The sequence below is a fragment of the Callithrix jacchus genome, chromosome 11, assembly GCF_049354715.1.
Source record: "Callithrix jacchus isolate 240 chromosome 11, calJac240_pri, whole genome shotgun sequence".
Taxonomy (NCBI): Eukaryota; Metazoa; Chordata; class Mammalia; order Primates; family Cebidae; genus Callithrix; species Callithrix jacchus.
Window position 1 is genome coordinate 40,506,059 of NC_133512.1, and position 288,358 is coordinate 40,794,416.

Here is a 288,358-nt window from a genome sequence, read left to right on the forward strand (position 1 = left end):
ACTAATACTTCAAATGTTTTGTACCTACAACAAACCAACTCCAAGACCTATGTTTTTCCTCAGTGCCTATTGACTTCTGTTCTTTTTAATCTCTCAGCAGTTTTCACATTTGGAAGAGGGTAGAAAAAATGATCCTCATGTCTGGGATGGGGGATCATTCATTTCATTTCACACTTTGAAAAAAGAGGAGATAGAATTTTTAACTTAAAATGGGCTATAGAATTTTAAAAATCAGACATAGTAGGGTAAATTTTTGGCTTCCTTTGTACTTCAGCTTGAACTGGTGGCAACATTTGGGTCTCACATTCTTGCCTTGCAGGCTGTTTTTCTGCCTGTTGGGTCTGATGTACCTCTAGTTTAGGAGTTACCTATGAATCAGAAAAGGTAGCATGATCATTATCAGGTCTGGGGGTGGGGAGAAAGCACAAAAGTGGATGCTTAGGACTAATTTTAGTTGCTGTATTTCTGGAGAGACTAGTAAAGAAGATTTCAGATTTTTAAAAAATCATATGCTGACCCTTATTTATTAAAATAGAATAGAAGGGACCCAGGGCAGATGCTGTTTTCAGAAACAAAGGCTATTTATTGACAAGTATTTTGCAGGAACACAAGCTTGTAATTGAGAAATAGGTACAAGAAATAACCCAGTAGAGGACAATCTACCAACCCTCTGGCAGAAATCCTGTCAGCTATGAAAGATGTCACATTATTGTCCTTCTTCTGGAAATGGCAATATTAATGGCCAACTTTATTGGCATTTTCCATTTATTTTCAGCTTTTTATATGTGAGGGGAAAGCTTGTGCAGATATCTAAGTAGCATGTATGAAGGAGAAAATGGTTTTCTGTCATTACTTTTCTAAAATATAATATTAACTTCCTAAGCATTTGGAATGCTGTTTGTAATTTCTTTTTGACAGCTTTTCTACACTTCATGGAGTAAGTGTATTAAGCATACCAATGTACTGTGTATATCATCTGCTTGCAATTTCCTTTCTGGCAGCATAAGGGTGAAAACTTTCTAACCCTATATTAGTATTATCCTTGGGTGACAGTGCAGTGTTTTATGTACTCCTTAGTATCTATAAAGTCTTTGGTGTGAAGAGTTCCCATGTGGATCTGTTGGTTATTTATTTTGTGTTTTAAAACTCCATCTGTATGTCACATAGAACAACAACTTAAACAGGTGCCAAACTGTTTTACAGCATACTTTATTTTGGGATCAGTTGCTACTTTCAACATCAAGGTAAGGCATCTTACAGAAGTAATAAAAAAATTTCAATAAGTAGATAATAAAGACTAATATGTCACATATTTCTTGTCTTAAACCAGATTTCTTTTCATCTAACTTTTTCATCTTGGAGCTCAACGCAACACCTAAAGCCATGTTAATTTGCAATTCTGTTGTACTGAATTTTTGTGAAAATCTGAGTTCTGTCATCAGGAACATTCAAGGGCCAATTTATTAATTTTGTACCCAAATCTTTGTTTTAGACACACCCACACACGTACACACACATATACACACAGTCATGTAAAGGATGGCAAAATATTGTTTTGGCTCAGTGAACAAGGGCTTAATAGCTTTCTGTGTCATGCTTATGTATTAACCTATCTATGCATAAGTTTGAATTAATATTATTGCAAATAGCATAAGAAGTATTTGTGAAAATATAGATTCCAAGAATATGAGCTAGCCTTAAAGGTAAGACTAGCCTAACTACCCATTAAATAGATATAAACGACTGCAGCGTTAGAACTAAGGATAGAATTTCTTTCTGTGTACCAATTAATCATTCTCAACTAGTAACTTAATGGTTTGTATGATTTAGAGAAGCAAAACTAAATTTCAACTAAGTGCACAAGTTTAAATGTAGTGAATTTTTCTTAAAGGGTCCAGTTAATTTCATACATTTTGCTCTTAAACTCTCATTACTAGACTTATCCATTAATCTGATATTTTAGCCTATTTGTATTCTTCTATAGGTCTTAAACATTGTGTATTTACTTCAACCTTGATAGGATATTTATAATGTTGTCTATTGGCTTTGGTAAGAAAGTGTTTTATTTTTCAGAAACTTAAATATACTGCATTTTCATTTTCAATTAGGCTTTATTTTCAAAGAAGTCACTATATTACTTTATTGCATGCATTATATTTTTAGGAAGACTTAAATAATTTCTTTTTAGTACCATAGATACAATCAATCAAAACTCTTACAGAGGCTGACAAAATACTTCTTCAGTTAGGCGAGCAGGACCTGCACAGCCTTCTGTGTCATGCTTATCGAAGCAATAAATTACTTTCTTAGACGAAAATCATCCTCTAAAATTGCTTTAGCTTTTTCTGAAGTAAAGGTATTGAATGCATAGTATTGGGAACACTTTATTTTGCTTTTTACTAAATGCAATTATTTTCCACTTGATAGCTAACATTACAAGAGAAAAAGATAGGTTTCTTATGTGTTACTGTCTTCTCATTCACATTGTCTAGTTTTAATTTGCCCCAGTAAAAGTTCTTCCCACTCTATAACTTAATTTCATTGTTCTCTTAAGCCAGAAGTCTTGGTACAAGTAATCTTAAAGCATCTGAGACATACTTATCAAATTTGAGTTTAATGCCTGGTGCCATTTCCTTGAAAGTTATTTCTAAAGATAGATAAAAGTCCTTTTTCAAAAGTTTTGATAAAATATAGACACTGACTTCTTATTCACTGTTCATTCTCCTTGAAATTTTAATAAATTAAGTGAATAACAAGTGCCTCCCATTTTAGTCTCTGCTGAGAAATATGCTAACAATATCACACATATACAAATAGGTTACTATGTGAAGAAAGTAACAAGGAAGAAATCAAATGAAAATTAAGTGCCTTTGGGACTTAAAACTCATAGGAAACTTTGAAATCTAGGCCAAAAACATCAAAGAAAGGCTCAAATTCATGCTCAGGTGAATGTAACCACTTGATTTGTATGGTACATGCTAAACAAATTCTGACATAGAAAGCTATGCATTTAGCTTATTTTGATTCACATTAACTTTAGTCAGCTTTTAGAGGCTTATTTTCTTTTTTCAAATCTGAGGAAAGCCATGAATCCTATACCCAGGGGGTAAAAATGCACCTAAACAGAAACACACAAATCTTGCATAGAATTTCAGGATGTTTGCAGATTCAATGAAGCCAATCCCACTAAATACACAGGGATTTTTATGAGTCAGGACCCTAATGTTGTAAATAAGAAAAAGCCAACTCATATTATCTTGAGGCAAAGATCAATATATTGCCCATATAGCTGGAAAAATATTAGAATAACTCAATGGCTGTATGAATTAATGCCTACAAGAACTGGATTTGGAGAGTCAGCATTACCAGGATATGCTCTAACTGCTGTTCATTACTATGGGAATTACCTCTCTTGACATAGTAATCTCATTTTCTCCTGCTATAGAGATACCTTCTTCACATGGTGGAGAACTTACCTGCCAGCTTAGCCACCCTAGGAAGAAGTTCCCCTGAGCATCTATGTGTCAAACCTAGCGACAAATTCTCTCTGATTTGGACGCTTGATAATCCAGTAATCACTGTTGAGCAAATTAATCGAGTCTGAGTTCCATAGCCTCCTCTGTGACAGGAAGGCAGGAGAGGCAAAGTTTGTAACTAGAAGAAAGAAAATGGAATTCCTTAAACACTATAACCAATATCCACAGCTTCCTGTATCAAGAACCTAAGACAATAGGGATAATGACAAGGAATTACCTTTTTCAACTTTTATCTGAGAACTATTTCAAATTTTAGCCAAACAAATGTAAGAATATCAAAGAAGAAAATGAGCTGGCAACTAATGGATAAACCTCAGGCAGTGTAAAGTATAAGAGTGTCAGTGCTATGCTGACAAATTTGTTCTCTAGGAAAGAAAACACACCTATGTATATATTTTTGAAATATACTTCAGTATAAAGAATAAATGACACAGTTATTAAAAATGATTTAATATTCATTATGTTTAAATCTTCATATGGCCAATTAAATATCTTCTAATGCTTTTGTTGAATTCCTCTATCCTCCCTAAATTATGGTTGCAATTAATAAAAAGTGTTCCATAACATGAGTGTTGGTTGATATTTTCTTTTTCATTAATAAGTGAAATGTCAGAACTTCACCCATTTGTCCATGAACAACTTTATGTGAGCAAATTATGTGCTAAATTGAATAATTAAGTTTTTGAATACAAGAGATACTGTGGGTTCAGTTCCAGACCACAGCAACAAAGCAAATTTCTCAATAAAGCAAGTCACACAAATTTTTGGCTTCCTAGTGCATATAGAAGTTATGTGTATATGAAACTATATTAAGTGTGCAATAACATTGTATATAAAAAAATACATAATTTAATTTAAAAGTATTTTGTTGCTAAAGATTGCTAACAATCATCTGAGCCCTTCAGCCAGTGGTAATCTTTTTGCTGGTGGAGGTTCTTACCTCAAAGTTGATGGCTGCTGACTGATCAGGCTAGCAGTTGCTGAAGGTTGGGGTGGCTGTGGCAATTTCTGAAAATAAGATAATAAAGTTTGCTGCACTGATTGACTCTTCTTTTCATAAAAGATTTCTGTGCAGCATGCAATGTTGTTTGATACTATTTGGCCCACAGTAGAACGTCTTTCAAAACTGGAATTCTACCCAATCCAGCTGCTGCTTTACCAACTAATAATATATTATTAGTATTATATTATATTAATGATGATATATAATATTTTAAATCCTTTGTTGTGATTTCAACAGTGTTTGCAGCATCTTCACTAGGAGTACATTCCCTCTCAAGAAACCACTTCTTTGCTCATCCCTAAGAAACCATTCCTTGACTACTCAAGTTTGATCATGAGATTGCAGCAATTCTGTCACATCTGCAGACTCTATTTCTAATTCTAGTTCTCTTGCTATGTCCACCACATTTGAAATAACTTCCTCCGCTGGAGTCTTGAACCTCTGTGTCATTATGAGGGTTGGAATCAAGTTCTTCCAAACTCCTATATAAATATTGATATTTTGACCTTCTCCCATGAATCACAAATATTCTTAAAGACAGCTAGCAGGGTGAAACCTTTCCAAAAAGTTTTCAATTTATTTTGCCCAGATCCATCAGAGAAATGACTAATGTATGGCAACTACAGCCTTATGAAATGCACTTCTTAAATACTAAGACTTGAAATGACTCCTTGATTCATGGGCTACAGAACAGATGTTGGGTTACCAGGCATGAAAACAATATTATTCTCCGGTACATCTCTATGAGAGCTCTTGGTTAATCAGGTCCATTGTCCATAAGCATAATATTTTGAAAGAAATCCCTGTTTCTGAACACTAAGTCTCCACTGTGTACCTAAAAGATTCAGTAAACTGTGTTGTAAACAGATGTGCTGTAACCCAGGATTTGTTGTTCCATTTCTAGAGCACAGGCAGAGTAGATTGAGCATAATTGTTAAGGGCCCTGGGATTTATGGAATGATAAAAGAGCACTGGCTTCAACTTAGAGTCACCAGTTGCATTTACCTCTGACAAGAGAGTCAACCTGTCCTTTGAAGCCTTGAAGCCAGGCATTGTCTTCTCTTTTCTAGCTGTGAATATCCTGGATGACATCTTCCAACAGAAAGCTGTTTCACCTACATTGAAAATATATTGTTTAATATAGCCACCTCTATCAATGATCTTGGCTAGATCCTCTGGATAACTCTCTGCAGCTTCTATATTGCCCGTTGCTTCACCTTGTACTTTCATGTTATAGAGATAGCTTCTTTCTTTCAACCTCCTGAACCAGCCTCTGCTAGCTTCAAATCTTTCTTCTACAGTTTCTTTACTTCTCTCCGCCTTGACAGAGTAAGAGAATTAGGGCCTTACTATGCATTAGGTTTTGGCTTAAGAGAATGTTATGGCTGGGTTGACCTATCCAGACCAACCAGACCACTCAAACTTTCTCCGTATTAGTGGTATGGCAGTTTCACTTTCATACCTTTTATGTTTTCACTGCAGTAGCATTTTTAATTTCCTTTAAGACCTTTTATTTGTATCCACAACTGGGATAACTGTTGGTGCAAGAGGCCTAGCTTTCAGCCTGTCTCAGCTTTTGACATGTATCCCTCACTAAGCTTAATCATTTCTAGCTTTTGATTGCAAGTGAGAGATGTATGACTCTTCCTTTCACTTGAACATTTAGAGCCCATTATGGTGTTATTAATTGGCCTAATTTCAATATTCTTGCGTCTGAGGAGAGGAAGAGAGACTGAGAAAGACCAGTCAGTGAAGCAGTCAGAATACAATATTACTGATTAAATTTGCAGTCTTATATGAATGTGGTACATATTGGCCCTCCAAAATTACAACATGACATCAAAAATCACTGATTACAGACCATTATAACAGATACAATAACAATGAAAAAGTTAGATATATTTTGAGAATTTGGGAGGCTGAGGCAGATGGATCACAAGGTCAACAGATACAGACCATCCTGGTCAACATGGTGAAACCCTGTCTCTACTAAAAATACAAAAAATTAGCTGGGCATGGTGGTACATGCCTGTAATCCCAGCTACTCAGGAGGCTGAGGCAGGAGAATTGCCTGAACCCAGGAGGCGGAGGTTGCGGTGAGCCGAGATCGCGCCATTGCACTCCAGCCTGGGTAACAAGAGCAAAACTCTGTCTCAAAAAAAAAAGAAAAAGAAAAGAAATAATGTGAGAATTACCAAAATGTGAAAATGAGACATGAAGTGAGCACATGTCATTGGAAAAATAGACTAACAGACTTGCTTGATACAGGGTTGTCACAAACTTTCAATTTGTGAGAAACACTGTATCTGCAAAGTGCAACAAAACAAACTACAATAAAAAAAGGCTATGCCTATACTTGAAGGATAGTTCCTCAATATGTTTGTGCTATACACCATGTAACAGCTAGTCATGACACCTTTATTTGTGTGTTTTCTTTTTTTGAGACAAGGTTTCACTTCGTCACCCAGGCTGAAGTGCAGTGGCATGATCACGGCTCACTGCAACCTTGGACTCCTGAACTCAGGTAATCTTCCTGCCCCAGCCTTCCAAGTAGCAGGGATTACAGGCATGTGCCACCATGCCTGGCTATTATTTTATTTTGTAGAAATGGGATCTCACTATGTTACCCAGGCTGGTCTGAAACTCCAGGCCTTGAGCAATCATCCTGCCTAGGCCTTCCAAAATGCTGGGATTACAGGTGTGAGCCATCACATCTGGCCTACTATTCATTATTAACATTTTCTCTTGGTCACTTTCTTAACTCTACAAAATCAACAAAGCAATAATTCAAGCCTTAATTTGTCATTTAGCAATTTCCATTGCGTAAATTCTCCCACTATAGCTGGTTTTAAAGCTACCGACAGGACATCACTGAACACAGAGAGGTACACCAGTACCCCACTCTATAGTGTTTTCACCATACAAGACATTCATAACTGCAAAAACATATAATAGTAAAAAAGATAAAATAACAACAAAAGGTTTTTGATATTCACAAACTTCATTTTATATATCCCCTATTTATTTTATTTATTTCTTTATATTTTTTGTGACACAGCCTCAGGAGGTCCTGATGACATGTGCCCTATTTATATCATCTATTTAATTGTAAGTTTATGTACTTTATTTTTTAATAGTGGCTGTTATTAAAAATCACTTAGCAAAATTCAAATAATTTAACAATTGTCCTTGTGAGCCAGTCCAAACCAGTTAAAGCAAACCATGAAAGATGTTTTACATGATTCCTATGAAGAAAATTAAAATTAAGAAGAATAATTTGAAGTAATTATTCATAACTTAGAGAGCTGACATGTAAAATCAAGATTTGGCCATGGCTTTACCATGATTTATCTAAAACAACATACTCAGTAACTATATTTAGGTGAATATCCAGTGTCAAACACTAAAATTTGAATTGCTTTACTTTATAATTTGACAAACTTTAGATTATTTACCATTTGGATTTTCCAAATGTATACTGTCATGTCAATCAATGAGAAAAATACATGTGTGAGATTAGCAATTTACAAACAGGAGAGGTAAAATTTGTTAATATTAGAATAGTACTATGGTTAGATTTTCACAAATTAACAAGAGAAATCAGATAAAAACATTACCGGACTCACTCTTGTCTCTTACAGGAGAGAGGAAAAAGGTGGGTAAACTGGAAAAACTCGTCATTGCTAGACAAATGATAGTTTATTTCAAGAGTTCTTTATGAGAAGTGGACTGTAAAAAGCAAAAAAAAAAAAAAAAAAAAAAGCTCTGGAAAAGGATATAGGTTTTTTTGTTTGTTTTATTTTATTTTATTTTCCACTTTTTTTTTTTTTTTTAAATACGGGGTTTCACCATATTGGTCAGGCTGGTCTTGAACTCCCGACCTCAGGTGATCCACCCATCTTGGCCTCCAAAGTACTTAGTTATAGGCGTGAGCCACCATGCCTGGCCTTTTTTGTTTTTGTTTTTAAGACACAGTCTTGCTCTGTTGCCAAGGCTGAAGTGCAGTGGCACAATCTCGGCTCATTGCAACCTCTGCCTTCTGGGTTCAAGCAATTCTTCTGCCTCAGCCTCCCAAGTAGCTGGGACTACAGGTGCCCACCACCACGCCTGGCTGATTTTTTTTTTTTTTAATTTTTTTATTTTTAGTAGAGATGGGGTTTCACCGTATTGGCCAGGCTGATCTTGAACTCCTGATATTGTGATCCACCTGCCTTGGCCTCCTTAAAGTGCTGGGATTATAGGTGTGAGCCACCATACCTGGCAGAGTTAGATTTTTATTGAAATTCAAAAGGTATACTAATTCTTAGAACTGAGACTGAACTTGTGAGAGCTCACAGAAAAAGAGTAAGTTTCAAGCAAAATAAAAGTCTGGACTCAAAGTGATTTGCCAGTTATTAGCAGATAACTCCTGGGCAAATTATCCCTCTGAGTCTTAATTTCCTTATGTAAATGGGGCCAGCAATACTTACCCCATGAGGTTTAAAGGTAACAGGGTACATATTGTGCCTGGCACAGAGGAGGCATTCAATAAGCTTTAGCTTCCTTCTTCACCCAAGTGAATTGTCAGCTCAGCATGGGTGACACTTGCAGAGGTGAGAAGCACCTGTCAAACATCCCCAGGGCAAAATCTGCCCAGTGACTTGAGTTATTCTTTGATGCAGATTCCTAAGCAAAACACCTACCTTAGTTTCCAATTTGACCTCATTCTTAGATTATATTAGCTATTAGAACTCTCTGGAAAAGTTGTCAGGATTTTCGGAACAACTGTTCCCTGTTTCTGGTCCATAATTGTCTTATTCATCCTTATTCCTATTCCATTGCTTCTTTGGTTTTGTTTTCTGGGTAACCTGGTTGGAGGAGGGTTTTGTTTTGTTTTGAGATGGAGTTTCACTCTTGTTGCCCAGGCTGGAGTGCAATGGTGCAATCTTGGCTTACTGCAATCTCCGCCTCCCGGGATCAAGCAATTCTCCTGTTTCAGCCTCCCAAGTAGCTGGGATTACAGGTGTGTGCCACCACGCTCAGCTAATTTTGTATATTTTTAGTAGAGATGGGTTTTCACCATGTTGGTCAGGCTGGTCTCAAACTCCTGACCTTAAGTGATCCACCCACCTTGGCCTCCCAAAGTGCTGGGATTACAGGCATGAACCACTGCACCCAGCCAGAGCAGAGTTTTGTCACCCTTTATACCCACAAATCTTAATCTCTCTGTCACCCTTTGTACCCACAAATCTTAATCTCTCTCTCTCTCTCTCTCTCCCCTTTGTGTGTGTGTGTGTGTGTGTGTGTGTGTGTGTGTGTGTATGTATAGAGTCTAATCTGTAACACCCAGGACATGATTTACTAAGGCCAGAGTCCTTAGAGAATTGTATATTGATTGGTGATCTATATCGCTTCATTGAAACAGTCCCCTCATTCTGAGGGTGGAGCGGGGGAAGAGAGCAAACATTCCTTAGATTAGAAACTTTCTATTCTCAGTAAGCAGAGTTAGAGAATGTTTTATTCAGGGTATATATTGCCAGCTGCTGTAACAACCACCTATAATAATAAAAGAATTTGTCACTCACGTAAAGTCCAAAAGTATTTTTTTTTCCTGATCTAGTAGATGGGTTCTCCTGTGCGGTTCCTCTCATCTTGAGTTTCTATTACCTCAATCTGTGGCATCCAAGGTTACCTTGAAAAATGGAGAGTGGGGAGGACTGCTACACTCCTTTGATATAAGCTAGTTAGACCACCCTACCCAGAAAGGTAGAGCATGCATTCTCCTTCAATATCAATGAGGAAAATGAAATGGTTAGATGAACACATAGCATCGTCATGCTATAGACTGATTTAAAGAGATATTATGAAATATTGCTTCCTGCCCATAAACCAATCACTCACAGATTAACAATTTTCCCCTAAAGATAAAAATGAAATTTGGAAACTCAATTACATTTTCGTAGTGTAGACTTTCAGCATTACCAAATTTTCTGGCATAACCATAAAGTTCAATGAATTACTCAGAACACCAGACATAACTTCAAACAAGGTAAAAGATCTTATTTAAGAAATCAATAATCTTTGGTTACAGAGTAGCATAACACAATAAAATCATAATAATATGGAACTTAATTTTAGGGCAATTGCATTAAAAAGTAATTCTGTAATTCCTATTTTAAGCTTAGGTTAGTCATAATAACTACTGGTTTTCCATGCAGTTTTATTTTTTATTTTTTTGCATTTTTTTTTTAAATTTTTATTGGATTTTAGGTTTTGGGGTACATGAGCAGAGCATGCAAGACAGTTGCGTAGATACACACATGGCAGTGTGCTTTGCTTTTCTTCTCCCCTTCACCCACATTTGGCATTTCTCCCCAGGCTATCCCTCCCCACCTCCCCCTCCCACTGGCCCTCCGCTTTTCCCCCCAATAGACCCCTGTGTTTAGTACTCCCCTTTCTGTGTCCATGTGTTCTCATTTTTCATCACCCACCTATGAGTGAGAATATGCGGTGTTTCATTTTCTGTTCTTGTGTCAGTTTGCTGAGGATGATGTTCTCCAGATTCATCCATGTCCCTACAAACGACACAAACTCATCATTTCTGATTGCTGCATAATATTCCATGGTGTATATGTGCCACATTTTTCCAATCCAGTCTATTATCAATGGGCATTTGGGTTGATTCCAGGTCTTTGCTATTGTAAACAGTGCTGCAATGAACATTCGTGTACATGTGTCCTTATAGTAGATCGATTTACAGACTTTTGGATATATACCCAGTAATGGGATTGCTGGGTCAAATGGAATTTCTATTTCTAAGGCCTTGAGGAATCGCCACACTGTCTTCCACAATGGTTGAACTAATTTACACTCCCACCAACAGTGTAAAAGTGTTTCTTTTTCTCCACATCCTCTCCAGCATCTGTTGTCTCCAGATTTTTTAATGATCGCCATTCTAACTGGCGTGAGATGGTATCTCAATGTGGTTTTGATTTGCATCTCTCTGATGACCAGTGACGATGAGCATTTTTTCATATGATTGTTGGCCTCATATATGTCTTCATTCGTAAAGTATCTGTTCATATCCTTTGCTCACTTTTGAATGGGCTTGTTTGTTTTTTTCCTGTAAATCTGTTTGAGTTCTTTGTAAATTCTGGATATGAGCCCTTTGTCAGATGGGTAGACTGCGAAAATTTTTTCCCATTCTGTTGGTTGCCGATCCGCTCTAGTGACTGTTTCTTTTGCCGTGCAGAAGCTGTGGAGTTTCATTAGGTCCCATTTGTCTATTTGGCTTTTGTTGCCAATGCTTTTGGTGTTTTGTTCATAAAGTCCTTGCCTACTCCTATGTCCTGGATAGTTTTGCCTAGATTTCCTTCTAGGGTTTTTATGGTGCCAGGTCTTATGTTTAAGTCTTTAATCCATCTGGAGTTAATTTTAGTGTAAGGTGTCAGGAAGGGGTCCAGTTTCTGCTTTCTGCATGTGGCTAGCCAGTTTTCCCAACACCATTTGTTAAACATGGAATTCTTTCCCCATTGCTTGTTTTTGTCAGGTTTATCAAAGACTGTATAGTTGTATGTATGTTGTGTTGCCTCCGGTGCCTCTGTTTTGTTCCATTGGTCTATATCTCTGTTTATAACCAGTACCATGCTGTTTTGATTACTGTAGCCTTGTAGTATAGTTTGAAATCCGGTAGTGTGATGCCCCCCGCTGTGTTCTTTTTGCTTAGAATTGACTTGGCTATGCGGGCTCTCTTTTGGTTCCATATGAAGTTCATGGTGGTTTTTTCCAGTTCTGTGAAGAAAGTCGATGGTAGCTTGATGGGGATAGCGTTGATTCTGTAAATTACTTTGGGCAGTATAGCCATTTTCACGATATTAATTCTTCCTAACCATGAACATGGAATGTTTCTCCATCTGTTTGTGTCCTCTCTGATTTCGTTGAGCAGTGGTTTGTAGTTCTCCTTGAAGAGGTCTCTTACGTTCCTTGTGAGTTGTATTCCAAGGTATTTTATTCTTTTTGTAGCAATTGCGAATGGCAGTTCGCTCTTGATTTGGCTTTCTTTAAGTCTGTTATTGGTGTAGACGAATGCTTGTGATTTTTGCACATTGATTTTATATCCTGAGACTTTGCTGAAGTTGCTTATCAGTTTCAGGAGTTTTTGGGCTGAGGCGATGGGGTCTTCTAGGTATACTATCATGTCGTCTGCAAATAGAGACAATTTGGCTTCCACCTTTCCTATTTGAATACCCTTTATTTCTATTTCTTGCCTGATTGCTCTGGCTAGAACTTCCAGTACTATATTGAATAGGAGTGGTGAGAGAGGGTATCCTTGTCTAGTGCCAGATTTCAAAGGGAATGCTTCCAGTTTTTGCCCATTCAGTATGATATTGGCTGTTGGTTTGTCGTAAATAGCTTTTATTACTTTGAGATACGTTCCATCGATACCGAGTTTATTGAGGGTTTTTAGCATAAAGGGCTGTTGAATTTTGTCAAATGCCTTCTCTGCGTCAATTGAGATAATCATGTGGTTTTTGTTTTTGGTTCTGTTTATGTGGTGAATTACGTTGATAGACTTGCGTATGTTGAACCAGCCTTGCATCCCTGGGATGAATCCTACTTGATCATGATGAATAAGTTTTTTGATTTGCTGTTGCATTTGGCTTGCCAATATTTTATTGAAGATTTTTGCATCTATGTTCATCATGGATATTGGCCTGAAGTTTTCTTTTCTCGTTGGGTCTCTGCCGGGTTTTGGTATCAGGATGATGTTGGTCTCATAAAATGATTTGGGAAGGATTCCCTCTTTTTGGATTGTTTGAAATAGTTTTAGAAGGAATGGTACCAGCTCCTCCTTGTATGTCTGGTAGAATTCGGCTGTGAACCCGTCTGGACCTGGGCTTTTTTTGTGTGGTAGGCTCTTAATTGCTGCCTCAACTTCAGACCTTGTTATTGGTCTATTCATAGTTTCAGCTTCCTCCTGGTTTAGGCTTGGGAGGACACAGGAGTCCAGGAATTTATCCATTTCTTCCAGGTTTACTAGTTTATGTGCATATAGTTGTTTGTAATATTCTCTGATGATGGTTTGAATTTCTGTGGAATCTGTGGTGATTTCCCCTTTATCATTTTTTATTGCATCTATTTGGTTGTTCTCTCTTTTATTTTTAATCAATCTGGCTAGTGGTCTGTCTATTTTGTTGATCTTTTCAAAAAACCAGCTCTTGGATTTATTGATTTTTTGAAGGGTTTTTCGTGTCTCAATCTCCTTCAGCTCAGCTCTGATCTTAGTTATTTCTTGTCTTCTGCTGGGTTTTGAGTTTTTTTGATCTTGCTCCTCTAGCTCTTTCAATTTTGACGATAGGGTGTCAATTTTGGATCTCTCAATTCTCCTCATATGGGCACTTATTGTTATATACTTTCCTCTAGAGACTGCTTTAAATGTGTCCCAGAGGTTCTGGCACGTTGTGTCTTCGTTCTCATTGGTTTCGAAGAACTTCTTTATTTCTGCCTTCATTTTGTTGTTTACCCAGTCAACATTCAAGAGCCAGTTGTTCAGTTTCCATGAAGCTGTGTGGTTCTGGGTCGGTTTCTGAATTCTGAGTTCTAACTTGATTGCACTATGGTCTGAGAGGCTGTTTGTTATGATTTCAGTTGTTTTGCATTTGTTGAGCAGTGCTTTACTTCCAATTATGTGGTCAATTTTAGAGTAGGTGTGATGCGGTGCTGAGAAGAATGTGTATTCTGTGGATTTGGGGTGGAGAGTTCTGTAAATGTCTATCAGGTTTGCTTGCTCCAGGTCTGAGTTCAAGCCCTGGATATCCTTGTTGATTTTCTGTCTGGTTGATCTGTCTAGTATTGACAGTGGAGTGTTAAAGTCTCCCACTATTATTGTGTGGGAGTCTAAGTCCTTTTGTAAGTCATTAAGAACTTGCCTTATGTATCTGGGTGCTCCTGCATTGGGTCCATATATGTTTAGGATCGTTAGCTCTTCTTCTTGTATTGATCCTTTTACCATTATGTAATGGCCTTCTTTGTCTCTTTTGATCTTTGTTGCTTTAAAGTCTATTTTATCAGAGATGAGAATTGCAACTCCTGCTTTTTTTTGCTTTCCATTAGTTTGGTAAATCTTCCTCCATCCCTTTATTTTGAGCCTTTGTGTATCCTTGCATGTGAGATGGGTTTCCTGTATACAGCACACTGATGAGTTTTGGATTTTTATCCAATTTGCCAGTCTGTGTCTTTTGATTGGTGCGTTTAGTCCATTTACATTTAGGGTTAATATTGTTATGTGTGAATTTGATACTGCCATTTTGATGCTAAGTGGCTGTTTTGCCTGTTAGTTGTTGTAGATTCTTCATTATGTTGATGCTGTTTAGCATTCAGTGTGATTTTGGAATGGCTGGTACTGGTTGATCCTTTCTATGTGTAGTGCCTCTTTTAGGAGCTCTTGTGAAGTAGGCCTGGTGGTGGCAAAAATCTATGAGTACTTGCTTGTTCGCAAAGGATTTTATTTTTCCTTCACTTCTGAAGCTCAGTTTGGCTGGATATGAAATTCTGGGTTGAAAGTTCTTTTCTTTAAGGATGTTGAATATTGGCCCCCACTCTCTTCTGGCTTGTGGTGTTTCTGCCGAGAGATCTGCTGTGAGTCTGATGGGCTTCCCTTTGTGGGTGACCCGACCTTTCTCTCTGGCTGCCCTTAGTATTCTCTCCTTTATTTCAACCCTGTTGAATCTGACGATTATGTGCCTTGGGGTTGCTCTTCTTGCGGAATATCTTTGTGGTGTTCTCTGTATTTCCTGCAATTGAGTGTTGGCCTGTCTTGCTAGGTGGGGGAAATTTTCCTGGATGATGTCCTGAAGAGTATTTTCCAGCTTGTATTCATTCTCTTCGTCCCCTTCTGGTAAACCTATCAAACGTAGGTTAGGTCCTTTCACATAGTCCCACATTTCTTGGAGACTTTGTTCATTCCTTTTTGCGCTTTTTTCTCTGCTCTTGGTTTCTCGTTTTATTTCATTGAGTTGGTCTTTGACTTCAGATATTCTTTCTTCTGCTTGGTCAATTCGGCTATTGAAACTTGTGTTTGCTTCGCGAAGTTCTCGTATTGTGTTTTTCAGCTCCTTTAATTCATTCATATTCCTCTCTAAGTTATCCATTCTTGTTATCATTTCCTCGAATCTTTTTTCAAGGTTCTTAGTTTCTTTGCATTGATTTAATACATGATCTTTTAGCTTACAAAAGTTTCTCATTAGCCATCTTCTGAAGTCTAATTCCGTCATTTCTTCACAGTCATTCTCTGTCCAGCTTTGTTCCCTTGCTGGTGAGGAGTTTTGGTCCTTTCTAGGAGGCGAGGTGTTCTGGTTTCGGGTGTTTTCCTCCTTTTTGCGCTGGTTTCTTCCCATCTTTGTGGATTTGTCCACTGGTCGTCTGCGTAGTTGCTGACTTTTCGATTGGGTCTCTTTCCGCGGACACAACGTGAGCTCCAATCCTGGGTTGTTCTCACAGTGCCATCTTCTATATTGCATCTTCCATGCAGTTTTAAGCACAGTATATACCAAAGTAATATTTTGTCTGTGATATTTTCCCCATTGGTTTCCTGTGGTAAATAGAGCAAACAGTAATACATAAAGATTAAGAACTAAATGGCTTGCATTTTAATTACACAACCAAAATATATGAAGAAAAAGTCAGATCTCATCTATTTTTCTTCCCTTTTTTTTGAGGCTAAATTACATTAGGCAAAAACGTAGAGTTTAAATATCTTCTGTGTATCTTTTAACCATTAGATGTTGAGCAATAATTGATGTTCCTGATGTGAATTCCATAACCTTATGATTTCTAAATTTGAATAGGTAGCCCATTTAAGATTTAACAAATAAAATAATATTTAAACAAATGAGCATATTCCATGATGCTATAGGATTATCTGGTAAATAGCCAACAGTGTACCTCTACCCAGAAGGCAGACATTTCACTTAAAGAAACACAGTTAAAAACATGGATTCCTTCATTCATCCTTTTGCCATTCCTACCAATAAAAACAAACACACCCCATTCAAGGCAGAACATTTAGCTCTCTGTTAGCAACAGCAAGAACACTTCCCCAGCAACAGGAAAACTCAAAAAGGACATCTATTTTTAAAAATAAAATGTGAAGCCCTCAGCATTTTGCTGATTTAGTGAACAAGACAGAATACAAATCTTATCCATCCAGATTAGGTGAACATCCCATAGATTTCAAAAATAAATAGCCGGATTTTATATGCCTTTTATTTGATAATTTGCTTTGTTTTTATACACCAGGACTTTTCTTGACATTTTTGATGATTTTTCTTTTCATGGATATTTGCACATATGGCCATGATAAGGTAGGAGGTGTCTCATTTTAAATGGAAAGGTGGTAATTCAAGGAGTTCATTACCATACGCAAAATAGTTAACAGCAGTCTGTGCCACTGCTGAGTAGCAAGGTTTTTGTAAAAAGGTGATGATGTATATGTTTGTTGAAGGAAAGTGATAAGAAAATGAACTGCAATTTACTTTCATTAAGTATCACAGTTTTAAAATGAAAAGAAACCTTATGAAGCATTTGATCTTGAGCCACAAGGCACTGTCCAATGATTATAATAACAACCCACCGTATTAATGTAGACAGTACATTAGCATTATTCTAATTATACGTTTCAATTTCATTACTTTACAGAAAAGGAAACTGAAGCTCAACAAATGGTGATTTTTACTTCCAAGGTTTAATCCCATTTAATAGCAAAGGCAAGGCCACAGTGCAAATCTTTCTAGGCTTCTATTCTTTTTATTCCACAGCCAGTATTTTGGGGCATGTGTGTAAAATTTCTTCCATTTAGTGGTGTGTACATTTATTATAAATAATTTTCAATTTAAAATTGTCATTCAAAGCAAAAAGATCACCATACATGCAAGGGTGAAGGTATGCCAAATCAACTTTGTGCAAATTAACATATTATCACTTAAAAACAACAGGAATTCTTAGAATAATATTATTATTTTACCTTAGTTGTTAAAATAGTAAAACAGGAAGCCTTTCATTTCACCCTTATTTTGTAAAAATGAAACTAGCTGAGGTAAGCCTTAAATATGGGCATGTATTAAGCTTCGTCCATGAGTACTGATTCTGTTTCTCATTTCCTCCTTTGGCTAAAGGCAAAAACAGGAGTTCAAAGACCCACCACAACATTTATGATTCACATAAAAAATGAGGGAGAAAGATGGTTGAAAAATTTTAGTTCTTAAAGTTAGCTTAATTAATATACTTGACACAGTATACACACAATTCTGTATCATACATCTTTATATGACATACATACATACATATAGATACATGTTTATACATATGCACAGTGATGTATAAATGTACATATATATTTTTTTCTTTAAATACTGGCTCTACTACTAGCTGTGTAAACTTCAGCAATAAGTTTACACAGCTAGTAGTAGAGCCAGTATTTAAAGTTAACTTTCTGAGCATCATTTTACTCATTTGTAAAATGGACATAATAGCAGTTCCTATCTTACAGGATTGTTGTGAAGCACTTAGAACAGCAACTAGCATATGGTAAGACTTTAACAAGTATTAGGTATTACAGAGAAAGAGATTACATATTATTTATCAATATAAATATCTGTATGATTCAAGTGAAGTTATTCAATGCAATTATCAGTTGTTTAGGTCTACAGATAAACACATAAAAGCAATGTTACGTACTTCTCTTTTCCTTTATGTTTTAGGGCTATGAAACTATTCTGTATACTATAATGGTGGAGACAAGACCTTATGCATTTGTCAGAACTTGTAGAACTTTGCAGCACAAAGAGTGAAAATGTATGCAAATTAAAAATCAAATCATTTAGGAGGTAGACAGATCTCAGGAAAGAATGCTGACTTTGACAAGTGAATTTAAATGTATCACAAATGTATGAAATCACTTCAATAAAAGGGTTGGGGGAAAAGGTGCTGGACTAAGTGACTTTGGGAATGACTGGTCTGTAAGACTGATGGAACTGCATGTAGGTAATGTACTCTAGTTGATAAATTTGTTTCCCCTGAAGGTATGGGTTAACAATTCTGAAATTGCAATTTGAAATACATATTTCAAAACTGAACAATTAAGTAAATGGATAGTAGACGTTAGGTGTCAGGCTTCTCACTGCCAAAGTAGAAATTACATACAGATAAGCAAGAGGAAGAGACAAGAATGGTCCATCTGATAATGAATTAGAGTTAGAGATACCAGTATGAATTTACATTTAGCTTAATATACTGATGATTACTTGCAGAAATATTTATACATAGGTATATATACGTGGGTTAGTATACAGGTATTTAATTACTTGCTGTCAGCTACCAGGTCTTAAAAGAAATGACACCCCAAGCAGCAAATAGCACTTCTTGGGCCTAGATTTTGGTTTCTGGCACCATTCTCCAATAAAAGGAACCATGATTTCTGAAACAAATGGCTGATTCTAGGCCTGGAGCATGATGACCCCAGAGCATCTTATAGTATAGGAAGTAAGGATATGCTTAAAAAAAATCTAACCAAACAAAAAATCATACCACATTAATGGAAGTATATTAAAAGTAAATAGGACAACTACGAGAGCTCCAGTGGCCAAAGCTGGGACAATTTGAACAACAAAATAAAGGAGTATTAGATTATAACTCAAAGTATAAAAGAAATACCTGTGTGTCCATATTCACATAAATAAATGTTAAAATAAAAAGGGAGAAAAGACAAATCTCCCATGCAGAAAAAGAAAATCCACATATTTTATCTACATATTCTACCAGCAAAAGGAGCAGAAATCCTCACTCTAACTGTGGGCCACTGTAGTGACTTCTATCCAAGGAGGATAGCATAGAAAGAGGGGAAAATGGTAACTTTACAGTGGAAAAATCTGGCAAACACTATCTCATTCAGGTGATGACAGTAAACATCACCAGTAATAAATCATGTTGATAGTATGTATTCTTGATAAGTAATATGGGGCAAATTTCTAAACCTCTAGTGGCTTCTAGGATAGTAAGATCTACTGTAATGGCATTTTTCCAATGTTAAGCACAATACATGCAAAATGTCTACCACCAGTCCTGGCCCATAATAGATACTGAAAAACAGTATTCATAATTAAGAATAAATGTTTGAAAAGTGCTCTAATTTTTTGCTTTCAAAATGATTGACTGAGGTGTCATTGATGTAGTAATATCTCTTATTTGATAGACTTTGTTTCAAATTTATAATACGGTCTTTTCTATTTAGATCTTTGCATTGTTGAGATCTCTAATATTGAAGAGATTTGTATACATTATTATTTTGTTATGGCTGCATTTGTAGTAAAGGCTTGTGTTTCTGCTTCTGTCTTTCCATCTTGAGTTGGCTCAACACTGCCTCAAAAAGTATCACGCAAGAAAAAAAGTACCTGCTGGGCTAGACTTCAGAGTAGTCTTTTTTTTTGAGATGGAGTTTTGCTCTTGTTACCCAGGCTGGAGTGCAATGGTGCGACCTTGGCTCACCACAACCTCCACCTCCTGGGTTCAGGCAATTCTCCTGCCTCAGCCTCCTGAGTAGCTGGGATTACAGGCACGTGCCACCATGCCCAGCTAATTTTTTATATTTTTAGTAGAGACGGGGTTTCACCGTGTTGACCAGGATAGTCTTGATCTCTTGACCTCGTGATCCACCTGCCTCGGCCTCCCAAAGTGCTGGGATTACAGGCTTGAGCCACCGCGCCTGGCCTCTGAGTATTCTTAAATGTTCTGAGATTTCTGCTTACCACTGCCCTATTAAAGCTGTAAAAAATAATCAGGATATCCAACTCTTATCTGTTCTTAGGATGTCTCCTCTCCTGTCAATGCATTATTTCAATACCAATTTGCAGACTTTGACACCAGTCCTTGTTAATGAGTATATAGTATTTGACATTCAAAAGAGATGGTAGATGACACTGCTAATGTTGCATTATGAAGAAACTGGAGTTAACAGAATGTTTTAAGATATCAAAAGATTAAATGAGACAACTGTGTTTGCTAGACACAAGTTTCCTAGGAGGTTAAAGGCATATTTTCCTGTTTCTCAAAAAGTAATTAGAGCCAATTTGTGACAAGCTGAATGTGTTAAAGAAAAGTTTTTTTTTCCAAAACTAAACAACAGGTAACTTGGATATGCCAAATCTTGGCTTGTAGGTTTAGAAATCACGGGCAGTGGCTTATTTAAAAGCATCTTACACCCGATTTTTGCCTCTTACCTCTTTTTGTCATGCTTTCCTGTGTGAATCAGACAGACTGGAATCAAACCTTTTGCAATAAGAGTCACAGATACATCCTCATCATGTGGTTCTTAAGATAGCTGGCTTTGTTTTGTTTTAATTTCTGATAGCCAAAGAACCAGTCATCTCAGATCACCCTTTCCCAAATTTCCTCTGTAACAACCGATAGAATAGGATGTTTTTAAGACATGGAATGAAATTGCAATCTGTATCAAATTAGGTGCTTACATTTTTAAAGGTAGCCGTTTCTACAAACATTCTCTTTTCCAACTATATAACTCCTTAATTTCTATAACTCTCTGCAATAGTATACCTTATTGACTTTGTTGTTTCCCTTACTAGCGAATTAACTTTGACTCACGCCCAAGATGTAACCAAGAAAAGTGAAGGAGGCCAGGTGTAGTGGCTCATGCCTGCAATCCCAGCACTTTTGGAGGTCAAGGCCTGAGGATCCTTAAGTCCAGGAGTCCAGAGAGTAGTCTGGCAATATAGCAAGACCACATCTCTACAAAAATTTAAAAAAAGAAAAAAGGTGAAGGAAAAGACATAGCTCACAATTCTGTCATAAATTTTTCTCTAGCATACACTTTCCTCTAACATTCTAGTGGCAGTAGAAGTGATGTTCCTGTTAATTGCAAGATAACACACAATGGCCAATTTTTAAATAATTTAATGTTTCAACACTAAAGATTCTGTTTTTTAAACGGTTTTAATTAGGTCTTTTCCTTTTGGTGTCTTTTAGGCAATGACTCAACCATTCATTTATTCACTTAAGAAATATTTATTGAGCATCTATTCTGTGCCATCTACTATTTTAGTATTTTAGGTACTAAGAAAACATCAGTGAACAAAATGCAAAAAAAAAAAAAAAAAAAAAAAAAATCCGTGATCTTGTGGAGCTTATATTCCAGCAGAGGGAAGGCAAGAGAAAATAAAAATAGAATATGACGATGTCAGAAAGTAAGTACTATGAAAAAAAACAGAAGCAAAGAAGGGAGAATGCTGGGGAAGGGGCAATATTTTAAATGAGATGATTAGGGTAGGCTTCTTTGAAAAAAGATGACTTTTAAGCAAAGATTGGACCGAAGGGGATGATCTAGCCATGAGGGTATTTGGTGGAAAGATCTTTCCAGATAGAAACTATACACAGTGCAAGGTTCTCAGGGCAAGATGTCTTGGCGTTATAGAAGCAGGGAGTAAGTCTGTGTAGCTGGAGCTATGTCCTCAGCAGAAATGAGGTCAGAAGGGTAGAGGTGAGGTAGGACTTAGGAGACCAGCTAGCATAGGACTTTTAGATTGCAGAAGACTCTGGCTGAGAAAATTAGGGAGCCATTGGAAGAGGCAGTACTTTGGTTTGCTCATAAGTCTGTAGACACATTTCTGAATGTTAAAGGCATATCCGTGTCATATCACAGATTGGTCCAAATCTCAAGTGTCAACATTTAATTTATCACCTTTAAAATAAGTGAAATGCCTTGCTTCTAGAAAACAGAAAAATATGTGGTGAATAAAACTGAATATTCAAGACAGACGCGCACATTGGAGTTTTAATTCACTAGCTGGTATCTTAAATATTAATGAGCCTCCTCCTCTGTTTTCTTATTTACAGGTTGCAACAGTATCTTTTTCCAGGTTCCTCATTGTCTCTAGTATCTCTTGGTTTCCTTTGATACCTCAGTCCAGATAGGATTTCCAAGCTAATTTTCTATTTGTGGCTTAATCTGTCAATACCAGTAACACATTTTATTGTATTGCAGAGGTCAGAATTTTGCTGGTCCAGCAGTGTGGACGTGATGTACAAAATTCGGATTAAAATAACAAACCACTTTGCTTAAATAAGCTAAATTGAGTAAAATCAGTTTTTCTTGAATTTTTGCAGGACTGCTCAAACGAACCCTTTTGTTTCCTTGACACAACAGAGATAATACAAGGTTTGTAATGCCCTTATTATTTTGAGAATTTAAGAGTAATGTATTAAGTAAATTTCATTTAGCACAATAGTACTATTGTTAAATGGAGGGAAAAGATTCTAGCACAGGGGAAGAAACTCCTGGCTTTAGTTTTCCAAAATGCTTTTGTACCTCTTGTAAAAATGAGATGGAAGTGTTTTTAATGTCAAGTCCGAAAATTTACTTTTTAATTTCCTTGGAAACTGGTTTCTAATATAAAACAGGGTAGCACACTTTCCCAGCATGTTCAGGCACACTACTTTCATCACAATTCAGGTAGAAGTGACTGTCTTTAAATTCCATACATCGCAAACCATCTAGTGGTAGATCTAGAAAGGCGTCAGCTCAGGGACTTCTATGCACATTGGTTCCAGAGTTTAATTCCATTTAGGCTGGGGCTATTTACAATAACATTTGCTAAATTTGCTCACCCTGCTACACAAGCATATTGTATTAAGAAGCCAGTAAACCCGTAGAGATAGCAGGTAAAACGTAAGGCCTCTTTTACTTTTTTTTTTTTTTTTAGAGATGTCTTACTAGTAGCATAATTAAACCTCCATTGTTAGGCTGCTAGGCAGGTGCTGGCCAATCACGTCAGCGACAGTCGTAATTTTGCTAGGACAGGGTAAAGCCAATAAGCCCGTATCGTATCTACAAACTGTCTCGGACCCCAAGAACTCACTGAGGATTGGCAGGGACAAATGAAAGTTTCTGTCAAAGTTTAGGAGAAAAGGGCCGCGCAGGGAGCTGTTTCAAGTAACACTTTAATCGCAGAAGAAAGCCGAACCCCAAGAGTACTCTTCGGTCGCCGCGGGGCCAGGGAGATACGAGAGGGAAGTTTTTCTACGGGAAATCTGCCGCCTTGTCCCCCGAGAGCAGTGAAGTCCGCAGCTCCATCACTCGAAGTGCTGTTCTCTGCCATTCTCTCCCCTCCCCAGTGCCGGCCAACCGTAGTGGGCGGCGGAGGATGCGCCGGCCCGGCGGGCGCCTGCGTCGGTTCAGCAGAGGCTCTGGTGCTGTGGTCTCTCTGCACTCCCAGTGGTCCCAAGTTGGCCCAAGCGCCCAGACCTGGGGTCCTCCCCGCCGCGCAGAGCCGAGAGCCGAGAGCCCGCCTCCCCTTCTGGGCGCGCCGGCGCTATGGAGACGGTCACGAGACGCTGGCTGCCCCTGCGCCCGCCAATGGGAGCGCACGTTGTAGGGAGACGCGGACGTCGCTCTTCCAAGATGGCGGCGCGTCCGTCGCGAGCGACCGGGCCGGGGGGAAGCCAGCGAAGCCGAGTAAAGCCGCAGCCTGGGAGAGGACTGAAGGAGCAGTTGCCGCCGTTGGCGGCGGCCCGAGCAGTTTTCGCTGCTGCTACGGCTGTTGCCATGAGGCGAGGTTAGGGAGGACCTCACTTCCCCGGGGTGTAATAATGTTAACTGAGGTAAGCGGCGATGGTGGCCAGTGTTTACCTGTGAAATGGGGAAGGGGCCGACGCCAGCCGGTCAGAGAACATCATCTGTCCGGATGGTGGGCCTGACCCTACGCCGCGGGCCCCGGGGCCCGAGGAGCAGCGGGGATCCTACAAGTGCCCCCAGAGTAGGAGCTGTGCTGACTCAACAGAGTCCCACCACCTCCGGCTGCCCGTGCCTCGCCTTTCGCAGCTGCCACTCGCCCCTGGCACTGGTCTCCGTCCTGCTGTCGCTCCCTTCTAACTCATCGCTCCCTTCTTGGTGTCTCCTTACACGCTACTCTGTGGCAGCGTTGGCCTCCCCACGTTACAGCTGGTTCCTGTTCTAAGGTTTGCCCAAGGTCTCCTTTCTCCGGTCCCTGGGCTCCAGGGCCCTCCGCCTCCGAGCTCGGTCAGCATTCTGAGGTTGTTGCTCGGCCCGACCGGTGTGTTTCCCATTCCCTACTTTGCCTGCTTCTTGAAGTGGACTTCAGGCTACAGTTGGATGGCTCAGTTGTGTCACCCCCCTCCCCCACACCCATCACCTTTAGCTTAAATCGTGGTCATCGACGAAGTTCGGTTTAGCATCTGCCTCTTAGATTTGCGTGTGGCCCCCTTGCTACTCTCTGTGGAATAGTTTTTTTCCTTGGACCTGAAATGGAAGTAGGGCAACTATGACGAACCAATCAATTTCCCTTTTCTGTGCCTAATGGCATTTCAAAAAGCTGACTTTTTGAAGAAGTAGAGTTTGCCTTTACTGGCAGCACTTTAAGGGGAAGAACTAAATTGGTGCAACTAGGTACTTGACTCAGGTTAGCCCAGTTATGTGTAGTAGTATCTGCAGGTGTAGGTGTCACTGAACTTAAAATACGGAAGCTTGTGATTTGATGAAATACTTTTTTCGAAGCCGTTCACTTTTAAGTACTGTGAGGATCCTGACATTTTTGTGGGCTGAACTGAGAATAGGAAACAGCTTTAGTGGGCATTGGGCAGTATTCCTACGTGGGCCAAAAAGGAAAGAAAAACATTTGTAGGTGAATGGTTTTTATTTTGTGACAAGTGATGATAAAGCACGCACTTGCCTGAAATTTCAAGTCCTTGTAACTTGACTAACTTTGAGGAACTTTATACTTTGCTGTTTGTACCTAATCTAAGCACAGAGCCTGGCATATAGTAAATACTTACTGGTTGGTTGTAACTTCTGCACCACGTATTTTTGGTTGTTTGAAGTTCACTTATATTTCTAAATTATACAGGTTTTTCATTCTTGGAGTTAATTTCATTCTTGGAGATTATAGTTACATTATAAGCTTGTGTTGTGATTAGCAGTAATAGATTAGAAAAAAGACTTACGAGTGGCAGAAGTTTCATTTTTACCATAAGTGTGATATTGTGGTGGGAACAATTAGCCTTATAATAAATGTTTAGTCTCTAATGTATAATGTTATATGAGATGATCTTTTGATTAAACTTGGCTTATGTTAGCATGTTTTAGAGTTCTAATACTTTAAAATGAAGTGCTCTTTTGTCTGCCAGTAAAATGATTTGGAAAGACAGAACTTTCCCAGCTTCTGTATTTTAATGCAATTTTGTGTTTTAGAGAAATATTTTAAGCAGTAAATCAGTGATAGTATTAAGTAAACTGTACTTTAGTGCTTTTTGTGTGAACACTGCACAGCTTATAAGTGGCAAAACCAGGATTCCAACCTTGGCAGTTACTACCTAGCCCATTGTATTAACTTCTTCTCTAGATTGCCTCTCCAAAGTAAGGCCCAGATTAAATTGTACTCAAGTTTTCGCTATAGTTTTTAGTAGTCGATTAAAGATTAGGAAACTGAAGCCCAGAGACTCTTGTCCAAGGTCAATTATTAAATATTAGTGACAGTTGAAACTAATCTCATCTCCTAACTCTCAGTAGAGAGCTCTGACCATTTTGCTCAGCTGCCTTTCAAGTAGTTTTCAGCTCTCTTGATAGATTTTAAAACATACTATTGTACTTCCTTGTCTGAATATTGTCAGTAAACTGAAAATGATTATTACTTTTTGCTTTACCTTAGCTTTTTTTCCTTTTCATTTTTTAAACAAGGCTTCTATGCCTCGTAAAATCGTTCTATTTTGATGTATTTTAGATATAAAATTTCACTCAGTATTGGCTACTAAAAATTAGTATGGGACTTCCTTTTATTACTTTTCCTAGACATTGCTGACTTAGATCACCAGCTTTTAGGAGATGTGATTTAATTTATGTTAGGTCTCAAAATGTGTACAGATAAACTGCTATGAAAGATTCCCCTGTCTTTATGATAGTAATGCTCAGCATTTACTGTGCTCAGAAAGTGGTGAATTGTACTATATGCTTGGTTTCTTTACATCTCAGCAGTGAGATAGGTGATATCCCCATTAACCAATGATAAAACAGATTGGGAAAGTTAAAATAGCTTGTTTAAAGTTATATAAAAAGTAGAGGAGACAGGAATCACATTTAGGTCATCTTAATCCAAATTATGTGCTTTTTGTGATTCAGTATGGAATACATCATTAATTTTCTTTGTAGCTGATAACATCAGCATACTATTTTTAGTTTTTTTTTTTTTTTTTTTTAACGGAGGTGAGGATACCAGGTACATAGATACATAATGAGAATGGTAATGTTAAATGTTCATATAAAACTTTTCAGTTTTGCATTTTGTCAAAATATATCTTTTTTTTTTTGAGACAGTGTCTCGCTCTGTCACCCAGGCTGGAGTGCAGTGGCACAATCTGACCTCACTGCAATCTCCGACTCCCGGTTTCAGGTGATTCTTGTGCCTCAGCCTCCGGAGTAGCTGGGTTTACAGGCCTGAGCCACTGCACTTGGCCAAAAATATATCTCTAATTGAAACCATTTCAGAAATGAAAAGCCACACAGGTGATCAATTAAGGGCTATTTTAAGTTAAGCTAAAATGGAAAATCACTCAACTGGGCAAACTAATATGTACATTGAACTTTGAACCTATGAAATATGATAGATTAGTGTAAATTGAAAGTATAGCCCTGATTATAGTTCTCAATCTAAACTTTTTGGCTTCAATTTGTATTATTTTATCCTAAATACAATAGAATTATTTAGAAAACTTGCTAATCATATTCACGTATTTTTTTTTTTTTTTTTGCTTTTTACATACAGTGACGAACTGTATGTAATGTCTAGCTAGGCTTTTTTTTTAATGTCTGGTTAGATTTTTTTCCCCTTCTGTTCTTGCTTTTATTAGGACTTCGGGCTCCTAATGTGACTCCTGCTATACATTGCAAAAAATTTGTCATAGTGTACCTGAAAATTATTTGTTTAGTACTCAGCTTTCCTCTATCCCTTCTTTTCTTTTTCTTTTCTTTCTTTTTCTTTCTCTTTCTCTTTCTTTCCTTTCCTTTTCTTTCTCTCCCTCTTCTTTCATTCTTTCTTTTAGCAGTAAACTACATATATCCAAATTAGGGCATGGGATGTTTGTTTACCTGAAAATTTGTTTTAATGACCCTGAATTTTCACAACATTCGAAGATAATGAGTTTTTTATCAGTGAATTTTCATCAAACACACTTTTAAACTTTTCTTGATACTTCAAGAGCAATTAGGTTTATCTTTTCTTGATACTTCATGAGCAATTAGGTTTACAATTCTGAGCATTTATAATTACGGAAAACTAAAGGTAAGAAATGTAGGAAAATATGCTGAATACTTTTCAGTGTTGTGGTGTTTGGAGATTGTTTTTGCATAAAAACCAGTTATCAACCTGTTGTCACTTGTCACGTGTTTCTAAAAATAATAAAAAGTATAGTTATTTAAAGTTATTAGTTTGAGTTGTTTATAAATGTGGATCATTAAGTGACTATTAAATAAAAATAGGTTGTATTTATGTTGTAACTTCCATCCAGATTTGTTGATTTTTCAGTATTAACTGATTCTCGGAGTTAACAGATCTGATATAAATGGGAAAAGGCATAAACTGCAGCACTTTGAGAAGTTCGACATTAATAGTTGTTAAGGAGGTAAAAGATTTTGTGGTTCAAATAAATTTGGAGGATATTTGCCTAAAGAAAGTTAATAGGTTTTCTCTCTGGTGGACTTCCCATAGCTTTTGATAGGTGATTTATTTTCAAAGAAGATGATAGAATTTACAGCATATTGCAAAGTCATTTAACCATGGAAATGAAAATACTTCCTTGTATTTCACTTAGAGAAATCCTGAATGATGAGTTACGTATCAAGAAGGGCTCCCTGAACATCCAGGGTCCTTTTGAATACACACATACACCCATTCACATACAGTTGTCTTGTCCGTAAGTGCTTGGTAAAATATTATTACTTGGTTTTGTTGATTAATATATTTGTAATAGAAATATTCTTGGGGTAGATTAATCTTTAAGTGAAATAAGCTATTTCTTTAATTATTAATGACATTGCAAGAGCTACTAACCAGAGCAAGAAGTCCACAGCTTCACTGGCATTCAGAGGGTGTTAAAGGGTAGGAAAGGATTTTATAATGGGAGGGGAAGGACATCAGTATCTAAAATGAGTTTGGCTTGTCAATCTACACACAACCTTACTTGACATCTTTGGACAAACCAAGAGGAATGTTGATAAACATTCTTAAATAATTATTTGAAAATGAATATTGTAATTGAGAGTCATACTTGTATACATTTATGTGGTATATTGTGATATTTTGAAATGTGTATACAGTGTAGAGTGATTTAATGCAGCTGAATAATATATAATCTTATTTTTTTGTGGTGAGACACTTGAAATTTAGTTATTTAAAAATATAATACATTATTATTGACAGTTGTTTAATTGATTTAAAAATTTCTTCCATCTGTCTATCTGAAATTTGTACTCTTTGAGCGGTATATTCCCATTGCTCCTTCTCCAGGCTCTGGTATCTATCATTCTGCTGTCTACTTCTGTGAGTTTGACTTTTTAAAATTCCACATGTAAGTGAGATCATGTGGTATTTGTCTTCCCATGCTTGGCTTTTTTCACTTAGCATGATGTCCTCCATGTTCATTCATGTTGTAGCAAGTGACAGAATTTCTTTCTCTTTTAAGCCCAATTAGTATTTCATTGAATCTATATACTACATTCTCTTCATCTGTTTATCCATTGATGGACCCTTAGATTGATTCTAGATCTTGGATTTTGTGACTAATGCTGCATTGAACCTGGGGGTGCAGACATCCTTTTAATATACTGCGTTCCATTTTTTGGAAATATGCCCAGAAGTGAGATTGTATGGTAGGTCTATTTTTAGGTTTTTGAGGAACCTACGTACCATTTTCCATAATGTTTGTACTAATTTACATTTCTACCTACAGTGTACAAGAATTCCCTTCACATCTATGGCATCACTTAATTCTCATCTTTTTGATTATAAACGTTCTAACAGGTGTGAGATGATATCTCATTGTGGTTTTAATTTGCATTTTCCTAATGGTTAGTGATGCTTAGCAGTTTTTCATCTATTTGTTGGGCGGAAGTATGTCTTCTTTTGAGACATGTCTGTTCAAGTCCTTTGCCCATTTTTAAAATGAGTTATTTTCTTGAAATTGAATTGAGTTCCTTTTATATTTTGTCTGTTAACCCCTTATCACATGTATGGTTTACACTTTAATCCAATTTCTGGAGTGGAAAAGTGTATCCCAGCTCCAGTAGATACACAACTTTCTATTTTTGTTATCTTTGGGCCCCAGTGGATTGGATGGTGCCTGCCCACATGGAAGGCAGGTCTCCAGGTAGTTCACTCAGACTCATGTGCTAATCTTAGTCTTCTCTGGAAACATCTTCACAGACACACCTAAAGTAGTGCTTTACCAGGTTTCTAGGTATTCCTTAATCTAGTCAAGCTGACATCTAAAATTATTCACCACAATGACTTTACAGCTTTCCCAGAGTGAGGCTGTCAGATTATGGCTTTTTAAAAACTGTGCTTTGAAATTTTGTGGTTTCCCAGACCATGAAGTACCTCCTCAATTGATTGTAATTTGGAATTGACTTGCTATTTCAGAGTCAGGTTTAATTTTGATGATACAATGTCTTAAATATATGTAAGGAGAAGGAATCTTGAAGCAAGCAGATAGCTCTTAAACTGTTTTAACATTTTAAAAGTGTTTGAAGTTAAGTAAATAGACTGGAGTTACAGTGATAAATACTATGTCTATCAACAAATTATACCTATGGCAACACTTAAAACTATATGTTAAGCATTGTAAAGGATGATACTCAACTTTACCACTTATTTATGATGGGATGTTGGGGAAGTAGTTTGAACTTTCTAAACTTTAATTTCTTTCTGCGTAAAATTGGGATAATAGCACCTTTTTCACTGTTCTCACATTGTTATGAAGGTTATATAAGATGATGGAGAGTATAATTTTGTAAATTGTCAGTCATTATACAAATATTAGTAAATACATCTTTTTTTTTTTTTTTCTGTATATGCCTTGTGCTGATGAATTTAAATCCTAGGCTCCATCAAGGTTTATTGCTCACTATTTTCTTGGTGGATAGGTGGGTGGGTCCTGAGCGGAAATTAGCAGGGGAGTCCCCTGGCTATTAGTGCAGTTACAGGGGAGGCGAGGAATAGACTAAAATAAGTGAAAGAAAAAAATTGAGAACAGTTTTTGCAAATTAGTAAAAAAGGGGATAGTTTCTTGTGTGATTGGTAAACTGATTTCAAAGCATGCCTTAAAGCAAAGTTCACTCTCTCTCTTTTTTTTTTTTTTGGAGACAGAGTCTCACTCTGTGGCCCAGGCTGAAGTACAATGGCTTGATCTCAGCTCACTGCAACCTATGCCTCCTGAGTAGCTGGGACTACAGGCATGTGCTACCATGCCTGGCTAATTTTTTGTATTTTTAGTAAATACAGAGTTTCACCATGTTAGCCAGGATGGTCTTGATCTCCTGAGCTCGTGATCCACCCACCTCACCTCCCAAAGTGGTAGGATTACAGGAGTAAGCCACCCTGCCTGGCCACCTTAAAGCAAAGTTCGAAAAAATGTTTTGAAAAAGGTGATTTATTTGAGGGTTACCAGTCATTTGTCTGTACATATTCCCAAACATTTGTGGGAAGAGAAATCTTTTATTTTTATTCAGACTTGGTAAATCCCTAAAAGGAAAAGCTGTTATTAAGGATGATGTTTATAAGGCTTTGGTTACAACTTGTGCTGGAGATTGATTTTTATGGATTAATTTTTTCACCAAACATGAATATGCCTACTTGGTGCTAGGCACATGCTATTAAATTCTGGTGTTGAAGTGGTGAGTCAGTTGGGAAACCTGGCCTCAGAAATCATTATTAGTGGTAAATTTAACATTGTACCACTTAGGCCATCAAAGTGGGAGCCTTGAGGTCTTTTGTCAGAATGAAGTGATACCAGTAAGGAGTGAAAAGTTAAGGTGGGAGAAGATTGGAGAATATAATTAAAAGATAAATATGACTTGAGTTAGCTTTACAACCCCTGGTAAATCTACTAGTTTGGATGAGACAGCAGCTCTGAAATAGATTTCTTGCAATTGAAGAGTCAGCCTGGTGAAAGTAAATACTTGATCCTGGGTTCTTAACTTCCATGTGTTATGTATTTATTTATTTGCTTGTTGCATGTTTTTCCTTAATAGTGTAAACTCCTGAGGGTGGGCTTCATAGTTGTATTCCCAGAGCCTAGAATAGAGGTTGATACTTAGCATATGCAAATATCTGTTGAATAAATGAATGTTGAATATTTGCTCAAGAAAAATTAAGACTAAAGTGAAAAATTACTAAGGTGAAATTGTCAACGATAAACTATCACATTAATTGCCCTTAAAGGAATAGTTACTATCTGTGTTCATTAGACATTTTATATAGTAAGTACACTGTGGTTGAATATTGTGTTTAAGAGCAACGGGACAAAAAAATGTTGAACCTGAGGCTTTTAGTTAGGAATGTAATTCTGTCTTAATTTTTCCTACAGGGAAATATCTGATTAGGTTGTTATTTTGATATAACCAATTATAAATGCCAAAAGGAGTCAGCTTTAAATTTGTATTTCTTCCTACTTGATATTTATTATGATTTTGTGAATATTTAAAATTTAATTCCTAAACTAGATACATTTAAAGAAAGCTTTGTTTATAATAGTACAATAATGCTGATTTTCATCAAATCTCTTTGTTGAGTGTTCCAGTTTGTATGACCTTTAATGCTACCTTGAAAGTTTGTATCAGTAAAAATTTGGCCGTGATTTCAAAGTTGGAAATTTTGGGCGGTCTGTTTTTAAGGAAGGCAGCTGCTACCGTAGTCTCTTGACTAAAATGCCCCTCTGTTCAATGTTGGAGACAGAGTACTGTTAGGTCGTTCGCCCATCTATAATTCCATTGTATTATAGATGGGCGAACGACCTAACAGTACTCTGTCTCCAACATTGTTGGAAATATTCAGAAATAATATATACCAGAAAAGTTCAATAAGATGATTCTGTTCTGTTCAACTGTTAAAGTAGAATAATGATCTATAAATATACTTAGGAAAGGATCATGTACATCAACTGGAATAATTCACCATTGTTGACTTAACTGCGCTGTTTTCTCTGATTTCCTAAGGGATCTTTTTATTCTGATGCATCTGTGAAGACCCTAAGGTGAATCCAGCTTTGCTGTTGACCTTAGCAGTGCATTGTTGGAGAATCCTTGGTTCTTACTCCATTTAAACCTGAATTGGTTTTGTTCCTGAAACTTGGGGGCTATTTTTAGCCTTTCTGGCTTAGCATAGGAAAGAGTTATGATTCTTTGTTTTATGATTTCTTTTATTTTCGAGCTAGAGTTGTGTGACAACATGCATGTGTGGAGAATGGCCTTTGGATTCTCTGTCATGTGACGCTAGGAAATTATAAAACTGAAGTTGTGCAACTTTAGTGGAAGAGTTAAATATGAAATAAAATTTCACCTTATTTCTGTTCTTACATAAATATTGGGAAATAATGGTCTGACTTTAAGATATGATATTGTGTTACCTGGTGTTTCTCCAGGCTGTAATACTGTGTTTTGCAATTTGTTCTCTTCCCAAGTTTGAGATAGCTTTTTTTTCTCAGAATTTTTTCTCAGCTGAGAAACACAATTGGTGTTTCATCAGACTGCAACTATTAATATAATCAGCTATTTTGCATCTGGTGTTAATTACTAACATCTGATCTTTTTCTTGTACAGTACCTAAGTGCTCAACACTTAAAGTATTGCAGTAGTCTTAATCCTGGTGGGAGTCAGGAGAGTAAATGGGCTAGAACAGTAGTCTCCAACCTTTATGGCATTTTGTGGAAGACAATTTTTCCACGGACAGCTGTTGCGGGGAATGGTTTCAGGGTTAAACTGTTCCACTTCAGATTATCAGGCATGAAATCCTCATAAGGAGCATGCAGCGTAGGTCCTTGCATGTGAATTCACAATAGGGGGTCATGCTCTTATGAGAATCTCCTGTTCTTGCTGATCTGACAGGAGGCCGACCTCAGGCGGTAAAGCCCACTCCCTGCCGGTAATGCCCGCCACTCACCACCTTCTGTGCAGCCTGATTCCTAATGGGCCATGGTCCTGTAGTACTCTGTGGCCCAGGGGTTGAAGCGTGGAACACCACAAAGATACAGGAAAAGAAACTGAAATAATGTACTTTACAAACAGTGAGTGTTGGTTGAATAAAGGTTTTAGAAAAACCGAATAGACTTGAGAGTATTTTATGATTTATTAAAAATGTATATTATGAATCCAGAACTCCAGAAATTAATGTCAGTACCTCAGAATATTCAATCATATAGTAGACACTAACACATAATTTATGTGACGATGAAAGTTAGATTATCTTTTACTAGGATTCAGCGTTAATCATCTTTTTTATATATGTGTATATATCTTCTCTAATCCCAAACCAAATATTCCTAATTTCTGAAGAAAAATAAATACTTTTGGTTAAGAGTGATGGCTGGGTCAGATTATTTGGATTTGAATCTAAGTTTTCTAGCTTCTGAGCATTTTGACCTTGTAAAAGTTCCTAAACTCTCTGAACCTTGGTTTTCTCATATATATGACTTATAAATTAATGGTACTAACCTCATAGGGTTGTTGTGAGTATTAAGTGAAGTGATTCAAGTACTGTGCAGTGTTTCCTACAGTAACAATAAATCCCAGCCTTTATTCTTATTTCCTCTGATGTAAATAGCAAGTGGTTTATTTTCAAAACTTAGAATTTAATATGTTTGAAGTTGTTTTAGTGTTCTTTGTTTCATTGAGATAGTGTTGGAATGTCAGTGTAATCCTCTATGATCCAGATAATCTAATTCTTTTCTTACTTTCTATCTCAGTTTTTACTAACTTTTTTTTTAAGTGTTGCATTTCCAAAGTGAATGCTAAGAGCGAGAGTTAGACTGAATTTCAGGAGGAAATCAAAAGGGATGACACACCTGTGTAATATCATAACCACAGTTTTTGGCTATTGAACATATCGATGTTTCTTCTGGACACTAAAACTTACTGTAAATAAAATGGAAAGGAAAGATTTTAGTGCACTTGTGTGTTATGCTTTTAAAATGCTATTATTGTACAGTTTTCTAACATGAGAAGTACTGTGGTTCTTGTCAATTTGATAAAGTTTTATGTAAAGTGGCTCTCAATTTATATAAGCTCTTCTTTTGAATTGTCTTAGAACAGAAAGATAAGGAGTGTTAAAAATCTTTAAAAAATATGTAGTTGACTTGAGTGGTGTTAATAGTACTGTGCAGTAGGTAATGAGACTTCGGGCTAAGTTATTACAAATAAAATTTGTACTGATATAAATGAAATGTAGATATTAAGCGTATACATAATTTCAGTCTCTATGCAACAGATGCTAATCTTGGTACACATAATAATAGAATAAACTATTATAATTAAGGAGTGCAGTGTTCCTCCTGTTGCAGTAACATTGTACTTAGTTGGAGATTATGCCATCAAGGTCCTTTGTGGTTGAATCTATGTCTATTCCTTTCTATACTTACATTGTATGCTTTCCTTTTTTTTTTTTTCTTGTCACTGATGTTTTGTGTATTTTTTTTTTTTTTCTTTTCTGTCTTCATTATTCTTCTCTGTGTCTACAGGCTTACAAGCATGCTTTCTCAGGTTTTTTTCCCCTAACCTTACATTCTCTTTTTTTTTTTTCTTTTTGAGATGAAGTCTTGCTCTGTAGCACAGCTGGAGTGCAGTGGCGCAATCTTGGCTCACTGCAACCTCCTCTTCTAGGTTCAAGCGATTCTTCCACCACAGCCTCCTGAGTAGCTGGGACCACAGGCACGTGCCACCACGCCTGCCTAATTGTGTTTTTAGTAGAGATGGGGTTTCACCATGTTAGCCAGGATGGTCTTGATCTCTTGACCTCGTGATCCCCCCGCCTCAGCCTCCCAAAGTGCTGGGATTACAGGCGAGAGCCACTGTGCCCAGCCAACACTCTTTCTACCCCTTCTCAAATAGATTAAAAAAGGCAAAATAGAAAATTGAGCTTCTCTTTTGATGATATACATTATTTATGGGTTTAAAAGTACTTTTTATTGTTAATTAAAAAGGGGAGCAAATAGAATGGTTTATATATTTTTTTCATAAACAGTAGAGCCCAGTATAGTTTCCTTGTACACCTCTTATCTGAATTTATCTTGATTAAAAAGACATCATTCCTGAGTTAAATGAACACTATTAAGCTTTTTATTGTGAATTAAAATAATCTTGTAGTATTTTCAGGGTTAGAGTCATTGTTCTGATATTGAGTTGTTACTTACTCTAGAACATACCATGAAAGTAATCTTAACACCTACAAAATCTACATCAGATTCTTAAAAAGTATGAAGGACTTTGAGAAGTTAGTGACAGGTTAGTTACTTCTGTTTTTTTCTCATAATTGAATTTTTTGAATCTAAATAAATGAGTTTTGTTTGATTATTTAGAATTCTGTGCAGAATTTTGCCCATCCTTCCTTTTTAAAAACATTGAGAGTCAGTGTAAAGTAATGGCTCAAGAACGTGCTTGGGTTTTAAACCAAAGCTCAGTTCATGCTCCAGTTTTATCACTTAGCTGTTTTTTTTTAATCTGTAGAATAGTTAGTGTAACTTATGTGATAAGTATAATTTATGTCATAGATTGTGAGAACTAGATATATTTAAAGTGGTTAGCAAATGATAGCCAACAGTAAGCACTTAATGTATTTTTAAAGATGGGGTCTTGCTTTATTGCCCAGGCTGGCATCAAACTCGGCTCAAGCAATCTTCTCACCTCAGTCCAAGTAGCTGAGTAGATGTACCCTCAATATGCTACTGTGTCTGGCCAAGTAAACACTTAATAAATGATAGCTCCTCTTGTTGTTTTAGAGGATGCTCCTTTTCGTAAGAAAGAAATGAAGTGTTATGCCATGCATTGAGGATCTAGCTTTCTCTGCTGTGATAGGCTTGTGTTGCTTTGATTTTCCCTTTGAGTCTATATTATGGAGAAAAGCAGAAGTTGAGACTTGTAAATATTAGGACTTTCGTTCTTATTGTTATAGTCCTTTATGAATGAGAGACTTTTGTTCTTGTATTGTTACAGTCCTGTATGAATGGGAGATGGGTGGGGGGACCTTTGTGAACATGGGCTGTTTTATCTTGCTTTTGTACTGGGCAACTGCTGTGATAAAAGCTTTGAGTACTTTAGTATAGGAACACTTGGTGAGTGGAAATCTGATATGTAAACTAAATTTGTTCTAATTCACTTAAAGGAATTGAAGGTGAATATCTATGTAACCGAGCTTATTTTTAATATGAGGTAATGATAGAAATGGTCTTGATGCTTGAAGATCTTAAGTACTATAATGTCTCCCAAACAGAATAGGGAAGAGGTAGACAGAAGGTTGGGTTAGAAATGCCAAGTGTAGTGTTGTATTATGTTAAAACAATACATTTTCTTTTAGTTGAGTTTCATAGGGACAGGCAGTCTAAAGAGAACAAGAGTATTTATGGAATAGGAAAATTATTGGGAAACCTGTACAATCAAGAATATTTTAATTTCTGGCTGGGTACTGTGGCTCATGCCTGTAATCCCAGTACTTTGGGAGGGTGAGGTGAGAGGATTGCTTGAGCACATGAGTTCTATACCAGACTGGGGAACGTAGGGTGACCTTGTCTCTGCAAAAAGTTAAAACATTAGCCAAGCATGGTGGTACTCAGGAGGCTGAAGTGGGAGAATTGCTGGAGTCCAGGAGTTAGAGGCTGCAGTGAGCTAGGATTGCATCACTGCACTCTAGCCTGGGCAACAGAATGAGACACTATTTCTTAAAAAAAAAAAATATATATATATATACACACACACACACACACACACAAACACGCACACACACACACATTTTGATGTATGTCTGTATACATACATATACCTATATGTATATGTATATATACATACATACATGTACACATGTGTGTATATGTATATATGTACACATATAATCTATATATAAAACAAAAATATACATTTTGATGTATGTATATATGTCAAAATATGTCAAATTATATATACATGTATATGTCAAAATAAATGTCAACAGCATAGTTTATATCTTTTAATCTTATGTCAGCTTACTAAAACAAATTTGACTAATAACTTTTTATCTTTGCTTATCACATCATATAGGTGAAACATTACATTTTTGCTTTAAAATTGTGGATTTCTTTGTTGCTGGTAGAGTTGTTAATCTTTTCTTTTGCTTATTAGCCATTTATATTTTCTGTTTTGAATTGCTGTTCATATGTTATATTTCTTTGGAGTAGTAGTCTGTTCCTTTTTCTTTTTTTTTTCTTGAGACAGTGTCTCACTTTGTTGTCTAGGCTATATTCAGTGGCATGAACATGGCTCACTGCAGCCTTGACCTTCTGGGCTCAACCGATCCTCCTGCCTCAGCCTCCCAATAGCTGGGACATACCACCATGCCCAGCTGATTTGTGTATTTTTGTAGAGATGGGGTTTCACCACGTTGCTCAGGGTGGTCTCAAACTCCCGAGCTCAAGCAATCCACTCACCTCAGCCTCCCAAATTGCTGGATTTACAGGTGTGAGCCACTGTGCTGGGTCTGGAATAGTAGTCTATTTCTTAATGATTTATAAACATCTGTTTACTCATGGATTATGATTTTTTGTTGTATATGGTGCATGTATTTTTACAAGTGTTTGTATACTTTGTGATTTTGTTTTGTTAAGAAAAAGTTAATTTTATGTTTCCAGATATGTTACTCTTTTTCTATAGATTTTGCCTTTTAAAAAAATGACCTTTCCCAGCCGTAAATAATACAGTATACCTTTTTTAAAGCCAGAATTTCCAAGCAGTTTTCTATATATTGTTATATTTTTATGATGTGTTTTGTAGGGGAAAAATATTCCTAATTTAAATTAATTTTTTATATAGCACACTTTCAAACATACAGAAACCCTGAAAAAAATACTGTTACTAGCACCCATATACAGTAACCTAGATTTGTTGAAATTATCATATTTGCTTCCTCTCTTTTTATTTATTTTTTATTACCTTAGCTCTATGGATGTGCCCTTTCTCTGTTGTTTTTTGTTGTTGTTGTAGCTCAGTTATTTTAAGGTAAAATTGTTGATATCATGTAACTTTTTAAAATGCTCTCTTGAATCTCCCAGGCATAAAAATTTAAAAAATACATATAACCACAGCATTGTTGTTACAGTTGGTAAAATTACTGGCAATTCCCGATTATCATCTAATACTTGGTATATTCAAACTTTCCCAGTTAGAATGAGGTTCTAATTCAGTAATGTGATTATGTCTCTTTAATTTAGAATACCTGTAGTCCTCCACTTTCTCCTCCTCTTCTTTTATTTTCCTCATTCTCCTCCTCTTTTTTCACCTCCTCCTGTTTTTCCCCTTCTTCATCTTCATTGTTTTGAGAGATTGTCCTGTGCATTGTTGGATGCTTAGCAACATCCCTGGCCTAGTATATGATAGTGCCTTCCCCAACAAGGTATGATAATCAATGCGTTCTCCATATATTGCCAGAGTTCTCATGGCAGGGGTGCAGAATTGCCTCTGGCTGAGAACCACTGCACTAGAAGTAGTACCTTATTTTAAAAAATACTTATTTTTAGAATTGTTTTCATCTTGAATCTGTTTTGTTCCATTTATCTGTATGTCTGTCCTTTAGCCTATTCTGCTTATGTATTTTACTTCTCTGGGTTGTTTAGTTGTAATTTGAAAAGTAGCTTTATTAAGATAAAATTCACATATCGTATAATCCACCTAATTAAAGCAGTCAGTTCAATGGCTTTTGCTGTATTCATAGAGTTGGGCATCTGTCATCAAAATATTCTGAAGTACCTCATTATCTCAAACTGAAAACTCCTCCCCCTTAGTCATTACTCCCCACTTCTTTCTCCTTCATGCAGCAGGCTATCACTAATCTGTCTCTTTGGTTTTGCCTGTTTTTTTTTTTTTTTGAGATGGAATCTTGCTTTGTTGCCCAGGCTGGTCTCGAACTGCTGGACTCAAGTGATCCACCCGCCTTGGCCTCTCAAAGTACTAGGATTACAGGTGTGAGCCGCTGTGCCCAGCTGGTTTTGTCTATTTCAAACATGTTATATGAGTTGCATCGTACAATATATGGGTCTTTGTGATTGGCTTATATCATTTAGCATGTTTTCAAGGTTCATCCATGTTGTGGCATGTAATAGGACTTCAAATTTCTTTTTATTGCCAAATAATATTCCATTGTATGGATATATTACATTTTCCTTATCCTTTCATCAGTTGCTGGACATAGGGCTTATTTCTGCTTCTTCACTACATTGTATTTTGTTTCCACAATGTTTTTTGTGGAAATAGTTTTCATTTCTATACGTAGGAATGGAATTGCTGGGTCCTACAGTAATTCTTTCGCCTTTTGATAAACTGCAAACTGTTTTTCAAAGTGGCTGCACTATTTTACATTTCTACCAGCAATGTAGGAAGGTTTTGTTTTCATATCCTCCAGAACACTGATTGCAGTCATCCTGGTGAGTGCAAGTAGCATCTCATAGTGGTTTTTGTTTGCATCTCTCTAGTGCCTCTAGAGAACGCCTGTTCATGTGCTTATTAACCATTTGTATATCTTCTTTGGAGAAATGTCTATTCAAATTTTGTGCCCATTTTAAAATTTGGTTATTCATGTTTCTTACTCAGTTTTAAGAATTCTTTGTATGTTCTGAGTAGAAGTCTATTAATCAGATACATGATTTGCAAATATTTTCTTCCATTTGTGGGACAGCTTTTCATTTTCTTGATGGTATCATTTAAGCACATAGTTTTCTAATTTTGATGTCCAATTTATGTTTACTTTGTTGCTTTTGGTGTCAAAAGGTAATTATTTAAATTCTATAATGCATTAAAAAGTTAAGTTTCACTAGTGATGTCAAATATCATACACATGTAAGATAAATAGATAAGAGCTGAAGTTAAACCGATATAGTTTTCCCCAAATTGAGTTCTGAATACATGTGTTTTTCATGAATTATATCATATCTAGATGGTATATATATTTATAGAAGATTTTATTGAGGATTTGAGGGCAGTGGGGGCTTGGGTTTACATTGTAGCAGGGCTGAATAATTAACAACCACTGTACTTTGTAGTGGAAACTAAGATCCCAGTAACTTTAAATTCCAGTGTCCTCTTTCACTGCTCTGTTGTGAGTATTCATCCTGATTAGCCACAATTCCTAGAAGAAAAGGACTCCTCCAAAAGTAGAAACTAGTATTTGTAACCCTGCTCTCCCTGAATATGTGATCTGTTTTCTTCTCCTTTCTTCATAATCTCCTGCATTATTGGGGTGCTTTCCATAATTTTTTCTCCCTGCACATTCTGACTCTCTGGGTTTAGCTTTGGAGATTCCTATTGGGCTGACCTGTTCTTTTAGCAGCATTCCAGGTCTAGGAATTATAGATCAAATCATGGTATTCTTGAGGATCATCTCTGTTTTTGGTTCAGCTGCCTCTTTACAGAGTCACTTGGCAGCAGTCTGTTTGCCCTCATTGCCACCACTTTCATAATGTTACACCTTTTCTCATTGAGGGTTTTAAAAGTTTTATTTGCCATTTAAATAATTAAACTTTGACAGTATACAAATACATACCCAATTGCTTTTTAAAACTTTCTATATGCAAGTCTGTTTTAAAGATCCTGTGTATGCTAAGTTATTTTTCCTGGTTATTAGCATGCTTTGGAGCAACTATCTTGTTTTGCTTTCTCAAACAGGATATTAGTTTCGTGTTTTTTCACGTGGTGGAATTCAAGTTTTGCGACAACATTATGACTTTTGCTTGGTAAAAATAAATGTTAGGAGTAATGTCTTCACTTAAATATTTTAAATGAGTGTTAACTGAATGTGAATGAGTTAACCATATGGTGTGTTCTTTGTAGAAAAGTGGTATGTGCTATCTAAAAATAATAAAATATTTCCAACGCATTTTTTTTGTTTAAAATATTACATGCTACTTGAAAAGTAAACTAATGGGAAAGTGTATTAAGTAAAAAAGTTAAAATTTTGTTTACTGTTTTTACTTTAAAAACAGTCTGCATATCTACTTTCATACCTTTCTCTGAGTAAGCACACAGAATTTTTGTTACATTAAAAACGTTACTCTTAAAGGTAGTGTTGTGAATTATCTTTTTCTGCTTTGATAATTTTCTTTTGTGTTTATCTTTTTTTTCCACAGTAGTTTCTGTGTATTGCTGAAATCTGTACTCTTCTCCCTTTCTTTCTGCTCTGAAGATAGTAGTTACTCAGTGAATTGATTGGTTGCAGAGACTAAGGCCAAGTTGAACCTAAATGTTCTAATGCTAATTAATGATCACAAAGGAAAATAAACTGGTGAAGATGTTCACTGGAGAACACTATCTCGAGTTAGAAAACATTGGTTTAGATGATTAATCAGAAGTTCTACTCCGTTTTTGTTTTACTTAGTCAACACATGCTTGCTGGGAGCTTACTCTTGTGGCAGATGTTGTTACACTTGGCATCAGGCATACAACACTGAACAAAGAATACCCAGTTTAGGCCCTTGTGAGACTTTTGTAGTATATGATATATACATGAGGACAGTGGGGGTTTGGGTTTACATGTATCAGTGCTGAATAATTAACAGCCACTGTGCTTTGTGGTGGAAACTAAGACCCCAATAACTTTAAATTCTGCAGTGTCTTCTTTCACTGCCCTATTGTGAGTATTCTCCCTGGTTAGCCACAACTAGAAGACAACTCCAAAAGTGGAAATGAGGATTTGTAACCCTGCTCTCCCTGCCTGTGTGACCATGTTTACTTCATTGTAAGCAGGTAGTTCCAACATAATGTGATAAATGAGGTTATTTGCAAGAGAGTGGTTGAAATGGTGAACCATGGAGTCCCATCTGGATAGGAAAGTGAGTACATAAGTGGGTTATGTAAAGAAAAAGTAGAAGAATCAAGTGTCTGCAACACTGAATGACAGTGAAAAATATGTGCATTTAGTGTAATTAATTGAGAACTGGAAGACTGTGGTCAGAGAATAAGGTAACTTTCACAATTCCATCTCAGAGAAAACAAGGGTGAGATGAGGTCTAGGGTGTGTGGTTTTGTAGTGTCTAAAGTGGAATTGTAGTGAATGTTGGTAGAGGTGAAATGGTTATGATATTAAAAGTAGCATATATGATGGATTATCGACATGTATGTAAAAATAACTGAAGGTTATTTAGTACTCCTGATAGAGAAGAATGTTTATGACATGTAACTGCATATTGGAATAATTTCGTGAACTTCACAAACTGACAATGCCTTTATCTCAGCTTTGTTGAACCTTGGAAATTCTGATGCATGGCTTACATCCCTAGCTATTTTGATTTAATTTGTATGTGATGTAAGCTGGGTAGTGGGAATTTAAAACTCCCCTACTTTCCTAGGTAATGCTAATGTGCAGGAATTATACAGGAACCACAGGGGTTTTTACAGAAAATGGGCTGGGATCATGACCCTTTATCCTAAAGTTGGGTATGTGATTAATGAAAGAATAAACAGCTTTTGTTTGAGAGGGCTGCAGGAGAAGCAGCTTTTACTTGAAGCAAAATAGTGAAGTTGTTGGGGTTATATATGTGTGTGTTTGGACTTTGGAACAGAGTGATCCTAGAGGGAAACTTTAGGAGGCATGGAATCAATGGGAAATTGGATAAGGGAGGAAAAAGCCAGAATAGTACAGTGGTCAGAGTGTAGGAGATAATTGATAACTGAATGTATTTATCTCTCTGTGATGAATAAGATAACAAGGCTTAGTGGGTTTATCATTAGTCTGGAGAATATATCCAGCAGTCCTGTAGTAGATAGCAATTGGGAATTGGGTAAATAGTTCTCAGGACTTACGCCAGACCTTGGTAGATTGAATTTCATAGGAAGTCCTATCTTTTATGCTTTTAAACATTGGATTCTTTTGCCTGTAGATATCATATTTTGCCTGTGTTTGAATTATAAAACTCAAAGTAATTTTTTGAGGCTGTGACACCAGATAGATGAAGCCCGTGATACATCATAGGGATTTAGGCCACATCAAAAGGATACTTTTTTTTTTTTTTACTCTTAAAGTTATATTTATTATTTACTCTTTCATTAATTTGATTAATGTATTTAGAGGTAGGGTCTTGCACTGTTGCCTAGGCTGCTTTTGAACTCCTCGCTTCAAGTGATCTTACTGCCTTGGCATCCCAAAGTGCTAGGATTACAGGTGTGAGCCACCCTTGTTGGGGTCCGGCACGTCTGCCGGGGGGCTACCGACCAGCGGGAGTCCCCAGGACCGCCAACGCAGATGTCTCATTCAAGCTGAGGGAGAGAGTGCGCGGAAATAAAAGAAGAGAGAACAGCGAGGTCTGGAGGAATGCGTGGCTCTTTGACCAAACAACAGCGAGTTTATTCTTGCAAGCTACAGTTTTATACCTTTTTGGCTTGTTACATTGACGTCAATTCAACAGAAGAGATAAACAGAAGAGGAACAGAAACTTCATAAAAATAGTTATTAGGGTCTAGTAATAATACAGTGTATATGTAGTAAAAAGGTTAATACATGTTTTGCTATAGTGCAAACAGTGTCTGCAAACAGTGGCGCCCACATGTGTGCATGTTAACTGTTCTGTTGATCAGAGATCTTAACAAAGGCTGGTCTGAGAAAAATAAGGGCAGTGGTCCCAGCCCTTGTTCTAGAATCTCAATTGCAGCAGGTCTGTTGCAGAAGTTAGGGTTGGAAGGGATATGAAGGCAGACAGCACAGTGTCCTCATAAACCGCAGGCCCTTGCTCTGCATCCTATTTTTCTCTAGTAGTCAGGCCTGTGACCTTTACCTCAGCTCGATAGCCCTCAAGGCAGGGGGTGAGCAGTAAGGCCCAGCAGCCAAAATGGGGCGAGTCATGCTAGGCGACTCAAGCCTTTGGCACGGACGCTGCATCTCCCTCTTTTTTGTTTTGCAAATGAAGTGCAAACAACTTCAGTTGCATTTCTCGGTGGGTGGAGAACACGAGGCGAAAGATACATGGGAGACACATGAGGAGAACAAGAAAACAGGTAGCAATGGCGAGCAAAGATGAAAAGGAAGGGATATGAAACTCATGTATCTAAGAGGACATAGCATCAACAAAACTACGTGCAACAGAGTCATCATCAGGCAACTGAGATTGAGAAAGGTCAATGGCAGAAATTTCCTGCTGTAAGTGGGTCCATAGAGAGGTTGTTATGAGACCAAATGCCTTGTAAATGCACCTTAACTAAGGGTCATTGCTGTTGGGAGTTATTGTAAGGGGCACTGGTCACACAAATGTACTTATAATGGGCATGACAACGAAGGGAAAGACAGTTTTGAAGGGTATACACTTTGTCACTGAGGATAGTAACAGTTTGTTCTAGGGCATTAAGTTTAGCTTCCAACTTATCATCAGTAGACATTTGGGTTCCTATAGCAATGGATATATATTTTGCAAAATGGTTAACATAAACAGCAGTATGTACGGACTTGGAGAGGCTGACTGCAGCCGTGGCAGTGGAAGCCACGACAGAAACAATAGCAATAATGCCAGCAATAAGCATACCTAGAAAGCGTTTGGGGCGAAGTAGAAGAGAACGTGTCTTGTAGAAAAGGGAATAAGAGTGCTCATTGTACCATGGACTAGAAACATTGAATGGCAACATAACGTAAGGGTGCTGATGGATAACCAGAATAGTTTCAACCGGGAACATGGAGATATCCAAGCAATTAGTAAGGAGACAGTCAAGACAGGAAGTAGTGTATGACCATTTTGGACATGGAAGGAAATGGATCCCAAGATGAAGGCATAAGGGACCGCAATGCAGGAGCGGATGCGAAAAGTCTGCGTAGGGTTGGAGACCTGATTAGCCTTACCAGCGTGGACAGTAGGAGGGTAGATAGGAAGAAAGAGCTTCCACAAGGAGAAGTATGCCTTACCAGAAACAGTAGTATAGATAAGAGTGTGCCATCCTCCAGGGGTCTCGTAACGGGAGACGCCAGAAATGCGCGGAGAAGGGACTGACCAGTCATAGATGGAGAAGCCAGTAGCTAAACAGGAGCGAAGGGCATGTGGTGAAGGGGGAGTGCAAAAGTGCCAGAATGGTGCAGGATCAAGTGACTTGTTGGTAAAATGACAGTGTTGTAAATCAAAGATGGGTAATTTTGCAGGCATAATGTCTAGGGATTCACGGATGCCAATATAGGTGACTAATTCCTAGCAATACGAGAAGCACCTTTAGGAGGGGCTTCAGGGCTGCTATACGTAAAGGAACGGCGAATGCTAAGGTTAAAGCAATAAGAAGGTAGTGGACAAGCAGAAGAAGTTGGTGCACGGCTAGGAGAGTCAGTGTAGGATGGTGAAGCATAACGTTTGGAGGCATAGAAGCACATAGGAGGTGAGATAGATTGACCAAAAAAAAATTATAAGTAGCCAGTTGAGGGTAAATATGAGAAGCAGAAGATGTCCCAGAAATAGATGTGTCATTCAGGAAAACTGAAAAGGCAGGGTCATCCCAGGTGACAGGACGAAGCACTGGGGGGTTCTTTACACTAGGAATGTAAGCCTAAAAGGATTCAGGTGGAACAGAAGCGGGTATAGTGCTAGCCAAAGTAACATCACAAGACAGGATAGCGATTATAGCCAAAAACAACATCATAGGGTTGAGAGAGTGTCCTTGTTGTCAGATGATGCAGGAAGCATCAGACACTAGGCGACGAAGTTGGATCTAGGAGGGGACTGGGACTTCGCGAAGAGGAGAGGACTGGCGGCAGCGATGATGGGAGTGGCGGTTTGCTGGGCGGTTGAGGTGAAGGAGGCGAATCTGGGGAAGAAGAGAGTTCGGAGACTGCAGGCAGGGAGTCGGCAGACGCAGCGATGGCAGTCGAGGAAGAATCACTGGCCCCAGAGAGGACTGTCTTCGACGGGGCATGTTTGACATATCGCTCAGGAACCTAGATAGGAGAAGTAGCTGACCTAGAAAAGACACAAATGTGACTTCTGCTCCAAACTAAGACAGGGTCAGGGCCATTCTATTGATTAGACAACAGGTCCTTCCATAAGATAGAAGGGGTTGCTGAGCCCTTCAGGTGCTAAAAGCGACCTGCTGAAGAGAAACTTTGGGCATCAATTGTGAGGAAGTTGAGAACGTAAAGGGTGTGGTGAAGCACGTCATGCGGGGACTTGTGAAATGAAGGGGATGATGTGTTCAGTTTGGTGATGAGGGTTTTCGAAGTGGCATGAGCACGTTCCACGATCCTTTGTCCTTGTGGATTGTATGGGATGCCTGTCTGGTGAGAGATCTGAAATTGGGAACAAAAGGACTGAAAGGAAGAACTGGTATAAGCAGGAGCATTGTCTGTTTTCAGTATTATGGGTGTCCCTAGGATAGAAAAAGTGAGGAGACAATGAGCAATGACATCCTTGACCGCTTCACCGGTATGTGCGGAGGTAACTTAGAAGTGAGAAAAGGTATCAATGGTCACATGAACGTATCTGAGACAGCTAAAAGAAGCAATGTGTGTGACATCCATTTGGAAGACATGTCCAGGTTGTAAGCCACGAGGGTTCACACCAGTATGTAAAGGCTGCGGCAAGTGAGACACATAAGCAGGACATTGCTTAACAATGGCACGAGCTTGTTCAATGGTAATGTGGAATTGGAGCCGCAGGCTACGGGAATTCTGATGATGCAAGGCATGGGACGCCTCGGCCTGCTGTAAGGAAGAAAGAGTAGGAGCCACAACAGGGCGAGTGAGTGCGTCTGCTTGGCTATTGCCTGCCGAAAGAGGTCCGGGCAAGTCAGAGTGAGCGTGAATGTGGCCTATGAAAAATTGATGGGTCTGTTGCCGAATGGTCTGCTGTAAGGGAAGGAGCAGGTGTATGATAGCAGAGTTGTCTGAACAGGGCAAGGGTGCTGTCCCTAAAAGGGAAACTAGATTGACCACATATTGACTGTCAGAGTAAATATTCACAGAATCCTTGCAGGTAGAAAGGACATGTTGTACAGCCAACAATTCCACCCTTTGGGCAGAGGTTTCAGGTGTCTGGAAGGAAAAAGGAACATCATCAATAAAACTAGTAGCAAGTCCATTCGATGAGCCATCAGTAAATGCTAAGATAGCAATGAGAAATAGGTTGTGATGAACAGGCTTTAGGAAAAATTAGAGTACATTGAGTATAAAAATGCAACAATTTGTCCTGTGGATAATGACAGGAGATTTGTCCAGTGAAGCCTGAAAGGGCAATCTGCCAGGTGTCAGAAAAGGACCACAACTAGGATTGCTCCTAGGTGGTATAAGGATCAACTATGGTTGGTGGGTCTGTGCCAAACATCGAAAGCGCCTTATGGCGGCCTTTGGCAATTAAAGAGGAGACTAAATCATAGTAAGGGGTAATAACACGAGACCGGCTGGCAGGCAGATGGAGCCATTCTAGGGCTCCTTTTTGCCAAAAAAGGCCTGTGGGGGTATAAGAGGTGCATAGGATGCACAAACACCAGGATACCCCAACTGTGATATGGGTGAGTTTTTGGTCAGTGAGGGCGTCTTGCATCAATCACAAGGCATGCCGTGCTGAGTCAGTCAGTACATGGGGAGATTTGGGGTCAGATGGACCCTTAAGAATGTTAAAAAGAGGTTTAAGTTGACCAGTAGACAGCTTAAGACTGGGTCTAATCCAATTAATATCACCCCAAAATTTCTGAAAGTCATTCAGAGTAGTCAAGTTGGAGGTGGACAAAACAGAGGTCTTATATGACACTTGGTTGGAGTCAATAAGACGACCTAAATAGTGAAAAGGGGTGACCTTTTGAATTTTGTCAGGAGATATTACCAATTGTGAGGCTGCAAGAAGAGTGCCCAGCTCCAGAAAGGCTTCCTGTAAGAGAACGAAAGATGGTGCAGCTAAGAGGAGATCATCCATGTAATGCAATAAAAGAATGTCCGGGAATCGATCGCATAGGGGCGCAATGGCTTGAGCAACATATTTTTGACACAAGGTGGGGCTATTGGCCATGCCCTGAGGCAAGACAGTCCACTCATAGCGATTAAAGGGTCTGTCAAAATTGGTGGCAGGAATACTAAAGGCAAATCTACGCAATCTTGAGGGGCCAAAGGAATGGAGAAAAAACCATCTTTTAAATTGATGACGAGAAAATCCCAATTCTGAGGAATAATGACAGGTGAGGGAAGACCAGGTTGTAAAGGGCCCATGACTTCCATGGTAACATTAACCTTCCTTAAATCTTGTAAGAGTCTCTATTTACTAGATTTCTTTTTAATAACAAAAATAGGAGTATTCCAAGGGCTGTTACAAGGTCTAAGGTGACCACCTGCAAGCTGTTCCTGGATCAGCTCCCTAGCGGCATTAATTTTTTCGGATGTAAGGGCCCACTGGTCTACCCACACAGGAGAGTCAGAGATCCAGGTGACAGGATCAGCATGGGAACCACGAGTCACAGTGACCCATTGGCAAAAACCCCTAAGCCAGAGTGATCATGCTTCTGAGAGACCTCAATAGGTGAAGGATCGCCTTGGAGGGAGCGGCCAAGGCCTTTGGATGGATGAAATCCTTGTTTTAACATAATATCCAAAGCAGGCCCAGAGGTAACTAACTGGGCATTCATGGATTGTAGAACATCACGGCCCCACAAGTTTATTGGAATGTTGGGCAACACATATGGGTGAAAAGAGCCAGAATGGCCCTCAGCATCAGACTAAGATAACATCTGAGAAGACTGGTGGGGGTTAGAGGAGGTGCCGATACCTTGCAAGGCTGTATAGGCCTGCATAATCGGCCAAGAGAGGGGCCAAAATTCTGTAGAAATAATGGAAACATCAGCTCCAGTATCCAAAAGGCCCCTAAATTGCTTGCCATTAACTGTAAGGGTCAGTTTTGGGTGAGTGGCAGAGATGGTCTGGACCTAACATAGATAGGATGAGTCACGCTTGTCCTAGGAGGGAGCTGAATCATTGTCAAAGGAAGTCATTAATGGGACAAGTAAAAGTTGAGCAAAAGGGAGAGACGATTGGAGGGTGACAACACCCTCGGTCACAGACACAAGAACTGTCAGCTCGTCAGTAAAATCCTGATCAATAATGGTAGGAACAACATGCAAGACTGTTGTTTTTGCGGTGTGTTTACGGAGCAAAAGTCCGGCATAACCTTTTGGCAAAGGGCTGTAAATGCCAGTAGGGATAAGAACGGTGCCCGAATCGGATGTTAATAAGATCTTGGTGGAGGGACAGAGGTCAAGTCTTGAACAGTGGGTTGGGTGGGGGGGAGAGCCTCGATTGGTAGTGGGGGTTGAGGCAGCCCCCTCTGGGAGTTTCTCGACCTGGGTAAAAGAGAGTTTCCTTGTGCGTCTCGCTTGGGTCTACATTCGTTAGCCCAATGGTTGCCGCGATGACAACGGGGACATTCACCAGGTTGGCGAGCCCTTTGTGGCAAAGCAGAAGACGGTTGAGCAGGTGCAGCAAGAGAGTGACTAGTCATAGTTTTGGGGTAGGGACAGTTTTTAACAACATGCCCTGGCTGGCCGCACCTAAAGCATTTAAGGGATGGTTTTCGATTTTGCTGTTGCTGTCGCTCCAAAAATGCAGCCACAGAAAGTCCTGTTTGCGCTGTGGCCATAGCTAGACCTTGCTGGTATGTGGGGCCGACATCAGCGCACCGGCGGATACACTCTGCAAGGGAGGCTTTCCTTCAGGGATGAAGAATGGACTAGCAAGTGGTATTAGCGTTCTCAAACGCCAGCTGTTTAATCAAGAGAGTGCTAGTGTCCCCATCCCCTAACTGCCTTTTGACCGCATGCATAAGTCGGGAAACAAAATTTTGATACGGTTCGTCAGTTCCTTGTTTGATTTTGGTAATCTCATCAGTCATTTCACCATGTGTAGGAAGTTTCCTCCAGGCCTGCAAGGACAGGAGATTGACCTGAGCAAGGGCCTGGTCTCGGAGGGCAATTTGTGCCTGAATATCCTCATATTGGCCTGAACCTCTAAGCATGGAGTAGGTAATGTTATTTCTTTGGCGAGCGTTCCTCTGAGTGGCATCAAAGGCAGCGTCATCGTAATAAGCCCTCCACAACAGGTAGTCGCCCCAAGAGAGACAAGCCTGTGCCACGCAATTCCAGTCCATGGGGGTCATGGCTTGCAACCCAAAATTCTCTAGCAAGGAGAGGGTATAGGGAGCCGTCAGCCTGTATTGTGCCACAGCTTCTTTAAAATCCTTTAAAAATTTTGGAGGTATGGGCTCGTAATGGCAGATAACCTGTCCCTGCTGATTAGTTAGTTCCACAAGAGGGCAAACAAAATGGAGGTCGGAATCAGGAAATCCTCGCTCCATGGAATCAAAGGCATAGGTGGTAGCAGAAATAGGAGCCTCAGGCGTATATCTAATCACTGGCTTTACGGAGGGGGTGGTAACGACTGGAAAAGCCTGAACAGGTCTAGTGGCAGCAGCAAGGAGATCAGTCAACTCCTGGGGCGAAAGCGTTACTGGAGTGCCCAGAGCGCATACCTGTGTCTCCCGGGGGACACTGTTCTCTATTCCCCCACTTCCGACTCCTCTGTCTCGGGCTCCTCCGTCTCCGACTCCAGGTCCGAGTCCGGACCTGTGGATCAGGAGGTGGTACATAACCGCCGCTCCCTCCACCATCAAAGCCAGATTTATAAGAAGGAGGGGGATTCGAAGCAAGAGAGGCAGGAAGGGAGCAGTGAAAATCAGAGCCTGGAGCATTGCAAGAGAGCGGGCAAACAGCAAGGCGCAATTGTGACCAAACCGAAAGTAGGAGTTCTGCTGGTGGGGAAGATTGATGGGAGAGGGCGTATTCCTCAATTTTAATTCCTATTTTATTCCACGTGGATACAAATAAAGAGCCCTCCTCAGGAACCCATGGACACAAATCATACACAATTTCTACAAATCTAGCAACATGTTTTATTTTTATATTGGCGCCTCTATTCTTTAGTATTTGATGCAACAACATTACAAATATAGACTGATTCCTGGACTCACACTGCCCCATTTTTACTCCAGATTAATTTTGAGTCTAGGACTACAAGAACTGCAGCCTTACATTGTCTGCTTGGATTTGGGGTGCATCACGATACCTCTTGTACTCAGGTCCCTATTCGGGCGCCAGATGTTGGGGTCCGGCATGTCTGCCTGGGGGCTACCGACCAGCGGGAGTCCCCAGGACCACCAACGCAGATGTCTCGCTCAACCTGAGGGAGAGAGTGCACGGAAATAAAAGAAGAGAGAACAGCGAGGTCTGGAGGAATGCATGGCTCTGTGACCAAACAACAGCGAGTTTATTCTTGCAAGCTACAGTTTTATACCTTTTTGGCTTGTTACATTGACGTCAATTCAACAGAAGAAGATAAACAGAAGAGGAAAAGAAACTTCATAAAAATAGTTATTAGGATCTAGTAATAATACAGTGTATATGTAGTAAAAAGGTTAATACATGTTTTGCTATAGTGCAAACGGTGTCTGAAAACAATGGCGCCCACATGTGTGCATGTTAACTGTTCTGTTGATCAGAGATCTTAACAAAGGCTGGTCTGAGAAAAATAAGGGCAGTGGTCCCAGTTCTTGTTCTGGAATCTCAATTGCAGCAGGTCTGTTGCAGAAGTTAGGGTTGGAAGGGATATGAAGGCAGACAGCACAGTGTCCTCATAAACCGCAGGCGCTTGCTCTGCATTCTGTTTTTCTCTTGTAGTCAGGCCTGCGACCTTTACCTCAGCTCGACAGCCCTCAAGTCAGGGGGTGAGCAGTAAGGCCCAGCAGCCAAAATGGGGCGAGTCATGCTAGGCGACTCAAGCCTTTGGCGCGGACGCTGCACACCCTGTTCAGCCCCAAAGGATGCTTTTAATAGCATTTTTATAATGTATCTTTTATATTCATGATTTTAGTTGTGCTTAGCAATATGAAAACTGAAGAGCTAGTATGTTAAATGATGCTTGTTTTACTTTCCTTCTTCTGAATTCCTTTCATTGTTTAGGTGCATAACTATTTTTCTAAAACTCAGTGGATATTATAGAATTCTGCACAGTAGATCAGTTGTCATCTGGGGGTTACATTTCTAAGTTTTGTTTTATAGGTACAGTTTCAGACTGTACGTAGGAATGCTAGTAAGATTTTTCTTTTGGCTATGGTAGATGACATCATTTGGCTAAGAATCTCTAACCAAAATTATTTCTACTAAACTATATGGTATGAAATTCTGGTAACTCACGTCAGCATCAGTTATGTTGAAATATATTCAAAGCTGTTTTCTGAGGAAAATTTTGGCTTTTCTTATTTGACTTTGTTGTAGTTTGTCACCTTATAAAAGAGTGGTGAGAACACTAGTTAGGTTATTTAGTATTTATGGCTTTTCTCATTTTTAGGTGTATATAGACCAGCTGTTTTTGTTTTTCAAATTACTTATTTTGAGTTCAAGGGATAAATATACAGGTTTGTTGCATGGGTATTTTGTGCATTGCAGAGGTTTGGACTTCTATTGATTCCATAAACCAAATAGTTAACACAGTACTAAATAAGTAGTTTTTCAGCCCTTGGTCTCCTCCATTCTTGCCCTCTTTGACCAGTGTCTTTTGGTCCCATCTTTGTGTCCGTGTGTACCCAGTGTTTAGGTCCTACTTATAAGTGAGAATGTGTTATTTAGTTTTCTGTTTTTGTGTTAATTTTGCTTAGGATAATGGCCTCCAGCTGCATCCATGTTGCTGCAAAGTACATGATTTTGTTCTCTTTTGTGGCTGCCTAGTATGCCCATTTATAGGTACCACATTTTCTTTATCCAGTCCACTACTGATGGGCACCTAGGTTAATTCTATGTCTTCACTATTGTGAATAGTACTGTGATAAACACGAGTGCAGATTACGTTTTGGTAGAAAGATTGGTTTTCTTTTGAGTAAATATTCAGTAATGGGATTGCAGGGTCTAATAGTTATTCTATTTTTAGTTCTTTGAGAAATCTCTAAACTCCTTTCTACACAGCTGAACTAATTTACATTCCTTCCAATTGTGTATTAACATTTCCTTTTCTCCATAACCTGACTGACATCTGTTATTTTTTGACTTTAAAATAATAGTCATTTTTTACTGATGTGAGATAGATACCTCATTTTGGTTTTGATTTGCCTTTCTCTGATGATTAGTCATGAGCATTTTAAAAAATGTGTTGGCTGCTTGTATGTCTTTTGAGAAGGGGCTGTTCATATCCTTTGCCTATTTTTTTATTTTTTTTTTTCTGTTGACTTGTCTTTAAGTTCCTTATAGATTCTGGATGTTATTCCTTGTCAGTTGCATAGTTTGTGAATGTTTTCTCTGATTCTGTAAGTTGTCTATTTACTCTGTTGATACTTTCTTTCGCTGTGTAGGAGGCCTTTAGTTTAATTATGTCTCAATTATCAATTTTTGGTTTTGTTGCATTTGCTTTTGAGGACTTACTTTATAAATTCTTTACCTAAGTCAATGTTCAGAAGACTATTTCCTAGACTTTCCAGGGTTTTTACAATTTTAGGTCTTTATTTCATTTTGAATTAAATTTTATATATGGTGAAGAGAGGTAGTCCAGTGTCATTCTTCTGTATGTGGTTAGCCAGTTTTCCCAGAACTGTTTATTGAATAGGAGGTCCTTTATGCTATCTTATGTTCTCGGTTGTAGGTGTGTGGCTTTATTTCTGGATTCTTTATTCTGTTCCGTTGGTCTCTGTGTCTGTTTTCATACCAGTACATGGTGTTTTGATTAATATAACCTCGTATAGTTTTAAGTCAGGTAATGTGATGCCTCTTTTCTTTAGCTTAGGATTGCCTTTGCTATTCAGGCTCTTCGTTTTTTTTTTTAGTTCATATGAATTTTAGAATTTTTTTCTAACTTTATGAAAAATTATGTTGATACTTTGATAGGAATTGCATTGAGTCTGTAGATTGCTTTGGGCAGTATGGCCATTTTAACAGTATTGATTCTTCTATGACCATGGAATTTTCTTTTTTCTGTTTGTGTTTAACTTCTTTCTGCTGTGTTTTATAGTCCTCTTTGTAGAAGTCTTTCATTTTCTTGATTAACTGTATTCCTAGGTATTTTATTCTGTTTGTTGCTGTTGTAAATGGGATTGTGTTCTTGATTTGGTTTTTGGCTTGAATGTTAATGATCTATAGAAATACTATTGATTTTTGTATCCTGAAACTTTACTGAAATAGTTTATCAGGTCTAGGAGTCTTTTGGCAGAATCCTTAGGGTTTTCTAGGTATAGAATTATATTGTCACTTAAGGGAAATAAATTGACTTCTTCTTTTTCTATTTGGATGCTTTTTATTTCTTTTCCTTGCCTGATTGCTCTAAGACTTTGGGTAGTATGTTGAATAGAAGTGGCAAGAGTGGACATCCTTGTCTTGCTCCAGTTCTTAGGGAGAATGCTTTAAGCTTTTGCCCATTTAGTATTATGTTGGCTGTGGATGTGTCATAGGTGGCTCTTACTATTTTGAGGTATGATCCTTTGAAGTCTAGTTTGTTGAGGGTTTTTATCTTGAAGGGATGTTGGATTTTACTTAATGCTTTTTCTGACTAATTTGAGGTGATCATATACGGTTTTTGTTTTTAATGCTTTTTATATGGTGAATCACATTTATTGATTTGCATATGCTGAACCATCCTTGCATGCCAAGAATAAAGCCTACCTGATGGTGGTGAATTTTATTTTTCTTATGTTGTTGGATTCAGTGTGCTAGTATTTTGTTGAAGGTTTTTGCATGTGTGGTCATAAGGGATATTGGCATTGTGTTTCCTTTGACCCAAGGTGCGTTTTGGTGGGCTGCTCTTCCTTTTCCCTCAGGGGAAGTTCATGCCAAGGGTTAGGACTCCATGAGAGTGGAGTCTGCCTCCTCCCACTCCTCAGAACTAGTGGGACACTCTCCCTGAACTGTCCACAAAAGTGGACTGGGGTACACAGCAATGACACACTTAGACAAGTTTTAGGTCGCAGAGCTGTCCCTGGCTGCGAATCTTACCTCCTAGGAGAAATCTCAGCCTCTGAAGTCTTTTCCTGCTCCAGTCCTGTGATAGGAAAGTCTAATTTCATTGTCTGCTGCTTGGATGCTTTCCACACTCGCCACTCAGTTCTGGCTGTGAGAGTCCTTTCCCCACTCCAGAGCAAGTGCTCCAATCTCTGGCCTGAGACTAAAATGCCTGCAATGGCTGCTGCTGCCGGGTTGCCAAACAGTGACTGACTTTGTATGAGCCCAGATTAAAAATGACATCCTCTGACTGGGCCTGGTGGCTCAAGCCTGTAATCCTAGCACTTTGGGAGGCCAAGGCATGTGGATGACTTGAGGTCAGAAGTTCAAGACTAGCCTGGCCAACATGGTGAAGCCCTGTCTCTACTGAAACATACAGAAATTAGCTGTGCGTGCGGTAATCCCAGCTACTTAGGAGGCTGACGCAGGAGAATCACTTGAACCTGGGAGGCAGGAGGTTGCAGTGAGTTGAGATCATGCCACTGCACTCCAACCTGGGTGAAAGAGTGAGACTCTGTCTCAAAAAAAAAAAAAAAAAAAAAAAAAATTTTCCTCTTATTCCCATGCGTGGGAAAATGCCTGCAGCTTTTCCTGGTATCTTTTCCTGTCTCAGTCTCTCAGCCTTTTTCCAATTTGGTGTCAGTGTTTGGGAGATGCACAGGGTGCTCTCCCATAACCTGGGTTGCACAGATCCCTAGTGTAAAGGTGAGTCACAGAGGAATACTAACTGCCCCTTTTGTGTACTGGAGTTTCACTTACTTTTCTCTGTCCCTGTGGCTGCCTGCCCACCTTCTCCTACCTGAGTTCTGGAGTGTCCTTTGCTATTCGGATGAATTCTTTCTAGAATTAAAGCCTGCAGAGTTGATCTTTATGCACTGTTTTGCTCATTCCAAGTGTCTGAGGCACGCTAAAAACCTCTAATCCACAATCTCAGGAAAAAAAAATCTGCCTGGATTGACTAATTGCAAATATAGAATGCCAGCATTTAGTGACCTCAGACTATATGATACTCTAGAGTATCTCTTAAAGCCAGAAAGTATTGATACTGGGGAAGATGCCCAAGGCTTATTTAGTCCAGCCTTTTTTTGTAGAGTCTCTCTCTTTTTAAAAAATTTGCTTATTTTTGATTGTGTGATTTCTATGGTTAGGTATAGAAATAATTTGACTGCTAAAAGACAATAATCTGAACAACATATTGTAATCCCTGCAGAATTGCCTTTCATTATTTTTTAATGTTTACATCCGTTTTTATGTAAGTTATTATGGGAAGCAATTATATTAAACTTTTAAAAATTTTTGAGACAGAGTCTCGCTCTGTTGCCCTGGCTGGAGTACAGTGGTGCAATCTTGGCTCACTGTAACCTCCACTTCCAGATTCAAACAATTTTCCTGCCTCAGCCTCCAGAGCAGCTGAAACTACAGACATGCACCACCATGCCCTGCTAAATTTTGTATTTTTAGTAGAGATGGGATTCACCACTCTGGCCAGGCTGGTCTTGAACTACTGACCTCAAGTGATCTGGCCGCCTCAGCCTCCTGAAGGGCTGGGATCATAGGTTTAAGCCACTGTGCCCAGCAATTATATTTAGCTTTCTAATGACTTTCCTGAAAAACTGTTGCTGAGAACATTAACTAGTACTTCACGCTTTGTCTTTCAGATATATTCTTATATGATATAATTATTTATAAATTCAGTACTACAGGTACAGTTAATGAGAGGTACCTTGGATATCAGCTGTTTCCAACTGTTTTATACGTGAAGAAACCATGGCTTGGAGAGGTCAGCAATAATTACCTAGCCTAGAATTAGAAATTGTGTCTTTTAACAACACACCCAGTTTTGTTTTGTTTTAAAAGCTTTTTAGTGAGTTAATATTGATATAATGTAAAATTAACCATTTAAAAATGAATGATTCATTGGTATTGGGTACATTCATCATGGTATGCAATCACCATCTCTCTTTAGTGTCAGAACATTTGTATCACCCTAAAAAGAAGACAGTACCCATTAAACAGTTTCTCATCATTTTCCTCCTCCCCCTTGGCAGTCACCAAATCTGAGTTCTGTTTCTATGGATTATGTATTTTGGCTATTTTATGTAAATGAAATCATGCAATCTGTAGCCTTTGTGTGTGGGTTCTTTCATTTAACATTTTGTATATATTCTAAAATATATATATAAATATATATTTTAGAATATATATATATTTCAGCCCAGTATGTCAAATTTAACATATTTTTGAAGTTCATTCACGTTACAGCATGTGCCAGCATGTTATTGCTTTTCATGGCTGAATTACAGGTAAATACCACAATTTGTTTGTCTGTTCATTCACTGATACAGTGAATGTTTGGGTTATTTTCCTCCTTTTGGCTATTGTAATTAGTGCTGCTAGGAACAGATATGTACATGTTTCTGTTTGAGTACCTGTTTTAAATCGTTTTGGATATGTACCTAGGAGTGGAATTGCTGGGTCGTATTATAGTTTTGTGTGTAATTTTTTGAAAAACCGCCAATTGTTTTACACAGTGGCAGCACCATTGTATATACCTCCAGTTTGTTTTTGTCTTCCCTGTCCTCCATCATGCTGAGATCATGCTGACTTGAAAAAGAAAATTGAGCCAACAATTAGTCGTTTTATTTGAGGTATGAACTCTTGGTGCATCTTTTGCAATATATTTTTCAACCAGTTTTATCTGTCATTTTTCCAATGGTTTATTGGTTTATTGAATTGTATTTTGTTTTTTTCCTTTTATTCAAACTAAGGTGAATTTCTTTTCCCTTATTATATTTATGTTCCTGGAATCTACGGGAATGATTTTGGAGGTCTAATTAAACATCAGTCTCTTTATTGCACAAAATAAAAGGAAAATAATTAAAAAGAAGAAATAGCAACACTGAAATAGTACTAGCTATTTTAAAGGAGTTATTTTAGGTTTTAATTGACTTAAGTACCGGTCAAATCTCTTTGTCTTCTACCTTTGCTGTAGGAGTTAGTTTGTAGGGCTTGGTTTTGAGTCTTCTTAAATTTGAGGCCAGTGTATTGCTATGATGTATTTACTAAATCAATGTCTTGTGTTATATTTGATGAATGGATGTTGTAGAAAATTTAAATCATTTAAGATAGGTTAAATGCTATTCATATCTGTCTTGTTTTTCAACTTTTAAGTTCAGGGATACCTGTGCAGGATGTGCAGTTTTGTTACATAGGTAAGCATGTACCATGGTGGTTTGCTGCACAGATTGTCCCATCACCTGGGTATTAAGCCCAGCAACTATTAGCTATTCTCCTCAGACAGGTGCCAGTGTGTATGTATTTTTTCCCCACTGTGTGTCCATGTGTTGTCATGATTCATCTACTTATAAGTGAGAACATGCAGTATTTGGTTTTTTGTTCTTGCATTGGTTTGCTGAGAATAATGGCTTCCACCTCCATCCATGTTCCTGCAAATGATGTGATCTTGTTAATCTCTTGTTCCTTTTTACGGCTGCAAAGTATTCCATGGTGTATATGTATCACATTTTCTTTGTCCAGTCTATCATTGATGGGCTTTTGGATTAAATCCATATCTTTGCTACTGTAAATAGTGCTACAGTGAACATACATGTGCATGTATCTTTATAATAGAATGATTTTCATTCTTTTGGGTGAACTAATTTACACTGCTACCTACAGTGTGAAGTGTTCCTTTTTTTTTCTCCACAACCTTTCCAGCATCTGTTGTTTCTTGACTGTGTAATAGTCAGCATTCTGACTGGCATGAAATGGAGTCTCATTTTTTTTTTTATTAGCCTTTCTCTAATGATCAGTGATATTGAGCTTTTCTTCATATGTTTCTTTTGTGAAGTGCCTCTTCATGTTCTTTTCTTGTGTAAGCGCTTTCTTTTAACACATAGAACACTGTTTCTTGCTTCAGTGCCTACTCATATTATTGTCTCTTTATCAGCTGGCTATATCTTTATAATTGTTGGAGACTAAGGTGTCACTTTTTCCAAGATGCTTCCTCTGATTGACCCCCTTCCTTGTTCCAGTTGAGTCAGATGATATATTCCTTCCTAATACCTTGTAGTAACTGAAGCATATGTCATTTTACTTACTGTATTGTTTTGTAATTATATGTATGTTGTCTCCTACAAAACTGCGAGCTTTTATTATCCTTGTTACATGATAGACTTAAGTAAATGTTTATTGAATGAAAGAAAGAAGCTTCTAGTCTCGAAGAGGCAAATATGCATAAATAACTACCGTAGAATTGTAAATTGTGCAGTGGCTGACAGAGAATACAAGGAACAACATCTATTTGGGAAGAGTGTGGGGTGTTTATGAGGGAAGGTTTTCTTCCTGGAAGATACAAATTTCAGCTGGTTCTTGAGGAGAACTTGCTAAAAATTTTTTGCTAGAGAGTAAAAGTAATCCATCCTAGAGAAAAGAATGGATCAAGTTATTCTTATGGAAAAGCAAGATATTTTAGAATCTTTTTCAAAGGTCATTTTGGTAGTAAGGAGGATAGAATACAGGGAGAAGCAGGAATTATATAGTCATGCAGCTATAATGAAGGTTTTGTGTCAAGCTTTGGGGGTGAGGAAGGGAGGTTTTAAAAGATGCTTAAGATATAACATGGGCAGGCCCTGAGAGCTAATTGGCTGAAAAATTCCAAGAGGGTAATCCAAGGCAAATCTAGCATTTCTCTTCTCAGTAGGTATTGATGCCTTTTTTTAAAAAAGTAAAGGAATACAGGAAACATTTGGGATCTTCAATGAATTTAATTTTGGACATGGTAAGTTTATGATCCTTATGGCAAATTCAGGTAGAAGTGTTCAGTATGTAGTTTAGTATAAGTTTCTGAAACTCAGGAGATATATCTGAGACGGAAGCATGGTTTTGGAAGTTACAGTACATATGGGTGGTTATAACTGGTGGACTAGAAAACTCAAGGATTGCATATATAGTAAGACTATAGGAAAGTAAAAACAGAATCCTGGGAATTGCGAGCTTTCTTCTGCTTAAAGGTAATCAAAGGCATACTTGCATAGTAGTATTAATTTTTCTTGGTCTCTTATTTCCTGTATACTTTCCCAACTTTAATCAAAACAGCAGTAAAATTGTGATGTCTTGGACTTAGCATGAGATAAACCTTAGAGCAAGTGTTGGGGCTGTGGCAGTGCTAAAGCATTCATGGCATTTTTAGGAGGGATGTTGCTGCCAACTTATTTTTATCTGGTTATTGCCTTGCAGATGTATGAGTCCACTGATTCCTGGTTCTAGATATTTCTTTTTTTCAAGAAAAGCCAGAAATCCTGATTTTTACAGATTTTTAAATGCTTACTCAGAATTTTGAAAAGTGCTGTGTTGGTTAGATAAAATATCGTCAGTTTCTGATCGCTTTCTTACTCCTTACGTTCTTCCTAACGAAGACTAACTAGTGTCACCTTCTGAGGTATTGAAATGTACTTGTTTCTGTTGCGTCGTAGGATAAGAGAAAAACTTTGACTGGAACCTATAGAAAATTGTAGTGGGAAAGGAGACAGGCTGAATCCTTGGGCTTAGAAGATTTAGAGATTGAGTGAGTGATAAGTCAAATGGGCTGAAACCCATCTGTAGGGACTGTACTGGCAATGAATCAATCATTGCCACCTTTGGCTCCTTATTTACTGAGGTCTTATTGTTTCTGGGACTTGAAATTGGAGTGGCTGTTAGGGAGGATTTTTTTTTTTATTTTGTCCTTCATATTTTAGTACAAAAATATTTGGTGTTTTGCCCCAAGAACATAACTAACATGAATGGAAATATTTCTTGTAGTCTTTGGTTTTAAAGGTCTGAACACCTGGTATACCAAATGAACTCACAGTTGAGTTGTTAGGGCTGACTGTATTATCTTAATTAATTTATTTTTGTTGAATCAGTTTAAAGAATTTTTCAGGAAGTTTCCTATTCATTCTATAGAAAAATCAAAGAGATATTCAGAATTGACCTTTGGTTGTTCTATTGGTTGAAGATGTGGAAAGAGTCATGATTCTTTGAATTTGTGTTTTCATGTTTAGGAACAGATTTCCCATGGAAATTTCCATTGTATAACAATTAGATCTTACAATTAAAAATTATAATTTAAACAATATGTGACAAGATGCTATAATTTCATTGTTGATTCTTGATCTAACCAGCTTTTGATCATATCAGATTAAGTTATAAGAGGAAGTCATGGAGTAGGCTTCCTGAGTAAAGGAGATGTGATTGTTTTTTTTCTCTCTCTGAGATGAGAGTATAGTTGGAACTAAAGTATGTGTGAATTTACCATGTTAACTAAAATTTTGATCAAATGATTTTTTTTTAAGTTGTGTGGTACATATTTTATGTATGTTTATAGTTTCCCTTAAGGTTTTCTGTATCAGAGCTGTTGATCTGTTACTTTTTTATACTAATATTAGGGATGATGAAAACTATGAGATGAATCTAAGTTAATTTTAATACTATGTGGAACTAGGTTTTTCTCTGTTTTATTAGAAGTTGAATTAATTTTGACTTTTACATTTTTTTCTTTCATTTGTTCTTTGGGCACTGATAAGTCTATGTATCAATTTATTATAATTCATGGCTAGTGGCATCTGGCTGTCATTCTTCCTCTTTTGTAAAGTCATCCTGTGCTTGTGATTATTTATATATGGTTTTAAAATAACTTTCTGGAAACTCTTGAAAAGTGCATTTATCTCTCACACACTAGTATATGTAGAGTAAGAATCATATTCTTTCTTTATTGTCATTTATAAATAAAATCTTTATATATATTTAGACATGCCAGGGCAGGTGGTACATACTGGTACTCCCAGCTACTCAGGAGGCTGAGGTGGGAGGATCCTTTGAGTCTAGGAGTTGGAGGCTGCAGTAAGCTCTAATGGCACCACTAAATTCTAGTCTGGAAGAGAGTGAGACTATCTTTTTAAACAAACAAAACCTGTAAAAGTGTAAATAGCCTTGAGCATTAAATTCTAGTCTGGAAGAGAGTGAGACTATCTTTTTAAACAAACAAAATCTGTAAAAGTGTAAATAGCCTTGGGCATTGGACTTAGGTTCACTAAACACATGTTAATTTATGTTCTGGTTTTGAATTCAAGAGTTTGGTTTTTATTGTTCTCCTGCAAAACTGCCTTTTGAAGACAATTTAAAATGGGTTCTAAACATATATAAGCTCCAAAGGCATAATCTTTTCTGTATTTCCCAAACACTTTGTGAATCTCTTTATTGTGGCATTTACTACACTTATGTCATCATTACATGTATATTTTACCTTTTTAGCTTTGGAGCATAATAGGGGCAGAAACTGCCTAAGTCATCTTAGTATCATTAAGACCTAACACATACCTACTTAATAACAATAGAATCAATATGAACCCTCCAAAATAATTGGGTTGAAGGACAGTAGTTTTTATGTTAAATGTATGCATACCCACACATAAAATAGACTATTAAAGCTCATTACTTAGTTTCATATTTAAAGAAATTTTTTTCTTAATTGAAGTGCCATGCATATGTTGTTCCACTATAATTGTAGGAAATTTTAATTCTACATTAGTTTCCTGGCTTATAAACACATATCATGCTTATGGCTATTTATTTCTTTGTGGTGGATACTTAAGAAATGGAAATGCACTTACTGTCCAAGTGAATTTTATGATTTTTTTTTTTAAAAGTTAATGAAAAACTTCAAACATTAAACATAGAATAACAAATTCCCTGTATCCATGGCCTGCTGAGACATTTATTAATTCATGGCCAGTTATATTTCATCTATATTCTTTTTCACTTTTTCTCCACTCTGTCCTTCCAGAATTATTTCAAAGCAAATTCCAAATATGTGATTTCATCTGTAAGTATTTTGATAATTCATTTCTAAAATGTAAGGGCCCCCCCCCTTTTTTTTTGAGATAGGTCTGGCTCTGGCACCCAGGCTAGAGTGCAGTGGTATGATCTTGGCTCACTGCAGCCTCGACATCTCAGGCTCAAGCAATCCTCCCACCTCACCTTACTGAGTAGCTGAGATTACAGGTGTGCACTACCATGCCTGGCCAATTTTTTGCATTTTTTGGTAGAGACAGGGTTTCACCGTATTGCTCAGACAGGTCCTGAACTCCTGGGCTCAAGTGATCCAACCCCCCTTGGCCTTCCAGTGTTGGGATTACAGGTGTGAGTCACCACATTTGGCTAAAAACAACCATAGTACCATTAGGCCAGCAAAAAATGCACTGTGTTAATATCATCAGATATTCAGAAAATGTCACTGCATTTCTTCTCCTTTTCCTCCTCACCCTCATCTTCTCCCTTCTTACTCTCCTCCTTCTCTTTGTTCTTCTTCCACTGTATTTTTGTTAAAATCTATTTGAATAAGTTTTACACATTGAGGTTTACTCCGTAGGTTCCACCAAACTCCTTTTCCCCAACTCTCTTTTTTTCCACCATGTCCTCATTTGTTGAAATAACTAGGTCTTTGCACTTTAGTGTTATCCACTGTTTAAGTTTTGCTTAGATAAGCTCCACAGTGTAGTGAAACATTTTCTTAGTCTTCTGCATTTCTTAGATTTAGGTTTGATTTTTTTTTCCATCAAAATTCTTTCATAGATAGTGGTGGGTATTTTTCTTTCATGAGGTGTATAATGTCTGTGCACACTTGCACGTGTGGTTTCTCCGCCTACTTCAAAGTGGTAGTAACAACTAGGTTGTCACTAGACTCTTAATTCATTAAGGTTTGCCATATGGTGATATTCTAATTCTATCATTTCTTCTTTCTTGTATGGAATGCTTCTTTAAAGAGAATCTGGATTTTTATCAACTCCCTGATTACTTTGATAAATGCTTAATTCTCAACTACTTTTCAGAATTCTGAGTTGGCTATTTAGTATTCTTCAAATATGATCAATGGAGTTTTTAAGAAGAATCTTTATGATCTCCAAAACTCTAAAACTTCAAGTGTTTAAATTGAGCTAACATTCTTGCTCCTTTCATCTCTAGCCAGTTGGTGCCTCTTCAGGTTGTCTCCTGAGTCCTCTCGACATATTCTTAGTAGTCTTTGGTAGCTTTGTGATGTTCCAGGTTTATCTTAAACTTATTTCCTGCTCTAGATTTGGAATCATCTAGTCCTCCAAGTGGAATTTTTAGCATTGTTCAAAGATGGTCAATGGAGTTTTCAAGAAAAATCTTTATGATCTTCTGAACTCAAAAAACTTGAAGTGTTTACATTCATTTATTTAAATTATTTCAATTATTTTTGCTTTCAATTATTTTTAAGGCAATACTCTTCCTTTTGCTGTGATATATAGTATATACAATCAATCCCATTCCTAAACGAATTTAAAGTACCATTTATCGGTCAAGTGGAAACAAAAAGAAGTAAATGTTTTTGCTTTTTCAAATACTAACAGTCTAAAAAAGAATGTAGTGTTTCTTTTTTGGTGAAAATTGAAGATAAAATTTAAAATTAAAATTTTTTTTAATTATAGAAAGTTGTTAAGGTATAAAAATATGTACAGCCAGAAAAGTTTAGTTTCTAAAAAGTTCCTTTGATTAATTCGTTTCAGCCTTGATCATATAACTAGACCTTTTATCAGAAATTGAGGAATCTTTAGTAGTTTTGTAATTGGAAACTTTGAATATTTGCTGGAAGCTTGGCAGAATTATTCTTTGCTATGCAGCCCCATCAACCCATGGTTTAAATACGGTTACTGTTCTTATTGTATCAGGGAAAGCATTCAGTAAATACAGTCTTTTGATTATTTTAATCCTGTGGTTGCTTCTTCCAAATTCAGTGATTGCCAGTCTATGAACTGTGGGGCAGCCAATCTGTTTATATCCTGAATAAATAATACACGTTATGAATATATCTGCTATTGTTTTAAACTGTATTTTGTAATTTATATAATCTAGTTTTAAAAATCACTGAATCCATATAGCTTGCTCTCTTGTATTTTCTTTATCATTGGATGTTTGTAGTCTACTATTAGCATGTAGTTTATGGTATTTTAAATTTACTACTTTAATTAAAAAAAATATGTTTAGAGACCTACATATATGTATGTAATTCATTCTTGAAAATGTAGGAAGTTGAAAAGTACACTTATATCATAAAGGAGATAGGTTCTATTACCAAAGAACTGAAAATACATAGGGGTGTATGTATAACCTCAATTATTGTGGGCACTGTCAGTTGGGAGAGGGAGGAAAAACTGCATAGGTGTCCAGTGGTCATCGTTTTGCCTGCTGGCCAGTTAGCCAGCTTAGAGACAAGAGTAGTTGATTGAGGTATCTATACTTTCTACAGGCCCCCTACCCTGCTGTCTCATAGCTGAATTGAAAACTTTTTACCATATCTCCAGTCTTTAAGGATATACTAGGTACCTTAAATAGATGTGAGTGGAAAAGAATATTTCTGTTTGGGACCAGTTGACCCAACAAGTGTATTGATGATTCATGTGTGACTACTCCCTGAAAAGGAAATACTGATGCAGGTTGGCATCAGGGTATGTTGAGCAGCCAGAAGGACAGTATTTCTGTACATGAGTCACAGGGGAGAACAAGGTCCAAGCTACCCCCCCAAATTTTTTTTTTTTGAGGTTGGGGTGTTGGTGTGGGTTGCAGTGCTAAGAGTATGTAACATTGTGTCTGAAGCCATCGGGTGAGACTGAGGAGGAGCACTTGAAGTTAAGGTCCTTTGCCTTTTCACTTTCTTTTCTCCCTTTCCTTTGGTCTCCCCTTTTCTCATTTTTCTGTTCCTTCCCTCATTTCACTTATCTAGCTAGTAATTTTCATACTTGATGAGAAGCTTCTGTGTACTTGGCCTTGGTTAAATATGATGTTGAATGAGAAAAGTTTCCACATCAGGAGCACATTCTATTGAAGTTACCTGGAGAAGAATGTTCAACTTAATATGGATACAATAAGGTGGAAGTAAAACAGTCTGTACTTGTTATAAGGGCAATTGGCCAATCTTTTTATGGCTACTTATTTTTATTGTAGGTCTATATGTATAATTTCTGTGACCCAAGTTGGCACTGAAGTAGTATCAACTGTAAGATTCTTAGCCCTATCTGTTTGGCAGCCCTATGCCATATAATGTATTTGAATATACCAGCTGAATATAACTTGGAGAGGGGCTGATCTATTCTAGTGAGATTCATCTCAGAGTCCAAACTCCTTTCTATGGTATTTCTGACAGCCTGTTCTAAGATAGCTGGTATAAAACAGCTGATTGAAAACAGCATTTTCCACTTAACCCCCACTCTCCATATGAACCAGGATAATCCACACCTGAATTAGCTGAATTAGGCACTGATAATCTAGGCCTAAATTAAGCACTGAATTAGTTATGTGATTGTGAATAAAGTTACTGGACCAGTCTGCTACAGCTAGACTTGAGGGATGATATCACAGCTCAGCCCCTTCATGATGCTGATGATTATTCTGGATCAAAGAGAGGTTTATTGATTTTGCAAACGTTATACAGAGAGTTACTGGAAAACTGGAATCTGTAATTTCTGACTGTAAGTACCATATTATCTTTCATATAATAAATATCTTGAGAATCAAATGAGATAAATATCAGTAAGCCTTGACAGGCAGAAAATATCACAAGATAAATTATTTCTGCTTCCTTTCTATTTTCAGGATGCATGTGTGTTGTTTGCATTGACATTTTTTAATTCTCATAATCATGGAAGGAGAGGTCATTTTTAATGTCTTTTCATGTCCCTGAGTTCAAACCAATCATGGAAGGAGCAGTCATTGGAAGACAGGTAGATTATCTGGGCAGGCTAATAAGTAGATTACCCTTTGAAACTCACATTTTTACCATTATTTATTTAGAAGATACATGAATAAATTGGTTTTCAGGCCAGGAATTTATTATATTCATTTATTGTAGGTAGTTTTCTGGCTTTCTTGGCATATTAAGCTGATTAATATTTAGATGAAAACATTCATTTATGTTATTAGCATTGTTTTCTTACTGTGACTTTTAAGGCAGTTGTCAGCTGGCAAATTTTATGGGTTGAAGAGTCAACATTTGCTGAGGATCAAATCTTATGCAATTTAAAAAACTTTTTTTATTGCTTCACTTTGAATAATAATAGTGGTTAAGCCAAAATTGACCATTGGACTGTGAACTCATTTTCTCCCTGCAGTAACCACATGACACAGGTGAGGAAATGAAGGCATGTGGTGGTTACACAACTAATAGTAAAGGTAAGACTTGAATGCAGTTAGTCCTGAGTCTGTAGTTTTTGAGCACTGTGCTGCTACCTTCTAACAGTTTTGATAGCTTGTTAGAAATGAAAGAACTGTAGGCTGTATCCCAGACACACTGGATCATAATCTGCATTTTAACAAACTGTATTTAATACCCTTAAAGTTTGAGAAGTATTATTGTAGATGATCTTGAGGGTTTCTTCCAGCTTACAGTTGTGAGTGATTCTGAGACCAGCCAGCATGGATATTTCAATGTCGATTATTACATTTAGCAAAGAAAATGGTACTATATTAAAGCAGTGGTTCCCAACCTTTATGGCACCCGGGATCCCAGTTTCATGGAAGACAGTTTTTCCCTGAACTTCGAGGTAGAGGAGATGGTTTTGAGATGAAACTCTTCCACCTCAGATCATCAGGCATTAGTTAGATTATCATAAGGAGTGCTCAGCCTAGATCGCTCATGTGCATGGTTCACAACATGGTTCACATTCCTATGAGAAGCTAATGCTGCTGCTGATCTGATGGGAGGCAGAGCTCAGGTGGTAACGTTCACTTGCCGCATGCTCACCTTCTGGTGTGCGGCCCAGTTCCTAACTGGCCTGCAGCCTGGGGGTTGGGTTGGGGACTCCTGTATTAAAGAAATTTATTCTTCGGATTCTGTTATAGGGCAACTCTTGAGAAAATACTTATTTGAATTTGTGAAAGGTTTTTTACATAGAGGAAAATTACCCTAAATTTTATCATCCTGTATCATTTTAGGAAATAATTAGAACCCAATTATTTTTATGTGGTGTTAGATTAAATGTTTTTCTTAATGTCAGCCAATTATACATATGAGAACACCTAGAATAACATAACTTGATTTTTGAACAATTCACTATTTTGATACTTCAATGAATAGTTTAACATTTGAAGTTAACTGTATAATAGATTAATTACCAAGTAAATTAGCACTGCACTTGCTTGATTAGGAAAGTCTAATTTTCATAGTTTCTGGAATTTAAACATATCTCTCAAAATTAATTAAGGCAAGAATCTTGTTTTAGTCTTTTTTTTTTTTTGGAGATGGAGTCTCACACTGTTGCCCAGGCTGGAGTGCAATGGTGCAATCTTGGCTCACTGCAACCTCCACCTCCTGGGTTCAAGTGATTCTCCTGCCTCAGCCTCCCTGGTAGCTGGGATTATAGGCACGCACCACAATGCCCAGCTAATTTGTTATGTCTTTTGTAGAGATGGGGTTTCACCATGTTGGCTAGGCTCCTCTCGAACTTCTGACCTCATGATTCACCTGCCTCGGCTTCCCAAAGTGCTGGAATTACAAGTGTGAGCCACCGTACCCGGCCTTAGTTTTTTTTTAAACATGACAGTAATGGCTGTTTGTTCACTATTAAATGATCACCTGGCACATTGTAGAAATTCACAAATATTTGTTGAATGAATGAATGAATGAATAGGAGTTTGGTTTAGGTGATTTTGCTACTGATTTCAAGTAAATAATAAAACACCCGTTAGAGTATAAAAAGTTGATTTTTTAGAAAAATCAGGTATCTCCCTTTGTTAACAAACTGGTACATTAATATTCTGCATATCAACTAATTTTGACTCTTTTGAAAATTTCATTGAGAAAGATATAATTTGAACATTAGAGAAATTAAAACATTTATATAGTTTAGTCCAAACAGCTGGTTGAAAAATAGAATACTGGGGGAGGCAGAGCAGAATGGCCAAGTGGAAGCCTCTACTGATTGTCCTTACTACAGGAACACCAAATTGCACAACTATGCACATATAAAACACCTTTATAAGAACCAAAAATCAGATGACTGATCACAGTAGCTGGTTTTAACTTCATATTGCTGCAAGAGGCACTGGAGAGGGTAAGAAAGACAGTATTGAATTGTCAGTGCCAGCCCTCCCTCATCCCTTGTCAGAAGCTGAGTGGTGGGGAGAGAAAAATCCGTACACTTAGGGGAGGGAGAGTACAGTGATTGTGGGACTTTGCGTTGGGTAAAACTCAGCCAGAGCCCATGGATGAAATTGCATTTGGACCAGCCCTAGGCAATGGGGAATTGGCCATCCCAGTGGTTGAAACCTGAGTCTTGCAAGCCTTGCCACTGCAGGCCAAAGTGCTCTGTGGTCCTAAATAAACTTGAAAGTCAGGCTAGGCCACAAGGAGTCCAATTCTTGGGCAAGTCCTGGTGCTGTGCTGGGTTTGGAGCCACCACACCACCCAGTGAGATATCAGCTGGGGCAGCAAAGGGAGCGCTTGTGCCACCCTTCCTCCCACCGCGAGTAGTGCACCTTGCAGCTCTGGGAAAGACTCCTTCACTCTGCTTGAGGAGAAGAGAGGGAAGAGTGAAGAGGATTCTGTCTTGCTGCTTGGATACCAGCTTAGCCACAGTAGGACAGGGTACCAGGTACCAGAGTCCTGAGGTCCCTGTTTCAGGCCCTAGGTCCCAGACAGCATTTCTAGACACACCCTTGCCAGAAGGGAACCTACTGCTTTGAAGGAAAGGACCTAGTCCTGGCAGGATTTATTACCTGCTGAGTAAAGAGCCCTTGGGCCCTGAACAACTAGCAGTGGTACCCAGGCAGTACCTTGCATGGGCCTTGGGTGAGATTCAGAGACATTTGCATTGGGTAATGCAATGCTGGCTTTAGGTGTGACCCAGTACATTTCCAATTGTGCTGACTATGAGGAGGGACTTCTGCTTGAGAAAAGGAGAGGGAAGAGTTGAGGGGACTTTGTCTTGCAGCTTAGATACCAGCTTGGTTACAGAGGGATACAGCATCAGATGGGCCCTTCGGGTCCCTGATTCTAGGTCTTGGCTCTTGTATAGCATCTCTGGGCCTACCCTGAACCAGAGGGGAGCCCACTGCCTTGAAGGGAGAGTCCTATTCACCACAGCTGACAGAAGAGCCCTTGGTTCTTGAATGAATGTTGGTAGCCAGGCAGTACTTGCCATGGGCCTGGGACTGTGCTTTCTGTGGGGAGAAACTCCTGTGCTTGTGGAAAGGGGAGGGAAGAATGGGAAGAACATCGTATTGTGGCTTGGGTGCTAGCTTGCCTGCAGTAGAGTAGATTCCTGAGGTTTCTACGTCTAGGCCCTGGCTTCCAGACAGCATCTCTTGACCTGCTCTGGAATGAGAAACTTGCCACCCTGAGGGGAAGGACACAAGCCTATTTGGCTTTACTACCTGCAGATTGTAGAGCCCTAGGACCTCAAGTGAACATAGGTAGTGGCCAGGCCATTGTTACCATGGGTCTCAGGTTTGACCCAGTGCTTTGGTCTTATCCAGTGCAGTCACAATGGACCTCCCGTAGCTCCATACAACTTAGGAGAGAGAGAGAGAGAGAGAGAGAGAGAGAGAGAGAGAGAGAGAGAGAGAGAGAGAGAACTCCATTTGTTTGGGAGAATGAAAGGGAAGAGAACAAGATTCTCTGCGTGGTAGTTTAGATAATTCTTCCACATCTCAAGCCTTTCAGAGCCACAACATTAGTAGGCTTAGGTTGCCCCTAATGTATATATGGCTACAGTGACTAGAAACATAGATCCTAACACTCAAATTTTTTCAAATACCTGGAAAGCCTTCCCAAGAAGGACTGGCACAAACAAGCCCAGACTGCAAAGACTACAATAAATGCCTAACTCTTTAGTGTCCAGACATCAGTGAACATCCACAAGCATCAAGACCATCCAGGGAAACATTGACCTCACCCAGTGAACTAAAGAAGATACCACAGACCAGTCCTGGAGACAGATACATGTCCTCTTGAGTGGAGAACTCAAAAGAGTTGTTTTGAGGAAATATAGCAGAATTCAAGATAATACAGAGAAGGAATTAAGAATCTTATCAGATAAATATAACAAAGAGATTGAATTAATTAAAAAGAATCAAGCAAAAATCCTGAAGTTGAAAAATGCAGTTGACCTACTGAAGAATGCATCAGAATTTCTTAACAGAATTTATCAAGCAGAAGAAGGAATAAGTGAACTTGAAGACAGGCTAATTGAAAATACACAGGAGAAAAAAGAATAAGAAATAATGAGGCACAACTACACGATCTAGAAAATAGCCTTGAAAGAGCAAATATGAGAGTTATTGTCCTTAAAGAGAAGATAGAGTTAGGGGTAGAAAATTTATTCAAATAGATAATAACAGAGAACCTCCCAAACCTAGCAAATGATGTCAGTATTCAAATACAAGAAGGTTATAGAACACCAAGCAGATTTAACCCAAGACTACCTCAAGATACCTCAAAGATCAAGGATGAAGAAAGGATCCTAAAAGCAAGAGAAAAAGAAACAAATAACATACAATGGTGCTCCAGTACACTTGGCAGCAGACTTCTCAGTGGAAGCTGTACATACAGGCCAGGAGAGAGTGGCATGCCATATTGTAGTGTGGATCAGGAACTTCAGCAAAGTATTATCAGAGGAACTTAGTGACTCTGTACTTTGTTCTGAATAAATGTGTCTTATCAGCTCTTAGAAGGAAGTCAGGCTGGGCGTGGTGGCTTATGCCTGTAATCCCAGTACTTTGGGAAGCCTAGATGGGTGGATCATAAGGTCAAGAGATCGAGACCATCCTGGTCAACATGGTGAAACCCCGTCTCTACTAAAAATACAAAAAATTAGCTGGGCACGGTGGTGTGTCCCTATAATCCCAGCTACTCAGGAGGCTGAGGCAGGAGAATTGCCTGAACCCAGGAGGTGGAGGTTGCAGCGAGCCGAGATCGTGCCATTGCACGTCAGCCTGGGTAACAAGACGAAACTCTGTTTCAAAAAAAAAAAAAAAAAAAAAAAAGTAAGTCGGAGGACACTTCTATAGGTGAAATAGTATTCCCTCCTGATTCAGAGATGAGAGAGCATGGAGGCAGAGCAGAAACTTCATTAGCAGGCATTCTGTCCTTTGGTTAAAAGATAAAAGTGGCCAGGATGTAGAACAAAGATTAAGAAAACACAAATGAGTAAGAGTTGTATAACTCTAAGGGACATAAAAGAAGATATGATCAATTGGAAAAAATATCATTTTGGGATAGAAAGACTCAGTATTTTATGTCTCCCTAAATAAATGTTGTCCAGGATTTCTGTTCATTTGTCATCTAATCATTTGGAGTTGCTTAGACCAGCCCTATATAGTTGCTTTATTTTTCTCCATAGCACTTATCCCCATGTGATATAACTATATATTTACTTAGTTAATTTTCTTTTTCCCCCCTTCTGGAATGTAAACTTATGGAGTTATGTGAACTTATGAGGGTATGTTTGTGTTGCCCTTGCTAGAATGTAGATTTGTGAGGGTATGTTTTATTCCCTTGTGGTATCCGCAGTACCTTGAACTGTGCTTGGCACAGAGGAAGCAGTCAGTGACTGGTGAGTGAGTGAATGAATGAATGAATACATAAAACCCTCCTTTCTTTCATAATTCACAGCACTTACTGTCTGTTCTATAGTTTTTTGGTCATTAATTTTGTTTAGTGTAGCATCTTATAATACTTTCTATTATTTTCTTTTGGTTCAGTGTCTAATTGTTTCATTCCTATAGGACATTCTTCTCTATGTTCCTTGATGGCATGAGCGGGACAAATGCTTCCTTTGTGTACTACCTCACAGTGCAAGGCGAATGGATATAGGAAATTGTTGAATTGAATACATGTATTTATTTATAATGACTTAAATGGACAAAATCCAGTTTGCCTTTAATAAAAGAAGTATTTTTTTTATTGGCTAAAACAGTATAATTCTGCATGAAATAGTTTTTTTTTTTTAATGGACAAATTCTTTCTGGTGATGTTTTGTTGAGCTCATAGTAAATTTTGGTAACTGGAAGTTGGAACTTTTGTAATTATAATTGTATGAGTTTCTACACATAATTTGACTAAAATAATATCACAGTTTTCAATGAGATAAGAATTTCTTACCTTGAAATTTAAATTTCAAAAAAAAAGTCTGCTTATTCTGTAGTTATATTGGGACTTAGTTTCAAGTTGAAATATTCTAAATAAGTATAACTTTGTAGCCTACTTATTTTTTATATATATATTTGTAAATATAAATATAAAAATGTTTTTTATATATACTTTGTTGTATTTCTCATGCCAGAATTTCATTTAACAGTTTGTGTAGCTGTTTCTGTCCTGTACCTTTGCATTATCATTAGCATTTTTGAAAATTAATTGTAGATGCTCTATAAATCTCTCTGTATATAGATTTTGTATATTGTTTTTTGGAGATAAATTTTCAAGTGTACACTTCACATTTTCGAAAGTTACTGAAATAATACCATAAATGTTTACAAGAAGAAACTTAAAACTATGTAGAAGTTTTGTTGTTTCTTTTCTAATTCATATGGAGAACTATTTACTTATTTACTTACGTTTTTTGCTTTATTTCAGGCCAGTCTATCCATATGGGGATGGGGAAGCCTTGGCATTGTCCTGTTTCTAATAACCTTTGGACCCTTTGTAATATTTTATTTGACATTTTATATCCTCTGCTTTGTGGGTGGGTAAGTATACTCAATTATAATTTTATAATTCGTGTGTCATATCTCGTTCAAATGGAAACCAATGACTGTGAGAAACGAGGTAAGATTTATTTGTGAATGCCATTTTTAATAAATTTCTTTTCCTGAAGTTAAAAAAATGAAGATACCTGTACAAATAAAAACAGTGATTGTCATTATTTGTATCAGAAATATGAGTAGTCCTTCAATAATAAAATGTCCATTTCTAAAGGTATGAACTATGATTTTGGTGATAATAGGTAGTTTTAAAGAGTTTTCCATTTATTTTGGTGTTATTTCTCCTTTAAAGTTGAACATTTTTTTTTTTTTGAGACGGAGTTTCGCTCTTGTTACCCAGGCTGGAGTGCAGTGGCGCAATCTCGGCTCACCGCAACCTCTGCTCTCCTGGGTTCAGGCAATTCTCCTGCCTCAGCCTCCTGAGTAGCTGGGATTACAGGCATGCGCCACCATGCCCAGCTAATTTTTTTTTGTATTTTTAGTAGAGATGGGGTTTCACCATGTTTACCAGGATGGTCTCGATCTCTTGACCTCATGATCCACCCGCCTTGGCCTCCCAAAGTGCTGGGATTACAGGCGTGAGCCACTGTGCCCGGCCCTAAAGTTGAACATTTTTTTGCATTATGTTAAGGTAAGTAAGTTAAATTGAGACTACACATGAGTTTTACTTTATAGAAATTGTTTCATTGATTGGACTTCAAACAATAATGTTAATTTTTTCCTTTAATGAATGTCATTTTGGTCTGGAAAATTCAAATGCCTGATTTTATGGTTTTCTCTTTATGATTTTTTTGGTTTATGTTTATATTTTCCCTTAAGTTGGTAAATCTGTACAAGAGAGGTTTCAGTCATAATTTATTGTAGCTTTGAATGCAGAGCATTTGATGTCAGACATGAATTACAAGGAAATACTACAAAATGTATAGACAAGGGATGTTTGTTATTTAGACACTGTCACCAAGGTAACTTAGTTGAAATGAGAATTTGTTGTTAATGTGTGTGTATTTATGTTTATATGATATATTTGTATAATTAGTTGTGGAATGAACACTGATTTCTTTCTGAACAATCTTTTGAGACCTCAGATATTTGGAGGAGTTGTTTGAGCCTATAGGTTTAGAGTATTTAGCTAAATTGAATAGCATATATAAACAGTAGCTTGAGAAACTTTAAGACACTGAAAGGGTAGTTTCTAAATATATCTATCTTTTTTGGGGGGTACAGATTTGATAGACATGTTATAGTCTTTCCATAGCGAGTATACACTTGAGCAAGTGAGAATAAATGAGTAGCTACATCAAGGACTCTCCATAAAACTATAAGATTTAGTATTTTCATATTAATGGCCTAGATATGATACCGTGTACTGAAACATTTAAACTTATATCAGCCAAAGAGTTCAGAGTATCTATTGATGATAAAGATGATTGAAGATAATACAGATCTGCAGCCAAATGGGTTTCCAAATCTTACTCCTCAGTTGCTGTTAAGGCCACAGCATGGCTGAATAGTAACATGGTTGTGCCTCTCTCTCTCAGAGTCAAGGCTGCACTTATTGATTGGAAAGGAAATTATGTGTCTTGACTTTTTTTTTTTTGAAAGGTAGAAATTTCTTCCAATTTCACAAATTGAATTAGCCCTTGTAAGAGGGAAGGAAAAGGATTTCAGAGTATTCCCTAATATTTTAAAGGGAGAATATTGCAGCTGTATAGGCTAAGGTAGGAGCCCTTGGAAGGTGGGTAAGTGAAGAATTATTCCTTTTTTACTCAACTGCTCCAAATAAGATTTGGGAAAAAGAGAAGAGTGATCAGTGTATTCATTTTTAAAATTTTTAAGTCTTAAAAAAAAAAAGCCACCACCAGATTCTGTACAAAGTTTATTCATTTTTAAAGTCATGAGAACCTTTGTTACTCCTTTTTCCAGTGTCATAATTTATCAAGGAATAATTTCAAAAAATCTTTCGGATGCTTACACAATTTTGTAAGAATTTGGAGGTAAGGTGGGATACTAGAGGACAGTTTGTACCAGAACACTCATTAGACAATATTAAGTCACATAGTAGGGTCTGTGGAACCCTCCCTTTTTTTTTTTTTGCCAATAAAAGTTAAGTTTTTAAGTTCTGCAGTTTACTCTTTAAAGTGTTGATAATGTATATGTTTCGCTTACAGTCGAAGTTAACCCCTGTTCTTTTTTTTAATGTTTTTGGGAAAAAAAAGCACATGGGGATTTTTCGTTGTTGTAAGATACTTTCAGTACTGTATTGTGGTTATTTTGTGGCATTCTGTTATATTAGTTGGGTTATATAATTTTTATTGTACTCTCCTGAAATTTAAATAATTACCTAAACTTTACAGCTGAAACTACTAGATTTCTTTAAAATCAGATGACTCTTTTTTAATTTTTATTTTATTTATTTATTTTTGAGACAGAGTTTCGCTGTTGTTACCCAGACTGGAGTGCAATGGCACGATCTTGGCTCACCGCAACCTCCGCCTCCTGGGTTCAAGCAATTCTCCTGCCTCAGCCTCCCGAGTAGCTGGGACTACAGGCGCATACCACCATGCCCAGCTAATTTTTGTATTTTTAATAGAGACGGGGTTTCACCTTGTTGACCAGGATGGTCTTGATCTCTTGACCTCGTGATCCACCCGCTTCGGCCTCCCAAAGTGCTGGGATTATAGGCGTGAGCCACCGCTCCCGGCCTAAAATCAGACAACTCTTTATCTTGCTTTCCTGTCGTTACACACTTGTGGACAAAAGTTAATGTCTTAGTCTGTTCCTTGATAATGTTTTTAATAACACAGTATTAATGTAAACATTTTATTGTGTCTGTAAATATGCGTAATAACCAGGCAAAACTGAAATATCAGGCCAACTTGAGTCTTTATATCAGCTGTAACACAGATAGATGGAATTTAGCAGTAATTCTGAGACCAGCCTTTTACAAAAAAAACAAAAGCAGAATTAATGACATAAACTGATTTGACTTTATTTATGTTCTCTACCCTCAACTTTCTGATACTTGTACTGAAGACTAGTGAGAGGGCAGGTAGCCACAAAAAATGGAGGACTTTGGGAATCTTTCTTTTAGTAGTTGAGACTGACAGTATGTAATTTTTTACTGTTCCCTTCCTGTCATTACAGTCTTTGAATCATTATAAGATTACTATAAGATTAAAATTTTTTGATGGATTTTCAGCACTTCGCTTTATTGGTAAATTTTAAATCTATGAAATACTGATAATATTTAGTTAATACTTAGAGTGAAATAGTTCGGCATCACCATATATCTTCCTCGATCTTGTAATTATTTTAAAAAATAATTAACCTTTTTGGGATACATTTTCTCCTAATTCCAGCCTTTTTATTAAACAAATGATAGGTTGGATTTTTTTTTCCTGAGTAGCCTTTATTCGTTTATTCTATATTCATACTGGCAAGTTACCCAAATAGAATACCTCATATTAATTGGTTAACAGAACTACAGAATTTGGTCATTTAGCTACAGATTTAGGTCTCATTTGTCTTTATCCATGGTTATTAGCTAGCCTACTTGTTTAATGAGGGCTGTTTTTTCTTAAGTTTGCAAATGTCACTTAAGATTCTTTAGGAACTATATTGGATTAAAACTTTAAAAGGTATTATTGTGTAATTCACAGAATGTTTTAAAATTCAGAAACTAATAAAGTCTGTCAATTTCTTGCTTTGCCAAAGTCACAGATTGACTTTTTAGTGAATGATAAGCCATCTTTGAACTCTGAAAAATATTCTTTGTAGTAAATTCATTAAATTATAGGAAAATTTTGTTTTTATGTTTGCAATAAATTTTTCTTTCTAGGGGTTTAGTGGTTACTCTCCTGTTTGGAAAAACAAACTCAGAGAAGTACCTAGAACAGTGTGAACACTCATTTCTTCCTCCAACATCAACTGGGGTTCCTAAGGTAAATAGTTTGAGGGAATATGAAACCTCAAAGTCCAGTTCTTTGCAATGACAGTGAGTATATAGATTGACAAATTTTCCTATAATTCACTAATGCTCACAGGAAATTAATGGGAGATTGTATAATTATTCTTAGGAAATATATTTTTAAAGGCCATCTTAAAAATTTCGTTAGTGTTAGATTTAAAAAGTGGGAATACAAACTTGAGAAAAATAAATTGGTTAGTTTATTTTGGGTATTTTTCCTGCTATCTTATCATAGAATTTCAAAGCATCATGCATATGATTTGTAAGAATGTCAGTGAATATTTTGGTTTGAATGAAATAAATTGCAGAGTTACCAGAGGGAAAAAAAATTGATACTTTTCATCACTTTGAAGAATATAGCTTATAATTAGATTATGCAGCATCTATAAATTTAATAATTTAGGCCTAATTTTTATTATCTTCATTGGTGCTATGCTCTTATTTTTTTAGGATCATACTCTATAAATAAAATTGGATTTGTATAGGCTTCAGATTTGTAGTACCTTCAATTCTTGTGTGATTGGGATGCCCTTCTTTTGTATTAAGACAGGCAAATGACTTGGAGTTGATGCTAGTAACAGCTTTCTTTACGGTTATTAACTTGTGTGTTTTATGCTAAGATGCAGGAGATGTAGAGTTAAATAATGTCCAATATGATTTTACATTACTTGAATAAAAGAATTTTACTCTATTCCACTGACTTTTATATTGATAAACTGATTTTTAATATTTAAACATTTATAATCTGAAACTTTTCTCTCTGTTAGGACTCACATTAATACATATTTTTTTACTTTGCTTACAGGTCTTAGGAAATTAACCTTTTCTTTTTTGAACCATTTCTTAGCTATTTATAGTGTACATTCATTTGAATAGTACATACCGAGGATAGGAAATATTTTAAGAATTAAGATCATTAGCAGTAATAAATTATATTCAAGACTGGTTAGGTCTTATATAATCCAATTTTTAATAGATGGTATAAAAACTGTGGGTTTGATTTTTTCTAAAATACGATTTATAAGTATGTTTTATAAAAAAATTTCATTCATTTCATATTATAACCTGAAGCATATATTTTTAATGTAGACATCTATGTTTATATCTCTATATTTATATATATATATATATATATTTTTTTTTTTTTTTTAAGAGTCTCTCACTACCTTTCACCCAATTTTCAGGCCACTGATCTTTCTGAACACTAAAAAGGAGAGAAATATGTTTTCTTAAGTTGCCAAAAAGTATCCCTAAATAAAATTAGTTTTAAAATATAATTATTTGGCAGCTGGTGTACTGTTTTGGACTGAGAAATGGTAGGGGAAAGAGGGAGACTGTCCAATAAAGACAGTTTGACTCACATGAAACACTAATTTTGTAGTTGTAAAGTTTTGTTGAAATATGGCAGCAGCATAACTATACATTTGCAGTTTTCCCACATTCGAAATAATGTTTGCTGATTTAATTGAAATTTTTAGGATAATAGTTTTTGGGGAGTATCTAGTTTTGTTACCTTGAAAATTAGTGTTTGGCTTATATTAGCACCTCAAATAAGGTTCCTGACTTGAGGATAATGAAGGGATATTACATTGAGTATTCAATTGGAATTAAACTGGTGAGATTTTAGATTAAAAAACTACTCAGTAAGATGTTATGATTTTCTTTAAGTGCTTAGAAGAAATGAAACGGGAAGCCAGGACTATTAAGATTGATAGAAGATTGACTGGTGCCAATATAATTGATGAACCTCTCCAGCAAGTGAGTTTCAGCTTGTGGTATTTTAATTTCGTAGATTGTGCGCTAGGTGTATTTCTCAAAGATACCAAGAAACACTTTTTGCTCTTTGAATAATATCTTGGAATTTCATAATGTGATCCTCAAATTTTATACGTGAAGATGCTTCCTTATTTATTAACTCACTTTTAATGAGGTGGTTTACTTTATATAAAAGCCTTTTGATCGAATTTACATTTAGAAAAAATGTTTTTACTGACATATTTGATAGTGTTTCTTAAAATTTTACAGTTAAAGTGTTACTCTTTTGTTGATGAATAAACTTAGTGATGTGGTAAATTAGACTTTTTTTCCTACTGGTTTTATTAGCTTTTAAAAATGGAAATGAAATATTGGATCCAAAAACATTAAAAAATTGGAGATAGGTAAGAAACTATGCCCCCTGAAATATTTTTCATTGATGTTTGTTTGATTAAATGATTATTATAAAAATGTGTACTTTAGAATTTAAAATTTATTACTAACATTTAGTTTATCTGGTTTGTAAAAATTATACATTGAAGTTGTATATTTACCATTTATTGTCTAAATACTGTTGGCAGTATCAAAGGTATTAGTAAAATTAAGTGAACTGTATCTTTTTATAATTAGACTGCAATGGATCTGATGATATAATCTTTAAAAAATTGGTTTTTTTGGGAATTACATTCTTTATTATTTTACATCTCATTTCACTAAACTGATTTATTTATTAGATTATAGCATGGAAAGTTTATTTTATTTCTGCAAACTCTGTCTTTACCTGGATTTATTGGGGCCTTGGTCATAGATAGTGTTTTTAATTCTTTTTTTTTTTTGATAAGGAGTCTCACTCTGTCACCAGGCTGGAGTGTAGTGGCACAATCTTGGCTCACTGCAACCTCCGCCTCCCAGGTTTAAGTGATTTTCCTGCCTCAGCCTCCCAAGAAGCTGGGACTACAGGTGCATACCACCATGCCTGGTTAATTTCTGTATTTTTAGTAGAGGTGGGGTTTCACCATGTTGGCCAGGATGGTCTTGATATCTTGACCTCATGGTCCACCCACCTCGGCCTCCCAAATTGCTGGAATTATAGGCATGAGCCACCATGCTCGACCTAATTTTTTTTTAATCTAAGCAGTAGGTAAGTTGGGATACCAGAATAATTTAAAAATGTTTCAAATGGTTGCATGTCAATGCTTTTGTAATGAAGATGGGCGTTTACCGCCATAAATTAATATGTGGAGAGTAAATATAAATTGGCAGATACAGCATACTTTTTAAGTTTATCACTGTATCTTTTTAAGTCTTAAAAAGTTGTAATTTTCCCCCCAATATTTTTGTTACAGGTTATCCAGTTTTCCTTGAGGGATTATGTCCAGTATTGGTATTATACACTAAGTGATGATGAATCTTTTCTTCTTGAAATTAGGCAGACTCTTCAAAATGCACTAATTCAGTTTGCTACTAGGTAAGGACACTGCATTGTATTTATGCAGGAAAATTTAGATGTATAGTTTGTATCAGTAAGGAAAATAACTTTTAAGGGGAGGAATTGTTTATTAAAAGGTAAGTAGGACAGCAGATTATTATTGTGGGATAACTCCAAGATTTTAGAACTATCGCCTTTAAAACCTTTAAATTACCCAGATTTGAGGTTTTTACAGAATGTTTATCTTGATTACGCCATGCTGAGTCTGTGTGGTAATTTTTTTTTAGGGTCCAAGTCAGGTGACTTTTCAAATCTGTTACCCCACTTGTTGATACTATTCCCCCCCTTCCCTAGAACCTCTGTTTTTTATGTGAGTGCTATGAAAATAGGTTAGTTGCAGTATAACTGCTCTTCTCCACATAGTTTTGCCTTAACTCTTCTCCTAATCATGGCACATACCTATTGGAAGTCCTCTTAGAGGGAGGAGAATATTCAAATTTGTATTTTTAAGAAAAGAAGTATATTTTGGTGAGTTTAAGAAACTTTTCCTGTCAGATAATCTAAAATTCTTACTTTCAAAACCAGCTATATACTGCTTCCCATATGACCAAAGTATTTTGGCTTCTATTCTTAGACTGCTTGGATTTTTTTTTTTTTTTTTTTTTTATGGGAGACTATTTCACATGTGTTTAAATTATCTCACTTTCATTTTTATTTTTGAAGGATTTTTTTTTTTTTGCCATCATTGATGTCTAACTTTTTGAAAGCCTTTTAATGGGCCACATTATATGAAAGGGAATACTTGTGTTCTAGCAATTATTTATTATTGAAAGAAAGATTTTTTTTTTTGTTTGGATGAGTTTGCTGACATTTTTTTTTTCCATTAAAATACTTTGCTACCATCACACACACAGATTGCCCTGCTAGGTATTTCCAGCTCATGCTGCCCTTCAGTCTCTTTTCTCTAGAGGAAGGGCAATGGGATGTATTTCCCAACCTTATTGGGAGCCTGCCACAAGGTTTATGGTTTGAACAATAATAGTTATAGAGATAGATTTGTATTCCTCCTCCCTCATGATTAGGAGCAAGTGTTTACAAAGTTGCCAGCCAGAATTATAGATGTAGACTCACTGTGGAACACAGAAAGTAAGAAAATATAATTGGTATAATCAAAGAAAATCAGAGCTTGGATTTAATCTCTTTTATATCATATGCAACATTATTGTTAGATATTCTTTCAGATAACTCTTCTAAATATTTATTTATTAATTTCTGTAGTAACACTATCCTGATGACTTTTTTCTTAGAAAGGGTAAGAATAAGAAGAGTTAATTATTCTTGTACCTGAGTATTTAAAAGTAAATAAAAATGTATAACCTGGAAAGAGATTTGAACTAGTAATTTGAAAATTTGAGTTTGCATTCTAGCTCCACCTCTAGCTGTGGGACTGTGAGTAAGTGTCTTTATGCTCTGAACCTTGGTTTTTCTCATACATAAATTAAGTGTAATAATCCTGCCCTGTTCTGTGTTCCTCTCAGGATAATTGTCAGGATCAAAATTCATCTTACTCAATTAACATTTTGGGCATACTTTGTACCAACTAGGTGCTAGGGATACATCAGTAAATAAAATAAAGTTTTTGCTCAGTGTAGTGAAATGAAATAACTGTGACAGTGTTTTGAAACTTGTGAAGGAATTTAGAAATTTAAGATTTTATGCCATCCAACACCCATAATTTTACTGACGAGGTAGCTAAGGCCCGGAAAGGTATAGTGGTTAGTCTAATGTTATCCAGTGAGTCAGTTTGAATTAGAATCGAATTGTTCTTAAGTTTGGTTTTTTTTCTCCCACTCAATTAAATATTTTATAATCTAGGTTATTAATCTTAGTTTCCTGTTATACTTTACTGTTACTGCAATACTTTCTCTGTTTTTGATTCCATAGTCACCTTTCTTTTCACATAATGTCTTAAGTTTTTTTTCTTTTGAAAACCTTCAGTGCTATCAAGCTTAATGAAAGAGCAGGTGTTTTCCATCCTAGACTGATACAAATTTATATCTTTGCTTGGCCATTTACCTTAAGTTTCTGGCAAACTAAAAAAATACAGATAATAACTACTTTAGAGGCTTCTTTGAGGCTAAAAAATGATATCAAATAAAGTTCTTAGCATGCAGTATAACTCATTAATTTTGGTTTGTTCCTTCTCTGTTAATGACTTCCCTACATTGGCTTTTTCTATTACTTTAAAAATGTATGACTTACTAGAGGCTCCATGACTTCCAGTGCCAATGTCAAGAAAATTAGGTCTGTTTACAATCATTCATTTACTTTAAAAATCTTTATTCTGTGCTCTCTGCTGTGTACTGTGAAGCATATGATAGGAGCATAAATAACCTCTGTTCTTTAACTTATAGTCTTTTATAGGGCTCTTAACAGGGCTCTTATTATGTTCCAAGGTGTATACACAGATTCTTTAACTCTTAAGCTTTTTTTTTCGTAGAGCTGTGGGGTGGGAGGACAAAATTAAGGCACATGAAACAGAGAGAAATAAAACGATCATTTCTGTGGTATTGAGAGCAATTTGTCATGTAGAGACAGAGTGAACCAGAGTAGCTGATGAAGACCTCAGTGGATTGAGACCAAAACTGGTTTTCAGGAATGGGTTATTGGATAGATAGAGAGGAACGTCATTTTAGGAAACAAGAATAGTATGAGCAAGCTTCTGAGAAAGAAGATAAGGATAGTGTAGCAGAAAGTATGACAAGCAACCTTGTTGATCTTGAAAGTGAAATGTGGGTGTAAATCCCTCCATCTTTATTCCTCTTAACCCCAAGATAAGGAGAAAGTAGATATATTTTAATGCCACTGTGTTTCTTCCTGAAGGATCTTACCATGGAGGGAGGAGGTGTAGCTACATACGTTTCAGGATTTACTGGCTGTGATACTAATGATATAATATCATAGGGAATGACAGGGAATATATTCTTGAAGTTTTACCAGTTTTCTTACTACTTTTTGCTGTAGAAATAATGAAAATAAATGGTATATCCCTACACTTGTTAAAAGGCAAACAAAACTCAAATAGTGGACATTTGCAACAAAGTTTTATCCTTTTTTTTGTTTTACCATTTTATATTCTTTGCCATTTAAAATTGGGTCAAAACTGACATTACTCAGACAGGTATTGTATTTATTGTAGTACAGCAAAAACAATTAGAAACTAATTTAAACTTAGAAATTTTATTTAAATATTTAAAAGAAGGGGGAATAGTTATTTATTTTTTTTTTTTTTGAGATGGAGTCTCACCTGTCACCCAGGCTGGAGTGCAGTGGTGTGATCTTGGTTCACTGTAGCCTCCGCCTCCTGGGTTCCAGCTATTCTTTCTCAGCCTCCAGTGTAGCTGGGAATACAGACGCATGCTGCCATGCCCGTTTTTTGCATTTTAGTAGAGATGGGGTTTCAGTGTGTTGCCCAGACTGGTCTTGAACGCCTGAGCTCAGGCAATCTACGCGCCTCAGCCTTCCAAAGTGCTGGGATTACAGGCGTGAGCCACTGCGCCCCACCAAGTATGTACTCTTTTTTATTGCTGAATAATAACCACTGAACACATACCACATTTGTTTTTTGTCAGTAAATGGTCATTTAGGTTGTTTCTACTCTTTGAATCATATGAGTAATACTACTATGAATATTCATGTACAAGTTTTTGAGGGATAGATGCTTTCATTTCTCTTGGTTATATGCCTAGGAATATAATTTCTGGATTGTATGATATTCAGTCTTTTGAGGAACTGCAAACTTTTTCAAAGTGACTGTACTTTGTTACAGTTCTACTAGCAGTATATGAAGGCTCCTCTTTGATCAACACTTAAGTTATCATTGTCTTTTTGATTGTTGCCATCATAGTGTGAAGTAGTATTTTATTATCATTTTCATCATCGTTTGAAGTAGTATTTCATTATAGTTTTAATCTGCATTTCCTTGATAGCTAATGATATTGAGCATCTTTTTATGTGCTTATTGGTCATTTGTATATTTTCTATAGATATGTGATTTGTTCTTTAGATAGTTTGTTTTCAGTCATACCTTTTCCCAATGTCTATGAAAAATGAAATATTCATAGACCCAATGGGAAAATATTAAAATGTGTGGAAAAAATTAACATGAAAGTCACACGTGGGAACTCTGTTAACAGTTTGTTGGGTATTTACTATTCCATCATGTACAAACCATGATAGTAAGCATTTGTTTCCAGATAGTGGCTGACTATACAAAATTGTTATCTATAGTTGAAAAAACAATTCTTATGTTTTTCTTCATAATAATACAAAGAATAGAAAGAAAAACGGCAAGTAAATTTTTTAAAAAGTCTTCCTAGGTATTTTTATTACTGACAATGAAATGTTTCGGTCTCTGACTGTAAAGTAATACATGATTTTGTAAAATGTAATTTTCTTCTTTAGATTTTCTGAATTAGCTATATTTAATGATAGACCCACAATCCAAAGATCACTGTTAATGTTTTAGTGTATTTCCTTTTCATGTCTTCACTGTGCATACATAGTCACAATTTTTATATAGCTAAACTCATATAGCATATGCTGCTACTTTGTACAGTTTTGATTGTAATAGATTTTCTATATATTTGTAACTTTCAAAATATATTTTAATGGCTATAAAACTGTCTATTCCAGGTGTCAATAAACTTTTTCTCTAAAGAGCCAAATAGCAACTATTGTAGGATTTGTAGGCCATATCATTTCTGTCACGAGTAGTCAACTCTGCCAATGTAGCACAAAAGCAGCTATGGACAAAATGCAAATAAATGAGTATAACTGTCTAATAAAACAACAAGCAGCAGCACAGTAAAAAAATAACAAGTAACCTAATTAAAAAATGGGGAAAATTTGAATAGACATTTCTATATAGAAGAAATGTGCAGATCTTCTGAAGGACTTAGATCTTAGTTTTAGTAATTTTATTAATGCTCCTGTTTACTAAAATAGTTAACCTCATGATTTAAATTTTCTATACATTGTCTAACATTATACTTAAGATGTGCAGTTAGCCCCATGTTATTTTTTTCCTTTATTTATCTTAACTAAGGTGTTATCGTCTTGTTTTTTATACTCCTGAAGTGATAACTATACTTTATATGTGTTCTTCTGTATAAATTTTTGTTATTTTCTGAGACTTGAGTCCTTCAGAACATCTGGATATTTGAATCTCATTGACACATTGAAACATAGCATATAGAATTGGACTTCTTAAGCAGTGTTATAGCTCACTAAATACCATTTCCTTTAAAACAATCATATAAAACCACAAGCCTAAGTCCTTTCCACCAGTTTGCTTATCACTTGTGTGAATCAGATGTTTTGTTTTCTTGTTAAGGTAGAGTAGAAAGAACACTGAACTCAAAGTTAACAACTCTGATTTGTTTAACGAAACCTTGGTCTCACTGTGTCTCCTAGAATATGTAATTTAAATTCTGGCTCTGAAATTACAGGGAATTGTGGTAATGATTTGAGATCCCTTTCAGTTCTAAAATACTAAGATTCTCTGGTCAGGTTGTCACTAATCTTGATTTCTTTTCAATCACATACCCTCCCCAAGCACACACTAACACCACACTCCACATTTTGAATATCATTTGGAGAGTTATTTTTTTTTAAGTATGTAGGATTGCTAATTAGAAATAATTTACTTTGGGATTAAAGTACTTGTCTGCTCTATTGTTTTACTAGTAGGGGACTTATAGTATGATGATAACATTTAGTTAAACCTTTTAACATATTACTATATGATCAAAAAGAATGATTGTTTCCAAACATAAAAGACATTTACTGATCTTTTCTTAATGATTAAAACCCTTGTATCAATGAAATAAAAAAGTTTTCTACAGCAAAACTATTGCTATTCTTTATAGAATGCTGAAAAGAATAAATTTTCAGTGTTTTTAGTGTGATATTTTTTAAGTTTTCTGAGGTGTACGTTCTCCCACCACAGTCAGTTTTAAGCTATCAGCATGAAGTCACTGAACATGGAAATAGGAAGAGATTGTGCACAATTGTTTACCTATTCCAGCTCACAGTTGAAGAGGAGCTGGGGCAGAGTGAATAGGGGCAGAGGCAGACTTGTAAACATGAAGTAATGACTCCTATTTCCCCATATCTTTTTGAGGACTATGGTAGGAGTTAATCATACATTTAATATAAGTTCAGAAATGTTTCTGAAGAATGTTAAATTAGTTTCATTGTTTTAATCAATATTGACAACTAAATCCTTACAGTGGATGATAAAAGGGGGCTCTAGAGAGATGTTTATGGTAACATGTAGTATATATGACTGAACTGATGTGGCAGTGGGGTGGGGGGGATTGATTTAATGGATTCAAAATGAAGCTTACAATTAACGTGCCTTTACAGTTTTGCCCAAATTCAGTTTCAGGCTGAGATTTTGACACTGTTAACAAAGTAGTTCTTCAAGGACTCTGAAGGATGGAAACAAGTAAAGGATTATGTATTTAGAGTAAAGAATATATCCTTTCTAATAGTGAATTAAGAGGGGAAGTTAGTAGATGATTGAGAGGCTCAAAGGACAAGGAATTTTTTATTTCACAGATAAGCCACTCAGTTGATGTCTTTCAACCAAAAATGTCTGTGAGTTAGTTGATCAAAAGGCCCTCTAATGGAGTAAAACTTTTCTCAAAATCTACTCAAAGTTGCTTGTCAAAAACCTACCCAGAAAAGCTAGGAATTCCATTTTAATGATTTTTTAAAAATTTCTATTTTTTTTTATGTAGAAGATAAAGACCTCATGAAGAAGATTAATACATATTATTATACTTTCTTGTGATTGGTTATTATATTGATCTTACTAACATACCTTTAAATGAGCCAAGTCTTTATATGTGGGTGTGTGGGTGTGTTTATATGTATATATGTATATACCTTTTTCCCTTTAGATCTCTTTCAGTTCTAAAATACTAGGATTCTGTGGACCTCTGTGTGTGTATGTGTGTGTGTATATATATATGTATACATATATATAGTGTCTATATGTATACATACACTATATGCAGTATATAGTATACTCTGCTTTTCTTACTGTTTTTAATATGTATATATACATACATGTTATGCAGTATATAGAATACTCTGCCATTCTTACTGTTTTAAATAAGGTCTTAGTAGTCATATCTCTAATCGTGGCATCAGGAGCATAACATTTATTATAGGATTGTTTCTGTGGAAAAAGCAGCTTTTACTTTTATCATTTTGACATAAGGCACCTTTTCCAGGAAAGTATTCTGCCATGAATATGAGGATCGCCTTTACTGCCAAACGATCACCCTCTCCTCTAGTCAGGCAAGTCTACAAGATGACCCTTGCATATATATTTATCATGCTCATTCCCCTCTTCTGCTCATTGCTGCGTCCTTTCTTCTCTCACATAAATACTACTCTTTAATCAAGATTTAAGTGTAGCCTCTTTAATGAAGCCTCTGTAAATTACAGCATACCACTTTACCTATAGATTTTGTGTGTGTAGTTCTCTTCAACAAAATTTTAAGCTGATTTTGAAATGGTACCAATTCTGTGCTATTGTAGTGAAAGCTCTCTTAACTGATTTTAGTTAGCCAGTGCTCTCCATTCCCTTTGTATGCTGTACAGGCTGTTAACCTTGGCATTAAGACTAGGCTCTATTGCATCTATCCACTTCTCTTTCCACCCTTTGAGTGTTATGCTTATCAAAAGTCAATTGTGTGATGCCTGGACCCCACCTCCAGAAAATTTGCTGCAATTAGTCTGTGATGTTACTTGAGTATTGGTGATTTAGAAGAGACAGATAATCAAGCATGTTGAAAAAAACAGTTGTATTTGTTTCTGAGCCTATATATCCCAGCTATACTTTTTATTATAATCAGTTGGTTTAATTAACACTCAACTTAGATTGAAGAAATATGAATATGGCAAGGTAGTTTCTATGAAAACCGAGACACTTGCTTTGGAATTACCCAAAGCTGGTTGAAGATTGTAGTTGAATTACGTGAGCAAAAGGCAACCATGCAATTTGAGAGAAAGTCTTCAAGGATTCCACATGCATATTTGTTCACAAATGTTTTTATTGCCATGCCATTTTAAAGAAACTGTAAACCATGGGTTTTGCAGTGTGGGAACAGTTTGTAGTTTTTTTCAAGACCCGAGGCATGTTAATACCACTCAGCAGCACTTTAACCAATGAAAAAGTCTTAGTCCTACACAGAATGATTTATATAATTTAAATTAAAATGAAATATATAAATGACTCCCTCTTTTGATCAAATATTTAAATTTACCTACTGCCCAATTACCAGTTTTTTATACACTCTGTCCCTGTGTGTGTATATGTGGTTTTATGTAGCTAATGTAATCATAGACTCAAAGATGTGATAAGTGTTGTTAGAGAAAACAAACTTTGGGAAATGATGTGATTGCTGAAATTCATAGACTGACTCAGATGCCTTTGATTCGAGTAAAAGGTGCATCATTTCGGGGAGTCTTTTACTTGAATCAAAGGCAGCTGTGCCAGTCCAATGCTTTTTCCAGAAATATTTGATTTTGGTGGTGTTTTGTGTTACTGACGATGAGCTGTACACTGCTTAGAATAGATGGAACAGCAAGGCAATTTAGAATCCCAAACTCAGCCACATATTTGGGACTTTTCTTGCCTTTTTAAGGCATTGGCATTAAGTAGCTGTGGGGCAAAAAGAGCTGCTCAGTACTTACTCTATTTTAACTCTTTAAAGAGTAAGGAAGCAGCCGGGCATGGTGGCTCAAGCCTGTAATCTCAGCACTTTGGGAGGCCGAGGTGGGTGGATCACCAGGTCAAGAGATCGAGACCATCCTGGTCGACATGGTGAAACCCCATCTCTACTAAAAATACAAAAAATTAGCTGGGCATGGTGGCGCGTACCTGTAATCCCAGCTACTCAGGAGGCTGAGGCAGGAGAATTGCCTGAACCCAGGAGGTGGAGGTGGAGGTTGCGGTGAGCCGAGATCGCGCCATTGCACTCCAGCCTGGGTGACAAGAGCGAAACTCTGTCTCAAAGAAAAAAAGAGTAAGGAAGCAATTATTGTTTGTGCCTCATGTTGCCATTCTTCAAGCACAGTGCTCTGAGCCTGAAAAAGAAATCAATAAATCAGTATATACTAAGTGCCAGCAATATTGTTCAAAACATTACTTTTCCACGGGGGACACAACTATGAATAAAACAAACACGGTTGAGTGCAGTGGTATGTGCCTGTACTCCTTGATACTCAGAAGGCTATGGTAGGAGGACCACTTGAGCCCACAAGTTTGAGGCTGCACTATGAATATGTGAATAGTCATGGTGCTTCAGCCTGGACAACATAGTGAGACTCTGTTTCTAATTTAAAAAACAAAAGAAAACAGACACAGTCAATGTGTGCCTTCTTAAGATTTCTAACAGCAAAGAATTTAAGTCTAGGTTGTAAGAGCTATAAAAAGTGGTATTATTGGAATGTGTAACTGGAGATAGGACCTAGTCTGAAGGAATAGTGTAGAGGGTGGGGGTCAATGAAGGCTGGCACATGGAATTGACATTTTAGATGAACTGTAATGTATAAGTGGGAATTGTCAGGTGAATGGGGAAGGTGAAGGGAAATTTGTGGAGAGTAGGCAGTGCAGAGCAAATCTGGCAGAGAGAATAGTCTGTCCAGAGACACTGAGGTAAGAAGGTGCATATTTGGATTTGACAATGCAAATATTGAAAAGAAAGCCTGTAGATACGTGTAATAAAGAGGAAGGGAAGGGTGAAATAGATGGTGATGAAGAGGAAATACACAAGGGCTCTTGGGTATGGAAGATCTTAGAGAAGGTACTAGTGCCTAGCCCTAAATAATAATCGGGTGTTATTGCAGAGTTTTTAGAGCTGTATATATCCTATTTTTAAAATTTGACCACTTTATGGAAATTGGAATGCAGGAGAGATGACTGATGTGGGAGACCTGTAAGTAGGATGGTGGCAAGGGATAGGATGGTAGCATTAGAGACACAGATGAGGGCATGCAAAATTTATGTTCAGACAGACACACTTTGTAGTTTTGTTTTGCTTTTGTGTTTTCAATTAAAATTTCATTACTTTTTGCATTCCTAGTTAACCTTCTTAATTCTTTCTTGCAACCATTCCATGAAGATGCATAAGCTTCAGGTCCCTACTGTAAATTTTTTCAGAGTTGGGTTGGTGTTGTCACTTATTCTTTTGGCCATATAGGGATTATGTCCTTTTATTTTTAAATTGAAGAAATTACAGCTTATTAGTAATAATAACCTCAAGTGTCAGTAATAAGATGCATTATGTAATAGCCCAGTTGTTTTACTAGACTAAGAATTACATATAGGGAGAATATGTTAAGCAAAGTGAAAAAGAGTTTTGACTGTTAGAATAGTTGCTATTAAGAGCTCTAATAGCAAGCTATGTAGCAGGTGCAATAGAAGTGTGGCTATTGTGTAAATGAAGTATTTTCTTACTCATTTTCACATTGCATTTATTACATATTTATCATGTGATTTTAGAAAGTTCTTCACTGTCATCAAAGTATTTTTCAATTTTGTTAAGCCAAACGTTACTAGAAATTGTTAGTATATATCCTTCTAAGTGGGAAGCAGTGTGCTATTGTTGTTCTTCCTAATCTAGAAAGTTCTTTTGAGTTGAGATATATATTAAGTTTGTGTCAAGTCAGTGGAAATAAGTCAAGCAGAAGGAAAATAACCTCAGAAAGAGATACAGGGTATTTGTACTTTTTTTTCCTATTTTTCCTACCCTCAGCATATTTCTATATTGAAAATAGAAATCTGTACATCAAATTTAAAATAATTTGTATGTATTTGCATTGCCTGATGATTTTATTTGTTTAAAATGTCCTTACATCCTCTATAGTGAATCAAGATGAATTTAAAATGCCTTCTAAATTGGTAATTTTTATTTTGTGTGAAAATTTCAGTAAATTAAATAGCATTGTATCATGAAACAGGACAGATGTAACTTGAAAGATTATATATTCTGCTTTCTTCTAAATTTATCAGAATGAACCTTTTATGGATTAAATGAGCTATGGCCTATGCTAAGTAAATTTTGTTTTTATAAACTTTCAAGTATGGATGATTTTGAATAAATATTCATGTTAAGATTTTTGAAAGATGCTTACACAGATTGTGATTTTTTTAAAATAAAAATGATTCTGGAGATTGCTGCGTTTAAGTTTTTATTTTAGGTTTTATGTTGAGACTGAATATTGTTACCAAGTTTAGTTATATGCTTATATGCATGGCTCTTATATTCTAAATAATGCTAATTAATTCTTCCTCAGATTACTGAGCTTAGGGTTACCTTTTATGTTAATATGTTTTCGTGTTCACATACTTATGACTTTCTCTTTAGTTTCATGTGTACAACAAACCATAGTTGTGCCTTAATATGAAGAACTTACATTTTTATTTGAAAGCAGCCATTTATTTTTCAATATCAAACTGACTTTTTAAGGTTTTTTTTTTTTTCCCCAAAATGTAACAATAATTAAGTCAGCTTCTTTATCGTATGTGTGGGTTATTGAATTATGGTGTACTTTTTTGGTTCCTCCATTGCCCAGCATCTTCACGAATAGACTCTTTGTTTTCTATCTACTTGGTATGTTCCTAAAGGGTGAGTTAATTTTAGTGCGATTTTGTGAAAAAGAACAACATTTTTAAAAATCACCCAATCCAAGGAGAGATATAAATTGTTTTTGGGTTGTTTGTTCTGTTTTTTACCTGTTCTACTGGTATACTGAATTAACGGTAAATTTTGAGGTCTGTTGCTTTTGAGATAGAGTACTAGGTGACTTCATAAAATTAGTAATTCCCTTTCTCATGAGTTTTCTAAAGGCTTTTATATGTGTGATATTTTACAGCATTCTTTAAACCATTTCCATGTTACTAGTTATTTCTAATAGTGAAGGCTTTTTCTTTCTTTCTTTTTTTTTTTTTTTTTTTTTTTGAGATAGCTCTGTTACCCAGGCTTGAGTGCAGTGGTGTGACCACAGCTCACAGCAACATTGACCTCCTGGACTCAGGTGATCCTCCCACCTCAGCCTGTAGTAGCTGGGACTATAGGCATGCCACCATGCCTGGCTAATTTTTGTAGAGATGGATTCAACATGTGGCCTAGGTTGGTCTTGAACTCCTGGACTCAAGTGACCCTCTTCCCTTAGCCTCCCAAAGTGTTGGCATTACAGCCATGAGCCACTGTGGCTGGCCATGGCCAAGTTTTTAAGTATTGGTTTATTCAAACAGAAGGTTCATAACATGGGTTATATAGCTAAAAAGAAGAATGTGGAGAATTTTGAAAGAGTTCACAAGAAACCAAGAAATGTTTGAAATGCGCTTTTAAGAGCAAACAAAACTCTTCAGAATTCCTTACTTTGGGTCTGAGAAATTACATGATACACTGTTGTTGGAGTCCAAATTTAATTGTAAAAAAATGAATTCCTTTTTCTAGTTTAGGCATTTTGATAGTAGTTTTAAGCTTTGGCACATAAAGTAATTGAAGTAGGGGTCCAAAGTGGCTACCGCCAGAGGTCATGGCGCTCGCGAAGGCGAGGTCATCAGTTCAAGGCTAACCTGAGCAACCTCATAAAGCTCAAACTGATTGGCAAAAAAAAAAAAAAAAAAAGTAATTGAAGTAATATTGTTAGAAGACTTAGTGAAGTAGATATGATATACTTTGGATCTTGCAAAACAATACTAACTGGTAATAATGAACAAAATCTCAATTTAAATTTACAGTCTCAGATGATCATGTTGTTGTCAGTAGTCATTAAAATGAATTTATATTTTTTGATAAAGCATTTATATAATTATTTTATGTAATGTGTTTTTTATAAGGTCAAAAGAAATAGACTGGCAACCTTATTTTACTACACGCATTGTAGATGATTTTGGCACACACTTACGAGTATTCAGAAAGGCTCAACAGAAAATAACAGAGAAAGATGACCAAGCAAAAGGTAATATCTTTATTCTATTTGAAAACTAGGATTTAAAAATCTGTTTTTCTTTCATCATTTTACATATCTTGACTTGTTTCTTCAGGTACAGCAGAAGATCTTGTAGATACCTTCTTTGAAGTTGAAGTTGAAATGGAGAAGGAGGTTTGCCGTGATCTAGTGTGCACTTCTCCCAAAGATGAAGAAGGTTTTCTTTCAGTTTAACTTTTTTGATGATAGTAACTGGCTAGAGTCCAGTTAGCAGAACCAGTGAACAAATCTAAGGGTAAAATTATTCTTACTTAGGGCAGGTAGCTTTACTATTAATTTTATTTTTTAACTCTTAAAAGTAGTTTCCAAATTCTGTTTTCTTATTTAAAGGTCATCTTTCGGATTGCTTGAGCCCAGGAGTTCAAAACCAGCCTAGTAAACTTGGCAAACCCTGTCTCTACTAAAAGTACGAAACAGCTGGCTGTGGTGGTGCACACCTTTAGTCCCAACTACTGAGGAGGCTGACATGGGCGAATCACTGGATCCTAGGAAGTCAAGGCTGCAGTGAGCTGTGATCATACCACTGCTCTCCAGCCTGAGTGACAAGATAGAGACCCTGTCTAAAACTTAAAAAAAAAAAAAAAAAAAAAAAGATTACCAGTCTACTTTTAAAATATAGCAAACACAAACATTTTATAATTGAATTTTATAATTCGGTCGGTAGTAATTTCTCTTCCTCTTGAATTTATCATTTTTGCTACAGAAATATACCTGTTACCATAAACTAGTTCCTAAGGGAATGAATACAGTGATTTCAAACAATTTATAGATTTCAACAGGCTCCTCTTTTATTTGTAGGAATTTGGATAAGCTTTAGCTAAGGAAGGTATCTTTTCCCGGTTTTGCAAGTATTAAGTCTTTGTTAATTGGCACAGTTTTAAATTAACAGGATCAGTTATACAATTATATTCCCAGGAAGTGTCAGCGTAGGAACAACTATAGAGAACCCATTCTAGTGGTAGAAATTGTTTTCTTAGATTTTGAGAATGTTTTAAGTGTTTTTATTTATTTTCTTAGTTTTTCCTTTCTTCTTTTTCCTTTTCTTTTTTTTTTTTTAACTTTATTGTATGATTCAGCTTTTAGTGCCCAGCTTTTTAGCACTGTTAAGAAATACAGTTGACTCTTGAATAGTGAGGTACTGACCCCTGTGCAGACAGAATTCTGTGCATAACTTTTGACTCTACAAAAACTTAAATACCAACAGCCCACTGTTAACTATAACCCTTATCAATAATGTAAACAATCGATTAATACAAAGACTGGTATCTACATATATTTTATGCATTTATGACCTGCGTTTTTCTTCATTTTTTTGATATTTCTAGGCTATGCCGTTCATCTTTGAGTTTTTTTAAAGTGTCACAAATCTCTAAAAAAATTTCCAATGTATTTATTTAAAAATATTCACATATAAGTGGACTCGAGCAGTTCAGCCTCTTTGTTCAAGGGTCAATTTGTATTATAGTAACTTAGAATGTAACACATAGATATACTGATGTGCAATACTTTTATGTAAGTGGAGCTCTGTTAAATCAGCAGAAGAGTATACTCTTTTTTTCCCTTGTTATAGCCTGCTGAGATAGTGGAGGCTTTTTCTTGAAAGAAGAGTTACAGCTATATTTTTTAATGTATGAATAACTTTTAAGTATGCAAAGCTAATTAATGTGTGGTAGAATTACAAACTACATGGTCTGTCTAAAACTATTTTGGGAAAAAAGATTTGTAAGGAAGTTTTTTATGATTCAAAAAACTTGCTAAAACAGCAAAATTTTAAAAAATACTGAGTTGATTAATAAAGAGTTATTACTTAGAGAACAGTGAAGGAATTTTTAATGAATACGGACATATACTAATTATAAAAATAATAAGCCAGTGTAACCAGTAAGCTACTTATTTCTACCTTTTTAATGTATCTTATCTATCAAGAGTAAGTGTAGACTTTATATTTTCTAATGTTATTATAGCTACTTTTTCTATTTTTAGGTTTCCTAAGAGATTTGTGTGAGGTCTTACTATATTTATTGCTACCTCCTGGAGATTTCCAGAACAAGATCATGCGATACTTTGTCAGGGTAAGCTTAAATTCATACCAAATCATGGCTGTACAAGAAACTTGGGAGCAGTGGTTTTCAAAATTTTGGGTCTTAAGATCCTGTTAGACTCTTAAAAATTATTGAAGACTTTAAGGAGCTTTTCTTTATGTAGGTTTTCTTTAAAACTATTTACATATTATAAGTGAAAAGAAATTTTTAAAACAGGAAAATATACAAGCACATATTTTATTAGCTGATAGATTGATACCATCATAGCATTATATCACTTTTGTAAAGGTCACTGTATGCATGTGAGAGAATGAGTGAAAAGTTAAATAATGTCTTAGCATTATTATGAAAATAGTGTTGAAAGGGTCAAAGGGAACCTGAAATGCAAGCTTCTGGGGGAACCTTAGGTTCTTGGAAGTCTCCCCCTACTCCTTCAGAAGTCTCTGGTTGATAGGTGCTTGGGTTTTTGGTTATGACAAAAGTGTGCTTTAAATTTTCTTATATCCTAGCATTATCTAAATTAGATTAGATACAAATAACATTTTTGGACAGAAACTTTAAAAACTATGCAGTTAAGATTATAGTTTTTGTAAATGAAAAATTAATGGCACTTTGGGAGGCCGAGGCAGGTGGATCACGGGGTCAAGAGATCGAGACCATCCTGGTCAACATGGTGAGACCCCGTCTCTACTAAAAATACAAAAAATTAGCTGGGCATGGTGGTGCGTGCCTAATCCCAGCTACTCGGGAGGCTGAGGCAGGAGAATTGCCTGAACCCAGGAGGTGGAGGTTGCGGTGAGCCGAGATCGCGCCATTGCACTCCAGCCTGGGTAACAAGAGCGAAACTCCGTCTCAAAAAAAAAAAAAAAAATTAATGTCAGATGAGAATAGTAGTCTTAGACTCCTTGTTCCCTGAGTATAAACCTTTAGAGCAAAGCTGTGTATGTAAATATAAAGGAATAACATTTGGCTTTGGCTGCTAGTAATGATTTAGAAATGCTAGCTACTTAAGACCATATCCTGGTAAAATGGGTAATGTGAAAGTTTTGAATTTTCCTAAAAACAAAAGCTATGATCCCTTCAGTCTGTCCTGCAAAATAGATAACAATTCTTGAGAAATGCTTTTATTCTTGGATGATATTGTTTATAAGCAATACCATACAATTTCCTAACATCTACCTAGCTTGAGTTCAATGTACTTCTCAGGTATATTAGTGGTAATTTAGGTGAATTAGTAGAAAGTGCTTAGTTTTTATGGTAGATTAACTATATATCGTTAAGGCCAATTATTTGGGCTGGTTATTATCAAGGGTGGTAAGTACCCACCATGTCTATCACTAGGTTCATATCTGCCACTGAAGGAAGATATTACTAATCAGGTTTAGCACTTGTTCATGCAGAGTATCCGTTTGGTGTAATCTGTTTACGTAATACTCCAGCTGGCTACTGTTAGGGATCACATTATTTCACATATCTTGCCATCTTTTCATTCTTGAAACTCTATTATTCTCTTTTCTTTCATGTCACCGGTCTCATTTTTAGTTAGGGTTGTTCTCCTTTTTAGTCACATTTATACTTTTTAACTTCGCTTCTGCTTAAATTTTAAATATTCAAGGTCTTAAGTCCCAGGACTTTGTCTTGCTGTTCCATTCCTGTGGCCATAAACAGCTTCCAAATGCTAACTAGTTTCAGATTCATAGCTTTACTTTAGATTTACCTTCTGAGCTCCAGGCAACTCTGAGCTGCCTTCTTGAAATCACTACTTGTGATTTCAAGGGACTCACAGCTTTTTAAAACTTAAGTATCCAAAGTGGAAATCTTATTCATACCACCATATCCTGTCTACCTTTTAGTCTTCATCCTAGTGAGTGGTATGATCATGTAATAAATTTTTGAAAACTCAAGTTCTTCAAGAGGCTTACAGGGTCACATGTGGTGTGCCCTTATTGACCTCTCTAGCCTTCATGCCAAGCAATGTCAAGGAAAACCAGAGCTTGACAGTGAAGTGTAGAACAAACAGACTATCCAGCAACTGTTGCAGTAGGGGAAATGTGACCTCAGTATAGAACCAAACTCAATTCTGAATACAAAAACAAGTTGGGATTTACAGCTCAGGAGTAGGCTGGAGATCAGTGGATGGAAAATTACTAAGATGAAACATCAGGTGTAAGGGGGAATTCTGGTTAAACAGACGTAATAGGGTTCTTGTTGAAAGCAGGCCAGGATGTTCAGACACAAAGGGTGGGGACTGAGGAATTTAATCATTTATAGCGAGTGAGGGAGTTCTGGCTAAACCCACTTGATAGAGTTCTTGCTAAAAGTGTGATGAATAAATGAATAGACATGGAAACCCAAAGGTTAAGGTATAAATGGTTAGAGGATTCAGAGGAGCCTATGTTTGGTCAAGGATACTCCAGCCACACTGGAGTTTCCCCCCACAAGTGCCATTTTCCTCCCTACCTGTCTGATGTGCTTTTTTCCTCTGTTAAGAATGATTCCTCTTACTCTGTCAGCTAAATTGTATTCATTCTTCATGTCTCACTTCATGTTACTTCCTTAGAGATGCCCTCCCTGACCACCCAGTCTAAAGCCCCTTTATAATTTCTGTTATTATAGATAGTATCCACTTGTTTTTCTTCATAGTGTTTACCATATTTTAAGATGGTAATTTGGTTGTTTTGTTTATTTATTCGATACCTCTTTCTTCAAGATTAATTGTAAGTCTAATGAGGACAGATACTATCTCTATGTTTATCGTAATTATATACTTAGTGCTTAACAATACCTGGCACATAGCAGGTGCTCAGTCAGTTTTAATGCAAAAGGAAATCCATTTACCCTCTTGCTGGCTGTGGTGTACATGCTACTATAGCTTCTTTTTTTTTTTTTTTTTTGAGACGGAGTTTCATTCCTGTTGCCCAGGCTGGAGTGCAATGGCATGATCTTGGCTCACCGCAAGCTCTGAATCCCGCAAGTGATTCTCCTGCCTCAGCCTTCCGAGTAGCTGGGATTACAGGCATGCGCCACCACGCTGGGCTAATTTTTTATTTTCAGTACAGATGGGGTTTCTCCATGTTGGTCAGGCTGATTTCAACTCCTGACTTCAGGTGATCTGCCCGCCTCGGCCTCCGAAAGTGCTAGGATTACAGGTGTGAGTCACTGCACCCTGCCTTACTGCAGCTTCTTGAGGATTAAGTTGACTCTTTTTTTTTTTTTAAATACAGGGTTTCACCATGTTGGTCAGGCTGGTCTTGAACTCCCGACCTCAGGTAATACGCCTGCCTTGGCCTCCAAACACGCTCGGCTGAGGATTAAGTTGACTCTTAAGAGCCATGAATGGCAATCTGCCTTATTACATTGAGGTTATTAAAATAAGTAGGATTTTAATAAGCACATATTTCTTTTAACATATTCCTCTTTTAGGACAATATTTCATTTCATTTTGGTTGAATCTAATTGAGGATAATTGCAGACCATGCATTCAGTAAGTCAGTTTTTTTTCCTTTAGCTCTTTATTCTAAGATTCTAAAAAGATACTTTTGTTTCCATTAAATAACAGATGAAAGCGTTTTTCATTTTCCTTGTGTGGATACTTTGTATAGATTATCTTTGTATGGATACTTTGGATAGATTGTGTAAGTCACAGTACTTGACATAATTGCTGTTTATTGCCTCTACTTTCTTGCCACTACTATGTTTTATTCCTTTAAAGATATGGCTTCATTGACTTTGTATCTTTTAGGCCAGATGTGTGACAGAGGGTGCTGTCTTCTAAAAGTTGAGAGCTTAAATTAGGAATTTTGTGGAAGTGGCAACTTTCTTGGAATATGTAGAATTCTCACTAGGAGATTGAGTCATATGATTAGCCCTTGACTAAACCCTTTACTGCAGCAGATTAGAAGTTTTCTAATGCAAATCAACTAATTGCACCAACTAATAAGAAACACAAAATTTAATCAAAAAATTTCCCCAGATGTGTTTTCTTCTTTTGAAAAGAAACAGTGGAAAAACTGTGTGTGTGTGTGTGTGTGTGTGTGTATTTTCTCCTAACAATGTACATTTTAAAATTTGAACACATGGCTGGAGACTTAATTTGAATGAGGGAATTACATATATAAATACAGTTTTAAAGAAGTTAGAGACTAAAAGTAATCCTGAATTAAGCCATTTTTTTGTCATTTGGGACTGTAAAGTGTCTGCAAAGACATTTCAAAAAGTTACTGGCGCCCTTGTGCTTTTTGGAAATACTGATTCATCGTAGAGGTAATCGTTGGCAGGCTTGTACAGCTTTCAGAAGAGACTTGTACAGCTTACTGAAAATAAAGACCACCTTCTATGAACTTACACCAGAAAGTGGCCCAAATAAATTAAAGATCTGGGAAGAAAAAAATAAATTGATCCTTTACTTAGAAAAATAAAACATCCAAGAGAGATCCAAGATGGCTGATCGCTAACAGCTCGGGATTGTAGCTCCCAGTGAAAGTGCAGAGAATGAGAGGACGCCACACTTTCAAACAAATTTTTGTTGCTCACAGACCAGAAGATTCCCAGTGGAGGATCCCCATGGGTCGCCAGTGCGACTCTTGTGGCCAGTGCAGCGGTTTTGCCGCGCCTTGGTGCGGCAGCTCTTGGTGCAGAGTAAACGGGACTGGTTCCCTTTGTGACCGATGTTTGGAGCTCTGGGAAAGTAGAGTTGCCTATTACGGACTCAAGAAGGAAGCCAGACCAGAGATTTCCGGGCAGAAGTGCACCATCAGTCTTAATGCTGCTGTTTTGGCCAGCGCAGTGGGCTGCTCAGATTCCCGCGCTGGGAATCAATAAATTGGACATCCCCTTAGAAACCTAATTAGAAAGGCGGTAATTGTAAAGATGACAGATGGATAAATTTATAACGAAGGGAAGAAACCAGCCTAAAAAGGCTGAGAATACCCAAAATCAGAACGCCTCTCCCTCTACAGGGGTTTACAGTTCCTCATCAGCAATGGAACAAGGCCTGATGGAGAAGGACTGCATCCCATTAACAGAAGTAGGCTTCAGAAGGTGAATGATAAGAAACTTCTGGGAGTTAAAAGAACTTGTTCTAACCCAATGTAAAGAAACTAAGAACTTTGAAAAAAGGTTTGACAAAATGCTAACAAGATTAGACAATATAGAGGGGAATATAAATGAATTAATGGAGTTGAAAAACACAACACGAGAACTTAGCGAAATATGCACAAGTTTTAGTAGCCGAATTGATCAAGCAGAAGAAGAAAGGATATCAGAGGTTGAAGACCAACTTAATGAAATAAAATGAGAAGACAAGAATAGAGAAAAAAGGATAAAAAGGAATCAGCAAAATCTCCAAGAAATATGGGACTATTTGTGAAAAGACCTGATTTACGTTTGATAGGTGTACCTGAATATGATGAAGAGAATGAATCCAAGCTGGAAAATACTCTTCAGGATATTATTCAGGAAAACTTTCCCCACTTAGCAAGGCAGGCCGATATTCCAGGAAATACAGAGAACACCACAAAGATATTCCTCAAGAAGAGCAACCCCAAGGCACATAATCGCTAGATTCACCAGGGTTAAAATGAAGGAGAAAATACTGAGGGCAGCCAGAGACAAAGGTCAGGTTATCCACAAAGGGAAGCCTATCAGATGTACAGCAGATCTCTCAGCTGAAACCCTACAAGCCAGAAGAGAGTGGGGGCCAATATTCAACATCCTTAAAGAAAAGAACTTTCAGCCCAGAATTTCATATCCAACCTCTGAAGGAAAAAGAAAATCTTTTATGAACAGGCAAGTACTCAGAGATTTTATTAACACCAGGCTTGCTTTACAAGAGCTTCTGAAAGAAGCATTACACATAGAAAGGAACAACCAGTATTAGCCTTTCTAAAAGTATACCAAAAAGTAAAGAGCATCAACATAATGAAGAATTTACATCAACAAATGGACAAAACAGCCATTTAACATCAAATGGCAGTAATCCTAAATATAAATTGACTAAATCCTCCAGTCAAAAGATACAGCCAAAACCCAACGGTATGCTACATCCAGACCCATTTCACATGCAAGGATACACAAAGACTCAAAGGGATGGAGAAAGATTTACCAAGCAAATGGAGAGCAAAAATAAATAAATAAATAAAAAGGAGTTGCAGTTCTCTCATCTGATAAAATAGATTTTAAAGCAACAAAGATATAGTGGTAAAAGGATCAATGCAATATAAGAGCTAACGATCCTAACACCCAGATACATAAGATCTATAAAGAGACTTAGACTCCCTAGACTCCCACACAATAATAGTGGGAGACTTCAACATCAATATTAGATAGACCAACGAGACAGAAAATTAATAAGGATATCCAGGACTTGAACTCAGATCCGGAACAAGTAAACTTAATAAACATTCATAGAGCTCTCCACTTTAAATACACAAAATATACATTCTTGTCAGTACCACATCACACCTACTCATAGGTTTAAATGAAATATTGATCAGCCATTATTAAGCACAATTATTGGCATAAAAGAGGTTTTCAATACTCATTTTTAGAATAAAGCAACATTCCCATTCTCTCCCTCTTTTTCTTCCTCTTTCTTCCTCTTCTTCGCTCCTTTTTTTCTCTTTCCTTCTCTCCTTTCTTTAAAAAAAAAAAGAAAAGAAAAGAAAAAAGAAAAATGAAACATTCTGTTAAGCTTGTTGTTATTTAACCTCCCCAGTGTTCTTTGAAAAATTAGGTTTCATAAATTTATATGTTCCTGGCACTAGAGAATAAAGAATAACACCAGGTAAAAACATTGTATTTACAGAAACAGTACTAGATTTTTTGTTTGTTTGTTTTCTATTCATTTATCAAATGTCTGCTGTGTTTAAAACAGTGACCTTGAGAAGATGGGATGAGGAAGGTAAATATTTTTGAGGATAAATAATTCAATAGATAAGTTGACCAATTCCACTCATATAAAGGGTTCTAAGATACTTGCAGTGTATTAGAAAAATATAAGATAGCTGGGTGCAGTGGCTCATGCCTGTAATCTCAGGACTTTGGGAGGCTGATGCAGGCAGATCACAAGATCAGGAGTTCAAGACTACCCTGACCAACATGGGGAAACCCCATGTCTACTGAAAATACAAAAATTAGCTGGGCATGGTGATGCTTGCCTGTAATCCTAGCTACTCAGGAGGCTGAGGCAGGAGAACCACTTGAACCTGGGAGGCAGAGGTTGCAGTGAGCCAAGATCACAACAGTACACTCCAGGCTGGGCGACAGAGTGAGATTCCATCTCAAAAAAGAAAAATATAAGACATATAATTACAGAGAAAATATCAAGTGGTAAATGTTGTAGATACAGGGCATGAGTATTTCAAGCACGTTTCTGTTGGAATGATCAAGATTTATTTAATAGGATCATTGATTCTGCAGTCAGTTTTTAAAGGAAGGGCAGAATATTAATACATAGGAGCATAAACAACTGTGAAGAATGGGAAGGTATATTCTAGAACATGTTGAGTCACTTAACGTATCTATTATTTTAAAAATGTTTATTAGGAAAGTATTCAAACACAGAACAGCATAGAGAATAATACAGTAGACATTTATGTTACAACCACTTAGATTTAACCAGTGTTGATAATGTACTGTAGTTTTTCTGTTTCTTTGCTTGAAGTAACAATTGTAAAATCAGTGTATCATTTTCTTTTCTTTTCTGTTTCTATACTTTTAATAAAGATAAATGAATCCGTAAACATTTTTAGTCTCATACTTTTTCTTTTTAAAATTGACATCAATGCTAACATAACTAGAGCTATCATCGTTCTTTATTTCACTCCATAGTTGTTACTGTGGAGATGTGTCCAAGTTGATATAGGTAACTTTATCTCATTTATCTAGAATGAGGCATAGTAGTTCATTTTTTTTTTTAAGTAAGATTGTGTTGGTTATCAAGTTTTGTTTTCACATATATCATACTTAAGTAAGAGCATTGTGTTAGATTATTTATATTATGTTATTGATTTGAGAAATGCATTAAACTTTTAATTTTGTTTTTTCAGGAAATCCTTGCACGAGGAATTCTTCTTCCATTAATAAATCAACTCAGTGATCCTGATTATATTAATCAGTATGTCATATGGATGGTAAGTACATTTTAAAATTATAACTCTGTTCTAGAAATATATATATGTTCAAGCAGTTCTCCTGCCTCAGCCTCCGAGCAGCTGGGATTACAGGCACCTGCCACTGCACCCACCTAAGTTTTGTGTTTTTAATAGAGATGGGGCTTCACCATCTTGGCCAGGCTGGTCTTCAACTCCTGACCTCATGATCCACCCACCTCAGCCTCCCAAAGTGTTGAGATTACAGGTGTGAGCCACCACACCTGGCCAGAAATAATTACAGTTTGGAGATAAGGTGTTTAAGCAATAATTCATAAGAAATTAAGCAAAAATGTTTCTGAAATTAAGCAAAAGGAATTAAGCAAAAATGTTTCTGAAGTAATCTCTGCATTTCCAGTGTTTTATTTGCTTATATTTTGAAATTCTCTCTCTTTTTTTTTTGAGATGGAGTTTCACTCTTGTTACCCAGGCTGGAGTGCAATGGCGCCATCTCGGCTCACGGTGACGTCCGCCTCCTGGGTTCAGGCAATTCTCCTGCCTCAGCCTCCCGAGTAGCTGGGATTACAGGCACGCGCCACCATGCCCAGCTAATTTTTTGTATTTTTAGTAGAGATGGGGTTTCACCATGTTGACCAGGATGGTCTCGATCTCTTGACCTCGTGATCCACCCCTCTAGGCCTCCCAAAGTGCTGGGATTACAGGCTTGAGCCACCGCGCCCGGCCCAAATTCTCTTTAAGAATTTTGTTGATTATCTTCTTTGCAGTTATGGTGCTACTACTATTTCTTTAAAAAAAAAAATACAATATTTTAATACCTGGATGTATAAATGATGAGTATTTTTAATGGCTACTATTTCATTTTAAATACAACTTGGGGTTTGAACTACTTGACATTTAACTGACACTTTATACTGTATAATGGGGAATATATGGAGGACAGAACAGTAGAATGAGAATCAGAGAATCTGTGTTCTAGATGTTTCTGTAAGTTGCTTAGTGTCTGTAGTAGTTAACAGTTTTCTCCTGTCAGACATATCAACAAGTTAGTGATTACTAAGTTCACAAACCCTATATTTTTTCTTTATAACATATGCTTCTCCTTAATAAACTCATGGTCAAGGAAGAGTTGTAAATGGGCTGCCTGCTGGAAATTCTTTGATATCTACTTTTAGATCTTTGATTTATTTTCTTAAATATGGGATTTCTTCTCCACTTTTGTCTTCCTTTAACTCTGTCTAACTTTCTTAAGAAAGAATTACTTGTTCTTTGATTTATTTCCCTTAGGCATTGTCAGACTTGCTATTGTTTTATATTTTTCTTTATTTATTTTTGAAATGAAATCTCACTCTTTTACCCAGGCCAGAGCGCAGCAGTGCAGTCTTGGCTCACTGCAGCCTCTGCCTCCCTGGCTCAAGTGATCTTCCCACTTCAACCTCCCGAGTAGCTGGGACCACAGGTGTGCACCACCACATCCGGCTAATTTTTTGTACTCTTTGGTAGAGACAGGGTTTTGCTGTGTAGCCCTGACTGGTCATGAACTCCTACCTTAAGTAATCTGCCTGCCTTGGCCTCCCAAAGTGCTGGGATTACATACAGGTGTGAGCCATTGTGCCTGGTTGCCCTTGTTTTATTATTGTTGCTGTTGCAAAGTTTGCCCTTTGACTAGACTCTGGTACCTGCAGACAAAATTGAGCTGTTAATTGTGTATTCCTAGAGCCTTTTCTGGACACCATGGAACTTGATTCTTCTTTTTCTTTGTGAACTTTTTAAGAGTTTGTATTAGGCACTATAAGAGCTTTAAAAATATGTGTATGTGGACAATTAAAAATATAAAAAAATGATTCTCCTTTGGCTAGGAATTCAGCTCTAAGAAGTTATTCATAAGTGATAAAAAGCAAAATTGTGACTATATTTTTTAAAATTTTGTTTAACAAGTTTTTAATTTTTAAAAATTATGGATATGTAAGTGTTGTAAATATTTATGGGTGTGTGATATTTTGATATAAGTGTACAATTTGTAATGTTCAAATCAGGATAATTGGCGTATCCATCACATCTAGCACTTAGCACTTCTTTGCTTAAGAACATTCCAATCCATTCCTTTAGGTATTTTGAAATGTGCAATAAAGTATTGTTAACTGTAGCCACCCTGTCATGCTACTGAATGGTAGATCTTACTCTTTCTGTGTTTTGTACCTATTAATCGTTCTTTCTTTATTTCCCTTCCCACCCTCTGGTAAAGAAACATTTGACACTCTGTCTCCATGAGTTCGGTCTTTTTTTTATTTTTAGTTCCCACATGTTTGGCCTACTGTGCATGGTTAATTCGACTTAACATTATATCCCCCAGTCAATATTTGATTCTTTTTCTTTTTGGCTGAATAATAATCTGTTTTGTGTTTGTACCCTGTATTCTTTATCCATTTCTTTATATACTTGCCAACATTTGTTATTGCTTCTCTTTTGGATAAAAGCCATTTTAACTAGAGTGAAATAAAATGTCATTGTAGTTTTACCATATTTCTATGATTATAAGTGCTGTTGAGCATTTTATAATAAACTGTTTGCCATTTATTTGTTGTCTTTTGAGAAATGTCTATTCGGATTTTTGCCCATTTTTAATGGACTTTTGTTTTTCCTATTGAGTTGTTTGAGCGCCTCATATATTCTGGTTATTATTTCTTTGTCAGATGGGTAGCTTGCAAATATTTTCTCCTATTCTGTGGATTGTGTCTTCACTTCGTTGATCATTTCCTTTGCCTTTTAGCTTGATGTGATCCCATTTGTACATTATTGCTTTGGTTATGTATGCTTTTGAGGTCTGATGTAAGAAATTTTTGCCCAGACCAATGTCATGAATTGTTTCTCTACTGTTTTCTTCTAGTAGTTTTATAGTTTCACATCTTAAAGTTTTTAATCCATTTTATTATTTTTTTTTATATGCTGAGAGATAGGGGTCCAGTTTCATTCTTCTGCATGTGGATATCTAGTTTTCTCAGCACCATTTATTAAAGTGACTGTCCCCCCACCCCCACCCCAGTTTGTATGTTTTGGCACATTTGTGAAAAATAAACTTACTTTGAATGTGTGGGTTTATTTCCGTCTTATCTATTCTGTTCCATTAGTTTATGTGTCTTTTTTATGCCACTACCCTCTGTTACAGTAACTATAGCTCTGTAGTATAATTTGAAGTCAGATAATGTGATGTCTTCAGCTTTGTTCTTTTTTGCTTAGGATTGCTTTGGCTCTTCTGGGTCTTTTGTGGTTCCACATATAAATACATTTTGGGATTATTTTTTTCTATTTCTATGAAGAAAGTTATTGGTATTTTGATATGTAGGTTGCTTTGAATTTGCAGATAGCTTTTTGTAATATGGACATTTTAGCAATATTAATTCTTCCAATCCCTGAACCTGGAGCATCTTTTCATTTCTTGTGTCTTCAATTTCTTTTATCTGTGTTTTACAGTTTTCCTTGTAGACATCTTTTACTTCATTGGTTAAGTTTATTCTGTTATTTTGTTTTTTCTATTTGTAGCTATTTTAAATGAGATTACTTTCTTGTTTCCTTTTTCAGATTACTCAATGTTGTCTTTTAGAAAATGCTATTGAATTTTGTATGTTGGTTTTGTATCTTGCAGCTTTACTAAATTTATCAGTTATTTTTTGTTGACTTGTCTTTTAGTCACCTTACCAAAGATATGAGTGGTCTGTATACCACAATTACAGTGTTATTCTCTGTTTGTCTGTGTGCTTAGTATTATCAATGAGTTTTATACCTTTAGGTGATTTTTATTGCTCATTAACATGCTTTTCTTTCAGATTGAAAAACTCCCTTTAGCATTTCTAGTAAAACTGGTCTACTATTGAAGAAATCCCTTAGCTTTTATTTGTCTGGCCAAGACTTTATTTCTCCTTAAGGGTTGACAAATAAATTTGGAGGATATGATATTTTAGGTTGGAAGACATTTTTTTCCTTTAGCATTTAGAATATATTGAATGATCCTACTCCTTCCTGGCCTGTAAGGTTTATGCTTAGATGTTTACTGCCAGATGTATCAGAGCTCCTTTATATGTTATTTGCTGCTGCTGTTTCTTTTTTTTGGGGGCAGACTTTAGGATTCTTTATTTATCCTTGACCTTTGAGAGTTTAATTCTTACATGCTTTTGGTGGTCTCATTTCAATTTTCTTCGTGTTTTTTGACCGTCTTGTACTTGGATATTCATATCTTTTTCTGGGTTTGTAAAGTTCTTTGTTATTATTTCTTTGAATAAACTTTTAACCTGGTCTCTTTCTTTACATCCTCATTAAGGCCAATAAATCATAGATTTGCCCTTATGACACTGTTTTCTAGATCTTGTTTTCTAGGGCATGCTTAATTTTTTTTCAGATTCTTTTTTCTCTGTGTATTTTTGTATATCGTGCCTTAGCTTAGTTCTTCCTTCTGTTGGACCAATGCTGCTGTTAAGATACTCTGATAAATTTTTCAGTTTGTCAGTTGAATTTTTCAATTCTGGAGTTGGTTTGATTTTCCCCTATTATTTCAGTCTCTGTTAAATTTCTCAGTAGAATTCTGAATTCCTTCTCCGTGTTATCTTGAAGTTCTTCGAGCTTCCTCAAAACAGCTCTTTTGTATTTCTTGTCTAAAAGGTCACATATCTCCTTTACTTCTAGAGTGGTCACTGGTGTCTTATTTAGTTTTTTGAGGTCATGTTTTTCTGGATGTTCTTGGTGCTTGTGCTTGTGGACGTTCATCAGTGTCTGGGCATTGATGAGTTAACTTTTTATTTTAATCTTCTCAATCCGGGCATATTTGTACCATCCTTCATGAGAGGGCTTTTCATGAAGTCAAAGGGGATTGAAAGTTATAACCTAAGCCTGTGGTCACTATGGCTATTTCAGCAGTAGTGGGATCCCTAAGCCCAGGAATACTGTGACTCTTGGAGACTCCTACTTCCACCTTTTGGCTTCTGTGAATACTACAATCATGATTACACAAATATCCCTTTATGATCTTGTTTTCAATTCTTTTGTGCACTATTGGTGGAATGTAAAATGGTGCAGATACTTTGGAAAACAGTTTGGGGGTTCTTCTGAAAATTGTTACTGTATGATCTAGCAATCTCACAACTAGGTCTGTATCCAAAAGAGTTGTGTGATCTTTTATCCTTTACCACTAATACTTTCTCTGTATCACCCATAAGTGTTCTTCACATTTATCATTTATCTGTTCACTGGAGCAGCACTGTTAATTTCCCTGAAGAAAGTTTTCTGTTTTTTTTTCATTCTCTTATTGGATAATTGTTTACTGCAGGGGATCAAGCTTTCAGTCTGTCTTGGCCTTTGACTCGTTTTCCTGGCTAAGCTTATTCATTTCTAGGTTTGACTGAAAGTGAAAGACGTGGATCTTCCTTGGGCTTGAACACTTAGAATCCATTGTAGGGCTATTCATTGGTCTACTTTCAATATTGTGTCTCAGTTAATAGGGAGGATCTACCTGAGGGAGAGAGACAGGAATGGTCAGTTGTTGAAACAGTTAGAATACACAAAACAATTTATCAATTAATTTTGTCATCTTAAATGAGTATGGTTTAGTGTACTAAAACAATAATAATATCTATGATCGGTGATCACCATAGTACATGTAATAATAATGAAAAAGTCTGAAATATTCTGAAAATTTAAAAAATGTCATTATGCACATGACATGAGCATATGTTGGAAGAATTATGCTGATAAGGGTTTCTAGACACAGAGTTGCCACAAACCTTCAGTTTGTTAAAAACACAGTGTGAAGTGTCACAATAAAGCACAGTGGAATTGAAACAAGGTATTCCTGTATTCTATTTATTTTAATGACTTTCCAGAAATTCCTTATTACTATTACCATTATTTTAGTGGTTGCTCTAGGAATTAGTGTCCTCTTTAAGCTGTCATCATATGTCTAGAGGCAGTATTTTATCACCTCACATGAAATATGAAAAACCTTGCTATAGCATAATTTTAATTAACCCCCATCCTTCATTCTTTTTCATGGCATATTTTACATCTATATCCATAATTTATTCCAGAGTGCTGTATTAATTTTTGCATTAAACACCTTTTTTTAATGAAATAAAGATTAGAAAAACCTTTTACACCCATACATTTATTCAGTATTTTCAGTATTCTTCATTATTTTTTGTTGGTACAAATTTTAGTTTTGTTGTCATTTTTCTTCATTTGAAGAACTTTCTTTAGGATTCTGTGTATTGCCAATTTTCTTGTGACAGATTCTCTGAGCTTTCTATTCTCTGAAAATATTTTTATTTACTGCAAAGTTTGGGGGATATTTCATTGATGTAGAATTGCTGTAGACTTTTTTTTCCTTTCAGTACTTTAAAAATTGTTTTATTTTCTTCTTGCCTTTATTATTTCTAGTTAGAAGTCAGTTTTCACTGTATAATTTATCCCTTCAATGTAATGCATCTTTTTACATAGTCCTATACTTTTTTTTTTTTTTTTTTTGAGAAAGAGTTTTGCTCTTGTTACCCAGGCTGGAGTGCAATGGCGTGATCTCGGCTCACTGCAATGTCCGCCTCCTGGGTTTAGGCAATTCTCCTGCCTCAGCCTCCTGAGGGGATTACAAGCACACGCCACTGTGCCCAGCTAATTTTTTGTATTTTTTAGTAGAGATGGGGTTTCACCATGTAGACCAGGATGGTCTTGATCTCTCGACCTCGTGATCCACCCGCCTTGGCCTCCTGAAGTGCTTTTTGTTGAAAATAGATAGCATCCTAAGTTGATTACCTTTTCACAGCCCACTCTTCCTGCTTTGCTTAGTTTAAATTTTATTTACAGTTATCGTTATCAATCCCTCCACAACATACGGTACTTCCTTACCTCTTTCACTTTATTAGCTTGTTGATACCACAGCACTGGTTAAATCCAACATAACTGCCTACCCCATTCCTGTTTTTAAGCAGGTCAATGTGGCTGATGAAAAAAGAGAAACTTACACTAATCTCATTTGAAATTCATGAGCACTAATCTCATTTGTGCCCTTACTCATGCCTTGAAATCATTAAATTTTTCCTGTTATGTGCCCCACCCTGACCAACTCTTTTATACTTCCTTAACTTTCAATTAACATACTTTTTTTGACATCTGTTCTCTTAGCTCGACCTTAGTACTCCACTGGAAGAATTGAGAGAATCAAAAGAGATGTTTCATAATGTCCTATTGTCACATACATTCATATCTTGTATTTATGCATGTATATTTCACATTTTCTTCTGTTACTGTGGATAAAATATCCATGTATCTAGCTAAAACAACTCCTTTACTTGTGCACTGTAACCAACTCCTTCTAGACAATTTCATTTTATTGCTTTGACAATTTTATATTCTCTCTGTATAATCAAATTTTCACTCTTTATATGATCATTCCTATTATCGTACACCTTTGTCATTATCTCTCTCATCTTAAAAAGATGAAACAAGTCATTAGTCTTACATTCCATTTTAAGCAGCTCTCTTTTCTCCTGTTATTTCTTTACAGCAAAACCTTTTTTTTTTTTTTAACTGTCGGCTGTCTACATTTTCTCTTTTTCTTTCTTGAACTTCTCCAATAAACTTTTCTATGTCAAAGAGAATAATCCTGATTGTCATGGTCAGTTCTTAGATTCCTTATTTTTGTTTTGTACCCATATGAAATGCTTGACACAGTTTATCCTTTCCTTTTCCTCTTCTTTTTTCTTTTCAACTAAGTCTCTGATACCAAAGCTGGAGTGCAGTGGCACGATCTCAGCTCATTGCAACATCTACCTCCTGGGCTCAAGCAATTATCCCACCGCAGCCTCCCAAGTAGCTGGGATTCCAGGCACCCACCACGATGCGCAGCTAAGTTTTGTATTTTTAGTAGAGACGGGGTTTCACTGTGTTGGCCAGGCTTGTCTCGAACTCCTGACTTGAGGTGATCCTCCTGCCTTGGCCTCCCAAAGTCCTGGGATTACTGCACCACACCAAGCCTTCACACTTCTTTACTTGGCTTGTTAGCACACCAAAGTTTGTTGTTGCTTTTTTTCCTACGTTTTTGGCCTTTCTCAGTCTTTTTGCTGTGTAAGTCTTCTGAGTATCTGTTCTTAGATCTCTTCTCTTTTCATTCTCCTCCATTTTCATGATTTTAAGTGTCATCTACATGTCAGTGACTTTGAAATTCATATTTTTGCATAATCCTTCTTTCTGAACTCTTGTCTATCATATTCAAAAGTTTACTAATGGCATTTTTATATTTAATGGGATCTCACACTTGATTTTGCTTCCCCACTCCTCTGGCAAATGTGGCATCTCTTTATTTTTTTCTCTGTCTTGTTTAGTGGTAAATCCACTGTTGCAGTTGTCAGGCTAACAATGTTGGTGTAGTTCTTTTTTTTTTTTCAGACAGAATCTTACTCTGTCTCCAGGCGCCAGGCTGGAGTGCAGTGGTGTGATCTCGGCTCACTGCAACCTCCGTCTCCCGTGTTCAAGCAATTCTTCTGACTCAGTCTCCTGAGTAGCTGGGACTACAGGTGCATGTACCACACCCAGCTAATTTTTGTATTTTTTTTAGTAGAGACGGAGTTTCACCATGTTGGTCAGGATGGTCTTGATCTCTTGACCTCGTGATCTCCCTGCCTTGGCCTCCCAAAGTGCTGGGATTACAGGCTTGAGCCACCACGCCCAGTCATGTTGGTGTAATTCTATGTTATTCTCTCTTATTTCATGGCCACATCTGATTTATCAGCAAATTCTTTTGGCATTGTCTTTACAAAACACTTTTAACCAGAAAACACTTTATAAAATACTTTGTATCATGCCACCACTGTCACCACCCTGCTCCCTGAGTATGTTATCTTTTACTTGTATTATTAACTGGTCCTTTTTTCTGATTTTGGTCTGCCTTTATTCTATTTTTATACAGCAGCACAGTGAATGTGTTGTATTTTAGGTTAGAGAGTGTTACACTTTTTCTTAAACCTTCCAGTATAACTTTTGATTTTCTTCAGTGTGAAAGCTAAAACCTTTATACTGTAACAGAAGATTTGCCCTCCATTGCTGCTGACCGTATCTTCTGCTCATCTGGTCTTTCGTTTAGTAGTCATTATGGGTTTCTTGCTATCATCAGATATTGTGAGCATGTTCCTATTCCTGTACTTTCAAGTATGCTGTATTATACTTACTTTATTTTGTTTGCAGTCTAAGTCACATTGGAATATAAGAACCCAAATACAGAGTTTTTTTCTTTTCGTTGTAAGCACTGAGTATGTAGCAAATTGTCCTGGCACATAGTAGGCACTTACGATTCAGTTTTCCTTTTAATAAGTGAGTTCTCCATTTTTTTCTTGTTAAACTTGTTTTCAGATCCGTGATTCTAATTGCAACTATGAGGCCTTTATGAACATTATTAAATTGAGTGACAATATTGGAGAGCTAGAGGCAGTCAGAGATAAGGCAGTAGAAGAATTACAGTATCTTAGATCTCTAGATACAGCTGGTGATGGTAAGTAATGTATTTAATTTAAAATATATTTTTTTGAAGGATTATTGCATCTTCAAAACTTTGGTTAATTTATCTAAATGTCATTTTCTGCTGTTAGTTGTTTTCACCTTAATTAAATCTTCCTTATTATGTTAACCTGTGCTTAGAGTAAAAGCATTATTTTCAGAATGAGAGAATGTGATTATTGTGATTATCCCTAAAGTGAAGGTAATTGGCATGGTTCACTTTCAATTAAATAATTTCACTGTATAATTTCTGATGGTTTATTTTATTGAATAAAGCAATTACCTTATTGTTAACTGATTATTTTATTAAATTACAGTAAGTGCATGTTTAAAGTATTTGACAATTAATGTTACCACTTTCTAGTTCTTGATTTATTTGCTTTTAGATATCAACACTATCAAAAATCAAATAAATAGCTTACTGTTTGTAAAGAAAGTATGTGACTCAAGAATACAGCGATTGCAGTCAGGCAAAGTAAGTAAAGTACTTTTGAATTAATGTTTAGTTATAAATACTTTATAGGGATTAAAATGCATAGTCAAGGACAAAATGTAGGACATTTACCAGTGCAGCACTTTACAAGAGGACTTTGAAAAGAGTTCTCTCTTCTACAGTGTGGTAGAAGGTTAATTAAAACGCTGCCTGAAAAATGTTAAAGTAATTGAAGATTTTATTTTATTCCTTGATTTATGTATTTACTTATGTATCATTTGTTTATTCAGAATTTACATTTATTCAATTTTTCGAGTTGGGCATTTTATAGAAGAGCCAAGTAGATGAACTCTTTTCATGGAGCTTACATTTTAGTTGCAATGTCAGGAAATAAACCAATAAGCAAATTGATGCATAATATCAGGTGGTGATACCTACTACAAAAAACAGTAATAAAGCAAAGTAGGGTATAAAGAATGTCTTGGACTGTTTTAGATGACTGCTGAGATGTTTGATGACACTTAAATATAGGGAGACCTAATAACATGAGGCAGTTAGTCCTGTGATGTATTTTTGTTTGCCTTTGAAGTTTCTTACAAGTAGTCATGAGAGCAAATTCTGGGGCCCTAAGGTAAGAATGTCTTTGGCGAGTTGGAGGAGGTCATTGTGAATTGTATAGGATGAATGAGCTGTTGTGCTAGGAATGAAGTCATAGAAGAAAGAGGGGGAGGTTATATCTTTATATGGTCATCTGTGTTCTTACTGGCCATAGTAAGAGTTTTATTTTATTCTAATTGTGATGAAAATCAATTGGAGATTTGCCCTGGCAAGTGACATTACCTGACTTATCAGTTAAAATTTAAAATTATTACCTTTACTCTTTGTGAAGAACAGACACAAAGGATGAGTTGATGGGGGTAAGAATGGAAACCCAGAGATTATTTTCAGTACTCCTGATTTAAACTAGGTGAGCGATGTCTATGGAGGTTGTGAGAAGCTATTATAGAGACTGGATATAGTGCTAATAGGATTTTCGGAGGTTGTGAGAAGCTATTATAGAGACTGGATATAGTGCTAATAGGATTTTCTTAATGGACTGAATATAGACTGAGAAAAAAAATAACTCAAAGATAATTTCAGGGTATTTTGATTTGAGCAACTGTATAAATAGTGGTTCTCTTTACTGAATTAGGTAACACTGAGAGTGGAGAGGTTTGGAAAAGAGAATTGAATTTTGGATATTTTAATTTGAGATCCTTGTTTGACATTCAAGTAGACATGATAATTAGTAATCTTGATTTCTAAGGAAAAGTAGTGATGGAGATAAATTTTGTAAATCCTCAGAATTATCAGATGTTTACTTAATGTTGAGAGAGACTGGATGGAGTTAAAAGAGTATGTGTAAGTAGGAATGTAACAGTGACTTGGTCCTAGTACACTTCAATGAATAGAGTTAAGACAAAGTAAACAGTCTAGCCAAAGAAACAGAGTAAATAGCCAGCAATATTGGTGGGAAACCTGAGCATGTGCCCTGACTCCTTCTCAGGGCTCCTGATAGGGGTGCCTCATTTACCTAGCCTGCCACTCTCAACTCTTTGTGAGGGGGAGCGCACAAGCGAATGAGTGGGAACTTGAGTGAATGAGTGCTGGAACCAGCCTTCCACTTAAGCACTGGTGGGATCAAACTCTACTCGGACCCTCTACATATCACCCCTCGAGGAAGGGAGAGCATAGGTGAGTGGGTGCAGGAACTGGCCAGACACTTTAGCGCTGGCAGGAGCAAACTCTGTTCATGCCACATAGCAGTCCAGTCAGGGATGTCTGTGACTCTCAAAGCCTCAGAGGATGTGTTACCGTGCTCTTTAGCTCTGCCATCTGTGGATGGCTTAAGGGTTAACAGCCCAGTGGGTCCTTTGCCTTTTTGCATGAGGCGGCTGCCCTCCACCAGTGAGGGCAAAGGGCCAGTGTGACAGCCTTTTGTGTCCATACTCATGGCTTCTGAGCTCTTATTCAGCATCCAGGAAAAATGAGGTAACATGAATGAATTGAAAGATTGTAAATCCAGGGGATTTTTATTGCCAATTAAAGTGGCTCTCAGTGGGAAGGGATGCTGAAAAGGGGAATGGGGCACATAGATAGTCTTCCCCTGAAGTCCGGCTGTCTCCAGTTGGATTCTTCTCTGAAGTTACTGCTATCAAGCTATTACTCTGAAGTCAAGCCACTTCTCTCCAACGTTCAGCCTCAGTCCTGGCTACTGGCTGAGTCAGGGGTTTTTATAGGCACAGGATGGGGTGAGGTGGGGCATGTGTGGTTTAGGCAAAGGCAACATTTGAGCGAGAAAACAGAGATACAAGTTCTCACTTAGGTCCACTGTCTCAGGGTTTTTGGCTTGAGGGTAGTGTTAGTCCAGGACTACTCTTTTCTGCCTAGAATTTCTCTGCCCCTTGTCCCTGTCAATATCTCAAAAGCCAAGTGTAAAAAGTGTTTATAAAAGGAAAAGATGAGGTGTATCAAAGAAAAACATTGAGAAAGATGAGGACTGAGGATTTTCCATTGGACTTACTACCCTGGGGATTACTGGTGATCCGATGAGAACATTTTTGTGGAGTAGTGGAGAAAAATCTTAATTGGAGTTCATCCAAGAGAGAATGGGAAAAGATAAATTAGAAACAGTAATGATAGTTGCTCTGTAGAGATGTTTTACCCCAAAGGAAAACAGAGTCTTGGGGCTTTAAAGCAGGAAAAAGCATTTATTTCTTAATACCCTTAGATTTCTAGTGTATTCACCTTTTCTGCTGTAGTTTTCTGTTTTGAAAATTTATTTATGACTGTGGTCTTATAATTTTACAGTGTATTTAAATTCCTTAAGGAACAGAAGAATTATTTTTAAAAACCTTAAATTTAGTTTGCTAGATGAATTATAACTTATGAAACATTACTTGAGGCCCACATTTGTTATACGTGTGTGTGTGTGTGTGTGTGTGTGTGTGTGTGTGTGTGTACTTTTGGTTAACTTTATTTTAAAACTTGTTATATACTCAAGCAAGTTAGAACAGAAGAAAGATACGGTTTCACTTGTGCTTCTCTTTACTTCCTTATCTAGATATCAGAGTTAGTGACCTTTCAGCATTGTTACTCAGTGTATTTGCCCAGGCACTTTTTGATATAGGATCCTTTTAAAATTTAGGTATTTTGTTTGCAAGCCTGTCAATTCCATTTTGAATACAAGCTTTATTTTTTAATGAGTTCAGATCATACACTGTTTTCCTTTTTTAAGTAACCTCAGAATCCCCATGGACTTGCAGTTTATACCCATGTTACTTATCTTGAAATCTTAGAAACCTTTATTCTTTCATATTACAAATAAAGTTACAGTGAGTTTTCTTTCCCATCCCGTATCTATGGAGCCACTGCTGGACAGGAGAAAGAGGTGATAGAATTTGTAGAAGGGAGACTTAGTAGAAATCATGTGCTGGCTCTAGATTGTGCTCTACCAGACATTTAAAGTGAGTTAGCTGTTACTGTCCAGTGCTTATATGAAGGAAAATACAAATTACAGAGATAAATTTGGTTTTTGTTGTTTTGTCTCTTTAAAAAATTCTCTTCATTTTTCATTTACCACCTGTGCTTAATTTAGTATCTGCCTCTGAATATGGCAACCTATTTCATTTACAGTAAGCCTGTCCATCTTTCTTTTTTAAATAGAGGGTTCTGAACTGTGGATTTGGGAATATAGAGAAGCCAGTGAAGATAAATAGTTCATAAAAACAGCATGGCTTTTATAGGAAAGGGAAGGCAGCATTTGAAAACACATAGTCGTACTTACCAGCTTTGTGACTTATATGCAACCTTTTTGATCTTTGTTTTCCCTATCTGTTAAGTAGACTTGGTGATACATATCCAGCAGGATTGCTCTGCACATTAAATGAAGTTATATGTGTAGTGTATCTGGCACAATGCCTGACACAAAGATGCTCTTTAAATTTTCAACCCAATAGTTTCCTTCTGTTTTTTCATATGTAGATTGTTTCCTTGCTCTATGACTTTGAAAAGTATGTCTGAAATTCACTGTTTAGAGAGTCTGGAAAAGAAACCATTTCCTCTAATAATTAGAGTTTTTACTGAGTTAGGAGCAAAATTTCTCTTTAGGCAGATTTTGTTTTCCCAGTAATAAATAGACTTTATACATGAAAATGTGGAGTTTTTAAAAATCTTGCATATAGTAAACATTTAAAACATTTGCTTTACCCTATTAGCTTCTGGAATGTTCATTTGGAATAAATAGAGATAGAAAATAATGGAAAATATAGTGATTTCTATTTATTTTATATTGAAATAAATGAATGCTAATATTTTTAATGTGTTAATATTTTTAATTTGCTAAGCAACTCTTAACTAGGAATTTAAATTCACAGAATGCATATTTTTTTTGGGAAATAACATGCATGAGAAGGGAAAAACTTCATCTTTACTCCATTGTGGCTTAATTTTTTTTCCTTATATTTATATAACATCTTTAACAATGAATGATTAGATAAGACATTAACTTATATTCACTTTTGCCTTTAGGAAATAAATACTGTGAAACTTGCAGCAAACTTTGGGAAACTGTGCACGGTCCCTCTGGACAGCATTCTTGTAGACAATGTTGCACTACAATTTTTTATGGGTAGGTAAATCAACTCTATTTAAATGATATAGCCATTGAATATTTTTATGTCGTAAAATAAACATAAAATTTAGTATCTCAACCATTTTTAGGTGTATTAGTTCAGTGATATTAAATGTATTCATAATGTTGTACAGACATTACAACCATTTATCTCCAGAACTATTTTTATCTTGCAAAACTGAAACTCTCCATTCCCCACACCCTCAAACCCTGCAACCATCATTCTGCTTTCTGTCTCTCTGATTTTGACTTCTCATAAGTACCTCACATAAGTGGGATTGTACAGTATTTGCTTTTTTGTGACTGCCTTATTCACTTAACATAGATATGCCCTCAGGTTTTATTCATGTTATAGCAAATGTGAGAATTAACTTTGTTTTTTTAATGCTGAATAATATTCGTTTGTGTGTGTGTGTTTGTAAGTGTTGACATGTGCGCACATGCGCTTCTCCCCTTCCCTTTTCTCCCCCACTCTCCACTTTTCCTAGTTGCTCTGCCTAGTACTTCCAGTACTGCATTGAACAGAAGTGGCAAAAAAGCTGACATCTTTGTCTTGTTCCTTATCTTAAAGAAAATTATTCTGTCTTTCACCATTGAGTATAATATTCACTGTGGGCTTTTTCATATGTAGCTTTTATAATTTTCAGGTGGTATCCTTCTGTTCCTACTTTATTGAGTGTTTTTGTCACAAAAGTGTGTTGAATCTTTTGAAATGCTTTTTGTGCATCAATTAAGATATGTGGTGTTTATCCTTCTGTTGTGCTGGATTACATTGATTGTTGTTGTTTTTGTCTGTTCAGCCATCTTTGGATTCCTGGATTAGATGCTGCCTTAGTTATGGTGTATAATCCTTTTAATATGCTGCTGAATTTGTTTTGCTGGTATTTTATGGAGGATTTTTATATCAATTTTTATAAGGAACATTGGTCTGTAGTTTTCTTTGACCATCTTTATCTGGCTCTGCTTTCAGGATAATGCTGGCCCCGTAGAATGAGTTAGGAAGTGTTTCCGTGTAATTTTTTGGAAAAATTTAAAAAGGATTGCTATTATTTTAAATGTTTGATAGAATTCACTAGTAAAGCTATTCAGGTCCAGGTCTTTTCTTTCTTGAGGATATTTGATTACTGATTCAGTTTCCTTACTACCTATCAGTCTCCTCAGATTTTCAGTTTCTTCATAATTTAGTCTTGGTAGAATTTCTGTTTCTAGGAAGAAAAATCTTGGTAGATTTTTCCATTTCCACTAGGATATCCGATTTATTGGCATACAGTTGTTTATAATACTCATAGTACTTTTAGCGTCATAAGTAATAGCCTCACTTTCACTTCTGATTTTAGTAATTTGACTCTTTTCTCTTTTCGTCCTCCTAGATAAGTCTTTGCCAATTTTGTCACTCTTTTCAAAGAATCAACTGTTGCTTTCACTGACTTTGCTATTGTGTTCCTGTTCTCTTTTTTGTTTATCTCTGCTCTAATCTTTATTATTTCTTTCCTTCTGCTAGTTTTGGGTTTAGTTTATTCTTTTTCTATTTCCTTATGTCGTAAAGATCTCTAACTTTATGACATAAGGAAAGATGATTTGAGATCTTCCTTTTTGCTCTGTCCCATGAGTTTGGTATGTTATGTTTGTTTTCATATTTTATGATTTCTCTTGTGATTTCTTCTTTGATCAGTTGGTTGTGTGTGTTGTTTTAATGTTTTCAAAGGGTAAGTAGGGTAAATAAAAAGTGTGTTGATTTCCAAAAATATTTGAGTTTTCCAGTTTTTATCCCTTTATAGTCGAGAAGATACTTTGCTTGATACTCATATTTGAAAACTTTATGAAACTCAGTTTGTGGCCCATTGTATGGTCTGTTTTAGAAAATGTTCCATGTGTACTTGAGAAGAAGCTGTATGTTGTTGTTGGGAAGTGTTCTGTATGTTTGTAAATCTACTTGATACGTTGTGTTAAGTTCTCTATTTCCATACTTCTGTCTGGTTCTATTCGTTAGTGAGAGTAGAGCATTGAAGTCTCCAACTATTATTGTGGAACTGTCTCTTTCTCCCTTAATATCTGTCAGTTTTTGCTACATATATTTTAGTGATCTGTTACTAGGTATGTAAATGTTTATAATTGTTGAATCATTTTTCTATGTTGAATCTTTTATTAATATTTAATGACCTTATTTATATCTTAATCTTTTTTGATTTCAAATCTATTTTGCCTGATACTAGTATAGCCCTCCCTGCTCTATTTTGGTTATTTTTCGCATGTGATGTGATTTTTCATCCTTTCACTTTCAGTCTATTTATGTCTTTGTATCTAAAATCTTTGTAGATAGCATATCACTGTATTGATTTTTTAATCCACTTTACCGGCCTGTCTTTTCATTAAAAAGTTTAATTCACTTACATTTAAAGTAATTATTAATAAGGAAAGACTTCTGTCATTTTGTTATTTGTTTTCTACATGCTTTATATCTTTTTTGTTAAGTCATTTTCTACATAACTGACTTCTTTTGTATTCAGTTGATTTTTTTTTTGTAGTGACATGATTAAATTTTTTTCCCATTCCTCTTATGTATATTATGTAGCTGTTTTCTTTGTGGCTTCTATGGGGATTACATGTAACATCCTAAATTTATGACACTGTAATTTGAAATTATGTCAGCTTAATTTCAGATGCATTCAAAACTTTATTCTTTACAGCTCTGTCCACATGCCTTTTTCTGATGATGTCACAAAACTGAGTCTTTACAAATTATATGTTCAAAATATGGGCTAATAATTCTTTTAAATGAGTTACTTTTGTAACTTATATAGAAACCAGGATGTATAGTTCAAAGTACAGTATTCCTGGCTTTCAGACTGATAGTTGATTTTTAAAAAATTGTCTCAAATCACATAAAAAACAGAAAAATAGAGTTCCCAATCATTGTTAAAATAATACCAGCTTTTATAATTGCCCATATGTTTATTTTTGCTGAGGTGTTTATTTCTTTATATGGTTTCAAGGTACTAAGTTAATATCTAGTGTCCTTTAATTTAATTTACTCTTATTTTGCAAGGCAGGTCTTATGGTAATATGCTTCCTTTGCTTTTGTTTATCTGGGAATGTCTTATTTCACTTTCATTGTGAAGTACAGCTTTGCCAGATATAGGAACTTGGTTGACAATATTTTTCTTTCAGCGCTTTGAATATCACTCCATCACCTCTGGCCTCCATAATTTCTTGAAAGAAATCTGATAATCTTTTGTATTTTTCTGTATATGTTGTTTTTCTCTTTCTGCTTTCGGATGTGTGTCTCCATGTCGGTATCTTTGAATTCATCTTACTTGGAGATTGTTGAGCTTTTTCGATGTTTATACTCATGCCTTTCTTCATATTTGGGAAAATTTCAGTCATTTTTTCAAATATGATCTGCCTGTTTCTCTCATTTTTCTCCTTGTAGAACTTGTACATGTAACTTGGTCCAGCAGGTTCCTTGGACTTTGTTTACTCTTTTTCATATTTTTTCATTCTGTTTCTCGGACCCTACAAATTTTATGATTCTGTTTTTACATTTGCTGATTCCTCTGCCTGCTCAAATCTACCTTAAATTTCCTTTAGTTCAGTTTTTACTTTAGTTATGTACCTTTCACCTCCATAATTTTGTTTTGGTTTGTTCTATGTTTTCTATCTCTTTATTGATCTTTTCATTTTGTTCATTGATTTTTTTATGACTTTCTTTACATCTTCCTTTAGTCTTTTGGGCATCTTTAAGGCAGTTGTTTTAAAGTCTTTGTCTAGTAGAACTTCTATCAGGTCTTTTTTGGGGACAGTTTCTGTTGATATATGTTGGCATTTTTTGCTCTTTGAATGGGCCCTACTTGCCACATACTTTGTATGCTTTGTTGGGGGGGGGGTGGTGTGTGTTTGTGTGTATGAATAACTGGCCATTTGAATCTAATAATGTAGAAACTCTGGAAATCACTTTCTTTCCTTTCCTCAGGGTTTGCTGTTTTTAATTTGTATTTATGTATTATTTTATTTTATTTTTTATGTTTTAATATGTAGGCTGTCTATGCTAAGCATCAGCCTGAGGTATAAACTTAAGGTCTTTTCAAGACTATTCTGAGCTTGTGCTTTTCTCTGGGCATGCATAGTCACTTTCTAATTTTCCCACATACGTGGTTGCTTTTGAATGTCCTCATTTTTAATACGTGGCTCCCAAAGGGAGAAAAAGATAAAACTGTAGGAGGCAAGGGAGAAAGGGTGCCAGTCTTCTAAATCCCTTGGTCATTACTTCAGCAGGAAGGAAAGGGGCTTGGACCAATTAAGGGATACATAACAAAGGCTCCCTATTTGTCTGCACCTCTGTGATCAGAAGCAGCCTAGATCCTAAATACTCGAAGGACAAGGTATTTTTTGTCCACCCTAGTTTCTACTTAATGTGTACAAGCTAATTGATGGAATGCATGCACAGTTACTTGTTCTAGGGGGTCTGGACGTGGGGAGCGGGTAGGTACAGTTGTGCTAAGAGCTGAAATGGACTGAAATAAACTAAAGCTCACTTCCCTAGCCTTCCCCTGAATGTTGCAAGTCTTCAGTAGATTCTAGAGTTCCAGATTAGTTACATCAGATTCTGCCGTTGTGCTTGTCGTGGAAGTGGAGAGAGAGAATTCTGGTGCTTCACACTCACACATCTTTGAAATTTTTAAGAATTTTAAATATTATTAAATTTTAAGTGGCTAATATTTGCATGCTAAATTCAATCCACCCTTTATTCTCTGAAATGTTTTTCTTTAGAAATCATGGAGGTAGAGCTTTATTTTGTTTTGAAGGAAGTAGTTTTCATAAGCAATGTGCATTTAACAAGCTACTTTTAAAGTAAATTCTAGGAGATTCTAATGCAAATTAAAATTCATTGAGAAAGAATACTTTATTGGGAACATACAGTGTATATAACCTGTTTGTATCATTTTTGTTCATGTGTACATGAGGGATTTTGTTTTTATACCATTCTAATATATAAATTTTTTATTTATATCTTATTACTGTTACATTAGAATTGCTTTTATGTGGAGAACATTTTCAGTAAACTTCTATACATTTTCATTTCTGTGATTAAAAAATATATGTGGTTTGTTGAGTCATTTTAAAAAATATATTTAAAATTACTCATAACTAACAATCTTTATTGAGAGCAGATGTTGAATATTTTACGTTACGAATTTATTCACTAGAGATTTTATCATGAAAAATGGGATTTTTAAAATTCCGAAATATATGCCTTCACTTGTTTTTAACGTAACTGGTTTTTTAGCTTAACTAATTTACAACTCTATTTTCACCTCAGGGATTTGCTAAAACATTGCAAAATGTAGTTTTAAATCCTTGAAACTTTAATCCTTCTTTACTTGTCATACAGCTACATGGACCCTAAATTGTGTGACACTAATATTCATGTTGTTACGGATTTTGATTGGTAGATTACATGCAACAAACTGGAGGACAAGCACATCTGTTCTTTTGGATGACAGTGGAAGGATACCGGGTTACCGCCCAACAGCAGCTAGAGGTTTTATTAAGTCGTCAGAGAGATGGAAAACATCAAACTAACCAAACCAAAGGCCTTTTAAGAGCAGCTGCTGTTGGAATTTATGAACAGTATTTATCAGAAAAGGTGAGGGTATATTTTGATTACTGTTTTCTTCTTTAGCAGTATTATTAATAATTTTTGTAATCCATTGCTCATGCCAGGCTGACTGCATCACAAACATTGTCTCCTTTATTCAATAACAGTCTTCCTGTCTGCGTTTATTCTCATTTGAATGAATATTTTGATGTTTAGGCAGTCAGATTATCATGGCCAGCGTCATGCAAGTACGAAATGACAGAATCAGGTTTCACGGTCACATGTTAGATTCACCACAGGCTGAAAGTAAAAGGACAGAAAAATATAAACCATGCAAAAGTAAACAAAAGAGAGTAAGGATGTTTTCATTCTTAGGATCAGGATGATAAAACAGTTGTAAACATATATGCATTTAATAACCGAGCCCCCAATACATGAAACAAAACTTTGCAGAAATGAAGGGTAAGAGAGACAATTCAGTAGTTATACTTGGAGACTTCAATACCCCACTTTTGATATTTGATAAAACAATTAGAAGAACATGAAGGATATGCAAGACTTTAGGAACATTACAAATTACGTAGTGCTATCAAATAATATATATACTATATTAGCTAACTATAGTTCTATAGAAAATATAATACATCTGTAGAGTCTATAGAATAATACATATAATTTTATAGATTATTATAGAACATATAGAATGCATATTATATGGAATAGAATTGCTTTAGAATTTATAGGATAATATGTGTATATTCTCCTATAGACTATTTCCCCTAATGATGGCAATATACATGTTATTTTCTAGAAACGGCAGCAAAATACACATTATTTTCAAGAACACAGGGAACATTCTCCAAGATAAATAATTTGCAAGGCCTTAAAAGCCATCTCCATTTAAAAGTATTGAAATCGTTCTTGCCTTGAAATGGAAACAAATTAGAAATCGACAAAAGGAAATTTGGAGAAACTATTGAAAATTAAATAACATTTCTAAATAGTCTCTGACAACAAGAAGTGACAAGGAAACTAGAAACTATTTTAAATTGGGAAGAAAATGCATTTTATCAGAATTCATGGGATGCAACTAATTAGTGCTTAGAGGAAAATTTGTAGCTTCAAAAATGTCTAATTAGAATAAGGATCTAAAATCAACAATCTTAAGTTTTCACCTTAAAAATCTAGAAATGAGATATAAACCCAAGGCAAATAGAAGAAAGGAAACAAAGATTATTATCAGAATCAATAAATAGAAAGCAGAAAAACCATAGGGAAAATCTAAAACTAAAAGTTGGTTCTTTGAAAATATCAGCAATATTGACAAACCTTTAGCTAGACTGGCCATGAAAAAAATGAGAGAAGACAGATAACCAAATTCATAAATGAAAGAGGAGACATGACCCCTGACCCTACAGATGTTAAGAGGAGTAAGCAAATATTATGATCAACTTTATGACAACATATTAACTTAAAGTGGACAAATTTTTAGACACAGATTACCAGTCTAACTCAAGAAGAAATAGAAAATAAAATAAATTGCTTAAGAAGGTCTAATTCTTGCTGGCTATAGAAAAGATGCTAAAATCTTGGTCTGTGGTGAAATTGTATTTTTTTAAGTATAGGACAATAAAGAATTCTTTCTCTAATTTAAAATACTTTTTGAATGAAAATGGAGAAAAGGATTACAGTAAAGAGAAATTTATAGGCAGTTTCTCTAAAATTGGTAGATGATCTTTGACAAGGCCAAAAGCAGCCTAGAAAAGAATTGACGGACTGACCTGAGTTGTTTGATGTTACGTACATGTAGGTTGTGATAAACACTCATGTAGTGAACAAAGTGACTCTTGTTTTTGAAATAATATTAAAAACAAAAAGTCACCAGAAAAGGACAGTCAGCTTAAACAGGATTTTCTCAGTTTCTCTCCTAAAACTAATTTATTTGGAATTGAACTTCAGGTTCACTAGTGTATCTGTGTATTTAAAACCCATTTTTCCTCATAGAGAGATTTAACTTACAATGGTGTCATTATGCTTCAAAGTATTTAAATATGAGCATTGTAGGCATGGATAGAATTTATAGATGGAAAAGACCTGATTGGCAAACATTGATCTATCTACCAAACAAACCATATATATAGCTTTTGGACTTTTTTTTGAGAAGCAAAATCAAATTCTACACATTTAAAAACCTGTATTTTTTGGTGGGAGGGGTTGAGGGGCAGATGGAGTTTTTTTCGCCCAGGCTGGAGTGCAGTGGTATGATCTCGGTTTATTGCAGCCTTCGCTTCCAGGGTTCAAGCAATTCTTTTGCCTCAGTCTCCAGAGTAGCTGGGACTACAGTTGAAGATCTGCTTTTAAATACGTAAAATCCCAATTCTTACATGCCCAATTTATTTTGTCGAAAGGATATTTAGGCCAGGATTGGTGGCTCACACCTATAATCCCAGAGCATTGGGACTGTAGACATGAGTTCTCTTGTTTCCAATGCTTTGGGATTATAGATGGGAAGATTGCTTGAGGCCAGGAGTTCGAGACTAGCATGGACAACATAGTGAGACCTTGTATCTACAAAAAGAAAAAGAGAAAAGAAAATTAGCTGGAGTTGGTGGCACAAGGCTGTATTCCTAGCTACTTGGAGGCTGAGCCAGGAAGATTACTTGATCTCAGGATATCAAGGCTGCAGTGAACCATGATCACACCATTGTACTTCAGCCTGGGTAACAAAGCAATATTCTGTCTCTAAAAAAAAATTTTTTTTTTTTTTAAAAAGTTTATTTAACTTGATCCTTCACATTGAATTGACATAAGAAATAAGTGTGAGGTGGGCTTGTAAAGAGTAGAGTTAAAAGTCAAGGTGAATTTTTATGTTTTATTATATTCAGTGCTAACACTGCATAAAAAAATGTTCTAAAGGCTACAGGCAGTTCAGGAAAGTATTTTATTAGAGAAGGAAACAGAAAAAGTAAAACTATCCTACTGCATCATGAACTAGAGAGAATAATCATTGTTTATTTCTGTTAAATATAGGTGATACCTGTTTTGCATGTATATTCTGCTTTTATGTACATTTGTCTTTTAAAAAGTCTTTCTACCAAGGATGAAGCTCAAAACCATAATTCTCAGCAAACTGACACAAGAACAGAAAACCAAACATTTCATGTTCTCACTCATAAGTGGGTGTTGAACAATGAGAACACATGGACACAGGGAGGGGAACATCATACACTGGGGCCTGTTGGGGGTTGGGGGGGGCAGGGGACGGATAGCAGAGGGCTGGGGAATTAGGGAGGGATAACATTAGGAAAAATACCTAATGCAGGTGATGGGGGAGGGGGTGGGTGCAGCAAACCACCATGGCATGTGTATACCTGTGTAACAATCCTGCATGTTCTGCACATGTACCCCAGAACTTAAAGTATAATAGAGAAGAAGTCTTCCTATATTTTAAGAATACAAAATAATATAGCCTATAAAATTTAAGTATCCAGTAGAGTTTTTAAGGAAGTTAAACAGGACAGAAACATTGTAAATGACATATTGTTGTATTTTTCTCACACTTTTAACTAGTTCCATTGGTTTGTTTAAATAATCACATTTATGTGATAGAAAAGTAAATCATACACATTAGAAGATAATTTTGGAAAGGCATTCACTCTATTTTCATGTTAAAGTAATAACGAATGTGTACAAATATTTCTTTCTTTCTTTTTTTTTTTTTTTGGCATGGGGGACAGTCTCTGTCACCCAGGCTGGAGTGCAGAATCTCCCTGCACCCTCTGCCTCCCAGGTTCCAGCAATTCTCTTGCTTCAGCCTCCTGAGTAGGTGGGATTGTGAGCATGCGCCACCACACTCAGCTAATTTTTGTATTTTTTAGTAGAGATAGGGTTTTTGCCATATGGGCAAGGCTGGTTTCCAGCTTCTGGCAAGTGATCTGCCTGCCTTGGCTTCCTAAAGTGCTGGGATTACAAGCGTGAGCCACCATGCCTGGCCATATAAATACTATTTTTGTATAATTTTTTTTTTGGAAGAGGAGATTCTGTCTGGTTGTGTTTCATGTTGGTACATTAAAAGTGTTGGTCATCCTCTACCAAGGATGTGGCTTACTCTATTTCTGTGTACTTGAGATATACAGGAAAAAGTAAAGTTTAAACTAAATAAATGTAAAATGTTATTTTTCAAATTCACTCTTTTTATTTCTTGGTGAGTTTAGTGAGCTTAGAGGGCAAATGAAAGGGCAAAACCAACTAAATATCATATTTCTCTAATATTTGTCACATACTGAAGTCGTTCAGTTCTCCTGTTTCTATTTCAGGGGAACTCTACTACCCTCTGAAGCACAAAACAAATAAGCATCCCCCTCAAAAAATAACCACTACACAGCCTACTTCAGTTTACTAACAAAAGTGTTGAATTGACAGTGGAGCATTAGAAATTGTATAGCCCTTTGCCTATGTATTTATACTCTGATGTTTACTTTTACCCGTTCCTCATTTTATTGGATCAATTAGATAAGTTATGCAAATAATGCTTTGTTTGAGTCATCTCTAGGACTCATTTACTCTCCAGACTTTTTAGAACTAAAAATGCAAAAGTTGATATGCTGCAGCTGTTGTCTTGCTTTTCAGTGTTTTTTCTTTCAATCAAGTAATTTTTGAAGTTGAAATGTCAAATTTTGTATTTCCCTGTGTTATCTGTGTTGTTGTATACTTTGAAATGGAAGCTCTTAAAATTATTTTAAGCATTTTATTTTTTCCCATATCACACTGGAACTTTGCTGTAACATGGTTTATAAAACCAAATTTAGGATAATGGTAGTCTCTTTAAAGGCCATTCAGAAGAATTCGCTAGTGCCAAATAATGAATGAAATGGCTTATTCTTTCAGCAGTCATATTAATAGACATCTAGTACTACTGAATACTAAACACTGACTCCTAATGAGAGTGCTTCCAGTGTGCCAGACACTATGCTATATATCTTATATTAGATCTCTTGTAATCCTTACAATAATCTTAAATAACCTTATATAGTAATATCTCCATTTTACAGATTGGGTAAATGAAGCTTAGTGAGAGATAACTTGCTAGGAAAAGTTGAGATTTAAATCCATGTTTGTTTACCGGTCTATTATGTAGTACATGAGGAAGAGAAGGTTTTAGTCTTGTTTCAGCCCTCTTAAACATCAAGGTGTCATTTACAAACCAGTGATTCTTACCTGCCAATTATTTTCAATAATATGATTCCAGTATTATCATGCTATCAAGTGTTAACTTGTATTTAGAAATTACAGAGATTACTGTTTTTTTTCTGTTTGTTAGGCATCTCCAAGAGTTACTGTTGATGATTATTTAGTAGCAAAATTAGCAGATACTTTGAATCATGAAGATCCAACCCCTGAAATCTTTGATGACATTCAAAGGAAGGTATTATTATGTACAGCATTTATCATTTTATCTTTTTTGAGAAAAAAATGTTTTTATGTAATGTAATTAGTTTCAAAAAACTTTTTAAAGTAGAATAGTATTAAAAAGGTAAACTATGACAATTACACTTCTCAATTCCAGAAATGTAAACCAATATTTATGTTTATTTCTTTAATTTTTTGAGAAATATCCTTAAGTTGGGTTGTTTTATTTGAATTTGATTGTAGAGCTAGATATTGTAGTCTCAGAATTTGATGAATTGATGTCATATAAATAATATGTCTCTCAAATTCATTTTAATATAAACCTTGAACCTTTACATATACTTGTTTTTTAGAAAGTACTTCCCAGAACGTGCTGTCTTGTGACTTGAATTGTAGTAGGATTTTTTCAGTATCATTTAGTTACTGGAAGGATCAGAGGAAATCATTAGTTGGGAAGTAGTCTTATTACTGACAGCTTGTAACTATGATACATTATGACAAGACCTCAATGTATCTTTTGGTGAAATTGTATTTAATAAAAATCACTATATATCTGTATTAATTGTTGAATATCTTGATTTATTTCACCAAGGTATATGAATTGATGCTACGAGATGAAAGATTTTATCCTTCCTTCAGACAGAATGCACTTTATGTGCGCATGTTAGCTGAGCTTGACATGTTAAAAGATCCTAGTTTCAGAGGATCCGATGATGGGGATGGAGGTAAGGTGGCACACATTTTACATGTATATGCATGTGTATTTATACATATTCTGCTTACCAAAAAAAAGAGCTTTTATACAAGTTAAAAATGTTATTGAAGTCCAAATATAAACTAATGTACTTAAAAATCAATAAATGAATGACAGAGTTTAGTGACTGTACTAAATTAAAATGTTGAAATTTTAATAATGGATTAGAATATAACTATAGAAGCCTTGAATTTTTAAAGAGGAATGTTTTCAGGTGAGTCACTTAAATATTTTTATGGAAGTTTCCCTTTTGCTAATATTCATGATTAACAGTAGAATTATTGAGAAGATTTAATATGCAGTAAGTAATGACTCAGAGTATATTATAAACTATAAAGCATTATAAAACTACAGTTTTAGATATCTTTAATTGTATGCTTTTGCAAATCCTACGCAGTGTGAGAGACTTTTGAGCTAGAAAAAATTATGAGTCATTTATTCCAACTATCAATTTTTTTCAAATGAGAATAATGAGACCTGATTAACATGTTATGGTGAAAAAAATTTTTAAGAATCACAATATTTAGATTTTACTCCCATTCTACCTTACTACCTATGTGATGTTGACCAGTAACTACTTAATTTCTTTAAGCCTCATTTTTCTGAGTTGGTAAATCTGGAATAATACTCTCATGATATCTTACATTAGTCACTGTTAGATTTAAATGTAATTATGCATATGAAAATGATTTATAAAGTAAAACACAAGTATCGGTTTTTATTAGTGTAAGGCCAGTTGCCTTGTCAGGAGTCAAACGGACACATTTATCACTCTCTGTGCCTGATAACTGCATCATCACCCGAGCTCATTATCTGGCTTCACCACATAGCTTCCCCACACCCACCTCTGCATACTATGCACAAGCCCACACTCAGCACTAAATTATGCATCCAACCTCCAGCCCGCTGTTAAAAAACCCTGCAGAAAATTTTTTTAAAGAAGCCCCACCGTACCCTGCCCAGCAACAGCCTGCCCTGTATGCCCCTGGCAGGCCCGTGTACCCAAGGTCCCGCCCACCTACCAATGGCAACTAGTTTCATATACTTCATACGTTAACTCCATGTACTTCCTGCTCCTCAATAGCCAATAGAAATGCCTTCTCTTTGTTTCCCCAGTAGTCAGTCAAGGCCCACCTACCCAAGGTCCTGCCTGCCTACCAATGGCAGCTAGTTTCATATACTTCCTACTTTAACTCTATGTACTTCCTACTCCTCCACAGCCAATAGAAATGCTTTCTCTTTGTTTCCCCAGTAGCCAATCAATTGCCTGCCCTCCCCATAAAACCCCATGCCCTGAACAGCCAGGCGCAACTTCTCTGGCCCTCCCTGGGACCACTGAAGCTCACCTGGGAGCTGAATAAATTAACTTCTCACTTTCTTAGACTTGCCTCAGTTTCCTCATTTAACCTCAGCAATAAATAAATCTTACAATTAGTAAATACTGAGTTATATAAGAATAGTGGGATGCATAGTCCTTAGAACACAAGTTTCCAAAATCTTAGGCCCAATTATCATTTACTTGTGATTCAGTTCAGAAGTATTTATTAAACTCTAATTAAATATCTAGGATTTGAAGAACTTGCGGGTATGTTCTACCAAGTAAATGAATAAGGTCAATAAAATGTAAATAGAAGACATCTAAATATTTTAAGAAAGTGCTTCAGTTATGACCACTTATGAATAGGTTTTATGGACAAGCACACTTGGGAATAGAAATGCAATAGAGCTATTAGATAGTGAGCCCTGCTTTAAAAAATACTGCTATTATGGAAGTCTCCCAGCCTCTCCTCTCCTCCACCTCCTATCCTTCTGTCTATACTAGTGAGATTTTGTTTTTTTTAATTAACTAAGAAATCTAGTTACTGAAATTTACATTTGAAATTTAATAACTTACACATATATATTTTTTTGAGACGGAGTTTTGCTCCTGTTACCCAGACTGGAGTGCAATGGCATGATCTCGGCTCACTGCAACCTCTGCCTCCTGGGTTCAGGCAATTTTCCTGCCTCAGCCTCCTGAGTAGCTGGGATTACAGGCATGTGCCACCATGTCCAGCTAATTTTTTGTATTTTTAGTAGAGATGGGGTTTCACCGTGTTGACCAGGATGGTCTCGATCTCTTGACCTCGTGATCCACCCGCCTCGGCCTCCCAAAGTGCTGGGATTACAGGCGTGAGCCACCGTGCCCAGCCAATAACTTTTAAATTGATTATGTATCTGATGACTTGGGTTTTTAAATTAATACTCTTTCAAGTTTATGTGTACAATTGAAATAATCTATTAACTGCATTTGATTGCATAAAGGAAGTTTTTTAAAAAAAAAATTTTTTCTCTGTGAGTTGAATAGTAAAATTTAATATACCTCTAGTTTGTTGTATAATATATATCTGTACTTACTATCTTTGTTGAAAAATCTTCTTTTATAGAGCTACTATGAAATTTGCAATAGCAACTCTGTGTCAACTAACCATCCTAAAATGACTACTATAAAAGTTTCTGTTGTTTAAACTAATTTTATCTATTTTAGACATTTCTTAGTATTTATGAAATGGAATTGCTATATGACTCAGAGAAGACAGAGTCATAACCACCTAATTATATGGGCTTCTAAGTAATGTGTAATTTAAACTGGTGATAGTAGCAATATATTCTATGGAATTAATTTTTTATCCTATAACTTAAGAACTCTTCCAGTCTTTTAAATGGACTTTTAGCTTCCATTCATATCTTTGCAGCCAGACTGTCCTCTTCAATACAACTATTGGAAGCAAACGATAAGTAATCTCAATCATATACTGTATTTTTTTAGAACATGAAGTACATTTTCTGGAACTGGTTTTAATCTGAAGTAAATATGCTTCTCTTATAGTCAGTCATTGAGTAACCCCTCACATTTGAATCATTGATTGCTGTTTGAGATTATATACTTACATATCTTATTGTCTTTCCAGGATATTGCTCTCTAATATTTTGTTTCTTAATGATGAGTTTTATACTGTGAAATTACCTATCCCTTTTTTTGAAACCATTTGAAAAAAGCTTATGGAGTGATGGGTATGATATGAAACATTATTATTAAAATAACTGTTAGCTTTTTGGTTTTGTCAGTGTTTAGGTTTTAGTCCACTGGTTTACTTTTCTCAAATAGTAATATTACTGATTTACCTTTTTATAAGATTGTTTAATCAGAAATAGGCCTTTCCACATTTTTTGTTATAAGTTAGTTTTCTGACTTTTAAAATTAATCTACTCAGCACTACATGTATTTTTTAAACATTCTGAAATTTTGACTGCATTTTAGATATTCTGAAATAATTGTCTAATCTAGGGATTAATGAGTAGCTGATGTTTTTAAAAAGTACTCTACAGTTGAACCTAAAGTTAATGGACCACATCTTATCATATGGTATAGTACCATATCCTCTGGTGGTTTTTCTTTGCTGAAGTAGAAATTTCATTCCTATTTAACCAAACTTAACAGTAGGTAGAGAAGTAACTGGATGGCTTGCTTGTGCTTACTGTCTCTCCTCTCTGCTTTTCTCCTCATTTCTTCCTTTGCCCTTTCTCTCTATTCATGATTACTTTTTTTAGTTATTGAATTATTTTAAAAGTAGATATTTTCTTCTGTATTAAAAGAAGGTCTCACAGTCTTTTAAAATTATATGAAGTATGCTTTCCTTTTTAATTTTCATCAGTCTGTTTATCCCTGACACTGCAGACTGATTTTATTTGTAATCTTTCTTAATTTAGTGTGACAGAAGTTACAAAATAGTGCTGTTTGCATTATTCCCCCCATGTTGAACATTGTTTTCTTTTGTTTTCTAATATTTTTAGATAGTTATCAAATTCTTGATTAAATGTGGACCAAGATTGATTTTATACTATATTTCTGGATCTTCTTATTGTTGATCAAGAAAGTAAACTCTACCTTATTTTGCTCCCAAATTCTCCTTTAACTTGACTTGTCTTTGGTGGGAAGATTTAAGAGATGGGCAGACCACAGAAGAAGTAGGAGGCATATAGCATATAATTGAATAAAGAGGATAGAGTACTATTTACTCATTTTAAGTATCACCAAGGGATAATCCTAGGTGCAATTCCCAGTTTTTTGTTACCAGAGGGCTGAAGAACCAAGAAATGTTCTTTAGCATTTACCATAAATTTAGAAGGCAATATCAGCTGCCTCCTTGTAGAAATAATACAGTCTTGTTTTTTTTTTTGAAGACCTATTTGGAGAACCAAATTCATAAATAGTCTCTTAAGTGCTAGAAACCATACCTTAAACTGTATGTGAATATTGCTTTACCATAGATTTATGTATTTAATAAAGGAACACCTTAACTAGTAACTTAATTTTCTTAAATTTATAATACAACCTAAGGGAAAAGATTATTACCTGACATTAAGGTTAATAACCTAAAATTGACTTAATCTCTAACATTAATTTTTCCTAGTTGCTTTTTAATTAAATGAAATTGCATATGGAGTTTTAAGTGTCTTTCTGTCTATTAGTTATATATTGATGTAAAAATCTGGACTTCCAGTGTTTTCAAGAAAATCTACCAACAAGAATAAGAGGACTTAATAGACCTATTAAAAATAAGTCTTTTTATCCCTCACACTACAGACTGATTTTATTTGTAATCTTTCTTAATCCGGTGAGACAGAAGTTACAAAATAGTGCTGATGTTTCTTAATGGGCCTCATTCTGCAGTATTTTCCTCATGCTTACATTGTATTACACAACTTAATTTGATACCATGAGAATAAAAACATTTAATAATTTCTCTCCTGAACACGAATGCCTTTTTATTTTTTCCCCAGCTATCAGGTACATATTATATTGTCATTTAAATGTCTGGCTTGCAACAGCATGGAACTTTAAGGGATCAAGTTTTAGGGAGTAAATTCCACAGTTTTGTTTTGTTTTTTACTGTTATGTTGTGTCTTGGCTTATGTGACTTTCATTCTTGGTGTTTGAACCTTAGATAAAGGAACTATTTTAAAGTTTTTTGCTGTATACTAAGTTGAATTTCCCCCCTGCAGAATCTTTTAATGGGTCTCCTACAGGAAGCATAAATTTGGTAAGTACTATTATGGGTACTTTAATTATGAAAGTGATTTAACATAGGTAAATACATTATATATAAACAGGCCCCCAAATCATCCTTTAGTATTGTAAAAAGTTACTATGCTTTTAAAGAAATGCTAAGTTCACATATGAGGTATCTATGAATTAGAACTTAAAAATGTTTTATCTTTACTTTAAAAATTGGCTTAGGTTACACCTGCATAATTGCTTTTGTGCATTTTATAAATAAATTGATTTCATTATTTTCTGTTCCAATATTTATGTGTTTAAATTACTGACTAGTGCTATGATAGGCAATAAGGTTGTGACACACAAATGTTTATATTGGAATCTGTTTTTTCTCCTCTTGTATTTAGAAAGAAATATAAAACTAGTAGGGATAACCAAAAACCAAGAGGTATTTCTTAAATTCTATACTAAAATTAAGGTCATTGTAAACAACTTTTTTTTTTTTATCAGTTTAGACAGTTTTACAGCAACTACATATTTATGATTAGAGGTTAGAATGACATGTTTTTAGAATCTCAACTGTCATTGGCGTTTTATATATTCAGGGTAAAGCCTAAAATAATGAACATTTCAGTTCACTTATATATTGAGCCTTGTCATTGAATAACTTATTTTCTGAGATTCTGTTGGGAGGAAATATTAGTGCTCTATAAAGGTTTCAGTTCAATTTGGCTGGGTATGGGAGGGGGAAAACAGGTAAGGTGTTGTTTTGTTTTTCTTCCTACCTGCATTACTTTTTGTTTTAGACCTTTTGTAATAGCTAAATGTTTTACAGGTAATTTTTCTTAGGTGTTAGTTATACTACCATGTTTACTTCTAAAATAACCTTATTGAGTAAATGTTTTGTTACTGTATTATAACCTTTAGTAAAACACTAAAGCAAATCTGCCATAGGATTGTCAGATACTTTGTAACTTTTAAAATATTTTCCTAAATCATTTGGTATTATTACCATTTCCTTATTATAGTCCAGAGCTTTAAACAAAAAGAAATTTCTTCTAGAGCTTGAAGGAAGTGTTAAAAATAATGTTCATTATACAGCAGAGTTTCCAAATGTGACAAAACTCTTCCTTGGTTTGAAAGTTTTTAGTATTCACATTTGTAGTGCTTGTGTAAATGTTTAAACACTAGTAAAAAAATTGTTTTTCTTTATTCCATGTCTGGAATAAATGCTTTTCCAAATAAGAGAAATCTCTTGTCACATTTTAATATAAACCAGAATAGTCTCTGGATCAAAAAAAGGTCATACTTGAGGTCAGTGACTTGGAGTATTTTATTATTCCTGTTAATCTATTTACTTCATACTTTTAAGTAGTGGGACCATGTAGGCAAATTTTAGTGAATATCTGCATTTTAGAAGTAGCTTAAGATTGTAAACTAGATCACGATAGTTTATTCCAATATACTAAACAAAGGAGATGTTTAATGTGCTTGGTGTTTTGTACATTTGCCGTTGGTAGCTTTATAGGTAAATTATAAGCATTTCTGTTAGTGCCATTATGGTTGTGTTTGATTAACTATCATAGTAAAGTTGAATTTTCAATTTCTGTCATAGTGTTAAAAAAACACCTTTCCTTGCAAGGAGTTTAAAAACCGTAACTTGAGTACTTTGCAAATCGCGCTTATTTCAATATGGCATCAATGAACTTGTTTTGAAATCACAGTTCTCTTTTAAGTAATCAGTTCTTACATTTCTAAATCAAATGTAGTTTTATAAATATTATTTTACCAATTGTAACTTTATAATTTACTTGATATTTACTTGTGTACTATAACTGTAACTAATGTTTTTCCAAAGTTTTCATTATATGTAACAAAAACAGTGTTTACAAATTGCATATTTTAAATGAGATAAAAAGACATTTTTCCACAAAGCCTTTTAACGACTTTTGGATTGCATAGTTTGAGATGCTAACATGTTTAAAGAGATAAATACATTTAGCATTTTAAATATTAATGTACAAGGGAAAGTTACCATTATTAATAATGCTTTGTTTAAAAAAATAGATTGTGTTACCTGTGCTGGCTTATAAACAGAAGAAGTTATAGTAGGTAATATAAATTTGGTAGAATATTCCATTTCCTCTGAGTCTTCTTTCAAATAAAAATGTTGAAGTAAATGTTATGCTATTTCCATTAAAATGTTTTCTTGAGCATGTAAAAAGAAGTGCATTCTTTTTTTCCCCCTAAAGTATTTTCATTCACAGTGTGTCCTGACAGAGATGTAGGACAGGTATTAGCCCCATTTTACCATTGGGAAACTGAAATCCGAGAAAGTAGTTGATATGGCTAAAGTCTCTTAAGGTATTGGTAGTAGAGCATGGACTAGATCTCATTTAATTTGATGTCTTTGCCATTTGAGTTGACCAGGGAAGTCTTGTGTATTATCTGTATAAAGTCTTGTGGATTATCTGCAGAAAATCTCTGTAATTCTGTCTCTATAGAATTATCACAGTTTGCTTCTCCTAACAATCTGTTTTTAGTAGATACTTTTTTTTACCTTCTTAGAATGCAGTTGCCTTAATTTAAGTGACTTGGTGTCATATGGATGGTTGCATTTAAGTCATTTAGATGACTTTTTTAGTAATAATAATATTACATTAGGACTCAAAAGCTCATTCACATTCTATTATTTTTAAAGTGTGAAATATATCTGAATTATGTAACATGAATATGTGACATGTGAATAATGTAAATACATGAAATATGTCTAGATTATATATGTTTGGTGTCCTGAAGACCACTCCCAGGCTCAGTGATTTGCTAAGAAAACTCACAGGACCCACCAGAGACTTACTCACGGCTAGAATTTCTTACCATGAAAGGTTGTAAAGCAAAATCAGCAAGACAACATGTGTAAAATGTTGCCACCAGAAAACTCACTGGAGACTAAATGTACAGGTTTTCTATCAGAGGCAGAATACATCGCACATATCAGAATTCCAGACTTCCAGGAGGAAAACAGGTGTTCAGCATAAACAATTCTTGTATAGATAGTTTAGGTATAGTAAACCACTCTTACTTGTTAGGGAATGCTGGGAATCTTCCCTAAATTTAAGTTCCCAGATTCCGGAAGCAGTTTTTTCTAAGCAGAGCAGTTGTAGGCTGCCATGTTAACTCTACAGTCTGCTTTCATTTTATGATTGTGTTTCTTTTTATGTATGTGTGTATATATGTATATGTGGCAAAAACATTTTAAAGTTTAGACCCAAAGGCTGTAGTTATAAAAGATTTATTTTGACTCAATAGATATTTGTTTATGAAATTGCTTTTGAAAATTAATCATTTAAAATCTATCATAGTCTATTGAGTCACCTCATTTAATAAATAATCAGAATAATAGCTAACATTTGTTATATTAGTTTTCTAAATTTCTTATATGTCTTATTTAATCTTCACATAATTCTGTAACTTAGGTGGTATTCTCATTTTATAGGTAAGGAATCTGAATTAAATTTAAAAATTATTTCTAAATTAACAAAAGTATTAAGTTAAAAAATACAGAGCTGGTTCTGGTATATTTCAACATAAATGTTAAGAATATATCTACTTATTTTTATCTAGATATTCTTGCCATATAAGGACCACAATTGAAAAGTAACAAGTGACAGTAGATGGACAAGCAATTAAGGATGAAATAATCTAATATATTGTTTATTACTAAATTATTTGGCTTTACTGTTTCTTAATCTTTGCTTTTTTTCTATTAGCCTAAATAGAAAAGATTATTGTGTGTGGAGGGGATGGAGGTATAGAAATAACATATAGTTTACATGCATGTAAATGAGTAATTGTAATGCCTATATGATGTAGAAATCTTTGACACGTTTTTTCCTATAAATTTTTAAAAATTTGTATCCTGATTTTTTTTTTCTCAGTCTTTAGATGACCTTTCAAATGTATCTTCTGATGACTCAGTACAACTTCATGCCTACATTTCAGACACTGGTAAGAGACTTTGAAGTATAATTATTGCATTAAAACTATTTATTATCCCTAAATTACTTTTCACATGTATTTTTACTAACCATGTTTTTTGTTCTGTAGTCATATTTTTTTTACTTTTCTTCTGCGGCATGTCTTTCATTAAATTCTATTATATTTATGTGCTTATGTATTTGGGTATTTGATCTCTCTAAGATTGTCAGTATCAACATTTGAAAATGCTTATATTCTAAGTGTTTTACCATTTCTAATAAACTCTGAAACCATTCTTTCCCTCTTTGATGCTTGGGTCTGGCTGGTAACTGTCTGTATAATTTTCATTAAATTTTTTTTGGAGTGATCTTAGTTCAGGATTAGTTTTCATACATGCACTCAGGGTAGAAAACTATGGTAAATGAAGCCCCCCAGTATAGGAGTTCGTAGAACTTCAAGAAGTGCTTGAATGGGGTGAGAAACCTCTAAAACTTTATGATCATTCAGAATACATGGAGAATTGTTAGTAAACCCAGGAAAAATTATCAGTTTTCATCAATGCCATTGAGTTATTAGAGAATACTAATGAGTATTAAATAATGACAGTTTTCTTATCTGACCTCTCACTGTTCTTAGAATATAAGAGTGTGTTTGTTTGTCATATTATATACTGAAGTGTAAACATACTGAGGTATATACCTTGATTCAATTTTATGCTTACATTTTAGACATTGAAGAGATTTTATAGTATAGTATAGTTTAGAAGACATTAACTTACATCTTTTAAAAATAGATCTTTGTTTCCTTTTTCTTTTCACTGGAACTGAAGTCTCAATTGACATTTGTTCACTGCCAGATTTCTGGAATAAAACAAGTATTTATTAACTTCTTAAAATGTATGGGAGCACTGTGCTAGGCAATTTTAAGAAATTATTTCTGCCTGACAAACTCATACAAACACTGAAGAGGCAGCATAGTATAGTAGTGAATAGTACAACTTTTTGACTGAATTGCTTGGGCTGAGAGACCCCAGCTCTTCCAATTAATAGTTGGGTGAGCTATTTAAAATTAAGGTCTAGTTTAAAACAAAATAGCTGGGTACACCTGAGTAAGTTCCTTGTTTGTATCTCAATTTCCTTATCTGTAAGATGGGATGGTAATAATAACAATAATACATAACTCGTAAGCTTGTTATGGAACTAATTAATTACATTGGTAATTATGCATAATAGGCATATTTGATTGTTGGTTCAATACATATCTTACCAATTGGACTTCAGAGTCTCTTTGGTTCTAGATCCTGTGTCTTCAACATCTCTGTTTCAGAAAGTAGCAGATTATAGACTAGTCCATTGCTATTGAAAGAACAGTCCAAGGAAGCAGTACACACACAAGAGTGGTAGTCTAGTGTGTTTATTGCTTCCTTCATTGAGAAGTCTTGCTTTAAAAAGTATTGGCTAACTTAAACAGTATGATTAGTAATAAAGTTGATTTACATTCTGATGCTATTTTTTTTTTTTTACAGAATAAGAATTATTAGCAAATAGTTTGCAGATCACCTGCTATGAGTAACATTGGCCTAATTAATAAAAACAAATCCTTCTAGATAAATCACCATCTTCACAAAACCAATAACTGTAACCCCTTTTTCTTCCTTTAAGTCAAATTACCTTGATATCTTCTGCATTTCTTTTATAATTACCTCATTGTTCTTCCTATGGTGCATGCACCCTGGGTGATCTTCCAAGCCTATGGATTTTTGATAAGTCCTGATTATTCTTTTTTCGAATGCTTTCTTATATTTCTTCTCCTTTTTCATTTCCTGCCATTCTTCTTATTCTTGTTAATTTTTAATTCATGATGGTTAGCTGCCTAATTGGCCTCTGCTTTCTATTTTCCTTTCCCAAACCTATCTTGGACACAGTTGATAAAAACCATTCCCTTGTTGCCATGCTAACTCCATTGAGAAATGGTGGTTCTCTAACATGATTAAAAAGTGTTGTGTTGTTTGATTTGTATAAGTCTCTGAGAGAAAGATAACTGGACAAGATGAACAGTGATTAGTAGTGCTACTTACAGAGCAAGATGTCCAAGTGTATTTCTAGGCGTACATTTTGTAGTTCAGAAACAGTAATATTACATAGAAAGGGAATGAAAGACAATTTTGAAAAGAAAATACAAATGTTAGTAACATTTTTATGAAAGTTTGGGAAGAGTTTCTGTCCAACTGTTCTTGCCAATAGAGGGTTCTAACTTTTATGCTATTAGTTTACCAAGAAACTGTACTGAACTTATTCTGTGCAGTTATACACAAAATAGCAAAATATTTAGCCCCAAAACTTGATGACTTTTATTCACAATTATGAATCAATGTGTAATCTATTACTACACGATCAGTTTTAGACTTCTGGTTAGTATGGTAGTCTGAACTGCTATGGGAAATCCTGCCTTCCACACATAGAAAAGCTGAAAACAGTATTACAAGAAGAGCAAAAAAGGGAAATCTACAGGTGCCATAGACCATGAGGAAAAATAAATTTAGGGAATTGAAGGGATGTTAAAGCAAGGGGCTCATATAGCATAAAGACTGGTCCTGATTTTGGTAGGTAGCATTTTCATGTCCTCAAGTTTAGAAGAGGCAGGATGGGCCAAGGCTGTGGGAAGCTGGAACAAAGTCCTTTGTATAAATCCCAGTGTCATAAAGGCAGCTTGATGTCAGAGGAACTAGGAAAACTTAGCCTACCTTCAGTAGAAAGAGCAAGAATGTCAAGATCATGATTGGAAATGGTGTCTGTCAACCACAAAAAATTGAAAGCCCAGCTTGCATCCCATCATGGGTATGTCTGGATATAGCTGTCCTCAAGTGATTATGTATCACAAAATTTCAAGCTAGAGAGTTAGTATTAAAATTATTTCTGAACCACTGACCAGCAGTTGTGGTGACACTTCACTCTGTTCAATGTGAATGTTTCTCTAGCCCAGGGCACTCAGAACACCCAGGGAGAAATAAAACCAGCTGGAAATGAGCTTACAGAAAGCAATTAATAGCGACAGAAAGCAATTAATAGCGACAGAAAGAAATAGTTACCACAACAAGAGAAAGCCAACAGAACTAGCAGATAATTTGCATCCTGTGAACTTGGAGATACCAGTCTTAACAGACTGAGTCATAAGTATGTTAAAAATATTCCTAGAAAGAAATCCTATGACAAGAATAAACACTGTGAAAACCAATTAAAATTCTAGAGATAAAAAAATACAGTGATTGAAATTAAGGTCAGAGGATAGATTAAGAAATAGACCAGATAAAGATGAGAAGAGACTCAACTTTTGGAGACCAAATTCTAGAGTGCAGAAAGAGAAAGAAATGGAACATCAGAAAGACAAGTTAAAGAAAAGTATTTGAAGTGGATCTCCTTACTTAAGATTAGTACAAAATGGGAACAGGCTTTGATTTTAAAGATTACCTGACTTGCTTGGTATGTGGCAAATTAATAGGTAAATGCTTTGGCAAAAAAAAATGCCCAGAATAAACTGGACTTGTGAACTATTTAACATTATCAAAGAAAAGTAAAATTGCCAGAAGATAAATCTTATCCTGTGGCTGTTGCTGTTTAGTTGACAAGATTTTAATTGTAATACAACTGAAGAGTGAAGGCTAGTACAAAATCTTACTTATTTTTTTCTATATTAAATTTAAGAAATTCTAATTTTACACTCTGAGGTATATTAGATGTAGTAATGTAATGATGTAGTGATGTGGTAACATAAAGCTCTTTGGAAGAGAGAATTGGTAATAGATACTGCTTTGTGGTTGATAGTGTCACACTAAACTTAGTTTATTTTGTATTGTAGCCATTATGTGTAATACCTTACGGATGTGAGCATGGAGGATGGGAATCTTTCCTTTGGGAACATCCTTTTGTCTCAGTCTGTCATTTCAGATTCTTCTTCATTTCATATTATCTTTTTTGTTTTCTTCGTCTTCCTCCTTTTTTGTGTCTTTTGTTCCTCTTCATTTTGTTTTAAATGATTAGTATATGCTGACTATGACCCATATGCTGTGGCAGGAGTTTGTAATGATCATGGCAAGACATATGCATTATATGCCATCACTGTACACCGGCGTAACCTAAACAGTGAGGAAATGTGGAAAACCTATCGTCGTTATAGTGACTTCCATGACTTCCACATGAGAATCACTGAACAGGTAATAAATTTTAAAAACTTGTGCATTTTATGTTGTTTCTTGATTTGATTTTGATTACAAATAATTCTGAGGATGCTTAGATATTAATTTTAAAAAAGATAAGAATATTTGGTATAATCACCATAAATTTTAGAATTAATCTGAGCATTTAAGTAATAAATGTTGAACACTTTATCAGTCCTAGTGACAAAATATTAAGGGTAAAAATATCTTGGAAAATTAATGAATACGTGTTTCTGATTTTAAAATGTGTGTGTGTGTGTATTGTGCTTTTCAGAGTTTTTGGGCTTAGTTTGAAAGTAGGGTTGGGGATTGCTGTAGGACATTTTGTGCTTTTGTTTTTGAAGGCATAATTTAAACCTAGAAGTTAGTTTAAATGGCAACTTCATCTAGCAGTGTAATGGTGAAGTGAATCCTTGATATATCACTGAAGTTACTTTGAATCACAACCTAAAATCAATTTAATATTAACCAAATCATATTTTAAATTCTTACTAAATACAACCCTCTTGTTTTATAGAAGTAATTTAAAAGAACTCTTAAAGATAAAAAAATCTAAAGAAATTATTTCCCTGTCGTATTTTTTAATTAAATATTTTCTCAACCTAAAAAAATAAAAGATCTTTGATGAAATGGAATAAATGATCTATGAAACTTATTTTAACTCTTAAAAAGTCCTCGATTCATTCAGGGTTTTAAGGTATACAACTGGTATTAAACCAATCATAGTTAAAAGTGACATCTGATTGGGTGAACTAAAGCTTTGCAATGACATTGTACCACTTAAGAAATCAGAAAATATCTTTTTTAACTTGATAGTGAGAAATCTATAGTTGGCACCATGATAATCTTATTAAAATATCTTGTGGATAGAGTGAGATAAACTATTAATAGCTTTAAAGTGATGAAAAACAGGTTAATGTTGACTTCTGAAGCCTATATTAAAAGGACTTTTTTATTAGTAAGAAAATTAAATTAATAACTTTGGACATGTCTATTCTTCTTTTCTTATGTCAAATATAACCTTTCTTCATGTTTAGCTTGATTTGTTTGCAGAGATTAAATAATTTTGTGCCCCAGATTGAAGAAATAATTGCTTTACTTTTAAAAATATTTACCCATTTGAGGATGGGGCACAATGGGTCACACCTGTAATCCGGCACTTTGGGAGGCCGAGGCAGGCAGATCATGAGGTCAGGAGTTCAAGAACAGCCTGGCCAACATGGTGAAACCCCGTCTGTACTAAAAATACAAAAAATTATCTGGGCATGGTGGTGCGTGCCTGTAATCCCAGCTACTCAGGAGGCTGAAGCAGGAGAATTACCTGAACCCAGGAGGCGGAGGTTGCGGTGAGCCAAGATCACGCCATTGCACTCCAGCCTGGGTAACAAGAGCGAAACTCTGTCTCAAAAAAAAGCAAAAAATTAGCCGGACATAGTGACAGGCACCTGTAATTCCAGCTACTCAGGAGGCTGAGGCAGGAGCATCGCTTGAACCTGGGAGGTGGAGGTTGCCTTGAGTTGAGATCACGCCATTGCACTCCAACCTGGGTGACAGAGTGAGACTCCTTCTCAAAAAAAAAAAAAAAAAAAAAAAAATTACCTGTTTGATATTGTTCTAAAAGCATATAGCTCATATATCTTTTTTATTCCCATCCTTATACTTTAACCAAACATGATAATTTAAAAAATAGTTTGAATTGGTAAGAGTAGTTTTATTTATTTACAGGTTAATTTACTTGCAAATTAAAGAGAGTTTAGTGAATATGAAATGTTCTTTGAGTAAATAGTTGTAATTTTCTTTCTAGTTAAGAGGAATAATCATTCCCTAAGTTAAATGTTCTGGACTATAACTGTAGGCATTATGTTTATATGTTGACAAATGTAAATGAAGAACATACCTTTTAAGAAAACTTTAAGAGGATAGTTCATACAGAAATTTCCCCCTTCAGTTCAGCACCAAAAGTTACATGAAATTGATACAGCACAATTTCTTTTTCAAACAGCTCAGTGCAAGTGAAATGGATGTGTTTTGACTTGGTGTTTCTTCCCCCCTCCCCCCGTGTGTGTGTGTGTTTCTTATAAAGTCACAGTAGTTGTGATTACCTATTTAAATTGCTCACGGAACTTAAGAAACTAAAAGCTCCTCTTTTAAATGAAAATTAGGTTTTAGTAAAATATTAGCTATCTGTAAATAAGACTTAGGGTGTTTGCCTTTTAGCTCAGCCTTATCTATATTTTTAAAACTCAAATCCCTAATAAAATAATGAAAGAAAAATGTAATGACTTGTAATTCAGCAGTGGGTCACAGTACAGCCAGTTAACATGAATAAATAGTAACTGCATAGAACTTTTAAAGTAAAATTATTTTAAAACAAGTTTCATTTTGTTTATGTGCTTTCATGATCTGACATTTTTCCAAGGCTCAGTGCAGTGGTTCATGCATGTAATCACAGCAATTTGGGAGGCTGAGGTGGGCAGATCGTTTGAGCTAAGGAGTTTGAGACCAGCCAAGGACACATGGCCAAACCATGTCTCTACAAAAAATACAAAAATGTAGCTGGGCATGTTGGTGCCTGTCTGTAGTCCTAGCTATTCTGGAGGCTGTGGTGGGGGGATAACTTGAGCCTGGGAGGTGGAGGTTGCAGTGAGCTGAGATTCTACAACAGCACTCCAGCCTGGGTGACAGAGTGAGACCCTGTTCCGTAAATAAATACATGCATGCATGCATGCATACATACAGACAAAACAAACTAAATGTATGAGCTATTGTTTATTTTCTTTAAAAATGTGAATAATCTTATTTGATATTTTATGGAGATGTATAAGGATTAAAACAAAATAATTAAAATGTTAAATGACATTATGTTGGAAATTGCCTGAACTGCTCATTCATTAATTTAACAAATATTTATTAAATTTTTCCTATGTGTCTGGTACTTTTCTTGTGCTAGCAATATAACATGGAACAAGGCAAACTAAGTCCTTGGCTCTAAGAGCTTGTAGTGTAGTCACTACTGTGCATTTCTGTTTTATTTGGTGAAATCTACATAGGTATAGGTAAACTACAAATGATTTCAATGTTAATAACATTAACTATTCATTAAGGTAACTAAGTAAAAATGTGCACCTATGATAAACAAATCTTGAGTTCTTTTAATACAAAATTTCAAATCTGTTATTTGAATTTTCCATCAGTATATTAGGATTCTAAACTTGGTGTGTTTAATGTAGAAAAGTAAGATCTTTGATTTTAGAATGTCCATGATTTATGTGTAGTATTTGAATTATTTGTAAACATTAAAATCCTCTTATAATTTATTTTAGTTCTTTTTGGTGAATTTCTGATTTTGTTATGTGCCTTTAAAAAACATTTTCATGAATTTTTGGCAGAGGGAATTATATTACTATTCAGGGATTGGGCAATTTTTTGCTTGTTCTTCAAAATAATCTTTTAAATAGAAGTTTATGATGAATTAATACAGAGTATAAATTTTTGCATGTTCTCCCTCACTTTTATAGTTTGAGAAAATTGTTAGTGATTTATGTTTCTTTACCAGACAGACAACTTAAGAAGGAATATGTTTTAGTTATTAGGCTTTAGGAAAATAACTGTTATTTTTTTTTCTATTATTAGTAAGGCTTAATGTTTTAAAGTTTATGAAATAAATTGCTATTTTAATGGGTACTGTCATATTTCCTTATATTAGTTTGGTAGGGCTGCCCTAATAAAATACCACCAACTAGGTGGCCCAAAACGACAGAAATTTATTTTCTTACAGTTCCAGAGACTAGAAATCAAAGATCAAGGTATTGACAAGTTTTGGTTTGCCATGAGGGCTCCCTTATTGGCTTGTAGATGGCAGGGTTCTTGCCACGTCCCTACATAGCCATTTCCTTATATGCATGCATTCCTGTTGTCTCTTAGTGTGTCCAAATTTTCTTTTCTGATAGGATACTGGTCAGGTTGGTTTGGGGCCTATCCTAAGGGGCTCATTTAAACTTAGTCATCTCTTTATGGGCATTATCTCTGAATTCAGTCACCATCTGAGATACCGAATGTTAGGCCTTCAACATGAATTTGAGGAAATACAGTACAGGCCCACAAGACTTGGTAATGCTAGAAAAAAATACATATTTTCTAAAATTGAGTAGTTTAATATAATGTGGATAGGTCATATTGGAGTAAATATCTTAGGACACCTTGGAAAAGTAAATTTGCTCCCCCAAAATTTTTTGACATGTGATATTCAGGAGGACCCATTTCTAGTACTTTCGTGAATCACTGAATTTGGTAATACTGCTATAGTATAATGTTTTCTCTGTAAATTGCCTCTACTCTTTTTTGGTTTTCCTACCAATACAGGAACAAAAAAAAACACTTTTTACCTTTCACGTATAACATATAATGAACTTGTTCAAATTTTAGCTCTAAGCAGCCATTAGATTTGTCCTTACTTTAGCAATGTATCACAGTCTTCCAGTTTGGGGATGAATATTATCCTAATACTTTTTATTTCTCTTTAATCTCTGCACCAAGAATTAGTTTTCTTAACAGAGATGTGGTTGTTTTGAACAAATACTGTTTTAAAAAGTTTGTTTCACTTTAGGATATGTATCAAATGGGAAAAATGGTGAGGCTATTTGAAATTTCAGGTACTAGGCTCTTGATCACGTACAGTCACTAGTTAAATGACTTTGCTCTTACACTATTTTAGCAGCTAGCATGGTTAAAAATCTGTGGTTTAGCAAGGCATTATAGATTACTGTGATGGACCCTTGAACGTGCAGCCAAATGTTAAGTCTGTAAGTACTAGACTTATGGTATACACATTTACTTTGTGTTTGTGATTTTACAAAGATAAAATTGTTCTTAATTTTTTTTGTTGTTATTGTAATCTATGAGTTTATGTTTAATGGGGTTGATGGGGCAAAGGTATCAATATTTATTATAATTGTATATGTACAGGATTTTAATTAGCTACTATCTATATTTTGAAATTTGCCTTTTTATTTGCTAGTACTTTATTCATTGGTCCAAGGCTTATTAAGGAAAATATTTTTTCAAAACCTTTTATTATGAAAATTTTGAACAATCTCAACATGAGGGAGAATTTTAAATGAAACCCCATTGGTCAATATTCATCTTCATCATTTATGCAAGTCTGTCATTCTTGATTTAAAATACTTTTAAAATAAATAATATTAGAACTGTGTTTTGAGCATATTTGGACAATGTTTTTTATTTTCTGATTTTTGCTTAGTATATTGCAAAATTATCTTTTGAAGATGTTTATAATTTGTAGAGAAATAATCAGTTTGGAAATTCTTTTGTCTCTATAAAACGTGCTACTAAATGTATTTTGTCTTACAGTTTGAAAGTCTATCAAGCATTTTGAAGCTTCCTGGAAAAAAGACTTTTAATAATATGGATAGAGATTTTTTAGAAAAGAGAAAAAAGGATCTAAATGCATATTTGCAGGTAAGTTCATACTTACTTTTATCCACAGATTTTCATTTAATATAGCACACAGGTATAGCAGAATGTTTTTACTGTGATCACAGGGTAACAACCACCTTTGTGCAGCATGTCAAATGTGACGTGCAGTCTGCTTAGTAATTTATAAACATTATTTCTGTGTTTAATGATTAACTTAGAAGTTTTCTAGACACTTAGTGTTAGGGATTTTGCCTGTTTGTGTTTAGATAAATACAAATGCCTCTCTTCTCCTGGCTTAAAGCTAAATGTCTGACATCATTTTTATGACATAGGTCAAATGTTTGATTTTTTTTTAAGTGCTTACTTTATAATTTCATTAATATCTGCATCAGTTATTTACAAGATTCTTAAGAAAAAAAGTCTTTTAACATAAAGGTATCTTTTAAATGTCACAGTATTACATACTTCTTAGTTAATAAACTCAATGTCAAAACTTGTTCCACTGAAGGAACTAAGCTAGAATGTTGTTTGTTATATTAGCAGGTGTGAAAGCAGTAGTTTGTTGAGGGCTTCCATATAACACTTGAATGTTTTTGTTTGGATTATTTAATGTACTTTATTTCATATTATTTTTGTTTGGATTATTTTATGTATTTTATTTCATACTATTTTGTTTGTCTTGAGACAGGGTCTTGCTCTGTCACCCATGCTGGAGTGCAGTGGTGCAGTCATAGCTCACTGCAACTTTGAACTCCTGCTTTCAAGGGATCCTCCTGCTTCAGCCTCCTGAGAAGCTAGGACTACAGGTGCATGCCGCTGTTCCTGGCTAATTTTTTAAATTTTTTATAGAGATGGGGTCTTGCTTTGTTACCCAGGCTGGTCTTGTATTCCTGGCTTGAGCAATTCTCCCACCTCAACCTCCTAAAGTGCTAGTGTTAGAGGCATGAACCACCTTGCCCAGCTTATTTAATGTTAACTCTAGAATTGTTATGCAAATAACAACAGTTTTCTAACCTGGATCTTTTTAGTATAAGCTATAAGATCTGAAAATAGAATAGTAAATATATTTGGACAACTTTCACATTAGATACACTGAAAGTCAAAATAGATGAGGTGAAGATATATACACCAGACTGTTAATTGTTGTAAAATTAGTGGTGACTTTATCTTAACTGTGTAATTGGATTTTTAAAAATATAAATCAATATTTTTTAACTATACATTTTTTATGAGCTAAAATTATAAACAGTAGTTAATCTCTAGCATCCTGTTAGTTTAAGATAATCTTTTTTTTACTGTTAGTTACTATTAGCTCCTGAAATGATGAAGGCATCCCCGGCTTTAGCGCACTATGTATATGATTTCCTTGAGAACAAAGCCTACAGTAAAGGAAAAGGGGATTTTGCTCGCAAGGTAAGTAAGCAGACCATTTAATTGGGTTTTTTTTAAGGTCTGTTTTCTTACTTTATTTATAATAAAAGAAAATAAATTTAGATTTGTATGTGTGTTTTAAAACTAGGAATTTTGTTAAGTTCTCCTCAGCATGTTTATCGCTATTGATAGGAACATCTACGTATGAACTTCTGTCTTCACATGTTGTTTATAATTCAGCAGACGCATGAAAGGAAGAAAAAAACAATTTGAAATGGTACATTAAGAAAAGTTTGCCTGAGACAAGTCACAAGATTTTCATTATCTGTAAAGGGAAATGTTTCATGCTGAGAGGAAATGTTGTTTACTTGGAATAATGATAAAAATATTAAATAGGATATGTTCTGAAAGTATGCCTCTTGAGAAAAATCTCTATATAGGAAATATTTTAAATAATTTAAAATAGGATTTAAGACCCATACTTGGAATAAAATGGTAAGATAAGACAGTAAATAAGTGTTTAAATTAGGTAGGATAGTTTAGGCGTAAGAACACAAGCTTTGAAATCAGGCAGCCTTTTGGTTCAAATCCCTGCTCTTCTGTTTACTAGCTGTGACCTTGAGCATGTTACTGAACCTTTGGTATTTCAGTTTACTCAAGAAATGAAGTTTTTTTCTTTGTTTTGTTTTTTAGACAGAGTCTCGCTCTGTCACCAGGCTGGAGTGCAGTTATGTGAACTTGGCTAGCTGCACTCTCCGCTTCCTGGGTTGAAGCAATTCTGCCTCAGCTTCCTGAGTAGCTGGGACTGCAGACGCACCACCATGCCCAGCTAATTTTTGTACATTTTAGTAGAGACAGAGTTTGTTGGCCAGGATGGTCTCAATCTCTTGACCTGGTGATCTGTCTGCCTCACTCTCCCAAAGTGCTGGGATTACAGGTGTGAGCTACCGTGCCTGGCTAAGAAATGAAGATTTACATGTCATTAGAGTATTATGTGACTCAATGCAATATTCTTTATATTACAGTGCCTGGAAAATTAATAAACCTCTCAATAAATGTTTGCTCTTAGTAATAGCAGCAATAGAAGCAGGAGCGCAGCAGTGGGGGGGAAGCTGGTACCACTCTTTGTATTTTATCACTTTTTATAAGTTTGAAATTATCTCAGAATGACAATGTAAAAAGAACAAGGACTTTCTCACTATTCTTCGTCCCCCTAAAAAGACCAACTTTAAAAAAAAAAGTTAAGAAATTAATACAAAATAACTAAGAATTAACAGTTATAAGAAGTTCAGGCCAAGCATAGTGTCATACCTGTAATCCTAACACTTTGGAAGGCTGAGTTGGGTAGATTGCTTGGGCCTAGGAGTTAGAGACTAACCCTGGTAACATAGTGCGACCCTGTCAACATAGTGAGACCCTGTCTCTACAAAAAATAAAAAATATTAGCTGGGCATGGTAGTTCGAGATACTCAAGAGGCTGAGGTGTGAGGATCACTTGAACTTGGGAGGCCAAGGCAGCAGTGAGCCATGGTCATGCCACTGAACTCCAGCCTGAGTGACAGAGCAAGACGGTTTCAAGAAAAACAAAAAAACTTTCATATGATTACTTTAGGATTTTTGATTATATAGGTTGGTGCAAAAGTAATTGCAGTTTTTGGACCTTAAAAAAATAATAATGGCAAAAACCACAGTTACTATTGCACCAACCTAATAACATTTCTAAGTTAGTGTTTTGTTTTAATAACAAGTTCCAGGGTGTGGCCCTTATAATGGAGGGGAAAAATGTATGGTGCTTATCTGTGTATTTCATGATTGAAGTGATAGAGTTAAATTCCAATTTTAAGTAGTTTTATTGTCACTAGAGATGCATTTTAGTCTTCTGTGTTTTTTATGTTTATGTGTCTCTTCTCCTTTAAAGGTTGTATCCATTTTAAGATAAACTAATAAATGGATAACAGCTTTTGGAGATAAAAGAAATATTAAAGTATACTTTTTTTTAACCAAACAACAGCACATGTGTATGTCCAAACAGTTATATACCACTTATTTTTAAAATTAGTAATGGAGTCTACCCATCCTTCTGATTCATTTCTGGAATTCTACAATAACATACGTTTTTCATAAACCACATTTGCGATAACCAAGGTCATATTGGCCTCTTTGTGTCAGAATAATTTTTATGCATATCAAGGATTTGAGATTTCTGGCTATATTTCCTTTTTGGCTAAATGATAGGTTAATATTTTTCGCCTAGTTATAGTTCACTGGAAATTTAATAGCTATTGAATAAGATCATCTCCAAACATTTTATCAGTGGCTGCTCAGAACTTAAGAAATAATACTTCATAACACGTTAATTTGGTCACACAATGAGTCCCAGCTTTGGAAAATCTGTGGAACATTCCTAGAAAGAGTGGCTCACAAGTAGCTTTCCTCTTTGCTCACAGTATCTTTCTATCCAGTTTTGTATCATGGTGAAGGCATTTTAAGCTAAAATTGGAGATGTAAATTTAAGTTAAAGTACCATTGTGTTTATGTTGTTAACAGTACAAATAACTCAGCTGGGGTAGTAATTGAATACACAGTATCTGTGTATGGACAGTTAAGTGTACGCTTATGCTAGCAGTCTGTTATCTACTCCTGTATATGATCATCTGAAAGTTTTTCTTTTTTTCTAAAAATCTTCTTTAAAACAAATCTTGTTTTTGGAAATGTTTTCATACAATAATGGACTCTGCTTTTATGCTTATGAAATTCTGCTTCTTTCATGGTTAAGCAGCAGAGTCACCTATAGAGGTTTTTCATTCTTCTTACCCCAATTCCCTCCTAATACAAATGCTTGGGCTTTGCCTTTAGGAAAAAAAAAATGCTTATGTACTTCTGGGATGCTGCACAGAAAACTATTTTTAATTATTAGGAAATTCATTATATAGATTTAGTTTCTCTTTGAGTATTAATGGTAGTACAGCCTTATGCCTAGATAACCATGTGAGATAGTATTCATTTAACCAATTCATAATAGCTAAACTCAGGTTTCTGCTGTGAACTGTGAGATGTATAAATTTCTAAAATATTTTTGAGGATGTTACACGATTGTAACTCAGATTGGGGGTTAAATTGAAGTTTATGCCTTTTAGGCTTCTGAAATACTATTTCTTCTGTGACTTAGAGAGGTGGCAATGTTTCCTCAAGCTGCACATTTTAAATGTTGTATTGTCCTTAATGCTTATCTCTCTTTAGAATTCTGTACTATGATCTCATTGCTTAGCTTATTTATATGTTAATTACCATTTAAAAGAAAAGGCCACAGTGTTGCAAATTATGTCCTGATTAATTTGAACAAACTGTTCTGGTTGACCAAAAGCTACAGGATATAGAATTAGAATTACACATGTGTATGCATGCATGCACATGTGCATTGTATGCATAAACACACACAAGAATTAGCCACACATGAGAATTCATCTTTTTATCTTTTTGTTTCTCTCCACCAGTAGTTGTGTTTTTCAAATCCTTATTCAAGCTAATTTCTGTACTTTGGTTTTACTCTGAGTTGTACTCTACCAGTGCCCCTCTTAGGGTTGGACAATTCCATCAAGCATATCTGTGGTACTATTGGCTGAGCTTAAGCCAGGGAGTGACCAGCCAAAACTCTCAGCCTTTGTACAGTTACCTTGAAATTCACTTTTTATTAATACTCATTTTACCTTTTCTAGTTTTTCTTGATGGAAGCCACGAAAATATAATTAGCGTGAAGGAGTTTTGTCTTCTTCTCATCTTTTAACATTGCTGTGATTACTAAAGAGTGAGGTTCAGTTTTGTTACTGTTACTCATTTTTTTCTTTTTGCATGAAACATAATTTCTTTTCCCTGATAGCTTTTGTGATGCTTAACATTTTTTGAAAGATATTCCTGTAGTTTTGTATGACTTTGGTTTTGTGGCTTTTGATTTCTTTGTTTCTGTTAAAAATCTCTCAGAGAGTCCTATGTGCAGTTACTGTGGTTTCTTTAGACATCTCTTTTTTTATAAATTGAAATCATTTTACATTTTATAGCCATATATCAATTTTTTCCTTCTGTCACTAAAGATTTGCATTTCTTCTTATATCTCTAGTTGTATTTCTTTTTACAGTTTTTCTATTCCACCTTACTAAAATATGGTTTACATGTCTGATTTGCAGTGTCTCATTTCCTTCTTTGTAATGAACTTCAGATTTTCTCTGTAGATTTTAATTGCACATATAATGTATTCTAAAATTATTTTTTAAGAATAAATCATAAATACTAGTTATTTCATTTTTCTATTTATTTTACCTGATTGTTTTCTGTTCAGTATGAACTCAAAATTCCCAGTTGTTGCCTTGAGCTTTGGCAGAAGTATATAGTGGCTAATTCTAGTTGCATCAGTTTCTGTTTTAGAAAACTTTTTTTTCCATACAATTTTGAATGGAAAACTTTTTCATTCAAAATTTCTTTAATAAGAAGGCAGCCAAAGCTTATGTTGATTTTCTAATAATAACCTCATCAGATTTTTAAATCATATATGTATATGTGAAAATACTTTTGTTTTTTGTGACAAGGGTCTCACTTTTGCCCAGGCTGGAGTATATGGAGTGCAGTGATGTGATCATGGTTCACTGCAGTCTTGAACTCCTGGAATCAAGCCATCCTCTTGCTTCAGCTTCCCCAGTAGCTGGGACTGCAGGTGTGTACCACCATGCTTGGCGTTTTTTGTTTTTTTTGTTTTTTTCTCCTAGAGATGAGGTCTCACTGTGTTGCCCAGGCTGGTCTCAAACTCCTAGGTTCAAGTGATCCTCCTGTTACAGCCTGCCAGAGTGCTGGGATTATAGACATGAACCACTCTGCCCAGCTGAAAATACATTTTTAAGACACAGTGAAGACAACATTTCTGTACTTTTAAAATGTAATGACATAATATAGACTAGAACATTATTGCATTTTTCCAGTGTTGCACTGTATATTTTCCAAGGCTTATCATTTGGATAACAACTTTGGTACAATAAAGTCACGATATAATATCTTTTTTCCCTTTAGATGGACACTTTTGTAAATCCTCTGCGCAATTCTATGAGGAATGTTTCAAATGCAGTTAAATCCCTTCCTGATAGCTTGGCAGAGGGAATGACTAAAATGTCAGACAACATGGGCAAAATGTCAGAAAGATTAGGTCAAGACATAAAGCAATCATTTTTTAAGGTAAGAAGACATTTTCAGTAATGTCTAAAGCAAACTATTTTTAAGCCAACTAACATGTATTGAATTTCGGCTGGATTTACCTTATTCCCCTAACCTTATTTCTTTTCCAAACTTTGCTAGACACCTAGTCTCATAAAGAATTAAAAAACTAAAGAGAAAAAATTCTTACCAGAAATGGATATAAATCTAGTTACTTGTTAATCTCTGCTATGGTAGGATTTTAAAATTCATTTAAAACAAAAACTTAAAGTTAGTAAAGTTAACATTCTTTGTCTTGTTTTATTTCATTATGCCATTTTTATCATAAAGTGCTACTAAATTTAGTAGCAAACAAATGCTGTTGTGCAAATGAGTTATACTAGTATTCACTCAGTAAGCATAAAGTTTTATTTCTCCTGTTTTACATGATAGAATGATTACCAGATCAAAGAGAAGAAAAGTTCATCATTAACGATCAATTTCTGTGGTCATGCATTATTGGTTATAGACCTCTACGTGTCATAGAAGAATTTCCCAGGGAGATTTTTTTAAATTACATTAACAGATACTGTGTAGTTTGTTGGATTCTTAATTAATATTTTAAAAATCATTTTGGCATAGTTATTTGAAGTCATAGTCAGGGCTATGAAACATATAGCTATTAGAACTTTGTACTTGATAAATCATGCTTGAATGTAGGGGAAATGTATGTAAACAGGTTTTCTTTAATGTAAGAGGCCACTTCTAAAATTGTGTAAATCATACTTTTCTTTTAACTTTCACACTTTCTCTCATGCCCCATTTTTGTTTCTATTTGGGAGGAACAATACTAACACTGAAATCAGGATTGTTTAGTCCTACTTCGGCTGCTCATTACTCATGACTTCATACAAAAAACACGGAACTTTTCTAGGCTTCTGTGTTGTCACCAGTAACTTGAGATGGTCTTGACAGTCCTTCCTGTGCCAACAAGTGATTTTCAGCTAATAGTGATCTTTCTGTCCTTCTTTCCATTCAAACATTTTGTTAATTTTTTAAACATATTAATATACTATCGAAAGCTCTTTATGGTAAAAAGAAAGATTGGAGCTCTGTTTCCTGGCAGTATTACTAACTACAGTCGTGCATTGCTTAACAACAGGGATACATTCTGAGATCTGTGTCATTGGGTGATTTCATCATCGTGGGAACATCATAGAGTGAATTTACACATACCTAGATGTATGTGTAAGTTCCACAGACCTACTTTTCTCCTAGGATATATAGTATTGCATATTGCTCCTAGGCTACTAACCTGTACAGCATACTACTGTACTGAATACTGTAGGCATTTTAACACATTGGTTCACATTTGTGTATCTAAATATATCTACACAGAAAAAATACAGTAGAAATATAGTATTATAATCACACGAGACCACTGTGGTATTGTTGAACCAAACATCATTATGTGGTGCGTGACTTTTGGCTTTCAAGTCATTTAACCTTTCTTAGCTTTGAATTCTTCTAAAAAAAAATATGGGAGTTTGACGAAATAATTTTTCCTTACAACTCAAGAGTCATTTCTTTTGTAAAGGACAAAAACTTTTTGGTAATGAAATAATCACTGTATATTTGGTTTCCAATTTTAGATTGTTAAATTTTGCTTATATATTGTATTAAAAATCAAACTCATTTAGATTTATCATTGTGTTGTTTCACTATCTGCTTTAGTGTGCTTACATTGTGGGTTTGGTTTTTGTTTTAGGTGCCTCCTTTAATTCCGAAGACCGATTCAGACCCTGAACATCGCCGTGTTGCTGCTCAACTTGATGATAATGTAAGTTAATTTTATTCTTGGTAGTGTTTAGTTTAAGTCATACTCGGCATATCTTTTTAACTTTTTAATGAAGTGTAATATGTATATATATATATATCATTATTGTTCACCTATTATAAGTGTTAAGCTTGATGAATTCTTACAAACTAAACATGCCCATGTAATTAACACTAAGCAAAAAACAGCATGACTATTGCTCCAGAAAAGCCCTTCATCCTCTGCTCCTGTTAGGACCTTCTCTTCCACCAAGGACTATCACTATCCTAACTTCTACTCTGCTTTTATACTTTTTGTATATGAAACTGTAAGGTACATATCCTGTGAAGTCTAGCTTTTTTTTGCTCAGCACTGTGATGTTCTTCCATGTTGTTTTGTGTGATTGTAGTTTCTTCATTCTTGGGACTTTATAGTATTCCATTTTGTAAATATAGTGCAATCTATTTGTTGTATAATGAATACTACTAGTATGAACATTCATCTGTACATGTTGCTGTTGGATCTATACTTAGGAATGAAACTGCTGTATCAGAGGATATATATAAGTTCAGTTATAGTAGATACTGCCAAGTACTTGTTCAAATTGTACCACTTACAGTGCCACCAGCAGTACATGAGAGTTCAGTGTTCTGCATCCTGCCAATACTCAGTATTTTGTCTTTTTAATTTTAGCTATTCTCATTGTATTTCATATGAATTTGCATTTCTATGATAGCTGTTGAAATGTTGAACACCTCTTCATATGTTTATTGGCCATTTGAATGTCCTGTCTTATGTGTCTGTCAAGACCTTTTGTTATTTTTTTGTTGGCATGTCTATCTTAGTCCTTTTGATTAGTAGGAGTGCTTTATGTAATCTGAATGTGAGTTCTTTGTCAGATACATGTAATGCATTGTCATCTACTCTCTAGGTTGTTTTCTTGTGCTATGCATGCAATCTGTGCCTATTTCTGGGTCACAGAGCTGTCCTAGAACTTTCTCTAAAAATCTTTTTTTACTGTAACAACATTTAGGTCTGCAGTTCATCTGGGATTGATGTTTGTATATGGATTAAGGTATGGGCCAAGTTGATCCAAGCACCATTTACTGAAAAGGTTATCTTTTCAGTACTTTACTATTTCTCCCTTATCACAAACGAGATCATTGTACATGTTTGGATCTGTTTTTGGACTGTGTATTATGTTCTATTAGGCAGATATATTTTAAGGTTATAATTATCTCCTTTGAGTTTCTGATTGAATTTGTTTATAATCAGCTATCTTAAACAAAAATAATATATTTATTTGCTTGTTCAAGATTCTTTTAAGATGTTTTATTGTGTTTATTGATGGTTAATGATATCCATAACATTATACCTTTTGGTATGTGGTTTTTACAGTTTAGCTGTTTATTAGATTTTCTTATGGCACCATACTCGTAGGAATATACTTGATCAGAGAATAGAGAAGTATTTATTCTGTCTCAGTAATGAAATGGGTCTCCCTCTCCCCACTGGTTTTGATTGAGCTATGTGATTTCAATTTGTGGAACGGAAGGTGCACTAAGGCAATGTTTACAACATGACAGTGAAAAATGTGTGACTCATGCTTTCTTGCTAGTATTTAAATTACAGTGTTGATGAGGAAATAATTGGAAACAGTTTATCGGTGATGAAGGAATTATAAAATTACCAGCAGTTGTATGTTGTACTAAATCTGTACCTGCTTTTTACTTTCTATTTTTTCACATCAAAGAATTCTGATTGCCTTCCTTTACTTTTCACCATACTGATTGTATACTCACGTAACAAAAGTGAGCTGATTTTTATTAAAAGCTAAAAGAAAATTCTAGTAATTTAGTAAAATATGTCTTTTGTAATGTTAATTTAGTTTAATGCTGGATTGAACTTCAGCATCTTTTTTCTGAAAGTACATAAATACATACAATTTACTAACTAAGCAAAACATTATTCTTTATAGATCATGTTTTGTTCTATTAAATATATGGACATGTTGAGAATGTCTTACTTTTATGAAAAAGATGCATCAGAAAATAGACAAAGAGTCTAACATTTGCCTTGTCAAACTCATACAACCTCTACCAAAATTAAGAACCAAATCATCTTTTCCTAGGACAATCATGAATCTACTTTGCCTTGAAAATGTTAAAACTATAGCCTTAAAATTTATTCATCATTGTGGGGCCGTGAAGTTCTGTATTCTTTCAGAATGACTACTAGAAATATTTTTTCTAAATCAGAATTAAATGTCAAATTATAAAGGCTAGAATTTAACTTGTTCTCTGACTTGTGAAATAATACCAGTTATCTGTAAATGAAACAGAAGTAACCATTCATAGTAGATAGCTAATTCAAACTTGTTCTTATTTCTTCCCATGTCTTGTCAGGTGGATGACAATATTCCACTTAGGGTAATGCTGCTTCTCATGGATGAAGTATTCGACTTAAAAGAAAGAAATCAGTGGTTGCGAAGGAATATCAAAAACCTACTTCAACAGCTTATTAGAGCTACATATGGTGATACTATTAATAGGTACCACTCTTTCCTCCTCACTTTTAATCTGATCTTAGCCTTTAAACTTCTACTTCTGGAAGTAGCTTGCTCAACCTTTGTAGGAGAATTTTTTCTTCTGGGCCTTTTAAGAAGTTCATTAAAGCAGTCTGCTGCTCTTAGGGATAATTTACATCCAAATTAAGTTGCTTGCTCCAGGAAAGTCATGTTTATTTTTTTCACCTTTTAAAATTTTAACCTTACTCATTTACACTTGTTTACTTTCAGAAAAATAGTTGACCATGTTGATTGGATGACTTCACCTGAACAAGTAGCCGACTCAGTGAAACGTTTCAGGTATATCTTAAGACACAGTCACTTCTTTCAGGTAGTACAGAGTTTAGCATTGTTTTCACTAATTAACTTTCATTGCTTTTGTTTCCTTCCTGGACATAAAGTTGGTTTGTTTGTTGTTGACGAGCAAAAAGACTTAAAAGAATTATAATAATTGTTTGTCTCATGAACCTATTGGTCTTTGTTTCTTTAAAATCGGAATTGGAAAAGTAGAGAAGAAAGATCTTTCAAATAATAGGCTATTATTTATTGCAGTACCATGGCTGTAAGGTAATTGAAATATTTACCTAAAAATGACATGGTTATATAATCAAATATCTAGTTTTTTGGATTCGTTTTTCTCAGTTGTATTTGCTAAGCTTCATTTTAACTGAAAATTTTTTAAGTATGTCTTTCTAGCTGTAATTTTTTATTAAATATTGGAACCTGTGCAAGGAACCCAAATGAAGGAGATACTCTACTTCATATGTTCTTTCTACAAAATACTGAGCCACTCCCCTGTGCCTAGCACTCAGCCGATTACTGAGATAAGATGCAGTCCCTTGAGGAAAATACAGCTAGTAGAGAAATAAACTCCTTCTAAAAGTGAAGATAAGCAATGCATAAAAATTTATGGCATCACATATTTTGAAAGGAAGCAAGAAGGGAACTGTCAGTATTGAACAATAACTAAGTTCTTGGCAGTACTTTATGCTTTCCGATTTTATGCCATTTTACAAAGTAAGTATTTTTTTTATAAGGAAATTGAAGATTAGAGGCATTGATTAGGCTCTCAGGCTACTAAGTGGGGAATCTGGTTTCTCTAATCTGAAGCTAAGTTTCTTCCTACTGTACTATACTGTTTCCAAAACTTGGACTTGTTCATTTTATGTCAGGATAGGTAAATGATGTTCCTCTGGAGCAGTGATTCTCAGCTTTGGCTGTTCATTGGAATCACCTGTAGAGCTTTAAAAATTACTAATGCCTGGATCCCATATCCAAAGAGTTGGACTTAATCCAGCGAAATGCCTGATTCTTTACAGAAAGAGTCTGTAAAGCTCTCAGGTGTTTCTAATGTGCAACGTTAAGAACAACTGCTCTGTGGGGTCTCACCCTCACACCAAATTCCCAGATGAAAGCTTAGTTTTTGTGCTCAGTTCCTGCCTTCAGAACAAGAATTAGGGAACATGAGTAAAGCACACTGAAAGTTAAGATGGGTGGACTGTTTTATGTGTGAAAGGATCATTATAGTCAATCTGTTTGTAAGGTGTGGGCCTGGAATTTAATTTAGTTTTATGTAGGCTTAATTATAAGATGAGTGGGATGGCATAAGTGAAGGAGGTAGCTGTTAAACTCTAAGGCATTGAAATTCAAGATATTGTAGGGCTGCATTTGGATGAGATAGTCAATCAGCAGATGCCCACTTTGTGTTTAAATGACTGTGATATAGCCATCTTTGTATTCCGTTTTGCTGTCTTTGTTAGTGTTAATGAGCTGCCTTGGTGCAGACTTTATCTATTGTTTTTTCTTGTGTTTTTTTAACCCCTGAAATTGCACCCCACACTTAGTTGATCTTTGTTGAATTTCATTATACCTGTATATTAATAAAATTTCAGAAACTTTTCTTCTTTCTGTTCACATTTGTATTTTCTGTAGAAGTTTGAAATAATTTTATCAACTTGTATCATTAGAAAATGAAAATGTTTACAAAATATATTTAATCTTCTCAAATAGAGATGCATTTTGGCCAAATGGCATTTTAGCAGAGACTGTTCCATGCAGAGATAAAAGTATTCGAATGAGAACAAGAGTAGCAGGAAAAACGAAGTTACTTGCAATTATGCCAGGTGAGTGGGCATGTATAGTTAAAAATCTCTTTAATTTGTCATTCTTATGAATTTTTAGCATTTTTCATGCCAGTGTAACTGCCTTTGAATTATAACAACTATCTTTTGATGGCTTAATACATACCAGGCACTGTACTATGCATTTCTCATACATTCTTAACCAGTCCTCATAACACTACTATAAAGCTAAGGACTGTTAACAACACTGCTTTATATGTGAGGAAACAAGTTCAGAGAGGTTAAATAACCTATCCAAGGTTTATAGCTACTAAGCAACAATTGGTATTCTGACTCAGCTTTAAGTGATATGAAAGCTTATGCTTTTATCCACTTCGCTCTGCTGCCTGGAAGCATTTTGGGAGTCCAGTTGTTAAATTAATAAAATACAGGACAGGTGAAAGGGCTAATAAAATAATATAAAGTTTGAATTTTTCAGAAAGAATATTTGTTCCACTTAGGAGAATAAGCAAATTATTTCAAAGACTCCATTTACCTAGAAACAAACTGATTGGTCGATTATTAATCTTTGTTAATTAAAACATAATCCCAAACAAAGTATAAATAATAGTATTTTGTTGGTCTGATTTTAGTTACTTCATTCGGTTACACCTGTGGCAATACCTTAGATTTACTTTTTCTCGTTTTTCTTCTTTCATTCATAGAAGTTATATAATGTGAAAAGCAATTTAATGTGACTGGGAGGTGGTGATGGTTGTTTTGCCCCTTGTTAATGAATGTCTTTGAAAATACCTACATGTCTTTTCTCTGTATTTTAATTCTGGATGTAGTAAATAAACAGAATTGTAAGTTATTTAATCACACAGTACCTATTTTTTCCCTATAATTTTGTTTTATAATTCAGAACTCCGAATTTCTTCCTAAATTTTAACAGTCAGCTTTCTCTTTTGACAATTAAATTAGAAATTTGCCACATGATTTTAATTCCTACCTATATACTGTTTCATTTGCTAGTAAAAAAGCAACATATAGAAATAACATTTTAAAAAAATAAGCAATAGCTTAGGATATTATTTAATATACTATTATGGTAAACCTGATTGTGCCATATAGACTGACTCAGTTATTCAGCTGGAAGAAATCTTTATTCACTAAATATTTATTGAAAGTTTTGTGCCAGGCAGTGTTCTCTACGCTTACGTTTGTCTTCTTGGAACTTACTTTCCAATAGAGGGACTCAAAAAGACACAAAACAAATAAATGCAACATAGTATGTTAGATATGTGATAAGTACTATAGAGAAAAATAGTGCAGGAAAAGGGAATAGGCGGTGTTGGATGAGTTGCAGTTTTAGATGGGGTGGCCAGGGCAGGCCTCACTCAGAAGATAACAGAGGTCTGAAGATCTGAAGGAATTGAGGGTACATGTAAAAGTATTTGAATATATATATATATATATATAGGCCTTGCCTGTTTTTTAGTAAATTCTCAAAATTTTTGCTTTCAATTGTATTGTACCCCTAGTTAGATAAAGACTTTTTGGAAGTTGCATGTTTCTTTTCAAAGCAGCAAAATAATATTTATATTATCAGGACCTTGATTATGAACAGTTAAGAATAATCATGCATGTTGGTCTCATACTTAAATAGCTGTAGTAACTTGGTGTTATTTATGAATAAATGCCAGCTTTGCTCAACCTCACAGTCACAGCACCGTCAGCTTTCTATTTTCTCCACTTTCTTTTATAGGAATCCTGAATAAAATTCAACCAAACTTGTACTATCCTCATTTCTTGAACATGCTTTGTTATTCTAGTTACTGCTTATTTACTCATGTTCTTTTCACCAAGACTAATACATCATTTCATTGCATCTTTCAAAATCCTGCCCATGTAGAAAGTATACTTAACCTGTCGCTTCCTTAATGGGAACTTTTCTTTGTTATCATATCTGGAAGTCTCCCCATTATAGATATTCGTACACTTTTAGTATTTGTATGGCTTGGTTACTATGCCAAGGGTTTTTGTAGGTCAGGGATTAGGTATGGTTTTTTTTTCTGTGTTCCAATGAAACTTTATTCACCATCATGTATTACTTTGTTTTCTTATAGCATCTTTCACTATTCATTAGGCATAATAAGAATATTTTTATAATGTTACAAAGTTTGCAGATCACTTTTCACGTGATCTCATTAAAGACTTATAAATGCTTATACTTATAAAGGACTGTGTTGTGCTCTTATAGTTATAAGGATGTTTGTTATTATAAATCCTCCTTCTCAGATGAGAAAACAGGGTGGTGGGTAAGTATCACATGGGTATTAAGGGACAGGTTTGTAATTGTAGTTTGGGATCTTTGAGACTTTTTTTTTTTTTTTAAACCTCTTATACCTGGGCTGTATAGTCTCCCAGGAGCTTTTGTATAAGTGAGTAGATAGATGCATGCATGCAAAGATGCATATTAAGTTTCAGCTATAATACATAGCTGAAATGCATTAACTGGTTACCTACCATTTATCAGTTACTCTGCTGTGTACCTTAATTTAGGAGCATTTAAGAATTTAGACCTTGTGTTTCCTTTGAGTAATGAGTTATGTGTATTTTCCCCCTCTTCATTTAGATGAACTGAAGCACATTATTGGGGCAGAGACAACACGGAAAGGTATTCTTCGTGTTTTTGAAATGTTTCAGCACAACCAATTAAATAGGAGAATGGTTTATGTCTTCTTGGAAGGCTTTTTAGAAACCTTATTTCCACAGTATAAATTCCGTGACCTTTTCAACAAACTGCATTCACGGTCAAAGCAGATGCAGAAATATAAACAGAAACTTCAAACTACTCAAGCGCCTTCTTTACAGAAAAGGTGACACTCCACTCTATGAAGCTGGTGTTCATTTTGTCCAGGACTAATGGTATGGACAGATCTTCTGGGGCTTAACTTAGATACTGTTGTGTCTGCACCAGTCTTTTAGTGTCTCAAAATAGGTTATTAATACATCCATAAGTCTGTGGTTCTTCTCATTCTCATCTATAATCCACTACCAAGAGAGATTTCCATGTCTTAAATGATTTTGGTGCATATTTTGCAACATTGAGAGGATACTGCCCCCATCTCAAGCAAGAATGGTGTTGGTTTCTTCCATTTCAAACTAATCAGCATTCTCCAGCAATGACAAAGTGCCAGAGTGTATATATGAAAGCTGAGGAAAGCACAAAACAATGGTTCATAGATAAATTGGCTAATTTGTTTAACAGTTGGAGACTGTGTAATATATGATTTGGAGGAATTTGTTTTCCATAATTTTGTAGGTCTGTGTCAGCATTTTGATGTATCATGGATTAGCCAAGTGAATAATCCTTGGAACATCTCTTTCAGGTCTGGGGAAAGAGACAGAATGTCCTTAAAGTGTGAAATAACCTTATACCTGAATTATAGTTTTGTGATATAAAATGAAGCTGAGTATAAAATAAAACCAATCAAACCCAGAATTTGATTGGATTTGTTATTCATTGATATACAACAATTTTTATTCTTATGTGTGCCTTAAGGGCTGTGTTGTGCTCTTATGGTACTTAATTTTATGTTTTCTTTTGACATTGTTGTGCAAAAAAAAGCATGTGGTGGCTCTCATTTAAATTTCAAAATTATTAGTTTTATCTTTAACAGATTACCGATTATACAGAAGAAGATATAATTTATTGGAAGAACTGCCAAGTACATTTTGTCCTTCTAAAAATACAGAAATTTCAATAGTAGTCTGGAAAGTTACCATATGATAATTTTTAATTGTGTGATCTAGACATGCCTTAGGTAACTGCAGAAATAGCAAATTAAATGATTAATGAGCTTATTAGTCATAGTAAACATAAAAATTTATAATTCTATGACAGTGTACATATATGAAAATAAATGATGAAAAAAGAACTATAATATTTTTTAAAATATGCTTTTATTTATATTTCACATGATGTAAAATTCTACAAAATAAAGATAGTAGGTAAAACCCCTCAGTGTATACCTTTAAATCCATAAATTAATTTTATACCAATAAAACAAAATACTTTCTCTAGTTTTGGAGCTTCTGTATTTCCTATAGTTTTCTCGCTCTCCATTTTGTCCATCTTAGAAGTCTTCATATCCCTTCTATGCAAGATTTCTGCATAGTTTTAAATACTTTCATTGACTTAGGGTTTGGGTGTGTCAGCTTTTTTTGTTTTAAAAATATTTAACACTAAAACCTTAAAATAGTGAAGCTACTTATCAGACCGCTGAGCCAAGATCCTGGTATTAAAAGAAAGTCTGGGTGCTTAAGATAAAGGGACAGAGTATTGGTATCCCAGTTATTTGGGAGCTTTAAGATTGGAACAAGATATTACTGTCTTGTTTTCACTTAGATCCTACTTACAAAGTGCAGCCTATTAACAGAATAAAGCCTTCCTTTAAAGCTTTATAATAATCATATTTATTAATAATGCTGTTGTGCATACTTATAGTATGCATATATTCAGCGTATGTTGCATGTCTTCGGAATTACATAAAATGAAATCCCTTTCATTGCAACTTGCAAGTGAGAAAAGATCCTTAGTGGCTCTGGTGGAAGAAATAATAGTTCTTCTTCTCAGGGTGTCTCCCTGCCTTGGCCTCTCTCTGAGCCACAGGCTTTAAAAGTGAAGATGTGTGAAACATGTTTGTAGGAAGCAGCAGCATGGCCATAAGTGCAGTGATTTTCATGTATGTCCCTGCTCATTTCAAGTATATTTTTGACATGAATAAATCTAAGAGTATACAGAATAACTCAAGTAAGAGCCAGGCGTGTACCTGTGAAAAGTATTTCTCTATAATCTGAGGAGCACTGGTCATCAACCAGGGAAAGAAAGGTCATGTAGTATTGCAAATTTTCAAAATAGAGCCCTGCAAGATAACTGCATTCATACCAAAAACTATTTGAATAAATGGATTTTTTTCTGTTTAAAAGAGTTTATATTTCAGAAGAGGAAAATGTCAAATGATAATCTTTGTAAATGGTGGTGCATTTTCTCTATGCACATCTGTGTTTACATCCAAAAGAGCTGTGGTCATGCTAAAATTAGAGATACTTTTTGAATGACTTGGTCAAGCTGTGTGTAAAATATTTAACCATAAGTCAAGTACAGTGTACTATGTTTAGTAAAGTTATTACATTTAATGCATTTATTGCATATATGAATATATACATGAAGAGAGTATGTCTTCTGGTATTTAATTTTGAATGTTTTTTAAGTCAGTGGTGCCTTTAGGCAAGAACTTTCAAAATTAATCAGTCTTTGTGTTTTCTAATTTTTCAGGTAACATGTGAACTATTTAGAAACCATAATAGTTTATTCACCATAAAAATTGATTGTATTATTTAAATATATCACTTAGATGGGCATTTCCTATAATTAGGATATTCCAAATAGTTGCTGAAATCAGTTGTGCCATTGACCAATGGATGCACTTGGTTAGCCTTAATTTTTTTTAAAAAACAAAACATTAAAAAGTTTCTTGAATATTTCAGTTTGTCCATTTTAAGTTTGTGCTACTGGTGTTTGGAAAAAAATCAAACAATTAAGTGCTACCAGAAAGTGTACCAATTTTTATAAAAATTAAGAATAATATAAATTTCACAATATAAAATTTTAATTTTGTGCAATATTTTCATTTAATGCATGTGTATTTGAGTAATTGTAAGATAAATGAATTCTTAATTTTTTGAGATGTAGCTTAAACTGTCTTCTTAATTCAACAACTTACATTCCGTTGTTGCTGCATCCTTTTATTTAAGGACTTGTTTTAAAAGTCTTTTGTCACTCCTTGGAAAATTATTTTATTAGTAGTAAATTTTGCTTATAGGAGCATGGCTCCTGTATTACAAGGGAAAAAATATAAAGAGCACATTTTAGGATTATAATTGTTGAAAGATAATGTGTGCATATCATTGTACAGTGTCAACTGTGTGCCTAACTGTCCTATCAATACTTCTTTGACAAAGAAGAAACAATCAGAATGTCAGTTATTTTTATTCAACTAAAAAGATTAAAAAATTTATTTGGTTTGTGTTCTGTTCATTAGAAAATACTAATAAAGTATTAACAAACATTTTTGTTGAGTTTATTTAGTAGTAATGTATTTTTATTACTTTTAAGATGCTTGCTCAGGAGTCTGGTTTTTAGTATCTGTTTGTATTTCATTTTCTTTTAGAGATCAACCAATTCAGGTTCCAGATTGACAGATGAGTGCTTGGGCGATTACTGACTTAAACGGACTGAATTTAATTTTTTCTTTTGTGGCAAATAATTTAGGACCACAATGTTAAAGACACATCATACTTCTTCATGATATAAAATTATGAAGTTTTTTTTCCCACAGATGGAAAGATTTATAATTGGTAATCCATTAATTTTATTTGATCTCATTTTAAATTCCTATTTTGGCTAATATTTTAGACTTTTTCAATTCTAAAAGACAGTAGATTGGTCATAATATTTGTATCCTTCTTGGAGCTGTATCAGCAGACTTCTAAGGGCATCAGATGTGATAACTTTTTAGTTATCAGGGATTGGCATAATATTTCTTAAAATGCATATGGTAAAATATTGTTTCCTTTAAGATGTTCCTGAGGGGAATGTTTTGTACTTTTATGTAACTTATACAGGACTATCTGTATATGAACCAAAAAGCAGAAATGTTCCTTTATAATTCAAATGATTGTGTCAGAAATTCTGAGACATTCTATAAGAAACTTGTTTAACTTTGCTTACCTAATTTTCTAAACTTGGTTAACCACAGAATCTTTTGTCATGAACAGCTTGAGGATGATGTTCTCAAGTAACGTATTTTGGAAAATAGTAGGAGAGAAAAAAAGGTCAAGTGTCTTTAGTTACGGAATGTAAACTGGACAGAAAAGACAGTGGATTTGGAGCACAAAGATTTTTTTCCTGCTTGCCATTTTAATGGAATGTTCAATCTTTGGAAGAAAAGGGAAAGATGGATAAAGATAAAAGTTGAAAAGTTAACAGCTGATTATATAGCAGATATTAAAGAGTTAAATTTGGCTCTGAATACCAGAATAATGACTTCAGTGAAGAATAATAGAGCACATCTCATAAGAAGTGGGAAATATACTTCCACAGATTTTGCTGATGTGACCAGAAGAGTAGTAACTGGAAAATGCAAGGGGAAGAAGGAAATGCCATACAGTTTAGTTTATATTTGTGCCAGACATTGGCCCATGTATATAAAATGACAGGTAATATGTTTGATTTAGGAACACTTGCAGCAGTTGAGAGTGAAAAATGAAACTTAACCCATGTGTTTACCAATTCCCTGTATGAGAGATGCATTAAACATGATCTTTTACATATCCTCAAGAGTGAAATCAAACAGTAGAACTATGTGTTAGGAGTTATCCCCCTTTGGCGATTGACTAGGAGGGCTTACAGAACTCAGCATATAGTCATAGCTAAGATTTATTATGGCAAAAGGATTTAGAACAAGAGCAAAAAGAGAAAGTGCATGGATGAAGTCTGGGGAGAGCAGGCTTAAGCTGCCACTGCTCTCTCCCACTGGAGTCACACAAGATGCAACTTAACTCCCCAGCGAGTAGTTGTGACAGCACCTGTGAAATGTTGCCATTTAGGGAAGCTCATTGGAGACTTGGTGCCTAGGGTTTTTATTGAAGGCAGTTTATTTAGGCCCCCTTTGCCTGGCACATAACAATTCCAGACTCAGAAAACTGTTCAACATATGCCATATTTTTGGTACAGTTTAGGCTTACTGAGCCACATCAGTTTTGGGATGGGTAGGAATACTCCTAAAATTCTCAAACACCTGAGAACAAGGGCCAACCTTGTAAGGACGTCTCCAAGGAGAACAGTCAAGCCTCTTATGTTAACTCTTCTGTGTGACTGTATAATTTGATCAAAGGAAATGGATAATAGAAAGTGATGTTGAAAGTCCGTAAGATTTATTCTTGTGTTGAAGCCTCCACATCTAGAAATGGAAATACGGCAAAGGAAATTTTGATGTAATAAAAGGACAAACTATTGAAATGATATTGATGTGGATATATATTGCAGTCTGAGAAACTGGAGGAATCTTTCCAATAAAGATTACCATAGCAAATGGTTATATGGCACTTAATAGTCACAACAACCTTAGGCATTATAGTACTGTTTTGTCTTCAGTTTATAGATGGGCACACTAAGAGTAGTTGAGTCAGTTTGTTCAAAGCTTCACAACTGATAACTGGTTATGAAGCTGAAATCTCAACCCCGGTGGCCTGACTAGTCTATGTTGTGATTTCTCAGCAGTGGCACTATTGACATTTTGGGCTACGTAATTCTTTGTTGTGGGAACTTCCCTGCGCATTATAGGTAATGCATTATTTTACTCATTCTGTCCATTAGTAACTAATATTTGAGAACATTTACAGTAGTAATGGAATTAATCTAAGAGAATTTCAACTTAATTTTTTTAAACATCTGAATACCGGGTATTAAGAGATATTCAAAATAATTGTGATCAAGATTATGTTGAAAACTAATAAATACTTAGTGTTAATATGTCTACATAAAATTCTGTTTTTGGTGTAATATTCTTAGGCTATTAGGAAAAAAAACATGGTTTACTTCACTAGGAGGAATATCTCTTAATACTGAGATGGCCTCATCCCTGGGCTCTGCCCATCAGGTGATGCCAATAGCACCTCCTCTCCCATTATAACAACCAAAAATATATGTGGACATTGCCAAATGATATGGGGCAGGGGGAGGGCAAAATTACCACCAATTGAGAACTACTGATCTTAGTTGTCAGTCACAAAAACAAGGTAAGTAGAAGATTGAATTCTGGATTGCTGAATGTCTTCTCTCTTTTAAGCAATTACTTGACAAATGTGTGGCTCGCATTGTACGGAGAATGTAAATGTAAATAGAATGCCTACTTCTGCCTTAAAGGGAGGAGAAGGCTTGGGGCAACAAACCCAAATTTCTTACCTTGCTTAAGCATCCCACAGTTGGGGGAGGTGGGTAGGGAAGGGACTTACAGCCTAAGATAAATAAGGAAAACAGTTTTTCAAGATGTTTGAAGATGTGAGGTAAATGATTACATTAAAAATTGTTGGCTAACAATTGTAAGGCTAATTATTTTAGTATTAATGGTTCTTATGAAAATTTTTCTTTCAAATAACTGTTGTCCTTTTATTTGTGAGCCAGTTCTTCTAAAGCCTGAAAATTTTCTTGCAGCCTTCTTTGCAAGTAAACTCTTGCCTAAATCCTCTTGTCTGAGTTTTTTCCTTCAACAGGTGGATGTTCCACTGGGAATGCCTAGGTGACTCACCGGCTGAGCCAGCTTCGCCTCATTGGCTGTTTACATCCAGGCTCACCTTGCCTCCAGGATGAACCTCATTCAACAATTAGAGCCTTTACATTTGCTGACTGTTTTCTACTTTCCCCTTCTCATCGTTCTTTTTCTGGGTGTTGGTGAAGTCTCATTCTGGTTTTGATTAGTGGATAGCTGTTTTATTTCTCAATTGATGGAAGCAGTTTTGGGGAGCGGACTCGTGGTGTGACCTAATTTTCTGTCAAGCAGCTGTTTATCTTTCTTGATTGCCTTCATTTCTTCAAGACTCTTTATATCAACTGGCATCTTGTCTCTCCTGTATGACTTAAGTTCATGTTGCAGTCAGTTTCTCCTGCCAGTGGCGACTCCTTCATGTTTCTTGTCTATTTACATTGAATACTATTTAAACAGTATTCAAGAGAATAGTTTTCAGGCTTGCTGGAAAGAAAGCATCTTTCAGCTATCCTTTGTGTCTGATCCTCCTTTAGTAAGTCGGTGAGTTTTGTTCTTTCTTTTTTATTAAAAAGGATAAAGGTGTGTGTGTGTGTGTGTGTGTGTGTGTGTGTGTGTAAACAAGAAAATACTTCTCTCCTTGTAAGGTGTGTGTATGTATGTGTAAATGAAAGAAAAGACCTCTCCTTGTAAAAGGCTTTTACAGATGTTTATACTTGTAACACTTCCTGTATTTGCAGCTGGCATTTACCCAGTTTATGGTCTCTCAACTGAAAATTAATTGGACATAAAAACTGATCATTTCTATATAATGGAATGAGACAGCAGACTGAATGGGAAAATTACTTCTGGCATTTCTGGAGCTTCCTGACTGCCTAAGCAATCTAAAGGGTATTGGTTGCTTGGATTTTTCTTTCTCCTTTCTTTAAAAAAAGAAAAAATGTTCCATAAAATAAAATGAATCAAATACAAACCAGATGTTCTGAAAAAGCTTTGTGTTTAAAAAACAACAACAAAACAAATACTGAAATGGGAAGAATTTGACACTAAACCCCTCCAGAGTGCCCTAGTATTTTATCATATGACTATACAGTATTTTCTAAATACATTTGTTGATAAACTTGCATGCCTTTGCTTCTTTCCAGAGATAAGTAATAAAGTAGGTTTTAATGTCTCTTAAATTTAATGGAGCTCTGTATCCACTCCAAATCTGAATGTTGTCCCATTATTGGAGGTGGGGCATGGTGGAAGATGTTTGCATCATGGGGGCGTATTCTTCATGAATGGCTTGGTGCTATCCCCTTGGTGAAGAGTGAGTTCATGTGAGACCTGGTTGTTTAAAAGGTGTGTGGTACCTCCTCCTTTTCTCTGTTGCTCCTACTCTCACCATGTGACAATCCTGCTCCTGCTTCAGCTTCTGTGATGACTAAAAGTCCCCTGAGACCTCCCAGAAGCTGAGCAGATGCCGCTTGAGCAGCCCACAGATCAATGAGCCAATTAAACCCCTTATCTTCATAAATTACCCTGTCTCAGATATTCCTTTATAGCAATGCAAGAACAGCATAACACAAGCTCCTATTTTGATTGGCATAAACAGACAAAGTAAGACTTGTTTAAGTTTAAGAGACATAGTTTTCAGAGAGAAAGGAAAAAAACTTCAATGGGTAAATTTGCTAGTTCTTTTAGGAATTTCAGATTCTTAAGGACGTTGGTAGAAGTAGCCATGATTTAAATTAATGGCCTTGACTGCTAAATTACAAGAAACAAAGGTATACATATGTTATCAAATAACAGGAAATCTAAGACCATCAGTATTTTTAAATAAAATGAGGTTTTTAATCCCATTAAGAAGTGGGCAAAGGATCTAAATAGACATTTTTCAAAAGACATGCAAATGGCCAACACATGTATGAAAAAGTGCTTGTTATTAATCAGGGAAATGCAAATCAAAACCTTGAGATGTCATCTTACCTTAGTTAGAATGGCTGTTATCAAAAAGACAGAAAATAACAGATTCTGGGAAGGATACAGAGAAAAGTGAACTCTCATACCCTGTTGGTGGAAATGTAAATTAGTGTAACCATCATGGAAAAACAGTATGGAAATTTATCAAAAAACTAATAATAAAACTGCCATATGATCCAGTAATTCCACTACTGGATACTTGTCAAAGGAAAAGAAATCTATATATCAAAGGGATGCATGTACTCTCATGTTTATTACAGCACTTTTGACGGTAGCAAAGATATGGAATCAACCTAAGTGTTCACCAGTGGATGAATGGATAAAGAAAATATGGTATATTTGCACAGCGAAATACTATTTGGCCACGAAAAAGAATGAAACCAAATTTGCAGCAACATGGATGGAACTGGAGGTCATTAAGTGAAATAAGCCAGCCATGGAAGGATAGCTGTTACATAACTCATGGGAGCAAAAAAAGTTGATTTCACAAAAGGAAATAGTAGATTGATTGTTATAAAAAGCTAGGAAGAATGTCAGTGGGAGGTTGTTTGGGGGAGACAATGAAGGAAGTTCATAATGGGCAAAAATATACAGTTATAATGTAGAGTAGGGTGGCTATACTTAATGTATTGTACGTTTCAAAATCATAGATGTAAGGACTTGAATGTTCTCAGCATCATAGAAATGATAAATGCTTGTGGTGATGGATGTCCTAAATACCGACCTGATATTACATAATCCATGCATGTAAATTATCACATGTTTTCCAAAAATATATACCAGTATGTATCAATAGATTACTCAGCTCTAAAAAATGAGTTTTTTATTATTTGGTATGTAATGGTGGCAAAAGATCAGGTAATATTACTAAACAAAATGAATACTTAGTTGAGACAAGTGTAATAATTTTTACTTAAGTCAGCTGTATGTTTTTGCCCTGATGTGAATTACTCTAAAGTTTCTAATTTATGTAAAATTTTGTTATGTTTTCTTATGAGCAGCAGAATTTGAACACCATGAATTTTCTACACTGATTTAATCGGTCAGGTAAGAGATTTGTCTCCACAAAACATTAAAGATTATGAAGGTATGAAAAACATTTGTTCAACTAAATTAGTAGTTTTCAACTGGGGGTCATTTCACCACTCATGGAACATTTGATAATATATGGAGACATTTTTGATGGTCACTACTGGTATATTGCTGCTGTTGTCTTCATGGATGGAGACCAGGGATGATGCTAAATATCCTGTAGCTCCCCACAGTAAAGAACTATATGGTCCAAAATGTCAAGAGCACGAGGCTGTGAAACACTGCACTAAATTATGTTTTTATAAAGAAGCATTTGTTTCTCTGATGCTACAGATCATATGATGGTGGTGTGTTGATAGTTATTCCATTTATAATGTCTATTTAAAAAAATGTTCGTATTCTTAAAATTTATTGTATATATCAGTGGTTTCTTTTATTGTTAATATTTCATTGTATGGATATGCCACAGTTTTATCTATTCACCGGTTTAAGAACAGTTCGATTCTTTCAAGGTTTGGGTGAGTATTAATAAAGCTGCTATAAACATTGTTGTATAATAACGAATTTGGCCCTTTCCTTGTTTCTTGGGAGTCTATAAATCCTTGGAATTTCCCTAGGTAACAGGAATGTATCTGATTCATGAGCCCTTTGGATTACCCAAGTTTATGCTAACCAGATGAGATGATTTAGGATGGAGGCTGGTTCCCACAAAAATTAACCTGTGAATAGAGTAGTGGGGATTTTGAGCCAGCTGGCCTCTAAGGAGGGGAGGAGTGGAGATTGAGTTCAATCACATGGGTAATCAGTTGTGCCCGTGTAATGAATCCCCAATAAGCACTCTTGACAGCAAAGTTCAGTAGAGTTTCCTGTTTGAAGAACACGTTGGTGTGCCAAAAGGATATCAAAGAAGAATATTTGAAGAGATTTAATTTCAAAGATCTAATTGAATTTTATTAGCAATTCATGAGCCAGGCAGCATCCAGTCTACAAAATAAAAAGGAGCTCCAATTAGCTAGAGAGTAGATGAGTTTTATGGCAGAAAATGGAAGCAAGCAAGAACAGCGAACAAATTAATGGATGGATTATTTTAAGAATACATTCCTTTTAGAGGACTAAACAATCTTGTTGGCCTAATGGAATTTGGCATTATCTCCTGATTTCTCAGAAGGTCAGATATTAGAAGTGAGCAGTTTAGGTTTGGTGACCTGGAAACTTGGCATAGTGACTCCATTTTGGACCTGCTGCCTTTTCTGTAGTAAGAGTGACAGACACCCTAATTCGATGGGAAGAACTCACAGAAGCCCTGTGTTTCAGAACCTCCTAGACTCTACCCTTTGTCTGTTCTGGCTGGTTCTGATTTTTATTTTTAAAATAAAAAGTAATACTGATTCTTTTGATTTTAAAGAATAAAGCTACAATCGTGATTATGGTGGTTTCCTGAGTTACATGAGTCACTCTTATCAAACCTGGGAACATTGTGGAAACCCCAGGATTTGTAGCCAGTTGATCAAAAATACAGGTGACTTGGGCACCCGCAAGTGCATCTGGGCCTCAGAAGTAAGGGAAGTCTTACTGAGGAGCATGTTTTAAACCTGTGACGTGTGATGCTAATTCTGTGGTTAGCATTGGAGTTCTATTACAGTATACCAGGTGTCATCAGAATAAACATTCATGTACCAGTCTGTGGACATATGTTTTAATTCTCTTGGATACATTCCCAGGAGTAGGATTGCCAAGTTATATGATAAATATATATTTAACTTTATGAAAAACTGCCAAATTATTTTCCAAAGTAATTATAGCATTTTGTATTTCCACCAACAGTATGTGTTTCCATTGCTCTGCATCCTTGCTAGCACTTGCATTATAAGGCTTTTTTTTTTTTTGGTCTTTAAGATTAGCTATCCTAATGTATGGGCAGCTGTCTCTGATTGTGGCTTTAGTTTGGGTTTTCCTAATGTTTTACATATCTTTTCATTTGCTTACTTGCCATTCTGTCTCTGTTAAAGTGGGTTCTCAAATCTTTTGCTCATTTCTTTTTATTTAGGTTTTTTATTAATGAGTTCTAGGAATTATGTGTACATTATGGAAACAGGTTCTTTATGCATGCTTTGCAAAAGTTTTCTCTGTATCTTTTAATTTTCTTAACAATATTTTTCAAAGAGCAGGAGTTTTTAATTTTGGTGAAGTGCAGTTTATCAATTTTTCCCTTTCATTCTTAGAAAACTTTGCTAAACTCAGTATCACAAAGACGTTCTCTTACATTTTCTTTCAGAAGTTTTATATTTTTAGATTTTACATTTAGGTCTATAATCCCTCTCTCAAATTTGTTTTTATGTATGTTGTGAGGTATAAATTGAGTTTTTTAAAAAATTAATGCCCAGTCATTCCAGCACAATTATTGAAAAGATCATTCTGTCCCCCATTAAATTACCTTGACACCTTTGTTGAGTCAATTGTTGACCATACATGTGTGGTTATATTTCTGGATTTTTGTTCCATGGATCTTTGTATATCTATTCTTTTGCTAATACTATAAAGTTATAATAAATCATAAAATTAGGTAGTTTGAGTCCTCCAACTTGACTTTGGTTTTTCAAAACAGTTTTAGCTATTTGGGCACCTTTGCTTCTCCATACGAATTTTAGAATCAGCTTGTCTGCCAGGCAAAACAAAAATGAAAACAAAAAAAAATTCTACTAAGGTTCGCATGTATTCTATAGCTCAGCTTGGTGAGAATTGGCATCTGAATACAATTTCTCATCAGTGTTATAGTTTCATTGAATAAACCATTTACATATTTTGCTAGATTTATTCAGTGTTTCATGTTTTTTGATGTTATTATAAATGGTTATATATTTTAATTTTAATTGTTAATTGTTAATTGCTAGCATGTAGATATACAGTGTTTTATATTCATCTTATATTCAGTTACCTTGCTAAACTCACCTGGAGATTCTATGGGATTTTCTGCTTAGACAGTCATAACATATGTTAATAAAGGCAGTTTAAAAATCTTCATTTATAATTTTTTTATTTAAAAAAAATTTATTATATAGAGTTGGGGTTTTGCCCTGTTGCCCAGACTGGTCTCAAACTCCTGGGTTTAAGTGATCTACCTGCCTTGGCTTCCCAAAGTGCTGGGATTACAGGCATGCACCACTGCGCCTGGCCTAAAATCTTCATTTTCATTCCCTTAGCCTTTTCTCTCTTGTTTTATTTTACTTTCTAGGAACTCCAGCATATTGCTGAACAGGAATGATGAGAGAGGACATCTTTGCCTTGTTCTTAAAATTAAGGGAGAGGTAGTTTTTTGCCATTCAGTTTGAAAGTTAGTTGTTGGCTTTTTGTACATGCCATTTATTTATTGAACTGAAGGAGTTCTCCTTTATTCCTATTTGCTGGCAGCTTTTATCACAAATAAATGTTGAAGATTTCAAATGCTTTGTATCGTTTTCAGTGATCATATAGTACTGTTTTTTAGTCTGTTGATATGGGGAATTACATGATTTTTTCAATGCTGAATAAACCTTGCATTCCTGAGATTAATCCCAATTGGTCATGACATAAAATCCTTTTTATACACTGTTAGATTTGAATCTCTATTATTAAGGATTTTTGCCTGTATAATCATGAGGAATATTAGTCACTGGTTTTCTTTTAATGTTTGGTTTGTGTAGCAAAGCAACAACATCATAAAATGAGTTGGGATGTATTCCCTTTTTTTTTTTTAATATTCTAGAAGAATATGTTGTTTCTTCCTAATTGTTAGAATTTGCCTGTTAGGCTATGGTTTTCTTTCTTGGAAAGTCTTGAACTACAAATTCAGTGTCTTTCATAGATAAAGGACTGTTTGAGTTATTTATTTCTTCTTGAGAAAGCTTTGGTAGTTGGAGTCTTTGAAGGAATTTTATCTAAACTGTTCATTTCATGTAAGTAAGGATTTCTCAACCAAGATGACATTTGGGCAAGATAATTCTTTGTTGTGGGAGGATGTCTTCTGCAGTATGGGATGTTTAACAACATCTCAGGCCTCTACCTACTAGATGCCAGGAGCAAACCCCCAAGTTGTGACAATTAAAAATGTCTCCAGACATTTTGCCAGATGTCCCCTGTTGGTTGTGAACCACTGATTTAAGTGATCCAATTCATTGGCATAAAGTTGCGTATATATGTTATTCCCCTCCTATTCTTTAATATATATGAGAACTATGAGGATATTCTTTCTTTTACTCCTGATACTGGTAATTTGTGTTTCTTCTTTACCCTTCCACCCCCTTTCTTTCTACGCTGCCTCCTGTCTCTTTCACTTATCAGACTGGCTAAAGTTTAATTAATTTTATTGATCTTTGTAAATTGGCTGATTTTGGTTTCATTGATTTTTCTCTTGTTTTTCTGTTTTCTGTTTTATTTAAGTCTGCTCTTTATTGTTTATTTCCTTTTGCTTGATACAGGTTTAATTTACTCTTTTTTTAATTCTTAAGGTGAAAGCTTAGATGATTGACTTCAAACTTTGTTTTTTTTTAAATATAATCATTTAATACTATAAATTTCCCTTTAAGTATGCTTAGGACAAATTAGGAGTTTTTTTAAAATTCATTTTGATTTACCTCGGAAGATATTCTTTTTCTATCTGATTTCTTCTTTGACCTATGGATTATTCAGAGATGTGTTAATTTCTAAATATTTTTGTTTTTTCATATTTTTATATTGATTTCAAGTTTAATTCCCTTTTAGTTGTAGAAAACACTTAATATGATTTCAGTTCTTTTAAATGTGTTAAGTTTTGTTTTGTAGTCTAGAATATGATCTGTCTTGTCAAAAAGAATGTATATTCTGCCTGTTACTGGGTGGAGTGTTCAGTGATTGTTGGTTAGATCAACTTGGTTGATTGTGGTATTCAAGACTGTAATATCCTTACCAATGTTTTTTTTTTAATTTGGTCTATCAGTTACTGAAAGAATAATGCTGAAGTATCCCAGTAAAATTATTATCTATGTTTCCCTTTTATTTCTGTCAGATTTTGCATCATGTTTTTGAAGCTTTGTTCCTAGGTGCATATATATATATATATATATATATATATGAAACAAATATCATATATATATATGATATTTGTTTCTGTGTGATGAATTGATTATTTTATCATTGTCTAATGTTCTTTATCCCTGGTAATATTATTTGTTTCCAAGTCTACTTCATCTGATATTTATAAAGCCACTCCAGCTGTCTTTAGATTAGTGTTTGAAAAGGGTAAGTTTTTCATTCTTTTACTTTTAAGCTATTTGCGTCTTTATTATTTAGAGACAGGGTTGGCAATTTTTTTCCATAGCTGGCTAGATAGCTAACATTTTAGACATTATAGGTTACATATGTAAAAACCATTCTTTGCTTTCAGACCTTAAAAATATATGTGCAGCTAGAGTTATCCAGTGGGTTGTAGCATGTTGACCCTTGTTTTAACAGGTTTTTTTTTGTAGACAAAATAGAGTTGACTGTTTTTTTTGTTTAAAAGAAATCTCTGCCTTTTATTTTGTATTAATGTAATGTATTAAATGTAGTTGTTTTAATTTGTTAAATATAGTTAAACCATTTGTTTTTAATTATTAATATGGTTGAATTTAAATTTGTCTTGCTGTTGCTGCTTTATTTTTGTCCTAATCTTTATTCCCCTTTTACCTTTTTTGTCAGAGTATTTTTTATGATTCCATTTTATCTTCTCTGGTGGCTTATTGTTAGTTTTACATTCTTTTTAAAACATGAGTAGTTTCTCTGAGGTCTGAAATATACAACTTTAACTTACCACAGCTGCCTTAAAATAATATTATACAGCTTTATTTATAGTTAAAGAGTCTTATAACAGTATATTTCTATAAACCCTATAATAAACTTATTTATTTTATGTTAGTCAAATATCTCTTAAAGTGATTAAAAACAACAAAAGTGCTATTTATATTTACATTTATTTTTACCATTTCCAGTGCTTACTCTTTCTTTGTGCAGATCCAAGTTTCTGTCTGGTAATACACTCCTGCCAGGAAATTTTTAATTTAACATTCCTTGTGGCACATGTCTGCGGCCTTTTACTTATCTCAGTTTTTGTTGCCTGTAAGTTTTTATTTCACCTTCATTTTTGAACAATATTTTCACTGTGCATAGAATTCTGTGTTGACTATACTTCTTTTCAGTACTTTCTATATGCCACTCCATAACTATAAAAAAGTCAGTGGTTTCAGGGACTTGGGAAGAGGGAAGGGAGGGATGAATAGGTGACAGGTGATTTTTAAAGTGATAAAACTATTCTGAATGAAATCAAAATGGTGGATACATGTCATAGGGCTTGTGTCAAAACCCATAGAACTGTACAATACAAAGAGTAAACCTTAGTGTAGATGATGAACTATAGTTACTAATAAGGCAATCATTACATTATATAATTATTATAATTGCATTAATTACTTTATATTATAATAAGCAGTTATAACAAATAGACCACATTGATGTAAGATTTTAATTATAGGAAAAACTGGGGATGGGAAACAAGGAGCTAGATGGTTTAAATATGTAGAACTCTGTACTGTCTCTCAATTACTCCATAAATCTGAAACTGTACTTAAAAATAGTCTTAATGATTTTCTAAAATGTCACTTTATTGCTTACCTTGCTTGATTTTGTTACAGAAGTCTGCTGTAATTCTTTTCTCTCTCTTTTTTTTTTTTTAGTATGTATGGCATCTTTTTTTCTATTCTAACGTTTTAGGTACCTTCAGTAATCCTTGTTTTACTGTAGTTTGAGTATGATGTGTCTAGGGGAGTGTGTGTGTGTGTGTGTGTATAAGCACATGCTCCTCTGCACATGTGTATTTTCATCTTGCTCATGCTTGTGTTTCTTGGGTCTATAGTATTATGTCTTTTATTATTTTTGGAAAATTATCTTTACATATTTCTTGTTTTTTGTTCCTTTACTTTTTCTGGGACTCCATTAGCCATATGTTCTCTCAGTGGAATCCTAAATTTCTGGAATTTTTTTCATTGCATTTTCTTTTGTGTTCAATCTAGAGAGAGGATTTGATTGATTAACCCAGTCAACATCCAGTTAAAGGCATTTCTGTGGGGTGGAGATTTTGGAATGAAGCACCTGAGAAGTCACCTTTTGATCAGGAGCCATTCTTCGTCCCATCAGCCTGCCACTGATTCTCTGCTAGAACATCACAAGCAAGGAGATTTCTAATGGAGAGATATCATAGTCATGGTTAGCAGCCCAAGTATGTCAGACTCCTATCTAATTGACGTTACAAGGACAACAGGAAAAGCAAAATCATTCTTTAGGAGAAGGAAATTAAGATAATTTTCAAACATGTCTTAAAACCCAGAAATACAGTTCAGAAGTTCTGAGTATACATATGTGACTTTGTAACAAATAGTTACTTCCATTTTACATAGGACATGTTTGAAATAGAATTAGGAGTTCCCTCTGAGGAGTTAGTTTAAGTGATAGTTACAATCATGCAGTTAATAATTTCCTGATGATCAGACACCAGGTCCGGCTTCCTATTACAACAGAAGTACATCCCACCCAAACAGCACTTGTCTGAAGCTGGTGCATAAAAACAGCTTTTAAGGAATTTACTAATTAATCCCCTCTGCCAAAGGCTAATTGTTGGAAAGATACTCCTTTATTAATTGTGATGAGACCCTGTCCCTTCCTGGCTACTACTTTTACTTGTAACTGACCTGAGCTGTTTCACAAAGTAAGTCAACATGAAGTGAGGGAAACAGAAAGAAAAGGTGCATTGGAATAAGAGTCTCCTGGCTAAAATACTATTTCTGTAACCCACTGGCTAAGTGACCCTATTCACTGACAAAATCAGTCTGGGGCAGGGGCTAGCTTGAGCCTCAGCTGTGCTCATTCTAGGATTCAGATGCTTTTGGGCACATACAGTTGACTTGCAGAGAGGGCCTATGAACCCTCTGGAAGAGAATGTGTCCTAAGGGAAGTGAGAAGGAGTCTGGAATAAAATCTTGGTCAAATAACCTTGCTCCGGTGATGAGTAAGGACTAATAATACAGAGGGCAGTGTCTCAAAGAGAGGCTTTAGGCTTTCCCAAAATCTCTGCCAAACCTTTGAGTTACAGGGCAGTGACTCCATATAGCTAAAACCCATGGCTTGAGACCCATGTAGCCAAGATTGTAGTCCAGAGATGAAATCATAATGAATTCTCATTCAGCAGAACAGCTTTGGTACACCAGGTGTCTGGAGAGCAGAACACATCTTAGGCACCTGTGAACCATTGACAAGCACAGCTCTGGTGAATGTGAGACCCAGCAAGGTTCTGGTTCCTGGCTCTTCTCCTTGAATGTGTTGCCTTAGGGGTTCTTTTCCTGTTAGCCTAAGTCATTTGTTTTTCTTAGGAAACTTTTCACTTATTAGAAGTTAAGCTTTCTAAATTATGTCCACGCATTCTTTTGCAGAGCCATTTGTATTTCTTGAATTATTGCTGAGCTTGCAAATTACATTGAGGAGTCTCTTACATAAATAAAACAGCATCAAATTAGTAAGCATTAAAAAAAAATTAGTGTCTGTTTCTTGCGTCCATCTGCCAGCTGGTACTTAGAGCCCATCCTTTGGTCTTGGTGCTGCGGAGTACAATGTTACAGCCTTGCATTTATGGAGTTACTTAATTTATTTCTGTTGGGCTGCAGTCATGGAGATAAGCTTACCATGAGGCAGCTTCTAACTTAAAAAAAATAATTAGGTACTTTTACATTCTGTCTTCTAATTCTCCACTTCAGAGTGGCCCTTCAGAGGTTGATTCACACGGCTATTCTTTATTGATGGCTAACATGCCTTTCCCTGAATAATAGCAATCCTAGCTAACAATTAATGAATGCTTGACATTTGAAGTGCTTTAAATCCTTTAAAAATCCCCAAAGATTTAAATATTAGTATTATTATCTCCATTCTATAGCTGGAGAGACTCAGTTGCAGGGGCAGGCTACATCATCTGTGCACAGTCACGCAGTTGAGACTTAGAGCCAGAATTACAAGTTGCTGTTAATCACTCTGTAATCCTGCCTCCAAATAGTGAAGAGAGCCACTGGGTGGAAAGTCAAGTTTGCAGGCAAAAAGAGTAGACTGTGAATCACATGGGAGCAAATGTCCAGGACAGTAAAACCATTGGCTCATGAGATATGAGCATAAGTGGTCGACAGATTCATGAACATGGGAGCTCTGAGTACGTAACATTGTTAAGGGATGACTCCTTGGAAACTGGACATAGGACATGCAAGGCATTCTTAGTGCTTCGTATCAGTTAGGGTGTCTGTTTCTATAAAGTGACAAGCATGAATTCATTTTCTTGGTCTTTTCAATTCTTGCTCCCCTCCAATGATTTGGAAAGAAATTCATATGACTTCTAATAGTTATCAGAGATTAAACTATTGATTCATACCTTTAAGGATTATACATTCAGAATGCTAATTTCAAGAAGAAATAACAGTTTCAGAGTTGTTTTATCTCAATGTTTGTAAGCTAGAAGGAAGGCCTACATAAGTTTGTCCCAAGACTAAGACAAGTCTAGAGGACTTGATGCAGCAGGCTGGCCTGGCACCATTGGCATAAGGGACTGAGAAACTACAGATGGAATGCACTGTATTAGAAGAGGGTTCAAGAATGGTAGGTCAGGAAGGAAGGGATGGGAAGTCTATCACTTACTTAGATGGCTCTCAAGTCCTGTTTTTGCTGTTAGTCTGAAGGTAAAGGATATAATGAAAGAAAAGGTTGAAAATGAGTAAATCTAGGACATTGAGAGCACAAGTTATCAGGAACTTGGCATGGAACTTAGAACTCTACAATCTGGGCACAGAAATGTGCCAGTGAGTTTAACAGCCATAGTGGTACCTTTACAGGCATTGTGGAGCACAAAACTGAGAAGATGAGATTTTTTTAAAAAGCTGAAACCTAAAGGGTAGTCAAGAAGACCAGGCTAAGGAATACATGAGAAGTCGTCTTCTAGAACAATTTAGGGAGAATTTAAGGCACCTGTAGGTCTCCCAGGATGGGTGAACAAGGGAGGGAACCAGTCTTTAGTGGCTATATTGCAACCCATTCAAACCAGTGTTTATCTATAGGCTGTGCTAACAAAGCTTATTGTTCAATGGGTTCTGTGGCTGTTCTCTTTAGAACTGCTGCCCCTTTGGTATCATTTAGAATTGAGGAATCTTCAGGTATGTGAGAGATACTTTGGACTATGACAAACGGATCACTGCTCTTGTGATCAAAGTTCAGCTTCCCCAAATCTTTCTAATAAGCTAAGGCTCATTAACAGATAATCCTCTGACAATAAATGGGAAAACAGCAATAAAGGGACATTTGTTTTATATTGTTAAGCTAGTTCTTGAAGAGTTTGGTTTCTTAAAGACGTAGTCTTAAATCTCTCCACAGAGTAGGATAGTAAAGCTTTTGAGATTGTTGGCAAACAGATCCTGCAATTCTCTTGGAATAGCTTTCATCAGCAGGTGCTATTCTTTTTCTTTTCAAGACATTAAAAGATCAAAGAAGTATGAAATGTGCCCTAATGCAGCCAAACTGCTAATCATACATAAAGTAATGAAACAGTGATGGGATTGTGAACAAATGCCTTTTGGCACCTGTTTTTGTCATCTTGGTTTGTTTTTCTTCCCACAGCATTTTACACCACCTAATTTGTGTGTGGAGGAAGGATAGGGGGCCCCTCTTCCAGCTGTTCAGACGTAGAGGGCACAAACACACATTCCAGCTGTGGTTATTGCAGCTTAACATGGAGCATGGATTGAGCCAAGAGCACTGGCCAAATCATATTTAGGCCTTGAGGCCTAGCACTCATACCGCCTTATCTACTATGAGCTGGTAACTTGAGAATGTGAGTCTGATAGGGAGTCTGCAAAGTTGAAACACTGTCAGGAAGTTTATCCTATTCGAACAGTGCTTTCAGGGGGACTTATAGGGACATTGGCTCAGAGTTGCCCATATAGGAGCTTTGCAACATAGAAAGCAATTTTGTTGGAGTAACTCCTGTGATGTTCTTGTCATACTCAATTGAATTTGTGTTGGTCCACCTCTCCGGTCTAAAGAGAGTCAAGCTGCCATTTTGATTCGCTCTGGGAAATATAGGTGGATCCTGGACACCAGCAGCAGACACACATACCAAGCTCAGAATATGGAAAAGGGTAAAGTTTGCTTTTGGTTCTGCACTTTAACATAATGCCAATAATATGAACAGACAGTGGTAGTATGCTTTCTCTGTGGACCACAGGTAATGAGAATTTTATCTTAATCCTCATTTCTGCTACTTTCCAAAGGAAGATGAAAGGTACTTGCAGAGTTGAGCAGCCAAAATGATATGAATTTGAAAATGTCAGCAGGTGAGGGGCACAAACTATTCTTAGAGATAGTGCTCCTGTAGATCTGTTTTCTGCTGAAGCCATCACTATATCACTACTGTTCATTATTTCTGTAACTTCCCCAGGATGATAAGGGATGTCAGCAATAACGTGGTACATTAAACAGGCCATAAATTTATTGCCAGGACTAAAGTAATACTTGAGTGCAAAAATAAATGCATCTGGCTGCCTCATAAATTAAAAATGTAGTCCACAAAGGTATAACATAAGCCCAGAAATAATCCAAAATATGTTAGAAAATTCCTGATTAAAAAGGACATCTGAAATCAGTGGGGCAAAGAGGGCAATTTAATAATGAGTGTTGTGACAAATAATGCGCTTGTTCATACCTTACCTGTATATTACAGTAAACTTAAAATACGCTAAAGATCAACGTTTAAAAAGAAATCCTGAAAGCACAAGGAGAAAATATTAGGAGAATTCTTTTGTATCCTTGAAGTGGAGAAGATCTTTCTGATGATTCAAAATCCAAAACAAATGATCAACGAAAGTACATAAAATTAAAAACTTTTGCATAGCAAATTATGCCTAAGTACATAAAAAGTTAAATGACAAATTGGGAAAATTTTCTGACTCAAAAAACAAAGACTAAACTCCTAAGACATACAGACCTCCCAAAATTCAATTTGAAAAAATACTTATTTTAAACATAAAGTGAAGTCTGTACCTTGCCTTTCAGTTCAGTGAAAGCTTCTTACTTTGATGAATATATGAGTTTGTTTTTTTCAAATTTTTTGCCATTAAATCATTTTTCAAAAAGAAGAATGTAATGTTCAAAAGCTTAGACTCTGAAATCGGGTTGCCTGTGGATTTTAGCTTTGGCTCTATCAATTTCAAGCTACTTGACCTTGGGCAAGTTACTTACCCTGTCAGTTTCCTCATTTGTGTGACAGATTTGAAGTTAATAGATTCAACAACAGGAGACAGTTGTGAGGATTCAGTATGCTAATACGTAGGTAAAGGACTTAGACTATTATCTGGTGCGCAGTAAGTCCTCTGAAATTGTTAGCTGTCATTATCACTATGTGCCAAACAATAGAAATTTGACTAACTTTATAAACTTCTGCTTTTATAATGTGTAGGACGCAGAGTAAGAGAGTTAGAACTTCAAGGGGAGATGCTGTTTCGTAATGGCAAAAAGTCAGGTCCAGTGGTGAGGCACTGTTTCTTGCTGTTTAATGAACAGCTGCTTAAAAATGCAGCATGCCAGTCACCAGTAGACATCAGTAAATGAAAGGAGTGGCTTTGAAATATGCATTTTAATAAGCCAGCAGGGGATTCTGCTGCAGATAGACTCTGACAACATTTTGAGAAAATAATACTAGCCCCTGGGTGAATGATACTCAAATTGTAACTATAGTGCCTTAGAGAAATTGGTCAGGTTCAAGCTTCGTAAAAGTAAGCCATCATTTAGATATTAAAAACATCATAAACCAGCTCAGAGGAGAAAATTTCAATAAAGTATCAGAATGCACGATATTAACTTTATCAAGGCGTTATTACTTCATAACTACCTTCTGGGTATGTTGCTTGTTTGTCTTTTGCATTCTGATTCATATTGCAGGTCCTGAGGTCTGGGAGCTTGATTTGTAGTTTGTCCTCTAAGACCAGGACATATTCTCTTAACATTTTGTTAAACACATTTTAATGCTCTGTAAACACATTTTAACGTTATTTAGAGCAACTAAAGATAGAGGGAAGTTCTAATGCTTGCTTCAGGGTTTTTTTGTAGTCCTGTAAGATCGAGATTAGTGGTATAAAAGAAATAATACCAGCTTTATAGCAAGTCAAATTTCAGCTCATCAATTACTGAACTGGGAAATGTCAGGAAAGTTAATAAACTTAGAAAATCAGTTTCCTCTTTTTTATCATGGTGGTAATACTGTACTCAATGTCCACAGTTATTCCAGTGAATGGAGATAATGCCCATAAAGAGGAAGCCACGTGGCAGGTTTACAATGAATGGCAGATACTAGTTGATTAAAGCTGACTTTTCTAGGGGCTTCTCTTCTTGTTGTCTGATGCCCCCTCCTGGACAGTCCGGAACCTGGGCTAGGCAACTGTCAGCATCTCTTGCTTGAAGCAGAAGGTCACACAGTATCCAGAAGCAGTGTTTTACGAAGAGTCTGAAATGAAAGCCAGAGCCAGTCCAACCAACAGGCAAATCTAGAGTGTGGTAGAGGTAGAAACCAGAGAAATTAGATGGAGTGTGGAAGACAGAGCCTGGAGGAATTGTCTAAATGACAATATCAGATATTACTTCCCACTGATAGTTACATGTCCAGAATTTATATACGTTATCCCAGTTAATCTTCACCAAAATTCCATAAGGCAGTGATCCCAAACCTTTTTGGCACCAGTGACTGGTTATATGGAAGACAGCTTTTCCACAAATGGCCGTGAGGGGGATAGTTTTGGGATGAAACTGTTCCACCTCCGATCACTGGGAATTAGTCAGATTCTCATAAGGAGCACAACTTAGATCCCTCGCATGCAGTTCACAACAGGGTTCGCACTCCTATGAGAATCTAATGCTACTGCTAATCTGACAGAAAGTGAGGCCAGGAGCAGTGGCTCATGCCTGTAATCCCAGCACTTTGGGAGGCTGAGGTGGTAGGATCACCTGAGGCCAGGAGTTTGAGACAGCCTGGCCAACTTGGCAAACCCCTGTCTCTACTAAAAATATGAAAATTAGCTGGGTGTGTTGGTACATGCCTGTAATTCCAGATACTTGGGAGGCTGAGGCATGAGAATCGCTTGGACCTGGGAGGTGGAAGTTGCAGGAACCCAGATTACACTCCAGCCTGGGCGACGTGGTGAGACTCTGTCTCAAAAACAGGACAAACAGAAAGTAGAGCTCAGGTGGTAATGCTTTCTCACCCACCACTCATCTCCTGCTCTACAGCCCAGTTCCTAACAGGCCACAGACTAGTACCAGTTGATGGTCCAGGGGTTGGAGACCCCTGCAATAAGACATAGGAGAAAATCTTCATAAACTTTGATTAGGCAACAGTTTCTTAATATGTGACACCAAAAACACAACCAAAGAAAAAAATACATACATTAGACTTTATCAAAATTTAAAATTTTGTTTTTCAAAGAGCACTGTCAAGAACATGAAAACAAAACTATTTTCACAGGGAGAAAATACTTGTAGATTATACATCTGATAAGAGACTTGTAGCCAGAAAATATAAAGAACTCTTACAACCCAATAATAAAAAGACAAACTACTTAACTAAAAGATGGGCAAAGGATCTGAAAAGACATTCCTCAAAATAAGATTTAGAAATAGTAGCACGTGAAAATAGGCTCAACATCATTAGTCATCAGGGAAATAAAATCCAAAGTCATAATGGGTTACTACCTCATATTCACTAGAATGGCATTAATAAAAAATAACAAAGACATATGTTATTAGAGAAATGTACAACTGATAGGAATGTAAGATGGTGCAGCCACTTTGAAAAACAGTTTGGCAGGTCTTCAAAATGTTTAATATCGAGTTACCATAATACCCAGCAGTCGTGCCTGGATTTATACCCAAGGGAAATGATAAAATATATCCACACAAATTCTTGTACACAGATGTTCATAGCAGCACATAGAAATAATAGCCTAAAGATGGAGACAATAGAAATATCCATCAATGGATATATAAATAAAATGTGATGTATTCATACAATGGAATATTATTTGGCTATAACAAATAATAAGTTATAAGAAAGTTTTAATACAATCTAAAATATGGTTAAAACTTGAAAATATTAAGTGAAAGAAAGTAGTCACAAAAGGCCACATAATGTATAATTTGATTTATATGAAATGACCCAACAGGGAAATTCCATGGAAACACAAAGTAGCTTAGTGTTTACCAGGGTCTGTGGGAAGAAAGAGAGCTGGAGAATGATTGCTAATGGATATGTAGTTGCTTTTTGGGGTGATGAAAATGTCTAAAATTAAGGGGCTGGTTACACTTATGGATACACAGACATTCCTCATTTTATTGCACTTTTTCAAAAACTGAAAGTTTGTGGCAATCCTCTGTCAAGCAAGTCTTAATCATTACCATCTTCCAATGAAATATACTCACTTTGTGTCTCTGTTTCACCTTTTAGTAAGTAATTCTTTTAATATATCAAACTTTATTGTTTTTTAATTTAGTTTTTTTATAAGTTATTGGGGTACAGGTGGTATTTGGTGACATGAATAAGTTCTTTAATGGTGATTTGTGAGATTTGGGTGCACTCATCACCCAAGCAGTATACAGTGCACCATATTTGTAGTCTTTTATCCCTCGCCCCCCTCCACTCTTCCCCACAAGTTCCCAAAGTCCATTGTATCATTCTTATGCCTTTCTGCCCTCATAGCTTAGCTCTCACATATCAGTGAGAACATATGATGTTTGTTTTTCCATTCCTGAGTTACATCTCTTAAAATAATAGCCTACAAAGCTGGAAGTGGTGGCTCATACCTGTAATCCCAGCACTTTGGGAGGCAGAAGTTGGCAGATCACCTGAGGTCAGGAGTTCTAGACCAGCCCAGTCAACATGGTGAAACCCTGCCTCTACTAAAAATATAAAAATTAGCCAGATGTGGTGATGGGCACTTGTGATCCCAGCTACTTGGGAGGCTGACGCAGGAGAATTGCTTGAACCTGGGAGGTGGAGGTTGTTGTGAGCCAAGACCACACCATTGCACTGCAACTTGGGCAAAAAATAATAATAAATAAAAGAATAATAGTCTTCAATCTCATCCAGGTTACTGCAAATGCTGTTAATTCATTCCTTTTTATGGCTGCATGGTAGTCAATCATATATACACACACACACGTGCACACACACCAAAGTTTCTTTATCCACTTACTGACTGATGGACATTTGGGTTGGTTCCATGATTTTGCAATTGTGAACTGTGATGCCATTAATATGCATATACAAGTATCTTTTTTGAATATTGACATCTCTTCCCCCCAGTAGTGGGATTACTAGATCAAATGGCAGTTCTACTTTCAGTTCTTTAAGACCTCTCCACACTGTTTGAATGTAAAATAGTGGCTGTACTATTTTACATTCCCACTAGCCATGTGGAAGTGTTCTCTGTTCACTGCATCCATGCCAACATCTACTGTTTTTTGATTTTTTTGATTATGGTCATTATTGAAGGAGTAAGGTGGTATCACGTTGTTTTGATTTGCATTTCCCTGATCATTAGTAATGTTGAGGATTTTTTTCATATATTTGTTGTCAATTTGAATATCTTCTTTTGAGAATTATCTATTCATGTCCTTAGCCCACTTTTTGATGGGATCTTTTGTTTTTTTCTTACTGATTTGTTTGAATTCATTGTAGATTCTGGATGTTAGCCCTTTTTCAGATGTATAGATTGAGAAGATTTTCTCCCACTCTGTATGTTGCCTGTTGACTCTGTTGACTGTTCCTTTTGCCATGCAAAAGCTCTTTAGTTTAATTATGTCCCAGCTGTTTATCTTTGTCTTTATTGCATTTGCTTTTGGGTTCTTGGTCATGAAATCCCTGCCTATGCCAGTGTCTAGAAGGGTTTTTCCAATGTTATCTTCTAGAATTTTTGTAGTTTCAGATTCTTGGGTTTAAGTCCTTAATCCATCTTGAGTTGATTTTTGTATAAGGTGAGAGATGAGGATCCAGTTTCCTTCTCCTACATGTGGCTAGCCAATTAGCCCAGCATCAGTTGTTGAAAAGGGTGTCCTTTCTCCACTTTATGTTTTTGTCTGCTTTGTTGAAGATCAGTTGACTGTATTTGAGTTTATTTCTGGATTCTCTGTTCTGCTCCAGTGATCTATGTTCCTGTTTTTTATACTAGTACCACACTGTTTTTGTGACTATGGCCTTATAGTATAGTTTGAAATCAGGTAGTCTGATACCTCCAGATTTGTTCTTTTTTCCTTGATGTTTGTGTGGTTACTCTTTCCCTCCCTATACTGCCAAGCTAATTTTTTTTAAAAGGGTTAAAATAAATCATTAATTTCTACTGTAAATTTTTAGCAGTGGTGGAACTGTTATGATCCAAAAAATTTTATTGGGCTTTCTAGCATGAATCTATACAGGTCCTTAGAAATAAAGATTGATGTGTTTTAGAGTTTATAAATTTTAAGTTAATTTTTTATATGTCGAAGGGCAGAATATTAGTATTTTGTTACTGGGTTTTCTTGCAAATCTAAAATTCTAGGGCAAGAATCAACTTACAAGCTATTCTCTCAACTTTGTGGTACTTTGTAATAAGGATACACTGGGAACATACTCGGTAAATGTTCGCTGAAAAATCCTAGAATTTTTCAGAGGCAAGCTTTGTATCCTGATAATCATTTTTCCTATCTTCATGAATTTCTATAATATATTTTCTGCTTTTATGCTGAGGGATGTCTACATGAGACTGAAATTCTTTATTCTTACTGAAAAGAGGAGGTAGGTTGTTCCAAAAAAGGAATTAGGTGGAAGAAATTTTGTTTTCAGACATATCCTAAAAATATTAGTTGATTTTTTAAGAGAAATGCCAAACTCGATCTGCATAAATGAGAAAGTGTAAATCATTTTTATTCATGGTTAAGTGGATTAACTCTTAGTATGGATTAAGGAAACATCTTGAATAAACAGTAAAAAACCTCTTATGCTAAATGGTAGGACATTTAAATATAAAAATATATATTTGACATTTTTCCCACCACATATAACTGCCTATTCCCACTGTTAGTATGAATTCATATTCTTTTTTTAGAGGTGTATTCCTCCCTCTAGAAAATATTAAAATTCTCAGGGTATCTATAAATAAGCAAGACACATTTTTACTTTGAAGGGGGTGCACACGTAACTATTCTGCTTGTTATCACCTCCACCCATGTAATAGGAGACCTTGATAAAAGCGAAAAGTAAACTTTCTTTAAAAAGCATAAAAATACCAATCACTTATTAAAACATTTTCTTTTTTGTGTGTTCACAAGAGACCACGTTGGCTTACGAGTTCTCCTAACCCATAGCATGCTGTATCCATTTTCTTTGCTTTTTTTTTTTTTTTTTTTTTTGCTGAGCCTGATGACAATGTCTTGGCATTGAGGTCAGGAGAGAGTGAGGGAAACGGTTCTCAATTTTTGAAGAGTTAATGTTAGAAATCCAAATATATATTTGATCATATGCTTTTAGCAGTTTTATTTACTGACTAACCAATTATCTTATGAACATGGTGATAGAGCAAAAAAAAAAAGAGAAAATGTAGAAAAAGCATTAATTGACATTAATAGTGCATGTCCTACTTTCTGGCCAAAGAACATTGTCAAATGAACTTAAGAGAACCTTTTCACGTGGGTACCCACATGTGGATACCACAACTGAATAAAAACTACCACTTATACTGAAAGAATTCGTAAGGTTTTCCTTTGAATGTTACCATCAAATTTGGGGTAGGAACTATCAACTTTATCACCCTGCACACAGATGTGAATGTTAGAATATCTGAATTCAAGCCCAGTAAGAATTTTCAGTCTTTATGGATGCCCAGGTATTTAAAGGGAGATTGTTAATTTTCAGGAAAATGTCAGCCTAAATTTACATGATTTGCAAAGAGAGGGAAAGGCATTTGCAGAGGCCATTGAATTCCATTCAAAAGGAAAAGGGGGACACATAGGGCTAGTTCATATTGCTCTACTGGGGATTTTACTTCCTTTCTGAAATTATAAGTAAAGGCAGTTAAATTGCTTAAGGAAGTATGGGGCACTATTGAGAGAATCAGAAAATATTTGGAAAGAATTAGGAAACTGAAGCAAATGGGATTCACCACTTTCCACTTGCATGTGCTAGAATATCAATAAAATCTGAGCTGCAGAAGCCTAACTAGGAGCAGTGGTAAGAATTACAAAGGGAATGAAGGCTGAAGTTTGAGAACCACTATGCCAGTTTTCAAGTGATGCCTCCTAAAGTGACTACCATTAGATAATAACCATTACAGAATGCTTACTTAGATCATTGAAATAGAAAAATTTTCAGAGACCACTGAATAGACTACATTTGTAATTCCAAAAATACAGTACAATTGACCATGGTGGAAATATTGTCAAAGAAATTTGCAGTACTGGCTCTCACTAGCCATGTACCCAGGAAATTTAATCTCTGTGTCTCATTTATCCTATAAGGAATTACTGTAAAAATAGGTGAGAATATAATTACTATGTATGATACAAACATATTACAATTAAAGTTGTGATAACTCTGTGAACCTTACAGATGGAATCTTTCATAGCCTTCAAGCTTCTTGAGATATTTCAACAGCATAATTCTTTATTAAATCTTAAGTGCAAGATAGAAACTTGTATTAGGCCCTGAATGGGAATACCTTTTTAACATTACCATGAATGCTGTATTTGCTAAATCCCCTAATCCAAAGGGCAAGAGTCAAAAAGTCACTTGCTAAACTGAAAAAAGTAGGCTGAACTGAGTGTAGAGGCCAAAAGAAAGCTGCCCTCTGAAGGTGCTGAAAATGAGCTGACAAAAGACAGATTAATAGGAGAAAAAAAGCCATTTATTTAAGCATAGCAGAAGATAATCACAGGAGAATGATTATCCAGCAACCCAGCTCTTATTCATCAGGGAAGGGGAGATAAGGTTGTAGTAGTAAATGATTTTCAGAGGAAATGAATGAACCCAAAGAATCATGGCCTTGAATAAAGTTCCTGTGAACACTGGGGGAGGTGGTAGGTAGGTGAGGGACAGAACTTCACTGTGAGCAAAGGTCTTTTATGCAGATAAAGCCACCCAGGTAATCTCTTGGAGCTACCCTCAGAAGAAGAGATGAAAAGTTTATTTGGGTGTAGAGATGACTCCCATTCTCTTCTCTTTTTGCAGGTTAATCATTCCTGGTTATTTGATGAAATTTCTAGAGAGAGGATTTTTAAGATGATTACATTTATTTTGGAAAGAAGTTTTCTTAGGGAAATTCCAGAGTCCCTTCTGGTGCACTGGGAAAGAAGGTTAGTGAGAAAGGAAGGCAAGGGAAGCTCAGAGACACCTTGAGGCTGCTGCTTTAGTTCAGTATCTGAAAGTGCCATATTTGAGGTACTGTTTTCTGAGCCCCAACATGAAGAACCACTCTGTGAGGAAGTACATATATAGGATCCTGATGCACAATATTGATAGATAGGGCAGGATTTACTGTAGAGCAAGATGGTGGAATAAAAGGCATCACTGATTGTTTCCCCATAAGAATGCCAATTTAATAACTATACACCAAAAAAGTACCTTTGTAAGAACCAAGTGAGCATTCACAATATCTAGTTTTAACTTCATGTTGCTGAAAGAGGCACTGAAGAGGTAGAAAAAAAGTCTTGAATTGCCAGTGCCTCTCCTCCGCCACCCCCAGCAGCAGTGGTGTGGTGTAGTGAGTGATTCTATGCACTGGGGAGAGGGAGAATACAGCAGTTGTGAGGCATTGAGCAGTGCTGCCTTGTTATAGCAAAAAGCAAAACCAGGCCAAACTCAGCTGACACCTGCTCATGGAGAGAGCATTTAAATTAGCCCCAGCAAGAGAGGAATCACCAACCCCAGCAGTTGGAGCTTGAATTCTTAGAAGCCTTCCCACCAGGGCAAAAGTGCTCTGTGGCCCTAAATAAAGTTGAATGGCAGTCTGGGTCACAAGGACTGCAACTCTTAGATGAGTCCTGGTGTTGAACTGGCCCCAGAGCCAGTGGACAGAAAGGTCCCACAACCCACTGAGACTCCAGCCAGGGCAGGTTAGTGAGTGCTGTCATCACCCCTTCCCTAACTGCAGGCTCCACAGCTCATAGCTCCAAAAGAGACCCCTTCCTTCCACTTGAGGAGAGGGAAGAGTAGGAAGGAGTTTGACTTGTACCTTGAATATCAATTCAGTCACAGCAGGTTAGGGCACCATTCAGAGTTGTGAGGCTTCCTTCCAGGCCCTAGATTCCAGATGATACTTCTAAACACACCCTGGGCCAGAAGGAACCCCATTGCTTTGAAGGGAAGGACTCAGTCCTGGCAAAATTCATCATCTGTAACTGAAGAGCCCTTGCATCCTGAATAACCAGCAGGGCTACCCAGGTAGTACATTGTGGACCTTGGATAAGACCCTAAGTCTTGCTGGCTTCAGGTGAGACTCAGCACATTCCCAGATGTGATGCCTATAAGGCAAGACTTCTGCAGAATAAAAATGGAGAGAAAAGTAAAGGGGACTTTGTCTTGCACCTTAGTTACCAGCTCAGCTACAGGGGGATAGAGCACCAACTGGGCTCTTGGGGCGCCCAGTTTCAGAACTTGACTCTTGGATGGCATTTCTGTACCTGCCTTAGGCCAGGGGACAGCGAACTGCCCTGACAGGTGAGTTCCAGGTCAGGCAGCATTCACCACAAGCTGACTGAACATCTCTTGTGCCTTACAGGAACATCAGCAGTGATATGGCAGTACTTCCTATGAGCCTGTGGTAGTGGTGCCCATGGGGTGAGACTCCTCTGACTTTGGAAAGAGGAGAAGAGTGGGATGAGGGAAGAACTGAATTCTGTTGTTTGAAAGCCAGCTCTGCCACAGTACACTAGAACATCAGGTAGACTGCTAAGGTTTTTTGCTCTAGTCCCTGGCTTTCAGATGGCACCTCTGGACCCACACAGGACCTGGGAGAACTCACTGCCCAGAAGGGAAGGCCATAGGCCTGGATGGCTTTGCCACCTACTGATTGAAGAGCCCCAGGGCCTCAAGTGAACATAGGCAGTAGTTTATGCAAGCATTATTGTTATCAGCTTAAAATAATGGGATATAAGGTATTTGCAAGCCTCATGATAACCTCAAACCAAAAACATACAATGGATACACAAAAAACTAACAGCAAGAAACTAAATCATAGCACTATAGAGAATCACCATCACTAAAAAGAGGACAGGAAGGAAAGAAGGAAGAGAAGAGCACAAAATAACCAGAAAACAAATAACAAAATGGCAACAAAATGGCAGGAATAAGTCCTTATCAAAACTAATATTGAATGTAAATTGACTAAACTTTCCAATCAAATGACAGAGTAACTGAATAGATTTAAAAAAAACAAGACCCAATGATCTGTTGTCTACAGAAAATACACTTCACCTATAAAGACACATATAGACTGAAAATAAAGGGGTGAAAAAGATATTCCATGCAAATGGAAATTTTAAAAGAGCAGGAGTAGCTATACTTAAGACAAAATAGGTTTCAAGACAAAAAGTCTAAGAAGAGACAAAACCACTATGTAATGATAAAGGGGTCAATTCAGTAAGAGGATAATTTAAAATATATATGCACCTGACACTGGTTCACCCAGATATATAAAGCAGTTATTATTAGAGATAGATAGGGTAGAAAAGGGATGAGTCCATCCTGAAGCTAAAGCCACAGCACTGACATTTGAATTCTGGCAACAGTAGTTTATTGAAGCCACCCCACGTTGTCCACTGAGTACATCTAGAAGTCCTAGCTAAAACAAATGAACACTAGTTTGAAGACACTGACCAACCAGAAATTGTGGCCTCATGATCCCAGAGAGAAGGGAAGTCACTGAGGTGTGTACTTTTCCTCCCAAAATGTTAGTTGATTTGTGACCCCAGACCAAGAAGCTAGGAAGCCAGATAAATGGTGCTAAGAAGCTGAAACTGAGTAGCGCTTTGAGCTGTCTCACAAGGGTGGGAAAATAAAAGTGAGGTTTCGAGGCCCATCAAGGTAGAGTGGCACTAGAAACACCCACATTTCCAGTAACAATGCCAGAAGGGGATAGAGCCTAGGAAAGAGAGAAAACTGGAAAAATGCCAGCCTTTATAAGGACTGAAACCTGGCTTTGATAGTTAAAGCCCACATTTTATCATGATCATCTGTCTGTAGTATGACTGCCGATCTTCACTCCCACTCACCCTCAAAAGATAAAATAAACCCTTTCTGGAGGAATGTAACATCAGCCAGAGATTCAAGTTACCTCTAGACTCTATCATTCAATTTTTAATTTTGTTGTGCAAGAAAATAGAAACAAATGACCAAAAAAAAGAAAAACGAAAAAGAAAAAAGATTTGAAACCGTAAGTGACTGAGTTATTGGAATTTTCCTACATATACTTTCACATGGCTGTAAATAATATTTCAATAAAATAGATATGGAGAATTTCACCAAAATCAAGACTGTAAAAAATAATAAAATTAAAAGTCACATACTGAAAAATAACTGTAGATGAGTTTAACAGCAGATTGGGCATCTCAGGAGGATTATTGGACAGAAAAATGAATCAGGAGAAAATACACAAAGATGAAAAAACTAGAAAGTATATGACAGTGAAATGGTAACAGTAGTCTCCATGTGTAATAGTAGTTTCCACACTGTAGACTGGAACGGGACAAAAGAAATATTGTTTTGGAAATGATACTGGGTGAGAATTCTCTAAAACAGATAACTTATCAATCCACATACTGAAAACGCTCTATAAACCTCAAGAAGGAAAAATAAAAATAAATCACACCTCAGCACACCCTCCTGCAATTGTTAAAAAACAAAAGCTAAGAGAACATATTCAGAGAAATCAAAAGAAAAAATACATAACAGTAGACAGGAGTGACAATAACACAGCTGAATTGTTCACAGAAATGATAGAAGCAGAAGATAATGAAATGACACCTTTAAAGTATGAAAAGAAAATAACCACCAACCTAGAATTATACATCCCACAAACAGGTCTTTCAAAAATGAAAGGATAATAAAGATATTCATAGATGAAAACAAAATTTGCTACTTTCACTAGACTCACATTAAAAGAAAAATCTGCTGGGCATGGTCGCTCATGCCTGTAATCCTAGAACTTTGGGAGGCTGTGGTGGGTGGATTGCTTGAGCCCAGGAGTTCCAGACCAGCCTGGTCAACATGGCGAAACCCTGTCTCTACAAAAAACAAACAAACAAATACAACACTAGCCGGATGTGGTGAGGCACACCTGTACTCCCAGCTACTTGGGAGCCAGAGGTGGGACGATCGCTTGAATCCAGGAAGCGGAGGGAGGTTGCAGTGAGCCAAGATTTTGCCTCAGCGCTTCTGCATGGGTGATAGAGGGGAACCCTCTAAATAAATAAAGGAAAATCAAAAGTGAACAGAAAGAAGGAAAATGATTCAGGATAAAGCATTGAAGTGCAAGAAAGATGGAAAGGGTAAATAAATGGGCAAATATTATTTACAATATAAAGAATAATTGAATTTTAAAATATCAAGAGTTAAAATACATGATAATTATAACACAAAAGGCAGGAAAGTGAAGAATGCAGTTCCAGTGTTGTAAGATTCTTGAACTATCTGGGAAATGATGAAAAGTCGATGCATGTTGTAATCCCTAATAACCAGTAAAAGCAGAGTAAAATTATATATATTTATAATTAACAAGCCAATAAGGGGCAATAATGAAACACTAAACATAGTTGACTAATGCAAAGAAAGGCAAAAATGAAGAAAAGGTAATATAAAACAGGTGGACCAAATTGGAAAAAAAAGTGGTAATATGGTAGACTCAAGCCCATATGTTATATTAAATAGAAATGGAATTCAAAATCAAGAATTGTGAGGCTAAATTAAAAAAATAAAACATATACGACATTCACGAGCTATACCTTACACATAAAGAGAAAGAATGAAAATAAATGGATAAAAATATGCAAATTTTAACCAACAATAACAACAGGTATGCTAATATCAGATAACGTAGTCTTTAGAAAAAATGTTTCTTGATATAGAGGGGATGCTTCATAATTATAAAAGGATCAGTACAACAGAAAATTGTACAAGTTTCATGTATGATCTAATTTGACCTCAGCTTAAAAAATATAGAAAGCCAAATTAATAAGACAAAAAATGATATAAGTAGACAAATCCACAATCATAGTGTGATATTTAGCCCTTTCAATAGCAAATATATTATTAACAAGCACACAAAGTAAATCTAGAATGCTACAGACGATTTGAAGAGCTAACTCAATTCTCAAACTTGACCCGAATAACGTATAGGTTTAGATGTAATAATGGAGTACTGGTTGTATTTTTTTTTTAATGTCTTTATCACCTACAGAAACATACTAATGTAGTTACAAGTAAAAAATGAAAAAGACGTTGAAGATCCTAGCCTTACATAAGTAATGGGGAATAGAAGGTGGACTGGAAAAAATAATGGGAGCACCAGCAACAATAGAGAGGTCCTATGGCCTAGACATCTGGCCATAATATTGGCGTGAGACTGAAAAACAACAGGCAACTCAAAGACAGATAACTTCAAAATATGTCTTTCAACGCCTTACGTTGCTCATATCATTATGCTTCACAAAAAGTTTTAAAAGTGTGATGATATCATGAAATATTTAATAATCTTGTTAATAAAACAATGATATTCCAACATTTTATGTGTATGTTAATAAAATTTTGTTGTAAATCTGTAAAAAAAATAGTCTCCCATTTCTTCTGTTCATATGCATAATTGCTTTGATATTCTACGGTAATTTCCCTTTTCCAGTGAAAACTTTTTCAACCAAATATGTAATTGGAAGGCTATAAATAAGTAATTAGTTTCTTTCTACAGAAAAAAAAATAGGAGTCTTAATGGATGTAAGCCTTTTATAGTTACACTAGTTAATTTATGCTTTGCTCTCAAAGTCAATTTTTAGCTCAGTTAACTCTTCCTGAAAATGATGGCTAACTTGTTCCATTTCTTTTTAAAAAATGAGTAAATCACAGAAAATTATATTGTAAAAATCATATAGACCATTGAATGTCATCGAATCTTTATAACAGCTTTCAACTGAGAGTGTGTATATTCAGATCATTAGTTTAAACCAGTCATTTTCTAATTGCTGCAGGAATGGAAACTGAAAATTCTGTGAGCAAGCTTACTTTAAAATTATGTAACATTGTCTGTAAACTTTCATTAAGCTTTCTTTTACTTTAATTAATCTCATTTTCTTCTCTTGATCAACTAAGAATCAATAATAGTATTTAATAATGGTATCAAATAGTAAACCAAAAAAGTCAAATAATTTCCTTTGGAGGGTCAACTTATTTCATTTTGTAGCATAATATATACAAACCCTTCTTCCTGTCATTGAACATTTACAAAATAATCTATCATTCAAGGGGTTGCTCTCATTATGTAAATAGAACTTAAACCATCTGCTGATTTGTTAGGTTTTTCACTGTAATTCTTAGCAGTTAATTTCAAGGAGTAATATAGTGAATTGCTAAAACATAAAACATCTGTTGCTACTTTTTAAAAGCTGCTATTAACCTATGTTGCCAACTCAATCATAGTTGCAGCTTTATCTTTTGCATAAGGAACAATTTTAGGAAAAGTAATACTTTTCCCCGTTAATTTTTAGAGTTTCCAACATTGACAACTCTTACATTGTCAGTATGTTTTTTCTTTTTAGATGAGTCCTTCTATTGCTTTTTATCCTTCAACCTGTTATGTAAGTATAAGAGCTCATCACATAGAATACATGTTTATTTGGTTTTTATTATACTTATTAGACAGCTGAATTTTGCCATATTTCACCTCTTACTGGTTGTCCTTAAAACAGTATTATTCTTTAATAGAAGGTGGCACATTTCATTTAGATTTTTTTCTGTCATGCCCTAAAAACCTTGTCATAAACTTGGTAGGATCATCTTTTTTCCAACATGGTGTGCCTTACCTATCTGTGATCATTTGTGCTATTTGATGAGAAATAAAATCTTCATCTTTCTAAGTTTTTTAAAAAAATTCCAAAGGCAATATTTATTGTTGTAAAATTTTTATTTTAAGTCTTATAAGAATTATATATTTGTATCAACTTTATTAATGTTCCTGTAAAATGTTCAGCTCATATTCATGGGTTCATTGTTTCAATGTTAGAAAAAGGACATAGGAACGTTTGTGGGGCTGATAGCTGGTTGGTGCCAATATGGACATAACAATTGTTAAAATGATGAAATATTCCCATTCCAGTTGGTTCTTTTCTGAGCCTCTGAGTTTTTAAAGCAGTACACTGATAGTTTGTGTTTACATATAAAACAGCAATAGATTCTAGGCTGCAATGTAGGTAAACATATTTTTTTTAAATCTACATGATTGTCTGGGGTGGTATTTGAGCATTCTGATGCACATGGTACAATCTTTTGTAGTGCCAGATTGTCCAGGATCCCTGTTCCCACACTCAATGCAAAGAGTGTTCTCTAGTCATTGGGACAACCAAGTGTCCCCACAAATTTTCAAAATATTCCATGAAGGAAAATGCTATCCTTATTGCAAAACACAAAATTCACATGTATCATTAAGTACTAGCATATCAAACCCATAAAGATGACTTGAGTCAAAACATTTCACTTTCATTTATCTCTTTGAAAAACCAGAAGAAAATGAAGTTTAATCCCCCCACCCTAAAAAAAACGGAAAAGAAAAATGTATCTTATTTTCATATGCACAGAGAGTGTGAGATAAAAATGAGACCAAAACTGAAGGAAAGCATCAGGGAAGATTACTTAGTGATAAGGACATTCAGAAATAAAAACATCGTGAGGACATGAGTGTTTTATAAGAATAATGATAACAAAATAATTTATGAGGAATTACTTTGCACCAGAGTCTGTGCTTATTTTACTTTTTTGAACTTTACCTAATCCCCTTAACAGCCTAATCTGAGATAGGTATTACATATCCACTTTAGAAGAAAGGTGTGTTCTCAGAAATACTGTGTACTTTCAGCATAATGGCTGGCTTTCAAGTAAGCAGGCTCTGAGTATGGGGGCTTGAAAATATGTAAGGGCTACCACTGTGCTATCAACTGAGGGCGCAGCCAATGTCATCTATGATGTATTCTGCCCCACTATATGCTCAGAACCAGGGAAGCTGATGTAACTTACCCAGGGGTCTGCTGGTGTTAAGTCATGGAGTCCCAAGGCTGGAGAACATACTGTTCTGACATCGAAGGCAGCAGAAGAAAAGTCTGACTCAACTCCCAGAGAGAGACCAAATTGCCTTCTGTATTTGTTCTCTGTAGGACCCCAGCTGACTGGATAACATCCACCAACACTGAGGACAGATCTTCCCATCTTGCCCACTCAGACTCACCCTCATCTCCTCTGGAACACACCCCACAGACACACCCCAAATAATGCTCTACCAGAGCTCTAGGCATTTCTTCATCCAGTCAAGTTGGCACTTATATTTAAATCCACAAGTCTACCCCTTGTTGAATTGGCATCCACAAGCATGTCCTTAAGCCACTTAATTGCCAGATAAAGACAATGACAAGGTAACAGTTCCACCTAACAGGGTGATTGTGATTTTCAGTATTTGAGCAGTTCAATTTTTAGAGTTTAGAGAGTTTGACCTTCTGGGATTTTGATCTTTTGAGATTTCAACATTCAGGATTATGGCATTTGGGATGGTGTCACAGAATTTTCTCAAAGGTATTGTGTGAAATTTCTATTTTATAAGAGTCTCTTCCTCTAGATTGTTGATATTGAGCTATTAACTTCAGTCAACCATGTATTTTTTAATTTCTCTTTTTTTTCTTTCAGCATTCTCTCATACCCTTGAGTTCTTGGACTGACTTGCTGGAGTTTTGTTTTCAGATAGAGGTAGTTAATGTCTTTCTGTATGTGATTACTTTTGTGAATAGACAGAAGATAAATTGATTTCTAGCAAAAACTTGGAGATAACATATTGGAGAGAAAGAAACCCTTTAGTCCAAACTTTTATTGGGGAAAACAATGTCTTCATTGTTTGGGATTGAAATGTTGATTCTTTCTCTGTCTTCCTATCTGTGGACATATCATCGATGATGGCATTTGGGCTCAGAAATGTGCAAGATAAGGCAAAAAGAGTGTGGTATTTGGATTTCAGTCAAATGCCTCCTAATTCTATAATAGCATTAGATAATAATTGCAGAAACTCTGTTAGAGCCTCAATAAGATAAGTTTTGGCAAGTATAGGCTAGTTCCCTTTAACTGATGTGAGCTACAGGTACGGAATTTTTACTTATATTATTTTTATAATAATTTTTTTTTGAGACACGGCCTCACTCTATCTCAGGCTGTAGTGCAGTGGCATGGTCACAGCTCACTGAAGGCTCAAACTCCTGGGCTCAAGTGACTCTCCTGCCTCAGGCTCCTGAGTAGCTAGGACTATAGGTGTGCACCACCACACCTGGCTAATTAAAAAATTTTGTTGTTGTTGTTGTTGAGACAGGGTCTCACTTTGTTTCTTAGGCTAGTCTTGAACTCCTGGCCTCAAGCAATCTTCCTGCCTCAGCTTCCCAAAACTCTGGGATTACAGGCATGAGCCACTGTGCCATGCCAGATTTCTTTTAAACAAATGTAATGTTTAAAACTCCCCAAAATTTTCCCTTTTGCCCCCTGAAAATTTGCTGAAAATCAACACAAGGCAGATTAATAGAAGAAAAGGCACCCCAAATTTATTAATATACACACGTGTGCATGGGATGCATACAAAATATGAAAACTCAAAGGTCGGATGCTTGACACCTTTATCCCTTCTTGAGGTTACAGAAAGAATAGGGGCTTGGAGTGTGGTAAAACAGATTTTGGGAGGCAGAGAAGGGGAAAGGCATGGCTAGCAAAAGCAATCTTGTTATGTTTGTGCAATCTCACTAGTAGCAGCTCCCAGAAAGAATAAATGTCTTTCCTAGATCCAGACTGGAGGGGAGGCATCAGTGAAAGCTATTTCACTAATGTAGAGTTTTCTCTACAGATGCAAATCTCCTCCACAAAAGGCAGCTTTGCAGGACTATTTCTGTCTGTAGGCCCTCTGAATAGCCATCTCAAAATATGTCAAATAAGTATATTTTGGGGTGAAATATTTTTGGTTTCCTTTAGTTCCTCATGTGAAACTTTATTTTCAGAAAGTTTCACCTATTAAAGTAGGATTGGTAGCTATGGAGAGATTTGGGGTGGAGGTTGTAAGATAAGAGATTGGCAAACGGGAAGAAAAAAACCCCATAGATTGGAACTAGTCACCCATATCTTCTCGACTCAGTCCTGAGTCCTGATAGTATAGGTCAGTTCAGTTTAATGGTTGCATCTCATTTCAAGACATCCATTGCAGATGAGCTCTCAAAGCTAGACATCTACATATGATGAAGACAAACAGATATTCAACAAGAGATCTTTCTATGAAGAAAAAAGAAAACAAAGATTAATGTCTGGAGTCATCTATAAGCCAGTTTTTCTAGAGTCTCTAAAGCATTTTCAATTGGAGTGGGTAGGCAGTGACAATTTCTAAATTGAGTTTGAATCATGAACTATCTAAATAGTCCATACACCAATAGGCATGAAGCCTGTTTGTATATAAGTTAATGTAGTGATTATTTCCAAAATTTATACCTACTTTCAGCTTTTAGGGTTAATTTTTAGTGATTTTAAGTCAGATGAGTGGGAGATCAAAAAAGTCATAAAGTGATTTTAGTCCTCCATCAGTTCACTCTCATGGACTTAATTCTTGTTCTGCTTGATGTTACATTAGTAGTTCTATGTCCAGTTTTGTTCATAGGATATTTTGAAATTCTTACCCATCCTGTTGAATAATCAGCAGAGGTCCCTATTTCACAGTACCTGTCAGTCGTTCATTCTTGTCATGAACCTCCATTACATATCTAATCAGGTTGTTTATTATCTCTCTTTTGGATGTTTCAGGAGCCCTCTGAAACACCCCAAAGCTAGTTTGAGTTCAAAAAAGCTTAATTTGGATTTTGAAATGTGATGTTGGGAAGACTGTCAGACATGTTAAAGGGTTTATCAAAATAGAAAAACACTTCTTTATCAAAATAAGATTGCAGATTGTTATAAAATAATAGTCATTCATTTAGCCAAAGTGATAATTAAAAGATTTGAAAAAGAAAAAATATCTTACTCTTTGACAGAGAGGAGATTCAGTTTTCAATACAAAGAGCTAATAAAGATAGCATGAGGCAAACAGAATCTCTCTCCTTCTCTCCCCACCTTTTTTTTTTGCAGTTTACTCAAAAATGAACATTTTTTTTACTATTACTAAAGATACATAAAAATCTTACTTTAAAGAGAAAGCCAGATTCTACTTTTGCATTAGTCTGTTTTTTATATTAAGACTCAATACCCTTATACAAATTTAAGAACCCTTATAATAAATTTCTTTTTTTTTTTTTTTTTTTTTTTTGAGACGGAGTTTTGCTTTTGTTACCCAGGCTGGAGTGCAATGGCGCAATCTTGGCTCACCGCAACCTCCGCCTCCTGGGCTCAGGCAATTCTCCTGCCTCAGCCTCCCGAGTAGCTGGGATTACAGGCATGCGCCACCATGCCCAGCTAATTTTTTGTATCTTTAGTAGAGACGGGGTTTCACCATGTTGACCAGGATGGTCGCGATCTCTTGACCTCGTGATCCACCCGCCTCGGCCTCCCAAAGTGCTGGGGTCTTTAATTTTGGTCAGTTTAACCACACAATGTTTTGAAATTCTCTTTTCCCTCAACTTTCTGTACCAATTTATTTTTGTTTGTATCATTTTTTCCTTTATTTTGTTTTTTGCTTTTGTAAAATTTCAATTTTCATTTAGATTCTGGGGTACATATGCAATATTGTTACAAGTGTATATCACACGATGCTGAGGTCTGTGGTGTGAACGGTCCTGTCACCTAGGTAGTAAACATAGTACCCAACAGATAGTTTTTTAACCCTTGCCCCTCTAGTTTTTTAACCCTTGCCCCTCTGTCCATTCTCACAGTGCTATAAAGAAATACCTGAGACTGGGATAATTTATAAAGAAAAGGGGTGTAATTTATTCACAGTTCTACTTGGTGGGGTGGCCTCAGGAAACTTACAATAACGGTGGAAGGTGAAGGGGAAGCAAGGCACATCTTACATGGAGCCAAGAGAGGGAGAGAAGTCGGGGAAGTGCCACACTTTTAAACCATCAGATCTTGTGAGAACTCTATCATAAGAACAGCAAGGGGAAGGCCACCCCATTTCAGTCACTTCCCACCACGTTCCTCCTTCAACACATGGGGATTACAATTTGACATAAGATTTGGATGGGGACACAGAGCCAAACTATATAACCCCCCTTCATCCCCCTTCTAATAGGCCCCAGTGTCTATTGTTCCCAACTTTATATCCATGTGTACCCAGTGTTTAGCTTCCACTTGTGAGTGAGAACATCTAGTATTTGATATTCTGTTTCGATGTTAATTTGCTTAGGATATTGGTCTTTGGCTGCATCCACATGCTGCAAAGGACATAACTTTATTGCTTTTTCATGACTGTTTAGTGTTCCATGGTGTATATGTACTACATTTTCTTGATCAAATCCACTGTTGATGAGCTCCTAGGCTGATTCCATGTCTTTGCCATTGTGAACAGTGCTGTGATGAATATGTGAGTACAGGCTTTTTTTGAAAAGAACAATTTATTTTCCCTTGGGTAGATACCCAGTAATGGGATTGCTGGGTTTTTAGGTGTTTAAGAAATCTCCAAACTGCTTTCCAAGGTGGCTAAACTAATTTACCTTCCCACCAACAATGTATTGCATTTCCTTTTCTCCACAACTTCACCAACATCTGTTATTTTTTGATATTTTAATAATAGCTGCTCTAATTGGTGTGAGTTGGTAACTTATTGTGATTTTGTAATGCGTTCTTTGTCCTTTTTTACTTTTGTTGGTTTAAAGTCTGTTTTGTCTGATGTAAGAATAGCTACCCTTGCTCTTTTTTGTTTCCCATTTGCATAATAGATCTTTCTCCAACTCTTGAATTTGAGCTTATGGCTGTCATTACATGTGAGAGGAGTCTTTTGAAGACAGTAGGTGGTTGAGTCTTGTTTTTTCAATACAAATTGCCATTTTGTGCCTTTTAATTGGAGCGCTTAGACCATTTACATTAAAAGTTAATATTGATATGTGAGGTTTGATCCTGTCATATCATAGTGCCAGAATTCTTGTGCTGTTTTACTGTCATCTGGTGATGCTAATACTTCTAATTTTTATAGTCATTTTCATAAGGATATTGCTTTTTTTCTTTCCCTATATATAGTTTTCTTTCCCTTCCCTCTCCTGAGGGGAGTGTGACTGTGGAGTATGTTGGGTAGAATCCTTTGGATTTGCTTCTGCAGCCCTATGCACTTCTGTCAGCAGGCTTTATATTGGGCTATGTGGTTTGACTTACGGCCACTAGATAGTGCTTATAAGAGGCAGCTGTGGCTCAAGCAGAAGGATCTGTGCCTGATCTTCGTTTACTGTGAGATGTTCTCTGTTGTTTCAAGTGGAGGGATGGACAGAGGAGTTTGCAGTGCCCTTAGGTTCTTGTTCCATGGGGGACACAGCTAAACAGAACTGAAGCCTCTGGCTTGCCCACAGATATCCCAATGGTGAGTGCAAGCACCACCAGCCCTGACAAAGGTGACTGGGAGGAGCTCCTGATGAAATAAATGCACTGAGGTCTCTACAAGCGGATGAGGAGGCTCCATGGGCTCCAGACGCTAGATAGGCAGGAATATGATCTGTTTCCCTATCATACCCCTGTCCCAGGACTCATGATGCTTAGTTCAGATCCACACTGTAGTCTGTCTCTGAACCCCAATGTGATTGAGAGCTATGGGAAATGTCTGTTTTGCCACTTGTCATGGAAGTAGTTTTAGGGCAGAATCTCTGATTTAGTTTGATACAGATGGCTTTATGGCTTGCTTGGTAGCACTGCTGCTTCATGTAAAGTGGGGTGGGGGGGTTCCATCTTTGGGCCTGTACAGGTGTGTGTTGGTTGTGGTATTGTCAGCTGGTTGGGTTGGCCCAACCTCTCGTCCTGGGGAAGTGGTCAGGTACCAGCAGAGTTGGCAATGGGGTATTTAGTTTCCCAGTTTCCAGGCTCCTAGATGACCCACTGGACAATGTGTATGAGTCCTGAGGGGCTGGACCTGGGTTGGGCAAGCCCAGAGTTCAGGTGCTGACTATGATGGGGAGGGGCAGACTTGTCTGCAGCTCACCTGCTGAGCTCTCAGGTCTGGGCAGGTGGAATGCTTAGATGGTGGGAGCCAGAGGGAAGATCACAGGCCCATGGTACTAGAATTTTCAGAAGGGTTCTGAACCACACCTGAGAGCAGGGTAGGTGCACTGGGTAAGCGCCATTTGGCAGGGATCATCAGAGGTGGGGAGTTGTGGTGTGCATAGTCTGCCCACTGCTCCTCTGTGTCTTAGCTGTGGCTTTCTTGCTGCAGGTGCAGAGAAGTGCCCAGCTTCCTTGTTCCTTCCCTGGCCTGAGGGCAGTAGGGGTGGAAACAACAGCAGCAGCAGTTATGAAGGGCTTATTAGCCACCTGTGGGTGATTTGGTCCCAGAAGACAACATAGAGCCACGATCAAACAGTGTTCAGGTGGGGACAGGGTTGCTACCCTGAGAACCCAAGCTGCTGGGCCCTGCCGGGCGAGGAGCAGCATGGGTGGGGTCGCACAGTAAACAGTCTGGCCATCTCTTAGTGGGGCGGCTGCGGCACCCCTCTAAAGGGTGCAAATGTGCTCAGCCTCTTTATTCTCTCTCTGGCCTTAGGGCAGAAGGGGCAGGGAAGCCAGAATGGTGATAGCAGAGTTATCTCTGGGAGTTCCATCCCAGAGTGACCAAAGAGTTGAGAAAGGGGCAGGGCATCTGCTCTGCAAGCCCAAATCAGCAGGTCCTGCCTGGTGCAGAGCAGCAGGGGTAGGGGATCAAGCAGTCTGGTTTGTGGGCTCCTCAGCACCGAGGCTGTGGCATTTATCCTAGGGGTGTGTGAAAGAGCCTGTGGAGATTCATGTGAAATTTGGTGCCTCTGTACAAACTCCAGGTCACTCTCTGTATCAGTCTGGAGGCCCAGAGGGGTCGGGGGGGACTCCTGTGCCCAAAATTGCAAAGATCCATTGCTGAAATGTGGATCCACTGGGGACTATCACTCACTTCCCTTTTCCCCTGAATTGGGGAGATTCCCTTGCCTCCATGCCAGTTCCAAGAAGGAAGCCACCCAACTTCGTTCTTTTCTGTTCTTGCCTGGTCGCCATTGCTTCCTTGCTGAATCCCAGCGTGATCTCCTAGGTGATCCATGTGAAGAACTAGTATTTACTCGCCTCTTTGTTTCTTCTTCGTCAGTGGTGCACACCAGCTGCTTCAAGTCAACCATCTTTTCCCCTTTGTTTTGAAACAATGTTTAAATAACCTCTATAGACAAAATTAATTTTTTCTCAACAAACACACATCCTCCTACCTTTATAATTTTCCTAACCAAAACATATTTTGCTTTCTTTGTATTCTTTACATACAGAATTGTTTTCCTTATATCTACTGGTTTTAATTACATATATATAATTATTTTAACTCTTAATAACCATAACTTCAGTGAAAATGCAGGAAGTAAGCAATTTTAATTGTTACTTACCAAGTGCAGAGCTCAGGACAGAGGGCAAAGCTATGAAGACCATGCTTGGAGGCTCCAACTTTCCCAGCACATCCAGAAGGCATAGCTGAGCCAGGGATGATGGGGCCATACTGTGCTTGGCCCTACTCTGCAGCTTATGGCCCAAGTTCTGTAGACATGCATATGTCCCCAGGACTCAGCGTGGCCTCTTGGCTAGACTCCTAAATTCAAAGGCTTAAAACCAAAGACATAAACTCATAGACAAATTACATAAGTATAAAAAAACCAGGTTTATTATCTTAACACATCTAGAAGAGAATGTATAAATATGTCTGAACAGTTGACCCAAGCAAAAATGTCTAAAATTCTGTAGGCATTTTACATTTATTTTACCAAAAAATTTCAACCTATTTTTTTTTTACCAAATGTAGTTGACTCTTGAACAACACAAGGGTTGAGGTGCCAATCACCCACATAGTTGAAAGCATTTGACTCCCACAAAACTAACAACAACTAGCCTATGGTGGGCTAGAAATCTTACTGACAACATATTAATGGTTGATTAACAGGACCTTTTATGTTATATATTATATACTGTGTTCTTACAATAAAATAAGCTAGAGAGAAGAGACTGTTATTAAGAAAATCATAAGGAAGAGGATATTTACTAAGTGGAAGCGAATCATCATTAAGGTCTTCATCCTCATCATCTTCATATTGAGTAGGCTGAGGAGGAAGAGGAACTTGAGGTGTTGGTCTTGTTACCTCAAGGGCGGCAGAGGCAGAAGAAAATTTGTGTATAAGTGGACCCTTGCAGTTCAAGGGCCAACTGCATAAAGTGAAAAATATTTGGGCAAGTTATTTAATTTATGATTACTCATTTATTTGTAAGCCAATTTAGTACCACGTAGAGAATATACAAACACAGATGTAGATACATGTATACACACAAAAAAGACAAACATAAGGATTTGATGGCTTTGATTTTAAAATTTTAGCCACGAGGCAGGTAAAACTCGTTAGTAAAACTGTGCCTCTGTAAATGGAACAAGTTACAGTTTATTTGTTCCACGTGGCTGAAGCCCTTACCAAGTTTTAGAGAAAACAGGTAGTAAACTTGTATCTCAAAGTGCAGAGAGAGAATTTAAGCTTTTTCAAGAAGTTGGGTGTGTTAGAGGAAGACTGAAAATGGATGCCAAAATAACACAAAAATGTAAGAATTCCCTAATGGATTTTATAAGACGAACAATTAGGTAGTTTCCAATTAAGTCTCCCTTTTCCAGGTAAGCTTAGGGCAGAGCCCATCAATACATAGGCCTGTCAAAGCACTTATAGTTTCTGGGGCTTAATGCTGATGTATGTGAAAAGCAGACAGAGCTGGAAGAGCGCTTAGATTCCCAGATATCAAGGATTCCATTTTCTCACTGAATCCTGGGTTCCCCAGAGCTGAGGCAAAAGTGCAAGAGGAAGCGCCATACCCTTCCACAGTGCACCTTGCTGCAAGGACATTCCCCTGAGGCTGATGCCAACTAGCCAATGCCAACCAGCTCACTCTGTGATCAGCCCATCCCCCATGGGAATCTGATCCTTTGATGGCAAATGATCCCACAGCCTCCAAGTACCCAGACTATGCTTTTCTTATCTAAATACACAAAGCAACAAGTAGCCCCTTCTAGTGATAACCTCTCACTTAAACTGCTGTCAGCTGCCTCCAGAATTGCAGCCTTGCCAGGGACTCACCAGCCACAGCATATTCAAAGGTCAAGTGCTCACTCACAGTGCAAAGTCACTCCCCAAAAAACTCCCCAAAGCCAGAGAGATCAGGGAACTCAGTGCAAAAGACAGCAGAACTTTAGACCTGACAGGACCCTGTCTATGATTCTTGGGGCCTATGAGGAAGACAGAGGCCTCCAAAGTGAGTGTGTGGTGCCTTTTTCTGTGTTTTTCAAGAAGGTAGGTCTCAAGGTCATTAGACATCCCATCTAGATCTCTTCATTTGATATCGAAGGAGGTGAAAGGGAGGGAAGAGTAGAAGGAAATGAAAGCCAATTTGAGGAGGCTTTAAACTTCCAAAAACAGCCAATGAGCTTTTACATTTTTCTCAGCAGAAATCATGCCAACAAGAAAGGAATTGAACAGAGAGATGTAACGTATACATTTTATAAAAGGTTTCTAATCGACTGAAAAAATTCTCAGAGGAGAAATAGAATCCAAAAGAGAAAAAGCAGAAAGGCCATCAATAGCCTGAATATCACCTTTTGATTTTGACTATAGAGCTCTTCTAAAATTTGTTTTAAATATTCAAGCAGCAAGTTATCTGTCCCACAGGCAGTCAGCCTTTTGCCGGGGCCGAGAGTGTGATGGCTGCAGTAGGGCTCACCTCCTCAGTTCACCACTTTGGTTTCCAGTGGTGGTGGGAGGTGTGACTCTGGACCACTAGAGGAAGGAAGATCAATGGGGGAAAAAGTGGCTGTCACACTCTAAACACAAACCAAAGTTTTAAAGTAGAGGTGTACCTGAAAAAATGACTCAACACAAATAAGCACACGAGAGTAAAAGCAAGAAGCCCTTTATGGCTTTAACCAAAAAGAGGGAGCAAAAGCTGCAACCCACCAAAAGACCACTCCCAGTGACAGCTCGGAGAAAGGAAAGTTTCACTCTCCCCAAATAGGGTGCAACTCACCTTTCTGTCTGACCATATTCTCTGGAGTCTCAGCTTCTTAGCTGACCATCTGCACACAAAGGCATGACATCTAATGTGCCCCATACATGGAAGATTCTAAGAGACAACCATCTGTAAGACAGGACATCAAAAACTGTCCACGAGGGTAAAAAGGATTACAAAAGAAATGAGTGCCCTAAAAGTTGAGTCATACAAATATCAAACCAGTTTTTATAGATTTTCTTTTTCCTTCTGATTTAAAGGACTTAGATTTCCAAGGGACTGGCTCCCAGACAGGCATCACACCCGGGCCATGGTGGTTAAAGTAGAGAATCCTAGCCCCGAGAGTACAGGCTGGAGTCCCTTTGTGTGAGTCGTACAGGGCCCCAAAGCAGACAGCTTGAGCATACAAAGGATTTTAACTTTGTTTAAAATTGATTTCTGCTTTTTTTTACTTTTGATCTTGCCAAGGGAGTTTTTAAGGCTATTGTTCGTTGTTTATTTTTTCTAATAGGTACAAATAAGATGGCTGTTTAAGATAAGAACTCTCTAAAAAGTTTTCTTTTAAATATAGCCAATTTATTTACTCCCTAAGCAGCTCGAGTCAATAATCCTTTTTAATGAAAAGTCTCTGGTAACTTTCCAGGTTTAGATTACCACAGACATAAGTGGTGTCTTAAAAATCAGCACAGAAGATTCAGTCTCCTATGACTCCTCACAAAAAAAGTCACAGAAATAATCTAAGATAGCAAAAGACTGCTGTTCCCATAGACAGTTAAGGATAATGTCTGTGTATATGATGCCTCTGGTATCCCACAAATTTGTGTGTAGGGGAGCGCCAGTCACAGACCCCATTGATCTGGGACATGGAGTAAGCCCTTCTAGGATTAGACTTTCCCAGAACTAACCAGGCAACACAAGTTGAGACAACAAAAAGTCCTTATAGATGGCATTGATTAAGACAAACTCCCCTGAAAGCTTGGCACATTTGGAACAAAATGTTCTTAGTATCTTAGGTGTCTTGGGGTTCTCAGCCCTTTTGTACTCTCCTCTGGATGTGACCCAAAAATCCTGGCCCCTGAGATGGTGGAGACCAGATAGGATGCTCCTACTTGGTCCCAAGTCAAGATCTCAAGGATGTACAAGATGAGAGGGAAATCTCCAGTTTTTTGGGGGGCGGGGGCATGGGTTTGCTTGTTTTTTCTCAGAGACAGAGTCTTACTGTGTATCCAGGCTCGAGTGCAGTGACAATCATAGCTCACTGTAGTCTCAAACTCCTAGGCAATCAAGTGATCTATCCACCTCTTTAGTGGCTGGGACTATAGGCAGATGTGCTTGGTTAATTTGATTTTTTTTTTTTTTTTGTAGAGACAGGGGTCTCCCTTTGTTGCCCAGGCTGGTCTTGAACTCCTGACTTCAAGTAATCTGCCCACCTCAGCCTCCCAAAGTGCTGGGGTTACAGGCTTGAGCAACCATACCTGGCCAAAGTTCGGTTTTTATTCCATAGTCTATAGAATCCTTCTTTATGACAAAATAGCATGAGAAGACAAAGACAAAGAAAAAACAAAGGCTATTTCTGGAAGAAAAAGGATCAGACAATACACCTATTTATACAAAACCAATGACAATAACATCAAAATTGCTAAACATAAGACCAGTTTATATAAATATCTTTCTCTCACAATTTTAAATTTAGAAAAGGAAAAAGGAGAAAGTGATTTTTACCATCCGCTCACCCAGATTCCACAGACAACCAAGAATCTAACCGCTAAGGAATTCTTACTCTTCTGCCAGCTTGTCAGGTTCTGGGTTCCCTGGACTTCCGCTTCTGGGAGAGCAGAACAGTTTTGGTTATCCTGCTCACAGCACCAAAACTGTACAGGCTGAGGGTTTTCCCTTTGTCTTCTGAAGGTGTGAAGAAAATCAACTGACAAAGGGCAGATTAATAGGAGAAAAGACATACCGAATTTATTAACATACACATGTGTGTGCAGTAGTCATACAAAAAAACTCAAAGAAGGCCCAGATGATTGACACTTGATATGGTTTAGGTCTATGTCCCCGCCCAAATCTTATGTGCAATTGTAATCCCCCGTGTTGGAGGAGGGGCCCGATGGAATCATTAGAGTGAATGCTTCGTGAATTAGCACCATCATCTTTGTGGTGTTGTGATGAAGTTCTCAGGAGATCCAGATGTTTAAAAGCGTGTAGCGACTCCCCACTCTGTGTCTTAGTCCTGATTCTGCCATGTTAAGATGCCTGCTCCTGCTTTGTATTTCGCCTAAGAAGAATAGAGGCTTGGAGTGTGTCAGACAGGTTATGGGAGGGAGAGAAGGGGAAAAGCATGGCTAGAGTGGTCTTGTTATATACATGCAATCTCACTTGTAGCAGCTTGTAGAAGAATAAATGTCTTCTAGATCCAGACTGGAGGGGAGGCGTTGTTAGAGAAAGCCTGGCTATTTATTTCCCTAATGTAGATTTTTCTCTACAGATACAAACCTCCTCCACAAAAGGCAGCTTTACAGGCTATTTCAGTCTACAGGTCTTCTGAATATCCATCCCAAAATATATCAAAGAAGGAGTATATTTTGGGATGAAATATTTTTGGCTTTTCTTAGTAGCCGTTAGCTTACTTCTAACTTTACCTCTCCTATGATAAAAGGTGCTTATATTAAAAAATAAATAGCCAATAAACTTTAGTCACTTTATTATTTCTCATCACTACTCCTGGGAAAATGGCAGTGTAATGAAGAGAGGCAGTGGCAGTCGATACACTTACATATGGATGAGCTATTAGAAAAGATTAACAGCCTCTAGAATGCATAATGCCTTCTGGTGATGAAATCTGTCATTAGCAGCCTAATTCAGATGAGCATTTAATGAATAAAGAAAAATAAAATAGGGTATGGGTTGTAAGGCTAATTTCAGATTTCAGAGTCTTTTCCTCCGTTGGAGATTGGGAGTCATCAGGAACCCTGAGAAAATGTGTGAACGTACATGTGCGCACAAGACTGGAAAAGAAGTTTTATGAATAGCAAATGGCTTTCCAAAAATTGGGAACACATAGAAACTGTGTTGCCAAATGGTGTGGCGCAGCTCAAAAATGAGGAGAACTTCACCAAGACCGGGAAGTGTCAGGAAACAAAGTGGCCTCTTTTGAAGTCTGGACCCAACAACAAATACCACATTGGTTCCCAGACTGTCCTCTAAATTAATTGCTATATGTAGACCTTGAATATAAAGCTGGCAGATGCAACCCAAATACAGCACAACATTTTTAATTTAGGGAAAAATTAGGGGCTAAGTCTGAAATCTAAGAGGATGATTGGAAATAAGGGATATAGTTTTCAATATCAGGGTCATTTTAGACCAGCTTCTGTAGAAGCTAGAACCCATGAAATCTTATGTTCGAATACATTTTTAGGAGTGCAGTCCCAGAGAAGCAGGAATGAGAAAAATAGGAATGCAGCAGAGAAGGAGTGAGGGCAAGTACGAGCGCGTACACTTTGGAGCTGGCATCATCTAATACTGAGTGCAACTGATTGCTCTACCTCACAAGACCATTTTCTGAGAGGTCACGTGAGCTAACAAATTATTTAGGAAAGCCTGTCTCAGGAGAGAAAGGAGAAGAATTTATTTAACAGCCTCCATTTCCTATTGGCCAAAGATTTACCCTACAGGGTATGAGCTCTTTACAGGATATTAATTCCACACTTCCACAGTACACACAGTGGACCATTAGAAGGATCCCTGGCTTTCATGCTCCAGCAGCAATGGAGAAGCCAGAAGGAGAGCAGAGATATGGAGCTGCGTGCATGATGTGAGGCATGGCTGGCTTTTGCCATGGAAGCTGATGTAAAAACAAGTGGCCAAGGGCCCTGGAGATAGGCGCCGCTGAGGGAATTGGAGGTACAAACACGAATCTGAATACAGGGGAGACTTGTGTCTGGGCAGTCCAGCCCTTGAATGTCTGGACTCAACATGAGTCAAGATCAAATGCAGTTAGTCTTGTTTATATAGAGAGCCCCATAAAAGAGGCTCTCCCTGTGCCCACTTTAGGCAACAGGACACATATCAGGTCTTGTTCTCCTCTTGAGCGAACTGGGACCCCACTTCCTGTGTATTCCAGGATTTGATGGAAAGTAACTGACAACTCCAGCTGGTAGAACATTAAAGAAGTTGATTAACATTAAAGAAGTTGATTAACTCCCATAAGAGGAAATCCAGAAGTTGTTGGATTCAGCAGTTGAATCACATTTAAGCTGTGTACTTTCAAACAGGCTACTGTCTGCCCAGATTTCTTTGTTTTTTTTTGTAGAACAAAACAGCCATATTTAATGTGTTCCAACATCATAAGTCTTTCTTATTTGCCTTTATACAGCAGCCTCAGCACCCTGAGGTATAAAATTCAACTGTTTGGTCAGCTGTTTCACAACTTCCTAAGAAAAGTTGCCAGTTTCTCAGCTAGATAAATTAGTTGGGTTCTGTTTATTTGCGTTCCCTTATTTGCCATAATTCCTCTTCCTTCATTATATTTTATACTTGTCTGATCCTTGGTTGCAAACAACAGTAAAAACATGGCTTCAAGCAGAAATTGAGTCTATCGAAAGTCTATGTAGGCTGCCAGAATCTATGGGAAAGGTGGAAAAACAACATGGGCAGAAACCATGACAGGTTAGGCATAACCAAAATTCTGCCACAGGATGCTTGGCTTAAGATACCATTGCATGGATAACTGCCACCCTACACCTGCCTCGGTGCAGCTGGATCTATTATTTCTGCCTAGCCCCCCACCCCACTCCACCCTGTTGCACTGCCTCACTCATCCATTCAGTGATGATTTCTCATCAGTTTTCTTTGCTGAAAATAATAAAAAGTTAACAGTACTTGCATTTCAGAAACAGAAACATTTATAATTGAATTGGATTTTTTCAGTCCTTGTCTCTAAAGACCAGGTTTTTCAAATAGTGAATCTTAAATATTATCCAGTAGTTGACTTAATTCTTATGTGATCTGAGTTCCCTGTTGGGGTTTCACTACAAATGACTGAGGTTTTCTCCCCATTGATTTTACTTCAGTTTTAATCAAATATCATCAAATCATTTGAATTTTCTGCCAGACTATTTGGCATGTTTTCTGGTGGTGAAATGAATAAATTTATTGAGCAGGCAAAGCTTGTAATTTTCTAGTGATAGTGTTTTATTGATTTGCTCTTGTATAATTAAATCAAATAATCCAGCAGTTCTAGGTACCCAAGCAGAGAGAACATGACTTAAACATTTATTGGACTGGATTTGTTATTTTGTAAAATTGCGTTGACAGACACACTGAACCATGCAAGATGAGATATGAAATGTAATAAACCTCACGAATTATCCACAGAGCAAAATTTACTTTTCTTTAAACTGCCCAGATTCTTTAGCACCAGCTGAGGAGGAAAAGGCCTTCATAATGGTGGCTTATATTATCCATACAAATGTGATTACAGCTAGAAAAAAAATAGATTATTTTTAGTCTAGAGAGTCTTTCCTCCAAGGAACACCAAATCATGACTATTTTTTATATATGCTTTTTGACGTGTTTAGTTTAAAACGTAGGAGTCAATAAAACATTTAATTTTGGAAATGGGATCTATAAGACGCACATGAACAAAATGTTATTGGCTGACTTTTTAATTCTTAAGCCAGCATTTGAGGTGTCCTGTTGAACTAGTCAAAATTTTGCATCAATAATATCAAGTCTTCATTGAGATTGAGTTAAGGGCTTTAAAAGAAAGAAACGACCTACAGAATGGGAGAAAATATTTGCAAACTATGCATCTGACAAAGGTCTAATTTCCAGCATCTTTAACAAACTTAAATTTAAAAGAGAAAATCAATCCCATTAAAAAGTGGACAAAGAACATGAACAGACACTTCTCAAAAGAAGACATACATGTGGCCAACAAGCATATGAGAAAAAGCTCAGCATCACTGATCATTAAAGAAATGCAAATCAAAATAACAAATACCATCTCACCTGAGTAAAAAAAAGCCAAAAAATAGCAGATGCTGATGAAGTTGTGGAGAAAAGGGAACCCTTATACACTGTTGGTGGGAGTGTAAATTAGTTGAACCATCTAATTCCACCACCTTTTCCTCCTCAGCTGGTGCTAAAGAATCTGGGCAGTTTAAAGAAAAGTAAATTTTGCTCTGTGGATAATTCGTGAGGTTTATTACATTTCATATCTCATCTTGCATGGTTCAGTGTGTCTGTCAACGCAATTTTACAAAATAACAAATCCAGTCCAATAAATGTTTAAGTCATGTTCTCTCTGCTTGGGTACCTAGAACTGGAAAGCAGTGTAGCAATTCCTCAAAGAGCTAAAAGCAGAACTACCATTCAACCAGCAATCCCATTTCTTGGTATATACCCAGAGGGATATAAAGCATCTACCATAAAGACACATGAACACAAATGTTCATTGCAGCAGTATTCACAATAGCAAAGACACAGAATCAGCCTAAATGCCTATCAGTGATAGTCCAGATAAAGAAAATGTGGTACATATACACCATGGAATACTATGTGGCCATAAAAAGAATGAGTCATGTCTTTTGCAGGAGCATGGATGGAGCTGGAGGCTATCATCCTTAGGAAACTAATGCAGGAACAGAAAACCAAACACCCCATGTTCTCACTTAAAATGGGAGCTAAATGATGAGAACTTATGAACACAAGGAAGGAAACTACAGACACTGGGGTCCGCTTGAAGTGGATGCGTGGAAGGAGAGAGGAGCAGAAAGGATAACTATTGGGTACTGAGCTTAATTCCTGGGCAATGTAATAATATGTACAACAAACCCCCATGGAACACGTTTATTTATGTAACAAACCTTCTCATGTGCCCCAAACCTAAAATAAAAATTAAGAATAAAAAAAAGTAAGAAACTCAGAACACATAACAGCATATGAACTTATCATATTCACAGTTAATAGAATCAGTGACTAGATTATTTTGCTCTTCATAAAGTGGAAGGAAAGAAACAAACCCTACCAGGCCCTATGCCATAGCCACACAGTTGCATAATATATGCTGTAAACTGCCTTGATTCTGCTCAAATTGCATATAGAAACTTCAATCCAAGTAAACCTAGAAATGTATTGTCTTTTTTCTAACCAAAAACAAAGACCAGGGCTCAAGAGTGATGTATTGAAACTAGATGCATTTATACATGAAATATTTACAAATGGTGTCATTGCATGAGTGGCGACCTTGTCCAAGGGCAAAATGGCAGAAGGTTGTCCCATTTTTACCTGATGGGAGCACTGGCAAAACAAAATAGAGCAAATTTTGGAAAAGTTTTATCACTCTTTGTCAATATTGTTAAATAAGCCCTTCTGGAGAGGCTGTTTAGACACTGGAGATACTTCAGAAGAACCTGTTTAGAAGCCAGTATAATGCAGGTTTCCTCCGCAACCTCTGAAGAGCTTTGGGAGCTACCTGAGTTTTTCCAGCTGGAATGTATTCTGTACTTGGCAGCACTGAAACTGACTCAGATCTATTACAGACTCACCGAAGTCCGTGGCTCTTGACCTTGTAAAGATCGGGCACTCCCTTTCAAATGCCTGATCTGGTAATCCTAGTTGAGAGGTACAGAGTGAGGGTGACCTGTGATTTTCAGGTTTCCTTTTGATCTACCAGTGCTCCTCATTTGCTGTGCTGCCACATGTGCATTTCAGCACAGCAACTGTCCCTGCACCTTCCCTGGAGAGCAGCCCACCTGCTCCCTGCCAGACGTCCCTTTGAAGTGAAGGGCTTCTTTTTATGAGACACCCCCATCACTCACCCTCCCACTCCCCTATCCCCTCCCTGTCCCATTTTTTTTTTTAAAAGAGAGAGAGAAAGAAAAAAAAAAACAAAGTAGGCACTTAGTTCAGACTGGAGAACCTGATGTGATCTCGTTGCTTTTTAATTTCACAGCGAAAAGTATACCATAGATTTTTCATGCTTTTGTAACCAATAGGAATGATATAATTGAGCAAATATTACTCAGTGATATTATTAAATCAGGCCTCTTTTCTGCATGGTGACCAGGGGTCATTTATAAATACAAACCAACTGCCACATTATGATCCAGAACAGAATGTTTCTTGGCACGTTTCTTTTAAGTTAAAAGAACACTGTTGTGAGGTTCTTACAGAATTATTAGATCATTTATCAAATGGCCATTCCATGTATCTATTGTTCTGAGTATGTCATTTCAGAACAATGACCAAAAATGGTGAATTAATTGATGTTTTTATGGTTTACTAGCAATTATTTAACAAAACAAACAAAAATCTTGGTTTCTCCAATTTTTGAGCAACTGGAAACCAAAAGCAACTGGAACAAAAGCAATGGATCAATTTTTTTTTTTTAAAGACACATCTTGATTAAATCAATATCCTTACAGAATTCAGAGCTTAGAATAATACTGGAGACCCTTTTATTCTGGGGCCTCCACATTACATTTTAAAGCAGATTTAGATTAAGGGATAACAGGTTGGAGTCTTGCTGTTTGGGACAGCAAGACTTAAACTTTCTTAAACTTTAGGACCCTCAGTCTCCTCATCCATAAAATGAGTCTGGTGATTACCTCCTCTTATGGTTGCATAAGAACGATGCTTAGAAGTATCGGAGCCTGTGTCACAGGAAGGAATCCCAAAATTCAAGCTGACGTTTTCTTCCTGGGGGAGGAAGTAAAAATCTGAGACTCAGGTCTTTTCTGCAGTACCTGCTGGTGAGCCACATCCTCCTTGCTCCCCTCTTTCTCTCTCAAATCGATTTCTTACTCAGTGTATATCAGTAACCACCTAGCCTAGCAGTTCCAATTCCCCAAAGCTCAAGGTTTTCAGCAGTAGCATTTGCCACTCATCCAGGACAAGTTTGTAATATTTTTTCCTGCATGAGCCATTTTGACCAAACTAGCATGTCCTTGTTTAGAGACCCCTAGTTTAACAAGGAAGAGGTTACAATGAATGATTGATGATTACAATATTTTAATTGAAATCATACGAACATTGATGACTTTCATGATTCTCTATAATTCAATTTAATTACTCAAATTTTTTATATAGCACTTAAAGCCTTTTTCTAATTTGTATGCATTTTCATCAGAATTATTTTCTATAGAAAGTTTATATTGAAATTTGATTTATTGATACTTTTATTTTTATTCATATCAATTTTTTCATTGCCATTATAAAATTTGTTTTGCCTTTATCTCTGTAATTTTTTAAATTGTAAAAACATTCCAACTCACAGAAAAGTTGAAGAAAGAATAAACTCATATACTCCTTTCCCGAAATCATTAATTCTTATGACACTTGCTCCAGCTAACATTTTCCTTTTCCCAAATCATTGAGAATAGGATACAAAATCATAGTAATTCACCCTTAAATGCTTCAGTGTGTCAGTCCCAATAACAAGAATATTCTACAGAAACCAACTCCTTAGTTGTCTTGGGCTCATAGTTAAGAAGGGGAAAATTATTTGGTCAATGTAATTCAATAGCATTCACTAACATAAAGACCATACTGAATTTTCCCTAATTGTGTCCACAAGATCCTTTGTAGTTTTTGTTTATTTATTTGTTTTTGATCTGGGAACCAGCATAGTTTTTGTTTATTTATTTATTTGATCTGGGAGCCAGTCAACCTCCTGCCTTTCATGTAGCTGTTATTTCTCTTGCTGAAGCAAGACTGATAGTCTTCCATTATTACAAGTCACAATCATCACAGTCAAGAGAGAAAGCATTTTGCATTTTGCATCGAGAGTTAAACTCTTTTGATGTGCCATATCAAAAGGTCTTGCTCTGTCACACAGGCTAGAGTGCTGTGGCCTAATCATAGCTTACTGCAACCTCAAACTCCTGGACTCAAGCAATCCTCCCACCTCAACTTCCTGAGTAGCTGGGATTGCAGGTAAGTGCCTTGATGCTTTGCCCAATTTCATATTCTTCGTATCACTTTTGGTGACGTGTAGTCACTGACCACATTTCTGGCTGAGAAAAATGTCAGTGGCAAAGTTAAAATTGCTTAGGGTATATACCCAAAGGACTATAAATCGTTCTGCTATAAGGACACATGCACATGAATGTTCATTGCAGCACTGTTTACAATAGCAAAGACCTGGAATCAACCCAAATGCCCATTGATGATAGACTGGATTGGGAAAATGTGGCACATATACACCATGGAATATTATGCAGCAATCAGAAATGATGAGTTCGTGTGGTTTGTGGGGACATGGATGAATCTGGAGAACATCATTCTCAGCAAACTGACACAAGAACAGAAAATGAAACACTGCATATTCTCACTCATAGGCGGGTGATGAAAAATGAGAACACATGGACACAGAGAGGGGAGTACTAAACACTGGGGTCTATTGGGGGGAAAAGGGGAGGGCCAGTGGGAGGGGGAGGTGGGGAGGGATAGCCTGGGGAGAAATGCCAAATGTGGGTGAAGGGGAGAAAGCAAACAAAACACACTGCTATGTGTGTACCTATGCAACTGTATTGCATGCTCTGCACATGTACCCCAAAACCTAAAATGCAGTAAAAAATAAAAAATTTAAAAAAAATCAACAACCAAAAAAACTGCTTAGGGTCCCCACTTTAAAATGGTGAAGTCAGATAGTGGGGTCGAGTCATCTGACTTATCTTCAGGACAGTTGTATGCCTAGTGTATGTATGCTGCTTCATTGAACAGATTAATCTATTCTGATCTGTAGCATGGATGATTCATCCAACTTGGCTTTTGATATTTTATCAGGTGTCAGGAGCCTCTTTTGTCAGCACTAATTAGAGTTTTCAAGTAAATTATTAGAAGGAGACAACTGTCAGAAAAATTTGATGACTTAGCAAATCTATGTCTCAAGACTAAAATTCTCAAGAACAAATCCCAGTCAGGAGATTATAATTCTTCCTCTAGCTCTGTTACTTACTAGACATTTTATCTCAGGATCTTTTAAGCAATAGCTTTTCAGCTATAGAGTGAGAGTAATGATACCCTATCAACCTGACCATGGTAACTGTAAGAATCTAAATTTAACTATGTCTATTTATAGAAAGACCTATACAAATAAATATAAGGCATTTTTATTATTGCTGTAGCGTTACAACAACATGAGACTATTGTACATTTCCTAGCTCCATCATAACCGTTTTTGTCTGATAGCTGTGGAAATTTGCCAAGTGATAATACTTGGGGAGTAATTATGAGCCTTGGAGTTTGATGTGGTGTAATATGGTGGCTCTTTCAAGTCATCATTTATTTGAAGAGTGGATTCTCTTTCTTCCATGGCTAGCAAATAAAGCATTATCAATATTAAGCCATGTTTCAGATGTACTTTTAATTCTAGATAAAGGTGCTGCTAGAGGGATACAAACGTTATACCAGAGAATGCTAGCCTATAGCAGGAAAACAATGGAGATCCAAGTTTGAGTGTAAACTGTCTCCCTTTGGCTTTGGGCTTGTCTGGCAATGCCTGGGATTTTGGCAACAGATTCTTGAAGTGGATATGTGTAAGAGGAAAAAAAGGCACCTCATACTATGTGATGAGTGAGTCAAGGCAAGTTTGGTCTAATAAGATTCTGGTTTTTGTAGAGGAGGATGGAGCTGAGGAAACCATGGTAATTGTCATTCAGAGCTTCCTGTGGCCCAATCCACAAAATAGATTCGTGGGAGAGGGTTTTGAACAGAGCAGACTGGAGAGGGTTGGGGCCTAAAAATGCTGTGCTTTGGGAGCTGTGTAATAGGAAAAAGAAATCTGGTTGCCTTGTTTTGGTGAATTGGGAACTCTGGTGCCAGCCGTTCTGACAGTAACACAACACAGAGCAAGTGAAGTCTACATCGTCTGACACTCCCTTGGGACTCCAGAAATCATTATGTAGTGGAGTGTGTGCGTCTTTGTGTTTTGAGGGAATGCATTGGAAGACGGACTTAAAAGAGGGTATTTTTCTTAAGAGAACAGGTGGAGAAAGAGAGACACATGCAGAGACAAAATTTTTTTTGCTATTATTGGAACCCTCTGTTTTATTGGAAACTAGTTCACTGATTTGATTAATATTAAAAAGTGAACTTAAAATTAAGTTTTTAATAATGTAAATAAGGGAAAATGCAATGATGTGAATGTATTTAATGCCACTGAACTGTACACTTAATAAGGGTTAAAATGGTAAATTTTATGTTATGGGTGTATTTTGCCATAATTAAAATTTTTAAAAAATGAGGGCAGGGGAAAGGAAAACACAGAAAACTTTTCCTTTTAAGGGGGGGAAAAGGTAGTTAATTTAATAAATTGGACAATACAGGACAAAGCATAGCCACACAGGAATTTCTGCCAGCCAGGCTGAATGATAATCCAAGCTGGTGGGTCATTAGCTCTCCTATCTGCTCGTTAATCCCTGTACTTTGAAAAACGACATGAATCAACTGCAGTCTTCAGTTCGTTTCCAGTAGGATATCCAAGTTACACTCACTCCACTGAACCTTCTCCAGGCCAGATGTTTGAAGACTTTTCAGTCCTCTACATGAAAACTGTCCTTTATCTTCTTGATTTATGACAGCCTTTCATTTGATGATCAAACAAAGCCACTAATAATTCTGTTACAGGTGTCTAAGAAGGTCCTTAGGAGAATATTTATACCCATAGGCTCTTGGCCACAGTTCTGCCTTACTGTATCAGCAGCACAGGTGTTAGGGCACTGAGAACTTTCTTCCACGTTGGGGTATTGTTACATATTGTCCTTCTCCTTAGCCTTTTTAAGATCAGGCCTCTGCAGGGTGATGCCTGAAGTGGTAGTCACCTAGGGTGAAATGTCACAGGTGCAGCACCAAGCCATTCCCGTAACTTGGTTCTATCAAGTCCTGTGATTCTTCTATTATAACGCTGTGGTATTAAGAAAAGTTTTGTTTTACCTACTCAATCCAGCAAGGAGGTTTGGGAAGTGCAGTTCATATGTGGTAAGAAATAAAACAACTGTATATTATTTAAAATCTGTACTGTCTCTCAGAAGAAAGATAAAGGGGACATATTTTCTTTAAAATGAGAAAAGTTGTTAGAGGACTCAATAAGAGTGAAGTGGCTGGAGTATTCAGAGGAACTGACATATCAAAATAGAACTTGCTATTTCTACTAGATTTTACCCCTGGGTGTGTAAGACTATTAACACCTCACGAAGCAATTGAATGGTCTAGCCAATTTAGCCTTCTTCCAGGTAAAATCACACAGCTCACAGCCAATGCAGCAAGTGATTGAAAAACAGTTGGTTTGATTTTGGATAAAGCTATAGATCAGTGAGTATTTGTAGCTGTAAGAACAAAAGGAGGTTATATTGCTGATACTGTAAAGAAAAAAATGCATGCAATGTTAATAGCATAGGAAACTTTCACACTCAAGAATAGCTTTCTTATCCATGGGCAGTACCTGAAGAAAAGATACTATTATTTTTTTCTCTTCTATGGTTAAAGACCTTTTTTTTTTTATTTTTTTTTATATAGTTCTTTTTTTTTTTTTAAGTTTTTATTGGATTTTAGGTTTTGGGGTACATGAGCAGAGCATGCAAGACAGTTGCGTAGGTACACACATGGCAGTGTGCTTTGCTTTCCTTCTCCCCTTCACCCACATTTGGCATTTCTCCCCAGGCTATCCCTCCCCACCTCCCCCTCCCACTGGCCCTCCCCTTTTCCCCCCAATAGACCCCAGTGTTTAGTACTCCCCTTTCTGTGTCCATGTGTTCTCATTTTTCATCACCCGCCTATGAGTGAGAATATGTGGTGTTTCATTTTCTGTTCTTGTGTCAGTTTGCTGAGGATGACGTTCTCCAGATTCATCCATGTCCCTACAAACGACACAAACTCATCATTTCTGATTGCTGCATAATCTTATGTAAAAACATCTATGGAAAGAATTAAGCCAGTTTTTCTAATAAGGGGGAACTAGCTCTTTTAAAGTTACCCAGGATACTTGTTAAAATGTTCATTTGTTACCAATATCTTCTGAATCAGAAATTTTTCAGTCTACATATTAAGAAGCCCCCAGGTCATTTTTTTTCTACCAAAGTTTGACATCACTGATTTAATGTGGTATTTGTCATCTTGACATGACAGAACTGCTGTCTGGAGAGAAATGACGGTAGGGAGGAGACTTAGTGGGCAGTCTGGAGAGGGATGGGGAACAAGACTCAAGGCTGGAGAAAATGAGGGAAGGACCAACAGAAAATAGAGAGGTCAGTCACAGAGATACTTTTCCTATTTCACACTTGAAATTTTACATTTTGAAAAGTGTCAGTAATGTTTCAGCACATGCAGCAAAGGAGCATCAGAGAAGAAAATAAAAATTCAGGCCATAAACAAGCTGAAAAGAAAAGAGGAGACATCCTACTTGAGATGGAGAAATGATAGATTGTAACTCTTGGAAGCAATACAGGAAACCACAAAGTGAAAGATGATGTAAAACTTCATAAAAACAACATTTTATATACCCAGAGGAGCATGAATGCCTGCGGCACTTAGGATCAATATAGTTAACTATAATTTATTATATAGTTTCAAAAAGCTAGAAAAGAGGATTTTGAATGTTTATAACACAAATAAATGATAAATTAGGTGATTGATAGGCTAATGACACTAATTGGATTGTTATACATTGTATACACTTATCAAAATATCACTCCGCATCCCGTAAATATGTCATTCTTATGTGTCAGCTAAAAAGGGAAAAAGAACAAAAGTGTAAACTGGAAAAAAAATCAAAATATAAACACATTTACTAAAAATATGACAGAAAAATTATGAAAGAAATTTATCATGTATGATAAACTTACTTTATGCCATGAACTTGCACATTTTAATGTTAATTAATCCTTACAACTGTCCTATAATACACTTAATTCTATGTTGTATTGGGAAAATGAGAAAATTCAGGATCAGAAAGTTTAAGTACCTTGCTGGATATGATAGTCACATGAGTGTGTCTCACTCTAGAGTCCATGTTTCTACCACTGAGTACAGCAGGTTTCATACCCTGGTAATGACTAGTAATGACTCACCACAATCCATGCATATGCACAGTCTTCCCCGGAAAATACAGCTGGGCTGTATTTTCCAGAACCTCTGCAGTGAGGGTTGCTTTATGACTGAGTGTACTGAATGGACTGGCAGTGAATATAAATGTTTCACTTCCAGGCCTGACTTAATAAAAACTCTCCTGTGAATACACCTCTCTTTCCTTTCCCTGCTCTTGCTAACTGGAATGCAGATGAGCTGCATGCTAAATGTCATCCCAGTAACTATGTAGAGGCTGACCTGCGTAAGCAAAGAACAGATTCCTCATGGACTTAAACCATGACACGTGTAGGTCTACTGATTACAATGCTTATCCTGTCATAAGTAATATTCATATGAAGAATTTATAGAATACCTCTAAACTCCAGGGACCAATGACCGATTTTTATATATCTGTATGTATGTGTATATATATATATATGTTTATGTGTGTGTGTATACATATATATGTATATATAGATATATGTATATTCAAGCAGTTTATGTAACAGGAAACATACCCAATAAGTAAATGCATGGAGCCATATTCTGCCTAGAGAATAATTAGAAATTAGAACTTAAAATGTGAATTGTGCTGACCAGACTGTGGTGGCCAACATACATTGATACAGCACTGAGGCATTGCATGTTAGTACTGTCTTTTTTTGGAGGGAAATTGGGGACTTTGATTAAGAGGCATTACAACATTCACCCTTTTTGAAGTGAAACCTAGTCTTGGCCTTAATCTTAATAATGATTTGAGATAATTATCAACATAAAGTTGCATTTAGGACAGCAAACAAGCCCCAAATACAAAAACCAGTGTATTGGTGAGTATTCTCCAGGGAAACAGAACCAATACATACATATATCTATCTACATCTACATCTACATCTACATCTACATCTACATCTACATCTACATCTACATCTCATCTCATCTATATCTACAGCTACATCTACATCTCATCTACATCTACATCTCATCTATATCTCATCTACATCTACATCTCATCTATATCTACATCTACATCTATATCTCATCTACATCTACATCTGCATCTCATCTATATCTACATCTACATCCATATCTATATCTACATCTACATCTCATCTACATCTACATCTCATCTATATCTACATCTACATCTATATCTCATGTACATCTACATCTATATCTCATTTACATCTACATCTGTATCTCATTTACATCTACATCTATATCTCATCTATATCTACATCTACATCTCATCTATACCTACATCTACATCTATATCTCATCTACATCTACATCTGCATCTCATCTATATCTACATCTACATCCATATCTATATCTACATCTACATCTCATCTACATCTACATCTCATCTATATCTACATCTACATCTATATCTCATGTACATCTACATCTATATCTCATTTACATCTACATCTATATCTCATCTATATCTACATCTACATCTATATCTCATCTACATCTACATCTACATCTCATCTATATCTACATCTACTTCTATATCTCATGTACATCTACATCTATATCTCATTTACATCTACATCTATATCTCATCTATATCTACATCTACATCTCATCTACATCTACATCTACATCTCATCTATATCTACATCTACATCTATATCTCATCTACATCTATATCTCATCTACATCTACATCTCATCTATATCTACATTTACATCTCATCTATATCTACATCTACACCTACATCTACATCTACATCTATATCTCATCTACATCTACATCCACATCTACATCTACATCTATGTCTACATCTCATCTATATCTACATCTCAATCTCATCTATATCAAGATTTTAAGGAATTGGTGCATGCAATTATGGAAGCTGGCAAGTGCAAAATCTGCACATCTGCAGGGTGGGTCAGCAGGCTGGAGACCAAGGGAAAAGATGCAGTTTGTGTCCAAAGACAGTCAGCTGGCAGAATTTCTTTTCAGGGAAGGTTGGTATTAATCCCCTCCCCTCCTCTCCTCTCCTCATTTTGTTTTACCATGAACCGGGAAGGGCCCTTTCTCTTTTCCTTTTTTTTTTTTTTGAGATCGAGTCTTGCTCTGTCACCCAGGCTGATGTGCAGTGGTGTGAACTCAGCTCACTGCAACCTTCGCCTCCTGGGTTCAAGCAATTCTCCTGCCTCAGCCTGCTGGGTAGCTGGGATTACAGGTGCATACCACCATGCCCAGCTAATTTTTTGTAGTTTTAGTAGAGACAGGGTTTCACCATGTTGATCAGGCTGGTCTTGAACTCCTGACCTTGTGATCCGCCCTCCTCGGCTTGCCAAAGTGCTGAGATTACAGGCGTGAGCCACTGAGTCTGGCCCTTTTTTGTCCTTCAACTTTTAAGTTCTGGGATACACGTGTAGGATGTGCAGATGTTACACAGGTAAACGTGTGCCGTGGTGGTTGGCTGCACAGATCAACCCATTATATCGGTATTAAGCCCAGCATCCATTGGCTGTTCTTCCTGATGTGCTTCCTCCCCTGTTCTCTCCCCAAATAAGCCCCAGTGTATGTTGTTCCCTCCTATGTGTCCATGTGTTCTCATCATTCGGCTCCCACTTAAGCGTGAGAACACATGGTGTTTGGTTTTCTGTTCTTGCATTGGTTTGCTGAGGATAATGGCTTCCAGCACCATCTATGTCCCTGCAAAAGACATGATCTCGTTCCTTTTTATAACAGCATAGTATTCCATGGTGTGTATGTATCACATTTTCTTTATCCAGCCTACCATTGATGGGCTTTGGGTCAATTCCATGTCTTTGCTATTGTGAGTTGTGCTGCGATGAATGTACACATGTATGCATCTTTATAATAGAATGATTTATATTCCTTTAAGTATATACCCAGTAATGAGATTGCTGGGTCAAATGGTATTTCTGCCTCTAGATCTTTGAGGAATCACCACACTGTCTTCCACAATGGTTGAACTAGTTTAAACTCCCATCAACACTGTAAAAGTGTTCATTTTTCTTCTGAAATTGAGTTTAATCTCTTCAGAGGGGGTAGAATATACATATACATCTTTGGAGTGTTATCAATGAGACACCTGTGCTAGTACAAATTAAGAGAGGTACACAAAGCACTCATTTCCAGGTGTTTGGAAAATACCTTATTTTTCAGATTAGTCATTACAATTCCTAAATTTGATTAGTAATTTTCATGTTATCCAGATGGACTGTTATAAGGTATAAATTGCTTCCAGGCTGGGCACAATGCCTCATGCCTGTGATCTCAGCACATTGGGAGGCTGAGGCAGGAGGATTGCTTGATGCCATGAATTTGAGACCTGCTTGAGCAACATAGTAAGATCCTATCTCTATATAATATGTGAAATTACAAAAAAATGTTTCCATAAAATATATCTTGGCTATACCCTGAAGGTAGGTTCATGACCCAGGGATATTGTGTACTAAGCATTACGTGTGTCTTGTGAATTTTAAAGTTTCAAACGTTCCTATAAAGTGCAAAGTGCATTCGATCAGCAAAAGGATTTTGTTAATCCACCTTCATCTTGTCACTAATCAACTGATACTCCGGTTAAATTGTCATTATTTCCAGCGTTGAAACGAAAGTTTTGTCTATTTATTATGCCAGGATTACTTTATATTCTGAGAAGACAAAAATTACCTTTCCTAAGATTTCCCTGTAATGTGGTCGTGTACCAAACCAAATTCTTGAGTTTTACCTGTGCGGAGCTAGAACAGTTGGGTAGCCAGCCAGCCTTCTTACCCATTTGAAGGCTGCAACTGTTAAACAGCACTGCCCTCTTGTGAGCAAACTCCGAAAGGACCCGCTTGAAAAAGTCCCTTCAATTTAACTGCTGCCTATCTATTTTACACTGTTGGTGGGAGTGTAAATTAGTTCAACCATTGTGGAAGACAGTGTGGCGACTCCTCAAGGCCTTAGAAATAGAAATTCCATTTGACCTGGCAATCCCATTACTGGGTATATATCCAAAGGACTATAAATCGTTCTACTATAAGGACACATGCACACGAATGTTCATTGCAGCACTGTTTACAATAGCAAAGACCTGGAACCAACCCAAATGCCCATCGATGAGAGACTGGATTGGGAAAATGTGGCACATATACACCATGGAATATTATGCAGCAATCAGAAACGATGAGTTTGTGTCGTTTGTAGGGACATGGATGAATCTGGAGAACATCATTCTCAGCAAACTGACACAAGAACAGAAAATGAAATATCGCATATTCTCACTCATAGGCGGGTGATGAAAAATGAGAACACATGGACACAGGGAGGGGAGTACTAAACACTGGGGTCTATTGGGGGGAAAAGGGGAGGGCCAGCGGTGGGGGGGGGGAGCTGGGGAGGGATAACCTGGGGAGAAATGCCAAATGTGGGTGAAGGGGAGAAAGGAAGCAAAATACACTGCCATGTGTGTACCTATGCCACTGTCTTGCATGTTCTGCACATGTACCCCAAAACCTAAAATCCAATAAAAAATTAAAAAAATAAAAATAAAAAAATAAAATCTGCATGCCAGTTGAAACCTAAATTTTGTGAACCACCAGTTTCTACCACAGATTTCCATCACAGGATCCCAGAACTCCTTGATATTCAATTTTTATCCTAAAAGAACAAGAACATGCTCAGCATTCTAATAATCGTGATCTTCTCTCTCTTCCTCTATCCCCAGTAATTTAACATTTTTTAGATTTCTAAAATCTCAATGTATTTCACAAACTAATGGAGTTAAACAACTTCAACTATGTTTTTTTTCCTCAGTAATGAATGCTCCATGACAGTAGGAAATTGACCATAAAGAAGAAGGCAGGAAAATCGATGTAGATTGTCAGTTTGTTTCAGAAATGCTGCCCCTGATTTTTGTGGGTGAGAAACCGGAGGTCCAGAGAAACTCAGGAATTAGCAAAGCACATGGTTCAGAGTCCTTGTCTCTTGCATCTCAGTGCAGCCTGTTATTGCTACAGAATGTGCAGCATGCAATTCCTTAAAGGAGAAGCTGCTTCCATAACCTTTCTATCTTCCTGACAGATTGGCATGTGATCAACATTAAATATGAAGGGTTTTCTCATCCATCAAAATTTCTTCTTGTTAAACTATAGGATTTGATTTATTAGTTATATAGTGTTTGAATTTAATGAAACTATAAAATCAATAAGGGGATCACTATACTAAGTACTGTCAATAGGAATTATTCCTGTCTAAGCAGGACCCTCCTTAATGCATAAACAATGCCATCAATACCTCTACCAACTCATGTCTGTTGTCCCATTCCTCAGTCTCCTTTTTCCATTCAGCAAATATTTACTAGATGTGCCTGAGTTGGGTAATATATTACTACAAGGCCCTGTGGATTTTTCTTATTCACATGCCTTTCATTCATTTTCATCTACATCTTACCAGGTTGGAATACAGGATGCTTAGTTATCCACAGCACATTTAGTTGTACTTGCAAACTGCAAATCAGCAGAAGCAATGTTGGATGAGTACTTTTTCTCCTTTGATTCAACACACATTTTAGAGTGTAACATTTCCAATCTTTAAGCTATTTTATAGATTTAAATTTGGGCTTCAAGTAAGACAGTTGAGTGTGTTAGCTGCAAAATAGGCAGGTCTTAAGCAGAAACAGATATTTAGTTTATTGGGACCTTTATCCTCTTTCAGTGAACTGGTTGCTGGAGAGACATGGGTACCTATGAGAAGCAATAGCACAGTGAGGTTTGAAGCCAGATGGATGGGTCATTTCAGTTCTACTTCTTTTCAGCTGTATGAGCTTGGGCATAATTAACTCTTTGTTTTTAGCTTAATGGGGTTGTTATGAGGATGAAGTGAAATTTTACATACACACACACAGATTGGTACACCCAAAGTGCTCAATAAGTATTAATTCTTATTATTACATGCTCTACCTTGCGTTTTCCTTCATTTACTTTTAGTAAAGTATGTTATTTCATATCATTTACTTTATTTTATTTTTGCCAGCTTTATTAAGGTATACTTAACAAATAAAAGTGTATATATTTATCATAGACAATGTAATGTTTTGATACAGGTACACATTGTGGAATGATTACCGCAATCAAGCTAATTAACATATCCATCACCTCCCATAGTTACCTTTGTGGTGATAACACTTAACGTCTATTCTCTTAGCAAATAGCAAATATACAACACATTATTACTAAGTATAGTCACCATACTATACATTAGGTCTCTGCAGAAATTATTCAACTTATAATGGAAAGTTTGTATACTTTAACCAACATCTGATTTCCCCCAGCCCTCCATCCCTGCCGACCACCCTTCTGCTTCTGATTCTATGTATTTGACTTTTTAACATTCCACCTGTAAATGAGATCATATGGTATTTGTCCTTGTGTACCTCGCTTATTTCATTTAGCATAACATCCTCCAGGTTCATCTGTGTTATCTCAAATGACAGAATTTCCTTCTTATTTAAGGCTAAATAATATTCCATTGTATGCGTGTGTATCTATACATGCAATATTGTCTTTATCCATTCATCTGGCAATGGACACTTAGGTTGACGTCATATTTTGACTATTGTGAATAATGCTGCAATGAATGTGGGAATGCAGATATTTTTTGGAAATAGCAATTTTATTTTCTTCCGTTCTGTAGGTTGCCTTTTCATACCCAGAAGTGGGATTGCTGGATCATATGGTAGTTTTAATTTTAATTTTTTGAAGACTCTCCATAATACTGTTTTCCAGAATGGTTGTATCAATTGTCATTCCTACAAATAATATCTAAGGGTTCCAATTTTTCTACATACTTGCCAACTTTTTTTATCTTGTGATTTTTTTTTTTTTTTTGTCACTCAGGCTAAAGTGTAGTGGTACAATCGTAGCTCGCTGCAGCACCTAACTTCTGGGCTCAGCCTCCTGAGTAGCTGAGACTACAGGCATATGACACATGCCATCATTCCTGGCTAATATTTTTTTTTTAGTTTTATTTTTCCATAGAGACAGGGTCTTACTATGCTGACCAAGCTGGTCTTGAACTCTGGCCTCAAGCGATCCTCCTGCCTTGGACTCCCAAAAGTGCTGGCATTACAGTTGTGAACCACTGAGCTGGGCCTTATCTTTTGAATTTTGACAATAGCTGTCCTAATAGGTATGAGATAATATTTCATTGTAGTTTTGATTTGCATTTCCCTATTTTAGTAATATTTAGTACCTTTTCATACGCCTATTAGCCATTTGTATGCCTTCTTTGGAAAAATGTGTATTTATGTCCTTTGCCCATTTTCAATCAGGTTATTATTACTATTTCTTACATATTTTGGATATTAACCCTTTATTACATATATGGTCTGTAAATATTTTCTTCCATTCTGTAGGTTGTTTTTACATTTTGTTGTTTCCTTTTCTGTGCAGAAACGTTTTAGTTTGATGTAGTTTGTTTTGGTTGCTTGTGCTTTTGGTGTTACATCCAAAAAATAATTTCCAATGGCTTTTCTAATTCAGTAAGTGCAAAAAACAAATAAATAATAACTAAGACAAATGTCATGGTGTTTTTCCCCCATGTTTTCCTTTAGGAGTGTTACAGTTTCAGGTTTTATGTTTAAATTTTTGGCTAATTTTCAGTTGATTTTTGTGTATGGTATAAGACAATGGTCCAATTTCATTTTATTTGCATATGGATATTGTTTTCCCAGCATCATTTACAGAAGAGCTTGTCCTTTTCCTATTGTGTGTTCTTGGCACCTTTCTCAAAGATCAGGCGGCTGTAGATACATGGATTTATTTTTAGTTCTCTATTCTGTTCCATTCATGAATGTGTCTGTTTTTATCCTGGTACCATACCCTTGATTACTATAGCTTTGTAATACACAAAGATACCTGTAGTTTTTTTCTTCTTCTTCAAGATTGCTTTATCTATCCAGGTCTATTTTGGTTCTATATAAATTTTAGTATTCTTCTATTTTTGTGAAAAATGCCTTTCAAATTTTGATAGAGATTGCATTCAATCTGTAGATTTTTGGGTAATATAGACATTTTTAGAATATTTATTCTTCTGACCCATGAACATAGGATATCTTTCTGCTTATTTGTATCTCCTTTAATTTCCTTCATCAGTATTTTACAGTTTTCAGTGTACAGATTTTTACCTCCTGGATTAAGTTTATTCCTAAGTATTTTTTGTTGAATCTATTGTAAATGGGAGAATTTTTTTTTCAGATAATTCATGTTATTGTAGAGAAACACTACTGATTTTTGTAAGTGGAGTTTGCAAACTCAACTTTACTGAATTCCTTTATTAGTTCTAACAGTTTTTAGTGAAATATTAGGGTTCTCTATGTATAAGATTGTGTTGACAGCAAACAAACAACTATACTTCCTTTCTATATGGGTGCCTTTTTTTTTTTTTTTTTTTTTTTTGCCTAATTGCTCTGGCTGGGACTGGGACTTCTACTACTGTGTTGAACAGAAGTGGTGAGAGTGAGGATCCTTATCTTGTTTCTGATCTTACAGGAAAAGCTTTTAATTTTTCACCAATCAGGAATGATGATGTCTGTGGGATTGTCACGTAGGACCTTTATTGTGTTGAAGACATTCCTTCTGTAACTAATTCAATGAGAGTTATTATTGTGAAAGGATGTTGAATTTTGTCAAATCCTTTTTCTATGAATTTTGTTCTTCATTCTGTTAATACAATGAATATCATTTTTTGATCTATCTTGAACCATTCTTTCATCCTAGGGATAAATTCCACTTGATCACGGTGAATGAATCTTTTAATGTACTGTTGAGTATGATTTGCTAGTATTTTGTTGAGGATTTTTTTTCATCTATGTTAATCAGTGATATTATTCTATAGTTTTCTTGTCTTGTAATGACTTTTTCTGACTTTGCTATCAGTGTGATGTTGGCCTAAAAAATTAGTTTGGAAGTATTCCCTTCTTTTCAACTTTTTTTGAAGACATTGAGAAGGATTGGTATTAATTATTCTTTAACTGTTTGTTAGATTTCAGCCAGGAAGCCATTGAGTGCTGCACATTTTTATGATGGGAGGCTTTTAATTACTGATCCAGTCTTCTTTACTCATTATTAATTTATTTAGATTTATAATTTCTTCATAATTAAGTTGTATGTGTCTAAGAATTTATCCATTTTTCTAGGTTATTAGACTTGTTTTGGTGTATAGATGTCCATAGTAGTCTCCTATGATCCTTTGTATTTCTGTGTTATCAATTCTAGTGTCTTTTCTTTCATTTTATTTATTTGAGTCATTTTCTTTTTGTCTTAGTTGATTGGGCTAAGAGCTTGTCAATTTTGTTTGGCTTCTCAAAAAACAGGTTTTAGTTTATGAATCTTTGTTACTGGTTTTCTGGTCTCTATTTACTTCTGGTCTGATTTTCGCTATTTCCTTCCTCATGCTAACTTTGAGCTTTGTTCTTCCTTCTGTAGTTGCTTGAGTTGCAGTGTTAGGCTGTTTATTTGAAATCCTTCTTTTTTAATGTAGGCATTTATTGCTATAAACATCCCTCTTATAAATGCTTTTGCTGCATCTCATGTTTTGGTGTGTTATGTTTCCATTTTCATTTGTCTCAAGATATTTAAAAATTTTATTGACTTTATAGTTGTTCAGAAGCACATTGTTTAATTTCCACATATTTGTTAATTTTCCATTTTCCTCCTGTATTGATTTCTTGTTTCATACCATTATTGTTGAAAAAAATATTTGATGTGGTTTTAATATTAAATTTGTTAAAACTTGTTTTGTGGACTAATATATGATCTATCCTGCAGAGTTGTCTGTGTGCATGTAAACAGAATGTGTATTATGTTGCTGTTGGGTAGAATGTTCTGCAATGTCTGTTAAGTCTATTGTTTCCTTATTGATTGCCTCTCTGATTGATTTATTGATACTGTTGAAAGTGAGTTACTGTAATTACATACTATTACTTTGTTACAGTCTATGCATCCCCTCAGATCTATTAGTGTTTGCTTTATGTATTTAGATATGCCAATATTGGGTATATATATATTTATAATTCTTATATACTCTGGGTGAATTGACCCCTTTACCACTATATGATGACTTTATTCTCTCTTCTTATAGCTTTTGACCTAAAGTTTTTTTTTTTTTTTTTCCTAAAATAAGTATGGCTACTTCTGTTCTGTTTTGGTTTCTATTTGGATGGAATATTATTTTTCATTCCTTTACTTTCATTCTGAGTGTTTGTTAAGTTGAAGTGAATTTCTTGTAGGCAGAATACAGTTGAGTCTTTTTTTAAAAAAATCAATTAAGCCACTCTATACCTTTTGTTTGGAGAATTTAATGCATTTACATTAAAAGTAATTACTGATAGATAAGAACTCATTGGTGTCATTTTGTTAATTGTTTTCTGATTGTTTTGTAGATGCTTTTTTTTTTTTTTCTTTCTTGCTTGCTTTCTCTATGGTTTGATGGTCTCCTGTAGTGGTGTGCTTTGAATCTTTTCTTTTTTATCTTTTGTGTATCTATTGTAGGCTTTTGTCCTATGACTACCCTGAGGGTTTCATAAAATTTTTAAACTTATAACCAACTATTCTAAGTTTATAACAACTTAATTTTGTTGATAACAGTTTTTCTCCTCCTACTTCCATGTTTCATAATTTTGCTGTCACATTTTACATCTTTTTATAATTTATGTCCCTTAGCAAATTATTATAGCTTTAATTGTCTTTATTAATTTTGCCTTATAACCTGTATACTAAAGATATAATTGATTTATTCATCATCATTACAGGGTTAGAGTGTTCTGGGTTTGACAATGTAATTACTTTTATGAGTTAGTTTTTTACTTCTATATGTTTTCATGTTACTAATTTGTGTCTTCTTCCTTTAGTTTTAAGAACTACCTTCAACATTTCTTATGACAGGTCTAGTGTTGACAAACTCTCTCAGTTTTTGTTTGTCTGATGAAGTCTTTATCACTCCTTTATTTTTGAAAGATAGAATTGATGGACAAAGTATTCTTGGTTGGCAGATTTTATTTTTCTGTCAGATTTTTGAAATACAGTATCCCACTCCCTTTTGGCTTACAAGGTGCTGAAAAACCCCTGTAAGATAATCTTACAGGGGTTCCCTTGTACATAACAATTTGTTTTTTTCTTGCAGCTTTCAGGAATCCCTTTGTCTAGCTTTTGATAGTTTGATTATGATGTGCCCTACTGTGAGTCTCTTTGGACTAATTTTACTTTATGTACTTTAGGCTTTCTGAATATCTTCTCCTCAGGCTTGGGATGTTTTCTGCCATTATTTCTTTAAATACGTTTTCTCTCTCTCCCTCTTCTTTTGGCCTATCAATAATTCCTGATTTGTCCTGCTTAATGTTGTCCCATAAGTTTATAAGCTTCTTCACTCTTTTAAAATTATTTTTTTCTCCTCAGATTGGATGATTTCCAGTGACCTGTCTTCAAGTTCACTGATCCTCCCTTTTGCTTGTTTTAATCTGCTGACAAATTTCTTTTCTGAAGTTTTCAATTCTGTTATAGTATTCTTTAGCTCTATAATTTCTGTTTGGTACTTTCAAATATTTTCTATCTCTTTGAGGGAATTTTCAGTTTGTTCTTGCATTGGTTTCCTAACCTTGATGAGCAACTTTATGGTAATTATTTTGAATTCCCTGTTGGTTAGACCACATATCTTCATTTCACTTCACTTGGGCCGGTTTTTGGAGATTAGTGCTGTTCTTTTATTTGGAATATATTTCCTTATTTATTTATTTTTCTTGACTCTCTGTTTTGGGTCTGTGCATTAGATAAGACAACTGCCTCTTCCAGGCCTGTCAGACTGGCCTTCTGTAAGAGAAAAATCTTACCAATTTGCCTTGCCAAAGATTTTAAGGTGCGTTTCAAATCTTTGTGTTTATCTCTATTTTTGATGCTGTTGCTCCTCCTCCCAAATTAGAATGTGCCATGTTCTGTCAATACTCTAAGACCAGTAAGGTAGGAGAAGCCAGTCTCTCTGATGTAGCTGGAAAAGATGGGGATATTGGGTATTTATTTCAGCTACTAAACTCATGGTGAAGCTGAGTGTGGTTGTTTATCTCCTACTCTTTCTGCACTAAGCTAGGGAGGGGATCTGTGACAAAATCTTGTACCAGAGTTCAGGCTGCATCCTTTGATCTTGAGGAGATAGCTGAAGGAAGTATCTTGTTGTATGTTCACCTCTTTGTTTTCTGTAATCTAGGGCCACTGAGGAATGCAAACCCCTATCAACTTTTGGAGCTAGGTCATTAAGGAGACAGTCCCTTTGGTGAGAGCTATAAATTTGTGGCACTTGGTACATGGACAAACTCCTTCCAGGAACAATAGGTAGACCTGGGCATGAGGAAAGCCTTGAGAATTGCCAAGCTCTGGCTCAGGCTGCTAGAGGGCTGCTGTTTGTCTTCCCTATTAGCTCCCTTATGCAAGTTCATTAGGAGCCGGGCTGTCATACAGCCACTGGAAGAGTATATAGTGAGTCCCTCCTGGGGAGAAAAATGGTAGCTGTATGTTTCAGCCTCATTTTTGCACTGTTTCCAGGAAGTTAGCCTCTAGAAGTGTTTCTATGTCCGTTTTAAAACACTTTTATGTTCTATGATCTAGAGATACTCACATATGCCTCGTCTCTTCTGCTCTCAGAGCTAGGAGGCTTTTAGGATACAGTTCCTCGGAAAGTAGTAATGAAAGTTGGGGTACTCATTGCATGACATAAATCCCTTCTGCAGAGAAACAGGAAGCTGCTGCTCCCAGGGATGGAGCTTCTGGAAGAGCTGTGTATCTCTACAAAACTGACACTTTTCTCCTATAGCCTAGTGATACTTGTTATGCTTAATCTCCTTCACTCCTAGAGTTGGTTAAGTCAGAGCCAAACTGTGGGGAAGCTTAGAGTTAAGGCATTACATATGAGGTCTATACCCTATTCTCCATAGGCAGCTAAGTTTGGGGATTCCTTTCCTGATTGTATTGTGTTGTGGCTGGGGTAGCATCTGTGCCTTAGCATGCCTAAGCTTTTCCTATCCATTCTGTGTGGATATTTTTCAGTTGCCTGGTTGGGTCAGAGTCTCTCAACTGATTTCTGACTTTCTCTCAGAGGAAATTGACCTATTAATAGATGTTTATTTGGTGTGTCCAAGGGTGAAGGGAGAGACAAAGGCCTCCTAGTCTGCCAAGTTACTGAGGTCACCTCCTTTTCTCTTACATCTCCTTGTTTTTTAAGACCTTGCCCTCTGTAACTTAATACCTAGTATTATCTTTGTAATGTGGTTGACTTCCTGTGCCCTACTTGGAACAGCATGATTGTTCAAAAATGTGTATTAAATGAATGCATTGACTCTGTGTTAAAAATATTAGAAAACCTACCCCTGCTTCTTCAGAGCTCCTTCCACAGAGAGATGGTCACATCAAGGACAATTGTTCCAATGGTAACACTTGTTTTACAAATTACCAGACTAATCAAATGACAGACATTTAGTGGGTATGTGTAGAGTGGGCAGACATAGGGACAGAATTCTCAATAGATAGACTGAACAAATGCTTAGATCACCAGTAAATGGGGACATGCAAATAGAACAAAATATGGATACAGATTTTGATATTTTAGAAATGTATTGCATCATTATCATGCTAAGAGTTTGAACTTTGTTGAAATTCTCTTTTACTTTGGGGTTTAGATCTAAAAAAAAATTGTACTACATATGGTGGGTAATTGTGGGATATGAAGCATAATCGTTTTAATGCTGAGGACTTTTAAAGATCTTCATCCAGCCCTGTAGGGTATTGCCTCTGATCAAATTCTGCTCAGAGTTTAATGTCCTGGCTTCCAAAAAAACTGTCAGTTTCTGAGATCATAGCATAGAGCAAGGAAAAAACTCTCACGATTCTGGAATGAAGTTTGAAGAGATTGGAGCTTGAGAGAATAGGCAGTAATATCCTTTCAGGAAGACAAAACATTTACTTCAAGCTTTCGGCTTTGCTGGTGACTGGTGAGCACTCAGGGACAAAGTCCTGAGAGGGCAGGAAAGGCCTGCCCAGCTGGTCACCTTCACTCAGCATCATTTGCTACCCTGGAGACAATGTGATTGAAACTCTGCCTCCCACAAACTTCTTGGGCAGCAGGTTGCCCCTTTCTGATGAACTTTCTTCATTCAGAACTGTTCTGGAGGCACATCCTGACGTGATTTTACCTTTGTGAAGCATTTCATAGGTGACTGTAGAGATATTCATGGATGACTCTACAGTCATCCATGATTCTACAGATATTTATTAAGACCCAGAAACATCTAGAGATGGTCTTCACTGAATGGATTTCTATTTCTTGTAAAAGAAAAAAAGAAAAGAAGAGGCTCAAATGAAGACAAGTAGCGAGATATCAGATCAGAGGAAAATAACAAGGAGAGTTCACAGACTCAGTCATGACATAAATCAAATATAGAGATGTTTAACTTAGAGAACAGAGGAGAATTCAACCACATGGACAGAAAGAAAACATGGAAAGACAGCTTGTTAAATTAAATTTTCTGCTGTTTATCAAGTTGAATATTTTCTTCTTCCCTTATACTGACATAGATGTCTCTCTGGTGAAATCATTTCAGTGACCGAGAAAGGCTGAGTAATATTCACTGCTGGCCTTGTCTAGAAGTGCCCTCTGGGACACCCGTCATTGTTTGCACTGCTTGGGTTGAGTGATGCAAGTCACAAGCAGCAACCTGCAATAGTGCTATCCTCTCTGAGTGCCTGGGGCCTTGTTCTAGACAATATTTCTTTTTAGGCTAAGGAGTGGCAGGCTGCCTACATTGCTTTCTTCCCAGTACCAAATGAAACCTTCCTTAAGTGTTACTATATGTTAATAAACATAGTCACTGAAACCCACTTAAAAAGAATGATCTGTTTATGAAAGAAACCTTTTGAAAGACAGAATATTTTTTCCTGTGGGCCAAAGCTTAGGCAGAAAAACAAAGAGCTCTTTCAAAGGCTTAAAACATGATGGAGGATGGATTCTGACTTTCCAACTACAAAAATAATGATGCTTTAAGCATCAATACCTGTCTTGCTCCAGGGAGTTGTAAATATACTTCACAGACACAGGCTGAGCCTTTCCAACTTTTTACCTCAGTGTTCTTTGAACCCCTAAAGGGGAGTGTTTTTGGCCCCAATTTGCACACTGAGAAACTGAGGCATAAGAAATCTAAGCAATTTGTCCAATGCCACCAGATAACTTATAAGTGAAGTCAAGAATAGAACAAACTGAAGCCGAATGCTTCATGACACCTGAGTGTCTGCCATCAGGAATAGTTGCCTTATTTTTCTCTAATTGATCTCCTTCTTTTTTGTTTCCTCTTTGTCTTTCATTTTCTGATTCATTAATTCTTAGCTCTTGTCAATGAATTGGGGCCAGTGTGAATGTTGGCACATCCATCAGAAAGTCTGTGTTGGTCCAGCAGACAAAGAATCCACAGCGTATATCAGCCAGCTTGTTCAGGTTGTTGCAGTTCCTTTGAACAATACTATTAGCAAAACTCATCTTGAAAAGAATGTTCTTTCGTTCTAACCTATTTTGTACTTCTGTATACACTACTCTAAAGTGCAGATGCTCCTTAACTTATAATGCAGTTAGATTTTGATGAACCCATCATAAGTTGAAAATATCCTAGTTAGAAATGCATTTTATAAACCTAACCTATTGAACATCATAACTTAGCCTCGCCCATCTTGAATGTGCCCCGAATATCTATAATAGCTTGTATTTGAGAAAATTAACTAGCACAAATCCTAGTTTGTTAGATGGTGCTGAATATCTCATGTAATTTACTGAATACTGTATTGAAAGTGAAAAGCAGAATCGTATGGGTACTCAAAGTATGGTTGCTACTGAGTGCATCTTGCTTTTGCACTATCATGAAGTTGAAAAAGTCTGTGTTGGAGTCTGCAGCTTATGTAAACCAGTTTGTGCAGCTTGTTGCTGTTCCTTTGAACAATGAGATATTAGCAAAACTTATCTTGAAAACAAGATAAACCATCATAAATGGGGTACTACGTGTATACAATTTTACATTTGGACATTTAGAAAAATCTCCAGTATTTGGCTTTAAAAAAAAATAAATGGTGCCTGAATAGCTCTCAGTTCCCCACTGTGGTTAGTCTCCTAGCTATCAAATATACATTTATTAGCTTATTCAGTTTTTTATTTGATAACTATTTGTTTTGAACTTACTTTTGACATAGCATTGGCTTTGTAATGAATACTGTACAACAGATCAAAATCTATAAAGTTTTTAAAAGTGAAATCTTTAAGATTTAAAATTTTTTAATTTCTTAAGATTAAAAAGATACAAATCTTCAAGTTTAAAAAATAAGGCATATTTAAGGAATGGGAATTAGTGTCTGGTTGGTTGATTTTTCCCAATTAAATAACAGCCAGGCACAGTAGCTCATGTCTGTAATCACAACACTTTGGGAGACCAAGGCAGGATGATTGCTTGAGATGAGGAGTTTTAGACCAGCCGAGACCACATAACAAGGCCCCATCTTTATAAAAACATTTTAAAATTATCTGGGCATGGCGGAATGTACCTGTAGTCCCAGCTACTTGGGAGACCAAGATGGAAGAATCTCTTGAACTCCAAGAGTTTGAGGCTGCAGTGAGCTATGACGACACCACTGCATTCCAGCCTGGGCAAACAGAGCAAGACTCTTTAAAAATTACAAGTTTGCTCAATGGAAATAAGTGTCACTTTGAGTGATCAACCATTATTGATGTATAGGCTGATACTATTTTGAAATATTGATATACTATCTCTTACAAACACCATGGTAGAAACCTTCCTCAAGTCAACCAAGTATCGTATTACCTTGGTAAGGCTAAGTTTCTAGAGATGTTTAAGAGTAATAAAGGATCAATGTCAGCCTTGACAAGGCAGATAATAAGACCAAAATATTCCCAGAGGCAATAGTTATTAAAGCTAAAACTTTCAATTGGAAAAAAAGTTTCTGAGTGTGTTATAAACATATAAAAACTTGTACATGAATGTACATAGCAGGATTCATCTTAGCTAAAAGGTGGAAACAACCTAAATGTCATTCACAGATGGATAGATGGACAGAATGTGGTGTATTCATACAGTGGAATGTTGTACAGTCATCAAAGGCATAAAGTACTGACACGTGCTACAAGGGGGGTGGACGTTGAAAACAACAGTGAAAACAGCCGTATATAAAAGGCCACATTTTGTATGATTCTACTCACATGAAATGTCCAGACTATGTAAATCTATAGATAAAAAGTAGATTATTGGTTACCATGGCTGGGCAAAGGAGGGAATTGGGGGGATTGCTAACGGGTAAAGGGTTTTTCTCTGGTGATGAAGAGGTTCTAGAGCTAGTGGAGACCGCTGTACAAGTGAATATACTAAAAAAAATCACTGAATTGTACACCTTGAAAGAGTAACATTTTTGGCAAATAAACTATATTTCAGTAGTGATAACACAAGAACAGAGCAGCAACAGCTACAACAACAAATTTGAAAAGAGAATACAGGAAGAGTTCGGTGAAAGGTTCCTGGCTTCCTTGTACTCCACCTTTGCAGAGGGAGATCAGCTTGAAAAATTGCTCACCTCTTCACGAAGAAGCATTGTGAGATCCAAGCCAACTTTGGTGGAGGATTTGTTCTTGAGAGGGACCAGCAGAGGTCACTCAGCAACATGCAGCTGCAAATCTCACTTGTTTCTTGCGACAGGATAGATTCTTGTTTATTCTTCAAGGCTTTGCTCAGTCCATCCAACAATTCCTCACCTTTAAAAGACTGGGGCAATTGAAAGTGACCACCTCTGAATTAGAAACAAATGAAATGAACAGAATAAAGTGCATGGGGTTATAGATGCCAGAGAGCATAGAAGTAGCCTGGAAAATAAAGTCCTAGATGTGGCTGGGGCCTAGTATAATCTGCTTGATGTCATCTTCCTATTCTGAAGCATGAGATGAATGAGACGGATCTCCAGGTTGTCACCTTATAACTTACATATGTGGGAGGCCATTCTCCTGCTGTACTGTTGCTCATGCAGTCAGTTGTGCTTGATGCTATGAGCTAAGGGGCCTTGGCTTTTCTTCTTGTCAGGTGTTCTATTACTGGTTTTTCCAAGAACACCATTCCTTTGATCTTAGCCTTCACTCTCTGTAGCTTTGTTGCCTAGTGGAAAGAGATGGAATTAGAAATCAGAAACACTGATTGCAAAACAAACCCTACATATCCATGAGACCTACACTGGAGTCTCCCAACCAGAGTTGCAGATGCATTGTGGTGGTGCTTCAAAGTGTAGATCTCTCTCACCTTGGAGTCACTCAGAGACTGGGTGGCTGAAGCCCCCAGGACAGCACCTTTGGCTGTTAGCTGGCTTGCTCAGGGTGACTCAGAGGAAAACCTAGCAGGGTGAGGCCTGCAGAATCGCAGTTGATAAGCACTATTAGCTACATTAGTAGTCATGGCTCACTGTCAATACTGTGCACTGCCAACAGGAGCTCTGCCACCAGGGTGTCTTCAGTAGCCAGGGAAAGGCAGAACCATACCCATATTGTGGAATTGTGACTGATGGTTTGTGAGGTGGGGGCAAGGAAGGGACATGTTCCAAGTGTCCAGATATGGCCAGAGCTCAGCAAAGGTGTGGACAGTTAGGAGTTGGGTATGGCGCTGGGGGAGGGATTCTGGTTAGGGACTCGTGAGGGCACTGGCCCACATGGCAGTCCTGCATTTTTCTCTTCATATTTATGTAATAATTTTGTCCCAATTAGGTTGATGGGCCATTCTTATGAGATTCCAGTTCATAGTAGAATGATTCTTATTTTTATTTTTTGAGATGGAGTCTCACTTTGTCACCCAGACTGGAGTGCAGTGGCACCATCTCGGCTCACTGCAACCTCCGCCTCCCAGGTTCAAGCGATTGTCATGCATCAGCCTCCAGAGTAGCTGGGATTACAGGCATCCACCACCACACCTGGCTAAGTTTTGTATTTTTAGTTAGACAGAGTTTTACCATGTTGTCCAGGTTGATCTTGAACTCCTTGGCTTCCCAAAGTGCTGGGATTACAGATGTGTGACGCTACACCCTGCCCATAGTAGGATGATTCTTTTAACAACACATGCAGCTTTTGCAAATTAGAGCTTCACTGGTATCTTGAAATATTTGATATAAAAATTCTATTAGAGCCAAAGTCCATTTGCATTATTTTGATGAAATTTCATATTAGTCTTGTCCATGAAAGAAAGGAAGAACTGTAGCAAAATATACTGTTCCCAAATGACCAATTTCTATGTGCACCCTAATGTCAAAAGGGAAGTGAGGAAAGAGAGTTCCTTACTTTCTGAGCCTCAATTTTCTCATCTGTAAAATAAACAATAATTCATAACTAATTGAGGCTAGAGCTCAAGGGTGACTGTTCTCCTTGCCATGCCCTAAAATATTTAGGTTTTTTGATTAATACATAAAAAAGATTCAGAATTTCAAAAAACCTGAATCTGGTAGAAGTTTTTTCAATTAAGTCCCTTTTATTTTATACTCAAGGAAGGTAACATGCATTAAGAGCAAGCATTGCTCTTAATGATTCCTCAGCCTTCTGCTGGGGAAGTTTTGCCCCTTCATTTCACTTGTTGGAACAGTGAAAATCTGCCCACCCTACAATCTTGGGAGGCCGATGTGGAGATATCTGCAGGCCAGCTCCGGGTATATGGTCTTTTCCCTGCTTCCCTCCAGGGTAAGGTGACCACCTCCTTCCTTTGTACTCAGGTTACCTACAGTGATGGCATCTTGTTAATAAATTCTACACTTTCTCATCTGGGTCTCCTCTGAGCCATGCACTTGGTAAAACTATCACAACACAGGACAAAACAGACTGAAGCATTCACATACTTTCTATTCCATTTATTTTGTATGAATTATCTCTTGGGACTGGAATGGCCTAAGCCTTGGGATTCTATATATTCAGGTCATGTCAAGTCCATCTTTTTCCCACACAAAAGGAGAATTGTAACATGGCAAAAAGGTAATAAGCCTTGGCCTACAAGGACATATATGTACAAGGATTCTGTGACAGACCATGTTGCTGGGAGCAACACTGCAGGGTCATGATGAGGCTCCAATGTGGTTATATGTGTTAGGGGCCTGGAAGAGGCTTGCCCTTCCCTGGTGCATTGTAACTCTCCCCCACTGAACCCAGAGGAGAGAAGAGGTTATAGACCACAATGAGGAGCTCGTTTTCCTACCTAAAGAGTGGTTCCCTTTTTTGAGAACTACTAAAGCTGTAATGAGAAGGAATGTTACCACAAAGCTGACTCATGGCCTCAGGTGTGCAGCATGAAAACCCATTAGAGTGTGTAGTGTGAGGACAACCAGATAGATTCAGCAGAAAAAGCCACCATGCCAGTGGTGCTCAGTGCCAAGAATAACTGTAGAAAAGGCTTGCTAAACCACATGTCCTATGCTGGTCTTTCCACCCTACAGGTGGTTTCATCAGGTCTAGAAACTTACAGTAGTCTCAGGGGAGACAGGAGTGGGAGTATGAGGGAAAGTCTCAATGGAGCCAAGTAAGAGTGCTATAAAATGTAAAGATTCCAGCTTAAATCTTGGAATCACACACCAGCAGGAGTCACCTTAAATACATGAATACTTATTAATGCATAAAAGATTTATTCTAATTTACCCATGTTTCTTCAAAGGAGCGAAAATTTTTTAAGTGTTAACATTGTTCCATATTAGTAGCTGTATTTGTGGTCACCATTTCATCAAGATAAAATAGACAGTAATAGTCTTAACTCAATCAAAACTTATCTTCTTGAATTTTGATGATGGACAGGAGTTTCAGCATACATGTAAATGCTACTACATGCTGGTTAAGGAGTGTTGGCCAAGTGTGTTATAATTAAGGTGCCAATGACCTTGACTGTTCTGTGAACCAATGTCAACTATAAATTAAATCTATTCTTGGTGTGCTCAGGTCTTGCTGGGAGTTTTCCCTTTCACAGATGGATGACCTTGGCATTTGGCTATCCTAGGTGCTGAAGGAGCATCCTACCATTCCTATTGCATCATATAAGTTGAAGAGGCATTAATTTTGTTCTTCAGTACAAGGTGTAAGACATATCATGATTCTTTTATTTATTTACATCAAATTTAACCTAAGTTCCATTCTGTAATGTGGGTAGAAATTTCTATCTCTATTTTCTTTACCCTGGCCCCAGAATCATATGAAGAAACACTCATTGTCCAGAGCATTTAAGGAAAGCCCTGTGGTCGCTGGAGTTAGTAGTAATCACTACTGATATTTTAATTATCTTGGCCCATTTGGTTCCTTAAAGGCAAATACCTCGACTCCTTTTAGGCCAGACTCGAACATGGGCTGTGAAAAGGTGAGATGTCTTGCTGAGCTGTACTGCAGAGATCTGCAAAGTCTTCACTGCCTTCCTGATCCAGAGAGAAAACTGTCAACATTTTTTTTTAGACACCTGGGCTCAAGTGATATTCTTACCTTAGCCTCCTAAATAGCTGGGACTATAGGCTCACACCACTGTATCCTGGCTAATTAAAAAAAATTTTTTTAGAGATGGTGTTGTACATGGTTGTTCTGGTTGATCTCAAAGCAGATCCTGGCCTCAAGCAATCCTCTTGCCTTGGTCTGCCAAAGTACTGGGGTTGCAGATGTGAGCTACCATGCCTCATTAGAAACCATCAATATTGTATGTCTCCTTCTGCTATGCCCACATCTTCAACTCTAACCCTATTCTTCTATCCCTTTACCTCTCAGACTATCTGGCATAATTCTCCTGAATGGGCTAAGTTTCCTATGCATAAATATCCAAGGATAGTGAAGATGAGGTAGGCTGATGGTTGGACATTGATTTTTGGATACCAGGCAATGCTGTATTTAGCCCCGCCACACAAAATCTCTGAGGTAAGGATAGTAAAGCCTTGGTCACTCTTACTATGAGAAAGAGAAGAGTCTTTTCCAGAAAGATTGGGATAAGAAGTTGGAGAGAGCCTTCTTGGTAGTGCAGAGCCACAGGGCATGATTAGGTACCATTGCAGGGTAGGAGTGGCAGGTAGGAGTCCTTCTGCCTGATCCTTTACCCAAAGCAAAAGCCTTAAGCTGCTGGAATAGGAGGCAGCAACATTTTTAGCATCTAAGACAGATACAGATCCATTGCTGCTGAGAAAAGGCAAACCCTCTACTCTGGGGGTTAGAAAATGCCCTGGGCCAGAATCCTACACTATCACCATTAGGATATCCTATCACCATTAGGATCTCCTATCACTAGGGGAAGGCAGGAAGACTCACTACAAATACAAAGCAGAACTTGGCTTTCACGGGAAGGAGGATTGGGGACACTCAAACGCTGCTGAAGGGAACTGGAATATGCCAGTCAAAGTATGCCTCTTTAGCATATGGATTATTTTGAGCTAAAGGCCACCAAGAACCAGCAGGTACATGAAAAGCTTTAAAAATGGGGAAAATTTTTTTTTTGTAAAGGAAATTTACATTTATAAAGAAAATCTCTATTTGTAAAAGTGTCTCCTTCTCTAGGAGAGGAGGACCAGGAAGAGGAGTACTATACCAACTCTATCTATGGGGAAGGTACTAGTGTAAATCTGCATAATAAATCTTATGAAACAACCCTTGTTGACCATGTTTTTTCTTGGTCACTTTCCCATAACTTGTCATTGCCCCCTCCCTAGAAGGCCCAACTCCTTTTCCTTTGTTTAGCCTAAGATGGTATATAAGCCTCAATCATCTGGCTACCTCCTAGAGACACATTGTTTTCTCTGTGAACTCCCGTGCATGCGTCTTCATTCATAATTAAAACTGTTTTTTTCTCTTGTTAAAAAAAAAGAAAGAAAGAGAAGAGTCCCTATTTAATGAGAGCAAAATTAATTATCCTGTCAATTAACTTGTCATAATTGTGAATGTCACATTGGGTCCATAATCGCTGAGAGCAAAAACTAGTTGTGACTGAGAAACATAAACTAGGAGAGAAGAGGAACATATTGAGCTCCTATTATATGCTAGATGCTCGGACACATATAGGTGTTTCATGTTTCATTTAATCCTCACAATAGGCCTGCTAGGAAGGCATCATTATTCCCATTTTCAGAGAAGAAATCAGGGGCCCAGAAAGATTAAGTGACTTGCTGTGATAGACATCCTTGGTTGCTAATCCCACACACTCCCACCCCTTTCTCCCTTGTCCATCTCCATTGTAGAGACAGGAAGAGCTAAAGAGTCACTTTCTCAAACCTCCCTTATGGCTAGGAGTGGCCTTGGGACACAGTATTTGGCTACGAGACAAGTAGGAGGGTGATGGGAACTTTCAGGGGAGACTGCCCCCCCTTTTCCCTTTTCTTCCTGTCGTGGATGCCTATTCATCTTCAGGCAACTTGCACACATGTGAGGCTGAACAGCTGTTTTCCCCCAAAGTCCTTAATGCTTTTCTGGTGACGTTCATTGTCACATGTCATTTATTCTGCTGGGAGCAGCCAGTGCACTCTACCCCATGCCACCATGTCCCAGTCCTTCTCATACTTGTGAACCCAGATCAATTATCGCCTCTTTCCGGGAAATCTTTTCTAGTCTTCCTGAATGCAGTGATTATTCTATCTCCTATGTCTCCACAACATAGTATCTATGCCTCCTTATGATTCTTATGGTTTCCATGTCTGTTTTTTCTGGTGTCATCTAAGGCTTTCTAAGCAGGGCCTCTGTGTATATTTACATTCCCCAGAAAAGCCTAGCATGCATAGCACCTGGAATATAGTAGCATTCAACCAATATTTTTTGAGTGAATAAAAGAGAATCAATCCAAGACCAGATCTGACTTTGCAAGAAGAGGCCAGGAGACTCCTACACACTGGTCCTAACATAATGAAGCCTGCTGAGTGAATGCCAGGCACTGCTATCCTCCAGACTTGGGTTATATGAGATTATTTATTGTCTTTTGCATAAGTCACTATTTTGGGGGTATTGTGTGATTTACAGCTGAAAGTCTTTCTTCTGAAGCACTCCCCAAGGCCATGGAACTGTGTCTAAAATCCAGCATAGCATACAGATAGCACAATTCAGCATCTGAACATTCAGATAGTACTAAACTATCCATAAGTGGAGATAGACTATCTGAAAAAGATATCTGAAAAAATTTTGAAGAAGGCTGGTGAACAGATTGAGTAGGAATTAAGATGTGCTTAGAGATGGTAAAGTCCCCAGGATGCCACTATACCCAGGCAGAGCATGGGTACAACGACAGCAAGAAGATGCAGGATTTCTCCTGTTGCTGCAGGATAATGATTTCAATTTATCCAAATGTATGGGGACCAGTTAGTGTGGGCATCTTCTCAGATGGTGGGGTTGACCACATTTCCAACAAGGTTATCCTTCCGAGTTTGAGTGTTTTGTTTGTAACCCAGATGGAAGTGGATAGAGAATCTCCATGTGTTCCATGAATGCCTATGGCTACTGCCGACATAGAAGGGCTGGAGAAAGCAGCCAATTAATTTGCACCTGAAACTGCTTAGAATTCTTGCCACTTTGCAGATCTTTGGAGAGCATTTAGAGACCTATAGTTCAAAATACAGTAGTGGCCAGGTGTGGTGGCACACACTTGTAATCCTAGTACACTGGGAGTCCGAGGCAGGTGGATCACTTGAGCCCAAGAGTTTAAGACCAGCCTGGGCAACCTGATGAGACTCTGTCTGTACTAAAAATACAAAAAAAAAAAAAAAAAAAAAAAAATTAGCTTGCATGGTAGCACACACCTATAGTCCCAGCTTCTCTGGAGGCTGAAATAGGGGAATCAGTCTAAGGCCAGATTTGACTTTGAGCCCAGGAAGTGGAGGCAGCAGTGATCATGCCACTACACTCCAGCCTGGGTATCAGAATGAGCAGCCTGGGTAACAGTGAGACCCTATCTCAAAACAAAGAATCAATAGTAGTTCTCTCTATTTAAATTCACTTTATCAAAGTGAGTAGAAAGTGAACTAGAAAACACACTCCCAATTCATTTGAAGCAGGTGGTGAATAATCATGTGTGGTTGAGAGATTGGTAGAGTTTTTGTGTAAGAAAAGCAAGGTTCTAAAGTGGATGCTATGGACTGAATTGTGTTCCCCCCACCCCCATCCAAATTTATATATGGAAGCCCTAACTTCCCATTTGACAGTATTGGAGATAGAGCCTTTAAGGAGATGATTAAGTTAAATGACATCATAAGAGTGGGGTCCTAATACGAGAAGATTAGTGCCCTCATAAGAAGAAGATAGAGACCCAAGCAGGACACAGCATACACTAAGGAAAGGCCGTGTAAGTATGCAGCAAAAAGGCAGCAACCTGCAAGTCAGGAAAGGGTTTTGCCAGAACCCACCCCTGCTGGCACCCTGATCTTGAACTTTCAGCCTCCAGAACTATGAGATATACATGTTTGTTTTTTTTTGTTTTTTTTTTTTTTGTTTTTTTTTTTGAGACAGTTTCGCTCTTGTTACCCAGACTGGAGTGCAATGGCACAATCTTGGCTCACTGCAACCTCTGCCTCCTGGGTTCAAGCAATTCTCCTGTCTCAGCCTCCTGAGTAGCTGAGACTACAGGTGTGTGCCACCACACCCAGCTAATTTTTGTATTTTTAGTAGAGACGGGGTTTCACCATGTTGACCAGGATGGTCTTGATCTCTTGGCCTCATGATCCACCCACCTCGGCCTCCCAAAGTGCTGGGATTATAGGCATGAGCCACCATGCCTGGCCCATGTTTGTTGTTTAAGCCACCAAGTCCGTTACATTTTGTTCTGGAAGATGGAGCTTTGATATACAATATTCTCATAAAAAGCAATGAAGTGTTTTAATTTTGATGAATTTATGGTTGCAGAGGGGTGTATCCTGGAGGGTTGCTTTTATGCAGCAGCAGTTGCTTCTGAACATAAGGTAACTTTAAATATATCTTACATTTGTTGATTAGTTTTGTCTGTCGCCTTGGGAGTTACCTGGAAACCTTTTCTAGTCTTCCTGAAAAGAGGTTCAAGAGAAACAACAGCTTCACGAGGCTCCAGAACAAGTTTGTATGCCCAGGAGTCTTTGAACTTTTTCTCCCCATCATCCCAGGCTTGAAAATAAAACACTAAAAGAACTCTTGGCATTATAACTGGAATCAGTGTTTTCACTGGTCTACATTTTGGCATGAGATGAAATGACCACCAGCAGCCCTTGCTTTCGGGAACATCTCATCTCCACAGAAGCATCAAAGATCTGATAAGCCAGAGGTCTTAAACAGCAGATTTTTTTTATATGACCATATTACTATTATTACTTAAGATTTTATAAACAATAATATCTGTCAATTAATGAATCTGGTAGACTAGACATGTTTTTTGTTATATGTTAAAATAAATATTTAACTAGTAAAATAATAATATAGTTAATCCTGTCATCTAAACCCACTTTGTGTTCTTCCAGGAATACCTGGGGAAATACTGTGAAAGCCTGAGGAGTTTTGGTTAAAAACTCAGATGTGTAAAGCTGCTATTTACAAAAGAACATTTCTGGTTGATTGTGATGTCACCATGAAAAAGTTGCAACTAGTTCTTTGACTTTATGCTTTTTTAAAAAAGCATTAAATGTGTGATTTCCTCTCAAATTTAAAATGGTTTAAACTTCTGACACGCTGATTTTTTAATATTGCGGTGGTCTTGATTAAATGCCATTTTTGTAAGTTGGTGAGTGAAATTTCAGCTTGAGGTTTGCTTGCGTGAATCATTTGTACAACTTTTCACATTAGCTGTTTTTTTTAATCTAAAAATACATATAGCACATTGAATGACTTCCTAACTATCCTGAGGGGATCCTAAGGAAATTCTCAGTTGAATTATTGATTTAATCTCATACCTTGACTATTTATTAAAGGTAGCTAACTGCCAACTAGTCTAACACTGTTGGATTAATAGTACTTAGTATTTATTTATCTTTTCTTCTCTTTTTTTGAGATGGAGTTTCACTCTGTTGCCCAGGCTGGAGTGCAATGGCGTAGTCTTGGCTCACTGCAACCTCTGCCTCCTGGGTTCAAGTGATTCTCCTGCCTCAGCCTCCCAAGTAGCTGGGATTACAGGCGCCTGCCACCACTCCAGCTAATTCAGTTCCCTGCTTAAAAACTTTTGGTTGTTACCTTATCCTGGTACTACAAAGCATTCTCAACGTTTTAGCTAGTTCAACTTTAGCATCTTCATCTCAGTAATGCTGAGTTGCTTATTTTCAATATACTGGATACTTAGCGCTTTTAAAAAAATGTTCTTTGGCTCATATTGTTTACACTTTGAAGTGGCCTGTGCTTTATCTCCTGTGTCCCAATTCCACCCTGGTGCCTGTTTTTTAAAGATTCAGCTTAACCATGACATCTTTTCTTAAAAGCTCCTCTTATCCCCCTAAAACACTGTTTTTCATCCTGAAATTCTGTCTCCCTTTATACGTTCTTTATGGCTTTTATTGCAAACTTGCATTTTAGTTACACATGTAACTACATGTGTATACATGCTTGGTCTTCTCTGATGTCATACAAGGCTTTTAGGAAGGGCCTACATGTATTTTAATTTCTTCTAGAAAAGCCTAGCTAATTGTGTGGCATATAGCATCCTTCAGTAAAATTTTTTAAGTAAATAAGTGAATAGCTGAGCATCCAAAGCCAGCTGTGTGTGTGTGTCTGTGTGTGTGTTAGAAAAGTTTGTGATCCACTAGATATAGAGATGTAATACCATTAAGATCCATAGAAATGGAATTGACTTTGAGAGAGCTAGGTCATATGGCAGCCTTTGGAGCTTAGAAAGTTTCTGTCACAGAAATGGTTAAAGCGCAGGCTGCGGCAGTTTTTAACAGTTTTGGAGTGTTTCAGACTTGACTACAGCCACAGTTCTCAATGTGAGGTCCCTAGTGTAGCTGTATCAGCATCTCCTGGAAGTTAGAAACGCAAATTCTTGAATCCCATCCCATACCTATTATATCTAAAAGTCTGGCGGTGGAGCCCAGCCCTCCAGGTGGTTCTGATACACACTTGGATTGTGAGAACCACTGGATTAGAGAAAGTTCCAGGGGGGTTTCTGTTCAGTCTTGATATCTCTCAACTCAGCTACCAAATAGGGCTTTTATAATTATAGAATGATTGAGTGTAAATTCTGTGAGAGTGAGGGGTCACAGCATGCAATAATGCTTGCTCAATTTCAGTGCATGAATCAACGGATGACAAATTAAGAGCCTAATTTGACCTTCCATCCTCATTTGGTTCATTGTGAAAAACTGCTGCTCATAACAGCTTGACAAGCGGACAACGATGCATACATCTGAGCAAAGTATGCTGACTTGTGAGAAGTAGCAGCAGCTGTCAGCTTGCTATCAGCTGACTAGTGAAGGTCATGGTGGTACTAATGTTCTACGCTGGAGGACTATTCTTTGAGTCTGAGTTCCCTGAATGTTCCCTGTTTTGTTTCTTGCTTTCTCCTTTTTACCTTTTTAAGAAATGGGGCCTTGTTCTGTTGCCCAGGCTGGAAAGCAGTGGTGCGATCGTAGCTCACTGCTGGCTTGAACTTCCGGGCTCAAAGGATCCTCCTGCCTCATCCTCCCAAGAAACTGGGATTACAGGCAAGTGCCATATTCCTTGTTTTCTGATCTCTCCTGTTTCTTGAGCGCAGTGACATCCTGGTGCTTAGTTACACTGCCCCAATACAGCAATCAGTGCTGGTTCACTTACCCAAGATGTATTTTTCCTTTCCTGCATGCTGGCAGGACCCCAGTTTTGTGCCAGTGTCCACCTCTTTTACATGTGAGTCAGGTCTGATTAGTCAAAGCCAATTACGATTGTTCTGTCCTCTCAACAGAGACTTGTGGAAGACTGGCCAGGTGATCCAGTTCTGGCCAATAATTTGTGAAGGCACATCTGTTGGTGTGTTTTCATGAAAACTTTTGCTCATTTTTAAATAAGAGATGCACAAGGGGGAAATGACCCATTCCTTTGGACTTCGGTGTGTCTGGACGTGGTGCTTGGAGCTGAAACGACTTTCTTGGCATGCAAAGGCATCTTAGGCAATCCACGGCATAGAGCGAAGTCCAGAGAGTGGAGGGAACCTGGGCCCTGAGAGCCTTGCTGAACCATTGAATTAACTGCCCCGGAACTGTTTGTATTGGAACTTTTGTTATAGAAGGTAATGAATCTCCTTCAACTAGAACTTATTAAATATTAAATAATTATTATGTCTCTTTCCCTTTAATTACTCTTGAAAATGAAAAGTGAATGATGTGATGACATCTCTAAATTTCTTCCAGTCCTAACGATCGATAATTCTTTGCGCAAAGTAGCTGTGTGGAGTTTCAGAATGCAATGATTTAGCAGTGGGGTGCAAACATTGCCTGAGTTAGGGTCGTTTGTAGGGAGGTTCGGGAGGTAGCACCAAGGTAAGGCAGTGTGGTTAGAGCATCAATTCCTAGGGACAGCCTAAGTGCTATGTCCTAAAGCACAGCAAAATCAGAAATCCATAGGAATAGCCAGATAGTGAAGCTAATAGCTAGGAATCAGATGTAAAACAAGTCAAAAAATTGTGAAGAGATTTGCTTACCAGGAATCAGAGCTCATGGCATGTGTTTAGCCTAGGACCGTCTCAAGGTATCAAACATGGATGATAATAGCCTTGAGTACTACAGGGCCAGCATCTCCTTGGGGACATTATCAGAATCTGGAATCCTTTGGTTACCCAGATTTACTGAATTTCCTCCCTGGCGATTCATCCCGTGAACTTTGATGATTGGCCTGCCGCCTTTTACGGTCTCTGTCAACCTCAGGCAGCTGCTCTTCTTTCTTTTCCAGTTGTGCCTTTACCGAATATTTTCCAAATGTATGTTTCAGTTCTTGTTCTTTACTGCACAGTAGTGCAATTCTTAAACTTGATGTCGTGAACCTCGAAAACAGATTTAAGTCAATCACAAAATACAGTAAAAGGATGTTTATGTTGGTTGCTAGCATTTTTAAATCAACATTGCCACCTAGTGGTTAAATAATCCTTAGACCTGTGCAAGTATTTTCATTTGGATTGGCTGTTAGATTAGATGTCAAGGATCTTCAAATGGCAAAATTCTGAGCAAGAAGAGACCACAATAATTACTCATTTAAATGTATTGTTTTACACATAAGGAAATTGAGGCTTAGGACAAGTCATATTTTACCAGTGTCCTTTAGCTCATTAAATTAATTATTGGGGTAATAGTGTAGGGTCCTCATTCACAGACTATCACTCTTTCCCCCTCTGAAATTCTTATTTACTATTAAGATTTTGGTTGATAACTTAGTTTTTCTTTCTTAAGTTTTAAGATATCCTTCCTCAATTTAGCTATTTCCTGGTGGTAAGTAAAAAACAAACAAACGAAAAAACAAAAACAAACAACAACAAAAAAATGAGTTTCAAATGAAGCAAGGTTGTATATTACATTCTCTCTTCTTGACATGCTTGTTTTGTCTTTTTCCCCAAATCTTTCTCAAGACTTGTCAATCCATGAGCATTTCGTCCTTTCTTGTGTATGTTTCAATACAGGAAAATATTCTAATACCTCCTGTGTGCTATCCAGCAGTATTTACACAGTTTTGGGCATGTCTGTGGTAGAACCAGAGATTCACAACAAGCTTCCCAAAGGTGACAAAACTCCTGTTTGGAGATCATACTTTAAATTGTAAGGCTTTATAGAACAATGACTACATTCTTAATAACTCAAAAATCTTTCTTCAGAATGGATGAGAAAACTGTGTGTTCTGTTTGGGCAAATGAGGAGCACAAGGGGAAATTCCTTTTGCTTTAAGCAGCATCTCCGCTGAAGTGGCTAATTCCCTTTTTGGCTGCCATGGGGGTCATGCGCCCTGTGAAACTGCTGTTGCTTGCACTGCTTAACGAGACAAGGTCAGGGAATTTCCCTGCACTCTGTGATGACCATTGACCCTCTCCAGGGGTCCGTGATAACTGGGCCTGGAGAATGGCCTCCCAGGACATTCCAGGAGTGATCCTAGGATAGATAGTTATATTAAAGTTCTAAATTTGGTTGCACATTTTGATCACCTGGAAACCTTAAAAACATACTAACATCTGGGTCCTTTTCCTGGATACCAGAGTTATAAAAGCACCCCAGGTAATTCCAGTGAGTAGCAAGCTTGAGAATAACGGGAAGCCTAAAGGCACGTAATGGGCCAAAGGACGCCAGCTTGTCCCTCCCCTCCTCTCCGTTTTCCTCAACACAAATTTAGTCTGAAACAAAGACTTCAGGATGTTGCTGGAGAGGGAATTCAGCTCCTAGCAGCTCTGGCTGTTATTCAGCCTCTCAGGCTCCTCCCACCTGTGCCCCAACTAGATGGATATACTTTTTGAAGCAAGTCCAGTCTCTTCCCAAAGTTCCTAGGGTGACCTTCATAATACATTTTATTATGTCATACCCACCCGCTCTACTAGGCCAGCCGAGGTCATGTGATAAGACTTCTGCATCCCAAGGAAAGGGTTTTGGCTTTTACAAGGGCAAGTGCTCGATCAGCCTGATCTCCTGGGAGTTATGAATCAGATGAGCTGAATGTCCTTGCAAGGCTTTGCATAAAGAAAAATGTTACCCAGGTTTTTCCTTCAGAAGTTTCATCAGCGATCCTGGGAACTCTGACCTAGAACTAAAATGACTTTTGACTTTGTAAATAATTACAATTAATTTCATAAGGCTGCTTCTCTTTCTCCCTCTCTCCACACACACACACACACACACACACACACGCACACACACGCTTCTAAATATATATAGTTGTAAAAGACCGTGAGCTAGAAACTGTGATAGGAAGATATAATGGAAATTTACAGTGAAAGAAATGATGGGTAATGTAAGATTGTGGTAAAAGAGCAGAATAATGCTTTGGTTCTCCAATCTTGACTTCTTCCATTAGGTATTTTGCTGAGGGAAGGCAGGAAGGGAGACAGAGAGAAAACTATATACATATGTCTAACAGGACATTTTTCTCTTGACTCTTCTGTGGTATTGGCTCTGTTGTTCACACCTTCTCCTTAAAACTGTTTCTCTCTGGTTTTCATGGCATCACCACCCCCTGGTTTTTCTTTAACTGCCCCAGATGCTTTTCAGACTCTTATTCTTCTCCATTAAATGTGGAAGATCTCAGGAATTCATCCTTGCTTCTCTTTTCCACTCCCCTGGGGAGGATACCACTCACAGCCTCCTCACCCTGCTATCCTCATCACTGGGCTGATGCACGCAGCGCTGCTGGGTGTAGCCTCGCTTTCCTTCTGAGCATCAGACCTGCATTTTCATTGCTTACTCAGCAACTCAGTAAGTTCTACTGTAGGTGCTGCAGAAACCCAAAATTCAACACGTCCTGCACTGAAATCATTATTCACTCACTCAATTAATATTTACTGAACAGCTACTCTGTCCCAGGCATATCCATCATTGGAGATTCACTATGGAGCAATTGAAAAATACATGGTTTCTACCTACATGGAACTTGTGTTCTGATGGGTGAGATGAGCAGAAAACAATATAGTATGTTGTCAGGAACAGATGAATGCATTGAAGAGAAATAACACTAAGTAATCAAGGTAATGGAGGATGACTGTGTTTGTATTTTTGATGGGGGAGTCAGGGGAGCCCTCTCAGAGAAGTGGCCTGGAGCCTAGACTGTGGCATGGTAAGTGAGAGAGTCACAGGCTTTCTGCAGGGAGAGGCTCTAGGCAGAGGATTTTTTTCCAGATTTGCTTCTCTGTCTACTTTCCACTTAGTTACTCAGCCTAGGAAGTGAGGTGTTTAGGGATCCCTTCTTTTTCCCCATGCCTGAAACTCATAAGAATTACCATGTTTTTGACCTTAATCTCTCTGGAGGCTTTCCCCTTTAGCCCTATTGCCACTGCTGTACTTTAATTCTGTCCTTCAGCTGTTTTATTTTTCCTGCCAGGGTAACTGCCATGGACTCCGGATAAGTGTCTCCACACGCAGCCTTATTCTTTCAATTCTTCTGTTTTCCATAGTGATATGCCTATTGCATTCATCTGATCCTCAGCATTGTTCTTTGATAGCTCCCCTCAGCATTCAAGATGAGGTGCAAACACCTTTGCTGCACACACAGGGCTTTGATGATTTGGCCCTTACTTTTGTCTTGAACTTTATTTCACTCTAAAGCAAAACTATTGCCTTGATCTCCTAGTTATGCTTAGCCATTGTCCAAATGAGCCTTATTTCTTTTTACTTCCAGAGTTTACACGCTGCTACTCTTCGTGAGAGACTTCCTCTATTCTTTGCCTAATAAACCCAGTCTCATCCTCTAATTTAGCTAAATGACCCTTTTGTCTCACTGCATCCTGTGTTACCTCTTTCAAACGGCTTAACTATCCCAAGCATCTTGACATATCTGGCTAATCCATTCTCAAGTTATTTATCATAGAAGCATCAGCATATGATTCATAATAGGTCCTTTACTGAATAAATGGAAAAAAATGTAAAATACAGGCTTAGTATCCTTTATCGGAAATGCTTGGGGCCAGAGGGTTTTGGATTTCAGAATTTTTTGGATGTTGAAATATTTGCATGCACATAATAAGATGTCTTGGGGATGGAGTCCAAATCTAAATACAAAACTCATTTATGTTTTATAAACACTTTATATACATAGGCTGAGTGTAATTTTATACAATATTTTAAATAATTTTGTGCAAAGTTTTGCCTGCATTTTGACTGAGACCCATCACATGAGGCTTGGTGTGTAATTTTCCACTTATGTTGTCATGTTGCTGCTCAGAAAGTTTTGAATTTGGGAGCATTTTGGATTTTTGGATTAGGAATGCTCAGCCTGTGTAAATTTTTGTTTTTTATTTTTCAATATTATTTTAGAAGTAAACATGGCAATAGTTACAATACTTATTAAGTATTAGCACTTAATACTTGAGTATTTCATATGTTTATCTCATTTAAACCTCATGCCAGCTCCTTTGAAATAGCCGCATTACCTCTATTTTGCAGATAAAGTATGGTAAAATAAATTTCCAAGGTCATACATCAAACCCAGGCAGACTGGCTCCAGAGTTCATGCTTATAACCTCAACACCTTGCTCCCTTATCATAGCGTTAGCATCAATTTCATGTTCTGTTATAAAAAAATTATTTAAAAGTTTGTAGAATGACATGTGAATGATACAGAAAGCAGCCTTATTTGTTTAGAGTTGTCCTTTATGTTTACCTGTAATAATTACTCCCCAAGGAAAGAAAGATTTCTCAAGGCTGAGAGAAGAGGTGAAGAAGAGAAAATAATTTCCCACATCAGTGGAAAAATGGCCTCACAACAATTTAGAGATGTGAGAAAATTTGTGGATAGGTGACATGTAACCAGAGGGCCTCTTTTACCCTCAAGATATCTTGGACCTGCATAGAATCTTGGAAGCATGCCACAAACCCATGTTGGTATTAGTGGACAGGGAACCTTAATGACTGAGTTAAAATTTCTAACTGCATGGCCTCATGGGAGCTTATAACAAAATAAAATTATTTTATGGAAAATGCACAGTTGCAAGTGTTCTTACACACATAGTTGAGTTTATAAGGTGATTTTTATATCCTTCTTATATCCTTTAGAGAGTTGTTTTTCTCTAGAAATATCCATACCTTCTATGAATTGGTGTTTTCAAAAAGGTTGTTGTCTGAGGAAAACTTCTAAGACAATCGGGCCTGGTCCCAAATTGGGAAAAGCCATCATTGGAGAACAATTAATGTCTGACTTCTAGTCTTAGAATGAGAGGGGACTGTGTTTATAAATATGAAATTTAAAACAAAATATTAGGTGACTATAATCAGAATTGTTGAAGGGACCCAATTCAGAGAGATTTAGTCTGTTTCTTGACAACCTCTTAGGTCCAAGAATTGCAAAAGGATTTTAGTAAGTAGATCTCAAGTGAAATCAATAATTGTGGCTAGCTGTGGCCTCCAGTAACATTTTATTATTGTTCATTTCCACTAGTGTAAGCACCTCTTGGTGCACCATGTATTCCATGGTAACTATTTAAATAGTTGTTGTGACCCTGAGTGAGGCACTAAAATTATATTTGAAGCATAAATCAGAAAGCCAGTGGGTCTGGAATTTTGACTATGGGATATTGGGTCATAATGTTTGTGCTGTCATTTCACCTTGGTTATTTATCCTCTTTAACCAGACTTTCTTGCTCTCTATAATCAAGATAGCATTCCTATTGACCTTTCATGGGAGGTGTTGGAGAATCTAGCTAAGGTTTCATTTTGTAAGTGTATTTTTGAGCATTTCTGTAGTTTTCCATGTTTACTGTATTTGTTTGTATTCAACGGACAAATGAATGTTTCAAATGTTCAAACTCATATTGAATGCTACTATGGGGCCAGTTATGGAGGATGTAAAGATGAATAAGACAAGACTCCTGCCCTCCATGAACTACAGAGTCAGGGTGGCAGAGAGAGGCAATAACCTGGCAATTCCAAGTCAGGGGTGAGGCAAACACCATTGATTCTCTGTTCAACAGCCACTCTTTCTGTCTTCCTGGCTAACAGGGCCGTGATTTTAAAATAAATAAATAAATCGGCAAAATGCTCAAATAAGATAGGCCTCGTTATTCAGGAGATGCATTATGATTGGTTAAAGCCAATTATGTAATCCTGTTCCCCTTGCCATGATTGGCTGGAATGGCCACGTAGCCTTCTTCCCAGCCAATGAGACAAAAGGTAGACCCTTCTGGGAAGCATAGCTGGAAAGGAAATCCTTTCCACTAATCAAAAATGAGAGACAAGTGGGTAAGATATCTCTCCTTCTCTTCCTGCTTTTGAGAGTGGTTTTGAGGTGATGGTGGTTGGAGCTTGAGGGGAAATTTTCTAACTCACTGGGTATGGTTGATGGACAGATAGAAAGGAGGTAGTCCCTGACAATGATATAGAAGGGAACCAACCGTGCTACCAACTTTCCCCAGAATTCTGGTTCTGTGAGGTAGTAGTGATAATAATCTCCTGTTTCAGGCACTTTTAGTTACTTGTCAAATTACTGGCACCTGAAAAAAAATCTAGCTGATAGGTGTTTCAGTAAAGTTAGGTACAAATCCTTAAAAGAAGCAGAGGAGACAAGAAGGTAATTTAGCAGGGGAATGAGAGAGGGTCTCCTAGATAAGGTGAACTTTGAGCTTTGTTTTGAAGAACAAGTAGAAATTTACTAGATAGAAAAGGTAGGGAAGGGCATCCAGGAAAGGCATATAGAATGGCCTGGAGGCATGAGGGCCATGCCCTCTCTAGACTACTATATGGTTTAGATGATCAGTTGAATGGATCTCATGACATGAGTGGATTTCGAATTCACTTACATGAGACTGTTAAAGGTTTTAAATTGAGCATATAGACTGAGATGAACAGTAACCTGTAATCTTGATTTACAAGACTTGAATTTACACCTTGTGGCTTTGAGTTTGGAAACGGAGAGTTTCCAAATTCTCTGTGTTTTTTGAGTGTGTGTTGTTGTTCATAGCGTGGCAACTTTCATTAAGCATTCGAAGTTTGGTTCTTTTGTTAGTGCAGGTCATCTGAGAAGCAGATGAAAAGACATGAATAAACATGAAAGGATTTTATTAGGGGACAGCCTTGTGAGAGGAAATGGAGAGGGAGCAGGGTGAGGCCACTGGACTGGGATGCAGTTGTGATATAAAGACAAGGAAAGAGTGAAGGAGGGTTGTGTGAAAGTTCCCTAGGCCACTGTGCAGTCTAAGGAAGATTCGGAAAGGCCACAGGGAAGTCCTCAAGCCAGAGTCATGGTCAGAGCAGTCCCTTGTTCTCCAGCAGAGAGCCTGTCTCTGCATCTCTGCCCCACACAAAGCAGCTGATGGGAAGCCCAACCTCTGCACAAACATTGCAAAGGATCTTTAAGCACAGCTGCTGGGACCACGTATTCCTTGCAGTTGGATGTTTCTAAGATTTTCTGTTTCTTTTCCAAATATTGCCTTAAAAAGAAACTTGCTAAGATTGGTGATAGAATTAGAAAAAAAAAATCAAATATTTAATACATTTTTTAGGTAAAATTCTTAACCTTTTTGGGGTCATGGGACCCAGTGAGCAGTTGATTTCAACTATGGACTCTAGCATGACACATTGGACTCATCTCAGCTTCTTGAGCCCCCAGCTTTCCCGCAGCTGTGCTCCCAATATCTGCTGGTGCAGCCCCTCCACAGCTTCCCACTTGCTGACATCTGGACCCCTTCTGTCATTGCTTGTCCTCCTTCTTGGATACACTCATGGTTCCACAGCTGTAAGCACTTTTGCTTGAAAGATACCTTGGCAAAGAGTATTTACATTTTGCCCTTCAGAGCCTCTCTAGTTCACTTCCAAGTCTCAGAGCTATCTCTGAATCCTTGCTGAATATTAATTCCTAGACTACCTGAAGGATGCGATTACTTCTATTAATATGTTTAGATCATGACCATTGCCTTGCCCACATGGTCGACTGGAGCCTCTTCCTGTCTTCCTTATCCCATATGAGCCCTTTGTCTCGAATTTAGGGTTGATAGCCTAGACTATGTTCTTGATCTCATCCGTAACACTAAAGGGTATACCTTCTTTTTAAGCCCTCTCCACCAACCATTGTGCTGACATAATCATAAAAACTGCGTATATAATACACACACACACATACTCCCTCACACACATATTAAAAATGCATATGAAGTTGATTCTCATTACCCATGGTAGTATAAATTTGCTGTGAACACTGAATTAGTGAGTGCAGAACCATTTTTACTAGGGAAAATATGTACACATATATACATAAATTATAATCTAAATCCCAAACCCAATGCATGCTAAGAGATTCTATTTTCTTTATTTTTTCAAAAAAGAAAACAAGCCTCAGAAGTGTTAGGTGACTTGCCTGAGGCCACCCCACTAACAGGTGCCAGAATTGGGACTCAAACCCCATCCAACCAGCCCAGAGCCGGAGCTTCCCGCACTGCCCAGACAGGTTCCCTGCTGTCGCCACCCTTGGCTCATCTCTGTGTGAGAATGAAGCTGAAGGCAGAGCTTTTCCGGGTTCCACCTCAGCTAGGAATACGCTTCTTGGGGCAACCCAAAATTTCCACTGCTCTATACATGTCTGTGAATGACAGTTAAGGCATGCTGGTATTGATTTGGAGGTTACAAGTAAATTGTAGGTGGCAGACAAATCTGCAAACAGGAAATCGATGAATAATGAAGATCAATGATGCAAGGTAAAAAAATCAAAATGCCCAAAGCAGTGTACAGTGAAAAATATGTCTCTTTTGCCCTCTCCTTAGATTTCTAGTTCTTGTATCCTTCCACCCCTATCCTCAAGGAACTGCTGTTTTCAATTTCTTATTTATCCTTTCAGAGATAACCTTCTAATAGCACCTTGGAGGAAATGAGTCATTAAAAACAGGGAATTTGAATTGAAACAGATCTACCCTTTAAAATGCAAATGTGTGCAAGTTATTCAAACTCTCTAAGACTCGGTTTCTTAATCCCTAAAACAGAGGCCTCCTAGGTGGGCTGAGAGGATTAAACAACCTCGTGTATGTGAAGTACCTGTCACTGTAAAGGCCTTTGTGACAGCTGTGATCATCACCTCCAAAGCCCTGAACTTCCCAAAGCAAAGTCTTTCCTTTTTTTTGCAGTGCCAAAGTTTCTTACAGTTTAATGTTTTGCATGCCAAGGTGGCATTGCAAAAATAAATAAATAAAAGAATAAGACATCTTTGAGAAGCTCAGTGCTTTGGTTAGATCCAAAGACTTCTTTTATTCTACACTGTTATATTCTACAAGATTTAATCCCTATTATTCTACGAGATTTAATTTCTGTTATTTTGCGGGCATTTGCTGTCCCATTGCCTGTGTCTGTCCCACACATCCTCAACCCTGGGCTCAATCTCACAGTGAGGAATCTGGCTGGAGAGAGGAGTTTATTAGCTGGAGCCATTCTATGCAGACTAAGCCACCACTTCAAGTTAGGATTTATGGAAAAGGTCACAGGATTTTTTTTTTTTTTTTTTTTTTTTGAGAACTGGTGTAAATCAGGGCTTAGCTTTAGCTTCAGCCAAACACAGAGAGGGGAAACAAGCAGATATAAACTAAAGGAGAAGACAGGGGCCATTTCCCTATTCAAATAAATAGGGCAGTGTCACTTCACTCAACATAGGCATCTAATAGTGCACCTAGTGTTTTTCCTTTCTTTCAAGGGGAAGTCTATCCCTAGTGGAATAATGGAAAACTAAGCACTCTGTCTGTCCAAATAAATTTCAGGCATTAACCATACTTGAAAAGATCTATGTAAAAATGACTTCCTTGAAAGAATTAAATAGCATCCCCTCCCCCAGCCATTGTAAATATTTTTCAGTTGTACCTGTATTTTCATTTGCTAGACGTGCTACCACTGATAGAGCATTTAGGAAGGATTTAACATTGGGCTGTCATTTTTTAAAAGAAAGTTGGTGTTGTATTTAACTCATGTCTTTCATGCAGTCAATCTGCTAGCATGAAAGACATTTTTTTATTTTAGTAAAAAAATAAAAATAAAATAGAAGGCCATGTCACGGGGAAATGGATCTGTATTTGAATCATTCAGTTTCTTTTCATTATCAGGCAAAGCTGTCTGGAGCTTGATTGTTTCTATGAGTGTTCAGAATACTGGCATTTCTCTGCCTTGTGTATCTTCAAGATTTAATTCCTATTGACTTTAAAGGGAAAAAAGATACATCAAGTTTCTGTTTTGGGGAGGGCTTCAGAAGCTTGTCTCCTTTTTGAAGGAAAATAAAAGCCTTTCTGTTCTTGCTTGCTCAGGAGCAGCTATCGTCAGAAATGTCAACTCAGATTTCTCGCAGTTTAATATTTTAAGTTGAAACAGAATATCCAACGTGTGCTTTCACTTTTTTCTGTATCATTTGACTTTTTGCGTCTGGGTAGCCAAAAAAAACTTGAGTTGAAATTAAGGTAAGTAAAATGTATTCTCATCATTGAACAAATAATTCCTCTTTTTCATTTGAAGTCTCAACTCTGGGCCTGTAGTTGGCAGCGTGGGAGTCTTTCGCTGCTTGGCTCTTCAGAATCCTTGAATGGAAATATTACTATGGGGGTACTCATTGTCCATCCCCTAGTTCCAGATCAAGGTGTGGGAAAAAGATAATCATTAGGTGCTTCCCACTGCTGATTTTTTTCTGGCCTGGACAGGTGCACTAATGCTAGTTCTTTTTTTTGGCAGTCTCTGCCATCATCATTCAAAAATAGTTTGTTGGTTGATCTTGATGACATGAAGGGGAAATTCTCATCTTATCATTTAGCTCTGTTTATAACAAAATAAATTTGTAGCTAAAATGCTGTTTTTTTCCGCATGTGCTGTAGTTTGGATATTTGTCCTCTCAAATCCCCTGATGATACTTGGTTTCTGACATTGGAGGTTGGGCCTAATGGGAGGTGCTCGGTCAAGGAGGCAGAGCCTGCATGAATGGTTTAGTGTAGTCCTTGTGGGAATAGGGTTCTCCCTCTGCTCAATCTCATAGGAACTGGTTGATAAAAAGAGCCTGGCACCTCCCCTGTCTCTCTTGGTTGCTCTCTTGCCATGTGTCTCTATGCACACTGACTCTGCTTCACCTTCTGCTATGGGCAAAAGTAGCCATAGGCCCTCACCAGAAGCAGATGCTGGTACCAGGCATCTAGCATAGTCTGCAGAAGAATGAGCCAAATAAACCCCCTTTCCTTATAAATTATACACCCTTAATTGTTTCTTTATAGTAACACTAAATGGACTAAGACACCACGTTTCAATAAAAATTTTTATTGCTATATACTCATCATTAGATTATCCTCCTCCATGGGTCAGTGGCCATTAAGAGGAATAAACAAATTTCCTACCTCTGCCTATAATGATTCCTTTTAGTAGTGTCAGACTCAGCTGGGGTCAATACAAGGAAAGGGGAAATATGGTTCTTGTTCTTGGGATGCTTACTGTCTGGCTAGTGAGAACACACATGGAGCTGCTTGCTATGATGTAGAAGTTATAAATGGGATTGTGGTTTAGAAAAGTAGTTTTCAACATGTTTTTGGACACAACACACATGTAAATGGAAGTTTACATTTGTGACACACTCTCAGGAGCATAATCATGGGTTGGTTAAACAGAGTTCTGTAGAAAGTAGCTATAACCTCAACCCTTTCTTTCCTATTCAAGAAAACATTAGAGTGTGAGTAGGGAAATAAGCATGCTAGAATGTAAGGGATGTCCTTAAATTTATCCTCATTTGTTTAAAAATGTCAATTATTTAAAAACTGTAGTATTTTATTATTAGTAATGAATTACAACATACTTCATGACTGACTTCACATTTTAGAATTGGAAAGGTGCTGATTTATGCAATATTTGTTACCAGGGTTTGTTGTGTCTCACAAATACATACACAAACATAGTTATCAAAGAGCCTTTGAGTACCTCTGTCTCGGGCAGAGGGCAACCCCCAAATCTGAACATATCCTTTTGTGATTATTGCTCTTGAGGCTCTAAAGTAATGCTTCTCCACATCTCTTGCCCTGTGTCCTCAATAGCCTATGTCTGAATGCCGTGAAATGTTATAGTTGGTGCTTCTGCTGATGTCAGAGAATGATGCTACCTTACAGCCCAGGAAGGATTTCAGTGGTAGAAATGCATAGAAAGCCAAATCTGTTCACTCAGGAAAGAGGTATCATTTCTCAGTAGCATCTGAATAGCAGCCTGGCCATGTGACTTACTTTGTCTATTTAAAAGTAAAAAGAAGTGACATATGTCACTCTCAAATGGAACCATTCAGAGCTATTGCGTGTTTCTAACATTGCTTTCCCCTTTGCTACAAGGGCAGACTCACTTCCCAGAAAAATGCCAAAGGTAGGGAGTTCAACTGAAACCTGTCTGCAACAGACATGAATGTGAACAAGAAATACACTTTTGTGGTTATCAACCACTGAGATTGTGGGGTTATATTTTTGTTTGTTGTTTTCCATCAAGCATGACTTAGCTGTTTAATAGATGTGGTATTGTGAAAATATCATCAGTTTTCATAGACTCTTGGCTTCAAGTTTGATTTTTCAAGTTTCATGGGCATGTTCCTTAACTTCTCAGAAATCAGTTTTCTTATCAGCAAGATAAGTGCTTCAAATGATAGAAACCTCACGGAGGAACGACACCCCCGCTACGTTAGTGTGAGGGGCAACTAGACAGCTGGTAAAAAGGCAGATTCAGAGACCTCTCCTCATATTTTAAGATTCAATGTGTCTGTGGTGGAGGCCAGGAATCTGAACCTTTGACAGATAATCCTTCTCTGTGGCCCCTCTGCCTACCTCCAACCCAGGTAAACTGATGCAGGTGTCTGGAACACCAAGCTTGGAGAAATACGGAGCTAAAGTCTCTGTAAAAACTGATACGTTAATATATATTTTCTTTATTGTTTCAATCACTGCTATTCCCTCAGACTTCTGTTTAACTGAAAAGTTTAAGGAAACTTTAGAATTTTCTGCTACTGGATTTCACCTAAGCCAGGTTGTGACAGCTGGGGAAATATAAACAACATGTGGTTTTTGTGGCTGTGGTTTGTGGAAAAGGACCCATAAAAGTAATTGGTATCCCAAATTTTAAATATGGCATATTTTCATGGGAAACACATTTGCTTAAATATTTTGAGAATGTCAGCTAGGTGCTGTGGCTCACGCTTGTAATCCCAGCACTTTGGAAGGCTGAGGAGGGAGGATCACCTGATGTCAGGAGTTCGAGACCATCCTGGCCAACATGGTGAAACCCCACCTGTACTAAAAATATAAAAATCAGCTGGATGTGGTGGTGGGCATCTGTAATCCCAGCTACCCAGGAGGCTGAGGCAGGAGAATCACTTGAACCCATGAGGCGGAGGTTGCCGTGAGCCGAGATTGCGCCACTGTACTCCAGCCTGTGATCGAGAAACACTCCATCTCAAAAACTACAAAAACACAAAACTGAAAAAGCGCATTCCTACCGTTTTCCTTAAAAATGTAACTTTTTCAGTAGAATGCCAATACATACAATTATTTCAGCTAAAATTAAACATTAAAGAAAGAAATGGTACTCTTACAGCTGTGCATCCAGTTCCTACTTCACCAAGCACTGCTCCAGCCCTCGCCCATAGCCTGTAAGAGTTCATTCTCCTCTGCCATAAAAGTGTGGGGAAAAAAGAAATGTGAAAATGCTGCTTTAGAGGCATTTGTTCATCCTCCACTCATTTTCATCAAACATTATTTGAGCATCAACACTGTCCTAGGTATTGTGCTAGTCACTTGGTGTACCAAGGTAACCATCTTGAGCTTAAGAGCACACTTCTGCAGAGATCAGTTTCAATGTTGTGCACATTATTTCAAGGTGTTTCATAACTGTGTATCATACAAAGCTGCAGGCTGAATAATTAGTGGGAAGGCATATACCCTTGAATGAGAAGAGACTGTTTTAAAGTCTTTTCTCTGCTACTTAGGACTAGGCAAAGCTGCTTTCCACTATGACTTAGTTTTGGCATCTGTAAAAGGGAAATAATTGATTTGGAATCTATGCAGATTCCATAATATAATAATTGCTAACATTTATTGAAGTCTTACTATATTTCAGATACTAAGTATTTCATGTTATAAATGGCATAATCCTCAAAAAGGCACTCTAAGACATTTTCCCCGTTTTATAGAAGGGTAAACTGAAGCTGAGATGTTAAGCGCATTTTCCCATCTTACACAAGATGCATTTCAGGTATGTGCCCAGGTAGTCTGGCTCAAGACCCCAAGTTCTAGCCTCTTTGGTCTAGTTGTTCCCTGGCACAGCCTTGGTACTTGGTCTAGGGAGGGCAGGGTATATATTCTGTAGGGCCCAGTGCAAAATGAAAATGTGGGGGCCTCTTTTTCAAAAAAACAAGAGAAAATGGCCTTAAAAGTAGTAAAACAAAACTTGCTACCCTGCCTCTCTCTCAACTGATCATGGTATTTTAAATTTGACATTTAATGTTGCCTTCTTTTGACCCTCCCAGGCGCCAGAGCACATGGACAGAGCACAAGCTGCTGAGGTCCGCTTCCCACTGGCTCTGTGGGCGGTGGTCAATCCCAGTTTCTCACAGACCACAGCTTCAATCCCCGGTCATGGCAATGCCTGAATAGAATGAACTTGGTAGCAGGATCAGAGTGGACAAGAGGCTGCCACTAGCAGAGTCATTGCCCAGCCCACGGCGGTACCGTCAAGGCCATGTCCTTCCTTGAGACACGTGTTCGGGAGGGAGTTGGGGACCATGGATGCGTCTGACCCGGGTCCTCCCTGCGCAGGGACCTGTAGAGTGGAATGCGGGCCTCTCTGTCGGTACACTTGACTCAGTGGCCCCCATTGGAGGGTGGCAGCGGGGGCTGGGCAGGGAGCCAGGTGTGGGAAACTGGATCGAGTTGGTGTCAGGGGCCGAGGAGGCTAACTGAGCACCCATCTCCGAGGGGTGTGGAGGTACCAGAGGCAGGACTGCATGCGAGCTGAGACTCCAAATCCCCTACATACCTTCCAAGCTGAACTTACTAAGAAATTCAAGACAGTGATTGAGAAGTTTAATAACCTAGTGCAGGGCCCTTTTGAGGAAGGGCCCTTTGCGACTTCACTGGTCACATGCCCTGAAGCCTGCCCTGGGTTTAGGAATGAAGCCTTTTTGCTCCCCCGCAAACACGAAAAAGGACTGTAGGTCTCTTGGGTGTAGGGCTGTCGTTTTTAAACAGGTGTTGAGGATTTCCTCATTGTTCTTGCATGGGTAATGAAAAACAACTGCTTTGGACCAAGACAACATTGCAAATCAATATGTTCTCTTGTTCTTTAAGTTTTTGTTCATTTGTTTGTCTGTTTTTGGTGATGAGCAGTAATTACAACGTGCTATGCAAAGACTGAGGAACTGTTCTCTCCTTCTGGATCCTTTAGGACTTTTTTTTTTTGAGGACTCCCTGTAGACTTAAATCTCATATGCCCACAGGATCAACATGGTCTAATTCCAGAGAAATGACATGGATTTCTACTAAGAGAGACCACACTTACATTTGATGTGGATATATAATGTTTTCCACATGTGACCACAAAACAACCCAAACCTTCCATTATGGGAAACATGATTACGATTTAAAAAACAACCCAGAGCAAACAGCAGTTGATGGGGATAAATAAAACTCTGATTGGTGAGTTCTCTCTGCCTCTGAGGCTTCCACTGAAAAATTAATTCAATTTTAGAAGCCCCTTGAAGATGCTGGCTGAGAATTATACCATATATCACCTTGCTCTGCTTTTCTTCACCTGAGTACATTCTGTTTGGCATTTCTTGAAGTCAGAGCAATGTTATGCTCTTGTGTCTTTTCAAGGGTATGTGGCTGTGCAGTAGATGACAGTTATGGATTCTAGTTTCTTTTATACGCTTCATTATGAACAGAGTAAAGAAAAACTAGAATAGTAAGTCCCTTACTAATCCATGCAGTACTTTTAAAACTGGAGTATCTTGAAATTGCTAGGATACCAAATAGATTTCTGGTTGGAGATGCTGAATGGCACTAATAATGGTACTCTCAGAGACAATAAATAAGGACAAGCATCCCACTCTCAGGAACTTCTAGAATTTAGTAGAGATGATTTTCTAAGACATTTTTTTTTTCTTCATGAAGGAAGGGACAAAGTAGAGTGCTTCTCTTCTGCTATTTGAGATTGGGAGTCTGGCGTGTCAGAGAAGAGTAAGTGCTTTGTTTGTTTTAATCTTATTTCCCTTCTTTTATTCTCAGAGTAGGTTTATTTCATGATTTTTAAAAAATTGTTCTTTTATTTTTCTCCATATTACTGGTGGTCATATGATTTACTGTATACTCACCTGGTTATTAGTCATTGTCTGTCACCCTCAGTAAAATATGTTTCTTAATGGCGGGAACCATGCGTTTTACTCTCTCCACACCCAGCACTTTGGCTTTACCCAGTGACTAGCAGATAGTGATAATGATAGTTGACAATCGCTAATATTTACTAAATATTTACCATGTGCCTGACAATGTTCTAAAGGACTTGACATTAATATTACTTGATCCTCACAACAGCTCTTTGGAGATGTCATAATTTATCTCCATTTTATAAATGACAAAACTGAAGCTTAGAAATATCAAGCAAATTTCCCAAAAGTCACCCGATGGGAATGCAGGAGAGGCATGATTCAAACCTAGGCACCTAACCATTAAGTTGTGAGGTTGCTCAATGGGAACAGGAACCTGGACCGTTGTGTTTCCTGCTGTGCCCCACACCCACAAACACACACAAAGCTCCCACTGAATATTTTTGGCATAGATGAAAGTTCAGCCCGAAGGGTGGTGTTCCTGGCAGAAGGGGTAATGGCTACGAAGGACAGAGAAAACGCGGAGGCAAGTTCTTGGGACTGAGCAGCGGGTGGCATCTGTTCCAAGGTCATGTGGAGGCTGCTCTCTCCCTCATGCCTGTGCATCCCCTTCATCTTTCCACCCTTCCCTCACCTACATGTGTACTGTTGAGGGCAAGGGCTCCTCAGGGTTTAAAGAAGACAGCTCTGGGAGAAGCTTCCAAGGCAGATCTGCCCATACATCCAAGCAACACATCCCTTTGATGTGCAGCTGAGTCAGTGGTGTTGGCGGAGCCAGCCCATCCCCTGCTCAGCTGTCAGTGTCCTGGATCTCATCACAGGCTCCCACAAGTTGTTTAGTCCAAGAAGCGTGTGGACTCCATTGAATCATGTTGCATTAATTTGATGTCTTTCATAAGTAGCTCTCTCTGGGGGCAAGCTGTTGATGCCCCTTCTCTTGTCACACAAAATGCTCTGAGATGTGTGTGTGTGTGTGTGTGCGTGCACATGTGCACGTGTGTGCATGTGTCTGTTCAATGACAGTGGCTGTACCCAGTGACAGTGGCTGGACCCAGAAAGCATTTCTTCAGCTTTTAAAAATTAATTATAAGACTTTCAATTTATTTTGTTCTCTCTTGTTGTCATAGAGGTAGTAAATTGTAAGAGTCCAGGGGCAGGTTTGGAAAAGAACAATACTTCTGTGTGTGTGTGTACACACACACCTGGGTAGGAGGGAACCGGCAGACAGGAGGTGGAGGTGCATTACAAGGCCAAGTTTCAAGTATCAAAACACAAAGGTGTTGCTTCAACTGGGACTGTTTAGCTTTGCAGCCCATTAACACACACAGTAGGGGATCGTTGCACTTTGCATGCTTGGAGGTAACATATACCACTCCTACTTGAACTCAAAGGCTGCATTGGAAATGAGGTTGCTAACCACAGATGAGGGAAAGCCTTTCAACTAAGAAGGAAATAAAAGAGGCCTTTATTTGTGGGCACTTGACAAGCTGAATCCTGCTTCTGTTACTAGGGAATGGTTTTAGGATCAAAGTATGATATAAACCCATAAAAGCTGAACAAAGAAATATAATTGCTGCTTACTAATCCAGTTCCAATAAATATAAAGGATGCCTCAGGGCTATTTCATACTTCCATACAACAAAGGACGTATGTAATAGTATAAAACTCATTTGGCAGCTAAATATTTCTTATCACATATTCTCATATGAGAGTTTGTAAGCTTTTACTTTGTTTAATACATTGAATAAGGAAATGCCATTCATGCTTTTTTAGTTTATATCAGTGTTTTTGTTTTTTAAGCTATTTTTCTATTTTTACTTCTAAAGTTTTGGTGTCTTGGTAGAAGTTTCTTGGGAAGATGGTCACAGCAAGCAGGTCGCTTTTGCTTGGTGATCACTGCACACCCTCTCTTCGCACTACAAAATCTCATCAGCATTTTAAAATCTTGAAAACTGATGTTAAATAAAGAGTAATGATAACAAATGATGGATTATCTCCACAGTAACTATTGTTACATGCTAAAAGTGAGTTATAATAATCTTTGTTTGGGAAAAATCTCCTTCTAGATTATTACTGAGAACATGGTAGTTAATTTAGTTGTTTTCTAATACTGAAGAAAAAAGGCAAAGATCTCTCTCCTCTTGGAGTCTACATTATTTTTGGAGGAAAGACCATTAACAATAGCATAATAAATAAGTCAAATATATAACAAGTTAGAAGGTTATACATGCTGTGGATAAAGAAAAGGAGACTAGGGAAAGAGAAGATATAGGCAATTTATAATATGATGGTCAGGTTAGGCCTCATTGAGAAGATGACGTGATTAAACAATTGAAACAGGCAAGAGAGTTGGATGTATGGGTACCTGGGGAAAGAGGATTTCAGCAAACGGTGAAAGCCAATGCAAGGCCAGTGTGTGAACACACCTGGCATATGTGAGGAACAGTCAAGAAACTTGTGAGATGCGGTTGCAAGCAAGTGAGTAGTGAGATTTGAAGTCACAGCAAAGGGGAGTCTTGGGATCTTTTAGGTCTCATAAGGATTTTTTTACTATTATACTTTAAGTTCTGGCGTACATGTGCAGAATCTGCAAGTTTGTTACACAGGTATACATATGTCATGGTGATTTGCTGCACCCATCAACCTGTCATCTACATTAGGTATTTTTCCTAATGCTATCCCTTTCCTAGCCTCCGACCCCCCTGACAAGTCCTGGTGCGTGATATTCCCCTCCCTGTGTCCATGTGTTCTCATTGTTCAACTCCTGCTTATGAGTGAGAACATGTGGTGTTTGGTTTTCTGTTGTTGTGTTAGTTTGCTGAGAATGATGGTTTCTAACTTTATCAATGAACCTGCAAAGGACATGAATTCATCCTTTTTTATGGCAGCATAATATTGCATGGTGTATATGTGCCACATTTTCTTTATCTAATCTATCGTAGATGGGCATTTGGGTTGGTTCCAAGTCTTTGCCATTGTGAACGGTGCTGCAATAAACATACGTGTTCATGTGTCTTTGTAGTAGAATGATTTATAATCCTTTGAGTATATACCCAGTAATGGGATTGCTGGGTCAAATGGAATTTTTATTTCTAGGTCCTTGAGGAATCGCCACACTGCCTTCCACAATGGTTGAACTAATTTACACTCCTACCAACAGTGTAAAAGTGTTCCTATTTCTACATATCCTCTCCAGTATCTGTTGTTTTCTGACTTTTTAATGATTACCATTCTAACTGGCATGAGATTGTATCTCAGTGTGGTTTTGATGTGCATTTCTTTAATGACCAGTGATGATGAGCTTTCTTTCATATGTTTGTTGGTTGCATAAATGTCTTCTTTTGAGAAGTGTCTATTCATGTCCTTCACCCACTTTTTGATGAGGTTGGTTTTTTTTTTTTTGTACATTTGTTTAAGTTCTTTGTAGATTCTGGATATTAGCCCTTTGTTGGATGGGTAGATTGTAAAAATTTTCTCCCATTCTGTAGGTTGCCTATTCATTCTGATGATAGTGTTTTTTGCTGTGCAGAAGCTCTTCATTTTAATTAGGTCCCGTGTGTCAATTTTGGCTTTTGTTGCCAATGCTTTTGATGTTATAATCATGAAGTCTTTTTCGATCCCTGTGTCCTGAGGTTTTCTTCTAGGGTTTTTATGGTGTTAGGTCTTATGTTTAAATCTTTATTCCATCTTGAGTTAATTTGTGTTCTACATAAGGTGTAAGGAAGGGGTCCAATTTCGGTTTTCTGCATATGGCTAGCCAGTTTTCCCAACACCATTTATTAACCAGGGAATCCTTTCCCCATTGCTTGTTTTTGTCAGGTTGTCAAAAATCTGATGGTTGTAGATGTGTGGTGTTATTTCTGAGGCCTCTGTGCTGTTTCATTGGTCTATATATCTGTTTTGGTCACAGTACCATGCTGTTTTGGTTACTGGATCCTTGTAGTATAGTTTAAAGTCAGGTAGTATGATGCCTCCAGCTTTCTTCTTTTTGCTTAAGATTGTTTTGGCTATATGGGCTCTTTTTTGGTTCAATTTTTCTAATTCTGTGAAGAAAGTCAATGGTAGCTTTATGGAGATAGCATTAAATCTATAAATTACTTTGGGCAGTATGGCCATTTTCATGATACTGATTCTTCCTATCCATGAGCATGGAATGCTTTTCCATTTGTTTGTGTCATCTCTTATTTCCTTTAGCAGTGGTTTGTGGTTCTTGAAAAGGTCCTTTACATCCCTTGTAAGTTGTATTCCTAGGTATTTTATTCTCTTGTAGCAATTGTGAATGGGAGTTCACTCATGATTTGGCTCTCTATTTGTCTATTATTGGTGTATAGGAATGCTTGTGATTTTTGCACATTGATTTTGTATCCTGAGACTTTGCTGAAGTTGTTTATCATCTTAAGGAGATTTGGGGCTGAGATGATGGGGTTTTCTAAATATACAATCATGTCATCTGCAAACAGAGATAAACTGACTTCCTCTCTTTCTACCTGAATACACTTTATTTCTTTCTCTTGCCTGATTGCCCTGACCAGAGCTTCCAATACTATGTTGAATAGGAGTGGTGAGAGAGAGCATCCTTGTCTTGTGCCAGTTTTCAAAGGTAATGCTTCCAGTTTTTGCCCATTCAGTATGATATTGGCTGTGGGTTTGTCATAAATAGCTCTTATTTTGAGATATGTTTCATCAATACCTAGCTTATTGAGAGTTTTTAGCATGAAGGGATGTTGAATTTTATTGAAGGACTTTTCTGCATCTATTGAGATAATCGTGTGATTTTTGTCATTGTTTCTATTTATGTGATGGATTATGTTTAGAGATTTATGGATTATGTTTATGTGTATGTTGAACCAGCCTTACATCCCAGTGGTAAAGCTGGCTTGATTGTGGTATATAAGCATTTTGATGTACTGCTGGATTTGGTTTGCTAGTATTTTACTGAGGATTTTTGCATTGATGTTCATCAGGGATATTGGCCTGAAATTTTCTTTTTTGGTTGTATCTCTGACAGATTTTGGTATCAGGATGATGCTGGCCTCATAAAATGAGTTAGGGAAGCATTCCTCGTTTTCTATTGTTTGGAACAGTTTCAGAAGGAACGGTACCAGCTCCTCTTTGTACCTATGGTAGAATTCAGCTGTGAATGGTAGAATTCAGTTGTGAATCCACTGGTTGTGAACTTTTTTTTCCTTTACTCTGAAAAGGAGGGACCCATTGCATGGTTTTGAACTGAAAGATGACTTAATCAGATTTGTTTAAATGCATAGGTCTCTGTGCTCTGGAAAGGTAATAGTTGAAGTAAGGAAACATGTTAGAAGGCTATCGCTATAATTTACATGCCTTAGTTATCTAGTGCTGGTGACAAGTTACCTCAAACTTTTCGATACATATTCAAACAACAAACATTTATTATCTTATGGTTTGTGCATCAAGAATTTGGGCAAGGTTTAATTGGGTGCTCTGGTGCAGGGTCTTTTGCAAATTCCAATCAAGGTGTCAGCCAAGGCTGCTGTTGTCTCAAGGCTTAATCAGGGCAATATCCACTTTTATGCTTACCCATATGGAAGCCAGTTCCTTGTGGGTTGTTGGACTGAGGACTTTAGGTTCTTTTCTGGATATTAATCAGAGACCACTATTAGTTTCTGACCAAATGTGCCTCTCCATAGGGTAGCTTACAACATGCAGCTTATTTCAGGAGATGAAGCAAGCAAGCAGCAAGCAAACAGTAAAAGCCAGAGGGCCATGGTCTGTCAAAGCCCATTCAGAAGTGATATCCCAGTAGCTTTGCCATATTCCACTTGTTAGAAACAAGTTATTAAGTTCAGCACATACTCAAGGGGAAGGAATTGTACAAGGGTGTGAATACCAGAAGGTGGGAGTCAATGCAAGCCACTTTAAAAGCTATATCTACTAAAAATACAAAAAAAAGTTAGCTAGGTATGGTGGTGCATGCCTGTAATCCCAGCTACTTGGGAGGTTGAGGCAGGAGAATCGCTTGAGCTGGGAGGAGGAGGTTTCAATGAGCCAAGATTGCACCATTGCACTTCAGCCTGGGTGACAGAGCAAGACTCTGTTTCAAAAAACAAACAAACAAAAAACCCCAAAAGCTGTCTAACATGCTTTGCAAGAGACAATGCTAGAGTGGAGGTGGTGAGAGGTGATGACAAAATACATGAAAAATCTTGGAATTGTAATCCATGATCTACCTTTCTGTAGGTGACTTCAGGTACCTTGTGTAATACTTCTGAGGTTCATGTTTCTACTTATTATTATTCCGAGATGGAGTTTTACTCTTGTTGCCCAGGCTGGAGTGCAATGGCATGATTACAGCTCACTGCAACCTCCGCCTCCCAGGTTTAAGCAATTCTCCTGCCTTAATCTCCTGAGTAGCTGGGATTACAGGCATGTGCCACTATGCCTGGATAATTTTTGTAGTTTTGGTAAAGATGAGGTTTCACTATGTTGGCCAGGCTGTTCTTGAACTCCTGACCTCACATGATCCACCTGCCTTGGCCTCCCAGAGTGTTGGGATTACAGGCACATGTTTCTACTTTTAATTCAAAGTCTATTCATGTCTACTCTACCAGTAGCTTAAACTTAGTTTAAGTAACTAGCCAAAGTGTATGTAGCTAGTCAATGATGGTAATAAGGTAATTAGTACTTAAACCCTGGTAGTCTGACTCTACTACCTACTATTATTAATCTCAGAGGACACCAGAAAAGATAAAAATGTCTGAAACTGTTCAAAAAAATGCAAAGTGCTATGTAGTGCAAGTCAATCATGCTCAACACTGAGGACACAAGACTATAAATGCTTAGTTTTAAAGGATGTTCATTCCAAAGGATACTGGTGTCAATTTTCCTGTGTGGAGGAAAATTGAGCAATGTTGGGCAAAAGATGGAGCTCTTCTGTCTTTCCATGTGGTGGAAGAAGAAACGAATTCCTGCCTTTATGCAGCATGGCAGCACTCAGTTGCTACTTGGAATAAAGTCACATGGATTTTGACCTAGAGTTCAATCACATGGGCTGGAGAAGAAAGGTTGGTTTGGGAACAGATGGATAATTTGACTTACATGGAGCTGGTTCGGATTTTAACCAAGAAGGCATGTGGCTATGACAGGGTCAGAGTGGCCTCACAGAACCCTAGAGTGGAATGAGTCCTGGATCTGAGTGAAATTCACTAGGGCCTAGGGAATTCAGGGCAGAATATTAGGGGTCAGGCCAGGCCAAATAGTAGCGAGTGAGTAGAAGCAGATATCGCACTAGTAGAACAGAATAAGGCAAAAGTCTCGGTGATACTTGGCTAATGTTGACAGTTATAGCCCTTCTAATATTAATACAGAAATTGCAGCTGTCTTATGTGTAGTTGTGTGTGGTGGCTCTATTTCCCTCCTTTTATTTTATAGCATCTGTATTATGACATTTTAAAGGAGTTTCTTGGTACCATATAGTTGAATTTTGCTTTTTTATCTAGCCTGGCAATCTCTGCCTTTTACCTGGAGTGCTTAGATTATTTATATTTAATGTAAATGGTGGCACGATTGGTTTTAAATATAGTATTATGGTACTTGGTTTTTATTTGCACCATTTGCTCATTTCCCTTTCTTCCTGTCTTCTTTTGGATTAATTGAGCACTTTTTAGTATTTAGTTTTATCTTCACTGCTGGCTTATTAGCTACACTCTTTGTTTTATATTTTTGGAAATTATTCTAGGGCTTAAAATATGCAACTTAACTCACCACAGTCAACTTTCAAATAATATTATAGAGCTTCATGCATAATGTATACATCTTTCAACTCTATACTTTGATTTTCCTCTTTCATCCTTGATGCTATTGTCATACATTTAATCTCTACATATATTAAAGACTCTACATACACTTATTGTTTATGTTTGAATAGTCAATTATCTTTAAATAAAGTAAAAAGTGAGAAAAAAAGAGTTTTTTAATTTACCCATATATTTACTATTTCTGTCACTCTTTTTTCCTTTGTGTGAGTTGAAATTTCCTTGTAGTATAATATTCCTTCTGCCTAAAGAAGATTCTTTAATGTTTCTTACAATTCAGGTTAGGTGTTGAATATTGTTAGTTTTCATGTTTCTCAAAAAAACCATCATTTTGCTTTCATTTCTAAAAAATATTATCACTAAGTATAGAATTCTATATTGGCATTTGTTTATTCTTTTTTATTGTAAAAACCACATATCATAAAAGTTACCATCTTAACCTTTTTAAAGTATGGAATTTATTTTTAAGGGTATAGTGTAATAGTTTTAAGTATATTTACATTATTGTAAAACAGATTTCCAGAATCTCTTTATCTTGCAGAGCTGAAATGCTATACTCATTAAACAACTTTCCTCTTTATGCTCCATGCAGCCTCTGGTAATCACCATTTTATTTTTTATTGCTATGAATTTGACTATTTTGTAAACTTCATATAAGTGGAATCATGCAGTGTTTGTCATTTTGTGGCTTATGTATGTCACTTAGCATAATATTCTCCAGGTTCATCCATGTTGCAATATGCAATAAGACTTCCTCCCTTTTAAAAGCTGCATGGTATTTCATTTTACATATATATCACATTTTATTTATTCACTCATCTGTCAATAGACACTCGGGTTGCTTCTACCTTTCGGTTACCGTGATTAGTGTTGTTATGAACAAGTGTATGCAAATATCTCTTTGAAACCATGCTTTCAATTCTTGTGTATATATACACCTAGAAATGGGATTGCTGGACTGTATGGTAGTTCTATTTTTAATTTTCTGAGGAACTGCCGTACTGTTCCATAGCTATTGCACCATTATATAATCCTACCAGTAGTGCACAAAGTTTTTAACTTCTTGACATTCCTGCCAACATCTGTTATTTTGTTTTCTTGTTTTTGTTTTCACAGTAGCCATCCTGATGGCTTTGAGATGATATGTCAGTGTGGTTTTGATTAGCATTTCTCTGCTGATCAGTGATGTTGAATATTTTTCCATATGCTTGGCTGGTCATTTGTGTATTATCTTTGGATAAATGTCTACTCAAGTCCTTTGCCCATTTTTAATTGGGTTATTGATTTTTTTTTTTTTTTTTTTTGCTGTTGAGTTGTAAGAGTTCTTTATTTTTTAATTTTCTAAATATTTATTTATTTATTTTTTATTTCTGCACTTTTGAAGGCTGCAAGAGTTCTTTATGTATTCTGGATATTGACTCTTTATCGGATATATGATTAGCAAATATTTTTCCTATTCCGTAGGTTGCCTTTTTAATCTGATTGTGTCCTCTGAGGAACAAACGTTTTCTGGCTCGATGTAGTCTCATTTGTCTATTTTGGCTTTTGTTCTCTGAGAACATTTATTTATTCTTCAGTACTTTAAGATGCTCTTCTTTTATCCTCTGGCTTGCATAGCTTTTTTAAAATTTTTATGGGTTAATAGTAGGTATACATAATTATGGGGTACATGAGATGTTTTGAAGCAGGCATGCAATATGTAATGATTACATAGTGAAAAATGGGGCAACATCCCCTCTTGGTGTTTATCCTTGGTGTTGCAAACAATCCAGTCATATACTTTTAGTTATTTTTAAATATACAATTAAATTATTGTTGACTATAGTCACCCTGTTGTGCTATCAGATACTAGGTCTGATTCATTTTTACCAGTTTTGTACCTACTAACTATCCCCTGTGTTTCACTCAGGCCCCCACTACCCTTCCCAGCCTCTGGTGACCATCCTTCTACTCTCCATCTCCATGAATTCAATTGTTTTGATTCTTAGATCCCACAAATAAGTGAGAACAGGACTTGCATGTTTTCTGAAGAAAAGTAAGAAAAGCCTGTGGAATTTTTATCTTTGTTTCTCTGTATTTAATGTGTTTTCTTTCCTCAGGCTGTTTTTTAAAGATTTTCTCTTTATTACTGGCTTTAAGCAATTTGGTTATATTGTTCTGTAGTGTTTTATGTTTTTGTATTTTTCTTGCTTGGGGTTTGCTGAGCCTCTTTGTGCATTTATAGCTTTCAATTTTGGAATGTTTTTAATCATTATTTCTTCAAAATTTCTTTCTTTTCACTTTTTTCTCCTTTTCAAACTCCAATTTTATTTGTGTTAAAGTTTTTAATATTATTCCAGAGGTCCCTGAGCTCTGTAAATTTTTTTTCAGTAATTTTTCTCTATGCTTCATTTTGTATAATTTCCACTGCTGTCTTTGAATTCACTAATCTTTTCTCCTGCAGTTTCTAATCTGTTATTGATTCCATCTAGTGATATTTTAACCTCAGATATAATGTTTTTCATCTATATTTCTATTGACTGATTTTTTTTTCTTGGTTATGGCCCCTATTTTTTTGCTGCTTCTCTTATCTAGTTGTTTTTGTTTAGAGTATGTGCTAGATAAGATTTATCTGAATCTTTTAAAAAGAGTTTTTAGGGGCATATCTGGAGTAGTCGTTATACTAGGGCTAATTTAAAATCACTTTTTAGGTTGGACCTTCTGTGGTCTTCATTGGCTGCTACATGTATCCCATGAGGGATTTGGATTCTCACTGGCGGAAACTGAACTATTCTGGCCTTCTGTGAGCTCTAGGAATTCTTTGGCTTATAACTCCTCAGTACATTTTCTTTTCTCAGAAGTCATTCTTTGCCCTACTTTAGGGTGTTTCGCACTCTGCAAGTACATATTGATATTCAGACATAGATTCTAGAGTTCCCCTATGGTGGTTTCTAGAATTCTTTCTCTGTACCAGCTCCAGTTTTTTGGGGTATCCTGGCATGTAAGTTAAGGCCACCTTACCTTCCTGAACCTCATCTTTGACTCCTCCACTCAGTGAGATTGCAGTTTGGGTTTCCCCTCCTTGCTCAGCAGTTCAGAAATTGCCTCTAGGCAAAGAGACTGGGCAATCATAGGACTCTATTTCCTTTCTCTCTGAGATCACACTTCTCTGTTGCCTGTTGTCTAATGTCTGAAAATAGTTATTTCCTGTATTTTGTTCTGCTTCTTAGTTGTTTACAGAGGAACGATAACTTCAGATCTTGTAGCCAGAAGTGGTTTTTCCCTAACTGTATTGAAAACTCTCTTATGTAGATTTATGCACACCTAGAATAGAGCCTAGTAATGGAAAACACTTAATAAAGGATTTTTGAAAGAACTGAATTAATGAATGAAGCATGGAATTATATTGAGCCACATGAAATTGACAATTATTGATAATTTTAACCCATATAATTAATATGGTTCAATTTTATACCTTGGCTAATTTGGATTAGCTAAAGAAAGCAGACTCAAGTAAAGGCAGTTATACCTTGAGAGTAAGATCTCAGCCAAGGATGGATCCTTAGTTTTTTAAATGATGTCTGGTACTGTGCATCTGGCAATCTTAGAACACTTCTGTTGAATTTATTTTTCTAGCGGAGCATGGTAGTACTATCTCTGTGGGCTTTGGGTTTTTAGATCAAACTATTTTCTTTCGAGAGGAAGACTCTTTCTGTGATTGGGTTTACAGTTTATTCAAAGAGTATATCCCTGTTCCTTGTAGGCTCAATTGAGTTATGTCCCAGGGCAAGGGGTTTTTAAGAGGAGACTTCAACTTTATCCTCATCAGGGTGATGAAGCACAGTGACACAATCTTTGTGACCTGGGCTGCGGATCTTTTAGTAGGATAGTGGTGGAATTCTTTTTAAGGAAAACAGTGTCATTAAGAACCTAGGCATGTTATTGGTTGTTGAGTTTGAGGTTGTAGTGGCTAGGAAAGTCAGAGAATTTGATGACCTATGATACGGGGTGAATCAGACTGTATTATTGTCTCACTGTTAAATGCATGAAATGGAGAATGAAGCTTAATAAATATCTCAGCAAAAGATGATTGAGGAAAAGGCCAAAGTTGCTGTATTCACAGATAATTACCAGTTGTGGTTTTAGTTTCACTATTTCATAATATTGTACAGTAAAAAACACATACATTTAGAAGAAAAGTGTTTTATAGGTAACCAGATTGCAATGAATTTCACTTAGAGCACAGGATACTAGTTTGTGATAATTATTGTTAGCTTCCTGCAAATTATTAATGAGCTGACACATGGCCCAGTGGGTTTGGCATCCTTGCTTCTCAGAGTGCAAATTGCCCTTAAATGTTGTGAGCAGTGTTCACCATATAAGAATGGATAGATAGTTGTTATGGCCTGAATTCTGTATCCCTGAAATACATATATTGAAGTCCTAACCCATAGTTCTTCCAAATGTGACCTTTCTTAGAGGTAAAGTCCTTACAGAGGTAATCAAGTTAAACTGAGGTCATTAGGGCAGGCCCTAATCCATTACTACCAGTGTCTGATAAACAGGAGGAACTAACTCTGTCAATGCCTTATTTCTGACTTCTAGCCTCCAGAGTGCTGTGAGACCATGAATTTCTGCTGTTTAAGCCACCCAGTTTTGATACTTTGTTACAGCAGCCACAGTGAATTAATAGAAGGCTCTTTGCTGAACTACATAACATAAACTGACTTGGTAGGAGAAAGAAACGTGTTAGGAACACTGGGCCACCAGGGAAGTCCTTGAAGCTGTGAGACTATTAGATAGGGTGGGCAATCAGTTCTTATCTTTATCCATTTTGTGGGTAGACACAAACACCATCCAGCTGAGCAGAATGGGGCAAGGCAGCCAAAGTCTTCCTAAGGAGATTTTACCCAGCACTTATCTGAGTGAGACAAGCTTAGGAGAAGTTGAATTTCCTATGTGAGTTGTAAGGAGATGTTATGCCTTCAGAAGAGATTATTTGAGGTGCATAGATGGTTTGGAAGAAAAACACATAAACGCTAACTTTTGCCATTGGCATTTAAAGAAAGTTAATAATCTGCGACAGTTATTTTATACTGCACTGCTTTGAAAGATTATGAGATATAAAGAATATGTATGAATCTTAGTATTTTAGTTCATGTTTAGTACTGCTGAAGGTCTGCCTTATTTCTCCCTCTGCCTCTCTCTCTCTCTCTGTGAATTATGTGGGTGACAGTGCACATTTTTTGATCCTCAACTCATCCTATTACCTATTTGTTCTTCTGTTCATATTTTAAAAATGTTGCTGCAGTTAATATGGCTACTGTTGTACAAAACAAAGGACGTCCAAATGTTACCTCCCAAGCAAAGAGATCTTATTAATGGTGGAAATAAAAAGTCCCAAGACACTCACTGAGTGAGTGAGGCTGCAAGAGGGGCCCCAGGCCCGTCAGCAATCTGCTGTCATCGATGCCTTTCCAGGTTCTCGGACCAGTGTATAATTTAAAATGCAGTTGGCCTGTGCTTCTTGACTTGATTACAATAGTTCCCAGCCTGTGAGGCGTTAAGCCAAAGTGGTTTTCCTTAATTTTCCTTCTCCCTGAAGAGTTTAGGCTTGCTGTTTCAAAGAAAGCTAGATACCACAGCCAGCCAACTATTTGGTGAGAAGTTTCTCCTCGGGGAGAGAGCTGTTTGCTGCAATTCCAGGCTTTCAAATGTCAAACGTTACTCATTCTCGCTTTGGCTCTTGTAAGTATGTGC

General features: G+C 36.6%; 2 protein-coding genes across 21 annotated transcripts; one reads left to right on the plus strand and one right to left on the minus strand.

The window, feature by feature from the left end:
- Positions 1-23,617: 23,617 nt before the first annotated feature.
- LOC144578356 (uncharacterized) lies at positions 23,618-24,824 on the minus strand. Its single transcript, XM_078342629.1, has 2 exons — positions 24,735-24,824; positions 23,618-24,211 (listed from the first exon to the last, which is right to left on the minus strand). Exon 2 carries the CDS (start codon positions 24,127-24,129, stop codon positions 23,758-23,760), a length of 372 nt encoding a protein of 123 aa, XP_078198755.1. The 5' UTR covers positions 24,130-24,211; positions 24,735-24,824; the 3' UTR covers positions 23,618-23,757.
- SNX13 (sorting nexin 13) lies at positions 23,959-223,746 on the plus strand. Of its 20 annotated transcripts, XM_078342628.1 has the most exons (29): positions 23,959-24,183; positions 74,409-74,521; positions 78,375-78,477; positions 80,172-80,261; positions 81,605-81,726; positions 88,992-89,058; positions 94,616-94,737; positions 94,823-94,924; positions 96,751-96,839; positions 104,858-104,941; positions 114,302-114,440; positions 114,832-114,920; positions 119,448-119,547; positions 125,001-125,194; positions 130,467-130,571; positions 131,148-131,280; positions 136,356-136,393; positions 140,289-140,358; positions 144,399-144,538; positions 149,912-150,019; positions 151,280-151,390; positions 158,292-158,363; positions 160,745-160,890; positions 161,137-161,205; positions 162,916-163,028; positions 165,604-165,645; positions 202,178-202,216; positions 204,309-204,368; positions 223,654-223,746. In XM_078342628.1, exons 6-28 carry the CDS (start codon positions 89,006-89,008, stop codon positions 204,338-204,340), a joined length of 2,190 nt encoding a protein of 729 aa, XP_078198754.1. In that variant the 5' UTR covers positions 23,959-24,183; positions 74,409-74,521; positions 78,375-78,477; positions 80,172-80,261; positions 81,605-81,726; positions 88,992-89,005; the 3' UTR covers positions 204,341-204,368; positions 223,654-223,746. The 20 variants fall into 20 exon arrangements, with proteins under 20 accessions (XP_078198754.1, XP_078198747.1, XP_078198748.1 ...); XM_078342621.1 differs by lacking the exon at positions 88,992-89,058; XM_078342622.1 differs by lacking the exon at positions 223,654-223,746 and adding an exon at positions 156,404-156,565 and having other exon boundaries at positions 144,366-144,538; positions 202,178-206,650.
- The last annotated feature ends 64,612 nt before the right edge of the window (positions 223,747-288,358 follow it).

Coding starts and splice junctions, on each gene's coding strand:
- LOC144578356 (XM_078342629.1), bottom strand. CDS start 24,129: ATGGCAACAGCCGTAGCAGCAGCGAAAACTGCTCGGGCCGCCGCCAAC.
- SNX13 (XM_035253700.3), top strand. Junction 119,548..125,000: donor TGCACTACAATTTTTTATGG/GTAGGTAAATCA, acceptor TTTGATTGGTAG/ATTACATGCAACAAACTGGA. Junction 163,029..165,603: donor GTTACTTGCAATTATGCCAG/GTGAGTGGGCAT, acceptor CTCTTCATTTAG/ATGAACTGAAGCACATTATT.